This window comes from Mya arenaria, chromosome 14 (genome assembly GCF_026914265.1).
Source record: "Mya arenaria isolate MELC-2E11 chromosome 14, ASM2691426v1".
Taxonomy (NCBI): Eukaryota; Metazoa; Mollusca; class Bivalvia; order Myida; family Myidae; genus Mya; species Mya arenaria.
Window position 1 is genome coordinate 45,090,866 of NC_069135.1, and position 243,883 is coordinate 45,334,748.

At 37.7% G+C, this 243,883-nt stretch overlaps 4 protein-coding genes across 5 annotated transcripts; all 4 read left to right on the forward strand.

Annotated features, from left to right (window-relative positions):
• The first annotated feature begins 45,833 nt into the window (after positions 1-45,833).
• On the forward strand, positions 45,834-51,422 carry LOC128216172 (uncharacterized). Its single transcript, XM_052922749.1, has 3 exons — positions 45,834-45,998; positions 49,828-49,968; positions 51,265-51,422. Exons 1-3 carry the CDS (start codon positions 45,869-45,871, stop codon positions 51,420-51,422), a joined length of 429 nt encoding a protein of 142 aa, XP_052778709.1. The 5' UTR covers positions 45,834-45,868.
• A 13,938-nt stretch (positions 51,423-65,360) lies between these two features.
• LOC128216173 (atrial natriuretic peptide receptor 1-like) lies at positions 65,361-96,380 on the forward strand. Its single transcript, XM_052922750.1, has 19 exons — positions 65,361-65,424; positions 65,876-65,928; positions 68,374-68,509; positions 71,947-72,041; positions 72,758-72,884; positions 77,832-77,922; positions 85,275-85,395; positions 85,936-86,070; positions 87,644-87,748; positions 89,042-89,113; positions 89,388-89,553; positions 90,120-90,266; positions 90,517-90,688; positions 92,890-93,036; positions 93,833-94,025; positions 94,696-94,870; positions 95,272-95,370; positions 95,488-95,579; positions 95,868-96,380. The coding sequence occupies exons 1-19, from the start codon at positions 65,361-65,363 to the stop codon at positions 96,378-96,380; spliced, it is 2,703 nt and encodes a 900-aa protein (XP_052778710.1).
• A 19,748-nt stretch (positions 96,381-116,128) lies between these two features.
• LOC128217973 (cytosolic 10-formyltetrahydrofolate dehydrogenase-like) lies at positions 116,129-156,128 on the forward strand. Its single transcript, XM_052925456.1, has 21 exons — positions 116,129-116,245; positions 129,436-129,574; positions 129,842-130,076; positions 130,409-130,574; positions 130,960-131,061; positions 131,798-131,887; positions 134,766-134,900; positions 135,215-135,429; positions 136,686-136,833; positions 137,684-137,866; positions 138,261-138,325; positions 138,684-138,834; positions 139,434-139,610; positions 139,771-139,952; positions 140,187-140,286; positions 140,851-140,949; positions 141,511-141,676; positions 147,959-148,064; positions 148,476-148,675; positions 152,512-152,585; positions 152,876-156,128. Exons 1-20 carry the CDS (start codon positions 116,201-116,203, stop codon positions 152,571-152,573), a joined length of 2,766 nt encoding a protein of 921 aa, XP_052781416.1. The 5' UTR covers positions 116,129-116,200; the 3' UTR covers positions 152,574-152,585; positions 152,876-156,128.
• Positions 156,129-159,303: 3,175 nt separating this feature from the next.
• Positions 159,304-233,625, forward strand: LOC128217974 (major facilitator superfamily domain-containing protein 4A-like). 2 transcript variants are annotated; one of them, XM_052925457.1, is made up of 12 exons: positions 159,304-159,436; positions 189,028-189,648; positions 209,464-209,662; positions 210,638-210,865; positions 213,496-213,613; positions 215,720-215,847; positions 216,787-216,879; positions 222,062-222,142; positions 222,443-222,590; positions 228,917-228,987; positions 229,894-230,011; positions 231,095-233,625. In XM_052925457.1, the coding sequence occupies exons 2-12, from the start codon at positions 189,350-189,352 to the stop codon at positions 231,271-231,273; spliced, it is 1,662 nt and encodes a 553-aa protein (XP_052781417.1). In that variant the 5' UTR covers positions 159,304-159,436; positions 189,028-189,349; the 3' UTR covers positions 231,274-233,625. The 2 variants fall into 2 exon arrangements, with proteins under 2 accessions (XP_052781417.1, XP_052781418.1); XM_052925458.1 differs by lacking the exon at positions 159,304-159,436 and adding an exon at positions 177,891-178,020.
• Positions 233,626-243,883: the final 10,258 nt, after the last annotated feature.

A 243,883-nucleotide genomic window follows, 5' to 3' on the forward strand; every position in this document is an offset into this window, starting at 1 on the left:
CTCAGAACGAGACCAAGTAGTTCTCAAACTCATGACGGAAATTCTATATAAATTAAGGGTGGTCTTGTTCAAATTTCATCAATAAATGTTGAATGGTCTTTAAAAAAATCAAAGTTAACGTACTTTTTGTTATACAAAAAAAATTTTGAATATATCAATCCATGCCTATATCAAAAGCCGAACAATTCTTTTGGCAAAGTGAATTGTGAATCTGCCCGAAAAATAGTTTACAAATATAAAGTGTCGAAACATTCACCGTTCAGACGTTATTTGCGTAATGATTTTCATATTTTAATCAATTCGGCAAATTGAACAGTTTTTGTTGCTAAAATGACATGTTATTGACCGATAATGAAGTTTCCAAAATATTCAGATCGTGTTGCGGACGACTTCTGTAAGTCTACTGTGACGTCAGCTTTATCATGTACGATTTTACGAAGCACTAAACAATAAGCATTAAGCATGACTTTCATACATGTTCAAGAATCAAGTGAAGTTATTCAGCAAAAGGATATATTGATTTAGGCTGTCCATAGAATGATTAACATTATCGTATGGATTAATTTTACACCAACCGTGAGTAACATGGAATAAATGACACGAACAACTTCACGCAATTCAATTTCGTGGCATGTCATTGCATCATTGCAAACGGAAGTCAAACGGAATTAAAATATAATTGAATTTAGAATATGCACATACTTATGCATACGTTTTCTTCCTCAATGAAGCCAAAATGTATAAACACGTACAAAAGCACGTACAAGATCAACACATGAAAGTGATGCCGGTGTATATAAAAATGATTTAGTATCATTAACATGGTAAGTCAAAATATACTACCAACAGTATATGGCGATGACGCTGATTCAAAAGTTTAATAGAAATCCATATATTTCAGTTCCAACCATTTCAAGCATTCACTGATAGGTATAAATATTTTACAATGATTGCGAAAATTAGTTGTAATAATTCATCAGTAAATATATTTTTTCGCAATAGCCCATTCCACACTTGTTCGGCAGAACATCAGTGACTAGCGGTATTTCAAGTCATGTGAAGAATAATTACATGACTGCGATCGCCAATCAAATGACGAAATCATTTCTGCTAGTCAAAAACATGAATGTATATAATCAACATAACATTACCATCAGTTTAAATTGGGATATTACCATATACATGTATGTTATATTGAACAAGCAGTATGCGTGTCATTTTGAGAACTCTGCGTGCTAAGAAAGAACAATTTTCCCCAATCAGCATTTTTAAGGCTGTAGGCCGCTAGGCCTTCAGACTTTTATAACCGTATCTCGGAAATGGCATCGGCAGATCGACATAACATTTTTAACATTTGTCGAATTTATGCGAGCACGGGCGTATCAACCCAAGCGCAGTTAGAACTGCGTTAGTTAACGACCTAATTTACATTAACATTTACATCAAAAATACCTAGTAAGCAATCTGCTTCTATAGCTACCATAATGTTTTAAATGAAATTATAATACTTTATTTTATCCTACAATCAGTTTATTTTTAGTGATTGAAGTTCATTCATAAGAATATTTTCTATGTTTTAAATTGCTTAAATTGGCTCTTGTGTGAGTACATACTAACAACTTTTATCCAGTAAATGCATGTTACACACTTACCATTCAAATCAAATTGCGTAAAGCGTTGACAGGCTATCGACCTGCTACAATTGTGATGTCATAGTTTTGTAATGTCGAATGAAACGAAAATTGTGTGAATATTTCTAAGTTTGTCTCGGTAATTTCAGACCAAAGTCTGGAGCATGAAGCATAATGCATATTCATATTTAAAAACCATTGATATAAATGAGTAATCTGTTCATTTCGTGAATAAATAGTATTCGGGTGATTCGATTCAGAGGTATTTGGTGTTGTAGAAGGAAGCCGTATACATAAACCTAATTAATATGTACAATGCATTTTTTGGGATACATTTGGTTAAGCTGGTATACCCTGGAAGTAAATTCAATACGCCGAAGTCAAGTTTGAATTGTAGAGTACATTTTACTAAAAAATCCTAAATGCTTTATTCATGGCAGTGCATTGTTTATGAAACAAAAGCTCCAGATAAGGTTTTATATGATATTGAGAATTACTCCATACCTTATACGTAACTATTTGGCGTATTCCACATTTCAAGTGACTTATACTACATGATCTAATTGAGAATCGACATAAAACTTTTAGCGAAGAGAATTATGCGCGAGCACAAACTATCTTTAGATTTTTATGATAATAATTATCTTTTGTAATTAATTGACTATACTCACACAACGTTGCAGGCCGAAAGACATTCAACGCTTTAAGCGCTTTGATTATAATCCTCTCCATCTGGGTCATAAACATGAAATAGCGATCAGTATCGAAACAGAACTACAGCAGTTTCTATGGCTCCCGTAATATATATACAATCGGATATGCCTTTTTTTATAAACGCATGACGTAAGCAGGTGCTCTAACATAGCGGGCGTAGGAATGATTTTCATCGGGTTTATTTTGAATTTATTGGTGTTTCGGGTTAAGTTTATCATTATTCATGCCACATAATTGAAAATAGACACTGGAAAAGACCCCAGCGTTTATTTAGGACAGGCACATTTAATAGGACATTAATGGTATGAAAATATTATGCTTACGATATAACCGTGCACACATCCGCATAAATTCCGATGAATAAGTGTGCAAAGCGCTAATGCGTGGTAATAACAGGTACATCCCAATATAGGGATGAACTACAAATATTCTTCGTCGGTCTTACTCATATTTCGCACACAATTCAAACTTATTTTTAAGAAGTTGCCAGTTTGAATCATTGCAAAAACAAACCTGGTATATGAAGTGTAGGAATAAGTTGTGAAAGTCTTTTACTCTCCAAATGTCCTGATCAAATTTGCCATTCTTCACATTTTGCACTTCATTTTTAATCTGCTTGAAATTGATTTTTACAACCCTTTAATCAAGCATTATTGACCTGGTACACTTGTTCAACCCCCTATACACAACTACTTGTATGTTTACAGTGGTAGGTCCATTATGGACGTTATTTTTTCTACCAGCATATCATTGGCCTGACGACCATGTTCTTGGATTCAAGCGTCTGTCGATTTCCATACAGGTCCGTAAAACGTGAAATCAAACTTTGTCGCGGCATCGAATGTTGAAACAATTTTGAAACTACAACATTGAAATAAATACTTATGGCGACATTGTAAATTTTGTATTTTTTTTTTCTAAAGATGCTTTAACAATTTTTGACAAAATTTCGTTATGGTAGACAGTCATTGCAGGCAGTAATGAACGTGCAAAATTCCGACATCATCTACACTGGCTCAAGCGGTATTCTGACATATTCAATCATATATAAGGACAATTCATAACCGAAACTGGACAGTCATTTATTAACATCTCCATAATGTACCATGACACAAACAGTTAAGATGTGGAATATCAAACAACTGAACATGATATAATGACCTTAGATAACATGGCTAGCATTTTCTCAGAAATCGTATAGGTGAAAAGCTCGAATTTCTTATTGCATATAGCCAAACAAACCAACGCAAACTTTATTTTACATAAATCAACATCATGATAATCATAAAGAGATTTGCCTTAAACATATCAGAACTCTTCCACAAATTAAGCCCTGATAACAAACAAAATCTGCTTAGCTTAGTCCTGTAAGAAGGGACTGAAGAGTGTTCGAGAAGAAAGGGTCTGCAGATTTAATGAAAAAAATGAATGGATAAACATAAGGTTTCGCATTTAATCAGTCATTTCTTTAACTTCATAGCTAGAGTTGTACTCATGACTTTATTCCAGCGTGCAGCGGCTGCTCGTCGTTTCTTGTCCTCTTTCATTCGCGCTGTGCCGGTGTTGAGCAGTTGTACTGCGAGGACCAGCGAAATGATAACCAGCACGATGGCAGTTAGGGACATAAACAGAACCACACAGGCAAGCACTGTAACACATTCCTCTCCGCTCTTGAAACCTGAAACAAATTATGACATTACTTGTTTAAAACAATGAAAATCGAGAATATTTGTGATAAAGTCACTAGATTTTTTAAATACCAAAACTATCGCTTTCCATTCTTTAATAGGCAATCACACTGAAGTGCCGTACGGCGCCGTTGTTTCAGTCCACTAATGGCTTTGCTGGTCATTGGGCTGGGCTGACTCAATACTTTAAAGGAAAATACTTTCACGTGGTTGACCTTCCGTTTAAGAAAGTCAATATTCTCTTATGAATCAATGTTTTTGTAAAAGAGAATCTGAACAATTTCTTGAAACCAAACAAAATACTTATACCGATGCATGAAGTGTCGGTGATGCAGTTGTCGTAGTAAAACTTAAATATTCCTCCACCTGAAATGGACATGAACATTGGAAAAACACAAAATTTAAAAGGCGGAGATGGCTCGTTAAGTTGTTCTCAAAATCTTGGGAAATGGAAATCATAGTTTATAATGTGCGGTAGGATATCACTGACTAAATCTACGGGATTGTATTTTAATGTACTGGCTTACCGCGACTACAGCGCAGGTCACAGTATATGGTTTACGGGAGTGTATTTTATTGTACTGACTTTCCGTTACTACAGCGCAGGTCACAGTATATGGTTTACGGGAGTGTATTTTATTGTACTGGCTTACCGCTACTACAGCGCAGGTCACAGTGTATGGTTTACGGTATTGTATTTTATTGTACTGACTTACCGCTACTACAGCGCAGGTCACAGTATATGGTTTACGGGATTGTATTTTATTGTACTGACTTACCGCTACTACAGCGCAGGTCACAGTATATGGTTAACGGGATTGTATTTTATTGTACTGACTTACCGCTACTACAGCGCAGGTCACAGTATATGGTTTACGGGAGTGTATTTTATTGTACTGACTTACCGCTACTACAGCGTAGATCACCGTGTATGGTTTACGGGATTGTATTGTATTGTACTGACTATTGTACTGGCTTACCGCGAGTACAGTGCAGGTCACAGTATATGGTTTACGGGATTGTATTTTATTGTACTCATTTACCGCTACTACAGCGTAGATCACCGTATATGGTTTACGGGAGTGTATTTTATTGTACTGACTTACCGCTACTACAGCGCAGGTCACAGTATATGGTTTACGGGAGTGTATTTTATTGTACTGACTTACCGCTACTACAGCGCAGGTCACAGTATATGGTTTACGGGAGTGTATTTTATTGTACTGACTTACCGCTACTACAGCGCAGGTCACAGTATATGGTTTACGGGAGTGTATTTTATTGTACTGACTTACCGCTACTACAGCGCAGGTCATAGTATATGGTTTACGGGATTGTATTTTATTGCACTGACTTACCGCTACTACAACGCAGGTCACCGTATATGGTTTACGGGATTGTATTTGTTGCACTGACTTACCGCTACTACAGCGCAGGTCACAGTTTATGGTTTACGGGATTGTATTTTATTGTACTGACTTTCCGCTACTACAGCGCAGGTCACAGTATATGGTTTACGGGAGTGTATTTTATTGCACTGACTTACCGCTACTACAGCGCAGGTCACAGTATATGGTTTACGGGAGTGTATTTTATTGCACTGACTTACCGCTTCTACAGCGCAGGTCACAGTATATGGTTTACGGGATTGTATTTTATTGTACTGACTTACCGCTACTACAGCGTAGATCACCGTATATGGTTTACGGGATTGTATTTTATTGCACTGACTTACCGCTACTACAGCGCAGGTCACCGTATATGGTTTACGGGACTGTATTTGTTGCACTGACTTACCGCTACTACAGCGCAGGTCACCGTATATGGTTTACGGGATTGTATTTGTTGCACTGACTTACCGCTACTACAGCGCAGGTCACAGTTTATGGTTTACGGGATTGTATTTTATTGTACTGACTTTCCGCTACTACAGCGCAGGTCACAGTATATGGTTTACGGGAGTGTATTTTATTGCACTGACTTACCGCTACTACAGCGCAGGTCACAGTATATGGTTTACGGGAGTGTATTTTATTGCACTGACTTACCGCTTCTACAGCGCAGGTCACAGTATATGGTTTACGGGATTGTATTTTATTGTACTGACTTACCGCTACTACAGCGTAGATCACCGTATATGGTTTACGGGATTGTATTTTATTGCACTGACTTACCGCTACTACAGCGCAGGTCACCGTATATGGTTTACGGGATTGTATTTGTTGCACTGACTTACCGCTACTACAGCGCAGGTCACCGTATATGGTTTACGGGATTGTATTTTATTGTACTGACTTACCGCTACTACAGCGCAGGTCACAGTATATGGTTTACGGGAGTGTATTTTATTGTACTGACTTACCGCTACTACAGCGTAGATCACCGTATATGGTTTACGGGATTGTATTTTATTGTACTGACTTGCCGCTACTACAGCGCAGGTCACAGTTTATGGTTTACGGGATTGTATTTTATTGTACTGACTTGCCGCTACTACAGCGCAGGTCACAGTATATGGTTTACGGGATTGTATTTGTTGCACTGACTTACCGCTACTACAGCGCAGGTCACAGTATATGGTTTACGGGATTGTATTGTATTGCACTGACTTACCGCTACTACAGCGCAGGTCACAGTATATGGTTTACGGGATTGTATTGTATTGCACTGGCTTACCGCTACTACAGCGCAGGTCACAGTATATGGTTTACGGGATTGTATTTTATTGCACTGGCTTACCGCTACTACAGCGTAGATCACCGTATATGGTTTACGGGACTGAACTTTACTGTACTGGCTTACCGCTACTACAGCGCAGGTCACAGTATATGGTTTACGGGATTGTATTTTATTGTACTGACTTACCGCTACTACAGCGTAGATCACCGTATATGGTTTACGGGATTGTATTTTATTGCACTGACTTACCGCTACTACAGCGCAGGTCACCGTATATGGTTTACGGGATTGTATTTGTTGCACTGACTTACCGCTACTACAGCGCAGGTCACCGTATATGGTTTACGGGATTGTATTTTATTGCACTGACTTACCGCTACTACAGCGCAGGTCACCGTATATGGTTTACGGGATTGTATTTTATTGCACTGACTTACCGCTACTACAGCGCAGGTCACAGTATATGGTTTACGGGATTGTATTTTATTGCACTGACTTACCGCTACTACAGCGCAGGTCACAGTATATGGTTTACGGGATTGTATTTTATTGTACTGACTTACCGCTACTACAGCGCAGGTCACAGTATATGGTTTACGGGATTGTATTTTATTGTACTGACTTACCGCTACTACAGCGCAGGTCACAGTATATGGTTAACGGGATTGTATTGTATTGCACTGGCTTACCGCTACTACAGCGCAGGTCATAGTATATGGTTTACGGGATTGTATTTTATTGTACTGACTTACCGCTACTACAGCGCAGGTCACAGTATATGGTTTACGGGAGTGTATTTTATTGTACTGACTTACCGCTACTACAGCGCAGGTCACAGTGTATGGTTTACGGGATTGTATTTTATTGCACTGACTTACCGCTACTACAGCGCAGGTCACAGTATATGGTTTACGGGATTGTATTTTATTGCACTGACTTACCGCTACTACAGCGCAGGTCATAGTATATGGTTTACGGGAGTGTATTTTATTGTACTGACTTACCGCGAGTACATCGCAGGTCACAGTATATGGTTTACGGGATTGTATTTTATTGCACTGACTTACCGCTACTACAGCGCAGGTCACAGTATATGGTTTACGGGAGTGTATTTTATTGTACTGACTTACCGCTACTACAGCGCAGGTCACAGTATATGGTTTACGGGAGTGTATTTTATTGCACTGACTTACCGCGAGTACATCGCAGGTCACAGTATATGGTTTACGGGATTGTATTTTATTGCACTGACTTACCGCTACTACAGCGCAGGTCACAGTATATGGTTTACGGGAGTGTATTTTATTGTACTGACTTACCGCTACTACAGCGCAGGTCACAGTATATGGTTTACGGGAGTGTATTTTATTGCACTGACTTACCGCTACTACAGCACAGGTCACAGTATATGGTTTACGGGAGTGTATTTGTTGCACTGACTTACCGCTACTACAGCGCAGGTCACAGTATATGGTTTACGGGAGTGTATTTTATTGTACTGACTTGCCGCTACTACAGCGCAGGTCATAGTATATGGTTTACGGGATTGTATTTGTTGCACTGACTTACCGCTACTACAGCGCAGGTCACAGTATATGGTTTACGGGATTGTATTTTATTGTACTGACTTACCGCTACTACAGCGCAGGTCACAGTATATGGTTTACGGGATTGTATTTTATTGTACTGACTTACCGCTACTACAGCGCAGGTCACAGTATATGGTTTACGGGAGTGTATTTTATTGTACTGACTTACCGCTACTACAGCGTAGATCACCGTATATGGTTTACGGGATTGTATTTTATTGTACTGACTTGCCGCTACTACAGCGCAGGTCACAGTTTATGGTTTACGGGATTGTATTTTATTGTACTGACTTGCCGCTACTACAGCGCAGGTCACAGTATATGGTTTACGGGAGTGTATTTGTTGCACTGACTTACCGCTACTACAGCGCAGGTCACAGTATATGGTTTACGGGATTGTATTGTATTGCACTGACTTACCGCTACTACAGCGCAGGTCACAGTATATGGTTTACGGGATTGTATTGTATTGCACTGGCTTACCGCTACTACAGCGCAGGTCACAGTATATGGTTTACGGGATTGTATTGTATTGCACTGGCTTACCGCTACTACAGCGTAGATCACCGTATATGGTTTACGGGACTGAACTTTACTGTACTGGCTTACCGCTACTACAGCGCAGGTCACAGTATATGGTTTACGGGATTGTATTTTATTGTACTGACTTACCGCTACTACAGCGTAGATCACCGTATATGGTTTACGGGATTGTATTTTATTGCACTGACTTACCGCTACTACAGCGCAGGTCACCGTATATGGTTTACGGGATTGTATTTGTTGCACTGACTTACCGCTACTACAGCGCAGGTCACCGTATATGGTTTACGGGATTGTATTTTATTGCACTGACTTACCGCTACTACAGCGCAGGTCACCGTATATGGTTTACGGGATTGTATTTTATTGCACTGACTTACCGCTACTACAGCGCAGGTCACAGTGTATGGTTTACGGGATTGTATTTTATTGCACTGACTTACCGCTACTACAGCGCAGGTCATAGTATATGGTTTACGGGATTGTATTTTATTGCACTGACTTACCGCTACTACAGCGCAGGTCACAGTATATGGTTTACGGGATTGTATTTTATTGTACTGACTTACCGCTACTACAGCGCAGGTCACAGTATATGGTTTACGGGATTGTATTTTATTGTACTGACTTACCGCTACTACAGCGCAGGTCACAGTATATGGTTTACGGGATTGTATTTTATTGTACTGACTTACCGCTACTACAGCGCAGGTCACAGTATATGGTTAACGGGATTGTATTGTATTGCACTGGCTTACCGCTACTACAGCGCAGGTCATAGTATATGGTTTACGGGATTGTATTTTATTGTACTGACTTACCGCTACTACAGCGCAGGTCACAGTATATGGTTTACGGAAGTGTATTTTATTGTACTGACTTACCGCTACTACAGCGCAGGTCACAGTGTATGGTTTACGGGATTGTATTTTATTGCACTGACTTACCGCTACTACAGCGCAGGTCACAGTATATGGTTTACGGGATTGTATTTTATTGTACTGACTTACCGCTACTACAGCGCAGGTCATAGTATATGGTTTACGGGAGTGTATTTTATTGTACTGACTTACCGCGAGTACATCGCAGGTCACAGTATATGGTTTACGGGATTGTATTTTATTGCACTGACTTACCGCTACTACAGCGCAGGTCACAGTATATGGTTTACGGGAGTGTATTTTATTGTACTGACTTACCGCTACTACAGCGCAGGTCACAGTATATGGTTTACGGGAGTGTATTTTATTGCACTGACTTACCGCGAGTACATCGCAGGTCACAGTATATGGTTTACGGGAGTGTATTTTATTGCACTGACTTACCGCTACTACAGCGCAGGTCACAGTATATGGATTACGGGAGTGTATTTTATTGTACTGACTTACCGCTACTACAGCGCAGGTCACAGTATATGGTTTACGGGAGTGTATTTTATTGCACTGACTTACCGCTACTACAGCACAGGTCACAGTATATGGTTTACGGGAGTGTATTTGTTGCACTGACTTACCGCTACTACAGCGCAGGTCACAGTATATGGTTTACGGGAGTGTATTTTATTGTACTGACTTGCCGCTACTACAGCGCAGGTCATAGTATATGGTTTACGGGATTGTATTTGTTGCACTGACTTACCGCTACTACAGCGCAGGTCACAGTATATGGTTTACGGGATTGTATTTTATTGTACTGACTTACCGCTACTACAGCGCAGGTCACAGTATATGGTTTACGGGATTGTATTTTATTGTACTGACTTACCGCTACTACAGCGCAGGTCACAGTATATGGTTTACGGGAGTGTATTTTATTGTACTGACTTACCGCTACTACAGCGTAGATCACCGTATATGGTTTACGGGATTGTATTTTATTGTACTGACTTGCCGCTACTACAGCGCAGGTCACAGTTTATGGTTTACGGGATTGTATTTTATTGTACTGACTTGCCGCTACTACAGCGCAGGTCACAGTATATGGTTTACGGGATTGTATTTGTTGCACTGACTTACCGCTACTACAGCGCAGGTCACAGTATATGGTTTACGGGATTGTATTGTATTGCACTGACTTACCGCTACTACAGCGCAGGTCACAGTATATGGTTTACGGGATTGTATTTTATTGCACTGGCTTACCGCTACTACAGCGCAGGTCACAGTATATGGTTTACGGGATTGTATTGTATTGCACTGGCTTACCGCTACTACAGCGTAGATCACCGTATATGGTTTACGGGACTGAACTTTATTGTACTGGCTTACCGCTACTACAGCGCAGATCACCGTATATGGTTATGTTCTTCTCCAGACTGTACGGCACGAACCACGCATTGTCGCACGTGCATTCCCAGTCAATGTTGTCCAGACGAACTTCAGACAATGATTCCAGATTATCGAAAAGTTCCCCAGGCATCGATGTGAGGTTGTTATCACTCAGGTCGATTGATTTTATTTTGGAGTTATATTGGAACACGTCGTTTGTAAGTTCTGAAACCCCTAAGCCCTAAAATAGAAAATAAATGTTACCTATCAAGGATTGTTCTAATTCGATCATAATAAAACATGTTATTAAAGATGCACTCTTACTCAAAATAAGAATTACCACAGTTAAAACATTTGTTTTAATTTACCAAAAAGAATAAATACATGACATGAATTAGAACTCTCTTTATCGAAAACAATGGTTCTTATGAAGCAGTGTGTGTATACCACGTGATAAATTACGGCGTATATGCTACGTCGGATGGCAAAAAATTGTTTAAAATGGAGACTTAAATCAAAGATAAATTTTCATTTACAACACCATTTTAAATGAAAGAAAGGGCAGTCTATGCCGCTTAAAGAGCCCCGCATTTGTTTTATTTCCGCAATTTGATGAGGACATTAGTTTTATCAAACACTTCGACAAACCTGTTTCCAAAATAATGTGTTGACAGTGCTCCGTCAGGCGGCCGTATTGTGAAAATGTTTGTCGAAGTGTTTTAAGAAAATAAACTCTTAATCAGCCCCGGGTAAAAGACCAAAGGCTGGGCTCCGTAAGCGGCGTAGACTGCGCTATGTTTCATTTAAAATGGTGAAAAAAGTGAAGTCATCTTTGTTTAAAGTCTTATTTCAAATCAAAATAGTGCCTTCCATTTATGACGCAATTTATCACGTGGTATACACACATTGTGAAGGATACCGATTTGATTTGAAAGAAACACATTTGATACAGGTACAAGTGTTAAAATACTACTGCTATTTTTTTGTTATCAATGGAAAAATGCAAAAATGTAACAGATTTATAGTGCTATGGAAGCTTATATATATGTAGTGTGTAATATTAAAAAGAAAACAGTCACTGTACTGAATACTGTTTAATGCGTTTGCTTCATATCAACTTCAGATATAAAAAGTGTATGGACATGGCGTTCATCGTTATAATGTGTTTGTGTTTTTGTGCAGTTGATTCTGAAAAAGTCATTAATATCATCATGACATTCCGACGGTGACAAATCCACTCGTTATTTTCCTCCTGTGGCATATTGGAAAATATCCTAATGGTATAAATGAGCGAACCTTTATAAATATTTCATAAAAACATATATTTACTCTTAAAATTGCTGAAGTCAGATTCTTCATATTATAGAGCAGTCCAGTAGGCAAGCTTGTACTTGGTAGAGCCACATATGCCAATTCGAATGTCCCAAGGTTGCGTGGAAATCTGTCGAGTCAAATTAAGTCAGATTAATTGAAACGTAGGTACCTAATAAGTCTTAACTTGCACAACCCTTAATAGACACCTTATGAGGCGTGTTTCCCTTTTATAGTGTAATAAATTGAACGTAAAACATGAGTGTTCATGTCTACCAGAAACTATTGAATATAGTGTAAACATGGACAATTCTGTTATTTGCATATTGCTATACATACAAGAATAAGCTATGAGTATACTAAATGCTATGCGGACATGTATTCAAATAATTACAGAAAATACATTTCCTTACAATTATTACAATTTTGATAAAATTACTCAATACAATACTCAATGAGGACAAACCCTAGCCTATTCAGAACAAACTGTAATTTAAGATGAACAGCCATGTACCTATGTATATCAGATGCCAGTTTCTCCACGTTTAGACCAAGCCACGCGTCAACGTCGATGTTGCTCATTTCACCATTTTCTATTTTAAAGTAGTCCAGATTTCCCAGTTGCTCGAACGCTCTCGCCGGTATGTCATATAGTATGCAGTTTGTGATCTAACAATAAAACACCATCAATTACAATAGCTTAGAATCGCTTTGTTTATGAGCATTTGAAGACTATGACAAGGTAAAAGTACATTTTCCCAATGACTTAATAGGATAAACTACACAAAATTGATATGGTATGAAAGAAATAAGAACTACATAAAAAACACATTCCTGACTCGTTCTTAAATTGTTACCACAGAAGCGATACACATGACAGGACGGCGGCATCAGATGTTATGTCAAATAGACATAATTATCTAGACCGACATAAAAGGTCTATAACTATTTAGTAATATTTTTTATGAATATTGTTCAAGATAATTAGTACCCAATTTAATCTCTCATATAGGTTAATCCTTATACTTCAACATATATTGGGGTATAGTGTGTTTCACATAAAGTATGGACAAATAGATTTTCACTCAAAATTGGCCCTAGTATGTTAAACTTGGTCGCACATAATATAACATAAACATTTTTGAGATAAACACAAGGTTTCAATTAGAAGTTATATGTTCATGTGTAATATTGCCTTGTGAATCAAATGAGTTTTGGTAAATAAAAGTATTGACGTACCGAAAATTGCTGGACATAGCCCATGTCACCCAAACTGTTGGAGATCATGTAAATCCCGCCATCCCTCGGACATGCGAGTTCCAACGAGGCAGGGAAGTTGGCGTCAAACGTCGAAACGTCAATGTTTTCAAAACCTCCTCCAAACGCTTCAGTGTCACCTACACAGCCCAGATGTTCAGTGATATGTAACACAGTTTAATCAGTATGTGTATACCACGTGATAAATTACGTCATATATGGTTCGTCGGAATGAAACTCTCAATCAAACTCTGGTAAAAGACCGAAGGCGGGGCTTTGAAAGCGGTGTAGAATGCGCTTTGTTTCATTTTAAATGGTAATGAGAGATAGTAAAGTTATCTTTGTTTAGAGTTTTCATTCAAAGCAAATATAGCATTCCGGCGTAGCATTTATGGCGCAAGTTATCACGTGGTATACACACACTGTTAATACATGGTACCCAAATTTACTCACTGAGTATAAAATTACTTCGAAATGATTAGCCATAATGCTGTGCGCTCAAAACAAATTATTATACCATTATTGTGTTAACATTTCGTTTTTTAAGACTATCTTATATTGAACTTATATATAGATACGTAAAATGTCAAGGGAGTTTATTAACATCAGAGATTATATAGATCATAAAATAAAAATACCTATATATGGTAAAATTCCATTTATAGATAATTCAATGCGTTGAGGCTCTGGATCAAATGCGGAGAAATCTATTGGTCGATCACTTGATGACGTCATAGCGGTGTAATCGCACGTGAAGAGGTTGTCCCCTTCATACGTACAGCTTGTCGGTGCACTGGACGCCCATACACCAGTTACACAGATACAGAAGACAAGCAGAATGGTGTCTGACTTCATTCTATATATTAGAAAAGGTTCTTGATTAACTGTTGTCATTTTTTTTTTTTTATTTATTAACGGAAATAAAAGTTAATTGCAACCAGTATGTATTCCAACTTTGATGATGGAATTATCTTTAGACATCGTCAACGACGTTCATTTTCTTATTTTTGTTCTACCGTGTCATCTACTAAAGTACGGTGAGAACATCCACTTCAATAAACGATCATATTGCTATATATACTAACTCAACACGGTATAAATACTTATTTTTAACTTCTTTCAACGTTCATCATCTAAAAGAAAGGTGGCTTCTGTCGAATATCGTATAACGATACCGATTTTGAACCTGTTTCATAATAATATTATATCCATCTTTATAACAAATTATCACTTATGATTATAACAAATTATCACTTATGATTATATGCACAGATTTCATTTCGTAAATGTTGAATTCTTTAGCACGTATTTTAAAGTGAAAATATGATAACTATGAAATTGGTTACCTTTCTGTAACATGACATAGTTCCCAAGATAACCCGCGACTTCCCTCTGACCGCTTAACCTCTTTTATATGGTTCGGTATTTTGACTGGGATTAGTGGGATTAATGTTGCTGGCCTCACATTGGTCCGGAACACGAGCTTGCAAACGGATCATAGGGTGTTAAATAGTATTATTCAAATATTGTTAATCAGATTTATGTAAGAATAGGTCAGGAGGTTTAGCTATATCATGTACATTGACCTTACATAATTCTGGCCAAACTGATTTTTAGATAAAAAAGAAACAATACAGCGGAACAATTTCGCTCAAAATTATGTTTCTGCCAAATATATCGATATAATTTTCAAATTGCTTCAACATCCACAATCTTCATTATAATACAGAGGCCACAACGACTGACATCTTAATGGCTGAAGCATTTGTTGAAAACATACTGACCATAACTGTCTGATTAAGAATTGATTTTACCAACCTATCCGATAATCGTAACTGTCCTTAATGACTGGGCAGGAGACATGTTAAGTTTGCGCTTTCTGGATGTGTATAAGGCTCGATGGATGGACGGATACGATGGCGGATGTCACAAACATTGTCCACCTAATGCCGCCTTAGTGCGTATCGAATTTTCATGAAGACCAGCCCAGTGGTAGAGGTGCAGCGAACTATCCCTTTGTATTGTTTGAAAAAGCGTGTTCAAGTAACAGTTATTTGTTCGGACCTCATCTCTGCAACTATAGGTTTAATCTTACTGAAAAAAAACCAGTTTGTTCGGATTCAATAAATCCAAGTGTAACCTTTTGATTTCGAACATAGACTAGGCAAAACAAATTTGGATATCACTTTGAAATATTTTTTAGTTTTAATTTTCCCCTTGAAACTTAAGTTTTTTAAAACGATTGTGAAACAAGTAATTTCAACTTACTTATATTAATCACTCCGGTTGGCACGATGTTGCGCGAGATTGTGGTCTTGTGTTCTGGGGGAAATTGGAGTACCCGGAGAAAGCCCACTTGTCCGCCTTTGTGACCACTAACCAAACTCGCATGCGCCCAGGCTAGGAATCGAACCCAGGTCGTCTTTTTGAGAAGAGGGTGCGCCTCACCATTGCGCTAACCGGACAAAAGTGAAACATTACATAGACATGGCATTTGTTGAATTGAATAGAAATTGTTCGGAATTCTCTGAAACTTCCACTAGAATACTTGCCTGACCGGAAATCTGCTCTAGCACGGGGCATGTAATATAAATCCTAAGTATTGTATTCAAATCATTCAAGTATTAACGGCGTTATTTGGCTTTGAACATTTGGATATTTCATATGTGTGCATCGCACATCCCAAAACAGAGTTGCAGTTTCAGTCGAACCCCGTTGACTCGAACTCGCTTTGCTCGAATATGGATGAAAAGAACCGTTGAATTTAGACAAAAGGTAAGCATTCCCCCTTGGTTCGAATTTTCCGAGGCTCGATGTATTTTCGCCAGTCCCTGAGGGCTCGAACCAACGGGGGTTGACTGTATAGTGGTTTGTTCGAGGTAATGAAGTGCGAGGTTTAGTCATCACAAACTGTTTTAAACCCAAATAAGTTCTTCAATGACCGTGTCCAAATAATGATATCTAAAAAGTTGTGTACTAGTTGTGGGGTTTGTGTCTCTTGTTACGTGTTAACTTTTTTTATTTTATTTTTTATTAACTTTTGTATATATTATTACATCAGTAAATATTATACACATAATACTGCTGACCTAGTTACATGTTATTAATATCCATATATATATTAGTTAATGCTGTTGAGGAGAGTGTTAGATAGAGATTAAAGGTAGGTTAAATTATGTGTTAACTTGGCTTTTTATCTCCGGGTTTAATTAATTAATGGCTTCTGGGCTGCTTCATGTAGTTTCCATTGTGTTATGTGAAGTTAAAATGGGACAAGAATAAGATATTTGTCTGATTTTTATGTAATTAAACGGAATTAGGACCTTTGAATATTTTAAGCAATTCATGGAATTTACGAATAAGGTGTTTAACTCAAAGGGACATTTTGCATCTATGCCCTGCCACTGCTTGTTGAACTGGCAATTTAATATTTTAAAATAGCCTTTGCATATCATAATGGCTTGTGTGGACCATCATAAGGCCATATCGTGCCATCACTGCACGACATTTATATATCTAAACTGTTTATCCTTTAACTGTTTAGGACTGCATATTTCCAATAAACATTTATAACAAAAAGTTGTGCACGCTATGTGAACATGCGAGTTGTAATCGCCAGAGGGGCGTCATCACTCAAATCATATACAATAATTAATTGGGGAATTTTGCTGCATAATTGGCCCAAGGCAAGGACTATAGACGGAAATGGATCTCTGGACAATGAACTAACAATGAAATCACAATCGACAAAACTCTCACAGATGAACGGATACAAATATCCAATACTCAACTTACTTAAATAATCACTGTCTGAAGAGCCGCGTGAAAAATTGTCATGGCATCACTGACAGACAACATACAATATTTTGATTTCATCGGTTTTGCTTCCAAGTAATTGTAATCATTTGTTGTTGCAGACATATCAACAGGACTTATTTACTTGATTGCTACAAAAAAGGGAATACAGTATTATGATTTGATATTACAATGAGACCCGCGGGATTCAAAATCACGTGATTTTCACTTTAATAGCGGCCATGACGGATGAATTAAAGCCATATTTATGCCATGGCCATCAATTATAATACCATTAATTATTAAATATGAAAAACCACTGGTATAGCCATTTGAGGCAGAATCATATTTAGAACTGAACAATATAGGAATGACAGTAAATGTAATTTTTGTGCCAGTATCGAAGGACTATTACACATATATATTTTGTGACATTAATATAATATAATTAACGAAAGTGTGTGCGAACACAGCACCACATGAACACTAAAAGTGTGTGCGAACACAGCACCACATGAACACTAAAAGTGTGTGCGAACACAGCACCACATGAACACAGCACCACATGAACACTGAAAGTGTGTGCGAACACAGCACCACATGAACACTGAAAGTGTGTGCGAACACAGCACCACATGAACACTGAAAGTGTGTGCGAACACAGCACCACATGAACACTAAAAGTGTGTGCGAACACAGCACCACATGAACACTGAAAGTGTGTGCGAACACAGCACCACATGAACAATAAAATTGTGTGCGAACACAGCACCACATGAACACTGAAAGTGTGAGCGAACACAGCACCACATGAACACTGAAAGTGTGTGCGAACACAGCACCACATGAACACTAAAAGTGTGTGCGAACACAGCACCACATGCACACTGAAAGTGTCAGTCACAATAGAAAGCAATTACTCTTTGCAAAAAACAACAACATTGAATTTAAATACTTAAATTTATTACAAGCTATGTGTATTTCAAACAAAAGCGGGAGTTTTGGAAAAGGTTGCAAGAGCAATGGAAGAATTACATTCCTCTACCAGGTGTTGCTCTTTGTGGTTTTGTTGTATCGCACAGATACGTCCAATTCGACGATCAAAGTAGGTGTGCTGTTGATGACTAACTCCACTTTTCCCGTCGACCTTCCGCGGATAGGACCCGCTGTCCACATGGGGGTGGCGGAGGTCAAACGTCGCTATGGTCTGGAATTTCAGCCCCTTTTTCGGAACTACTCTGTCTGGTGCGACAGGGCAAGAGTTGACGCTCTTGGTGGGCTGGCTGATATGTATTACGAGGAAGGTAACTGCTTTCTTATTTTTAATTATACTGTTTTATATGTATTATATATTAATAACTGAAAAAATATATTAATCAAATACATTTACTGTCATCAATATAACACATGCTGTTCTTCAACACAAAACAGTTCCAAAAAATACCAAAATTATTAATTATTAATTCAGAATAAAATATTCTCCCACCTCAGATAAGTAGATTCAATAATTAAACCATGCTAGATATTCTTATCTTGCCCACGGGCGAAGATAAAATGCCCGTATGGAACTCCTTTTTAACGGTCACCACATTATAATAACCTTCCTTGTTGAAGACTGTCGTCAGTAGCATCATGGAAACCTTGTCTTATGGTAATATTTAGAACGCTTATTAATTATTTCTCGCTTCAAATGTCACCATAAAACAGTTTTCACGCACCATTCAAGAAATAATGCTTCATTTTCCTTAGAACTATTTAAAAAGACCGACTTGACTGTTAACATTAACTGGATCACTGCGCGCGTATCCATGACAACCACGTGCTATCGCATATCCATACACAATTATTTTCACTAAGCACAAAAGAATTCCACCAAAAAATACATTTTTAATTAATTTTGTTTAACTGAGGTGGGAGAAAAAGCATCTACCATAGCCGCTCGTGTCAGATAGTTTCATCCCGACCCTCGCGCAGGGTGTTCTGCGGAAACTCGGTAAACCTCGTTTCCGCAAAACACCCTACGCTCGGGTCGGAATGAACCTATCTTACACTCTCGGCCATGGAAGATACTTATAGTCATGCCGTATTTGGATATACAATATATTGAATGGCAATTTTGACGAGCATATGCATAGAAAATAGCAAACAAATAAATGTATACGAAATAAAATACATGTAGATTGTATTGTACCCGAGTTTTCATTTTCAGTAGAAGGTCAAGGGCACGGTCAATAGCATTTTGCAGATTTGTTTTCGAAATAAATAGTAGACTACTGTAAATCTTTTAGCATTCACTAATCATTTAATATTTTTGCGCTTTCTGCTATTAAATTCACGGTTACAATATTGTTATCAGTAGTTAATATTTTCCATAAATGCATTATTTAGTAAGTAGTTTAAGGTTTATCAGTCATAATTTATGTTTGTTAAATGTGTATGTATCGATTTTGAATAAGAGTGTCACTTTAAATATTTTTTTCTTGCGTACCACATTAAGTTAACTCTATTTTATTTGTGGGTGTCCATTGGAACATAAATAAATAGTATTAAAAACCTGTGCAATTTAATTATCTATAACTATAGCATATTATGTAAATACATGCATATGTGCTTATGCAAAAAATGCAACTATCAAGTTAGATGTTATCGAACAGCAATTTAGAGATAAATTTCGCATATACAGTCGAAACTCGTTATGTCGATTTTGTCGGGACCTATGGGAAAAAAACGAGATAACGAACATCCGAATTTTAAAAAAAAATATTACCAATCCCTTCACATTTTTTTAGTTTGATTTATGTACGTCATCCGACTTCTGCAATTCAACTGTCTTGTTTCCGTCATGAAAACAGCAAACGTTTTATTGAAAAAAAAATGAATTATTTGTGTTAAATCTATTTAATTCATTTATGGATTACACAAAACATATATAAATCCACAATTGCATGCACTTGTTCATTGTAAGACAAGCACATATGACATCAAGTTAAAATAGCAAATGCCTGTTTGTGTTTTACATGCAGTAAAGCGAAATTTCTTCGTCACGTAACTTTCAATGTTTTCGAAATTTCCGATGATATCATCGGCGTTCTTGTGCGTTTCAATGAAAAGCTTGAGCAATAAATCTCTCCTTAATCAAAACATAAACAAACAACTTTAATTATTCACACTTACCAATTAATCATATCTTATTATGACAGGATGTTATTTTGATACGCACGGTAATTTGGCGACATGCCGCAAACCGTCATGAATATTTCGCACCCACAACTCGATCTACAGTTCGACATATGAAACAATGTGTGAAATTCCACCTCAGGGACTGAAATAGGAGGTCGACATAGCGAAATAATCGAGATAGAAAAATCGACACAAGCAAAAAAATGTATATAGAATAAGAAGGAATAAATTCGGGACCGGAGAAAAAAGTCGACACAACCGGAAAGTCGAGATATCCGACGTCGACATAGCGAGTTTGGACTGTTACTTCATATTTCATATATCTTCAAATTTCAACAAAAAATATCCATATTTAACCCGATTATCGTTTCACTTTAATGTTGGGTGTGATAAAACTTATAGAATTCATGTTTCAAACACATGCCTTTAATGCAGAAAAGTGCCAACTGTTTTCTAATGTTAATGAGATAAACAAAAGAGTTCAACTATTAATAAAATAAATATAAAGCATTCTAGTTTTTATGAGGATTCTTGTTCACTTCAACGACAAAAAATATGACAATCAGGGCAATATAACTTAAGTTGTACAGCTGACTGTTGCGAAGTACTGAAAATCAGGCGTAGTCGAAAGGGTAGCCACTCGAAATGAATTTAATCTTAAATGAGGTATTTTATATCTGCAGCGTCCTTAGTACCAGACCTAGTTAAACAGCGCTCGGCACCACACTTGCCCCAACTTTTCAAGAGTGCGCATCACCACACTTGCCTCAACATTCACCACAAACGCCGGGCACCACACTTGCCCAAACATTTACCACAAGCGCCGGGCACCACAATTGCCCCCAACAATTACCACAAGCGCTCAGCACCACACTTGCCTCAACATTTACCACGAGCACTCACCACATTACTTGTCCAAACAGCTACCACGAACTCTCAGCACCACACTTGCCCCCAGCATTTACCACGAGCGATCACCACCACACTTGCCCCCAACATTTACCACGAGCGCTCAAAACATCACTTGCCCCAACATTTATTACGAGCGCTCACCACATCAATTGCCCCAACAGTTACCACGAGCGCTCAGCACCACACTTGCCACATCATATTTTTACCACGAGCGCTCAGCACCACATTTACCAGAGCATTTACCACGAGCGCTCAGCACCACACTTGTCTCAGCATTTACCACGAGCGCTCAGCACCAAACTTGTCTCAACATTTACCACAAGCGCTCAGCACCACACTTGTCACAACATGTATTTACCACGAGCACTCAGCACCACACCTGCCCCAACATTTACCACGAGCACTCAGCACCACACTTGTCTCAACTTTTACCACGAGCGCTCATCACCACACTTGCAACAACATGTACCACGAGCGCTCAGCACCACACTTGTCTCAACATTTACCACGAGCACTCAGCACCACACTTGTCTCGACTTTTACCACGAGCGCTCGGCACCACATTTGCCACAACATGTACCACGAGCGCTCAGCACAACACTTGCCTCAACATTAACCTCGAGCGCTCAGCATAACACTTGTCTCAACATTTACCACGAGCACTCAGCACCACACTTTCCCCCAACATTTACTACGAACGCTCAGCACCACACTTGCCTCAACATTTACCACGAGCGCTCAGCACCACACTTGACTGAAAATTTACCATGAGCGCTCAGCACCACACTTGCCTCAACATTTACCACGAACGCTCACCACAACACTTGCCCAACAGTTACCTAGAGCGCTCAGCACCACACTTGCCACAACATGTATTTACCATGAGCGCTCAGCACCACACTTGTCACAACATGCATTACCACGAGCACTCAGCACCACCCTTGTCACAACATGTATTTACCACGAGCGCTAAGCACCACAATTGCCCAAACATTTACCAGGAGCACTCAGCACCACACTTGTCTCAACATTTACCTCGAACACTCAGCACCACACTTGTCTCAACATTTACCACGAGCACTCAGCACCACACTTGTCTCAACATTTACCACGAGCACTCAGCACCACACTTGTCTCATCATTTACCACGAGCGCTCAGCACCACACTTGTCTCAACATTTACCACGAGCACTCAGCACCACACTTGTCTCAACAATTACCACGAGCACTCAGCACCACACTTGTCTCAACATTTACCTCGAGCACTCAGCACCACACTTGTCTCATCATTATCACGAGCACCCAGCACCACATTTGCCTGAGCATTTGCCACGAGCACTCAGCACCACACTTGTCTCAACATTTACCACGAGCACTCAGCACCACACTTCTCATCATTTACCACGAACGCTCAGCACCACACTTGTCTCAACATTTACCTCGAGCACTCAGCACCACATTTGCCTGAGCATTTACCACGAGCGCTCAGCACCACACTTGCCTGAACATTTACCACGAGCACTGAGCGCCAAACTTTCCACAACAATAACCATTATTTAGATTTTCAGCTAGCATCAACTTGAAGGCAATGATTATAATGTATAAAACAATTATCGTATCAACTTATTAATTAGCTTCAACTACCCGATATTCACGAAGGCATTCGCCATAGATGTCTGAGACCCCAGATTAAATGTTAGTTGTTTAATTATTCATAAAGTTAATTACTTCACTTTCAACCTATTAGGATAGCTCGTTCAATTGATAAAGAAATCCGCGAAACTCTCATACAAGTTGATATTCTACGTCACAATTCAGAGTTGCCAACCTGACATGGAGTGATCATTAAGACTGGAGATGGCATTAAATACGGTTAATAAATCGTTTGTATTTGGATCAGTTTTAGTATAGATGGAAGATTTCCATTTCCGCATAACAAGACAAGGTGAACAAATATGCTTGGAGGTAGAATCAATTAAGCAGGACTAATAGCCTGCTATGTCATACAGGCATTGATTCTATCTTTATTAAAGAGCAATTTAGTAACTTGATATGGCAGAAATATACAATGCATTGTTCTCTGTGTCGAGAAGTGCATGCTTTGACTGACCAAGTGATATCACCCGCGTTTAAGTAAATTAAAGATAGTATAAGAAAAAGGTTAGTGACTAAGAAGGGGCACAGCGAGAGCTTTTTTTTTACTTCATAGCTTGTTATTGACTTCAACATCCAGTCTAAGGAAGGGATATAAACAAAGTACTATGTAATGATATTGTTCTCATGTCAGACTTTTGCAATCAAAGCATAAGACGTATAATATACGCAACCCCAACAGTTAACGAACCTCTTAAATTATTTAGATTTATCAATGCAATCGAAAGCCTTCCTTTAAAACATGTTTTAAGACCGTTCTGCTTCTTGTGCCTTTTAACGAGTTGGGCATTGGACTACTAGGTGCATCACTGTGCGCATTTTGGTCACCGGAACCATCGGTTACCAACATCCAATTGATGATGTCTTAACACACTTAGGCAATATGAGATGTATTTAAGATGGCATCCAAAATGGCCGCCAATATTTTCAATTGTACATTATTCGTCCAAGAATGTGCATATACATTTACATTTAGTTTGAAATCATTCCATTTTGGTTTTACATAATATTTCTTTTAATATAAGGTTTCTTGCCTTGTCCCTGCAGTTACCCTTGTATTAGAAATGTTATTTTAGTCCATTGTTCGCAGAAAAAATGTGCATGCTTTGTTTAAAAATAAAACAACGGAAAATGAAAATAAACCGTTATTAATTAATCAGTAAAAATATTTCGTGTATTTGCGGAAATTATTTCATAATTCATTAAATGCCATTACGTGCTTATGATGGCTAAATGTGCTTTATTAGCCTAGACAAAATGACAAATTTTATGATACATTATCTGTATTATTTCGTTAAGGAGTAATTAACAATGATGTTTATTGCAATTAGTTGGTTTATCCGGCAATATCATCCTGTTTTATCTGGTGAAATGTTTCTCTAAATTACTTTTAACTCCTTTGATTAAAAATTTATTTTAGAATGAAGCTTGCTTGATTATTTTACGATAGTAATTTACGATTTCATAATAATGACTTCTAAGAAAAAAACACACCAAATAAGTGCTCGAGTAGTTACAAAGTAGAAACAAACAACTAATTTTCGTGAATGTTTGCGTCAAAAGTAACGAAATTAATGTTATGGTAAATTTGGAAGGACAATATCGTAATCATTAATTTAATATGAATACAATGCGTCTAATTCCCCCGCCGGGAATACTAAAGCACATTCATTTGCATGTTTAATAGGTGTTAAATTATTGTTTTTTAAATTTGTACGTGCTGTTGTCGCATACATCGCTTTCCTCGTGTTAACGTACATGTCACTCTAATTTCAAGATGTTATTACAGAATATTCAGAAAGCAATTGCCCATGTGAACAAAAAGTTAAGGTTTTGGGCTGGAAAATGTAGTTTTTTCTGACCATGCCCATATTGTACAACACCTGAATGAGGGCTTATTCGCATTGTTAAGATACAGTTTTAAACACGCGTTTGCCCAATGTGTACGTACTGCTAGGGACGTGGTCCAGTGGTCAATGTTTTGATCGGAGATACCCCAAAATGTTTCAAAATTGCCATATTACCGTCATATAAATACGAGAGTGTGTATGTGCTCTTAATTCTTTCGCAAACGTTAAATCGCTTACCCGAGTTTGTTTTACGTTATCCCTTTTAACACGTTTATGGAAAAAATGCATCTATTGTATGAATCCGTTAGCAATGTTACTACACATTTATCTACTGAAATAAGTTCATTTTTATCTCAAGAATTGAATAATCAACTTTATGTTTCCGAATTGCTTAAAGATGCACCCTTACTCCAAAATAAGATTTCCTACAATTAATATATTGTTTTAATATTCCAAAAAGGATGAATAAATGTCAAAACAGTGGATCTTATGAAGGATACTTTGAAATTTAATTTAGTTTGAAAGAAATGAACATAAAACACGCTATTTCTACCATATGAGACTATATTAGACTACAGTGAATCTTTTAGCATTCACCAATCATTTAATATTTTTGCGCTTTCTGCTATTAAATTCACGGTTACAATATTGTTATCAGTAATTAATATTTTCCATAAATGCATTATTTAGCAAGTAGTTGAAAGTTTATCAGTCATAATTTATGTTTGTTAGACATGTGTATGTATCGATTTTGAATAAGAGTGTCACTTTAAATGTTTTTTCTTGCGTACCACATTAAGTAATTTCTATTTTATTTGTGGGTGTCCATTGGAACATAAATAAATAGTATTAAAAACCTGTGCAAATTAATTATCTATAACTATAGCTTATTTTGTAAATACATGCAAATGTGCTAATGAAAAAAAAATGCAATTTTCAAGTTAGATGTTATCGAACAGCAATTTAGAGAGAAATTTCGCATATACAGTCGAAACTCGTTATGTCGACTTTGTCAGGACCTAGGTGAAAAAATCGAGATAACGAACATTCGACACATCCGAATTTCAAAAAATATATTACCAATCCCTACACATTTTTTTTTAGTTTGATTTATGTACGTCATACGACTTCTGCAATTCAGCTGTCTTGTTTCCGTCATGAAAACAGCAAACGTTTTATTGAAAAAAGTGAAAAAAATTGAATTATTTGTGTTAAATCTATTTAATCCATTTATGGATTACACAAAACATATATAAATCCACAATTGCATGCACTTGTTCATTGTAAGACAAGCACATATGACATCAAGTTAAAATAGCAAATGCCTGTTTGTGTTTTACATGCAGTAAAGCGAAATTTCTTCGTCACGTAACTTTCAATGTTTTCGAAATTTCCGATGATATCATCGGCGTTCTTGTGCGTTTCAATGAAAAGCTTGAGCAATAAATCTCTCCTTAATCAAAACATAAACAAACAACTTTAATTATTCACACTTACCAATTAATCATATCCAATTATGACAGGATGTTATTTTGATACGCACGGTAATTTGGCGACATGCCGCAAACCGTCATGAATATTTTCGCACCCACAACTCGATCTACAGTTCGACATATGAAACAATGTGTGAAATTCCACCTCAGGGACTGAAATAGGAGGTCGACATAGTGAAAAAATCGAGATAGAAAAATCGACACAAGTACATTTTTTTATATAGAATAAGAAGGAATAAATTCGGGACCGGAGAAAAAAGTCGACACAACTGGAAAGTCGAGATATCCGACGTCGACATAGCGAGTTTGGACTGTAATTTCATATTTCATATCTCTTCAAAATTAAAAAAAAATATCCGTATTTAACCCGAATATCGTTTCACTTTAATGTTGGGTGTGATAAAACTTATAGAATTCATGATTCAAACACATGCTTTTATGCAGAAAAGTGCCAACTGTTTTCTAATGTTAATGAGATAAACAAAAGAGTTCAACTATTAATAACATGAATATAAAGCATTCTAGTTTTTATAAGGATTCTTGTTCACTTCAACGACAAAAAATATGACAATCAAGGCAATATAGCTTAAGTTGTACAACTGACTGTTGCGAAGTACTGAAAATCAGGCGTAGTCGAAAGGGTAGCCACTCGAAACACTTGCCTTAACATTTACCAAAAGTGCTCAGCACCACACCTGTCTCAACATTTACCATGAGCGTTCAGCACCCCACTTTCCCCCAACATTTGCTACGAACGCTCAGCACCACACTTGTCTCAACATTTACCACGAGCGTTCAGCACCACACTTTCCCCCAACATTTACCACGAACGCTCAGCACCACACTTGTCTCAACATTTACCACGAGCGCTCAGCACCACACTTTCCCCCAACATTTACTACGAACGCTCAGCACCACACCTGTCTCAACATTTACCACGAGCGCTCAGCACCACACTTGACTGAAAATTTACCATGAGCGCTCAGCACCACACTTGCCTCAACATTTACCTAGAGCGCTCAGCACCACACTTGCCACAACATGTATTTACCACGAGCGCTCAGCACCACACTTTCCCCCAACATTTACTACGAGCACTCAGCACCACACCTGTCTCAACATTTACCATGAGCGTTCAGCACCACATTTGTCTCAACATTTACTACGAGCGCTCAGCACCACACTTTCCCCCAACATTTACTACGAGCACTCAGCACCACACTTGCCACAACATGTATTTACCACGAGCGCTCAGCACCACACTTTCCCCCAACATTTACTACGAGCACTCAGCACCACACTTGCCATAACATGTATTTACCACGAGCACTCAGCACCACACCTGTCTCAACATTTACCATGAGCGTTCAGCACCACACTTGTCTCAACATTTACCAGGAGCACTCAGCACCATACTTGTCTCAACATTTACCACGAGCGTTCAGCACCACACTTTCCCCCAACATTTACTACGAACGCTCAGCACCACACTTGCCTCAACATTTACCACGAGCGCTCAGCACCACACTTGACTGAAAATTTACCATGAGCGCTCAGCACCACACTTTCCCCCAACATTTACTACGAACGCTCAGCACCACACCTGTCTCAACATTTACCACGAGCGCTCAGCACCACTCTTGACTGAAAATTTACCATGAGCGCTCAGCACCACACTTGCCTCAACATTTACCACGAGCGCTCAGCACCACACTTGTCTCAACATTTACCACGAGCGCTCAGCACCACACTTGACTGAAAATTTACCATGAGCGCTCAGCACCACACTTTCCCCCAACATTTACTACGAACGCTCAGCACCACACCTGTCTCAACATTTACCACGAGCGCTCAGCACCACACTTGACTGAAAATTTACCATGAGCGCTCAGCACCACACTTGCCTCAACATTTACCACGAGCGCTCAGCACCACACTTGTCACAACATTTACCACGAACGCTCAGCACCACACTTGTCTCAACTTTTACCACGAGCGCTCATCACCACACTTGCAACAACATGTACCACGAGCGCTCAGCACCACACTTGTCTCAACATTTACCACGAGCACTCAGCACCACACTTGTCTCGACTTTTACCACGAGCGCTCGGCACCACATTTGCCACAACATGTACCACGAGCGCTCAGCACAACACTTGCCTCAACATTTACCTCGAGCACTCAGCATAACACTTGTCTCAACATTTACCACGAGCACTCAGCACCACACTTTCCCCCAACATTTACTACGAACGCTCAGCACCACACTTGCCTCAACATTTACCACGAGCGCTCAGCACCACACTGGACTGAAAATTTACCATGAGCGCTCAGCACCACACTTGCCTCAACATTTACCACGAACGCTCACCACCACACTTGCCCAACAGTTACCTAGAGCGCTCAGCACCACACTTGCCACAACATGTATTTAACACGAGCGCTCAGCACCACACTTGTCACAACATGCATTACCACGAGCACTCAGCACCACCCTTGTCACAACATGTATTTACCACGAGCGCTAAGCACCACAATTGCCCAAACATTTACCAGGAGCACTCACCACCACACTTGTCTCAACATTTACCTCGAGCACTCAGCACCACACTTGTCTCAACATTTACCACGAGCACTCAGCACCACACTTGTCTCAACATTTACCACGAGCACTCAGCACCACACTTGTCTCATCATTTACCACGAGCGCTCAGCACCACACTTGTCTCAACATTTACCACGAGCACTCAGCACCACACTTGTCTCAACATTTACCACGAGCACTCAGCACCACACTTGTCTCAACATTTACCACGAGCACTCAGCACCACACTTGTCTCATCATTATCACGAGCACTCAGCACCACATTTGCCTGAGCATTTACCACGAGCACTCAGCACCACACTTGTCTCAACATTTACCACGAGCACTCAGCACCACACTTCTCAACAATTACCACGAGCACTCAGCACCACACTTGTCTCAACATTTACCTCGAGCACTCAGCACCACATTTGCCTGAGCATTTACCACGAGCGCTCAGCACCACACTTGCCTGAACATTTACCACGAGCACTCAGCGCCAAACTTTCCTCAACATTTACCATTATTTAGATATTCAGCTAGCATCAACTTGAAGGCAATGATTATAATGTATAAATCAATTATCGTATCAACTTATTAATTAGCTTCAACTACCCGATATTCACGAAGGCATTCGCCATAGATGTCTGAGACCCCAGATTAAATGTTAGTTGTTTAATTATTCATAAATTTAATTACTTCACTTTCAACCTATTAGGATAGCTCGTTCAATTGATAAAGAAATCCGCGAAACTCTCATACAAGTTGATATTCTACGTCACAATTCAGAGTTGCCAACCTGACATGGAGTGATCATTAAGACTGGAGATGGCATTAAATACGGTTAATAAATCGTTTGTATTTGGATCAGTTTTAGTATAGATGGAAGATTTCCATTTCCGCATAACAAGACAAGGTGAACAAATATGCTTGGATGTAGAATCAATTAAGCAGGACTAATAGCCTGCTATGTCATACAGGCATTGATTCTATCTTTATTAAAGAGCAATTTAGTAACTTGATATGGCAGAAATATACAATGCATTGTTCTCTGTGTCGAGAAGTGCATGCTTTGATTGACCAAGTGATATCACCCGCGTTTAAGTAAATTAAAGATAGTATAAGAAAAAGGTTAGTGACTAAGAAGGGGCACAGCGAGAGCTTTTTTTTTTTACTTCATAGCTTGTTATTGACTTCAACATCCAGTCTAAGGAAGGGATATAAACAAAGTACTATGTAATGATATTGTTCTCATGTCAGACTTTTGCAATCAAAGCATAAGACGTATAATATACGCAACCCCAACAGCTAACGAACCTCTTAAATTATTTAGATTTATCAATGCAATCGAAAGCCTTCCTTTAAAACATGTTTTAAGACCGTTCTGCTTCTTGTGCCTTTTAACGAGTTGGGCATTGGACTACTAGGTGCATCACTGTGCGCATTTTGGTCACCGGAACCCTCGGTTACCAACATCCAATTGATGATGTCTTAACACACTTAGGCAATATGAGATGTATTTAAGATGGCATCCAAAATGGCCGCCAATATTTTCAATTGTACATTATTCGTCCAAGAATGTGCATATATATTTACATTTAGTTTGAAATCATTCCATTTTGGTTTTACATAATATTTCTTTTAATATAAGGTTTCTTGCCTTGTCCCTGCAGTTACCCTTGTATTAGAAATGTTATTTTAGTCCATTGTTCGCAGAAAAAATGTGCATGCTATGTTTAAAAATAAAACAACGGAAAATGAAAATAAACCGTTATTAATTAATCAGTAAATATATTTCGTGTATTTGCGGAAATTATTTCATAATTCATTAAATGCCATTACGTGCTTATGATGGCTAATTGTGCTTTATTAGCCTAGACAAAATGACAAATTTTATGATACATTATCTGTATTATTTCGTTAAGGAGTAATTAACAATGATGTTTATTGCAATTAGTTGGTTTATCCGGCAATATCATCCTGTTTTATCTGGTGAAATGTTTCTCTAAATTACTTTTAACTCCTTTGATTAAAAATTTATTTTAGAATGAAGCTTGCTTGATTATTTTACGATAGTAATTTACGATTTCATAATAATGACTTCTAAGAAAAAAACACACCAAATAAGTGCTCGAGTAGTTATAAAGTAGAAACAAACAACTAATTTTCGTGAATGTTTGCGTCAAAAGTAACGAAATTAATGTTATGGTAAATTTGGAAGAACAATATCGTAATCATTAAATTAATATGAATACAATGCGTCTAATTCCCCCGCCGGGAATACTAAAGCACATTCATTTGCATGTTTAATAGGTGTTAAATTATTGTTTTTTAAATTTGTACGTGCTGTTGTCGCATACATCGCTTTCCTCGTGTTAACGTACATGTCACTCTAATTTCAAGATGTTATTACAGAATATTCAGAAAGCAATTGCCCATGTGGACAAAAAGTTAAGGTTTTGGGCTGGAAAATGTAGTTTTTTCTGACCATGCCCATATTGTACAACACCTGAATGAGGGCTTATTCGCATTGTTAAGATACAGTTTTAAACACGCGTTTGCCCAATGTGTACGTACTGCTAGGGACGTGGTCCAGTGGTCAATGTTTTGATCGGAGATACCCCAAAATGTTTCAAAATTGCCATATTACCGTCATATAAATACGAGAGTGTGTATGTGCTCTTAATTCTTTCGCAAACGTTAAATCGCTTACCCGAGTTTGTTTTACGTTATCCCTTTTAACACGTTTATGGAAAAAATGCATCTATTGTATGAATCCGTTAGCAATGTTACTACACATTTATCTACTGAAATAAGTTCATTTTTATCTCAAGAATTGAATAATCAACTTTATGTTTCCGAATTGCTTAAAGATGCACCCTTACTCCAAAATAAGATTTCCTACAATTAATATATTGTTTTAATATTCCAAAAAGGATTAATAAATGTCAAAACAGTGGATCTTATGAAGGATACTTTGAAAGTTAATTTAGTTTGAAAGAAATGAACATAAAACACGCTATTTCTACCATATGAGACTATATTAGACTACAGTGAATCTTTTAGCATTCACCATTCATTTAATATTTTTGCGCTTTCTGCTATTAAATTCACGGTTACAATCTTGTTATCAGTAATTAATATTTTCCATAAATGCATTATTTAGCAAGTAGTTGAAAGTTTATCAGTCATAATTTATGTTTGTTAGACATGTGTATGTATCGATTTTGAATAAGAGTGTCACTTTAAATGTTTTTTCTTGCGTACCACATTAAGTAATTTCTATTTTATTTGTGGGTGTCCATTGGAACATAAATAAATAGTATTAAAAACCTGTGCAAATTAATTATCAATAATTATAGCTTATTTTGTAAATACATGCAAATGTGCTAATGAAAAAAAAATGCAACTTTCAAGTTAGATGTTATCGAACAGCAATTTAGAGAGAAATTTCGCATATACAGTCGAAACTCGTTATGTCGACTTTGTCAGGACCTAGGTGAAAAAATCGAGATAACGAACATTCGACACATCCGAAATTCAAAAAATATATTACCAATCCCTACACATATTTTTTTTAGTTTGATTTATGTACGTCATACGACTTCTGCAATTCAACTGTCTTGTTTCCGTCATGAAAACGGCAAACGTTTTATTGAAAAAAAAAGTGAAAAAATTGAATTATTTGTGTTAAATCTATTTAATTCATTTATGGATTACACAAAACATATATAAACCCACAATTGCATGCACTTGTTCATTGTAAGACAAGCACATATGACATCAAGTTAAAATAGCAAATGCCTGTTTGTGTTTTACATGCAGTAAAGCGAAATTTCTTCGTCACGTAACTTTCAATGTTTTCGAAATTTCCGATGATATCATCGGCGTTCTTGTGCGTTTCAATGAAAAGCTTGAGCAATAAATCTCTCCTTAATCAAAACATAAACAAACAACTTTAATTATTCACACTTACCAATTAATCATATCCAATTATGACGGTATGTTATTTTGATACGCACGGTTATTTGGCGACATGCCGCAAACCGTCATGAATATTTTCGCACCCACAACTCGATCTACACAGTTCGACATATGAAACAAGGAAACAATGTGTGAAATTCGACCTCAGGGACTGAAATAGGAGGTCGACATAGTGAAATAATCGAGATAGAAAAATCGACACAAGTACATTTTTTTATATAGAATAAGAAGGAATAAATTCGGGACCGGAGAAAAAAGTCGACACAACTGGAAAGTCGAGATATCCGACGTCGACATAGCGAGTTTGGACTGTAATTTCATATTTCATATCTCTTCAAAATTAAAAAAAAATATCCGTATTTAACCCGAATATCGTTTCACTTTAATGTTGGGTGTGATAAAACTTATAGAATTCATGATTCAAACACATGCTTTTATGCAGAAAAGTGCCAACTGTTTTCTAATGTTAATGAGATAAACAAAAGAGTTCAACTATTAATAACATGAATATAAAGCATTCTAGTTTTTATAAGGATTCTTGTTCACTTCAACGACAAAAAATATGACAATCAAGGCAATATAGCTTAAGTTGTACAACTGACTGTTGCGAAGTACTGAAAATCAGGCGTAGTCGAAAGGGTAGCCACTCGAAACACTTGCCTTAACATTTACCAAAAGTGCTCAGCACCACACCTGTCTCAACATTTACCATGAGCGTTCAGCACCCCACTTTCCCCCAACATTTGCTACGAACGCTCAGCACCACACTTGTCTCAACATTTACCACGAGCGTTCAGCACCACACTTTCCCCCAACATTTACTACGAACGCTCAGCACCACACTTGTCTCAACATTTACCACGAGCGCTCAGCACCACACTTTCCCCCAACATTTACTACGAACGCTCAGCACCACACCTGTCTCAACATTTACCACGAGCGCTCAGCACCACACTTGACTGAAAATTTACCATGAGCGCTCAGCACCACACTTGCCTCAACATTTACCTAGAGCGCTCAGCACCACACTTGCCACAACATGTATTTACCACGAGCGCTCAGCACCACACTTTCCCACAACATTTACCACGAGCACTCAGCACCACACCTGTCTCAACATTTACCATGAGCGTTCAGCACCACATTTGTCTCAACATTTACTACGAGCACTCAGCACCACACTTTCCCCCAACATTTACTACGAGCACTCAGCACCACACTTGCCACAACATGTATTTACCACGAGCGCTCAGCACTACACTTTCCCCCAACATTTACTACGAGCACTCAGCACCACACTTGCCATAACATGTATTTACCACGAGCACTCAGCACCACACCTGTCTCAACATTTACCATGAGCGTTCAGCACCACACTTGTCTCAACATTTACCAGGAGCACTCAGCACCACACTTGTCTCAACATTTACCACGAGCGCTCAGCACCACACTTTCCCCCAACATTTACTACGAACGCTCAGCACCACACCTGTCTCAACATTTACCACGAGCGCTCAGCACCACACTTGACTGAAAATTTACCATGAGCGCTCAGCACCACACTTGCCTCAACATTTACCTAGAGCGCTCAGCACCACACTTGCCACAACATGTATTTACCACGAGCGCTCAGCACCACACTTTCCCACAACATTTACCACGAGCACTCAGCACCACACCTGTCTCAACATTTACCATGAGCGTTCAGCACCACATTTGTCTCAACATTTACTACGAGCACTCAGCACCACACTTTCCCCCAACATTTACTACGAGCACTCAGCACCACACTTGCCACAACATGTATTTACCACGAGCGCTCAGCACTACACTTTCCCCCAACATTTACTACGAGCACTCAGCACCACACTTGCCATAACATGTATTTACCACGAGCACTCAGCACCACACCTGTCTCAACATTTACCATGAGCGTTCAGCACCACACTTGTCTCAACATTTACCAGGAGCACTCAGCACCATACTTGTCTCAACATTTACCACGAGCGTTCAGCACCACACTTTCCCCCAACATTTACTACGAACGCTCAGCACCACACTTGCCTCAACATTTACCACGAGCGCTCAGCACCACAATTGACTGAAAATTTACCATGAGCGCTCAGCACCACACTTTCCCCCAACATTTACCACGAGCGCTCAGCACCACACTTGACTGAAAATTTACCATGAGCGCTCAGCAACACACTTGCCTCAACATTTACCACGAGCGCTCAGCACCACACTTGTCACAACATTTACCACGAGCGCTCAGCACCACACTTGACTGAAAATTTACCATGAGCGCTCAGCACCACACTTTCCCCCAACATTTACTACGAACGCTCAGCACCACACCTGTCTCAACATTTACCACGAGCGCTTAGCACCACACTTGACTGAAAATTTACCATGAGCGCTCAGCACCACACTTGCCTCAACATTTACCACGAGCGCTCAGCACCACACTTGTCACAACATTTACCACGAACGCTCAGCACCACACTTGTCACAACATCCATTACCACGAGCACTCATTACCACCCTTGTCACAACATGTATTTACCAGGAGCACTCAGCACCACACTTGCCTGAACATTTACCACGAGCGCCAAACTTTCCACAACAATAACCATTATTTAGATTTTCAGCTAGCATCAACTTGAAGGCAATGATTATAATGTATAAAACAATTATCGTATCAACTTATTAATTAGCTTCAACTACCCGATACTTACGAAGGCATTCGCCATAGATGTCTGAGACCCCAGAATAAATGTTAGTTGTTCAATTATTCATAAAGTTAATTACTTCACTTTCAACCTATTAGGATAGCTCGTTCAATTGATAAAGAAATCCGCGAAACTCTCATACAAGTTGCAATTTTACGTCACAATTCAGAGTTGCCAACCTGACATGGAGTGATCATTAAGACTGGAGATGGCATTAAATACGGTTAATAAATCGTTTGAATTTGGATCAGTTTTAGTCTAGATGGAAGATTTTCATTTCCGCTTAACAAGGCAAGGTGAACAAATATGCTTGAAGGTAGAATCACTTAAGCATGACTAATGACCTGCTATGTTATACAGGCATCGATTCTTATCTTTAATGGCATTTTAGTAACTTGATATGGAAGAAATATACAATGAATTGCTCTCTGTGTTGAAAAGTGCTAGCTTTGATCGAGCAATGAATATCACCTGCTTTTGGTGAAAAATCATTCATTAAGAAAAATCTTATAGATTTATAAGGGGCACATCGAGAGCATATTTTACTTAAAATCATGTAATATAATTTAACATCCACACCATGGAAGGATGGTAAATAAAATGTTATGTAATAATATTGTTCTCATGTCAGACTTTTGCAATTAAAGCATCGGACGTATAATAGGCGCAACCCCAACAACGAACCTATTAGATCATTCAGATTTATCAATGCAGTCAAAAGCCTTCCTTGAAATAATAAGTTTTAATACGTTTTTCTTCTTGTGCCTTTTAACGAGTCGGACATTTGACTACTAGGTGCATCACTGTGCGCATTTTGGTCTCCGGAACCCTCGGTTACCAACATCCAATTGATGATGTCTTAACACCCTTAGGCAATATGAGATGTATTTAAGATGGCATCCAAAATGGCCGCCAGTATTTTCAATTGTACATTATTCGTCCAAGAATGTGCATATACATTTACATTTAGTTTGAAATCATTCCATTTTGGTTTTACATAATATTTCTTTTAATATAAGGTTTCTTGCCTTGTCCCTGCAGTTACCCTTGTATTAGAAATGTTATTTTAGTCCATTGTTCGCAGAAAAAATGTGCATGCTATGTTTAAAAATAAAACAACGGAAAATGAAAATAAACCGTTATTAATTAATCAGTAAATATATTTCGTGTATTTGCGGAAATTATTTCATAATTCATTAAATGCCATTACGTGCTTATGATGGCTAAATGTGCTTTAATAGCCTAGACAAAATGACAAATTTTATGATACATTATCTGTATTATTTCGTTAAGGAGTAATTAACAATGATGTTTATTGCAATTAGTTGGTTTATCCGGCAATATCATCCGGTTTTATCTGGTGAAATGTTTCTCTAAATTACTTTTAACTCCTTTGATTAATAATTTATTTTAGAATGAAGTTTGCTTGATTATTTTACGATAGTAATTTACGATTTCATAATAATGACTTCTAAGAAAAAAAACACCAAATAAGTGCGCGAGTAGTTATAAAGTAGAAACAAACAACTAATTTCCGTGAATGTTTGCGTCAAAAGTAACGAAATTAATGTTATGGTAAATTTGGAAGGACAATATCGTAATCATTAAATTAATATGAATACAATGCGTCTAATTCCCCCGCCGGGAATACTGAAGCACATGCATTTGCATGCTTAATAGGTGTTAACAATATTTCTTTATGCATGTGTGTTTGTGATTTGCAACCATACTAAGACCAGTATGGTTATCATCTTATATTTGATCAAATAAACATTTTCTTTCGAACAGCAAATTAAAAAGAACACTTACGTCGATGATATCATCAATCACAATTGATGGACGATTGTATATCGAGGGGTGAACGCGAAAAGGTTCTAAGTGACATTAAATAAAGAAGCAGATAGAACTTTTTCGCTTTCACCCCTCGATATGTTCTAAATAATTATTTTACGAATTTTAAATACGACGTTTATTATTTATAAACCTTCATCACAAACAGTGCTTGAAAAATCCTCTCTGCAATTCAGCACTAACAGTGCTTTTTAAATCCTCTCTGCAATTCAGCACTAACAGTGCTTTATAAACCCTCTCTGCAATTCAGCACTATCAGTGCTTTATAAACCCTCTATGCAATTCAGCACTAACAATGCTTTATAAACCCTCTCTGCAATTCAGTACTAACAGTGCTTTATAAACCCTCTCCGCAATTCAGCACTAACAGTGCTTTATAAACCCTCACCGCAATTCAGCACTTACAGTGCTTTATAAACCCTCTCTGCAATTCAGCTCTCAAAGTGCTTTATAAACCCTTTCTGCAATTCAGCACTAAGAGTGCTTTATAAACCCTTTCTGCAACTCAGCACTAAGAGTGCTTTATAAACCCTCTCTGCAATTCAGCACTAAAAGTGCTTTATAAACCCTTTCTGCAATTCAGCACTAAGAGTGCTTTATAAACCCTCTCATTGATTCAGAACTAGCAGCACTAACAGTGCTTTATAAACCCTCTCCGCAATTTAGCACTAACAATGCTTTATAATCCCTCTCCACATTTCAGCACCAACAGTGCTTAATAATCCCTCTCCGCAGTTCAGCACTAACAGTGCTTTATAATCCCTCTTCGCAATTCGGCACAAACAGTACTTTCTAAACCCTCATCGCAATACGGCACTTACACTGCTTTATAATCCCTCTCCGCAATTCGGCACTAACAGTGCTTTATAAACCCTCACCGCAGTTCAGCACTAACAGTGCTGTGTAAACCCTCTCCGCAATTCAGCACTTACAGTGCTTTATAATCCCTCTCCGCAGTTCAGCATAAGAGTGCTTAATAATCCTTCTCCGCAGTTCAGCATAACAGTGCTTTATAAACCCTCTCATTGATTCAACACTAACAGTGCTTTATAATCCTTCTCCGCAGTTCAGCATAACAGTGCTTCATTAACCCTCTCATTGATTCAGCACTAACAGTGCTTGATAAACCCTCTCCACATTTCAGTACTAACAATGCTTTATAATCCTTCTCCGCAGTTCAGCAAAACGGTGCTTTATAAACCCTCTCATTGATTCAACACTAACAGTGCTTTATAATCCTTCTCCGCAGTTCAGCATAACAGTGCTTTATTAACCCTCTCATTGATTTAGCACTAACAGTGCTTTATAAACCCTCTCCGCATTTCAGCACTAACAATGCTTTATTATCCTTCTTCGCAGTTCAGCATAACAGTGCTTTATAAACCCTCTCATTGATTCAACACTAACAGTGCTTTATAATCCTTCTCCGCAGGTCAGCATAACAGTGCTTTATTAACCCTCTCATTGATTCAGCACTAACAGTGCTTTATAAACCCTCTCCGCATTTCAGCACTAACAATGCTTTATAATCCTTCTTCGCAGTTCAGCATAACAGTGCTTTATAAACCCTCTCATTGATTCAACACTAACAGTGCTTTTTAATCCTTCTCTGCAGTTCAGCATAACAGTGCTTTATTAGCCCTCTCATTGATTCAGCACTAACAGTGCTTTAAAAACCCTCTCCGCATTTCATCACTAAGAGTGCTTTATAAACCCTCTCATTGATTCAGCACTAAGATTGCTTTATAATCCCTCTCTGCAATTCAGCACTAAGAGTGCTTTATAACCCCTCTCCGCAATTCAGCATAACAGTACTTTATAAAACCTCTCATTGATTCAGCATTAACTGTGCTTAATTTTCCCTCTCCGCAGTTCAGCATAATAGTGCTTTATAAACCGTCTTCGCAGTTCAGCACTAACAGTGCTTAACAAACCCTCTCCGCAATTCAGCACTGACAGTGCTTTATAAACCGTCTCCGCAGTTCAGCACTAACAGTGCTTTACAAACCATCTCCGCAATTCAGCACTAACAGTGCTTTTTAAACCCTCTCCGCAATTCAGCACTAACAGTGCTTGACAAACCCTCTCCGCAATTCAGCACTGACAGTGTTTTACAGACCCTCACCGCAACTCAGCACTAACACTGTTTTACAAACCCTCTCCGCAATTCAGCACTAACAGTGCTTTACAAACCCTCTCCGCAATTCAGCACTTATAGTGCTTTATTAACCCTCTCTGTAACCCTCCACTAACAATGCTTTATAAACCCTCTCCGCAACCAAGCACTAACAATGCTTCATAAACTCTCACCACAACTCAGCACTAACAGTGCTTTACAAACCCTCTCCGCAATTCATTACTAACAATGCTTTATAAACCCTCTCCGAAACCTAAAACTAACAGTGCTTTATAAACTCTCACCGCAACTCAGCACTAACAGTGCTTTACAAGCCGTCTCCGCAACTCAGCACTAACAGTGCTTTATAAACCCTCTCCGCAATTCAGCACTAACATTGCTTTACAAATTCTCTCCGCAATTCAGCACTAACAGTGCTTTATAAGCACTCTCTGTAACCCACCACTAACAATGTTTATAAACCCTCTCCGCAACCTAGCACTAACAGTGCTTTATAAACCATCTCCGCAGTTCAGCACTAACAGTGCTTTACAAATCCTCTCCGCAATTCAGCACTAGCAGTGCTTTATTAACCCTCTCTATAACACTCCACTAACAATGCTTTATAAACCCTCTCCGCAACCAAGCACTAACAGTGCTTTATAAACTCTCACCGCAACTCAGCACTAACAGTGCTTTATAAACCCTCTCCGCAATTCAGCACTAACAATGCTTTATAAACCCTATGTGAAACCCACCACTAACAATGCTTTAAAAACCCTCTCCGCAACCTAGCACTAACAATGCTCTATAAACTCTCACCGCAACTCAGCACTAACAGTGCTTTACAAACCCTCTCCGCAATTCAGCACTAACAATGCTTTATAGACTCTCGCCGGAACCTAGCACTAACAGTGCTTTATAAACCCTCACCGCAACTCAGCACTAACAGTGCTTTATAAACCCTCTCCGAAATTCATCATTTACAATGCTCTTTAAATCCTCACCGCAACTCAGTACTTACAGTGCTTTACAAACCCTCTCCGCAATTCAGCACTAACAATGCTTTATAATTCATCTCTGCAATTCAGCACTAACAGTGTTTTACAAACCCTCTCCGCAGTTCAGCACTAGCAATGCTTTATAAATCCTCTCCGCAACTCAGCACTAACAGTGCTTTACAAACCCTCTCCGCAATTAAGCACTAACAGTGCTTTATAAACCCTCTCTGTAACCCACCACTAACAATGCTTTATAAACCCTCTTGGCAACCTAGCACTAACAGTGCTTTATAAACTCTCACCGCAACTCAGCACTAACAGTCCTTTACAAACCCTCTCCGCAATTAAGCACTAACAGTGCTTTATAAACCCTCTCTGTAACCCACCACTAACAATGCTTTATAAACCCATTCCGCAACCTAGCACTAACCGTGCTTTATAAACTCTCACCGCAACTCAGCACGAACAGTGCTTTACAAACCCTCTCCGCAATTCAGCACTAACAATGCTTTATAAACTCTCTCCGCAACCTAGCACACACAGTGCTTTATAAACCCTCACCGCAACTCAGCACTAACAGTGCTTTACAAACCCTCTCCGCAATTCAGCACTTACAATGCTCTATAAACCCTCACCGCAACTCAGCACTTACAGTGCTTTACAAACCCTCTCCGCAATTCAGCACTAACAATGGCATGCTTTGTTTTTTTTGTCAGGGGTTCGAGCTTTTATTGGCCCTGCGTGTTCATACGCCGTGCAATCAGCAGGTCGGATGGCACAACATCTGCGTGTTCCCATGGTAACAGGTATGTAGCTTTCTACAAGAATAAGGACGAACACTTTAAATCCGCTGACATTTGATGCTGTATGTGCTTTTTTACCTCGATGCTTTTATTTGTCAATTGACAAATGTAATCAATTGTTTTATTTTGATACACTTTTGAAACCATAAAGAATAGGGCATGTGGGCTTCATAAAATGTGCCCTAATTATGATTCACATCTAACATCGAAAATTGCAAATACGTTGTTTTAATTGGAGAAGAAACACAAATTCCAGTGCGATTTGTCTTTTACCACAATTAAAATTATGTTTCATCTTTTCTTAACAATGTTTGAGCGGTTCTAGTTAAACTCGATGGTATCTTTTCTTTACCTAAACTAGCTATATACTCGAGCTATTTTTGCAACTCTGAACTTTTAACTTCCGATATGGATAGGGCTTCAAATAACCATTTAAAATACTTGACCTTAGATCCATTTAGACACATTATACATATATATTGTATGTTCAGGTCTGGGTGATCTGGTCTTCAGAAACCCGGAGGTCGACGCCTACGATATGTTTGAGACAACTGCCATTTTGTCGTACAACACCAGGAAGCTCTCAGGTAAGGCAGCTATTTTGTCGTACAACACCAGGAAGCTCTCAGGTAAGGCAGCTATTTTGTCGTACAACACCAGGAAGCTCTCAGGTAAGGCAGCTATTTTGTCGTACAACACCAGGAAGCTCTCAGGTAAGGCAGCTATTTTGTCGTACAACACCAGAAAGCTCTCTGGTAAGGCAGCTATTTTGTCGTACAACACCAGGAAGCTCTCAGGTAAGGCAGCTATTTTGTCGTACAACACCAGGAAGCTCTCAGGTAAGGCAGCTATTTTGTCGTACAACACCAGGAAGCTCTCAGGTAAGGCAGCTATTTTGTCGTACAACACCAGGAAGCTCTCAGGTAAGGCAGCCATTTTGTCGTACAACACCAGGAAGCTCTCAGGTAAGGCAGCCATTTTGTCGTACAACACCAGGAAGATCTCAGGTAAGGCAGCCATTTTGTCGTACAACACCAGGAAGCTCTCAGGTAAGGCAGCCATTTTGTCGTACAACACCAGGAAGCTCTCAGGTAAGGCAGCCATTTTGTCGTACAACACCAGGAAGCTCTCAGGTAAGGCAGCTATTTTGTCGTACAACACCAGGAAGCTCTCAGGTAAGGCAGCTATTTTGTCGTACAACACCAGGAAGCTCTCAGGTAAGGCAGCCATTTTGTCGTACAACACCAGGAAGCTCTCAGGTAAGGCAGCCATTTTGTCGTACAACACCAGGAAGCTCTCAGGTAAGGCAGCCATTTTGTCGTACAACACCAGGAAGCTCTCAGGTAAGGCAGCCATTTTGTCGTACAACACCAGGAAGCTCTCAGGTAAGGCAGCCATTTTGTCGTACAACACCAGGAAGCTCTCAGGTAAGGCAGCCATTTTGTCGTACAACACCAGGAAGCTCTCAGGTAAGGCAGCCATTTTGTCGTACAGTACAACACCAGGAAGCTCTCAGGTAAGGCAGCCATTTTGTCGTACAACACCAGGAAGCTCTCAGGTAAGGCAGCCATTTTGTCGTACAACACCAGGAAGCTCTCAGGTAAGGCAGCCATTTTGTCGTACAACACCAGGAAGCTCTCAGGTAAGGCAGCTATTTTGTTGTACAACACCAGGAAGCTCTCAGGTAAGGCAGCTATTTTGTCGTACAACACCAGGAAGCTCTCAGGTAAGGCAGCTATTTTGTCGTACAGTACAACACCAGGAAGCTCTCAGGTAAGGCAGCTATTTTGTCGTACAACACCAGGAAGCTCTCAGGTAAGGCAGCCATTTTGTCATACAACACCAGGAAGCTCTCAGGTAAGGCAGCTATTTTGTCGTACAACACCAGGAAGCTCTCAGGTAAGGCAGCTATTTTGTCGTACAGTACAACACCAGGAAGCTCTCAGGTAAGGCAGCTATTTTGTCGTACAACACCAGGAAGCTCTCAGGTAAGGCAGCCATTTTGTCGTACAACACCAGGAAGCTCTCAGGTAAGGCAGCTATTTTGTCGTACAACACCAGGAAGCTCTCAGGTAAGGCAGCCATTTTGTTGTACAACACCAGGAAGCTCTCAGGTAAGGCAGCTATTTTGTCGTACAACACCAGGAAGCTCTCAGGTAAGGCAGCCATTTTGTTGTACAACACCAGGAAGCTCTCAGGTAAGGCAGCTATTTTGTCGTACAACACCAGGAAGCTCTCAGGTAAGGCAGCTATTTTGTCGTACAACACCAGGAAGCTCCCAGGTAAGGCAGCTATTTTCTAGGCATGTCAAGAGTCAGATATTCTGATCAATTGGAAATGGCAGATGGCTTTAAATTGATGCTAACTTCACAACTTACCAATTTCCAAGATTTATCCGATAAATTTCCGGACATTTTGGGCGAAATCTCATTCACAAAATGCCGAGAAAGTAAAGTTGTGCAAGTTACCAGTATAATAACCATTTAGCCGAGAAAGAGGTTGAATTGACCGATGTGCCGAGAAAGATGAACCAACTACCAAAATGCCGAAAAAGTGGTAGTGTAATGAGCAATATGCCGAGAAAGAGATAGTTGTTAATATAAGGCCATATCGCTGAGAAAGAGATAGTTGTTAATATAAGGCCATATCGCCGTAAAAGAGATAGTTGTTAACATAAGGCCATATCGCCGAGAAAGAGATAGTTGTTAACATACGGCCATATCGCCGAGAAAGAGATAGTTGTTAACATAAGGCCATATCGCCGAGAAAGAGATAGTTGTTAACATAAGGCTATATCGCCGAGAAAGAGATAGTTGTTAACATAAGGCCATATCGCCGAGAAAGAGATAGTTGTTAACATAAGGCCATATCGCCGAGAAAGAGATAGTTGTTAATATAAGGCCATATCGCCGAGAAAGAGATAGTTGTTAACATAAGGCCATATCGCAGTAAAAGAGATAGTTGTTAATATAAGGCTATATCGCCGAGAAAGAGATAGTTGTTAACATAAGGCCATATCGCCGAGAAAGAGATAGTTGTTAACATAAGGCCATATCGCCGAGAAAGAGATAGTTGTTAACATAAGGCCATATCGCCGAGAAAGAGATAGTTGTTAACATAAGGCCATATCGCAGTAAAAGAGATAGTTGTTAATATAAGGCCATATCGCCGTGAAAGAGATAGTTGTTAACATAAGGCCATATCGCCGAGAAAGAGATAGTTGTTAACATAAGGCCATATCGCCGAGAAAGAGATAGTTGTTAACATAAGGCCATATCGCTGAGAAAGAGATAGTTGTTAACATAAGGCCATATCGCCGAGAAAGAGATAGTTGTTAACATAAGGCCATATCGCCGAGAAAGAGATAGTTGTTAATATAAGGCCATATCGCCGAGAAAGAGATAGTTGTTAATATAAGGCCATATCGCCGAGAAAGAGATAGTTGTTAACATAAGGCCATATCGCCGAGAAAGAGATAGTTGTTAACATAAGGCCGCGAAAGAGATAGTTGTTAACATTAGGCCGTGAAAGAGATAGTTGTTAACATAAGGCTGCGAAAGAGATAGTTGTTAACATAAGGCCGCGAAAGAGATAGTTGTTAACATTAGGCCGTGAAAGAGATAGTTGTTAACATATCGCCGAGAAATATATAGTTGTTAACATATCGCCGAGAAATATATAGTTGATAATATATGTCCGAGAAAGAGATAGTTGTTGAAGTAGCAAATGCTTATACAAATCATAAAAATATCATATGAAGATAAGATTCGAAAATAGTACAGGATTCCAGAAAACAGATTTTAAACTTCTAACTTCCTGCAGTTTGACCCCAAACTGACAAAGCTGATATCACAATTCGTCAGTACTGACACCCAGTTTACAAGACGTGAAAGAATCTGTTCTTTTGTCAAATGCAATAACACTGAGGGGTATCGAGACCCTTTCTTAGCTGCACAAGTTTTGATTAACAGAAGTTTAAATTTGTATGTAATGTAACGTTGTAGGGATTTATGTGTTTTGAAAATGTTATACTATATTGTTAATATAAGGCCATATCGCCGTAAAAGAGATAGTTGTTAATATATAATTAATAATTAATTATACTATTTAAATATAATTTATGGTTAAGTTTTAAAATATATTTTTCAGTGTCCGTCCGAGCGCTTCTTCGGGATTGGAAATGGAGTCATGTGGCCATTATATACGACAGTTTTGAGGTCTTCTACCGGGAAATGGCCCCTGCTATGATAGAGGACTTCAAGAACGACCCAGACTTTCCTCCCCTATATCCGGTCAAGTTTGAGAGAAACAAGTATTGGAATGCCAAGGATTTGCTGCAGGACGCATCAGCGCATGCTCGAGGTATAGTCTTAAACAAAATCAAACATCACATAATGGAATGCTCGAAATATAGTCTTAAACAAAAACAAACATCACATAATCGCCATGCTCGAGGTAAAGTCTTAGACGAAATCAAAAATCAGTCTAAAAAAATAACAAACATCACATAATTGCCATGCTCGAGGTATAGTCTTAAACAATATCAAACATCACATAATTGCCATGCTCGAGGTAGTCTTAAACAATATCAAACATCGCATAATTGCCATGCTCGAGGTAGTCTAAAACAATATCAAACATCGCATAATTGCCATGCTCGAGGTAGTCTTAAACAATATCAAACATCGCATAATTGTCATGCTCGAGGTAAAGTCTGAAACAATATCAAACATCACATAATTGCCATGCTCGAGGTAGTCTTAAACAATATCAAACATCACATAATTGCCATGCTCGAGGTAGTCTTAAACAATATCAAACATCACATAATTGCCATGCTCGAGGTAGTCTGAAACAACATCAAACATCACATAATTGCCATGCTCGAGGTAGTCTTAAACAATATCAAACATCACATGATTGCCATGCTCGAGGTAGTCTGAAACAATATCAAACATCACATAATTGCCATGCTCGAGGTAGTCTGAAATAATATCAAACATCACATGATTGCCATGCTCGAGGTAGTCTGAAACAATATCAAACATCACATGATTGCCATGCTCGAGGTAGTCTGAAACAACATCAAACATCACATGATTGCCATGCTCGAGGTAGTCTGAAACAATATCAAACATCACATAATTGCCATGCTCGAGGTAGTTTTAAACAATATCAAACATCACATGATTGCCATGCTCGAGGTAGTCTTAAACAATATCAAACATCACATGATTGCCATGCTCGAGGTAGTCTGAAACAATATCAAACATCACATAATTGCCATGCTCGAGGTAGTCTTAAACAATATCAAACATCACATTATCGCCATTGTTAAAGGCGTCATCCGTAACAAAAGGTCCGTGGAAGGTGGAGTATCCAATAGGTTGATCAAGACAAAACCGTAAAAACAACAGGCATCTACAGTTCAAAATCCTATATATATAATTAAGACCCAAACCATTGAGCATATCACCGCACAGCACAATTGTTAGAAGGATTACTGCTTGTCGTCTTTCTGCTCGTCCGAACGTCTGACTGTAGACTAACTACTGTGTATGTTCATCATAAAAAACCATGCCGGATTTGGATGAAACTTCACGTGAGTGTTTGGTTCCAAACCTAGAGATGCATTTCGCCGTAAGGTTGTGCTCTGAGTACATATATATTTGCCCAGAGTAATAACAAGATAATGGCGCTTTCGCAATCTCCAGCCCCGAGACCGAATCTGAACTAATTTTACCTTTTGTGAATTATATCAATCACAGTTGTGCTTGAGGTCAGCATGGTTTGGTCGGAGCTTCTTTCACAGACTTTTAACAGTATAGTGCACATAGAGATACCCGCGCACATTTCATCATAATAACTGACCGCATTCATACGTGTGATTTATATCAAGCCTAGACGTACATGCCGTCGGGAGGATTCGCTTTTTTACATAATTGAGTCCCTATTTTACAGTATAGTGAACATACAGATTCGTGTGCGCCCTTCCCCTTAAAGCCCTGGATGGAACTTATATCAAGCCTGGTGATGCATGCCGTCGACTGGTTTTGGTCTCAGTTATTTAACAGAGTTATGGCCTTTTTTACAATATAATGTATGAGGCAATTCCTGACGTTTGCAAATTTTATTTCTTAAATCCCTGTCCAGATGAAGATGAAACTTCACAGGATATTACATACTGGAAGGCAACAATTATTAACAACTTTAATCTGTTCAGATTAAAATTCAATCATACTAACGGCACAAAAGAAAACACATGTTCCTACGGTGACGGCTAGAGATAATCGCCAACAGAATGGATTTGATGATAGAAAGCCGACTAGTGTTCATGTCATTGAGGGTTTCTTTATGAACTTGTGTTTGAAATAACGACAACTTGGTATAGCAATGCATGAATGACAGGCTCCTACAGAGTCCTTACTAACCTGGCTTGATCATGTCACAACAAAGTAATCTATTTTATACAAACTTTCTTAAAACAATAGCCACTACATGTAAGTTTGAGTTCAATTTTGGTGATCTACAGAAAATAAAGCGAGCGTACCTCGGCCGAGATAGCTTGCTGTATTTTATGTACATCGTCAAAATCGGACTCGAGCATAATTGGTCTTTGTTGGTTCATTCTTCTGAATCGATCTACGTCAACTATGTGACAAGACGATTTCTCATTGGCCCACACAAAACTGACTACTGACACTAGTTTAACACGTAAGCCTTGTTGGAAAATTAGAATCACTATCACTACTATGGGTTTGCATCATCTTCAGTGAAAGTTCTATTGATTCATGTCTTCTTGTTTTACTAAACCCTTTTTATTGCACAGAAACCAAGCCCTGCCTTACTGGTCGATAAAAAGCCTATGCATAAGCGGAATAAAGAATGTATAGCGGTGCAATTGAGGAGAACATTGATCAAAGCACTAGCGGATCTAGGGGATCCCCTCCACCGTACCACTACCGTACCCCCGACCCAAACTCCCATTCCAAGCCCAACCCCCATCCCCTTCAAGTAACCCATCTTTGTCAACATGGTAGAACAAGAGAGATTAAATAACACGGGAATGCGCCATTGTGGAGCAATTTAAGTCCCAGTTTCCTTTGGGCGGTTCAAAGCCCCGAAGCACATGGAATCTAAATAATATTTTCTTGGCGAAAAGGACGTCCTCATTTATCAACGCTGTTTCAATAAAGGATTTTAGCAGTAACTTGGAATTATCTTAAATCTGTCAGAACATCACAGTTGGCAACATATAAACTGGCTTTGTTTTCAACTTAGATACTACTTAAGGTTAAGTTGTTACAAATCAGTACAAATATAACAAAAATATGACACTTAGATAATTTCACTTCACGACCAAAATCGTCAATGAAACAGGCCCCAGGTGCACCCCAGGTAACGTCAAACCTTGGAATATGTTTTCCAAGCGTCGATAGTAACTGGATTAATGTAAATTCAAAAAATATTAATAATAAATCTTTATAAAAATAATATATATACTAGTAATTATTCTATCTTTATCCGTATCGTGTTAGCTTGATATTAACAACGTCTTATTCTCCCATTTAGTTTATTGACAACGGTTGAAAAGTCTCATTAAATCATAGAAATTCTATTGCATCTCATTTCCTAGCGGCGTATATCAGAGTATCGTTCCAGATAGATATCAATACAAACTTTTAAGTAAAAGGTAGCAATTAGTTGATTGATTTAGTACCCTAACATCTTTCTTTTCAATTGGTTGATTGGTTTAGTAGAGGTCAACTATAGGTTAACACTTGATGCATTATGGTGATTAACAGATTTGATTTTAATGTCATGAAAAATCATTATAAGATATTATCAAAATCTTCTGCTTATTTGGTCCTAACTTAATGTCTTAGCATACATTTCTTCAGTTAAATGATTGAATTATATAAGTGTGTATTCCTGATATTAAATGTCATTGACGTATTCCTGATATTGTTTGTTTTCTGTGTATTCCTGATATTGTATGTAATTGATGCATTCCTGATATTGTTTGTTCTCTGTGTACTCCTGCTGATGTATGCTATTGATGCATTCCTGATATTGTTTGTTCTCTGTGTATTCCTGATATTGTATGTAATTGATGCATTCCTGATATTGTTTGTTCCCTGTGTATTCCTGTATATTATTGCGCCGTTCCTTATAAACTATGTGATTTCAGTATTCCTGATGTGTGTGAACGCGGACGAGATGCGTACTATCCTGTACCAGGCGGGCATGATGGGGTTCGGGGGAGAGTATGTTTACATCGCCATCCAACTAGCCACCATTAGCTGGTGGGGAACCTACAGAAAGTTCCTGAGTGAGTATATCCTGTTACCTATCGCCTTCAATATCCATAATTTATTCAGATATACTACATAACGAAATTGTTCGCATTTTTCAGTTGTTGAATGTTTGAAAACATGTTTAAAGTTGTAAACAGTGACACATATGTTTTAAAAAATATTGGGATACTAAGAACAAGTCATTCTCTGATTATTATATTTCTATTTCAATAATAACCTAACAACCAGATATCTAACAGATACATAACAGAGATAGAGTTTAATTCGAAGACTATTCATATCAATTGACTTGGTAGGCCTTATGCAAAAGAAAAAATGTATCTGGGATCATGTTCTTGAACGGACTTTTTAATGTGTGAATTATGGAAGCCTTTCAAATATCACTGAGTATCATTCAACACTATCTGAAAGCAAATAAATCGATCACAGTTAGCACTTGACTTCTTTATAGAATAATACAATACATTCAAAGCGTCTGATAGATGCTAACATTAAGCATACGCCATTTCGTGCAATATTACAGCTATGCTGGTCGTAAATATTCTTGAACGACGGAAACTATCAAATTGTTCTAAAATGTTGTTTGCTATTGAGGGGGTATGGAAAAGCTGTCTTGTTCGATAGGGAGTGGGTATGGAAAAGCTGTCTTGTTCGATAGGGAGTGGGTATGGAGAAGACGTCTTGTTCGATAGGGAGTGGGTATGGAAAAGCTGTCTTGTTCGATAGGGAGTGGGTATGGAGAAGACGTTAGTTCGATAGGGAATGGGTATGGAGAAGACGTCTTGTTCGATAGGGAATGGGTATGGAGAAGACGTCTTGTTCGATAGGGAATGGGTATGGAAAAGACGTCTTGTTCGATAGGGAATGGGTATGGAGAAGACGTCTTGTTCGATAGGGAATGGGTATGGAAAAGCTGTCTTGTTCGATAGGGAGTGGGTATGGAGAAGACGTTAGTTCGATAAGGAATGGGTATGGAGAAGACGTCTTGTTCGATAGGGAATGTGTATGGAGAAGACGTCTTGTTCGATAGGGAGGGGGTATGGAGAAGACGTCTTGTTCGATAGGGAGTGTGTATGGCGAAGACGTCTTGTTCGATTGGGAATGGGTATGGAGAAGACGTCTTGTTCGATAGGGAGTGGGTATTGAGAAGATGTCTTGTTCGATAGCAGTGGGTATGGAGAAGTTGTCTTTGGTTTGGATCAAACCCCGGAATTCTTTGAATGTCCATGCGTCTACTAAACGAGATATAAATACGTTTTTGAAGGCTTCATTCTATAAAATGAATACTTAAATGGTGTTTTGATTTTCAGACGACATGATGGACCAAACCCTAAAGAAAGTCTACGAGAACGTACTGATTCTTGAGCTCATTAACCCTGTAGAGGACAACGGCCCTTTCCAGGACGAGATACGAGACCTAGCCCTCAACGAGTTCGACTACACATTCGCGGAAAATGAAACGGTATGATAGGTAGTTTGATGGTTAAAAATTGCGATATCTAATTGGTTAATAATTAATGATTCATTGAACGTTTAAGCCCAGTTATAAATAGTTGTTAACACAAGATGGTCGTATATGTAAAGCAGGGAAATCAATCAATGAGGAATATGTTATACGTGATAAATATATGTTTACAAGTTCACAAGAGGGTGCTTATTTTGTGGTTAAGAGTAAGGTTTATTAATTTTATATTTTAGGCATAAATTCGATTCCCATCGATTTTTTTTAATTTCATTTAAAATATTTTTTTATTATTCCCCAAAGATATAAATGTGTGTATATTTGTATCACATGCTTGTAGTAAATGAATAAAAACGAATAGAAATGGGGGAAAACCCAAATCTTAAAAAAAAAATTAAATTAATTGATGATCAATTTATCGTTTTCAATTAATGCAAAACACAAAAATGTTATTAAAATGATCGCTACACATGGTTGGAACCCGTAACGGTCTCATCATAGGAATATCAACATTTATATCGCACATATGGCCATTACACCATAAAGCATACATTTTTAATCACTTTTACTTTACTAATTATGATAACTAGATAAACTCCACCATCGAGTTTTGATATGATAATGATAACCCCCATTTGCAACTAGAGCTGTCACAGGAGTGACGAATACCCCTACTCATCGTCATGACAGGAATGGTAAAGATTTTTAGGGAAAGGGGCCGTTACTCCGTCAAACTATGGTGGATTGAAACAAAAGTCAAACGTTTTACTAGGGTTTAATACGTGTACGAAAATTTATCTAAATCCATTCTATCTGTCATACGTTAACGCCCGGACACCAAATATTGGTAAAGTCGAAATTTGGCTATCTCTCTCTCAAAACAGGTAGTATGTAAAGAATGTCAAACTTAATCTGTATTTTATGGTGTTGGACGTGTTTTGTTTTCGATTTCTAAGTTGGAAAGGGGAAATAACTCTGTAATGAAAAATGCTTTATAACAAATGTCAAACTTTATTTTATCAGATGGTGTTAAAACATGTGTCCCTAAAATTAATTAAATCCGTTGACCCTGTCTGCCTTTAGAAAACCATTCAGTAAACAGTTCGACGACTATTTTTTACAACAACGACAATGATTTTAGTCGGAATTACGTGTTTATGCAAGTACATCAAATTACAGACCATACGCGGGAAATGCTCATCTCAGCTGAGGTTTACGGTGAAGCCATCTCAACGTTTGTTCAGACAAATACTTTTGATTATATCAAGGAAACACGATATTAATTCCGTCTGCAAACAGAAGCCACTTCCAGTGTCACCATAAGGAAATACACCGTGATTTACGTTCTCATAATCTTATGTTTATACACCTGCTTCAAATATCTAAAAGGATGTTTTTCGTTTCGATATCTTATATAAGAATACTATAGGGGGTATTTTTTTTGGAAATACTTTTGACAAAGTCGCCCTTGACGGCTAAGTAAAATTAATATTGTATGAAAAGAGTTGCCTTTATAGATGGTGTATCTTTTCTACGACGTTTTTATGTGTTTCCATATTTTTACAAATTTAGAATATAAACAATGATAAAGATAATACTATACAGTTAACTTCAAATGAATAATAACTGGTGAGAAATTGTTCCTTTTTGGGGGAAGTCTATTAGGTATAAAGCATTTTAATCAAATTTACTGGATACAAACAGAATAAGCCTTATGATTAAACATTAAAGTTGATATTTCGTCAAAACATATTAGAGCAGAATCATTTGCTGATACATTCGCAAGGTACGATATTTGACTACATCACGGAAAGTATTGTTTAATTTACGACATTCAGTCAATGTATGACATCTAGTTTGTCATGACTTTCTATTTGCTGCAATGAACTTATAACATTGCGGAATAATGGTCCTGCGCTGTTTTGAACCCATTGGATGTCTATCTCAGAGGGGAAGCAGTCGGACCAAATACAATTACATTTGTAATCGGGTTTTATTTGTATCAAAATGCAGTCCCTGTGAATTCATACTATCATTCTTGGATTATTTATTCCTCGTTAGGTAACATTAATTTGGTTTAATTGAAATAAATGGGGTGTTCTTGAGTTCCTCTAAATGGTTTCTTTGTAAATATAATTATTCTATATTTGCAATGAATTCATCTAGTAAAATTAGAAAACAAAATATAGCAAACGTAATCACTTTACCATGCAACGTTGCGGCTCAAGTGTTCCATGTATTCATATGTCGGTGTCTCCTGGGTCCCTTACCTCTACATTCTGCGAGAGAAATCCTTCGTAAACATACACAACACCTAACGTGTGCAAACAACGGTGTGATGGAACTGTGCATTGGCAGTTATGATAGGTACAGTTATGCAATAGTAAATATTTAATCTCGAAGGACTAGAACCAAATAGCAGACATCACCAGCACCGAGTTTACTACAGCGATGTTATTATAAGAATAACGGTGATAGGAGACGTTTCTTAGGTTTGATCTTTCATTTCTCCCACCTCCGATAAGTAGATCCAAAAATTTAACTATGCTAGAAATTCTTATCTTGCCCACGGGCAGAGATAAAATAAGTACCCGTATGTACCTCTTTTTTATGGTCACCACATTGTAATTACCGCCCTTGTTGAAGACTGTCGTCTGTAGCATCATAGAAATATTTTCTTATGGCAATATTAAGAAGGGTATTCAATTATTTCTCGCTTCAAAAGGCACCATAAAACAGTTTTCACGCACCTTTCAAGAAATAATGCTTTACTCTACTTAGAACTATTGAGAGACCGATTTGACAATTAACATAATCTGAATAACTGCGCGCATATCCATGACAACCACGAATTATCACATATCCATACGCATTTATTTTCACAACGCACAAAAGAAATCCAGTAAAAAAAATTTTTTTAAAAAGCATAGCTGTTCGTTTAAGATGGGTTCATCCTAACCTTCGCGCAGGGTGTTTTGCGGAAACTCGGTAAATCTCGTTTCCGCAAAACACCCTACGCTCGGGTCGGGATGAATCTGACACTCTCGGCTGTGGAAGTTACTTGTAATGACCTGTATACGGTCATAGCGTTTGTCTTGTTCGAGTGGGTTTTGCAGGTGATTTACGCAGCAAATTGTCCTGTATTATTCAATTTAACTGGCATATTGTCACATTCATCAAGTTTTTTTCAAGCTTTTCGATATTAAATTGATAAATAACGGTGTATAATGACATGAAAAACCCTCGTTTGGAAAAAAAAAATGTTAATCGAAATATACTTTAACTGCTACGTGACCGCACAGTTGCTGGGAAGAAACGTCAAAGGTTTTATTTCCGTTTAAAGGCAGAATATTTGCCCAGTTTCAAATAATAGCAATACAATTTCATGAACACTATTTCTACATAGTTATATTTTATGCATAGTTTGAAATACACAATATTATAAACAGACATATAAAAATCAAAATGCAAAAGGATCGGGTCACTGTTTTTACACACATCATTTACAGCCCATGTGCAATAAGAAGCAAAAGGGTTTAATTAGCAAATATATATGACTATTTAATGTATATTACATTTTTTAAGGGAAAATGTAATGGATTGTACTGTATTGAAATTGTACAGAAATATGTGGTGTGCAAAAGAGAGCTTTTGACTTGAGAGGAGATCATTTAATTAAAAATGGAAAGAAGTCCTAATAATACTTTTCACTTCACTTACTATGAGCGGCTGAAATTGTCGTTATGTTTCTGAAAATATTTAATCGCTGATCTGTGTGAGAAGTCTATAGCGAAATAAGAAAAGTTTCACTGTTTGGTAATTGTAGCGGGCTCTCATGTCGAAATCAAAAGAACAGGACTGGGACACAATTTCATCGATGTCATTTTCGAAATGATATTCTGTTCGCAAAAAAATTGTCGCGCTTTCTAAAAATCTTAAAATAACCGTCATTTTATTATTTTTAGGCATAGAGTGAAAAAGAATGTTTATTTCAGAGTAAAATCGCTTTATATTTCGACTCAATCGAACGATTTGCCTGTACCGTGAGCTTTAGATAATCGCGTGTGCTAGATAATGGCTTCATAAAGCTGCGAATCGTTGCATAGCGAGTAGAGATGCATTTTATTACCGTAACATTAACTGTTTACGTGCATAATGGTTGCCTTTTACGATATTCTTAAAATGCAAAACATTCCATTTGTTATTTCTGTGATCTACTCGTTTGTAATTTCATACGCTTCTTGTTATGGTGGAGCTTGACGAAAACCCGCTTTTGATGTGTTGAAGAGTTTCCAAATACTTCAGGAAGTTTTACAGGTACACATTGACCATTTGTCTCAAGAAACCAGCACAGTACACATTTCATAGGTCATCACTACAGCAACGACAATCACACAGTACACATTTCATAGGACATCACTACAGCAACGACAATCACACAGTACACATTTCATAGGACATCACTACAGCAACGACAATCACACAGTACACATTTCATAGGACATCACTACAGCAACGACAATCACACAATACACATTTCATAGGTCATCACTACAGCAACGACAATCACACAATGCATATTTCATAGGCCATCACTACAGCAACGACAATCACACAATACACATTTCATAGGCCATCACTACAGCGACGATAATCACACAGTACACATTTCATAGGACATCACTACAGCAACGACAATCACACAATACACATTTCATAGGTCATCACTACAGCAACGACAATCACACAATGCATATTTCATAGGCCATCACTACAGCAACGACAATCACACAATACACATTTCATAGGCCATCACTATAGCGACGACAATCACACAATACACATTTCATAGGCTATCACTACAGCGACGACAATCACACAATACACATTTCATAGGCCATCACTACAGCGACGACAATCACACAGTACACATTTCATAGGCCATCACAACAGCAACGACAATCACAAAATACACATTTCATAGGTCATCACTACAGCAACGACAATCACACAATACACATTTCATAGGCCATCACTACAGCAACGACAATCACACAATACACATTTCATAGGTCATCACTACAGCAACGACAATCACACAATGCATATTTCATAGGCCATCACTACAGCAACGACAATCACACAATACACATTTCATAGGCCATCACTACAGCAACGACAATCACACAATACACATTTCATAGGCCATCACTACAGCAACGACAATCACACAGTACATATTTCATAGGTCATCACTACAGCAACGACAACCACACAATACATATTTCATAGGTCATCACTACAGCAACGACAATCACACAATACATATTTCATAGGTCATCACTACAGCAACGACAATCACACAATACATATTTCATAGGTCATCACTACAGCAACGACAATCACACAATACATATGTCATAGGTCATCACAACAGCAACGACAATCACACAATATACATTTCATAGGTCATCACAACAGCAACGACAATCACACAATACACATTTCATAGGTCATCACAACAGCGACGACAATCACACAGTACACATTTCATAGGTCATCACTACAGCAACGACAATCACACAATACACATTTCATAGGCCATCACTACAGCAACGACACACACAAAATACATATCACACAGTACACATTTCATAGGCCATCACTACAGCAACGACAATCACACAGTAAACATTTCATAGGTCATCACTACAGCAACGACAATCACACAGTACACATTTCATAGGCCATCACTACAGCAACGACACTCACACAGTACACATTTCATAGGCCATCACTACAGCAACGACAATCACACAATACACATTTCATAGGCCATCACTACAGCAACGACAATCACACAGTACACATTTCATAGGCCATCACTACAGCAACGACAATCACACAATACACATTTCATAGGCCATCACTACAGCAACGACAACCACACAATACACATTTCATAGGCCATCGCTACAGCAACGACAACCACACAATACACATTTCATAGGCCATCACTACAGCAACGACAACAACACAATACACATTTCATAGGCCATCGCTACAGCAACGACAATCACACAATACACATTTCATAGGTCATCGCTACAGCAACGACAATCACACAATACACATTTCATAGGTCATCGCTACAGCAACGACAATCACATAATACACATTTCATAGGCCATCGCTACAGCAACGACAACCACACAATACACATTTCATAGGTCATCGCTACAGCAACGACAATCACACAATACACATTTCATAGGTCATCGCTACAGCAACGACAATCCCACAATACATATTTCATAGGCCATCGCTACAGCAACGACAATCACACAGTACACATTGCATAGGTCATTGCTACAGCAACGACAATCACACAGTACACATTTCATAGGTCATCACTACAGCAACGACAATCACACAGTACACATTTCATAGGCCATCACTACAGCAACGACAATCACACAATACACATTTCATAGACCATCACTACAGCAACGACATTCACACAATACATATTTCATAAGCCATCACTACAGCAACGACAACCACACAATACATATTTCATAGACCATCACTACAGCAACGACATTCACACAATACACATTTCATAGGTCATCACTACAGCAACGACAATCACACAATACATATTTCATAGACCATCACTACAGCAACGACAACCACACAGTACACATTTCATAGGCCATCACTACAGCAACGACAATCACAAAACACACATTTCATAGGCCATCACTACAGCAACGACAATCACACAATACACATTTCATAGGTCATCACTACAGCAACGACAATCACACAATACACATTTCATAGGCCATCACTACAGCAACGACAATCACACAATACACATTTCATAGGCCATCACTACAGCAACGACAATCACACAATAAACAATTCATAGGCCATCACTACAGCAACGACAATCACACAATACACATTTCATAGGTCATCACTACAGCAACGACAACCACACAATACATATTTCATAGACCATCACTACAGCAACGACATTCACACAATACATATTTCATAAGCCATCACTACAGCAACGACAACCACACAATACATATTTCATAGACCATCACTACAGCAACGACATTCACACAATACACATTTCATAGGTCATCACTACAGCAACGACAATCACACAATACATATTTCATAGGCCATCACTACAGCAACGACAACCACACAGTACACATTTCATAGGCCATCACTACAGCAACGACAATCACACAATACACATTTCATAGGCCATCACTACAGCAACGACAATCACACAATACACATTTCATAGGTCATCACTACAGCAACGACAATCACACAATACACATTTCATAGGTCATCACTACAGCAACGACAACCACACAATACACATTTCATGGGCCATCACTACAGCAACGACAATCACACAATACACATTTCATAGGTCATCACTACAGCAACGACAATCACACAATACACATTTCATAGGCCATCACTACAGCAACGACAATCACACAATACACATTTCATAGGTCATCACTACAGCAACGACAATCACACAATACACATTTCATAGGTCATCACTACAGCAACGACAATCACACAATACACATTTCATAGGTCATCACTACAGCAACGACAATCACACAATACACATTTCATAGGCCATCACTACAGCAACGACAATCACACAATACACATTTCATAGGTCATCACTACAGCAACGACAACCACACAATACACATTTCATAGGTCATCACTACAGCAACGACAATCACACAATACACATTTCATAGGTCATCACTACAGCAACGACAATCACACAATACATATTTCATAGGCCATCAATACAGCAACGACAATCACACAATACACATTTCATAGGTCATCACTACAGCAACGACAATCACACAATACATATTTCATAGGCCATCACTACAGCAACGACAATCACACAATACACATTTCATAGGCCATCACTACAGCAACGACAATCACACAATACACATTTCATAGGTCATCACTACAGCGACGACAATCACACAATACACATTTCATAGGCCATCACTACAGCAACGACAATCACACAATACACATTTCATAGGTCATCACTACAGCAACGACAATCACACAGTACATATTTCATAGGTCATCACTACAGCAACGACAATCACACAATACATATTTCATAGGCCATCACTACAGCAACGACAATCACACAATACACATTTCATAGGTCATCACTACAGCAACGACAATCACACAATACACATTTTATAAATACAGCGACGACAATCACACAATACACATTTCATAGGCCATCACTACAGCAACGACAATCACACAATACACATTTCATAGGCCATCACTACAGCAACGACAATCACACAATACACATTTTATAAATACAGCGACGACAATCACACAATACACATTTCATAGGCCATCACTACAGCAACGACAACCACACAATACATATTTCATAGACCATCACTACAGCAACGACATTCACACAATACATATTTCATAAGCCATCACTACAGCAACGACAACCACACAATACATATTTCATAGACCATCACTACAGCAACGACATTCACACAATACACATTTCATAGGTCATCACTACAGCAACGACAATCACACAATACATATTTCATAGGCCATCACTACAGCAACGACAACCACACAGTACACATTTCATAGGCCATCACTACAGCAACGACAATCACAAAACACACATTTCATAGGCCATCACTACAGCAACGACAATCACACAATACACATTTCATAGGTCATCGCTACAGCAACGACAATCACACAATACACATTTCATAGGTCATCACTACAGCAACGACAACCACACAATACACATTTCATAGGCCATCACTACAGCAACGACAATCACACAATACACATTTCATAGGTCATCACTACAGCAACGACAATCACACAATACACATTTCATAGGCCATCACTACAGCAACGACAATCACACAATACACATTTCATAGGTCATCACTACAGCAACGACAATCACACAATACACATTTCATAGGTCATCACTACAGCAACGACAATCACACAATACACATTTCATAGGTCATCACTACAGCAACGACAATCACACAATACACATTTCATAGGTCATCGCTACAGCAACGACAATCCCACAATACATATTTCATAGGCCATCGCTACAGCAACGACAATCACATAGTACACATTGCATAGGTCATTGCTACAGCAACGACAATCACACAGTACACATTTCATAGGTCATCACTACAGCAACGACAATCACACAATACACATTTCATAGGCCATCACTACAGCAACGACAATCACACAATACACATTTCATAGACCATCACTACAGCAACGACATTCACACAATACATATTTCATAAGCCATCACTACAGCAACGACAACCACACAATACATATTTCATAGACCATCACTACAGCAACGACATTCACACAATACACATTTCATAGGTCATCACTACAGCAACGACAATCACACAATACATATTTCATAGACCATCACTACAGCAACGACAACCACACAGTACACATTTCATAGGCCATCACTACAGCAACGACAATCACAAAACACACATTTCATAGGCCATCACTACAGCAACGACAATCACACAATACACATTTCATAGGTCATCACTACAGCAACGACAACCACACAATACACATTTCATAGGCCATCACTACAGCAACGACAATCACACAATACACATTTCATAGGCCATCACTACAGCAACGACAATCACACAATACACATTTCATAGGCCATCACTACAGCAACGACAATCACACAATACACATTTCATAGGTCATCACTACAGCAACGACAACCACACAATACATATTTCATAGACCATCACTACAGCAACGACATTCACACAATACATATTTCATAAGCCATCACTACAGCAACGACAACCACACAATACATATTTCATAGACCATCACTACAGCAACGACAATCACACAATACACATTTCATAGGTCATCACTACAGCAACGACAATCACACAATACATATTTCATAGGCCATCACTACAGCAACGACAACCACACAGTACACATTTCATAGGCCATCACTACAGCAACGACAATCACAAAACACACATTTCATAGGCCATCACTACAGCAACGACAATCACACAATACACATTTCATAGGTCATCACTACAGCAACGACAATCACACAATACACATTTCATAGGTCATCACTACAGCAACGACAACCACACAATACACATTTCATGGGCCATCACTACAGCAACGACAATCACACAATACACATTTCATAGGTCATCACTACAGCAACGACAATCACACAATACACATTTCATAGGCCATCTCAACAGCAACGACAATCACACAATACACATTTCATAGGTCATCACTACAGCAACGACAATCACACAATACACATTTCATAGGTCATCACTACAGCAACGACAATCACACAATACACATTTCATAGGTCATCACTACAGCAACGACAATCACACAATACACATTTCATAGGCCATCACTACAGCAACGACAATCACACAATACACATTTCATAGGTCATCACTACAGCAACGACAACCACACAATACACATTTCATAGGTCATCACTACAGCAACGACAATCACACAATACACATTTCATAGGTCATCACTACAGCAACGACAATCACACAATACATATTTCATAGGCCATCACTACAGCAACGACAATCACACAATACACATTTCATAGGTCATCACTACAGCAACGACAATCACACAATACATATTTCATAGGCCATCACAACAGCAACGACAATCACGCAATACACATTTCATAGGCCATCACTACAGCAACGACAATCACACAATACACATTTCATAGGTCATCACTACAGCAACGACAATCACACAATACACATTTCATAGGCCATCACTACAGCAACGACAATCACACAATACACATTTCATAGGTCATCACTACAGCAACGACAATCACACAGTACATATTTCATAGGTCATCACTACAGCAACGACAATCACACAGTACATATTTCATAGGCCATCACTACAGCAACGACAATCACACAATACACATTTCATAGGCCATCACTACAGCAACGACAATCACACAATACACATTTTATAAATACAGCGACGACAATCACACAATACACATTTCATAGGCCATCACTACAGCAACGACAATCACACAATACACATTTCATAGGTCATCACTACAGCAACGACAATCACACAATACACATTTTATAAATACAGCGACGACAATCACACAATACACATTTCATAGGCCATCACTACAGCAACGACAATCACACAATACATATTTCATAGACCATCACTACAGCAACGACAATCACACAATACATATTTCATAAGCCATCACTACAGCAACGACAACCACACAATACATATTTCATAGACCATCACTACAGCAACGACAATCACACAATACACATTTCATAGGTCATCACTACAGCAACGACAATCACACAATACATATTTCATAGGCCATCACTACAGCAACGACAACCACACAGTACACATTTCATAGGCCATCACTACAGCAACGACAATCACAAAACACACATTTCATAGGCCATCACTACAGCAACGACAATCACACAATACACATTTCATAGGTCATCACTACAGCAACGACAATCACACAATACACATTTCATAGGCCATCACTACAGCAACGACAACCACACAATACACATTTCATGGGCCATCACTACAGCAACGACAATCACACAATACACATTTCATAGGTCATCACTACAGCAACGACAATCACACAATACACATTTCATAGGCCATCACTACAGCAACGACAATCACACAATACACATTTCATAGGTCATCACTACAGCAACGACAATCACACAATACACATTTGATAGGTCATCACTACAGCAACGACAATCACACAATACACATTTCATAGGTCATCACTACAGCAACGACAATCACACAATACACATTTCATAGGCCATCACTACAGCAACGACAATCATACAATACACATTTCATAGGTTATCACTACAGCAACGACAATCACACAATACACATTTCATAGGTCATCACTACAGCAACGACAATCACACAATACACATTTCATAGGTCATCACTACAGCAACGACAATCACACAATACATATTTCATAGGCCATCAATACAGCGACGACAATCACACAATACACATTTCATAGGTCATCACTACAGCAACGACAATCACACAATACATATTTCATAGGCCATCACTACAGCAACGACAATCACACAATACACATTTCATAGGCCATCACTACAGCAACGACAATCACACAATACACATTTCATAGGTCATCACTACAGCGACGACAATCACACAATACACATTTCATAGGCCATCAATACAGCGACGACAATCACACAATACACATTTCATAGGTCATCACTACAGCAACGACAATCACACAGTACATATTTCATAGGTCATCACTACAGCAACGACAATCACACAGTACATATTTCATATTTCATAGGCCATCACTACAGCAACGACAATCACACAATACACATTTCATAGGTCATCACTACAGCAACGACAATCACACAATACACATTTTATAAATACAGCGACGACAATCACACAATACACATTTCATAGGCCATCACTAGAGCAACGACAATCACACAATACATATTTCATAGGCCATCACTACAGCAACGACAATCACACAATACACATTTCATAGGCCATCACTACAGCAACGACAATCACACAATACACATTTCATAGGTCATCACTACAGCAACGACAATCACACAGTACACATTTCATAGGTCATCACTACAGCAACGACAACCACACAATACACATTTCATAGGTCATCACTACAGCAACGACAACCACACAATACACATTTCATAGGTCATCACTACAGCAACGACACTCACACAGTACATATTTCATAGGTCATCACTACAGCAACGACAATCACACAATACATATTTCATAGGCCATCACTACAGCAACGACAACCACACAGTACACATTTCATAGGCCATCACTACAGCAACGACAACCACACAGTACACATTTCATAGGCCATCACTACAGCAACGACAACCACACAGTACACATTTCATAAGCCATCACTACCCCAACGACGAACACACAATATACATTTCATAGGTCATCACTTCATAGTTTGAATGCATATCAAATAAGGCTGTTTTTCATATTTTTTATCCAAAACAACCGACAATACGTGGGAAGTGGATATTTGTTGACGCCATCCCTTAACATTTGTTTAGACAAATCCATTTATATTAATTCAAGTAAACACGAAATTAAGGCGTCTGTAAAAAGAAGTCAATGCTTCGAGCATGCAATCTATGCTTATAAAGACACGCATTTACATACTCATATTTCCTGTTTGCACTTCTGGTTGCAATGTCTAAAATGCCGTTTTGCGTGTCGATAGGGTATGTATGAGCACGATTAAGTGGTAGGTCGGGAACGACGACATTTGACAAAGGTCGACGTCTCTGTTTTCTAGAATAACGTAAGCCGTATTTCTGTTCTAGGACTCAGGGTAGTTTCTATTTTTATGACACGTATGCACTCACCCAGAATGGAAACATGGACATTTTTGTAAATTGGAAGTTTTTCTAATTTCTTGACTTCAACTTGTGAAAATTCAGATAGCTTGTTGTAATCATTATTTCTTTTAAAACCAGTCTAAAAAATCTAAAGCTGGATAATAAATGTAGCCATAGTTCGGATACTTGTGAATAGCTGCTTCTACTTGAAATCTTAATTTGTTGATTTTTTTTTTCAAAATGTTATCATTGGTATTAAGTCTGTTAAAAGAACGTTATGTTTGAGTACAAAATGGTCCCGCGTGGGAGTGGCGAAGAGAATTTTGCCCAGAATATTGATGAACAAAAGTATGTTTGTTGGTAAATGTGGCTAAAATTGCATTTCCTATAGATCTAACAACAGCACAATAGTGTATCCTTTTCCAATTTCAAGTCATGTAAAGATTAAAACGGGCCGATACTCATTAGCCAATGCCGCCTTAAATAAAATTAACAATTAAAAATTTGTTTTTTTTTGCAAGCATTTTTTTTTAAATTGCACCTTTAAAAATTATTAGATATTTTTTTCCTGTGAAATGTCTTTGTATTTTAAACGTTTTGTGTCCAAAAGAAAATATACAATTCGTGTTTTATCTTGCAATTTAGTAATTCCGAATGGGCGACGTGCACTAATGCATTATTACTGTAGAATGTTCCTGTCACGGTAACGTTCACCGTAGACAGGGCGGAGGTAACACCAGATACTGACACAACAGTTTATTGTAAAATAAACATACAACATTGAAACATTGTTCCCTTGTGTTTCAGATTCAGCAAACTTGGTTGTGCTTTTCGATGGTCTCTCTGTGTGTATGAGAGGTGTAGGGCCGGGGAGTTACCTCAATCGATCGATTTTTCTCTCTTTTTTGTCTATGATAAATAATTTTGACTGGTTGAGTTGATTGTAGTATCGAAATAAGTAAAATAAATTTGCCTCGTACTTTTTTTCTAAATCAACAAAATCATAAGTGAATCGTCAGAACGTGGTTAAGAGTCGTATAATTTTGAATTAAATAACTTGTCAGCACTAAAAATTTCTGAATAGCAATAATTATGATATCCACTTTCCGCGAATGCGGTATTCAAACGGGATTATCAAGTCTTATTATCATATGGCAAAATCCGCTGATTTTAACATGTCTCCGTGTTAAATTTAAATATTGTGTATCAATCTTGATAATATTGAGATAATGTCCGTCAAAATGTTTTGAACAAGAATTGCGGAGAAGAGTTCAATTAGTCACAAGTAGGTTACATGCTGGTAAAATATCGTTTAATATCTACGCTATCAGATAATTTACGACATCAATGTATTTACCTTATTGCGCCAATTTACGGAAATAGTCGCACGTGATGTTTTTCTATTTGCCGCAATTAGATAATTGTCTTGCGTATGAAATAATGGTCAAGCGCTTTGAGATTCAGCCATCGTGTTTCCATTTAAATGTCTGAGCTCCGATGGGAAAACAGTCGGACTTAATACATATATGCCGTAATGGAATCCATTTGTTACCAGTAACAGCATTAGTGAAGTCATATCATTAGTATTGTTTTTTTTTAATTAAGCTTAGGTTTTAACATTTATTTGGTTTAATAGAAATAAGCAAGATGTTTGTCAGTACAAATAGCTAAGCTTAGTTAATTGTAAATGGAATCTGCACTCAAATTATTCTGGTAAAATAAGAAAGCATTGACCCAGTAAACGTAATCACGTTACCATATAATGTCGCTTGACAAGACTTTCATTGTTTCATATCGTTGCGCGAATTTCGTTCACTTTTAGAGCTCTACCGCAAGGTTCCAAAGAGTAATTAAATGTCACAATTTAAAGGATAAACGCACAATCAAACAACTGGATGAGAGTTACAATATCATACCAGATAAACTGTGAACTAAACGGCTTTACTAGCATGACCATGTGAAGCAAATTTGACTGCTAAATTGTGCGTCATTTATATGACTTCATGTGATTTCATATTTCACCACGACCTCGACCTTTGATCAACTGACGCTCAAATATGTTTGATGGACCTCTATCAAGTTGGAGGTTTCTATTGAGGCGGTTTTCAATTATTGATAGGAAACTTTGAAATTCCAGCTTCACTACGACCTTGACCTTTGACACACTGACCTCAAAAGCAAAAGAGTTCATCTGCTCTCCATGACTAACCTGCGTACAACGTTTCAGGTCTCTGGGCCAGTGTTATTCAGCTATTGAGTGTAAACCGATTTTCAACTGAAGGTCACCTCGACCTTTACCTTTCACCCACCGACCTAAAAATCAATAGCGTTCATATCATAGTCATGACCTACCTACTAAGACAGATTAAGATTCCTGAGCCTAAGCATTCTTCATATATTGATCGGAAAACGATTTTCAGCTGAAGGTATTACTTATAGTCACCATGACATAGACCTTGTCCTGTATCTTGATGTTTCTTTTTTCTTTAATCTGTGTATACAACTGTTTGTTCATCAAAGTCGTTTTATCAAACATATTTTATAGTTTTATTTTATAATAATTATAATGTTGGCTGGTCGATTTTGATCAGGTAACCCTGAATATGGTACAACGTCGAAACCTATTTAGAACTGACGTCGCGTTTCCAAGCGATGTCAATAATATAGTTCCATCTGCATGGTGACCTAGATTCAATCAAATAAACTTCTTCCATACGATCTTTATAGCATGTATTTGTCAAGTTTTGTTTAGAATGTTCTAGAATATTCTAGTTATTCCATGAATACACGTTTTAGAATAAACAAGAGATTGATGGAATTAAAGAGAAAGCTGCTGAGCATTTTTGTAAAATGAACTGAGATAGCATGTTGTCTTTTTTTTGTTTTATGATAAATTAAAGTGCTATTGTATATCAATGTTAAAATTTCTTAATATGAGGGGAGATTTTTTATAAGGGATTTTATTTTACATCTTCAAATTCCTTATACAGATTATTGATACAAAGTCATGTGGTTTGAGTCCTCACTAGTATAAAACCATACACGTTTTACTCAGTTAAAACGATTATAAAATCGACCCAATTATTTCTTATTTAGAAAACCCCATTTACATCATGATAATGTAGGTATAAATGTTGCTTTGCTTGGTTTGCATATGTTTGTTCTAACCACCGCTTTGTGTCCCGATATCTTCTTACCTCGTGCTTAGCCTCTGTTACAGGATTCATTATTTTCCGCGGCTATGAGTCACTTAGTATCTTACCGGAGTAAGCAAATTAAAATGTCTTTCCCTTGAATATTTCCAGGTGCACTATTTTATAGCGGCATTCTATGAGGCGGTTTTGTACCTCGGGGCTGCATATAGCAAAAGTATCGAAGAAACCGGAAGTGCTGACGATGGATATGCTATCGCCAGAACGTTCTTCAACAATACCTTTGAAGGTATGATTTTGTAACTTCTATGGTATTTTTAATAGTATAACATAACTTACGGTACAGGAGTGATATATCCCCATGCAATAATTTTTTATTTTTTTAAACTAGTGTAATAACTGTGCAAATAAGATAGCCGCATCACAGAAAAATGTATTCATACGCGCTGTAAAAACAAACGATATTTCAAAAGAAATTCTGTTGGTGTCAACAAACTCACGATTAAACAAATAGTGATAAAAGAAGAAGGAAACGTCTCACTGATCACAGCGCCAGAAAATACCTCGACCAGAAATTGAATGACAATTTTCCTGCGAACCAGATTATGGAAACATCGTGACACAAGAACATACTATAGCCACATACATCCAAATCAACACAAGGACATATCCAATTTCCTGTACTCCATTTAAATACCCCGTCTTCTTATATGCGAAATGTTGCCCAGTCTATGCAGCTCACCAGCAATGTTCAAGTTCACATAGCCACTGATTCCGCCTTAATTTTCTATTTTTTTCTGGTGGAGTTTACAACATTTTGGTGATCCAATTCACGGAGTAATATACATGTGCATATCCATCAAAATTACAAATTTCCATGCTGTAATCCATCAGCTACATCGCTTATTCGCTCTATTGAAAGCGACTTTTTTGTAGTTAAGACGTCCGCCTACGGAGCGGTAGGTCTTGGGTTCGATCCCTAGCCGCGTCATACCGAATGACGTTAAAAGTTGGCACAAGTAGCTCCGTTGTCTGTCGTTTGGCATTTAAAGCGTCGGGCTTGGAAATGTGGTGTACTCAGTACTGATTTAACCCAGGAAAGTTGTACCCCGTGCATTGGTGTTTTATACTGAACACGTAAAGAACCAAGGAGTCTCTTCGAAAAAGAGGTAGGGTATCGCACCCGGTCTTCCTCTTTCCCACCACTGTCTCTTCCCCGTGCTGTCCCTTAAGCAACAACAAAGGACACCGTTTGAAATAAGTGCTTGCATTTTCACGGGTTATCCTTGACCGCAATGTCTCATGAAATACAAACATACATACAAACTAACGGTCTTTTCCAACTTCAACCGCACAATTACATGTACACACCCGCTTGATAACTAATGACGTCAGACAGTTATGACTTTGCCCTTAATTATTGATGTGCCTGATTTTAATTAATTAAAATATATGTTCTTTTGTTGATTTAAGTGAAACTTTTGAAAATCGGTTGCTATTTTATGATTTTTTATTATAAATAAAATGTTTTTTGTGTCGGACTATTTTCTTTCCTGTGGATGAAGCATCCTAATTACAAGCAATGTACGTTTTGCACTAGTACACGAGAATGTGTATGGTAGAAACATTCGCCTAGATTTTGACCGTAATTGAGTGATGTTATAAATAGAATCTCAAATTCGTGTTTATTTTGTATCAAATTTATTAACCTTGTTATTTAATCAAAGCGCTCGAAGCGTTGAAAGTCTTTTGGCCTTCAACGTTTTGTGTGTCTAGTCATGTAATTGTAAGACAAATTAACATAAACTTCTAAAGAAAGTTAATGCTTGCTCATGAATTCCTTTGCAACTCATTTCAAAAAAAAAGATACAAAATAAACACTCATTTGAGATCTTTTTTGTAATACATTTGAATTCAAAAACTAGTGCAGTATAGTAAAGTATAACATAAAGTGAAGGAAGAAACACTTTTTTGATGACATATATATCTGGACTTTTTCATATCTACCCAAATCTAACAACTCGGTAGTATGTGCTTTCCTAAACCACCAAGTAATTGATCCAAAAGACATCTTTGGAGGCCTTTTTTAGATTACTTGTTCTGAATCAGTATCCGGCAGATCTGGATAAAGGAAAAATAAACGATATTACATTTGATACAACATTATTCTTTGACCTATTCTTCAAGAAAGAATCAGCATTAACCAATATAACCATTGAGTACTTCGTTCTATTGTTAAAGGAAACAAATTAAGAATGTCAAACCAACAAAAGGTAAAAATACAAACATAAAACATATGTCATATTTTCGAACAAAATAAGCGACAAAAGCCTAACAGTTGAAAATGAAATTAAAATATCTTGTAGTAACATGATATTTTCCATAGAAAATCGAGATGTTTCCAGCTGTGCGCACGTTCATCGGATAATCGTATAAAAGTGATCGGTAAAAAGTCACTGTACAAAACATGAGCCATTAATCTGTGAGAGAGTTGCGACAAATAAAGTGCGTATCTCTCTTGTAATTGCCGGTTGCATCTGTTCAGACTGATTTGAAATAATTGTTTCTAAGATACTTTTTTCTACAGTTAACGTCTTAAGAAATCGCAACTTGAAGCGAGCATCTTCAATGTCTACTTAAGAATGTTTATCAATATAACTTGACATATTTGAAAATCCTGCTTTTCGGTGCAATGTGAGGTTTTATCAGTAAATTAACAGTTAAAGAACAGCAGTAAAACTATCAATTTGATATTTTTCAATGCAAACTACGGAGTGCAAATACCAACTTTAAGAACTGCTTTTAGGAAAAGCTGTAGTTACTTTTTAAAAACATCTTGGAAACTAGTTTTTCCATGAGCCAGCGTAGATACGACAGTCTACGTCATAAGCAAACACAACTTTTGCGTGATGGGCGTCCCACGGGTAGCGGTGAAGCAAAGAGTTACAAAAAAGGGAACATTTAGAAGAAAAAAATACAAATAAATTTCTGAAATTAAGCATAAAAAAGGCAGAAAATTTTGTTGATTTCAGTGTTATTGAAATCTGAAATACGACGTCAGGCATTTGCGTGGCGTTCGTATAGTTGATGCAATGTTAGGACAGTAGTAATGGGTTGCAACCGGCAGAATAAAACTAATGAATAGAGACCAAATTGGGCGCTTTAAAAATTATGTTTCAAGTTCTACTTCTATCCAACAACTTGAAAGAAAACATATTTCTGTTAGTCTGTGCTGCTAAGAACAAAAATCCACGTTTTTTATCAACGGACATAGTCGAGTCACACCGTATTTAAGTATCCGTAAGTCTTGTTATAAACAGTAAGTTTGTTAACATGCTGACGGAGGTTGACGTCATACCTGGACGTCATTAATTCAAAGGATGTCATCCTCCAACAGTGTGTTATTGTTGTTTTCAAATTTATTTTCGTCGTCAGTTCGGTTAACGTGTTATTTAAATGTGGCATTGTTATTAATAACATTAATAAATGACTGACTATTTTGACTAAGCCCTTCATGTGCTGAAGAGGAATAGAACGTTATATTATTTACTACATAACCTGTTGTGAAGACGTCATAAACAAATGCATTCTATACAATGACCTATGGAGAGGTATTATATAGCATAGCAAGTGCATGCATATGCTGTGTGGCGGCTTGTGACAAAATACCAAGTACCACCACGTTTTTATTACATTGTGGAAATATCAAATACATCTATGTTACAGGCTTGAACCAGTCAGTTGCCGTGGATGAGGAGGGGACAAGAATTGCTGATTTCCGCGTCCTTGACCTTCTGAATGCTGACACCGAGCAATGGCAGGTGCGTGCTAGTTGACGTCACTAGAACTTCGGAATGTTTTATAACGTTTTGAAAAGACAAATTTCTGCATGTTCAAATAGTACATACGTTCAAATATTTAGCTGGAAACAATCCTTGCCAATGGTATATTTATTTGTGTGTGTTTTTACCCATGAATGGAACATTTGTAAAAACAGACGTCAACGACTAAAAGGAACACTATATTTTTTCCTAAAACAATGTGGTGTCATTTCATTGATCTTTTACATCATTTACATCAGCGTCTTACTGCATCATTTTTTTTTCAAAGATTATATCTCCATTTCAGGTACAGAGGGAAACAATCAGTTTAAATCAGATGTATTGACTTTACAATTTTGTCTATGAGACAGTAAAATACTGGAACGTTAGTAATTAACACCAATGAAATAAATTTATTTGTTTGTCCGAAATGAGCTTACGGTAATTTAGTAAAAACAGTTATGTCATTTTATGTGCATATTTCAAGTTACTTTCTTTCTTAGAAGAAAAACAAGGTAGCATATTATTTTCTAAAAGTGATAACAGTGAACAGTCTTAAAATATTTTATATCTGCATACGTGAATTCCTAGAAGTACCTCTAAAGTTATACAAGACGTTAACATAAAATGGCATTGGAACATTCCCATATGGTAATATATTTGTCGTCCTACATATATTCCGAGGTCTTTTTTTTAAATAGCAGATGTTGTTTCAGGTGGTAGGTGTTTTTTACGGATCGAAGAGGGCATACGAACCAAAAGCGGGTATGACGGTCCGCTTCCCAAACGGCGTGCCAGTGGACATACCCGCGTGCGGCTTCCAGGGGGAGCATTGCATCAAAAGTAATGATTAAAGCGTTGAGAAATTATACTTACAAATAGTACAGCTGAAAAATCTAAAGTAACATTTTATTTTTATTTATTAGCTAGAAATGACTTGAAATGACAATTTATTGTAGTTTTTCAGAAAAGCGCACCAAGCCCTAAATTGTATGCGGACAAAACGTCATTTCGGAGATGGCGTCGATTTAGTTGTGTCCCATCCCTGTCCGTGACAACTTTGATTTGGACATGCGGACAATATCTAGTTGATGTTTAAAACAGCGAAATATCAAGGTTTTTCCCCACGATAAAATTATATTAACCACTGTGTATTATATTTAAGAGTAAATTATGAAAAAAGAGCGTTTTTTTATTTTCATTTAATTTTTTCAAATGTCAGCCAGTTTTATGATATTTTAGAGCAATTTTTCCACAGGTAAATACATAGGTGGTCGTTTTTGTCTGTATTTTTATATGTATTTCATATTGAAACATAAACATTAAATTTGTACTGAGTTATAGCTTTCCGCTGAGAATTAAAATTGAATCGTTTCCAAACATTATATTTTGGCTAATTAGCAAATGGTATTTTCTGCACAATCAAATGGTTCTATTTAAGTTATGAAAGTGCTAATTAAAGTATTTTTGTATTCGCCCACATCTCGCTGATTAATAGTTCACATCGTATTGGCAGTCATAACAAAATTGTTACTTAAGGGTACAATACTTTTTTTTATTTTAATGCATCCATTCAAAGAACATATATTGCCATACCAACGGGAAGTGAAGAACTAATTAAGGCGTTATTTGCGTCGCAGACACTCATAAATAAATGGTACTATTTTGAATATCGGTTATAACTCTCTTGTTTCATTATTTTGTACTCTATGGTTCGTAGCGTGCTAAAGAACAAGAACGGCTTGTTTGATACCCTTGTACATTAACTCTATGGTTCGTAGCGTGCTTGGAGACCAAGGCAGCTTGTTTCTAACCTGTGTATGTGTACTTTTTGGTTCGTAGCGTGCTTGGGGACCAAGGCAGCTTGTTTGAAACCTGTATACGTTAACTTTATGGTTCGTAGCGTGCTTGGGGACAAGGCAGCTTGTTTGAAACCTGTGTACGTGTACTTTATGGTTCGTAGCGTGCTTGGGGACTAAGGCAGCTTGTTTGAAACCTGTGTACGTTAACTTTATGGTTCGTAGCGTGCTTGGGGACCAAGGCAGCTTGTTTGAAACCTGTGTACGTTAACTTTATGGTTCGTAGCGTGTTTGGGGACAAGGCAGCTTGTTTGAAACCTGTGTACGTTAACTTTATGGTTCGTAGCGTGCTTGGGGACCAAGGCAGCTTGTTTGAAACCTGTGTACGTTAACTTTATGGTTCGTAGCGTGCTTGGGGACAAGGCAGCTTGTTTGAAACCTGTGTACGTTAACTTTATGGTTCGTAGCGTGTTTGGGGACAAGGCAGCTTGTTTGAAACCTGTGTACGTTAACTTTATGGTTCGTAGCGTGCTTGGGGACCAAGGCAGCTTGTTTGAAACCTGTGTACGTTAACTTTATGGTTCGTAGCGTGTTTGGGGACAAGGCAGCTTGTTTGAAACCTGTGTACGTTAACTTTATGGTTCGTAGCGTGCTTGGGGACCAAGGCAGCTTGTTTGAAACCTGTGTACGTTAACTTTATGGTTCGTAGCGTGCTTGGGGACAAGGCAGCTTGTTTGAAACCTGTGTACGTGCACTTTATGGTTCGTAGCGTGCTTGGGGACCAAGGCAGCTTGTTTGAAACCTGTGTACGTGCACTTTATGGTTCGTAGCGTGCTTGGGGACAAGGCAGCTTGTTTGAAACCTGTGTACGTGCACTTTATGGTTCGTAGCGTGCTTGGGGACCAAGGCAGCTTGTTTGAAACCTGTGTACGTGCACTTTATGGTTCGTAGCGTGCTTGGGGACTAAGGCAGCTTGTTTGAAACATGTGTACGTGTACTTTATGGTTCGTAGCGTGCTTGGGGACCAAGGCAGCTTGTTTGAAACCTGTGTACGTTAACTTTATGGTTCGTAGCGTGTTTGGGGACAAGGCAGCTTGTTTGAAACCTGTGTACGTTACTTTTATGGTTCGTAGCGTGCTTGGGGACCAAGGCAGCTTGTTTGAAACCTGTGTACGTTAACTTTATGGTTCGTAGCGTGCTTGGGGACAAGGCAAATTGTTTGAAACCTGTGTACGTTAACTTTATGGTTCGTAGCGTGTTTGGGGACAAGGCAGCTTGTTTGAAACCTGTGTACGTTAACTTTATGGTTCGTAGCGTGCTTGGGGACCAAGGCAGCTTGTTTGAAACCTGTGTACGTTAACTTTATGGTTCGTAGCGTGCTTGGGGACAAGGCAGCTTGTTTGAAACCTGTGTACGTTAACTTTATGGTTCGTAGCGTGCTTGGGGACCAAGGCAGCTTGTTTGAAACCTGTGTACGTTAACTTTATGGTTCGTAGCGTGCTTGGGGACAAGGCAGCTTGTTTGAAACCTGTGTACGTGCACTTTATGGTTCGTAGCGTGCTTGGGGACCAAGGCAGCTTGTTTGAAACCTGTGTACGTGCACTTTATGGTTCGTAGCGTGCTTGGGGACAAGGCAGCTTGTTTGAAACCTGTGTACGTGCACTTTATGGTTCGTAGCGTGCTTGGGGACCAAGGCAGCTTGTTTGAAACCAGTGTACGTGTACTTTATGGTTCGTAGCGTGCTTGGGGACCAAGGCAGCGTGTTTGAAACCTGTGTACGTTAACTTTATGGTTCGTAGCGTGTTTGGGGACAAGGCAGCTTGTTTGAAACCTGTGTACGTTAACTTTATGGTTCGTAGCGTGCTTGGGGACCAAGGCAGCTTGTTTGAAACCTGTGTACGTTAACTTTATGGTTCGTAGCGTGCTTGGGGACAAGGCAGCTTGTTTGAAACCTGTGTACGTTAACTTTATGGTTCGTAGCGTGTTTGGGGACAAGGCAGCTTGTTTGAAACCTGTGTACGTTAACTTTATGGTTCGTAGCGTGCTTGGGGACCAAGGCAGCTTGTTTGAAACCTGTGTACGTTAACTTTATGGTTCGTAGCGTGTTTGGGGACAAGGCAGCTTGTTTGAAACCTGTGTACGTTAACTTTATGGTTCGTAGCGTGCTTGGGGACCAAGGCAGCTTGTTTGAAACCTGTGTACGGTAACTTTATGGTTCGTAGCGTGCTTGGGGACAAGGCAGCTTGTTTGAAACCTGTGTACGTGCACTTTATGGTTCGTAGCGTGTTTGGGGACAAGGCAGCTTGTTTGAAACCTGTGTACGTTAACTTTATGGTTCGTAGCGTGCTTGGGGACAAGGCAGCTTGTTTGAAACCTGTGTACGTTAACTTTATGGTTCGTAGCGTGTTTGGGGACAAGGCAGCTTGTTTGAAACCTGTGTACGTTAACTTTATGGTTCGTAGCGTGCTTGGGGACCAAGGCAGCGTGTTTGAAACCTGTGTACGTTAACTTTATGGTTCGTAGCGTGTTTGGGGACAAGGCAGCTTGTTTGAAACCTGTGTACGTGTACTTTACGGTTCGTAGTGTGCTTGGGGACAAAGGCAGCTTGTTTGAAATCCTTGTACATTAACTCTATGGTTCGTAGCGTGCTTGGGGACAAAGGCAGCTTGATTGATACCCTTGTACATTAACTCTATGGTTCGTAGCGTGCTTGGGGACCAAGGCAGCTTGTTTGAAACCTGTGTACGTGTACTTTATTGTTCGTAGCGTGCTTGGGGACCAAGGCAGCTTGTTTGAAACCAGTGTACGTGTACTTTATTGTTCGTAGCGTGCTTGAGAGCAAAGGCAGCTTGTTTGAAACCAGTGTACGTGTACTTTATTGTTCGAAGCGTGTTTGGTGACCAGGACATCTCGTTTGAAACCATTTTACGTGTTTTTTTTTATGGTATGTAGCGCGCTTGATAACCGGAACATCTTGTTTGAAATCCTTTTACGTGTATTTTATGGTATATAGCGCGCTTGATAACCAGGACATCTTGTAGGAGAAGAACAGAAACAAGGCGGCAGAAACTCTTAGTAGTTTCAGATGCGTGCTACTCAATACTTGGGATGATGTGAATGGTACATGACAATAGACATACGTGTATACTTTCCAGTTGCCTTTCAACCTAGCCTTCTAAAATGACCTCTCAACATACTAGTAGTAGTAGCTTTTAAAAATAGCCTTTCAACTTAGCCTCCCTTCTTGGTCAAAAGTAAAATCTAAAAATGTCATTAGTTAAAATACAAATGTTGAAGTAAGTTTTGACTACTTTCATATGATTTCAATTAACATGTTAATCACGGTACATTTCCAAAGATGAGGGTTATTAAAGCTTTTATTGACTAGTCAGCCATTGGATATGATCTGATTTTTACTGGTAGAAATTCATGTTAAAATTGGCGCAGCCGTGAGTTTCAAGTTTCTTTTTACTTTTCGACAATATACACATCTGACTGTCTGACTGTTATACGTCAAAGTTCAGATCACAAACGCCGGCAGTTTCTTTATTGCCCGGAAACAATTAGAATTCATGAATAATTTTAGACCCAAACCCAAAACCAATGAAATATGACATATATTCTGCTACACAGATAGCAGTCTGGATCGAAAGGAATATATATATTTATAGGTCATAATTAAAATGCACATGTTTTTCACCGTTTTGTAACGAAAGATCCTTATTATGTTTAGCAAGTACATGTTTATAACATTTATTGTATATGTATTTTCTACTTTTATTTTTGCTGATTAGCAAATTGGAAACCGCGTTATCTGTAAGAAAACCACAATTAATGTTCTATATTCCAATAACATCCTCGATAACAAAGCTGGAGAGGAAAAATTACGTCTGTAAAGGGCAGAACGACCAGACAAAAGACATTCTTTTCCTGTGAAAAATCTTCATATATCTTTTAATTGTGAGAATGTAATAATTATGTTTCGCTTTAGAGCCCCTCTCAGCGCAGACCATTGTGGGGATTATTTCCGGCTGTCTCATTGTTGTCCTCGTTCTCATCATTATCACCCAGATCATATACAGGTTAGTAAAGGCGTCCTGTCTGTGTTTTCATTGGTGAAAACTATGTTACGTGTTAAAATATGTAGCACGTGTGTATTTCATGTTGGCTTGTTGTGCAGTGCTGTTTTGTCGAATATTATATAGAAAACATTTATCCCTGAGACGATGAAATCTTATTGTGATTTATGTAACATGTAATTGTCATAAAATATTTCTGTTAACAACAATACCCATTGTTTGTCAGTCTGACTGTTAAACGTTTTAGTTCGAAACAAAAACAAGCTAAACCCCGAGTTCTTCTATTGAACGGTACTTTTTGTACATTATGTTTGAATTCTTTTTTCGTCTCATGTTATGTGCTTGAATTGGTGCATGCAGAGTAAATGTAATCAGTGTTCCTTTCGTTTCATGCCGTTTGCGTTTATTGGTTTATATATAAAGTAAATGTGTTTCTGTTTCCGTTTCGTTTCCTGATATGTGCCTGTATTTCGTCTCATGCCATATGTGCTTGTATTTCGTCTCATGACATGTGCTTGTATTTCGTCTCATGCCATGTGCTCCTATTTCGTCTCATGCCATGTGCCTGTATTTCGTCACATGCCATTTGCTTGTATTTCTTCTCGTGCCATGTGCCTGTATTTCGTCTCATGCCATGTGCCATGTGCTTGTATTTCGTCTCGCGCCATGTGCTTGTATTTCGTCTCATACCATGTGCTTGTATTTAATCTCATGCCATGTGCTTGTATTTCGTCTCATGCCATATGTGCTTGTATTTCGTCTCATGCCATGTGCCATGTGCTTGTATTTCGTCTCGCGCCATGTGCTTGTATTTCGTCTCATGCCATATGTGCTTGTATTTCGTCACATACCATTTGCTTGTATTTCTTCTCATGTCATGTGCCTGTATTTCGTCTCATGCCATGTGCCATGTGCTTGTATTTCGTCTCATGCCATGTGCCATGTGCTTGTATTTCGTCTCGCGCCATGTACTTGTATTTCGTCTCATGCCATGTGCTTGTATTTCGTCTCATGTCATGTGCTTCTATTTCGTATCATGCCATATGTGCTTGTATTCCGTCTTATGCCATGTGCTTCTATTTCGTCTCATGCCATATGTGCTTGTATTTCGTCTCATGCCATGTGCTTCTATTTCGTCTCGCGCTATGTGCTTGTATTTTGTCTCATGCCATATGTGCTTGTATTTCGTCTCATGCCATGTGCTTGTATTTCGTCTCATGTCATGTGCTTCTATTTCGTCTCATGCCATATGTGCTTGTATTTCGTCTCATGACATGTGCTTCTATTTGTGTATGTATAGAGTAAACGTAATTGGTTTTGCTTCGTCTCACGACAGGCGCGTGTATTGGTGTTTGCTTGTTTTATTTATGTTTTGGTACATGAATGTGTATACATGTAACATATGGTTGTATGTTTCATGTAATGCATTTATCAAAGATCGTACAGACAAAATGTGGCAGTAGTTTCTAGCAAGAAATTGTTTTAAGCAATAAGTTCAAGTAATGGATTAAATAAAAACATCTTGCTTGAAAACTCAAATAAACTCATCGTCTGATGCATGGTATAAATCATTCACATAGAAACTTCAGCAGTTGAATGTACTTTTCAACAATACTGTGGCCTAAATATGCCCGCGCCATTGATATATACTCTGTCACTGTTCGTGTCGTGTCCAATCAATCGCGATAGAAATAAGGCTAATTCCTGTTTGATTACTTAACGTCACCACGTTGTCTTGTTACCGCCGCATTGCTAAGTATTTCGGACAGTGTAATCAAGAAGCCTATCATCTAGTTTGTCTTCACAAAGGGCTTCTTTCAATGTGTTCTCACACATTGTCGTCATGGGATTCGTACAGTCGGTAAAATGTGCAGAATTCTTTGGGAAGCAATACTGTATGGAGATGGACAAGAAAACCAATATAAAACATGTATTTGTTCGAAATTCATCTTGCGTTCTGACATGTACATCTTGCTTTAATTCATCATAAATTCATCGTCCATGATGCTATATTCCATTCATTTAAGTTAATTTCATAGTTAAGATAACCTGATATAAAACAATAAGAAAGTTCACATTCTCCTAATGACAGAAAAATAGATGACAGCAAGCACTTTGTAACATACCACGAAGCAGAATGTAAAACATCTCCATTTTTTTCGACACCAGAAAGCGTAAATTCAAAATGAACGAAACTTACTTTTAAACGCATGTCTGACTTTAATATTACTCATTACTAAGAAATGGGTACAACAAAAAGAATCACGGCGCACACACCGTTGAATTCCGTCAAGTTGAAATTTTGACCAAGGATTGCATCGTTAAAATAAAAGCAAATCTAAACTATTTTACACGTGTAGAAGTAGAAACTAGTATAGTCGTTTATAGGCTTAGAACTATTTTCATATCTTTTTCTGTCAAAAAAGTTGTTTAGAAATTAACGACATTTACTTGTTTGTATACATCGGTTTTGACCCGTGTTAACCTATGTACGAGCCCCGTTGTCACCTGATTCCTCACTCTGAAATTGGAGAACTTATAAGTCAGGAAAGAATATTAGCCCAGTCGAATGCAAAAAGTACAAGTAAGAAAGCAAGTTGTTCAAGTCAGAATGCAAAATGTACAAGTAAGAAAGCAAGTTGTTCAAGTCAGAATGCAAAAAGTACAAATAAGAAAGCAAGTTGTTTAAGTCAAAATGCAAAAAGTACAAGTAAGAAAGCAAGTTGTTCAAGTCAGAATGCAAAAAGTACAAATAAGAAAGCAAGTTGTTCAAGTCAGAATGCAAAAAGTACAAGTAAGACAGCAAAATGAACAAGTAAGAAAGCAAGTTGTACAAGTAAGAAAGCAAGTTGTTTCAGTCAGAATGCAAAAAGTACAAGTCAGAATGCAAAATGTACAAGTAAGAAAGCAAGATGTTCAAGTCAGAATGCAAAAAGTACAAGTAAGAAAGCAAGTTGTACAAGTAAGAAAGCAAGTTGTTCCAGTCAGAATGCAAAAAGTACAAGTCAGAATGCAAAATGTACAAGTAAGAAAGCAAGATGTTCAAGTCAGAATGCAAAAAGTACAAGTAAGAAAGCAAGTTGTACAAGTCAGAATGCAAAAAGTACAAGTAAGAAAGCAAGTTGTACAAGTCAGAATGCAAAAAGTACAAGTAAGAAAGCAAGATGTTCAAGTCAGAGTGCAAACTGTACAAGTAAGAAAGCAAGTTGTTCCAGTCAGAATGCAAAAAGTACAAGTCAGAATGCAAACTGTACAAGTAAGAAAGCAAGTTGTACAAGTCAGAATGCAAAATGTACAAGTAAGAAAGCAAGTTGTTCAAGTAAGAAAGCAAGTTGTTCCAGTCAGAATGCAAAAAGTACAAGTCAGAATGCAAAAAGTACAAGTAAAAAAGCAAGTTGTACAAGTCAGAATGCAAAATGTACAAGTAAGAAAGCAAGTTTTTCAAGTAAGAAAGCAAGTTGTTCCAGTCAGAATGCAAAAAGTACAAGTCAGAATGCAAAAAGTACAAGTAAGAAAGCAAGTTGTTCAAGTCAGAATGCAAAATGTACAAGTAAGAAAGCAAGATGTTCAAGTCAGAATGCAAAAAGTACAAGTAAGAAAGCAAGTTGTTCAAGTCAGAATGCAAAAAGTACAAGTCAGAATGCAAAATGTAGAAGTAAGAAAGCAAGTTGTACAAGTCAGAATGCAAAATTTACAAGTAAGAAAGCAAGTTGTTCAAGTAAGAAAGCAAGTTGTTCCAGTCAGAATGCAAAAAGTTCCAGTCAGAATGCAAAATGTACAAGTAAGAAAGCAAGTTGTACAAGTCAGAATGCAAACTGTACAAGTAAGAAAGCAAGTTGTTCCAGTCAGAATGCAAAATGTACAAATAAGAAAGCAAGTTGTTCAAGTCAGAATGCAAAAAGTACAAGTCAGAATGCAAAATGTACAAGTAAGAAAGCAAGATGTTCAAGTCAGAATGCAAAATGTACAAGTAAGAAAGCAAGTTGTACAAGTCTGAATGCAAAATGTACAAGTAAGAAAGCAAGTTGTTCAAGTCAAAATGCAAAAAGTACAAGTAAGAAAGCAAGTTGTTCAAGTCAGAATGCAAAAAGTACAAATAAGAAAGAAAGATTTCAAGTCAGAATGCAAACTGTACAAGTAAGAAAGCAAGTTGTACAAGTCAGAATTCAAAATGTACAAGGAAGAAAGCAAGTTGTACAAGTCAAAATGCAAAAAGTACAAGTAAGAGTGCAAACTGTACAAGTAATAAAGCAAGTTGTTCCAGTCAGAATGCAAAATGTACAAATAAGAAAGCAAGTTGTTCAAGTCAAAATGCAAAAAATACAAGTAAGAAAGCAAGTTGTTCAAGTAAGAAAGCAAGTTGTACAAGTCAGAGTGCAAAATGTACAAGTAAGAAAGCAAGTTGTTCAAGTCAGAATGCAAAATGTACAAGTAAGAAAGCAAGTTGTTCAAGTAAGAAAGCAAGTTGTACAAGTCAGAGTGCAAACTGTACAAGTCAGAATGCAAAAAGTACAAGTAAGAAAGCAAGTTGTACAAGTCAGAATGCAAAAAGTACAAGTCAGAATGCAAAATGTACAAGTAAGAAAGCAAGTTGTACAAGTCAGAATGCAAAATGTACAAGTAAGAAAGCAAGTTGTACAAGTCAGAATGCAAAACGTACAAGTAAGAAAGCAAGATGTTCAAGTCAGAGTGCAAACTGTACAAGTAAGAAAGCAAGTTGTTCAATTAAGAAAGCAAGTTGTTCCAGTCAAAATGCAAAAAGTTCCAGTCAGAATGCAAAATGTACAAGTAAGAAAGCAAGTTGTTCAAGTCAGAGTGCAAAATGTACAAGTAAGAAAGCAAGTTGTTCAAGTCAGAATGCAAAATGTACAAGTAAGAAAGCAAGTTGTACAAGTAAGAAAGCAAGTTGTACAAGTCAGAATGCAAAATGTACAAATAAGAAAGCAAGTTGTTCAAGTCAGAATGCAAAAAGTACAAGTAAGAAAGCAAGTTGTTCAAGTAAGAAAGCAAGTTGTTCCAGTCAGAATGCAAAATGTACAAATAAGAAAGCAAGTTGTTCAAGTCAAAATGCAAAAAATACAAGTAAGAAAGCAAGTTGTTCAAGTAAGAAAGCAAGTTGTACAAGTCAGAGTGCAAAATGTACAAGTAAGAAAGCAAGTTGTTCAAGTCAGAATGCAAAATGTACAAGTAAGAAAGCAAGTTGTTCAAGTAAGAAAGCAAGTTGTAAAAGTCAGAGTGCAAACTGTACAAGTCAGAATGCAAAAAGTACAAGTAAGAAAGCAAGTTGTACAAGTCAGAATGCAAAAAGTACAAGTCAGAATGCAAAATGTACAAGGAAGAAAGCAAGTTGTACAAGTCAGAATGCAAAAAGTACAAGTAAGAAAGCAAGTTGTACAAGTCAGAATGCAAAAAGTACAAGTAAGAAAGCAAGATGTTCAAGACAGAGTGCAAACTGTACAAGTAAGAAAGCAAGTTGTTCAATTAAGAAAGCAAGTTGTTCCAGTCAGAATGCAAAAAGTTCCAGTCAGAATGCAAAATGTACAAGTAAGAAAGCAAGTTGTTCAAGTCAGAGTGCAAAATGTACAAGTAAGAAAGCAAGTTGTTCAAGTCAGAATGCAAAAAGTACAAGTAAGAAAGCAAGTTGTTCATGTAAGAAAGCAAGTTGTACAAGTCAGAATGCAAAATGTACAAATAAGAAAGCAAGTTGTTCAAGTCAGAATGCAAAAAGTACAAGTAAGAAAGCAAGTTGTTCAAGTAAGAAAGCACGTTGTACAAGTCAGAGTGCAAAATGTACAAGTAAGAAAGCAAGTTGTTCAAGTCAGAATGCAAAATGTACAAGTAAGAAAGCAAGTCGTTCAAGTAAGAAAGCAAGTTGTACAAGTCAGAGTGCAAACTGTACACGTCAGAATGCAAAAAGTACAAGTAAGAAAGCAAGTTGTACAAGTCAGAATGCAAAAAGTACAAGTCAGAATGCAAAATGTACAAGGAAGAAAGCAAGTTGTTCAAGTAAGAAAGCAAGTTGTTCCAGTCAGAATGCAAAAAGTACAAGTCAGAATGCAAAATGTACAAGTAAGAAAGCAAGTTGTACAAGTCAGAATGCAAAAAGTACAAATAAGAAAGCAAGTTGTTCAAGTCAGAATGCAAAAAGTACAAGTCAGAATGCAAAATGTACAAGTAAGAAAGCAAGTTGTTCCAGTCAAAATGCAAAAAGTTCAAGTCAGAGTGCAAAATGTACAAGTTAGAAAGCAAGTTGTACAAGTCAGAATGCAAAAAGTACAAGTAAGAAAGCAAGTTGTACAAGTAAGAAAGCAAGTTGTTCAAGTAAGAAAGCAAGTTGTTCCAGTCAGAATGCAAAATGTTCAAGTCAGAATGCAAAAAGTACATGTAAGAAAGCAAGTTGTACAAGTCAGAATGCAAAAAGTACAAGTAAGAAAGCAAGTTGTACAAGTCAGAATGCAAAAAGTACAAGTAAGAAAGCAAGTTGTACAAGTCAGAATGCAAAATGTACAGGTAAGAAAGCAAGTTGTACAAGTAAGAAAGCAAGTTGTTCAAGTAAGAAAGCAAGTTGTTCCAGTCAGAATGCAAAAAGTTCAAGTCAGAATGCAAAAAGTAAAAGTAAGAAAGCAAGTTGTACAAGTCAGAGTGCAAAAAGTACAAGTAAGAAAGCAAGTTGTTCAAGTCAGAATGCAAAAAGTACAAGTAAGAAAGCAAGTTGTACAAGTCAGAATGCAAAAAGTACAAGTAAGAAAGCAAGATGTTCAAGTCAGAGTGCAAACTGTACAAGTAAGAAAGCAATATGTTCAAGTCAGAATGCAAAATGTACAAGTAAGAAAGAAAGATTTCAAGTCAGAATGCAAACTGTACAAGTAAGAAAGCAAGATGTTCACGTCATAATGCCAAATGTACAAGAAAGAAAGCAAGATGTTCAAGTCAGAATGCAAAATGTACAAGTAAGAAAGCAAGATGTTTAAGTCAAAATGCAAACTGTACAAGAAAGAAAGCAAGATGTTCAAGTCAGAGTGCAAAATGTACAAGTAAGAAAGCAAGATGTTCAAGTCAGAGTGCAAAATGTACAAGAAAGAAAGCAAGATGTTCAAGTCAGAGTGCAAAATGTACAAGAAAGAAAGCAAGATGTTCAAGTCAGAGTGCAAAATGTACAAGTAAGAAAGCAAGATGTTCAAGTCAGAGTGCAAAATGTACAAGTAAGAAAGCAAGATGTTCAAGTCAGAATGCAAAATGTACAAGTCAGAAAGCAAGACGTAAAGTGCTAATATGCATATTATGCTTCCTCGCGTGTTTTTTTAGTAGACCAAAAATGTGCTTTGTAACTTTAAACTTTACACATTGGTTTCAAGCCGACGTAAAGCCAACAAGGACATGAGATGGCGGGTATCGTGGCGAGACGTCGACGTCCTGAAAACCAAAGGGAGCATCATCTCGGGATTCAGCAAGTCCAGGATCTCGTTAGAACAAGAGGTTGGAACAAAATCATGATGTTTATTAATGTATCAAACTTCTCGGGATCAGCGCTCGGTCGAATTATCCCTAGTGTCTATTTAGTTATGACTGATATGCGCTAACCTCTCCATATGCTCTTTTAAATAATGATTATATACTAATGTTCATATTTAAATAAAAATGCTTAACCCTAACTATAGAGAACTGATTTTGCTAAATATATTAATGAGAAAAAATATAACACTTTTTGTTACGATCACGACGGACGCGCTTATTGATTAAACGTACAAAAACTGTTTTGAAGTTGAATGTATGCATTTTTTTATTAATCATGAGTTTCCGGTACGGTTGCAAACATCCGACCCTCGAGCACGATTGAAAGGCGGTGAATGGGCAAGCCCAGTTACCGGTTTTCGCACGTGCGCTTGGATGGGCCTATTTATCAGCGCCGTAAACACATAAAATAAAACTAACAGTGTGTTAATAGTGTTAATACACTTCAGCGATATTCTTACATTATGCTGCTTAATATCCTCAACTGTTATTTTCCATGCGCAGTCAACAGGCACACACGAGGAACCTCCCCCGGTGTATGGAACCACGGGTCATTACCGCGGAAATAGTGTCTACATAAGGCGCTTTAATTTCTCCTCCATTGATCTAACTTCGAAAGTGTTCGCTGAAATGAGAACGGTACGAAGTCTATATACAGCACTTTAATATTACATGACTGACCAAACCTGGAAAGTGTTCGCTGAAATGAGAACGGTATGTAGTCTATACACAGCACTTTAATAGTACATGACTGACCAAACCTGGAAAGTGTTCGCTGAAATGAGAACGGTATGTAATCTATATACAGCACTTTAATAGTACTTGACTGACCAAACCTCGAAAGTTTTCACTGAAATTAGAACGGTATGGTGTCTAAAAGGGTGCTTCAATCTCTGTACTATCGACCTCGACCAAGAGTGTTCGCTGGAACACGAACGCTATGCATTCTATATAAGGCGCTTCAATTTCATTATTATTGACCTCGTTCAAAGTGTTCGCTGGGACAAGAACGCTATGTTTTCTTTATAAGGCGCTTCTGTTACCCAAAGAGTGATACTGCCCCAACATGTTCCCTAGAACAAGGAAAGTATGTTTTCTTTATAAGGCGCTTCTGTTACCCAAAGAGTGATACTGCCCCAACATGTTCCCTAGAACAAGGAAAGTATGTTTTCTTTATAAGGCGCTTCTGTTACCCAAAGAGTGATACCGCCCCAACATGTTCCCTAGAACAAGAAAAGTATGTTTTCTTTATAAGGCGCTTCTGTTACCCAAAGAGTGATACCGCCCCAACATGTTCCCTAGAACAAGGAAAGTATGTTTTCTTTATAAGGCGCTTCTGTTACCCAAAGAGTGATACCGCCCCAACATGTTCCCTAGAACAAGGAAAGTATGTTTTCTTTATAAGGCGCTTCTGTTACCCAAAGAGTGATACCGCCCCAACATGTTCCCTAGAACAAGGAAAGTATGTTTTCTTATAAGGCGCTTCTGTTACCCAAAGAGTGATACCGCCCCAACATGTTCCCTAGAACAAGGAAAGTATGTTTTCTTTATAAGGCGCTTCTGTTACCCAAAGAGTGATACCGCCCCAACATGTTCCCTAGAACAAGGAAAGTATGTTTTCTTTAAAAGGCGCTTCAATTTATATACAATTGACCTTGCCCAAAGGCGTTTCAATTTCTCTTCAAATGATCACGCCCCAAGGTTTCCGCTGGAACAAAAACGGTATATTATGGGGATGAACGCCAATGTCCTGTCTGATTTGATTTGGGATCGGTTTACCTCCACCTATGGACTGAGGTTTTCAACCTTTCTTTGAACAATGTGTAACCTTTCTCTATGTGTGGCTAACACCAGAATTCTTTTAAAAAGCAAAACGCAGTAACAAATTCCGTTTTCAAGTTCCAATTTAAAGTTTAAAACTTTAATGTTTATAAGAGTGCACTGCTTAATGAATTCAGGATAATATATCATCTCATATTTAAAAAAAATGTTTGGCCTGACAAGAAATATCTTTAAAGATATCTTATATGAGTATTAATTTACTGTGTAGTATTTCACTCAATATAAAAACTTCACAACCTGATAACTACAGGCGGCCCACAAATACAAAAAAAAACGTATAAATCATAAAACTGTAACAAGTAGGTATCGTGACATTATGGTATTATAACGATTAATTCCTGTGTACATGTGCCTTCTGTTTTCTTGGCAGATGTACAACCTTCGTCACAACAACATCGAGACGTTCATCGGCGCATGCGTGGACCCGGAGAGCATAGCTGTTCTGTCAGAGATCTGTCCCCGGGGAAGTCTTATGGTAAGGTTCTGACCTTGTCAGCGAAAATGAGTGCTGTGGAAGTAAGGTAGTAATGTTTACCGAGTGTTCAGGGTGAGGAATCACGCGACTTCAACGGGGTTCTCACATGTGTCACCACGGTTAAAAACTGATGTAAACATGCAAGAAAGTGACAGTTATTTCTAAATAACTTTTTTGAGAGAAAAGATGGGAAAATATTTCTTAGCCTATAAAAGACTATGCTATTTTCTGCTTCTATAAGTGTGAAATATATTGGATTTACTTGTATTTTAACGATGCAATCCTTGGTCAAAATTTCATGTGCTACATAAATGTTGTTACATATATGTGCTTTAAATTGTTTTTCATGTTTCGATACAATGTTCGTGCTTTGAAATGTAAATATATAGTATAGCGTTTTAGGATTCATTTTCTCTATTGTTGAACAATAGATGAGTCAAATTCAGTTATGTTTTCGTTTGATTATTTTACTAGTTCCCGAGTTGGTTTGTGTTTTCCATAGTTATTTTTATTCAATTTAGAGGTCAATCTCAGAACGAGGCTGCTTGTCCTACGGAAAGACCATCCGTTGGCGCAAAACGCTTTTTGACTAGGAATCCATCTAATTACACATATAAAAGCAGCGGAATTGAAATTATTCGAGTTTGTTGTTTGTCTGCTTATAATGTTTAGTTTTTTTCTTACTGAAAATTGCGAATTTCAAAGACTTATTTGGGGAAAATCGGGGTCCGCCGCTACGACAAATAGGGTCAAATTGCCCCGGCTATTACTTAAGCGAATGATAACAGTAGTTTACTACATATTCCAAAATATGTATTTCGGTAATCGAATATTCGAATATTCGATCGAAAGAATTACCGAATATTCGAATATCAATTTTGCCATTCGTTTGCATCCCTAATTTTAACGATGGAATCCTTTACCAAAATTTCGAATCTCCCAAGGCATAACTTGTCCGGGTCAATGGATGTTAATGTTTTTCGTGTTCCACTTCTTAAAATAGAGTTCATACTCGACTTAGTTTACCAACTGCCAAGTTTTTCCTGATTATTTCGGTACCCTTCTTTTGACCATACCTTGATGACGTAGTACACAATAAGTAGACCACGTGTACACACAATCTCTCTATTGTGTGACACCACCGTTACGCGTCTACACGCTAATGGACCTTACCCAGTAAGGAAAACGCATAAAATCGTCGTGCGACTGAAATCTAGGCTGCTAGAGTATACAATCTTCGGCAAAAAACAGAACGTGTCAAGTTATTCAAGATATGTTGTAATTGTTTTCCAGGATATAATAGCCAACGACAGTATCGAACTAGACTGGGCATTTAGACACTCCCTCATCAATGATATCGTCCAGGTAAGACCAGCCCAGTCAAAGGATTTAACGGCACATAACTTTTGTCAAAGCCGGATTTTTATATGTTAAATATTTTACTCATATGTTGTTAACGTTTGGTTGGATTACCATAGCAAATCGAAAAAAAACACCTGTAAATTACGTTTCACATTATAATAAAATTGTGACTCCCCATGTAGCTGTTCCATTTAAAATGACACCACTAAAATTATCACTATTCGTATGAACAATTTTGATACAACGGCGTAACTCAATTCCTTCCCTCTCATGTCAGGGCATGAAATACCTCCACAACAGTGAGATCTCGGTCCACGGCCAATTGAGGAGCTCCAACTGTGTGGTTGACAGCAGGTTCCTCCTCAAGATTAAAGGATTTGGACCCAAATGTTTCCAGGAACAGGAATATAAGACTCACAGACTTGGATTCATGAATCCTTCCAGTAAGGATAAACTTGATTATGTTGAATCTAGTATTTTACTTTATCCTTAAATTATTTTGAGTTATAATTTGTCGATTCCAAGTAATTGCGACGCATAAATCGTTAAAGTTATTGCACAGCCAAGAAGAATTGAGAAGCAAACAATCGTAAAGCACGGAAGTCAATTTTTAATCATACAGACCTATGCATTTATAGTTCATATAAGGCATTATCTTGGTTTAATTATATTGAATGACTGATATACATATTTCATTTTAAAATACGACATGTCCTCAAAGATGGCGGTTAATACGTCCGGTCATATATAATTGACGTGATAAAACTACACAACACGAACAGAACTTCAAAAAAATACATAACTGTGAACAGCCTCTCCAAAACGCTGAAAGCAATATGAAACATTTTATTTATAGTCGATACCTATATACCAAATTTCAAGACTGGATTCAGAGATCATTTATAAGAAACGTGAGATCACACATATTTTAAATGTTCAACAACTGATCCAACTGGTTTTATTGCAATACATTACATGAAATGTTGCACAGAGAGTCCTATATCTTCAGAGAAACTATGGACAGCCCCGGAGATATTGCGAGTCTCCGGATGGCACCCGGGAACGAGGGAAGGTGACGTATACAGTTTTGCTATAATACTACAGGAGCTCATCTTGCGGGGAGCGCCCTTCGAGACCAGCGACCTTAGCAGTGCAGGTACACATCATAACAATGATTTTGACGCAAAACGTTCAGCAGAAATCGGGGGTCGGGGTGGGGGTGGGGTGGGGGGTTCACAGTTTGATCACCAGCGCAATGTTATTCTTTGCCAACCGTAAAAACTAAAAGCGACATTTTAATTTTTATTTAGGCCGAACGGTCGAACATTCATGATTTGATGGTTTTGTAATAACTCAGTCTTGTGCCCTAGAACATATGACCATATCTTGTATTGTAATTACTACAGATATCCTTGAGAAGGTGGAGCAGTCGTGTGACCCTCCGTTCCGACCGAGCCTCTCCCAGATCCCCGACTGCTCAACCGACCTGATCGACGTGATGGAGCAGTGCTGGGCCGAGGAAAAGTTTAAGAGACCCTCGTTTGACCAGGTCGACACGAGTCTCAAACGTATCCTCAAGTACGGCAGTAGCTATTAGTATACGTCCATTGCATTAAACTGGCGAATCCATTATGAGGGAAGCATGAAGTACGTCGTTTCTGACTTAGCATAATATTTTCTCCCTTATGCTAAAATTTGATATTGCTTATACTTATTATGACCTGGTGTGAAGCGCACACCTTAAGATTGCTTATAACGATGTTTTATTGACGTAAATTCCAACCCAAGCAACGACAAGGGAACAACAACATAGTTCAAACTCTTATATTCCGCATAGAACTGATCCCACACAAGGCTTTAAGCATACACTGTTTTAAATAACGTTAGGATTGTGTTCACTTTTCACCAATGCCTGACCGTCGCAGCATGTATATGGACAACCTGTATGTTGTGTCTAATGGTGCAGTCACACTATAGCGTATGGCATTAACGTATGTGAGCGTACGATAAAAATTGCTCATGCGCTCGCATACGCTGATATACGTTAGGGGTATGTTAGGCATAAGTTTTTAGCGTTCCAAGCACGCTGACATACGTCAGTGTGCGTTGTTATACGCAGAGGCCAAAAATATTTTTTATGTTCAAAAAATTTAAGCGTATGCGAGCGTATAGCATATACGTTACGCATATGCTCATCATACTCTGGACATAAGCTTGATACTCAAGAGTGACACTAAAGGTACGTTACTCATATGTCAAGTACGCATCTCATACGATGGCATGAAAGTGGTCAGTTGAGCTGTTAATATATATAGGGTTCTACTTCATCATCTTCGTCAGTTGTAGATCGACAGAGAGACTATGGAGGTAGCTCTTCTCCATCACCATTGCGAACGTATAAATTTAACAATTTATTATGCTCAACGAAATAGAAGACAAGGAAGAAGGAGGAGGAGAATAAGACGCCAAATCTGGGTGAGACCATGGATTGGACGACGACGTCAGTTTGGCCTGTATGACCAGCTCATGGTTGAACTCAGAAATGAGGACCAGAGATCGTTCAAAAACTTCTTGCGTATGCCCCCTGAGATGTATGATGAGCTGCTACAGAGGGTGGGTCCAAACATCATACTAGGTACAGGCCTTCCCTAAAGCATGGTCTGAAGCTTGCATTGACTTTGCGTCATCTTGCCTCTGGAAGCACTTATGCACAATGCAGTATGGATGGAGGGTCCCGCATAACACCATGTCAGTCGTTGTTAGAGAGGACAAAAGCCAAGCCATAATCGATGAGTATTTGCCTGAAGTGATGAACTGCCCCACTACTCCAGAGGGATGGCGTGATATTTCTGTCAAATTCCTCAAAAAGTGGAACTTCCCATCTTAAGGATGCTGCCAGACTCAGCAACTCTCTTCTGCAAGGACTCGAGGATGTCATTTGTCTGGATTCTGAGGTCTTTTTCTAGACGATGAATGGACAGTTAGGCTCCTCCAGGTCTTTTTGCATCTCAGCACATGCAGTCTCAGCTCAAACTTACTCATAAGCTAACATACGTTATACAAACGTTACTCATAAGCTCACATACGTTATGCATACGTTACTCATACGCTTGCATACGCTACCCACACGGTGATAAACGCTACACTGACGGTGACTTAGGTTAACATACGCTAACACACGTACGCAAACGTTTCTCATGCGCTACCTGTACGTCGGTTATACGTTATACAAACGCTGTTCACACGCTATTCATACGTTTGTAAAGGACTGTCGCCGATAGCTCGGGTTTAAACGCTCGAAAACTGTGCGTATAAGTAATTTTTCTAAAATTTTCACACGCAATACATACGTTTCTATCATACGCTAGAGTGTGACTACACCATAACGGAGAGCACAGCGTTAGCAATGCTAAAACATAAGCGCAATAAACATCTAGGACGGAGCAGTTACGCTAACGATGGTGAATCACCAAAAATGGTCAAGCTTGAACTGAATGTATTTTTGTCAACCTATCAGGTCCAATCGGATAGCAACATAGTGAACAGGATGATGTCTTGCATAAAGCATTCAGCAGACAGCGCTGGACTTGAATATAACGCTATCACACGCAATTCCAGTTACATGATGGAATTTGGAATGAAGCACACACACGCACGCAGGCACGCACGCACACACGAACACACGAACACACGCACACACACACACACAAACACACATTGTAAGTTATTTTGTAAATTAAGTTAATATATAGTGTTATGTTTTATAATATCCCGCACAGATCGAAAGGGAGTAACATAATGGACAACCTAATGACCCGCATGGAGCAGTATGCAAACAACCTGGAGAGCTTGGTGGAAGAGAGGACAACCGCCTACCTCGAGGAGAAGAAGCGGGCGGAGGACCTGCTCTACAGGATGCTACCAGAGTGAGTATCCCCTGAAGTAACCCCTACAGTAAATATAGTTTGTTTTGTTGAATATGTGGGAAGGTTTTACTTTTCGCAATTCAAAACCTTGCGGATTAGTAATTTAACGATGTTTGTCTGTGTTTAAACAATGGCGTGAAAATAAAACAATTTACAGTAATTTATCTTAGCGCACCAACGCTTTCTTTCACAGTGGTCCCTCGAGAGCATTTAATACCAAATATATTAACGTTGAGCTTGTTTGAAGGATCAAGCCAAACAGCCCATCAACAAGAGTAACATGGCACAGCGATAACATACATATATAACAAATATATAAAGAATCGTTATCGGTCAATGTAGGGGTAACAATATAAAATAATATAGACATGTGCTAAGGTGAAAAGCTTTCATTTGCCACTTATACTGCCAATGAACAGCCTCAAAAAACCCAAACTCCTGTGTTCATATGTTTTTATTTTAATAATTGGGTATGGGGCTACAAAATCCCCAGTCAAAATGCGCCAAAATATCGCTATAAGTTTATATTAAATGTTGTTTTTTTCGTTTCGATTATTAAAATCAAATAAGTTAAACATAATAATGCGTTAAAGAAATGCATCATTATATATTGTGCGCCTTAAAACAGTGTGTCTTTTGACTGAAATGTGCTATACTTTCTACAAGCAGCTTTACCAATTAAGAATGAAAAAAGCTATTGCATGGCCTCCTCATTTCAAAATATGCAATTTGTTCAGACATCAAACCACTTTCATCAACAGGGTTGTGTTGATTAAAAACGATCGTTTTTCCTTAGGTCCGTGGCAAGGCAGCTGCAACACGGCAACCAGGTGGAACCCGAGACGTTTGACTGTGTGACGATCTACTTCAGTGACATCGTGGGCTTCACCACCATCGCGGGCAGGTCCAACCCCTTGCAGGTCGTCAACCTACTGAACGACCTCTACACCACGTTTGACGCCATCATCGATAACCTCCGTGTATACAAGGTAAAGTTGCATTACATTAGGTTCGCATCAAAAAAAATTCGCGGTGTGCCAACCTTACGAAGTAAAGCAATTAATGATACGTTGTTTTAATGATATTTAGTTATTGGTGTGTACATTTCTTTGCGTTACATTGGCGTTACATTAATATTTCTATTGCGCTTCCTAAGATGATATACGTTATTTTCATATAATGATGAACGCAATTATTTCCGATTAATTTTGATAGTTTAAAACTTCGTGATTGCGATTGGTCAAATGCAGTTTTATTGTGTTTAATAGTTTGTGACGTCGATAAAACCAATGACATCATTGGCGCGACCGCTGCTCAAATTATGCTGCGTCCAATAGTGTTAGATACGTTATAAAAATGCTTTTTACTTTGATTTCTCTGGAGAAAGTTTGCACATAATTGATGGTAAATATTATATCAGAATTGCGGTTCATCGGTGTATGAAAACGCTTTACGTGAATCTGTTTTTGTTTATAAACATTTATTTTTGCACATGTGTGAGATGCAGTTGTTAGTAGCGGGGATTCAAACATGTATCAAAAAACGCCAAGTAACGACATTTTTAAACGTTAACGATCTTTTTTAAATAGAATACATACAAATATATAAGATACCTAGACACAAGAACAAGCACATGTCATTTTTCTTGCGACTTAACAGGTGGAGACGATTGGTGACGCCTACATGGTAGCATCAGGCCTGCCGATACGTATCGGGGACAGCCATGTGGCCGAGATCGCAAACATGGCTCTGGCTATCCGGACGTCTGTAGAAATATTCAAAATTCGACATTTACCCTCAGAGCCTTTACGAATACGGATTGGTATACACTCAGGTAAAATGACAAAACTAGTAAAAGTATACAAATACCCGGAACAACGGTCTTAAATCGTGCATCATTGGGTTTAGTACCCAGATAATGATTTTTGCCCGCAGATGCTCATCGGAAATAACTTAGTAGTTTCTAGACAATAAAATTGAACATTTAATTGCTGTTCCCAGAACAGTATTAATCTAATAAAATATATGTGTGCTAATTGTATTAAGGTTTTTATAATACTGCGGGAGCTGTGGGTTTCACAACAAAGTACTGTCCGATTGGTGATTTGGTTTCCATGTAACTTTGATGAAAATTAACATATTATATAGTGTAAATACAAATATTTATGGTTTATATATTTTAATGGTTTATATAAACAATTCAAAATATATAGAATATTCAAAATGTACAACCAGGTCCAGTGGTAGCGGGAGTTGTGGGCCTGACGATGCCGCGCTATTGCCTGTTTGGGGACACCGTGAATACTGCATCCCGAATGGAATCCAACGGTGAAGGTCGGTTGATACCTCACATACGTAAAATAGATTTAATAGAAACTAAATGTGTGCTTTTTCCGTAGGAATTTGAAAAAAATGCCTTATTCAAATCTACGTGTGCTGTCTTCATTCCAGCGATGAAGATTCATATATCAGGTCCGTGCATGAAACTGTTGGAAGCGTACGGAGACTATGACATAGAACTTCGAGGGAACACTGAAATAAAGGCGAGTGTAGTCGGTTTGATATAAATAGTTTCATAGGAAATGTATTGCTTTTCTATAAACAGTGATTGTTTGTCTGACGAGTTTATGTTCTGTACCATTCTCCTAATGAGTGACCTGCACGAATCTGACGAGTTTATGTTCTGTACCATTCTCCTAATGAGTGACCTGCACGAAATAACATAAAGAAATTTTGTAATCTGGGATTGCTTATTTCTATTCAAAGAAAAATAATATTGTTTAATAATGAGTTGCGTAGTAAAATTATTATATCACTAATTTGAATTTTAGGGCAAAGGCGTCATGCAAACGTTTTGGTTAAATGGACAAAAGGGAAATAACCATACGCCGGCAAAGTCAAAAACCTGCCAGCCGAGTCCTAAAGCATCCTTTAAAAACACTTCAATCACCAAAACATATTCCTTGCAAGAAACCAGTAAATCCCAAACACCAAAAAGCGTAATCAACGGCAACGCCCCAGGTGGGGGAGGAGGAGGAGGGCAAAAGAATTATTCAAGTACAGGAACTGACACAAACTCTTTACATCTGCCAACGGAAGAACAACTTGAAGAGCGACGCGGTTCTGGTAGCTTGTTTGGAGGTGATGAGTTGGTAGAAGGACGTGCTTTCAAAACAGCCGCTAACGACATGTATCGGGTAGTTGTAGAATCTCAGAGAGGAAGGAAAGCGTTTATGGATATTGGAGGTCCGCGTGTGGCAACATCTGAGTCTGTGAAACTGGAAGAAAAGAGTGGCAACGCTTTTGGTAACCTTCCAAAGGAAAATTTACCAAACGTGGACTAACACCAGCTCGTGTTTATTCATATCCATCGTCGGATACCAACGAGTGACCCATTGTGTTTCCCTCCATTCATCGTTGATACTCGGACAGGGCATCCCTTGCAAGTGTTAGTGGTTCTAGAAAGCCACCGTAGAGTTGTCGAATGGATGTTCTGTAAACTTGACAACACACGTCATGTTTTTGTCTTAAGAACTTATTATTCGTTTTCAAAATTGCAGTTGTTCGTGAATATACAATGAACAATGATGATACGCGAGGTTAACTTACAAATGTAACTTGTTGAAATTATTAGTCAACATGTACAACAGTTGTTCATGGCAAATATAATATTATATATAAATTTAAAATGATAGGACAATGATGGTGATGAATATCTAGTCGGTGCACATCCACGTATTAACCAATGTGCTTGTTTTATTTTTCAGGATCATAAGATTCAAAAATATGTTTGTTTATAAAATTCTCAACAATCGGATTTTTATAATCGATGTTAGTAAAATGTATTTATTTCATATCAATTTGCATTTTTAATAAGAAAACGGTTTGTTTTTTTCAATTTTAATAATAATATATTGAATGGAAAGAGGAAAATGTGTGATCCCGTGTTCTGTTGAAAAAGCCGTAGCTAGGAAATCACTGTTGACATAATGCGCAAGGTATTCTTTTTCCGGTACTTCGAAACTGGTTCCTATTAATTTTCAAAACCTAGGCATTAAACGTTGTTGTTATTTTCTTGGGCTAAAACCTCAATTTTTGGTACGCGGTATTTAGGGGCTAGCGACGGAGGGTATGGTACACTCGCTTTTCTTTTACAATTATAATTATCTTAACGGCAAGATAAAATTATTTGTTCATTTGCATTATCTGCAAATCATGCGTATCATGACTAACAGAATTGGTCGGTATGTAGTCGATATAAAAAGCCGCCATTAAGTATGTTTGGCAGGTATTTTCCTTGGCAGACTGTTAGGGAAAAAATGAATGTCCAAACATGAAATAAATGGTTATTGCAAACGAAAAATATTTTTATTTGCAACTCTTTTTTACAATTAACGAGTGGGGTTTTCATACGTTTGTATAAAAGAACAGCTGATATTTGTAAACTAAGTATCATTTGTAGATAGTTTGACTGTCAAGAACGCAATATGTTTCAATGTACAGCTTTAAGCCCCATTGGGAAATGTGGTTCCCAGTTAGTAATCTATTTCAATGAGTAATTCACTGAACTTTTTTAACGTAAACAGATCCGTATTTTATAACAAAAACAACAACAACAACAATAACATCATCATTATTAATAACAACAACAAGCAAAACTGACCAAGTACCATTTTTTCTGGAATATTCACAGCTTTTTTAAGATCATTCGGAGCCATCGTTGCTCCTAGTGTACATAAAAGAAGCGACGCGAATTGAAGGCAATTTAAATATTTTCCAACTAAAGCAGTAACTTTAGCCAATTGAAATTGAAAATAATATCAATTTTAACAGGCTGTCAGTATAATAAGTTGGAAAAGAGCTTGAATCAGTTTTAAATCGAATCTTCTTTTCTTTTCGTCTTTAAACATTCGACATTATATTACAGAAATGGTGAATAAAGTTTTTTTCAAGCAGCATCCATATGAGAGGACATATTCACGCGCAATTTGATTAAGCCGTTTCCAAACAACAAACGGAAATAAAGTAGCAACTGGGAAGCATACCTGACTTACAACGTTCTCTTGTTCATCATTTTTGGTTTCATAATAACTGGTTGTGGCCTTACTTCGCCACTTCCGACATTTTGTTGGAGGATATGTATTGAAACATGAAATAAGAAGAGTATTAAGATACTAATGTAAGAAAACTAGAGAATAAACTAGTGAATTTCAAACTAGTTATATACGTTTAACTTCTGAATATAAATATGGAGCAAAATAGTTATTGCATAACATACTTTTGTATTTAATATATCCCTAATCATGCTTGGAAGGGTGAGTTTCCATGCATTGATTAAGTGCAATTCATAATTAAGCATTGTGTATGGTACATGGTATATGTGTTTCCCTGTATATATATCATGATGTTTGTCTTTGGCCAAAAACTTGCGTTTGCTGTTATTGCCATTCAAATGAAACTGAACTGCATTTTATTTCTTTTTAATCGTAAATATACATCGAACGAAAGAAAAACTGCAACTGTAAAATAACACCTTTAAATAAAGATCTCAAAAGGTATCGGAATACCTTAAAGACATACTTATGAGAAACAGGTAATGTTATTCCAGATACCCTCAAAAACCTGCTTGTACGTGTATATGCAGTTTCTTAAAAAAAAACCGGAAGAATTCAAATAGAATTCACTTTCCAATGTCTCTGCATTGGGCCATTTTTGTCAAAGCTTGTAAAAACACAAGTTGGTTTCATATGAGACCATTTCATATGTTCATAAGAAGATGTCCTGTTTGTTGTTTTTTCTAACCACTGACTTATGCTTGTGTTATATAAAGATTGAGGAACCTTAAATGAAACCTGATAACAAAAAAAATTATATAACCCCTTCCACGCTTTAAACTGATTTTTTTCGCATCAACAGATTCATATTTCTCTTTTTTATTTCCATATAATTATACCATATTTGAAGTGGAGATGAACATACATGATCTGCATTTTTATTGTTCACCATAGTGCATATACATAAGTAACTGTATAAATATGTAATGAAGGCTGATATTGTCTCATCTGTGGCGGTAAATTTGTCCACCATTTTTACCGCCAAATTGGACGTTGCGCAGGTATCTATTTTTCTGAAATATTCAAAATCCTTTCAAATTATAAGTTTCCATTATTAACATTAAACCCAGACATGTTTTTAATAAAAGGCTAAGATACCACAGAAACGGTGCCATTGCTATGCTGGGGTTATATCCTGATTACGAAAATGTGCCTTTCTTCCCAAGACGTAAATGCTCACGTCTTTGCTTCTTCTGTGAGTGTTACCAAATAAAGTTGAGTATTTGATTTTTTAAATGTCGCCCTAAACTTCCTTCAGTCATGGCAATAGTGTAATTGTCAGAAACAATTACAATAGGTGTGAATAATAGCAAGAACAGCATTTTTTGTGATATAGACTTTAAAACAATATTTTTTAATTTCGTCTAAAGCCGATGTAACTTTAGATAACATGTTTTTATAATGCGCATACGTAAAACGCATGTGATCATATCAAAAAACATATTATGTCCTTTTAAAACGAAACTATTCCTAGTTTCACACTGCGTGTATGATCGTGAATCTATAAAATCATGTCTTTTTAAATGTACATGATATATTAACAATATAAAAGATCATATTTTGTTATATATACATAACATTATATGGAATTGTGAAACTCCACAATTATTCATTGTAAAAAACATTTTACTTTGCGTTTTGATTTTTTATTAAGCAGAGTAGCGCCATAACATAATAGGATGATTCATGCGAATAAACCGGCATTGGCTTGTACATGATCACTAGCAATATACCTCTACTGCTGTTGAGTGTTGACTACATCCATGTGGAACTTAAATGGGCTGCCTGCAATAGAAATAAACAAACTTACTGTAATGTAAAAAGTGATCAGACCAGCCAAAACTGTACTGCAAATAGAAGTGACCAGACCAGCAAAAACTGTACTGCAAATAGAAGTGACCAGACCAGCAAAAACTGTACTGCAAATAGAAGTGACCAGAACAGCCAAACATGTATTGCAAATAGAAGTGATCAAACCAGCCAAAACTGTACTGCAAATAGAAGTGACCTGACCAGCCAATACTGAACTGCAAACAGAAGTGACCAGACTAGCCAAAACTGTACTGCAAATAGAAGTGACCTGACCAGCCAATACTGAACTGCAAACAGAAGTGACCAGACCAGCCAAACATGTATTGCAAATAGAAGTAATCAGACCAGCCAAAACTGTACTGCAAATAGAAGTGACCTGACCAGCCAATACTGAACTGCAAACAGAAGTGACCAGACTAGCCAAAACTGTACTGCAAATAGAAGTGAACAGACCAGCCAAAACTGTACTGCAAATAGAACATTCGGAGCTACTCGGCCATTTTTTTCAAAAACAACCTCGGATGTATTTGGACGGTTTACATAGTCAAAAAGAGGTACGTTTAAGTCCGCTTCAAGTAGATCGCGTAGTAATTTTATTTAGCAGTTAAACTTTATGTCTTTACTCTTGAAAAACTTAATTATGTTTGCACTAATACACTTCACTGGTAATCAATTTAAACTTAGATCAATTAATACAACTCTAAAACACTAAATTTAATTAACGATATAATTTAAAAAAAAATACAAACTACTTCAACTGATGTACCGGCATACATCCGACTTTGTTTTTGAAAAAAAATGGCCGAGGAGTTCCGAATGCAAATAGAAGTGCCCAGACCAGCCAAAACTGTACTGCAAATGAAGTGACCAGACCAGCCAAAACTGAACTGCAAATAGAAGTAACTAGACCAGCCAAAACTGTACTGCAAATAGAAGTGACCAAACCAGCCAAAACTGTACTGCAAATAGAAGTAACTAGACCAGCCAAAACTATACTGCAAATAAACGCGACCAGATCAGCTAATACTGTACTACAAATAGAAGTGACCAGACTAGCCAATACTGTACTGCAAATGAACGTGACCACACCAGCCAAACTGTTCTGCAAATAGAAGTGACCAGACCAGCCAATATCGTACTGCAAATAGAAGTGACCAGACCAGCCAATACTGTACTGCAAATAGAAGTGACAAGACTAGCCAATACTGTACACCAAATGAACGTCACCAGACTAGCCAATACTGTACTGCAAATGAACGTCACCATACTAGCCAATACTGTACTACAAATGAACGTCACCAGACTAGCCAATACTGTACTACAAATGAACGTCACCAGACCAGCCAATACTGTACTACAAATGAACGTCACCAGACCAGCCAATACTGTACTACAAATAAACGTCACCAGACTAGCCAATACTGTACTACAAATGAACGTGACCATACTAGCCAATACTGTACTACAAATGAACGTGACCATACTAGCCAATACTGTACTACAAATGAACGTGACTATACTAGCCAATACTGTACTACAAATGAACGTCACCAGACTAGCCAATACTGAACTACAAATGAACGTCACCAGACCAGCCAATACTGTACTACAAATGAACGTGACCATACTAGCCAATACTGTACTACAAATGAAGGTGACCATACTAGCCAATATTGTACTGCAAATAGAAGTGACCAGACCAGCCAATACTGTACTGCAAATAGAAGTGACCAGACTAGCCAATATCGTACTGCAAATAGAAGTGACCAGACCAGCCAATACTGTACTGCAAATGAACATGACCACACCAGCCAAAACTATTCTGCAAATAGAAGTGACCAGACCAGCCAATATCGTACTGCAAATAGAAGTGACCAGACCAGCCAATACTGTACTGCAAATAGAAGTGACCAGACTAGCCAATACTGTACTACAAATGAACGTCACCAGACTAGCCAATACTGTACTGCAAATGAACGTCACCAGACTAGCCAATACTGTACTACAAATGAACGTCACCAGACTAGCCAATACTGTACTACAAATGAACGTCACCAGACCAGCCAATACTGTACTACAAATGAACGTCACCAGACCAGCCAATACTGTACTACAAATGAACGTCACCAGACCAGCCAATACTGTACTACAAATGAACGTGACCATACTAGCCAATACTGTACTACAAATGAACGTGACCAGACCAGCCAATACTGTACTACAAATGAACGTGACCATACTAGCCAATACTGTACTACAAATGAAGGTGACCAGACTAGCCAATATTGTACTGCAAATAGAAGTGACCAGACCAGCCAATACTGTACTGCAAATAGAAGTGACCAGACTAGCCAATACTGTACTGCAAATAGAAGTGACCAGACCAGCCAATACTGTACTACAAATGAAGGTGACCAGACCAGCCAATACTGTACTGCAAATAGAAGTGACCAGACCAGCCAATACTGTACTACAAATGAAGGTGACCAGACCAGCCAATATTGTACTGCAAATAGAAGTGACCAGACTAGCCAATACTGTACTACAGATGAACGTGACCATACTAGCCAGTACTGTTCTGCAAAAAAACGTGACCAGACTAGCCAATACTGTACTACAGATGAACGTAACCATACTAGCCATTACTGTTCTGCAAAAAAACGTGACCAGACTTACTGTTCTGCAAGTAGAAATGACCAGACCAGCCAATACTGTACTGCAAATAAACGTGACCAGACTTATTGTTCTGCAAGTAGAAATGACCAGACCAGCCAATACTGTACTGTACTGTAAATAGAAGTGACCAGACTAGCTAATACTGTACTACAAATGAAGTGACCATACTAGCCAATACTGTTCTGCAAACAAACGTGACCAGACCAGCAAATACTGTACCGCGAATGAACGGGACCAGACCAGCCAATACTGTACTGCAAATAAACGTGACTAGACTTACTGTACTGCAAAAAGAAATGACCAGACCAGCCAATACTGTAGTGTACTGTAAATAGAAGTGACCAGACTAGCCAATACTGTACTACAAATAGAAGTGACAAGACCAGCCACTACTTACATTACTGCAATAAGCGAAACTACCAATTTAAGCATACAATTTTATGTTTAAAAAAGAAAGAAAATCATTCCTGTCAGTGGGGATGAAATCGAGTTCACATATTTTTTTAGACCATTTCTATACAGATGCAACAAATGCAGACAGCTTATTCTATTTTTTCCAAGGCATTGTAGCTTTTATTTGCACACAGACTTTAAACGATATTTCTTAATTCACTTTTTTGCCGATTTGGTATAAAGATTTTACTTTTTAAATTAGTGAAATTTAAGTATATGATATCACTGTTTATGCATTTGTGTTAATTTTGAATAACTGAGCAATATAAAAACATGTTTTATTTATATTTGGTTAGATTGATGAAACAGCCCGTACATCGTGAACCATCTATCACATATAATGGTAATGTATTAGGCGAGAATATGAACATAAAATAACTATTTAATATATGGCAAGTTGCTTCAATATTCTTGTTTAAATTCCCTTTAAAGTTAATATTGCAGAAAACTGAGCCTCCAAAACGTTCAAAGATTTAACAACTTTATTCTTGAATCAATTTGATTTATTCTAACTCTTTAATATTAACCATTTATTCTTCATATACTGTCTTCTAACACATCAAGATCTTTCACAACCAGAACGATTTCATTTCTATATACATGTCATTTGAATATGCTATACACTTCCTTAATATATTTGCTCAGTAATAATTCATACCTGGAATCTCTTCTTGGTTGTAAAATACATGGAGCTCATGCAGGCCAGTCTCCTGTGGCTGATATTTCAAAGTGACAGTGCCGTCAGCGTTGTCATCAATCAGGGGAAAAGCCCGCTTGCCAGATGGCATTGTGATAAAGGCTGGAAGAGGATAAATGAGTTTGTAAAGATGATATTCTGAAGTTTTATTTGAATCAAATGTTTCTGCTTTTCTTCTTAGACACCTTTTACTTATGACATACAGTTTATTTTCCAGATGTTCAATGTCATTACTTTGGTATTCAATTATACATTGAGTGAACACTTATAGGACTTTCGATAGTTATTTAAATTTATAGTATATAGAAAATACACAGCAATGACACTCATATTCATGGATATACTCTGAGGTCTAGCTTTCTGATCGAAAATGGGTCCTTTTGATGTTCTTATTCAATTTGTTTTACTTCTATTAGTATCCCCATATTGTAATTGTACAATATGGGGATACTAATAGAAGTAAAACATTTTTTTACATAAGACATCAAAGTTGATTATGGGCAGTCATCAATGTCATCTGCTTAACAAGATCCCCATACTTCACAGATATATCAATTGCTCTTCTTAATGCTTTCTACTCAACAATAGGCCCATTCTTCACAATTGTATCAACCATTCAAAAAATGAAAGATGGGAACGTACTCCTTAAATATTTTACATTCAACAAAGTCCAAAAGCTGCACTCACACAACCTCTTTTTGAAGACCTTGCTACACTTCTTATGTTGTATCTTTCAATGCTGTCTGCTCAAAAAGCATTCACATAATTTACAAGTGCACTTACCAGTAACATAGTTGAAGATGGGTCCAATTTGGATTAAGAACTCTTTTGGATGGTTCACACCGACGCCTGAATCGGCCCGGGTGGTATCGGCATTTGCGTAATTGCCAACCTCGAAATATACGAATAACAAAACACTTTACACTAACCCCAACGTATCCTATATCAAACTTGCAAATAAAATATGCAACAGCAACATTGATGATACATTAACATTGATGATATAGCAACATTGATGATACATTATGTTTAAAAGAACAGGAACCTATCAAAATGTATAAGTTTAAGGAATGAATTTGACCAACCTAATTGCGTTCATATCCCCGATAATGACATCAACCCCGCAATTCATTCCTTATATTTACCCCAAAAGTTCATTATTTCATTCAAGAATTGTTAAAAAACACTTCATTTCATTTAAGAAAACCTTTCAGTTATCCGTTCTTACCCTTTCTGTAAATAGAACGACCCGACTGTAACCGGAAACATTTTTTTCAAATGACGTCATAATAACGCGGGAAAAGATCAACCACTTGAAATCACTTTAAAACGTAAAATTGAAACACTTATAGCAACAGTACACTTAAAATATAATAAATTAACACTTTTAAAAATGTTGATTTATGTTTTACGGGACCTGCTGACACAATACAAACAATATCAAGATAGTTTTCATGTATATTGTTATGCGATGAATTGCGATCCGAACATATCCGAAGATGTTGCGTTCATCGATTGATGAACGCAATTGCCGAAAGGCAGTTCATTTAAGGAATGGAAATCGAGGTGTAAATATAAAACAATGAACGAACAGTATAAGTTAAATAATACTTACATAACTCAAAATGTAAAACACGAGTTCAAATTGAAAATTCGGGGTTATTTTTACTTTGTCCATGAAGCAGCTGTTACAATTATAATTGTTACCTAGAAACAATTAACCATTACATATTGTATAAGCAGATGTAAAAGATGGAAGGTAACTAGACCCTCTTGTGAGGCTAAGTCAGGGTAGGGTTAAATTTGCTCATCTGTATTTTTATTTATATCTTTTATTCTTGTCGATTTTTATTTATATTATTATTTCTCTTTGTAAGTAATCAAAGTCAGAATGATAAGAGTGTTGAAGAAATAAATGGTTCAGGTTAAATGCATTTGGAAAGGTCAAAGGTCAATGGAGGAAAAATACCATTCTTGAAACACCAAAAATATGCTTAAAGTGGTATTTTGTAGCAAGTCATTGAAGTCGCGTGGAAAGTTGACGTCATTTTTGAATAGGATTCAATGTTGTACCATGGAGGATCACGTGATAAAAATTGACCTGCCAACATGTTAATTTTTGTAAAATAAAACTAAAAAATATGTTTGATAAATATAACCTTTCTGAACAAACAATTGTATAAACTGATTAAAGAAAAATGAAACATCAAGATAAAACAACGTTCGTCTTATACCGTTATTGCACAGTTTTTGACACATTTATTGGGAATTTTAAAACTTGTCACCATGCTCGTCAACGTCGGATACCCCCGATACCCACCACGCTATGCCTCGTTGTTATACCATGCCACTGGAATTTGTCAACTTTGAAACGAGAGTTGTCGACATTTAAATCTTTATGTGTATGGTTTTGTATAAAGTGTAACGGAAGAAAGTGTATATATGTATGTGTGTGTGTTAGTTGTGGTTAACTTGAGTTAAATATATTAATACATGTAGTAGATCTACTTTTATATCTATGCACAAACTAGTTTCCGGTATTTCGCGAAGCACCGGTTCATGACTAAAGCCACCGACCTATATGCAGTAGCGAAACTAGTGTGGGGAAAGCCAGTGCCCTCCCCAACCACCAGTTGGCCGACAAATGAACCCTTAAACGCATAATTTTAACCTAATATCCACTTTATAAGATGTGTAAAAGTATTCTTGTATGAAGGATTGAACGTTTGAAATGCATCAACGATTTTCAACGTGTCATTTCACTACTTCGGTGATATAAAAGTTTTCAGGAGGGTTGACGGCTGTACACCCTCCCCCAGTTATGATTTTCCGGATCAGCCATTGATAAGCATACGGACCTATAAACAGGTCCGTGATGTCTGCGAATTACCGCGTACAATCCAGTAAACTTGTCAAATGTTTAAATGTTAGATGTGAACGTATACGCTAAGCTGTTTTATAATAACGCGTGTCACGCACAGGCATCTGAATCATTGTTTGTCACTAAAATGTTGTTTAAAACCATTTTGGGTACATACAATGAGATAAACAACACATCTGAAGATATTTAGTGTCTTTGATATACAAAAAAGAAACAAGGTATGTAACTCAAACTTCCCCGATTTCACGTTAGAGTCCAGTTTTATGCAAATTTCTCAACCAACATATAAACAATCCATTTTTAAATAAGTGACATGGAAAGAAAAGTCAATTACCTTTATGGTGTGCGATATGTTGGTATAACTATAGTTGTCTTTAGACAAACAAGCACAATTCAATGTCCAATGCTCGTGTTTTTCTTTAGTCGGAAAGAGTACAGCAAATTCAAATCTTCAATTTTCCCCGTGTAAACAGTACTAATCACAGACCTATTGAAGCTATTTTATGCTTCAGTGTACAGATAAATTAATTATATTCCTTAATATCACAATCACTAACACCACAGTTTAAGAAATTACCGTATCAGTCTTCAAATTAAATCCACTTCAAAGTGTCGTTAATATGTAGCATGCAGAATGGGCGTAAAATTTGTTATTGGTCCCAGGTGTTGCGTATATTCTTCACGAGACGCAATCCCGGAAGACGCTGTTGTCTTCCTATGCAACGCGCCACGGAACCCTTTCCGGAAGACGTGACCGTAATCCGAACTGACGTTCCTGGAATGTTTCCCCGGTCGCCTCACTTCTCTTAGTTTGTAAGCTGCAACGTCGTTGCAGTCGCCGCCCCTATGCTGCTCGGACTTGAACGGCCCGGATGTGGCTGGTGTCTTTATGTTCTCAAACGCGTGCTGGAATTACACTATAAACTATCGAATGTATGCACGATGAAAAACATTTTTTTATTGCTGTAGCTTCAAAAATAAGAAAGTTGGTTAAAAGGTCACATAGCAATGTCAATTTTGATATTTGTTTGCAAAACTGTACATATGTTCCAAATTCAATTCATGGAGCTTCAAAACAAAAGGTAAAAGGTCATAGGTCTAGGTCATCCGAAGACAACATTGATACTTGTGTACAAAAATGTACCCATGGTTCAAATTTGATTGCTGTAGCTTCAAAATAAAAATGTAAGTCAAAAGGTCATTTATATCTGTTTACAAAATTGTACATATTGTCCAAATTTAATAGATGTAGGTTCGGAAAACAAGGAGGTTAAAAGAGACTCGTTGTTCATAATCAAGACTACAGTTTTTGCTCTAGAACAAGGCCTTGTTTTTAATAAATTGTTTAACGGATCCCCCGCCCAATTATTTCGAAAAATTGAGCAAAAAGGAAAAATTTGCAAAAAAAAAAAAATGAAAAAAGATATCGGATTTTTGTTTCTGCTGACGTGGAAATTAATGTATGTTCATATGTTCGTGTAAAACCTGTTTTCTGTTCCTTTGTAACATTAGGGTGCAGTTTTTAAAATTGTTTTCAAAATTGCGGCCTCAATGAAGCTGAGATCATACATAAAATAAATTCTCATTTTCAACATTCCATTTGCATTTTAACGATTTTTTGTAAGAGCTGACAACTCAACTTTAAGCGATGTAATTGCATCAGCATCAGGTGAAGCAAAATAACACAATATGTATGCGTCAACTGATGAAAAAGACTGGACGGATTTGTCACCTGAAAAGACCTGCCAGGATGTCTTAGTTTTTGGAAACCGGTTCACCAAGGCTGATGTCTGTATCATTGGTAAGGATTCGCATATAAACCAGTGTTTTTGTTAAAATATATCGGCCTGTAGTGTTTATTAAAATGCCATATATTCATATTTGTGGTTAAAGTGTTGTCTTGTACCAAACATTATTCACAGTTTAAATGTAAAAGAAACATTTTAGAATTGGCCTGATCCAGTGTAAAGCTTTTTCACACAGGACTTCAACTTAACATACCTGCCAAAAATTTTTTTTAATAATTGTAGAGTCAAATGCTGGTGAAGCTAAAGAAGAAGAAACTACAACTTATGCCTTCAAAACCATGTAAGTCCTGAAGGTTTACAACAAGTTGCCAAATGATAGGTACATTCTCTCACTGCTCATTTTGAACAGGTGTTTTTTTAATAATAGTATAATAACTAGAACTTGTTATTAGCTTGGATGTAATTATTATATTTCAATGTTTTTTTTATTATGTACTTTGGATGATCAGCTGAAACCAGATGGAAAAAAATAACATAAACGAAGGTTCTAAGCAGTTCTAAGCTGGCCCGGTTAGCACAGTTGGTTAAATGTTAGTACCGGGTATACCAATTCAAAGGTCACGGGTTCAAACTTGAAGTCTGCTTGCTACAGTCACTGTCGTGATTTGATTCAAGATCAGTGAAGCCGTGGAATGTGCTGGTTGTGTTGCCAATGTAGACCCTGTATAGACTGACAACACCTGTAAATTTATTACAACTTTTTATTCATAAATATGCTCTTCAAGTTGTGGCCCAGGTTCAAAGCTTCACTCTCTGTTCAAACTATGGGAAAAGACGTGTTGTTTATAATAATAACAGTAATAATAATAATAATAACAACTTTATTTAACGAAGGTTACATACTAAGTGTACAATCATTACAGACATACTACTTATTTCCAGCATGGCCTTCACACAAGTATTACAAAAACACATATACTAAGTTACATATTAAGCAACATACAAAGCATACAATCACACTATCACTATCATACATTTCTTCGACAAACATAACTCAGTTTAATAAGATGATTATAAATTACAATTAGTTCATACTGTAAATAATGTAGATATATTCGGTAAAACCACATTCAATCAATATATTTCAACATTTACATATTTGGTAGTATCCATTACAAGTTGTTGCAAGAATGGCATATACGTACATTAACACAATTTATGTAAACAATGAACTATTTATTATAATGTGAATTAAATAAAGTGTCAAGATTATTTTTTTCATGTGATAAAATTATTCTGCCAATTAGTAGCCTTTTAATGCATGTTTAGCATTGTCAGCATCATCTCGAACTGAAACACCCAAGACGCTGGTTGCTGAAAAATTACCTAACCTAATCCTGTGGAGCTACCCTATTCCCAGACCCAAGCCCATGCCACAACAATGTGTTTGTCCAAGGGGGCATTAATTGTTAAACATATATTTTCAATTCAATTCAATTCAAATTCAAATTTTATTTGTAAAGAAAGGTCTCCGGCCCATAATACAACACATACAATACAAAGCATAAAATCTTTAGAGTTGTGATTTCTTAATGACATTCATTTTTCCTTATCTTTTTGTTTCAATATTACATTTACAAAGAATGCTATATTTTTTATTTGGTCATCATTTAGACTTTGCATAAGATTTATGAAGTTTTGGAAGTCTTGCCTACCCGTGTACCATTTATGGATATAAAATTGCCTTTCTTGCCTGGATTTGTTACATTGAAAGAATACATGAAATTCATCTTCTACATATCAAAATTAATTAAGCAATATCTACACAGTCTATTTTCCCTTTCGATACCCAAATGTCGACCAGTCTCAATAATAAAAAAAAATATGGCTAGAACATCGGAATCTCGCTAACGATTTCCTCACATAAAATGGTAGATTAATACATAAATATTTTTCTGGAATTAACAAAGTTTTAAAATGCTTATATGTGTCACATCGTGTTGAGTCTCCCACATTTTCGAACCAGTTTTGTCTTTTACAGTCAACTAACCTTTGCTTAAATGATATTAGAAAATCGTCAACATATGGAGACCACCTACTATTCAAGTAATCAAAATCTTGGATAACTTATTGCTTAAGATGCACAAAAATATTTTAACATCAAAAATGCATTACTTAATATAAATTCATTTTTATTATTTACATTTCCTTTTTCCATTTAAAAAAATGAGTCTTGGAGCAATGTAAAGTTTAAACATAATATGTTTGTACACTGCAGGTGTGTCAGTGAAATCTGCTACAGTTAAGTGCCCAGCAATGAGGAGCCAACTGCTGGTCTGACACAAGCATATTTCATTGCAGGCCGATATGTGGAAATGATGTTGCAAATAGGAAAACTCCTGCAGTCAGGATGCGCTTAAAAAAAACAACAACAAAAAGTGACACTAAAACTGAAAGTTTGTAATAATATTGACTTTATATGTGGCATTATTTTTAAGGTCAAGTAAATAAAATGCTTATATAATGATTAAATTAATTTAAAACTGAAATTTGTAGGAGAACATTGGACTGTAAAGCTAAACACATGTGTATGACAAAGTGATCATTTGAACATATCAATATTTATTATAATGTTGAGGCATTGTAAACATTGTGTTGCATAGAAATTAAAACCTACTTAAGCGTTTCTTTATTTTCACATGTCATTCATATGTGTCTATGAACATGTCTTTTCTGTTTGTTGATATTTTGATATTTTGGTTTTGCCACTAACACTATGAAAAATACATGTATTGTAAAAAAATGAGTATAAATTTGTCTGGATTCCTTTTTTTTCGCACCTCCCGTCCAACACTTTTAAAACAAAATCCGTTAACCAATTTATAAAAAAAATATGGCCTAAAGTTTGACTACTAACCAAAGGTTTATATCAAAAGATAGTCAGCTTTCTCATACATGTTTTTTAATAGTTTTAAAAGTCTATTTCCTTATATGTTTTAATATAGACCTTATAACGTCACAATATCGCTGGGGAAAAGATCACTTAATAGTTGATACGTTAAATTAACATTGGATTTAAGACAGTTTTATCCAGTTTTAGAGTATGTTTCATGTAACATTGGTATTCAGTCATCACTTTGAAATCAGTCTGATCCGCTTGATAACGGTTGGTTTTCAGGCGGATGGGGTAAAAAAAGATCAGTTAATTGTTTTGTGAATTTTTGGTAAACTCCTTCTACAAAGTCATACAGTTTAAAATATATATATTTGATGATATAAAATCGAACTTATATTCAAGTAGATGTTTTTGTCTGTATTTTTTTGTACGAAAGTTAATGTTTGAATGTTCAGCTTCAAGTTCAAGAACAAGGATTGCCATTTTTCTAATAACCGGTAAATTATGTGTATTTCGAAAGAAAATGTATTTATGTGAAAATATGCAACCTTTCTTAATACTATTTTTGGCAGACTTTTCTGGTTCAAAAAGATTGAGTTAAGTTTTGATCAAGGGAAAGTAACCACTCTTGATTTTAAAACTAGTTCTTAAAGGTGATCTTTCGCTACTAAATTTACAGTGAAAATATTTTAAATTGATGTTTTCGCTGTTTGTTTGTTTTTTTCACTGATAAAACTGAATATTTCATCGAAAAGCATGAACAAAATAAAGAATATTTGAAAACAACAACAACCCGACCTAGTAAAAGTGGGGATGTTACAAACATTTTTAGGCCACACTATTGGTTGGTTGTTTTCGGAATACGGTGGTTGTGTTTGTGATAATTAGAATTTTGTCTGTAACTGTAAAACTATCCGGCGATCCCATTGATGGAGACATAAGCCTGAACACTAACCACGACAGCATTTCTGAGCTTAACTAATATTACGATGTAACCAATAAACATATAGTGTTAATGCCCGTGCATGGTAATTTGCCGTGAAGCTCTTGTTTGGTACATGTGATCATTAGAAATTTGTCGTTTGTAATCTATACTAAATGGATTTTTGTTTTTCAAAGCTTTTCTTAATTATTAATTGTAAAACTGTCCGGCGGTACAATTGGAGGAGACATGAGCCTGAACATTTACTATTATAATCGTTCACGAAAACATTTCTGAGCTTAACTAACATAATATTATACTAATCAATAAACAAATAGTTTGAATGCCCATGTATGCTATATTGCGGTGAAGCTCTTGTTTGGTACATGTTTATTATTTTTAAATATTTATAAAATGCAACAACACTTTATCATTTAAATGTCAAGGACTCAGTTGATTTCAATTAACAGCTTCAAACAATATCGGGAACTATGGTTCCCAGGCAGTTAGTAATCTATCTCAATTAGTAATTAATGCACGTAAGATTGATATCATTTCCAATTTTCGTCCTTTGGGAATCTTGGAACTGAATTATACCTTTAGCTAATATTTCAAACGCCACTTTCATCAAATTATACTTACATGAACGGATCACATTTTGTGTTTAACTAATAATAAACAAAATCAACAACACAATAAAGATCCTCCGAAGCCAAACGTTCAGATACTAATGTCTTTAAATGTTCTTTATGTACCCAAGTCACTGATGTTAGACATGCGCGCTGAAGCGCTCGTGTATTACTACAATAACTCGTTGTGTGGTTAACGTAAAATTTGTTCTGTACCACGTTGTCCAGAATAACATCGAATAACTAGCAAACGTTTAATGTTTAAGTGAATATAGTTTGAATTATCTGCACAATAGTAAACAGCACGGTTAAGCTCCGCCTACTGGTAACCGTTCCAATATAGGAGCTCCGCCTACTGGTAACCGTTCCAATATAGGAGTTAATGATAGACGATATCGAAAGAAAATTCTCACAAACATGGTGAAAGCTGCTAGGAACATAACGTTTGAAAGTACGACCAATGACAATTGACGATCTAGGGCAATCATTGCTCCGTGTTTACAGAAGAGAAACGAAGTGAGTTGAATTTGACTTCAAAATGTTATTTAAATACTGTTTTCACATCCTAACAACAATATTTTTAGCCATTTGAAACTGGCTCTGAAAAACTGACGACACTTCTCTTCACCATGTCTGGCACCTCCTCGCCTTGGCGCTCCTCTCCAGCGTGGCGCTCCTAACCGGCGTGTCCGGCACATTCTGGGCTTGGCGCTTCTCTACAGTGTGTCCGGCACCACCACCCTCCTTGCCTTGGCGCTCATTTCTGGCGTGTCTGGCGCGTCCTGGCATTGGCGCTCCTTTCCAGCGTGTCAAGCACCTCTTGACCTTTGCGCTCCTCTCCGGCGTGTCTGGCACCTCTTGACCTTTGCGCTCCTCTCCGGCGTGTCTGGCGCATCCTCGCCTTGGCGCTCTTCTTCGGTGTGTCTGGCACGTCCTGGCATTGGCGCTCATTTCCAGCGTGTCAAGCACCTCTTGACTTTTGCGCTCCTCTCCGGCGTGTCTGGCACCTCTTGACCTTTGCGCTCCTCTCCGGCGTGTCTGGCACGTCCTGGCATTGGCGCTCCTTTCCAGCGTGTCAAGCACCTCCTGGCCTTTTCGCTCCACTCCAGCGTGTCAGGCACTTCCTGGCCTTGGCGCTCCTCTCCAGCATGATCGGCATCTCCAGGCCTTGGCGCTCCTCACCAGCGTGTCCGGCACCTCCTGGGCTTGGCGCTCCTCTACAGCGTGTCATCACCTCCACCCTCCTAGCCTCGGCGCTCCTCTCAGTCGTGTCTGGCACCTCCTGGGCTTGGCGCTCCTCACTGGCGTATCTGGCACCTCCTGGGCTTGGCGCACCTCTCAAGAGTGTCTGGCACCTCCTGGGCTTGGCGCTCATCTCCAGCGTGTCTGGCACTTTCTGGCCTTGGCGCTCCTTTCCGGCGTGTCTGGCACCTCCTTGGCTTGGTGCTCCTCTCAGCCGTGTCTGGTACCTCCTGGGCTTGGCGCTCCTCTCTGGCGTATCTGGCACCTCCTGGGCTTGGCTCACCTCTCAAGAGTGCCTGGCACCTCCTGGCCTTGGCGCTCCTCTCCGGTGTGTCTGGCACCTCCTGGCCTGTGCGCTCCTCTCAGCCGTGTCTGGCACTTCATTGCATTGGCGCTCCTCTCTGGCGTATCTGGCACCTCCTGGGCTTGGCGCACCTCTCAAGAGTATTGGCATTGGCGCTCATCTCCAGCGTGTCTGGCACTTTCTGGCCTTGGCGCTCCTCTCCGGCGTGTCTGGCACCTCCTGGGCTTGGCGCTACTCTTAGCCGTGTCTGGCACCTCCTGGGCTTGGCGCTCCTCTCTGGCGTGTCTGGCACTTCCTGGGCTTGGCGCACCTCTCAAGAGTGTCTGGCACCTCCTGGCCTTGGCGCTCCTCTCCGGAGTGGTCGGCTGCTCCTCGCCTTGGCGCTCCTCTCCAGCGTGTCTGGCATCTCCTGGGATTGGCGCTCCTCTCCAGCGTGTCTGGCACCTCCTAGGCTTTGCCCTCCTCTCCAGCGTGTCTGGCACCCCCTGGGCTTGGCATTCCTCTCCAGCGTGTCTGGCACCTCCTGGGCTTGGCCTTCCTCTCCAGCGTCTCTAGCACCTCATGTGCTTGGCGCTCCTCTCCAGCTTGTCTGGCACCTCCTGGCGCGTGAAGTTTTATTATAAATATCTATCATGTGTTAAAGATCCGGATCGAAAAATTCGATTGACGGGCACGCGGGTTTTCCGGTTACTTGGCAAGACCTTTCGAGTTGCCGGCCATGCAGCCGCGCCCGAGGGTCAGATTTTTTATTTGCACAGGTAACACATGATAGACTTATTTCTGACATACCTATTTTTATAAATTTACGGAAGAATTGACGTAGAAAGCGTATTTTTGTACAATTCATCGAAAAGCGCGCGTGACGTTGTTTATTTACGTCATGGTGCGTAGTTATTGTAAATTATTGTTGACCTCATATACATGCAGTTCCTCTCAAAATCATGTTTTTGACGATTATTTATTTACATATTTAATTAAATCAAAAGTATTTCATACTTATATTACTAATTGCGTTTTATTGAAATGACATATTGTCATGTGACTTTGCATAAACCATACAACTTGAAAAGTAATAGCAGTCGCGCGTCGCCAGTTGTGTGTGCGAGTGAGTGTGTGTGTGCGTGCGTGTGCGTGTGCGTGTGTGGAAAAGAATCAAAGTCTCCATCAAAATCACAAGGGGTTTGTTTTTCGTTCTTAATCTTTGCATTTCAGCAGACGCTGTAGACCGTCTGTCATTTTCCTCGCCGACATTCTTCTGGGTTCCGGCAGTTTTTTTGGAAAGTGTCACATGACATGTTGCCGTTGTCTTACCTGCTGCTCCCTTAAGTTACTGGTTTATATAATCACATTGAGAATGCCAAGATGTTCTGCGTATAGATCAACCACAGAAAAATATTTTATTGTGATTGGAATAAAATCATGAATGAATGTGAATAGAGTGACTGAAAAAAAATAGTGAATCGTTCGTTCATTCATTCAAGCATTCATGCATTCATTCAATCATTCATGCATTCATTCAATCATTCATACATTCGTTCGTTATTTCATTCGTTCGTTAATTTATTAATATATTCGTTCATTCATTTATTAATATATTCGTTCATTCATTTATTAATATATTCGTTCATTCATTTATTTACTCTCTACGATGAATGTTCCTGATTATGGTCGACAACTTCGACTGTCATCGTTGAAATACGATGCTCGGCGAAACTTGCCGGAAATTCACGAACACGTGGGTACGAAGTGGACCGGTGACGCAATCAACGAAGAGATAAACAGAAGGGAAGATGTTGTCTGCTAAACAATTCGTTCGCCATTTCTCCATATCTCAGGTAACACGGTCAAATTGTAGCTCATGCATTTTATCTTTTATTTCTGATGTCAAAGATGTCCTTGTTGATAACATATTGAACGTACTTTTAATGTGTAATGTATTTTCGCGACATTATTCCTTTCTGCGTGTAAAAGTCTTGTTTTTTTTATATTGATTTGTACCAATTAATTTCTTTATAGAGAATCGAATAATTTAGGGAAAAGGCTTGAAGTATATGCAGTTTAATTGTATGTGTTTGAATCAGTTCATATTTCAACGTTACACGGTTCAGTGAACTGGTGAATTTCCATATTTATGTTTAGTCTTAGACGAAACAAAAACTATGTTGTGGTTCCTGTGTTAAATGTTGAACAATCCTCAACAGTCTAGGTAGGTAGGGAACAAATTTTGTCCATGCACCTTTTGTGAAATATGGAGTTAGCCAGTGAAACAATAGTAAAAATTAATATCAAAACATTTATATAACACCTACTTTTAGGGTAAACACTAAATGTAGTTACTTCCCTTTTAATTAAAGCACAGACAATTATGTCAAAACAATGATTAGATATTAAAAAGAAAGATTGAATTTGTTTTGATATTTTTTGGGAATCATTACTAACCATTATTAAATTTTAATAGAGAACCTTTTTCTTTGAGCATTACAAACAAAATGAGTATAAATTTGATGATGTATCATCTATTATTTCTATTTTCATATATTTTCAAGATCAAACTGTCTGGCTGTAAAACTAACTTTCAAGAACATTCATTCCTCAATTAATTGATAAATGACCTTAAATAATCTGGGACATGACAAATGTCAACAACAAAGCATGGTCTTCATACATCCACTAGAACACGACCCATCTACGAGGGAATCAGATTGATCTCTGACAGTGAGAGTGATTGAATATCCATGTAAGATGAAGCAAACACTTGGAAAAATGTTTTGAACTGTTTTTAACCCACTGATAATCCACATATTTTTGTTTGCACCTTTGACCATTCAAAATTGTCGCATTTAGTCAATGGGGAAAAGTGTAATTCAGCGTGTTTGTAAACATGTTGGACATTGCCGTTAGACTTTTAAATTGTCTTTTCTATCTTCAAAAAATGGAGGACAAAGTTGTCAGACATTTTTGTCTGTGTTAAACTGATATCCAAAATTGAAATATCCATTTGTGTATGAAGCCTAGCTTTTATGTTTTTACAAGTTATTTTTTACCAGATGTCCAAATCTGTGTAGTGTGCACTCTCATAGATATCAGGTGAAGGTAGTTAAAATGTGTTAAAATGCTACTGGTGACAGCGCTGAGTTGTCCAATTACAGTCAGGAAGAGATGGAGCACATTTGTGAAGCAGCCAATATGCAAAAGGACACACACCAATGGATAATGATCAAATAACTTGATGGTGTTTGTCATTTTTAGCTCTACCGGCCAAAGGCCAGAAGAGCTTATGCGATGGTAATGTGTACGTAGTAATGTGCATCTGTGCGGTCGTGCGTTCGTGCGTCTGTAAACAATTGCTTGTGAACACGATACAGTCTTCATTTTTAGCTCCACTGGCCGAAGGCCATGGAGCTTATGTCGTCACAGATTGTCCGTCGTGAGTGCGTGCGTGCATGCGTGCGTGCATAAACTTTTACTTTAAACAACATCTCCTCTGAAACTGATAAGCGGATTTTGACAAAACTTCACAGGAATGTTCCTTTGGTGGTCCTTTACCAAAATTGCTCAAATGGTTCCGGTCCATTGCACAATATGGCCGCCAGAGCTAAAAATAGCAAAATCTTTAAACGACATCTCCTCTGAAACGGTTCTGCAGATTTTGATGAAACTTGACAGTAATGTTCCTTGGGTGGTCCTTTATTAAAATTGCTCAAATGGTTCTGGTCCATTGCACAATATGGCCGCCACAGCTAAAAATAGCAAAATCTTTAAACGACATCTCCTCTGAAACGGATAGGCAGATTTTGATGAAACTTGACAGAATTGTTCCTTGGGTGGTCCTTAACCAAAATTGCTCAAATGGTTCCGGTCCGCTGCACAACATGGCTGCCAGGGCAAAAAAATAGAAAAACCTTTAAAGAACATCTTCTCAGAAACCGATGATCAGATTTTGATGAAACTTAACAGAAATGTTCCTTGGATGGTCCTTTATCAAATTTGCTTCAATGGTTTCGGTCCACTGCACAAGATGGCCCCCAGAGGTAAAAATAGAAAAACCTTTAAACGACTTCTCCTCAGAAACCGATGATCGTATTGCAATGAAACTTGACAGAAATGTTACTTGGGTAGTCCTTAACCAAAATAGCCCAAACAGTTCTGGTCTGCTGCACAACATGGGCACCAGAGCTAAGAATAGAAAAAAACGTTAAACTACATCTTCTCAGAAACCGATTATCAGATTTTGATGAAACTTTACATAAATGTTCATCGGGATGCCCTTTAACCAAAATTGCCCAAATGGTTCCGGTCCGCTGCACAACATGGCTGCGAGAGTTAAAAATAGAAAAACCTTTAAGGACTTCTCGTCCGCAGTCTTCACGAAAAACATTTTAACCTACTAGCCAGTTGGACTAGCATAATGGCATATTTTACTAGTCCGAATGACAATCTAGTAGTCCGACTATTTTGCCACATTATAAAACTGTATGCTTGAGGTAAATACCTATTTCAATTGAGCAGCTTGCAGTTTGAGTAAACATTTCTTTATTATGATGCTCATGCAGTGATAGGGAGTGACATCCTTCTGTTGGGAATAGTGCTCCTTGTTTTTCAGAACCTATGGGTACTATGTAAAAACAAAAGGCATCTTGCTTGAATAGACTGTAATAATATCAACATGGTTAGAAAAGAAATGCCATGCTTTAATAGCTTTGATTACATTTTACTACTGAATTACCTCCCTTTAATAGAAAAAAAAATAATGTCTTAATTTTTCACGTATAGCATCTTTAAATAATTTTTAAACAATAATAATTTATGAGTAAACATATGAGCATAAAGTTCTCACAAAAAGATCAATTTAAAAACCTTACATTTATACATAGGAAAGTATATATAGACTGAACATTAATTTTCGTTTAAGTGACATTCTGAAAGTTTATGAAACAGCTATTTTTAGTAACTTAAATGGCCGAAAAGTGTAAGTGAAACACCAAGTCGATTCTATCTCGTCAGTTCTTGTTCAGGTTAGATATTTGCTTCATAATCTATTCAGATTAAATGTTAACCGATGATCAGATTTTGATGAAACTTGACAGAAATGTTCCTTGGGTGGTCATTAACCAAAATTTGTTAAATGGTTCCAGTCCACTGCACACCATGGCTGCCAGAGCTAAAAAATAAAAAAAACTTTATACGACTTGTCGTCGAAACCGATGACCTTTTTTCGATAAAACTTGACAGAAATGTTTGTTTGGTGCTCCTTTACTCAAATTGCCCAAATCATTTCGGTCCACTGCACAACATGGCAGCCAGAGCTATTAAAGTAAAAAAAATTTTTAAATAACTTCTCCTCAAAAATTGATGATTGTATTTCTATGAAACTTGACGAAAATGTTCGTTAGGTGGTCTTTGCTTGAACCTTTTGGCCAGTGGAGCACAGGCACTGATGTGCCTCTTGTTGATTGTATCTCGATGAAACTTGTACAGTATCTAGATATCCATTAGAGGTCGGTTCCTTTCGAAAACCAGCAAGATCCACCCATGAACGCCTAGATTATGGGCCATGAAAGTTTTAAAGAAATGCTTTCTATTTTTAGCCAGGTCTGCATGAGCGAATTCTATTTTTAGCCAAGTTTACATGTACATGTAAATTCAAGTCTAGAGTTAAGGGAGACAATTTGCAAGACTAGGATTTTGAGAGACCTTCTGCAGTTGATTATGTGAATTACTCTGCCTTGTTCTTGTTGAAAGCCCAAAGGCCATTTTTTAGCTTTAAGTTCTGTAGTTTGCGCATTCATCTTAACAAAATTGGTTGTGAATTTTTAAGTTATGCACCTGGTGTCATTACTGGCCACACCCAGGGTTCACAGGTTTGGTAAACATAAATCTGGAAAGGTTTGAAAATCTTTTTGTGTGTTTGTGCATCCATCTCAGCAGAACTGATTGTGAATGTTTGTTCAAATTGATCAATGTTGTCCTAGGATGCCCTTGACTTTGACCAAATTTTTTTAACTTTTAAAACTACAGAAATTTTTACTATGAGTACAGTTTTGAAAGCATTTTTTTTTTGTCGGATGACTTTTACTTTGCACATATTAAAATAGTTCATGCAGCTAATCTGCTTACAATACTTTCTGGGCTCAGATGTTGAACGTGCTACGTTTTCAGGTAACCCAAACACAAAACATAAACTATATGTCGGTTTCCTTTTACCCATACATACATGCTCTGGATTGATATGACCACAAAAGCCATGCCAGTAGAGCATAGGCCCTTTTGGGCCTCTTGTTTATTGTTAGTCAGACTTGGCAACTTGATGGTCTTTGTCATCTCTTATTGTTAGTCCAACTGGGCAACTTGATGGTATTTGTCAGTTCTTATCGTTAGTCAGACTAGGCAACTTGATGGTCTTTGTCATCTCTTATTGTTAGTCCAACTGGGCAACTTGATGGTCATTGTCATCTCTTATCGTTAGTCAGACTAGGCAACTTGATGGTCTTTGTCATCTCTTATCGTAAGTCAGACTAATGGCAACTTGATGGTCTTTGTCATCTCTTATCGTTAGTCAGACATGGCAACTTGATGGTCATTGTCATCTCTTATCTTTAGTCAGACTGGGTAACTTAATGGTCTTTCAGGGGTCGACACTAACCATTTTCCCAACGGATCCCGAAGGAACACCAACATCTGAAATCAGGTGTCCCTTCCTGAAATTAACGAGTCCCTTCCATTTTTTACATTTTTTTTCATTAATGAGCCTGTTTTAATATTAAATTGAACATACAAATCCAGTGCCTTTTACTTTTCAATTTGTAATTCAAGCATACACCATATTATACATGTTTTCAACAGCATGCAATGACAAGTTAGTTATAGCACGATGTCACCCATGTGAACCTCTGGCAGTGGCAGAGAGGAAGATTTGGGTCTTAAGTCAGTAGATTGGGTTCAAAAGTGGTAGAATGTCTAAGTCACACAATGGGTACAATGTAAATAAAAAAATGTTGTTACCATTTTTAGATTTTCGGAAAATACGCATTAAAAATGCCATGGTTCAGGGTCTTGTCAGATGTCATTGCTTTTGATTGAAAAACAGTAGGAATATTACATCTGGCTTGTGAATCAATCAGACTGCCCAACAAGTGTAGTGCATACTGGAAGAGCAGACAACTGGAAAATAGTGTATGTTTATTTTCGCGACAAAATGTCATAATTTTTTATCCATTGATTGAAGATAAATAATAAAACTTTGGGAATTTTATTTCTATAATGTTTTGATCAAGGCATAAAACAAAGAATGCTGAATAGTAGGATGGCTTCCCAGTGAACTAGTTCCGTAGGATGCCAGTCTTTTGTGCTGTAAATGTTACTGTAACAACTCGATGGTCGCATCATTAAGGCATCAAAGTCAGCAGTTTGGCATCTTTTTTGGCGGTTCTGACACATGAGCAAACTAGTTCACCATAATTATTGTACCGATTATAAAAGTCCGTCACCTCCGACACCATAATTATTTTACCTATTATTAAAGTCCGTCCGTTTAACCGCATGCGCACTGTGAAATGACCTGTTTATTTATAGATTCATGACTTAATTATAGTGAAAAGGTCAGCCATACTTTCGCTTTAGTGTGTGCGACGTATTAATATTAATATCTTTTTTACATGCACTGTCAAGAAAGTTAGGGGGACCCAAATTTAGGTAATTAATTCATGAAACGCTATTTATTATTGACATTTAGCTTTTATCGGTCAAAATTTAAGTGTCCCGACGGAATACCGGACTTTGAAGTTCAGGTGTTCCTCCCGAAAAATTGGTGTCCTCCGGATCCCGGGACCCCGTTAGTGTCGAATACTGTCTTTGTCATCTCTTATCGTTAGTCAGACCGGGCAACTTGATGGTCTTTGTCATCTCTTATCGTTAGTCAGACTAGGAAACTTGATGGTCTTTGTCATCTCTTATTGTTAGTCAGACTAGGAAACTTGATAGTCTATGTCATTTCTCACTGTTAGTCAGACTAGGAAACTTGATAGTCTATGTCATTTCTCACTGTTAGTCAGACTAGGAAACTTGATGGTCTATGTCATTTCTCACTGTTAGTCAAACTAGGAAACTTGATGGTCTATGTCATTTCTCACTGTTAGTCAGACTAGGAAACTTGATAGTCTATGTCATTTCTCACTGTTAGTCAGACCAGGAAACTTGATAGTCTATGTCATTTCTCACTGTACGTCAGACCAGGAAACTTGATAGTCTATGTCATTTCTCACTGTTAGTCAGACTAGGAAACTTGATAGTCTTATGTCATTTCTCACTGTTAGTCAGACTAGGAAACTTGATAATCTATGTCATTTCTCAGTGTTAGTCAGACCAGGAAACTTGATAGTCTATGTCATTTCTCACTGTACGTCAGACCAGGAAACTTGATAGTCTATGTCATTTCTCACTGTACGTCAGACCAGGAAACTTGATAGTCTATGTCATTTCTCACTGTACGTCAGACCAGGAAACTTGATAGTCTATGTCATTTCTCACTGTACGTCAGACCAGGAAACTTGATAGTCTATGTCATTTCTCACTGTACGTCAGACCAGGAAACTTGATAGTCTATGTCATTTCTCACTGTTAGTCAGACCAGGAAACTTGATAGTCTATGTCATTTCTCACTGTACGTCAGACCAGGAAACTTGATAGTCTATGTCATTTCTCACTGTACGTCAGACCAGGAAACTTGATAGTCTATGTCATTTCTCACTGTTTGTCAGACCAGGAAACTTGATAGTCTATGTCATTTCTCACTGTACGTCAGACCAGGAAACTTGATAGTCTATGTCATTTCTCACTGTTAGTCAGACTAGGAAACTTGATAGTCTTATGTCATTTCTCACTGTTAGTCAGACCAGGAAACTTGATAGTCTATGTCATTTCTCACTGTACGTCAGACCAGGAAACTTGATAGTCTATGTCATTTCTCACTGTACGTCAGACCAGGAAACTTGATAGTCTATGTCATTTTTCACTGTTAGTCAGACCAGGAAACTTGATAGTCTATGTCATTTCTCACTGTTAGTCTGACAAGGAAACTTGATAGTCTATGTCATTTCTCACTGTTAGTCTGACAAGGAAACTTGATAGTCTATGTCATTTCTCACTGTACGTCAGACCAGGAAACTTGATAGTCTATGTCATTTCTCACTGTACGTCAGACCAGGAAACTTGATAGTCTATGTCATTTCTCAGTGTTAGTCAGACCAGGAAACTTGATAGTCTATGTCATTTCTCACTGTTAGTCAGACTAGGAAACTTGATGGTCTATGTCATTTCTCACTGTTAGTCTGACAAGGAAACTTGATAGTCTATGTCATTTCTCACTGTTAGTCAGACTAGGAAACTTGATAGTCTATGTCATTTCTCACTGTACGTCAGACCAGGAAACTTGATAGTCTATGTCATTTCTCACTGTTTGTCAGACCAGGAAACTTGATAGTCTATGTCATTTCTCACTGTTAGTCAGACTAGGAAACTTGATAGTCTATGTCATTTCTCACTGTACGTCAGACCAGGAAACTTGATAGTCTATGTCATTTCTCACTGTACGTCAGACCAGGAAACTTGATAGTCTATGTCATTTCTCACTGTACGTCAGACCAGGAAACTTGATAGTCTATGTCATTTCTCACTGTTAGTCAGACCAGGAAACTTGATAGTCTATGTCATTTCTCACTGTACGTCAGACCAGGAAACTTGATAGTCTATGTCATTTCTCACTGTTAGTCAGACTAGGAAACTTGATAGTCTATGTCATTTCTCACTGTTAGTCAGACTAGGAAACTTGATAGTCTATGTCATTTCTCACTGTTAGTCAGACCAGGAAACTTGATAGTCTATGTCATTTCTCACTGTACGTCAGACCAGGAAACTTGATAGTCTATGTCATTTCTCACTGTTAGTCAGACTAGGAAACTTGATAGTCTATGTCATTTCTCACTGTTAGTCAGACCAGGAAACTTGATGGTCTATGTCATTTCTCACTGTTAGTCAAACCAGGAAACTTGATGGTCTATGTCATTTCTCACTGTTAGTCAGACCAGGAAACTTGATAGACTATATTCATTTCTCACTGTTTGTCAGACTAGGAAACTTGATAGTCTATGTCATTTCTCACTGTTAGTCAGACCAGGAAACTTAATAGTCTATGTCATTTCTCACTGTTAGTCAGGCTGGGCATCTTGATTGTCTTTGTCATCTCTCATCGCAGACTGGGCAAGTATACTGTTTTTTATCCCTAAAGAATAACTGAAAAGTTGTTTTAAATGGATAATAGTGGTCAACATAATATTTTGACCAAATAGAAGGCAGTATTTCAGCGAAGCATAAAACCATTTATTTTTGTAAGTACATCCTACTGGTATCAACCTGTACAGTAGCAATTACTTAGTGTGACTGCTCAGACAAAATATTAGCATGTTATGAGATAAAAGTAAACTTTTATTTATCTTATCAGTAAACGTGCAAACAAATATTGCAGCAAGGGTTTATCCTTGAAAGTTTGTGTCCTTGGGCATCAGTAATTTGGTCAAGGTTTGAATAATGTGATAAGAAAGACTCAGTTTTTGTTATTGTTCATATATCTATCTGACTTGGAGTAGCACATTTAATCAAACTATTTGTGGATTCACTTGTAAGTATTCATGCTGTTGGTTACTATTGGTTACTGTTGGTTACTATTGGTTACTGTTGGTTACTATTGGTTTGACTTTAAATGCTTTGATCATAATATACTATGTACACAATCTTTTTATTTTGAATTGAAAGAAACAAACTGATTTTCTTCCTGGATAGTTGTTACTGATTAGTTTGCAAGAAAAATGTTCTACAACATTACATCATAGCTGCATTTGCTGTGTCTAGAAGCAAGGACCATATAATGGCTTCCAGATGCTTGCTTATTCAAAACATTGGTAGCCATTCATTTTGCAGAATTCCATCATCTGTAACTGTCAATTCAGTCAAAATCAGTCAATTTTCCTGAACTGTCATGTTTCCCCTATTATGAGCTAAGAAGGATTTTGTTTACTTTTATTTGGAAAAATAAAGAAATGTTAATGAAAACCTTCTCGATTTGCAGTTAATTGTTCCTGTGGTGTATGGGAAGTTAAAATTGCCTTGTATCTATAGTATTGAAGAAAAATGGTTGAGGTATTGTCACAGCAATCATACGTCATCTGTGTTGGTGATGGTGGATTGTGGTGCTATAACTTGGGAACTTTTAATTTAAAAGCTATCATTCTTTAGATAATTGATCTTCATAATGGCGCCTGTAATCCTGTGTAGCAAGTTGTATCACAATGGTGAGTAAGCCCCATGTTCAACTTAAAAAAAATGACAAAAGTAATTTGTCGTCTACTTGTAAATGCTCCTGTTTTTTCTTAAGCTTGTTTTGTTCAGGATATGCTCAAGAAGGTTATAAATATAAAGTTGTGCCAAGGTTGGTTTTAATCCCAATAATGAAAAGACCTTGAGATAAAACAAAGCAGAGATTTTATACAGCCCAGTTATTTAACAAAAACCTCATGCCAGGCTACAATTTTATGATCAAGGACCATTGGTTTTCCATCATAGACATTGTGGACCCTATTATATCATTTGTGTAGAACAATATACCATGTTTTTGAAATAATAAATAAGACACAATGTTTGTCATTAGTAAACTGATCTGTTATTTATTTACAAATTTATGGTCAATATTCTGAAGTCATTTAAAAAAAATTGATTAAGTAATAGTTAAGTTGTGCATTGTGATTCATTACCGTATGTATCATTATAGCTATTTTCTGTCCATATTTTTTACTGTGTATTTTATCAAACATTTACATTGTATTAACAAAATATTATGTTTTAATATTGCTTCAATTACTGATAATGGTGTCAAAGTCAAGAGTAACTAACATTTTTCCTGCATTTACTTAAAGGCAGTCAACCTCATTGTTAATAATATAGAAGATACATATCTAACAGAAAAAATATAATATATCACAAAAATAAATTATCCCGTAAAACAATGAGATATGGAGGTTTCACTTTATGATAAAGATCGATAATATCCATTTTTGGGTATATTTGGTACATGCCAATATAGTTTATGCATTTTCAACAATAGAACAGAGCATTTAGTGCAATTAAGTTTTTTTCTCAGCTTTATCCAGTTAATTTGCAATTTTCTGTTCAACGTCGGTACTGATCAAATTATCAAATTTGCGATAAAATAAATTTATCACTAATTTGTGTTTTTAAAGGGACTAGACACCAGATAGTCCCATAAGTGGCAAATAAAGTATTTCCTCAAAAACAAGCCTAGAATTGTCAATACATAATAGTATGTATATTTTAGCTAGTGAAGGTCATGTGATTAGTACTTAAATATTCTGACACTATTTTTTAATTTACTGGTAACTTCTGCGCAGGATACATGTGTTGTGAGCGATGTCATTCATCAGTAAGTAAGATTCAATGTGTTGTCTCATCAATTGTATGTAAGATTTTGACAATTTTCTTTTTTTCTTGCAATTGTATCATCTGGTGTCTAGTCCCTTTAACAGGTTTAAATTTACGGATGCATATGAGCTTGGCTGCCTTTAAAAACAAAAGCAATGTTGTTACAAGAAAAAAACTCTGTTCTAGATAAGCTGCCACTTTCAATTCACTGCCTCTCTTAGTTGAGGCCCTTATATGAGTTTTGTCCAGACTTCTTCTATTTGTCAATGGATAAATGTAACCAATAGTTTGATTTTAAGACAGAAATCTTTGGGGGGCCTCATAAAGTGTAAGTGCCTCATGGAACTTGTGCATCATCTAACAGTGAAAACTAAATACACATTGTACATTGTATTTAAACATAAAGACCAAAAACTACTGGTAGTTTTATTGCCTGTGGGAGTTCCCTATTTTCGAGAGGTGCAACTGTTACAATATCGATATTGTAACAGTTGCACCTCTCGAAAATAGGGAACTATTAGTGGTATAAACTTATTTTGGTTACTTTCAAGTGAGTAAATTTATGTTTTATTTGGTGTATTTCATTATTTAGTGTGAAGTGTTATAAGGTCACTCAGACTGGTTTGTATTCTGTAGTATTTTTATCATGGGCAAAATGTAATAGAATAGGGTTGAAAGATAGTGGGATTCAAGGTCATAATTCAGATTATAAAATCATTGTCACAATTGTTCAACTCAAAATAAGTGTACTACTCATAGTTTTAATTTGTTTTGGTGATTTTTAGGTAAGTTTAAAAAGCAATATTATGATTGTGGAGTTATTATGAATTATTTCAAAGAACAAGGATAAAGCGAAAATTAAAAAAGTATGTTTTTGCTTTTAATGCCCCCGAAGGTGGGCATATTAAAATCGCACCGTCCGTCCGTCTGTCCGTCCGTCCGACTCAATAACTCAGAATATTATGGACAGATTTTAAAATAACTTGCCACATGTGTTCGGCATACCAAGACAACGTGTCGCGTGCAAGAACCGTGTCCCTACCTCTAAGGTCAAGGTCACACTTGTGTGTTTATTCCCAATGGAATGCTGCATATAAGGACATAGAGTATAGGTTGTCGTGTCCGGGCTGTAACTTTCCCTTGTATGGACAGATTTTAAAATAACTTGCCACATGTGTTCGGCAACGTACCGCATGCAAGACCCGTGTCCTGCCTCTAAGGTCAAGGTCACACTTAGGTGTTTATTCCCAATGGAATGCTGCATATAAGGACATAGAGTATAGGTTTTCGTGTCCGGGCTGTAACTTTCCCTTGTATGGACAGATTTTAAAATAACTTGCCACATGTGTTCGGCAACGTACCGCGTGCAAGACCCGTGTCCTGCCTCTAAGGTCAAGGTCACACTTAGGTGTTTATTCCCAATGGAATGCTGCATATAAGGACATAGAGTATAGGTTGTCGTGTCCGGGCTGTAACTTTCCCTTGTATGGACAGATTTTAAAATCACTTGCCACATGTGTACCACATACCAAGATGACGTGTCACGTGCAAGACCCGTGTCCCTACCTCTAAGGTGAAAGATACACTAAGGGTTTATTCACAAGGGAATTCTGAATATAAGGACATAACAGTGTAGGTTGTCAAGTATGGGTGGTATTTTTTATGTTCAGAGGCAATTTGAAATAACTTGCCATATGTATTTGACACGTAAAGGCAAGATCAACTTTTCATGTACTGACCTTGTTCATAGGTCAATGTCACATTCGGGGGCATTCGTCACATACTGTGTATGTCTTGTTGTATATGTACATGTAACATGTCTACTTTTGTGCGTGACTGACATGATTAAGACTCTTTTTCATGAATGCAAACAGTTTGTGCGAGTTGATTCGAAGTTCCATGAGGCCTAACAAAAATATTGTTTGGTTAGGGTAACATCCTTGTCAAAAATAGGTAGGGGGCTTATAATTTGTGTTTCTTTTAGTTTTTCATTTTTTTTTTCAAATTGACTATTAAAATGGTAGGGTCATCGCCTATTCCATAGGGAGGGTCGGGTTTCCCGACCCAAATGCAATTTTTTTTGGGCTTGATGCAACATGACATTTAAGTTACAATTGAGCTTCTCCCAGTATATTCATTGTGGCATTTTCAATGGTGAGGTATTTACCAGATTTCACAATAAATGATTTGTTCATGATTAATGGGAGTAATGTTGGCCTTAAGCTCATAAATCAGCACTTTTTCAATAATCCTAATTGCAGGGCCTATACAAATAAGGACTGCTTATCAGCAAGTTGGCTGTTTGTTTTTGATTTGCTATCTACTGACTTGGCATTGAATTATGTGGCATATGACATAAAGGGATAAGAAATAGAAAAATAAATATGGAATTGCCAACATCAGTTTTCTTTACATTATTATTAATTATATCTACAGCATTGAAATAATGTACTCAGCTGAGAAAATTTAAAAAGAATTTTCAAGAAGCTGAGGCCGAAGTGAATAAACTGTAAAATAAGAGATTTTGTTCTGTTTTCAGTCCTTACAAAGGATGAAGATAGCTGTGATTGGTCAGAGTGTGTTTGGGGCAGATGTGTACAAGCTTCTGCAGAAAGATGGACATGAGATAGTTGGTGTATTTACCGTCCCTGATGTGAACGGAAAACCTGACCCGCTTGGTTTGTATAGATTTTTAACAAAGTTCTTTTATTCAGAGAAATTTAAAATGCTTTGAAACTATGTTGTAAAGATTGTGTCTGTAGTTACTGTGGTATTGAATTACTTTCATTCAGGGTAAAAACTTCAAAATATCAAAATGATCTATTTGGAAGTTACCAATTCCGAATTAAAAAGCAACATAGTTTGCACTTATGCCCATTCCAAACACCAGCTCCTGAACATTACAGTGCACCCTATAGATCTTGTCATTCCAATGTTTTTAACAGCTGTGGCAGCCCAGTCGGATGGTATTCCTGTTTTCAAGTACAAGCGTTGGCAGATAAAGAAACAGCCAATTCCTGAGGTTCTTGCGGAATACCAGAAACTGGGCGCAGAGCTCAATGTGCTACCGTTTTGCTCCCAGTTTATTCCCATGGACGTGATCAATTTTCCAAAGGAAAGGTCCATTATCTACCATCCATCCATATTACCACTGCATCGGGGAGCCTCTGCCATCAACTGGTTAGTTAAAAAATCATTAAAATGGAGTCAATTCGGATCTGCAAAAAGTGCATAATGAATTATATATGAGTAGTTTCATTAAAAAGAAATTAATGTCCATTGATAGTGACTCTTTGTGTACTAGTATATTACTACAATAAAAACATTTTATATTGTTAACATACAATTCCTTATTTAATTAAAAGCTTATAAGTAGCTCCTTACATTAAACTGTAATTAAACATAGATGCTTATTTTGAATATTGATCTTTTGTTGCAACATCATGATCAGTTTAAAAATAGTAGTCTTTAACTTAGTAGTGTGTAATCAAGATATCACTCTTCCCCTACAGGACCCTGATGCAGGGGGACAAGGTGGGAGGGTTTTCAGTATTCTGGGCGGACGATGGGCTCGACACCGGCCCCATTCTTCTCCAAAAGAAGACCTACGTGGCCCCTAACGACACCGTGGATACCATCTACAACAGGTTCCTCTATCCTGAAGGAGTGAAGGCTATGGTGAGGAAATTAACTAGATGACATGAGGCATTATTGTATCAAGCAGGGTCAGGACAAAAGCCCTTCTACCAATTTTTGCAGACACACAAGGTTTCCCTTCCCCTGAAAAGAATTTACATTCAAAATTCAAGAAAGTATTATAGATAGGAAATAAGTGAATAAAGTATATTACTAGTTACAGGACTTTATGAATACTACTGTAATAGTTTACGTATAGTTATATGTGGTACTTGATACGTCACTGTTAATAATAATATATAAAATTTGTTATTAATTTGTTTTCACAAATTTCATTTTCTAAAGATGCCATTTTCTGATTTAAGGTTGGTTAAAGTTTGTTATAATTGGCAATGGTGATAATATGTTTATTTAATTCCATTGCCAGGGAGAGGCAGTGCGACTAATTGACACGGGAATGGCTCCCAAAATCGTGCAAAATGAAGATGGTGCCACCTACGATGCCATGATGAAAAAGAGCAACGCTGTGGTAGGGAAAGATGTTCAAGATCCCCATTTTAAATGAGAAAGAAAAGGATTATCTTTCTATTCTTTTGTTTCCTACTTCTCCCTTTGATTCTTTCCCAAGCTCCTGTTTGTTCCAATTTGTTCTTCTCCGATTGCACATTATTTTCTCCAGGTTCTGATTGATATTTTCACCTTGTTTAACCCATTTGGTTTCCACATTTTTCAAATGGATTAACCAAATTCCCATTAGTTTCTCTAATGATATTAGCATATACAGTCAAAACTTCCTGTGTCTATGTTGTTGATACCTTAGGAAGTACTTCAAGATATTTGTCATTGATACAACCGAAAAACAGATCATGTGTCACTGAACCCAAAATATTCTTAAAAAGTTTGACATAACCGAAACGAACATGGAGATAACAGAGTTTGACATAACAGGAACAAACATGGAGATAACAGAGTTTGACATAACAGGAACAAACATGGAGATAACAGAGTTTGACATAACCGAAACGAACATGGAGATAACAGAGTTTGACATAACCGAAACGAACATGGAGATAACAGAGTTTGACATAACAGGAACAAACATGGAGATAACAGAGTTTGACATAACAGGAACAAACATGGAGATAACAGAGTTTGACATAGTGAGTTTCGACTGTATCCTGTAATGTTCCCTCATTCCTGATTGGTTGTCATAAGCGTCCTAATTTCCTGTTTGTTCAATTGTGAATTCCCCTTATCTGTTGTAGATCAACTGGGACCAGAGTGCGGAGGCGATCCACAATTGGATCCGTGGCTGCGACAAAGTACCGGGAGCCTGGGCAACCATCAATGGAGAGGTTATCTATAATTTGAAACCACTTACATTGCAAATTAAAGTTTCAAGTTCAAACTAATTTTTAGCTCCACTGGCCGAAGGCCATGGAGCTTATGTTGCACAGATTGTCCGTCGTGAGTGCGTGCGTGCGTGCGTGCGTAAACTTTTACTTTTAACGACATCTCCTCTGAAACTGATAAGCGGATTTTGACAAAACTTCACAGGAATGTTCCTTTGGTGGTCCTTTACCAAAATTGCTCAAATGGTTCCGGTCCATTGCACAATATGGCCGCCAGAGCTAAAAATAGCAAAATCTTTAAACGACATCTCCTCTGAAACGGTTCTGCAGATTTTGATGAAACTTGACAGTAATGTTCCTTGGGTGGTCCTTTATTAAAATTGCTCAAATGGTTCTGGTCCATTGCACAATATGGCCGCCACAGCTAAAAATAGCAAAATCTTTAAACGACATCTCCTCTGAAACGGATAGGCAGATTTTGATGAAACTTGACAGAATTGTTCCTTGGGTGGTCCTTAACCAAAATTGCTCAAATGGTTCCGGTCCGCTGCACAACATGGCTGCCAGGGCAAAAAAATAGAAAAACCTTTAAAGAACATCTTCTCAGAAACCGATGATCAGATTTTGATGAAACTTAACAGAAATGTTCCTTGGATGGTCCTTTATCAAATTTGCTTCAATGGTTGCGGTCCACTGCACAAGATGGCCCCCAGAGGTAAAAATAGAAAAACCTTTAAACGACTTCTCCTCAGAAACCGATGATCGTATTGCAATGAAACTTGACAGAAATATTACTTGGGTAGTCCTTAACCAAAATAGCCCAAACAGTTCTGGTCTGCTGCACAACATGGGCACCAGAGCTAAGAATAGAAAAAAACGTTAAACTACATCTTCTCAGAAACCGATTATCAGATTTTGATGAAACTTTACATAAATGTTCATCGGGATGCCCTTTAACCAAAATTGCCCAAATGGTTCCGGTCCGCTGCACAACATGGCTGCGAGAGTTAAAAATAGAAAAACCTTTAAGGACTTCTCGTCCGCAGTCTTCACGAAAAACATTTTAACCTACTAGCCAGTTGGACTAGCATAATGGCATATTTTACTAGTCCGAATGACAATCTAGTAGTCCGACTATTTTGCCACATTATAAAACTGTATGCTTGAGGTAAATACCTATTTCAATTGAGCAGCTTGCAGTTTGAGTAAACATTTCTTTATTATGATGCTCATGCAGTGATAGGGAGTGACATCCTTCTGTTGGGAATAGTGCTCCTTGTTTTTCAGAACCTATGGGTACTATGTAAAAACAAAAGGCATCTTGCTTGAATAGACTGTAATAATATCAACATGGTTAGAAAAGAAATGCCATGCTTTAATAGCTTTGATTACATTTTACTACTGAATTACCTCCCTTTAATAGAAAAAAAAATAATGTCTTAATTTTTCACGTATAGCATCTTTAAATAATTTTTAAACAATAATAATTTATGAGCAAACATATAAGCATAAAGTTCTCACAAAAAGATCAATTTAAAAACCTTACATTTATACATAGGAAAGTATATATAGACTGAACATTAATTTTCGTTTAAGTGACATTCTGAAAGTTTATGAAACAGCTATTTTTAGTAACTTAAATGGCCGAAAAGTGTAAGTGAAACACCAAGTCGATTCTATCTCGTCAGTTCTTGTTCAGGTTAGATATTTGCTTCATAATCTATTCAGATTAAATGTTAACCGATGATCAGATTTTGATGAAACTTGACAGAAATGTTCCTTGGGTGGTCATTAACCAAAATTTGTTAAATGGTTCCAGTCCACTGCACACCATGGCTGCCAGAGCTAAAAAATAAAAAAAACTTTATACGACTTGTCGTCGAAACCGATGACCTTTTTTCGATAAAACTTGACAGAAATGTTTGTTTGGTGCTCCTTTACTCAAATTGCCCAAATCATTTTGGTCCACTGCACAACATGGCAGCCAGGGCTATTAAAGTAAAAAAAAAAATTAAATAACTTCTCCTCAAAAATTGATGATTGTATTTCTATGAAACTTGACGAAAATGTTCGTTAGGTGGTCTTTGCTTGAACCTTTTGGCCAGTGGAGCACAGGCACTGATGTGCCTCTTGTTGAATAATGATATAAATTTGATTTTAATAGTTGAAATAAGTTAATTCGTACAATGATATGAGCTCTAACCCAATCTAGTGGTTTGTTTCTATCAAATTTTATAATACTGGACAAACACACTTAATACTGTCAGCTATTGTTAAGAAGCACATTGTTCTGCTTCTTATACTTTTATTTCATTTACATCATGATGAATCATTTAAAAACAAATTGTACATGTACATGTTCCTGACTGGATGTTGCCTTAAAACAGGCCTTATCCAATGAATCTATTATGCGCTTGAACAACATTTTGGCCATAATAAATGTAACAAAGTGGCATACTTACTGCGCAGATATGTTGCCAATCAATTTTAACTTCTTAATTTAACTTGATATCATGGGTTGTGCATTTTGGTGTTTCATTATGATATACTTGACATGCTGCTTTTAAATTATCTATGTTATTTGAATAATGAAGAGAATCAGTCATTAGGGAAATGTGTTTTATATCTAGAAGACAGGTTAACAACTGGTAAGGGAGGTGTGTAGATGAGAGGCCCCATGGCTTAATGACCTATTGTCAAAGTTTAGACCTAGCTGGAGGATTGGTGGTCTCTCTTCTGAGTTCCTTCTGGGGTTGTATAAAATATGCAGTTGAGCGAATACATAACTTATTGAACCCCATTAATTGTTTATGCATGAATTGAAAACTTGTATTTAAAATAGAACTAACTAATATCACTCATAAAATATCTTCATTTTCAGCAAGTGACCTTGTATGGGTCCAAAATGTGGAACCGTATGGAGCCCCGTGGCCGCTCTGTGGAAATACAAGGGGCGTCCAGACCGGCCATAGTGCACAAAAATGGAATGGTCGTTTTTGGGAAGGATGGAAAAATGGTAGGGCTAAAGGTTTGAATATATAATAAGAATAAGATAAGTACATAACATAAACTATAAATCACATACATGTAAGGTCTGTGGAAATACGGTGGGTGTCAGAACTGGCCAGCCTGCGAATGGAATGGTTGTCTTAGGTGGTGATGAAAAAATGGAAGAGATATACAGGTTGAAGTAGGAAACTTTTTACCCATGCATTTGGGCGTTGTATTGTAAGATCAAGTGTCAAGATCAGTATCCAGACAAGTGAGAGAAATGGTGCTAGAAGCTGATAAAAATTCTTTTTAAAAAGTTTCCTTTTCATGTTCCTATAGGTGAACATCAGCCAGGTGCAAATGGCCAGCGGGAAAATGATCAACGCAAACAAGTTTGGGCGAGATGATGGAGGTGAGAGTAAGATCGAGCTGACATCAGAGGAAAAGACAATGATTGCAGACCTGAAGAAAGTCTGGGCCGGAATACTCAACGTTGACGTGGAGATCACAACAGACTTCTTCAAGTCTGGAGCTGGTTCCATGGATGTCGTGAGGTTAGAGAAGGATTAAATATAGGAAATTAGTAGTCAACCAGCCTGGAATCAGAAAAAAGAGCCTTCATAATTAATTTCATTTATGCCCCCTCCACATATACAGATTTTATACGAGCTCTTGCGGATCGCATACAATCATGGATCCCCACAATTTTGCCCCTGTTACAACCGATTTAAGAGTTTGGTAAAGAGTTATTACAAGCTTTTAAAGATTTAGAATGGACTTTTACAATGCATTTACAGTAAAATTTCACGATTTGTTACCACTTGTCATTGATAACTACGAACAATTTATGGGCACTTCACAAGCTTTTCATGGTATATTACAAGTTTATTACGGAAAGTTACTATTTATCGAAACTTTTACGTGTTAGTTCCGACCTGTTATTATCAATAATTATGAGTTTCCCATAAACAAATAAAATAACCATTACAAATGGTACAAAATAATTGCTTCAAATCTGTTATGGTCTTGCAAGCATTTTACAGCTAGTTACATGTTTTTACGAGCGGTTTACAATACTTAAAGATTGTTTTGTTTTTTTTACGGAAAAATTAATCCCTGGACTAACCTAAAAAAAAAAACTGACCTCGCAAAAAATTGCGTCTCCTCTCACAGACCCTTTCAAGTGTCTGTGAGTTGTTGGGGGTTAAATATTTAAGTAGGGCATGTGAGCAAAATCCACGAAGCTTGCTAACTCTTTTTGGTAATTTGCTCACTTGCGTTCATACAGCATTAATGCAAGAAAAAATGCTATCAATACTTATATTTACATTTTGAATAATAATTCATTACGATTAAAAGTTAGCCAAAAGAGATCTTCTGCAATTTTGTATTTGTTCTTAAGGAAGTGTTACCAACAACATTCATTTGTATAAAAGAATAGCTGAAATTTGTAATGTCATGGATCCTAAGTTAGCTAATCCAATCAGAGCACAATATTAAAATAAACAATGACATCATAAAACCTTGCTTGTTATACAAAATGAATGTCAAGTTGTATTACGTGTTGGGGTTTTCTCAATCAAAACTGAAAGTACAAATGTAGGTGTTTATATGACAAAAATCCTATGCCCTATATTCAATCAAGTAAGGCATTATAAAAACAGTGTAAGAAATTAAAATTGATGTTAAATAAAACTCTTTAATTGCAATAATAATAACTGCCTTGCATATATTTTAGGATCAAGTGAACTGTCGTTCTGTTGGGTTGTTTATGAGAATAACTGATGCAGTATAATGTGTTTTACTGCAGGTTGGTGGAAGAGGTGAAGGAGAAATGTAACGGCGTCTCTCTCGAGAATGATGACGTCTACATGAATACAGTTTTTGAAGATTTCTGCACATGTGTTGTGAAGAGAGGACGTGGTATCGAGGATAAGGAACCCTTTGAATTTGAAGCAGTGAGTTTCTTACTGTTATGTAGTCCAAATAAATAGATTTATATATGGTCTAAATACAATTCTTCTATTCTACCTTGAAATGAACTTAAATTGATTTTGTCTTATTGTTCAATCTACACTGACAGGTTATGAAAGATAACGTTGACAAATGAAGCCTTTGGATTAGACTATCTTTTATTTTCTCAGAAAGAAAGAATAATTAAAAAAATTATATACTTTCAAAAATGAGGAAAAAGTTTTATCCTATATCTTATCACTGCATGAATTCTATGAAGGTTATAGATATAACCAAGTATTGTGACTGTATCTTTAACTGTGAAGCTAATAGCTTTCATGGTATTAATTGTAACTTAGGTAATGCTTGTTTGCATTTAAACATTTTATTAAGGTTTGTGACACTCATTTCATACTGTAATCCTTGAAGTTACGATATTATTATTATTTGTTAATTTTCACCTATTTTATGTCCAGAGCATTTCTTGTAAAGTCTTTGAGATATTGAATTTATATACAGATAGATAGCATTGAGGAGATGTGCAGTGCATAGGAACCATGACTTTGGGTGCTGTATTTTATTAGTCATAGCCCTTTGATAATTATTGCGTATTTTTTGTCTGGACCATAACTGCAAACTTCACAACTATACAGATTAGAAACCATAACTCTGGATGTAGTTTTTTTAAGTAATTGGCCTTTGTTAATTTTCTATGTTATTCTTTGATGTTAGGCAAAGTTGATACTATACTTTATTTGGGGGGGATATGAAGACTGTGACTGCTCTAAGTGCAATGTTTTTATAAACCAATGAACCACAAATACAATAACATTCAGTCCTAAAATATTCTGCCAGGTAAAAATGCGCAAGAACAACATGGATCTAACGATCCCATACCAGCTGTTCATCGAGAATGAGTTTATGGACTCCTCAGATGGGAAAATGTTCAAGACAATAAATCCTGCTAACGAGGAGGTGATATGTGAAGTCTCCCGGGGAACCCCGGATGACGTTAACAGGGCTGTTGAGGCTGCTAAGGTACAATAACAAAATTGATTTAAATGATTTGAAACATTTTAATAAGCAAGGCTTTAGAAGTAATTAACCCTTGAATATAAATTTAACATTAAATGCAACATTTTAAACAAAAAATCTAGATGTATGCCTTTGTTCTATCTCTATCTATAGATCTTTAAAGTTTTAAGTGTTCAAGTTGAATATACCGTTTATATGCAGGTCTTAAATTTTATTTTAGAAGTTTGGCACATAATAACCATACATTTGATTGTCCAATATATTTCTTGAAGAAATTTTATATATTTCAATTTTTAGTGAAACATGCTTTGTTTACTATTTTTGCCAGTCTAATCATATGAGCATTCACTCATGTTTAGCTATATGAATGAAGACATGTTGGGTCATCACATTGTAGGAAGCCTTCTTTGAGGGACCATGGGGCAAGATGAATGCCAGGGACCGGGGCAAGCTCATGTACAGGTGAGGGAAATAACATCAAGTGTCATTGTGCAAGGGCTTAATATTTAAGTTATGAACATATAAATATTGCTGTTGTTGGTAAAATTAATCAGTCAGATGTGAATCCAGATACATGTATGAAACAGTTTGTCTGGTGTATGGTGATAGACTACCAGTATCAAGAAACAGAGCTTATATAAGACTACTGCACAAGTGAATTATTCTTGATCGATTAAGGCATTGGCAGTGTGTAGGGATCTTAAGTTCTCTTAGAATGACTGACTTTAAATTACTTTAATAGTTTCCTTTGAAATTTAGATAATTTTTGTCCAGACATATAATTCTATCTTGGTGATACTAAGGGAGGTAACTGTTTTAGACTTGCCGACCTGATGGAGGAACACAAGGAGGAGTTAGCTACCCTAGAGAGTATTGACTCGGGGGCTGTGTACACATTGGCTCTGAAAACACATGTCGGCATGTCCATTGACACTTTCCGATACTTTGCTGGATGGTGTGATAAGATACAGGTATAATAGTAATGGTTCAGGCAGTCTTCCAAACCATTTTAATGAAGTGAATTCCTGATTGCCCAACTTTGTATGACCTCATGGAGTATATCACAGCATGAGAACTCATTCGTAAACTTTATAATATGATGCAACAGAGTTCAGGCAAAGTTATGTTGATAATTCACAGCTATGTTAACAATTCACCGCTATGTTAAAAATTCAAAGTTACGTTAATTGTCAAATTTATGCTGCCTTTTCAAAGTAATGTTGACAATTTAAAATTCAAAGTTATGTTGACAATTCAAAGTTGCTGACAATTCAAAATCATGTTGGCAATCATACAAAGTTATGTTGGCAATTCAATGTTATGTTGACAGTTCATAATAAGTAATGTTTTCAAATCATAGTTATGTTGACAATCTTTGTTTTGTTTTGTTTTGTTGACAGTTAATGATAAGTGATGTTGACAATTCAATGTTTTGTTGACAGTTCATGATAATTGATGTTGACAATTCAACAGAGGGATGTGTAAGAACATAGGCACTGTCCATGAAACATTGGAATAAATTACTATTTATAAAGAAAGATGTTTAATGGTTTTGTAAATATTTTCACAGGGCAAGACAATTCCTATCAACCACTCGACACCTAACAGGAATCTGACGTACACGAAGCGGGAACCGATCGGTGTGTGTGGTATTGTGGTACCCTGGAACTACCCTCTCATGATGTTGGCATGGAAAATGGCTGCTTGTTTGGCAGCTGGAAACGTCGTCCTCCTGAAGCCTGCACAGGTGGGAGATTGTTCACAGTATTAAAGTTGTAAAACACTCAATATGTACAGGGTAGCTGTTACACTTCAAAAACAGAAATGTATGAAAATACACCACAAATAGGATTTTGCCGTCCCTGATGTGTGTTAATTCTTACAACAACGTCAATTTCATGCTGTAGGTGACTCCTCTGACAGCCCTGAAGTTTGCCGAGCTGTCAGTGAAGGCTGGATTCCCACCTGGTGTTATCAACATCCTGCCCGGCCCAGGGTCCTCCATTGGTCAGGCCATGTCCGAACATCCTGACATCCGAAAGATAGGCTTCACCGGCTCCACCCCCATTGGAAAAACTATCATGGAGAGGTAAGATTGTTCAAGTACACATTTTTATTTTGCTTCCTAAAGTTGAATTTTAAAATGGTTAAAATTACTGATCAAGTAATTTACGCTCTTTGCTGACTTAATCCTAATGTTGGTGTACATATGAGGCTTAATTATTGTACATGTGTACACTGACATTCTCACTGTTGTTTAATAAAATATAATAAACTTGAGAAAATATTTTTGTTTCCGTACATGTGCATGTGTGTATTTCAGTTGTGCGAAGGTGAATGTAAAGAAAGTCGGGCTGGAGCTGGGAGGGAAGTCTCCGCTCATCATTTTCTCTGACTGTGATATTGACAAGGCTGTTAGAATGGTAGGTAATTCATAAAGTGGGGTGGAAGAAGGGTGTTGCATGACACTTTTGGACTGATATTCACCCCCATTCCATCTTTCAAGTGTATTTTACTTTCTTATAGTCTGTCAAATATTCCTCCTTTTAACATACTGGTTCAGTTGTGCTGCATAGAAAGGTTGTTTCTGCACTTCACAATGCCAACACATGTTTCCTATTTGAAAAGGAGCAAATATAAGATATGTCATTTGTATTCTGTGGAATACTTTAAAATAGAAACAGTTCATTCCACTGAAATGTAGAACAGTGCTTAAGATCCCTACTCTAAGTGGTATAGTTACCCATCCCCTTAACTAGAAAAAATGCCCAGGTGCTATGTGCTTGGTTAGTGTCACATCTAGTTCATATATTTGGTTTTTAGCAAATTTATCTTCGTTCAAAATACCATGAATAAAAAGACTAAGGACTTTTTTGTCAGAGAAAGTAACTTTCAAAAAGTAAATTCATCAATGTTTTAAATCAATGCAATAATTGTATACATACTATGTTATAATGCTGATATAACGTTCTTGTAATTACTTTTAGGCGTGTAGTGCAGTGTTTTTCAACAAGGGGGAGAATTGTATAGCCGCTGGTCGGCTGTTTGTAGAGGATTCGATACATGATGAATTCATCGAGAGAGTGGTAAGTTGAAGTACTGTAGGTGAAGGGTACTATATTTTGCATTTTAGAATGTATTTTCTCGCAAATGAGTTTGTTTTGGCCTAGACATAGGACAAAGACGGTCATGTCAGCCAGTCTCTTTTTACTTTGTTGAATGTCAATGGAGGAGTTTAATTTAACGTATAATAAGCTAACGTATAATAAGCCGAGATTCCAAGTGCATATAAGATATAACTTTAAACATTGAAGCAAACTTCCCAATATTGATTTGTGTAATCTGAAAAAGCCCCAGCAGTAACATCACTGAATGCAAAGCATGTTTTCTCACTTGTACCACGTTTAGGCATGCCATGCAGGAACATAGCTAGTGATTAGGGCGTTTGCATGTGCATTACGTTATTTTGGAAAGTGAATAAAAACATTGCCCAAAATTGCATGGGATAAAGGCCCTTAATAAGAGCCAATGATACCTGTAACAGGTGTGCAAAATACAAAATTGCCTTTGCATCTCATTTGGTGCATGCTAGCAGTCCAAATTTAAAAAAAAAACTTTATACAATTTCCGCCCCTTGTTTTTTTCAGGTAGCTGAGGTGAAGAAGATGAAGGTTGGTGACCCCTTAAACCGCTCCACTGATCATGGACCTCAGAACCACCGAGCCCACCTGGAAAAGTTGGTTGAGTTCTGTGATATTGGGGTCAAGGAAGGGGCCACGCTGGTATATGGAGGCAAACAGGCTGATATGCCAGGTAATTTGCTTGAGGGTTATTTCACTCTTGATTTCTGTTCCATCTTCTTTGCCTAGTCAGGCTGGTGATATAAATTCAATGAAATTTGCTTTTTATACGCCCGAAGGGTCGTATTATGTTATGGCCTCCATCGTCTGTCCGTCCGTCTGTCCGTCCGTTAGCAATTCCGTGTCCGGGCCAAACACTTGGTAACTAATCACCATGGGGGTGCGTTCATTTTGAAATAGCTTTATACAAAGCATCATTACAGTAAAAGGATGTGTCGCGGGCAATTTCCAGGTCCATACCTTAAACACTAGAATCACCATGGGGGGGGGGGGGATGTTAGCAATTCCATGTCCAGGCCATAACTGGGTTACTACTAAAGCAATTTTCAAATAACTTTATACAAATTATCTCTACATTAAAAGGATTTGTCAAGCATGCTTTCCAGGTCCGTACCTCAAAGGCTAATTTCACTGGGGGGCGTTAGCAATTCCGTTAGCAATTCCGTGTCCAGGCCACAACTTTGTGTTACTACTAATAAAGGAATTTTTAGAAAACGTGTCTTAGCCACAACTTTGTAACCAATAAACGGCTGTAACACGGTATTTGTCCACCTAAGTGTCTCACCAAGGTGGAAAAATGAACTTCCATGCAGGGCCATGAAATTTTGTCCATTTTTAGTTTAAAGTTTCAGTCATTGGAAATGATATTTGTTTTCCTACAGTCGCTTTTATAAATTTATTTTTTTGGCGACTTTTACATACAGGTCAGTGTAAGGTTACAGACACTACAACAGGCATATAACAACAAAGATTTTAATGGAAACAAGTCTGTATTATTCAGGTTAACACAGAAAACTAACAATTAGAATGTTAACAAACAAATGCATAAAATCTCTGCTTGAGATAAGCATAAAAAAAACATATTTCATCCCAGTTGCGATGAACTCTAAAAATTGACAAAAATGACCACACAACTTTAACTGTAACTTTTAAAGTTTGTAGAACCAAGTGCCCCAAGCACATTGTTTTTCTAAAATAAACACTTTTCCTATCAAGTATAGTCAGTTTCTGCTGTTTATATCAATAGAACATATTTTTTGTATGAGATAGAAATAGACTGCACTACGGTTACGGACTCTACACATTGTAAGAACCAACACATGCTCAACATTTTCTATTTGAAATACACATGTTTGTGTATTTTCAACAGATTAACTTTAACTTTGCTGAGTTCCTGTGTATTGAATTTAAAATGACCTCTTTCATTGACAAGTTCAGGAGCTTCTAGCTTTGAAATGATATGTTCTGTTGGCTCCTGAGAAACGTCTGACTTCTCAGGCCACACATATGCGTTTCCAGCTTTCTTCATATATTTAAGCCCATATTCTGTTTCAGATTTACTTGTAATTTCAGCAACGTAAACACTTATGGGTCCTTTTCTCGGTTTGAGCCCAACGGTAACAAAATCACCAGGTTGAAAGGCTGTATCTTGTTGGGATGTTGTTGCTGCTGTCTCTTCTATTTTTCTCCTCTTGGCTTTTGGTTGCTTGGTCTCCGATTTTCTTTTCAAAGTCATTTGTTTCTGTCCTTTTGTTTGTTCTTTGCAGGTTGCTTTAGGCTGCTTCTTGTTAGATGGTTGTTTCTTCTTTACATTTAGTTTTTCTTGGACTTTACTAATAACATCAAGGTTTCTTTTCTCCCACTTATTAACTATGTCTACATTCTCACATTTTGATGTTACACCATTCACACAAGCATCACAGTAACAACTAAGTTTCCTTGAGTTCAGCTCATAGTCTTTACCAACAGACTTAACAGAGTGCAGCTTCCGTGTTCCAGTTAATGTTTGTACATTTGTTTCTGGTCGGTTTCTATTCACATTTTCAACAAATACAAATTCTCTTCTCGACAGAGTGCTTTTTACAGTGTCCACTACTTCCATATTCAGAGTTTCTTGACAAAATTGGTAAACGTCTTCAGCATTACCAAGAACTTTCCTGTTACTTATTACAGCACGATAACAAGCATTCTTTACAGTTGCACCCAACCCATCACAGACATTCTTTCCATGAGACGTTTCAAAGTAGTTTCGAGTCATTTTGGGCTGCTTTCTGAGACTGATATCAGCAAACGCCTTTTTCCCCTTGTACTGGGCTGCACACCCAGAGGAGTTCACCAATCTTCACCCCTCTGCTTTCTAGTAATTTAATGGCTTGATTCTCGAAGACAATTGCTAAATCCGCATCATGTTTGGTTTCTTCACTTATTCCAATGATGGCATGTTTTACTGTAACATCTTTGTCATCAAGACTTTCTTTATAGTAGCACATCATTGGATGTACAGTTACCTGGTTTCTATCAAAGAACCCTGACTGCACTTCACTTTGGAAGACACATGCATAGTTCTCACTGAAATCGATTACCATGGCTACAGATCCCTTTGTTAATTTCTCTACACATACACCCATTTGTTTCTGTTGCCAGGATGCTCTAAATGCATGCTCTGGGTACACCATCATGTCTTTCTCTAAAGCTGTCAAAAACACTTTGAAATCAGCTTCTTTGGGCACACAAGAAACGCAGCGCTTTACTTTGTCATATTTCTTTATTTCAATGCTTTCCCATTGATACCATGACACCATCCCATCTCTGTTCTTTTCTTCCATAGTCGCCAAATACTTTTGAAGGCCTTGTACTCCACATTTTTCACAATTTCTTGACACACATTTTAAAGATGGCTCTTGTTCATAGCTGCAGAATGTTGCATCACTCAGACTCTTCTTATCAATCTTAATGTCTTCTGTCATGTCAGTCTCTTTTACAACTCGTTTCAATGTTGTAAGTGCTTCTACTTTCAGGGCTACATTACAACAAGTCTGGCACAGGCATGACCGTCTGCTTGTCTCGGACACTTTCTTTACATTAACTGGTTTTAGTTTGCTGAATGATGTAAGTCCTATTTTATGATTGGGGTTTCTTGTTTTGTATAACTTGTGTGCTTCTTCTAGTGTCATTGTCATCACATGTTTCTGTAGTGTTTCTTTCATACCAGTCTGAGTTTTGATTCTAACAACATCACGTTTGGATGGCACCTCTCTGCTAATTTCAGTACTCAGGTAGAACTCTTTCACTGATTGTTTCACATGATCACTTATCACATCACATCTTGTTTTTCTCTGTTTCTTTTTCCACCATTCATTTCTCATCTTCCTTGTCTTGTAAGACACATTGAAATATTTACTACCGGTAACTGTGATCTTTTTGTATTTCCTTAGTACTGATTCACGTATTACATCATATGCATGTTTCTTTTCTCTGTCTTTTCGAACACCAATGTTTACTTCGGAAATACTTTCTTTCAAGGAATTCACTATAGCATCTGCTACTTCAAGTTTCTTCTTACAAGCTAGTGTCATTGTTACTCCTTGGTCAGAAAGTATTTTGGATGTTGAAGGTGACTCAATAAGCTTCTTTAAAATGGCGGCTTTCTTCTTTGGTGTCCTAGGCAGAATGCCTTTCACCATTTGCGCTCGTCTGTATACTGTTGCACGGGATAAGTTACTTTTGTTCTGTCTGCTTTCTCCATGACTGTCATTTTCATCAACTGTGTTAACAATTGGAATTGTAGGAGACTTAAGTTTAATTCGCATTCTCCAGGCTTGTGTTCGCTTCACAGCTTTTTTCTTTTTTTCTTCCAGAGCCGGTTTCTTACTCTTTTTAACACCAGGATCTTCAGAAGAACATGTTGTTTTCATCTTTTTTCTCTGTCTGTATCTTTTCATTTCTTCAGCTTTTTTCTTTCTTAAGGAGGCTTTTAATTCAGGATCTGAATTGGCCATGAGTTTCACTTTCATTCGAGCTTCCTTCTTTCTTTCTGTGTCTTTCTTTTTGATTTCAGAATATTTTGTGGAGTTTTCTGTTTTCTGACGCATTTCTCCATGCCTTGACTTTCAGCCTGTTTTTCTCCTTTTGCTTCTTTTCTATGTCTTCATTCTTTTCAGCATTCATTTCAGCATTTTTTTCAAGTTTTCGGGATCGCAGTGATGATTTTCGGCTCTCTTCTGTAAAAAGACATTCTGAATATTAATTAACCTTAAATGGTTGGGTTCAATGTATACCTTAGAATATTAATATATATGGTATATAAATCTTCATATAAAGACAGGTTTTGTGAAAAGAAAAACCTCAAAAGGTATAAATGTCCCTATATGGTTCAATTGTATTGTTTCTGTTCATAAAAATGTTTTTAAACATACTTACAGTAGACTTAGAAACAAGTGGCCGTATTTTGTAGAGTCTGTAACCCGAGTACAAGTACAAATCAAATATTACTTAAGCTTCAATTCTGTACATTTAACAAGTATCCACTGTGTCTGTGATCTGTATATTATAACACTGATTGTATTCATTGGCATACACGCCAATCTTTATGTAAAAATATTTCATCTCGGCTCCGTAATAGGCTACACAAAATGAAATTGTGTGTCATACTGTCATAGAATTTCCATTAAACAACCTGTTAAGACCATTTTAGTTTGTTATATGTTGGGCATGGCAATTTCAACAAATAAGCATCACAACATGTGCATTTCATGTGGACAATTGCATTAATTCAGGGCATTTTGGTTACGGACCCTACGTAACATAGCATGGAATGTTTAGATAAGGATAATACATACCTAGAGCATCACTGGAACCAACACCTTTAGTGTTTTCCATTTGAAAGGACTTCTTGCTGGAATCTGACCGACTATTACCCAAAATAAGCCATTTTCTTAGCTGATTCCATCATTACAGCTGGACTGTTGTATTTCTTAGAAAGGCTGTTGTTTGGATGATGCAATAATTCATCACAAATATTGTTGCATCAGCCGTTTTATTGGTATTTTCCAATAGTTAAAAGATGATGCAATATTGCACAATAAAAAAATTGCTTTTACCATGAAAAAATATAAGGAAATATGCTATTGAAAACAATGGAAATTTCAAATCAAAATTTGAAGGCAGATTTTGTAGTGTCCGTAACATTAAATATGTAAAAAAATGCAACTTAAAATCAAAATATTCCAAAAATATTTCAGCCATTAAACATACTCATACAGAGGTTTTTATTTGTGGAATGCCACATTTCTGTCATTAATACATATGTAGATACAAACCCATGGTTACGGACTCTACAGATTTTTTAACCCTGAAAATCTTACAGGTGAACCTCCTTCTTTTTAAGAATGTGAAACATGAATGCCCAAAGCAACAAAAAATTGGAAGTTTGATTAATAATCAGTCTTACAAAACAGTTATCACTTGTAAATGGGTGAATTTTCAATGTTTTTCATGCATATAACAAGGGATACTTATTGTGATTTTGAAAAATTGGCAAAAGCACCACTTTATGTTAATAAGTCATATTTTCTGTAATAATTTGTCTTTTTTCTTGATTTACCCACCAAAATTTAGCACTTGAAATTTTCTATAAGCTGAGGTAATGCATTTTTTCCAAATCATCATGCAAAATAGATATATAACAGTTTGAATATATAAAAAAATCAAATGAGACAGCATAACGCTTGAAAATGGCCATTTTTGGGATATGTTTTTTGCTGTTACTCGAATACAAATTGATATTTTCACTTGAAATTTGGAGGCCAGCAGGAGTGGACTAGGTTACATGCTTTGGCTCCAAAGAATTAAGTTTGAAATCACACACTTTCCTTCAATCTATGTATAACAACCAAAAAATATAAAATGGACAAATACCGTGTTTTAGCCGAAAGCAATTTTTAGATAACTTTATACAAATTATTGCTACATTAAAAGGATGTGTTGTGAGCACTTTCCAAGTCCTGCTACTTTTAAACTTGTATTCTCAGATTTTCTAAGGAAGTTTCATATATTCTATTTCGAAATGCGAAGCTTTGGTTACAGTTACCTAAATGTTTATTAAAGACCTCAAGCCGAATCTTCTTCGGGCGTATAATGCTCCGTTTCGCGGTGCTCTTGTTTTCAATTTAAGAGGTTTTGCTTGGAAACTATAGTTTATTGTTGTTGAAGCCATAAAAGCCCACAATATAAATGGTTAAAAAGGTATTTGTGTATTTTCTATCTAGTAGTACAAATTAATTATTTATGAAAAATTCCTGATGTTTTGAAAAACTAAGTGAACACTCCAAATTCCACTTCCAAGTGTTATAGGTTATTTTCCTGAAATTCTGAGAGAGAAAAACAACAGATAACATTATATGACATTGTACATAATTATATCATGAATGTCAACTAACGCTTCCTTCTTTTTCAGGGTTGTTTATGACTCCGACAGTGTTTACTGACGTAGAGGATGACACAATGATGGCCATTGAGGAATCTTTCGGCCCTATCATGATAGTGTCTCGCTTTATGGATGGGTAGGTTGTGAGGATAAAAATGTTAGGCCTAAAAATTTGACCTTGCCTGATTAATAATTGATAATCATTTTGTGATCTGTTAAAAAGATCAAAGAAAATCACTAGCTCAAAGTTTGTTGAGGTTTCCCCTGTTTGTTATTCATATTTTTCATCCATGTTTTGGCATCTGTTGGAGGTGATTTTTTTTTGTATGGACACAGTTTTATTTTACATTTTGGGCCATTCCAGGAAAACATATAATCCCTTCGGGGGAGGCTTTTATTTTAATAGGATATAGGAGGGTGTCTTTTTTCGCTTATTTGGACCTCAAAAGGGTAAATTTCCTTCTGTAGAGGGTGGCATGATTTAAAAGTACCTTACCCCCCTCCCCCATATATCCAAATGTTACATTCTATAGAATTTCTTTTTCAGTGACATTGATGGAGTGATAGCAAGAGCTAATGCTTCAGAGTACGGCCTAGCATCTGGTGTATTCACAAAAGACATCAACAAGGCGATGACTGTTGCGGACGGAATCAAGGCTGGAACGGTGTTCGTAAACACCTACAACAAGACTGATGTCGCTTCTCCCTTTGGAGGATTCAAGCAGTCTGGATTCGGGAAGGATCTGGGTAAGTTGAAACCCAAATTTAAAACAAAATCTATAAATGAGATTTTATTTAACAGGAGATTTGACATTTTGATTTTAACAGGGTATGTGTCTGTTTAAACATGACTTAGAGGTTTTACTTTTTACTCCTTCTCTTCTTTCCTATCTCCATCCATCCAACCAACCAACCAAACAAACACAACCAACCATCCATCCATTTGCAAGAAATTTTACGTATTAAAGCTGTCATATATGAATGTTGCTAGCATGTTTCATGGAATTTGCTTGTGTGCCCGACTGCATTCATACAGCATAAATGCAAAAAAGGCGACTAATCCTGCGATAGACTTTAATAATCATCATGCAACCCTTCAAAGAAAAAGCTACCTAGGAGCGAATATCTGTGAGTGTGGTGATGTCCATTATATTCACTTTTGTTATTTAATTATGGTCAACTTACCCAGTTTTAAACTGTTGAGATGCCATTGTTTGATCATCTGAATGTCAGAGTTAATGGAACATTTCGCTAGATTGAGAATGCACATCCATATTGATCCACAACAATTTGCAAAGTTTCAATCTTCAAGAATTTTAACAATTTATGTTTTTTCTTGCTCATGGTTTTGTATGAATTTTTAAAATGTATAAAATTAGCTGCCTGGTTATATTGTTTAATATTGTTCATCCGTCATTGTCTAGGAAAGTGTGCATATTGATGTAACTGGAAACCAGGATTAATGTGATACATTACCTTTTCTTAAAAACAAGGAAGTAACTGTCAGAAGCAGGAAATTTGAGGTTTTTTCATGAAATACTCAATGCTTCATGAATCTTGGTTAAATGGTGCAATACTTTACCAGATAAAGTGGTGCTTTTAGTTTCCCAGAAAAATCTTAATTCTGACTATTTTTCTTCAAACACTTGTGGGCCTGTCTAGTGTCTGTTCATGGTCTGAACACTTGTGGGCCTGTCTAGTATCAGTTCATGGTCTGAACACTTGTGGGCCTGTCTAGTATCAGTTCATGGTCTGAGCACTTGTGGGCCTGTCTAGTATCAGTTCATGGTCTGAACACTTGTGGGCCTGTCTAGTATCAGTTCATGGTCTGAACACTTGTGGGCCTGTCTAGTATCAGTTCATGGTCTGAAAACTTGTAGTCCTGTCTAGGATCAGTTCATGGTCTAAACACTTGTAGCCCTGTCTAGTATTGAGGCCCTGTCTGGTATCAGTTAATGGGCATAACACTTCTTTCCCTGTATAACATCAATTCATGGCCTGAACTTGTGTTTGAAAATCGGACTCCATTTGCTATCGATAATCAAATCGAATCGGACCAAGCATTTCGATTTACTATCGGACAATAATCGAAAGTCCATAATATCAGTAAGGAATACATTCTTTATACACAGTATCATCATGATAATTTAAATGGTTAAACCTGGAATCAGTACGTGTGACGGTATGGTCATGCATTTTGCAACCCTAAGTATATTTCCATAACCTTTTTCTGTCTTTAATAACATAACAACACAACACAAACTTGATAATTACACATCAATTGCAAAATGATGCACACTGCATCCAGTAAGTTTTCTTAGCATTTTATCCATTTAAAAGCATATTAAATATTTGTGAACCAGCTCAACATTCAATAACCTGTTATATTGAACATTGCATTAGAATATCTTAATTCATAAAACTTTCACAAATAAGTAAAATTAGTTAATTACAAACGATACCAAAAAGGTTTCAAATACAGAATGCATCGAGCCGGTATTTGCAGGTAAGACCGGACCCACTACACCATAGAGACAGGTTTTTGAAAAAGGCAAAAGCAAGTGTTCACCGCATCTATTAAAGAGAGTTAAACTGAACTCAATGAGAATCTACCGGAAAGAAAAAATGACATTTACTCGGCTTTTACCACCAAACAAAAAAAATACGTAGTTATCGGAAGTAACATTAGCGACATCGATTTTGGACAACCGCTATCGATTGTCGCCGACATAGCATTGTCAGCGACGATTTATCGATTGTACTCGATAATTGTTTCATCACTAGTCTGAACTCTTGTGACCCTGTCTGAACACTTGTGACCCTGTCTAGCATCAGTTCATGGTCTGAACACTTGTGACCCTGTCTAGGATCAGTTCATGGTCTGAAGTCTTGTGACCCTGTCTAGGATCAGTTCATGGTCTGAACTCTTGTGACTTTGTCTAGGATCAGTTCATGGTCTGAACTCTTGTGACCCTGTCTAGTATCAGTTCATGGTCTGAACTCTTGTGACCCTGTCTGACATCAATTCATGGTCTGAACTCTTGTGACTCTGTCTAGTATCAGTTCATGGTCTGAACTCTTGTGACTTTGTCTAGCATCAGTTCATGGTCTGAACACTTGTGACCCTGTCTAGCATCAGTTCATGGTCTGAACTCTTGTGGCCCTGTCTAGGATCAGTTCATGGTCTGAACTCTTGTGACTCTGTCTAACATCAATTCATGGTCTGAACTCTTGTGACCCTGTCTAACATCAATTCATGGTCTGAACTCTTGTGACTCTGTCTAACATCAATTCATGGTCTGAACTCTTGTGGCCCTGTCTAGTCTTTTGACCCTGTCAAGTATTAGTTCATGGTCTGAACTCTTGTGACCCTGTCTAGTATCAGTTCATGGTCTGAACTCTTGTGACCCTGTCTAGGATCAGTTCATGGTCTGAACTCTTGTGACTCTGTCTAACATCAATTCATGGTCTGAACTCTTGTGACTCTGTCTAACATCAATTCATGGTCTGAACTCTTGTGACCCTGTCTAGTCTTTTGACCCTGTCAAGTATTAGTTCATGGTCTGAACTCTTGTGACCCTGTCTAGTATCAGTTCATGGTCTGAACTCTTGTGACTCTGTCTAACATCAATTCATGGTCTGAACTCTTGTGGCCCTGTCTAGTCTTTTGACCCTGTCAAGTATTAGTTCATGGTCGGAACACTTGTGACCCTGTCAAGTATCAGTTCATGGTGAAAACAAACAGAAAATGTCCAGTGTCTCTGGAAATGAGATAAATCATTAATGTTCATCTCTTCTCTTTCCTGAAATCCATTGTCTGCTGAGAACATATCTTAGAAATCCTCCCCGAAGTATTATTTCCATTGTTGTTTTATGATTGTCTGTGACAGTAACTTATTGGTATATATCTGCTGAATAGCACATTAATAATTGATCTTCTCACTATCACCATAATTGTAGTGTGGTTGTAATTTTGTAATCTGCGTTTTCCCTCAGTTATGGCAGTTTTATGGATGTAATTTAACTTCAGGGTTAGGAGATGGCAATAATGGATAAATTGTTAGCAGTTTGCCAACAATCTTGTATTGAGTGTGACAGACACATCTGTTTGATTGACTATCTGCTTGACCATAATGTAAACGGCGGATGACTGTTTCATTACGAGGTGGTTTTCATACTATTCAATTTTTGGTAGTGCTTAAAATTCTGTTGCTAAAATTTGCATCTTTATTTAGAACAAAATGTCAGCAAGCATTTCACTTTGTATAAAAAATGAAGATTGGAAGATGAAGAAAACATTTGAAAAGTGAGGAAATTTGTCCCTGTATATGTCATATGTTGTGCTGAATTAAGGAACGGCTACAGGACCTGTTTCCATCAGATCTGTCTGTCTACAAAGTCTCTGTGGGTAAACGATACTGTGACAAACATAGACATCAGGGTGTGATACAAAACTTTTATTATAATATATACAGTACATGCTCTGGATTGAAAATGACCACAAGAGCCATGCCAGTAGAGCATAGGCCCTATTGGGCCTCTTCTTTATCTTGCAATCAGTGACATGTTTTCTCTGTTTCCAGGTGAGGAGGCCCTCAACGAGTACCTCCAGACCAAGGCTGTTACCGTGGAGTACAACATGTAACCATGGCAACCAGTGAGTACCAAATTTTATTGAAAATTAATGTATGAAAAAAGTAACATGCTAAAGTAACTTATTTCAGTTAGTCAAATGAGCTATTAAACTTGATTTTATAAAACACAAAAATGTTTATATTGACTTACCTCAAGACTAGTTGTATTTGTCAGTTAAAACATTTAATGTTTATTTGATTAAACAAGCAGTTTAATTTGTTACATTATAATTAACAGAAATTCTTGCATTTATCATGTTTCGTTGTACAAACTTCGATACAAAGGTCCCTACTTTTGTTTTTGTTTTTTCAGACATCGTGTTAAATGAAGAAAAACGGACAAAACCTTCATGCAGTTGTGTGAAGGAAGAAAAATACATTCAAATAAAAGGAAAACATCTGAAAGACTTAACTAAATTAACAATGAAATAAATAGAAACAACACGCAAGCCTCATAAAATAGGTGATTTTGAATGTTTATTAACTGTTATTGTTTATTTAATGCATTTTGTTACAAGTATTCAGGAAATACAAGTCCATTGTACCAATGGTTATATATGTTTTGTCACGTGATGTCAGGGGAACAGTATTTTCAATTCACTAGCCTATTTGTACTGGTAAGGGACACCTTTTTTCCAGAAAAATGGATGTTTGGCTTAAATAATTTGAGGAATACTGAATGATATTTCATAGGAAAAGAGTTTGGGCCCTGATATAAAATTCATTGCAATAAGATATGTAGTATATGCTGATTTTTTTAACGATTATATTGTGCCAATCTAATTTATTCAAATCTTGTTAAATGACAGTGAACTGTGGCAAGAATCAGAGTGGTATTGCTAAACATGGGTGATTACAGGGTGGGCAAATCAATTGGTACGGGCAAAAAAGAGGTCCCTTACCAGTTTAGTTTTGGATAGTTTTATTTTACACACCAGCATTATTTGCATTAAACCTTTCCTGAACTAATTCTGAATCTATAGGAAAATTACATTGACAGATATACACTGGCACAGAATTGGATATTGTAGTTAAAATAGATGGAAAAATGAACTGTGAATTTTTTTCACAATGCTGTCAAATTTATGTGCCTTGATAAGAGTTTACCACTTTCACTTTTTTTTATTAGTGTTATGAAATGACTTGTTTTTTTCTATTTATGTTCTTCAAAAATTATAAAAATACTCAATTTAAATTGTGAAGAGGGTGGATCTCATATAAATTGTCAATAGTCAGGGGGTGGTTAAATTACCGTCCTAGGAGTGATTTGTATCTAGGAGTGGTTTGTACCTAGGAGTGATTTGTACCTAGGAGTGATTTGTACCTAGGAGTGATTTGTATCTAGGAGTGGTTTGTACCTAGGAGGGATTTGTACCTAGGAGTGGTTTGTACCTAGGAGGGATTTGTACCTAAAAGTGATTTTACCTAGGAGGGATTTGTACCTAGGAGGGATTTGTATCTAGGAGGGATTTGTATCTAGGAGGGATTTGTACCTAGGAGGGATTTGTATCTAGGAGGGATTTGTATATAGGAGATATTGTCAAGAGTTCATGGGTTATTGGAGAGTGCTAGGATCAAGGTTGTACAAAGGGAGATTTTTTAACAGTGCATTCAATCTCTCCTACAAACAAGACATTTCCTAGAGTTCTTCATGAAATTGCACCAGGTACTTCTGTTGCAGGTATGAAATTGTCGCTAGGTATGAAATTGTTGCTAGGTATGAAATCGTTGCTAGGTATGAAATCGTTGCTAGGTTAAAAATGGTTGCTAGGTTTGAAATCTTTGCTTGGTAAGAATTCATTGCTAGGTAAAAAAGGTAAAACATTGTTGATAGGGATGAAATCACTTCTAGAAACCGTGATGAAATGGCTCCCAGTATTTAAGATGGTAGCTCATCAACAGTACATTTTCACTGTTGTACAAACTAATTTTTACTAAAATTTTGATTTTATTTAGAAATAAATTGTATTTATAAGACTTACCTATCTGTCTTTATGGTATGGTCAATGTTCAGGCGTGTTTTAATTTACACACTAAGATCTTTTGTTTGATTATTTCACAATTTCATTTTTTTTTTGTGTTTGGACCACTTACCAATCATGTATTTAGTCAGTTTCAATTTATGATTTATTGCTGTGTTTAAGTCATTTAAATGTTATATTATATTGTTTTGTTTGCATTGAGTTATATTTAGAATGATATATTACACTTACATTGTTATACAGTATTGGGTATCTTACCAACGGACATACATGTGTACATCCAAATACCATTCCAACATCAAGAAGTTTACACATATAAATCATAACACTCTCTTCAATTTCTAACAACTTTTCTTCAAGACTCAAATTGTCTCATATGACCAGTCAAACAATTTCAGTAAAAAGTTATTATTAAGACTCTAAACATTTGTTTTGAAAATGGGTTTATATGATAATATGGTCGTTGATTATATGCAGCCTGTTTATAATGACAGGGTATCACTGTCTCATTGTTCTCAGGCCGGTTGCTAGTCATGCTCAGAGTGAGGCTGTTTTCACTGGTATTTCTGACCAACAAATTGATCTGTTAATAATTCAAAAACTGGATAATGTCATCATGTCTGCATCCGTCTTATGCCAAATAAATGATTTCGTAAGACAAAGAATAAATGACTGTTAGTTGGAATAAGGTAATTATTAAAATTAACAGTGTAGTTCCATGATCGATTACAGTATTGAAACAAAAATATTGCTGAGGGTCATTTTAAGGGGAGGCGTTTTCGATGAGCCAGTCTTGCCACTGCAAACAAACCAGGTTTTAAGCATATCAATGTTGATTTGTCTTTGTAAATCAGGAGGGAGGGTTGAGATATACTTCCAGACCTTCTCACAGACGTCCAATAGATCTTACCAATTCCCTACATAAATATTCTTTAAAAGGCGAGAACTCAGAGTCTATAGTCATAGAGGGATGTTGAAAATAAATGAAATCTCTTTAAATGCATATCACAAGTTAATTAGTAGTTCTCGAAAAAAACATGCCTTATTATCAGTATTATATAGACATTATTTTAGTCTGTTTATTACTTGGATCTTTTTCAGTTCTGCATCCTTTTGAAAATTGTACATACATTTTAATCCTTGCCTATTCAGTTTTTGGAGGAATTCCATGAAATGGTGTTGAAATAAAACTCCCATTATCTTCCCAGAAATCAGGCAACATTAGGTGCTCTTCATTTACTTGTGGTTTATCAAAATCCACACCAAGATAGGAGCCAAGATTGAAGCCGATTTCAATTCTCCCCCTTGAGAGTTTGTACTGAAATATTATTGAATGTTAATGGTAGAAAGTGTGCAGTGCCTCCTCGTGGTAAAAATGTGTGCCGCTTTAAAGGATGTTTCAATATACAGTTGTTTTGTATTCCATGATTAAATGAGTTTGGTTTCAGATTTATATAACACCCATCACGATTTTGATTGCCTTTGTGTTGGTTTTGGTTGGTGAAATAACTTCTCACTGTATTCTGTAATCATTTAAATAGTTTTATGTGAAGGTGAAGAAAATAAATTCTTTTCAACTAGAAATGTTATGGTTTATTTTGAACGTTCCAGTTATAGAAACCATTCAGCAGTCATTCTTAGTATAAAACACAAAGTGATGATTATATGAAAACCTTGAATTGAAAACAATTTAAGGAATAATAGTTTTTTCAGTGTTCCATTGAAATAAAACATGAAAAAGATCCATGTGTGAATGCTTTAAGCATGGTTCTCTAAACTTAAAATATTAAACTGTTTTAAATGTCATTGTAAAATTGATGGTAAATATGGTTAAATATGATGTGAAGAACACGTTTTAAAGATTACATATCCTATAATTTGTCCACATAAACAATAATGAAGATATTATATAACAAGATATATCCAAACATTGGTGACCATGGGTTCTCGCAGATTCGCATTTCATAATCCATTGAGATGTCCATGAATTGATATGGAAATTCCACTGTATCCTAACCCATTGATGAGATGACCATGAATTGATTTGGAAATTACACTGTATCTTAACTCAGTGAGAAGATGTCCATGAATTGATTTAGAAATTTCACTGTATCCTAACCCATTGAGATGACAATGAATAGATGTCGAAATTCCACTGTATCTTAACCCATTGAGATGACAATGAATTGATATGGAAATTCCACTGTATCCTAACCCATTGAGAAGATGTCCATGAATTGATATGGAAATTCCACTGTATCCTAACCCAGTGAGGAGATGTCCATGAATTGATATGGAAATTCCACTGTATCCTAACCCAGTGAGAAGATGTCCATGAATTGATTTGGAAATTCCACTTTATCCTAACCCATTGATGAGATGACAATGAATTGCTATGGAAATTCCACTGTATCTTAACCCATTGAGGAGATGTCCATGAATTGATATGGAAATTCCACTGTATCCTAACCCAGTGAGGAGATGTCCATGAATTGATATGGAAATTCCACTGTTTCTTAACCCATTGAGGAGATGTCCATGAATTGATATGGAAATTCCACTGTATCTTAACCCAGTGAGGAGATGTCCATGAATTGATATGGAAATTCCACTGTATCTTAACCCATTGAGGAGATGTCCATAAATTGATATGGAAATTCCACTGTATCCTAGCCCATTGAGGAGATGTCCATGAATTGATATGGAAATTCCACTGTATCCTAACCCATTGAGGAGATGTCCATGAATTGATATGGAAATTCCACTGTATCTTAATCCATTGAGGAGATGTCCATGAATTGATATGGAAATTCCACTGTATCTTAACCCATTGAGGAGATGTCCATGAATTGATATGGACATTCCACTGTATCCTAGCCCATTGAGGAGATGTCCATGAATTGATATGGAAATTCCACTGTATCCTAGCCCATTGAGGAGATGTCCATGAATTGATATGGAAATTCCACTGTATCCTAACCCATTGAGGAGATGTCCATGAATTGATATGGAAATTCCACTGTATCCTAGCCCATTGAGGAGATGTCCATGAATTGATATGGAAATTCCACTGTAACTTAGCCCATTGAGGAGATGTCCATGAATTGATATGGAAATTCCACTGTATCTTAACCCATTGAGGAGATGTCCATAAATTGATATGGAAATTCCACTGCATCCTAACCCATTGAGGAGATGTCCATGAATTGGTTTGGAAATTCCACTGTATCCTAACCCATTGAGGAGATGTCCATGAATTGATATTTAAATTCCACTGTATCTTAATCCACTGAGATGTCGTTGAATTGATTGAAAATCCCACAGTAATTTATGTAATATATGCGTTATATACGTAATCGTATGTTCGAGCTACGTGCAAACAAATGTCATGTTAATTCCGCATAAGGCCCAAGCGTACTCCCATATTTCGTACCAAGGTGAGGTACATGCGAACAAAAGGCATGTTAATTCCGCATAAGGCCCAAGCATACTCCCATATTTCGTACCAAGGTGAGGTACATGCGAACAAATGTCATGTTAATTCCGCATAAGGCCCAAGCATACTCCCATATTTCGTACCAAGGTGAGGTACATGCGAACAAATGTCATGTTAATTCCGCATAAGGCCCAAGCGTACTCCCATATTTCGTACCAAGGTGAGGTACATGCGAACAAATGTCATGTTAATTCCGCATAAGGCCCAAGCATACTCCCATATTTCGTACCAAGGTGAGGTACATGCGAACAAAAGGCAAGTTAATTCCGCATAAGGCCCAAGCATACTCCCATATTTCGTACCAAGGTGAGGTACATGCGAACAAAAGGCATGTTTATTCCGCATACGGCCCAAGCGTACTCCTATATTTCGTATCAAGGTGAGCTATATGCAAACAAAAGGCATATTCATTGGAGTGTCTTTATCTCAGTTCTACTGTTATCATCAGCGCTGCTCGACATCCATTAATTTGATTGCTTTATATTATATATTGTTTAAATTTTGTTTCATATCGAATATATTCTATTACACCATTTCACCTTGTATCCTTTCTCCAAGTACTTTTACTGCGACTGCCTCTGCTGCTGCTGCTGCTGCTGCTGCTGCTGATGATGATGATGATGATGATGATGATGATGATGATGATGATGATGTTGATTTTTCTCGGAACATTAAGTAACAAAATGAATCGTGCTGCAGAGACATCTATATTGGTAGAAAAGGGAAGAAAATGCGGTTTAATATGATTTTAATACTCTAATGATTTTATATTTGAACTTTGTTGGAATAAAGTTTTTTCTATGGACAATCATCAATTACCTGAATACACGGAATTTTGTTAACTAAAGCCTATTTTTTTAGATGTTACTATCGCTTTTTGACAATTCAAATAGCATTTTCTGTTACATTTTTATACGCACGTTGTCGACCGGGGAGCGTCCAGTATATTTTCCGATCAATAACTTAAGAATCATTTGCCCAATCATCACTAAATTTGGTAAGAATGTGTATGGGCATAATCTATCAGACAAGTTTGATATAACTAGCAATATTGATTAGTCTCCCGAAAGTTGCCGTACTTTAAACATGAACCTTTCAATCATTTTAATTTTTGGCCTTCCCCACCCACTTTTGCATCGTTGAAGACCCATAATAAGTAAGTAGATTATACTTCACAAGGTTCTACAGAATGACATTGAACAGATGTATACATAAGTTATGAATGGATAGATATTGCATTTTAACGCATCATAAAACATCGATATTGGGTAGTCACTTTCACAATAGAGGCTACTCGGTTTTATAGAGATACATAAAAGTATACGGTGCATGGCATGGATCTAAACTAGTTTATTTACATTTTGAACATCGATATACGTTTTGGAACATAAATCAGGTGAGCAAATACCTGCATTATGTTTTTTTTTGCCTCTTTCATGACCATAATTATGCAAATTTTAGACCTAGAGTCTACCTAATAATGAATAGTACTAACTCGGCGGTTAAAGGGACTCAGTCACATCTTGTAGGGACAGACATTGAACACAATCATTTCGTGTCTTTTCTTCATTAAGGTATTAAGTAAAATAACACGAATTAAACAAAACTTTTGCCAGCATGAAGTCTGTGAACGGGTCACGTTTATCACCGCCGTTTGCCAGTGCCAGTAGTGTCATAATTTAACATGCAAGATTTTCATTCAAAGACTTCTTGTAATATTATCAGTATGTTTGTTTAATGCATTTGCATGTTTATGGTCAGCTTACTGCCTTTTGTTACATGCTGGTATATATACCAACCAATTCTTTATTTTGTACGTAACCGGTAGTAAAATCGCCCTTTGTAGAATGTTTAAATAAAACGCATGGATCATATTATACACCCTCTTTACTTTACATGCAATTTACCATTACCTTTCACTTTTCAAATAAACAGCTTTTTTGGTATTTTTTTCATATTACAAATAGTACCTAAAATCCAATACACTAGTTTTTCAATCCAAGACCCAAACTATGTACGTAAATATTTATTCCGTACTAATGAAAAAAATAACAACTTCTACAATCGTACGCTTAATCTTAACTGATAATCCGTTTTCAACATATGAAGGTGGTTGACCGGTCATCCAGGGTAGATCACCAAAAGGGATTATGTTTAAACTGAACCGAATATATGTGCAATTTTCAAAAGCGAATGTCTGTGAAGTGGTTAAGCGTGCTCGTATTATGTACAGGTTCGAATCCCATTTTTTTCAAATTAAATTTGGTTTATATTATCAAACAGTGCAATACGATTCCTATTAAAATGCTTTTAGAAAGAAAAAAGTCCCAACATAACAAAAACCACTATAATTGATAGAAATACAATTTGAAGCCAATTAAACGGTTGGTATTCAATGAAGCATGTATCTGTATACAAACGTAACTTTATAATTGCAATTGTACAAGGAGAAACATGTATCTGTATACAAACGTAACTTTATAATTGCAAATGTACAAGGAGAAGCATGTATCTGTATACAAACGTAACTTTATAATTGCAATTGTACAAGGAGAAGCATGTATCTGTATACAAACGTAACTTTATAATTGCAATTGTACAAGGAGAAGCATGTATCTGTATACAAACGTAACTTTATAATTGCAATTGTACAAGGAGAAGCATGTATCTGTATACAAACGTAACTTTATAATTGCAAATGTACAAGGAGAAGCATGTATCTGTATACAAACGTAACTTTATAATTGCAAATGTACAAGGAGAAGCATGTATCTGTATACAAACGTAACTTTATAATTGCAATTGTACAAGGAAAAGCATTTATGTGTATACAAAAGTCACTTTATAATTGCAAATGTACAAGGAGAACATGTATCTGTATACAAACGTCACATTATAATTGCAATTGTACAAGGAGAAGCATTTATGTGTATACAAAAGTCACTTTATAATTGCAATTGTACAAGGAGAAACATGTATGTGTATTATATATAACATGGTTTCAAACATCACTTACATAACTAGAAAGAAGTAGATCTGGTCTGATCTATTGTCAATACAAAGATAAACTTGTAATTTTTTTCATGGAGCGGCAAGGCTTTTGGATCACTTTATTGACCGTTATTAATAATTTAAAGTAATTTTCTACTCCCAGAGTATATGACCGTGCTCCCTAGGGGAGGTTTAGCTGCAGCACTCGAGTTTATAGCTCTTTTCCCAGCCAACGATGGATGAACAATTCGATTCCATTTGGTATATCGGTAATTTAATTCTGGGTCCAACTCGGATTCCTGATTAAGTCTGTATAATATGGTGGTGGCCCCGAGTCCTTTACCGACTTCTTTGCCATAAGCTGACTATGGGCGTGATCTAAGAAATCAAAGGCTTGTGAGTCCCAGCATCGCAAAATAAATTAATGGGTAATTGTAAAAACAAGATTTAAGAATGAAATCCGGTACAGAATAGTATATATCGGAATCACTCAAATCGCTGTCACCCGTTTTGTCATGTTTTTTTTTTCTGATACGTATGTCATTTTTCAGGAAGCATATTAGTAAAACAGTACCAAGAACATTTTTATGATGTTTTTTCATATGCATATATCAGGACCGCAACAACTTAATTTCTGTAAAGTTTTACCCATAACTCTTCACTATATCATAGCATTTCCGACGTAAAAATGCCAGTTTCTGGAATGCTCTCATCCCACGTTAGTCCGTGAACAGCAGTTCTAGAACGACATATGTATTGGTCTACAAATAGCGGTTAGTTCAATATGGCATATTACAAATTGCCCCGTTAATGACGGTCGCCAGGTGGAGTAAAACTCTTATTTCCGGAATAACCTTACACAAGAAATATATCGCGCTAAGCAACGCAAACGAAATACAACAAAATAAATAAACTGGTATGTCACTATTATTAAATTCAACATTACGCTCGTTCATAGTATTTTCTTAGAAAAGCACCTTCAAGCTATACAAATGTAATTGTATTTGTATTTGTAAAGTCAACGCCCAAAATATATTTGCTATCATATGAAGCAATTCTCAAGTTTGCAAATATTCTGAATTTTGCAAGTAAACACTGGGTCTCGTATAACAGCTTAACAACTCCATACGCGGTCCGAAATGAAGATTGACGTGAATGAATAATTTAACGTCAGGAAAATATGAATGTGCTCCCAAAGGAAATATTAGCTTGCAGCCAAACGGTTATTGTCGGTAATTTAATGAGCAGCAGCTATTTTCCACAAGCTTTCCTTTAAGAAAGATTAAACAATAATATCTAAAAGCATCTGTGTCTCGTGGGCCATCTTTTTGTTTTGGAGGGGGGGGGGGGCATCTTTGCCCGAGGACCCTGTTTAAGCTTGAGTGGGGGCATCTGTGACACGGTGCCCTGTTTTGGTCTGGATGGGAGGAGGGGGGGGGGGGGCGTCTGTGTTGCTTTGGACAAAGTTCTAGCATGTGTAAAGGCATTTGTGTCCCGTCGACTCTGTTTAAGCTTGAGTGAGGTCAATCCTGTCCCGTTGACCATGTTTTGACCCTGTTTTATCATAGATGGGTGTATTTGTGTTGCTTTAGGTCTAGAACAACCGTGGGTACGGGCACCTGTGTCTCATTGACCTTGTTCTTGCTTCGAAGGGGGCATCCGTGTCCCGTGAACCCTGTTTAAGCTTTTCGGGGGGGGGGGGGGGCGTCCGTGTCTTGTGGACGCAGCTCTCCTGTGAATCCTGTTTTCGCTTAAGTGGGGATATAATTATGTGTCTCGTGGATCCTGTATTAGCTTGAGTGGGATGGTCTGAGTCCCGTGGATCCTGTATTAGCTTGAGTGGGATTGTCTGAGTCCCGTGGATCCTGTATTAGCTTGAGTGGGATTGTCTGAGTCCCGTGGATCCTGTATTAGCTTGAGTGGGATTGTCTGAGTCCCGTGGATCCTGTATCAGCTTGAGTGGGATTGTCCGAGTCCCGTGGATCCTGTATCAGCTTGAGTGGGATTGTCCGAGTCCCGTGGATCCTGTATCAGCTTGAGTGGGATTGTCCGAGTCCCGTGGATCCTGTTTTAGCTTGAGTGGGATTGTCCGAGTCCCGTGGATCCTGTTTTAGCTTGAGTGGGATGGTCCGAGTCCCGTGGATCCTGTATTAGCTTGAGTGGGATGGTCCGAGTCCCGTGGATCCTGTATTAGCTTGAGTGGGATGGTCCGAGTCCCGTGGATCCTGTATTAGCTTGAGTGGGATGGTCCGAGTCCCGTGGATCCTGTATTAGCTTGAGTGGGATGGTCCGAGTCCCGTGGATCCTGTATTAGCTTGAGTGGGATGGTCCGAGTCCCGTGGATCCTGTATTAGCTTGAGTGGGATGGTCCGAGTCCCGTGGATCCTGTATTAGCTTGAGTGGGATGGTCCGAGTCCCGTGGATCCTGTATTAGCTTGAGTGGGATGGTCCGAGTCCCGTGGATCCTGTATTAGCTTGAGTGGGATGGTCCGAGTCCCGTGGATCCTGTATTAGCTTGAGTGGGATGGTCCGAGTCCCGTGGATCCTGTATTAGCTTGAGTGGGATGGTCCGAGTCCCGTGGATCCTGTATTAGCTTGAGTGGGATGGTCCGAGTCCCGTGGATCCTGTATTAGCTTGAGTGGGATTGTCCGAGTCCCGTGGATCATGTATTAGCTTGAGTGGGATGGTCCGAGTCCGTGGATCCTGTATTAGCTTGAGTGGGATTGTCCGAGTCCCGTGGATCCTGTTTTAGCATGAGTGGGATTGTCTGAGTTCCGTGGATCCTGTATAAGCTTGAGTGGGATTGTCCGAGTCCCGTGGATCCTGTTTTCGCTTAAGAGGGGATATCTGTGTACCGTGGATCCTGTTTTCGCTTAAGAGGGGATACTTATCTGTGTCCCGTGGATCCTGTTTTCGCTTAAGTGGGGATATCTGTGTACCGTGGATCCTGTTTCGCTTAAGTGGGGATATCTGTGTACCGTGGATCCTGTTTTCGCTTAAGTGGAGATATCTGTGTACCGTGGATCCTGTTTTCGCTTAAGTGGGGATATCTGTGTACCGTGTATCCTGTTTTGCTGAAGTGGGGATATCTGTGTACCGTGGATCCTGTTTTGCTTAAGTGGGGATATCTGTGTACCGTGGATCCTGTTTTCGCTTGATTTGGGATATCAGTGTCCCGTGGATCCTGTTTTCGCTTTATTTGAATTGTTTGTGTCCCGTGGATCCTGTTTTGCTTAAGTGGGGATATTTGTGTCCCGTGGATCCTGTTTTCGCTTAATTTGAATTGTTTGTGTCCCGTGGATCCTGTTTTCGCTTAAGTGGGGATATCTGTGTACCGTGGATCCTGTTTTCGCTTAAGTGGGGATGTCTGTGTTCCGTTGACTAATTTCTAGCGTTTTGTGTTGCGTGTTTTTTAGTATAGCTAAACACACCCTTGGTCTGAGAAACTCTGAGTTGTACTTATTATTTTGGTAATTGTTCTTTCATTGAAAACAGAATATTGAAAAAAGTGCGCTACATTTACACTAGTTTGAACGTTAAGATTTTGATATACAAAATTTGATGATTTAAAATCAGAAAAGGAATTCAAAAACAAGATATCAAAAACAGCTTATCACTGAAAAAAAAACTTCTTGTGTAGTGTTGATCTTGACTATTAATATTAATGATTTCATTTTGTTCTGCAATGCGATAGTTATAAAGATATCAGAAAAAAATATATAAACAACTACTTTTGGCGTAATCCAAGTTTCTTCAAGTTTATGCAATTGATAAATAGTGAAAGTTCAGTCAAATTAAAAAATCTTGCCACATTTACTTTTAAGGCCTTTGAAATAAGACGCCATTTAGTATATGACTGACGCGCTTTTACCTAATACAAATTGAATCGAATACATGTTGTCTCTCCCGACATGAAATTTTTTCCTTCAAGTATATAAGTTTCATATTGCTATTTTGAATATATTATGTAAACTTACTATGCCAGATGACATCTGTACCAGTATATTATTATTATACGTTGTTGTTAATTCTGCTTTGCTATGAATCTTGTCAGATTTGTTTGCATAATAAAGTCTTCTTCCTTACATTAAAGCCTGTAGAAAGGTAAACACGGCTCGTGTGGACGTGTTTGACTTCATCTCGCCATGTGTTTGCCTCCAATTGTTTCATGTGCTAAGGAATAAATATTTGATGACACTACGGCCATTATTGTGTCGTAGATATTCCATTAAAACATCAATCAATAATTGCAAGAACCATTTTATTTCAGCGATTCACTCGAAGATATAACACTGAAACATTGCATCGTAGCACGCGATGTTTTCTAATAAAAGTATTCTGTTAGATGGCTTTTGTTTTGATCGCAGAAAACTGTACTACAGTTTGTAAAACTATTTTGATTTGAATTTTACCACTTTATACAATTAAGTAAAATTAATATAACTTTCGTGTTATATTCGGCTTCAGTACACTTCGTTTGATGGGTGTGTATTTGTAGACAACAACTTAATATTTTGACTGTGCGAGTTTGGGTTTCTTAGTGTTTGACTGTCACACTGTTGCCGCTTGAATTGTGTCCTCTACTGTGTGCCTAGTCTGAGGCGGTCATTGTGAGTCAACCAACAGTAATCGGATGTTTTTTTAATGGACAAAAACTCGAAAATCAAATGGTTAGGACGTATTTTTACCTAGAAAGGAATTAAAACACTGCAGTTCTACTGTTGAAAATCTCTCCTAGGTACAAGTGACTCATAGAATATTTTCTTCATGAGATTGGACCGTGGAATTTTGTCCTTTTTTTTGGAAACTAATATGGAATATGAATTATACTGTTCCATTTCTTCCATCGTTTGCTTGGTATTTAAACATACAAAGGCACAACACAACTTTTTAACTATATACAATTATTTTCTTTTATTCAACTGTTTTTTTAGTTTTGTCTACTATAATCTTATAATAGTAATGACATATGTAGGGCTTCAACGGGTAGACATATGTAGGGCTTGGACGGGTAGGCATATGTAGGGCTTGGACGGGTAGACATATGTAGGGCTTGGACGGGTAGGCATATGTAGGGCTTGGACGGGTAGGCATATGTAGGGCTTGGACGGGTAGGCATATGTAGGGCTTGGACGGGTAGACATATGTAGGGCTTGGACGGGTAGACATATGTAGGGCTTGGACGGGTAGGCATATGTAGGGCTTGGACGGGTAGACATATGTAGGGCTTGGACGGGTAGACATATGTAGGGCTTCAACGGGTAGACATATGTAGGGCTTGGACGGGTAGACATATGTAGGGCTTGGACGGGTAGGCATATGTAGGGCTTGGACGGGTAGACATATGTAGGGCTTGGACGGGTAGGCATATGTAGGGCTTGGACGGGTAGACATATGTAGGGCTTGGACGGGTAGGCATATGTAGGGCTTGGACGGGTAGGCATATGTAGGGCTTGGACGGGTACCCGCGGGCCGGGGACATATGTAAGGCCTAGCCGGGTACCCGCGGGCTAGCGACATATGTAAGGCTTGGAAGGGGTCCGGGTTCACATGTATGGCCTGGACAGGTAAACATGAACGCGGGACAGGTAAACATGAAAGGCTTGGACGGGTACCCGCGGGACGGGTATACATGAAAGGCTTGGACGGGTACCCGTGGGCCTGGTACACATGTAGGGCTTGGACTGGTAACTGCGGGCCGGAGACACATATAAGCCTAGGACGGGTACCCGCGGGCTGGGTTCACATGTAGGGCTTGGACGGGTACCCGCGGGCCGGGGACACATATAAGGCTTGGACGGGTACCCACGGGCTGGGTAGAGATGTAGGGCCTGGACGGATACCCGCAGGGCCGGAGACACATATGAGGCTTGGACGGGTACGCGCGGGCGGGGTACACATGTAGGGCTTGGACGGATACCTGGCAAGCCGGGGACACATATAAGATTTGGACGGGTACCCGCGAGCTGGGGTCACATGTAGGGCTTGAGCGGGTACCCGCGGGCTGGGTACACATGAAAGGCTTGGACGGATACCCGCGGGTCTGGTACATTTTAGCGGGTATCAAGCTACATGTTTAATACCACGTATCCGACAATACAGCCAGTAAATTATGTTAGTTGCTTTTAGGGTGTTTTGTGTTAGTCTTGTCAGGTGATGCTTGTTGGAGCAAATGAGGAAGGTGTTTCTTCTACTTGTGTTTTTTCATGATGACGTTCCACCATCTTTGTGACACACTTTAAACAGAGGCGGTATTACGTCTTTTCATGTGACGAACGATCAAAATCTGCGGCATGGAATGTCTACACGGACACCCGCGGGAAGTGACCGAGTCCAAAATATATACCCGTTCATGCCCTAGACAAATGACAGTCGACCGAAAACGGCGGATATTATTAAAACAAAGACTCCTTTGCTTTGCCGATTTATGTGAAAATAGAATTGTTAAAATACACATGAATAGGCAGATGAACGCAGATAGAACTTGCTTGAATGGTATTTTCTGGGCTTTAGTTCTCCAGATATACAATATAAACCATTTTGTAGTTCTCGTTTTACCATTGTTATACGTTTATGCCAGTTGATGAGGAAATACATGTATGGCTTTTTTGATTATCTGCACGCAACGTGTTTTTTTCAGCAGATTTATATTACATATTTCATATCATCGTTGAAAACAACAGTAAACCCTTTATATTGCAATAAAATCAGAGCATGTCAAACACAAAACAGTTTCTGGTTTAAAAGCATAAACTGAATTGTCTACATGTCAAACATTCCCATGTAAAACCCGAAGGTTGCTCGCGTAATTGTATCTGCACATTTCATCCACTCATGTACCGTATTGTTGTAATATGAATTATCTGGTGGAGCTGCATGTTAGGGGAAGCAGATGGTCATCAACTCCTACCATTCATTCGGGACAATTTGTGGGGCAATTTGTCGGTAGGAAATGATCGTATCAGTTGGTTTATTAAAGCAAGAACAATATAAATGTTGGGATATTAAGAGCAATGAATGGTCAACGTAATATTTTGTCAAATGAGAAGGTTGTATTTCTCAAGTTTTCCGATACGTTTATTTCAGTAAATCAGCAATCAGCCGTTATTGATTTTAATGAGGTGAAGCGGTAGATATAAACTTTGGCTGACTCAGTGTATGGGTAGTTTTCAAAATATTAAGTAGAGCACTAAAGAGTTAAAGATTGTAAGTATGTACTTAAACAAAATAATTGGTTAAGTAAATATTGCTACGCTCTTGTTAAGAACTGATGTACATTAAACTTTCAATGAGATCGTAGGCATGAACATGTACAATTATTCAATTTAAAGTAGATTAACTTAAAATAAGAAGAAGAATGGTAATTTGTAATCAAAGTATAATTTCGGCTTTGTTACGTACGGAAATCAGTAACAAATTTGAAAATAACAATTCTAACATTTTTTTTATTAAGATTATTAATAATTTATGTGTTTTTCTAATCACGTAATAATGTCACAAAATAATATCGATAAAGAAGTGTCAGCGCATCAAAATGATGTCCGGCACATTTTATAGCTCAAGTGAAACTTTAATCTGATCACATTCACAAACATTAATCATTCTTAGGAAGGTTTAGGGCTGATTACGTGTGAAGATAGCGTCCGAGTGAGGACAATCTGCCAATAATGGCCGGAAAATTGAAATAGTTCAAGAGTAAAAAGTACGCATAACTTAAACATAGAAAATGTAAACAGCCCTTTGAAACAATTACCTACGAGGTGTGTCCAAAACGTGTGTGTATACGATGTATGTTAGTGTTCAAGTGGCCCACTCTAGTTTCTGTAGATCGTCAAAACTGAACTCTAAATTGGTGCATTCCTCACAATCGATCTACGTAAAATTAATGCACAGAAAATTTGAGAAATCCTTCATTGTCATTGGCCAACACAAAAATACAAACACCAAATAACATTACCATAGTACCGTTCTCTACACTTGTTTCTTTATTGTACAAGCCAAATTCACTGACGATTAGGCTGAGAACTAGTAATATTGCATGTTTATGTATTCATTTGTGGGAGTTCGCGGCGGAGCTTATATTGGTTTTGGCGTTGAAATAATCATGAAATAAGATTGGCGTGGGTTTTAATACTTCAAGATTTGCCTTCAAATGTTTAGAAAGCAGAAATATATCACTCATGTCCTAAAATAGCAATCAAAATACATGGCCTCAATCCAAATAGAAATATTGTATCGTCATGGAAACTTCGTGGGCAAGCTGAGTTAGCAAAATGTATGTAATGCGGCGTAAAGTTAGCTACCTAGCGGCGTGAAGTTAGCAGCCTAGCGGCGTGAAGTTAGCGGCCTAGCGGCGTGAAGTTAGCTGCCTAGCGGCCTAGCGGCGTGAAGTTAGCGGCCTAGCGGCGTGAAGTTAGCTGCCTAGCGGCCTAATTTTTTCTCACTGAAATCCTTTCAGCTTATACCGATCTTGCTATGTATTTTTCTGATACCATCTCATTGATAGATAAAGCACCTTTAAGCTCCACGTAAGCTCCTAGACTCGCTCCCATTGACAGTCAGATAAAAACCCAGCCCGTGTCTCGTTTGTCATGGAACATTGGACGGGATTCAAGAAGAGGCACCTCTTGATGGCAAGAATCAAATTGGCGTGTGGTACTGATGACAGTGATACATTGAAAGATTTCCTAGAACTCAAATAAATTTCCTCTTTTCTCAAACAGACTGTAGACTGGAGATGCTGTCGGCAACTTGCTAACTGTATTCGCCAATTTTGATGGAGGAGTGGTTTAATTTGGTGAGCTATTTTTAGCATGTTTCTGTCGTTAATACAAATAAATACGAGTTACGTTTTTCATCGCATTGCTCCGAAATGAAAAGCCGTACTGCCATGTTTCATAGATATTGAAGTTCCGTCGTCGTGAACTTACACCGGGTGCATCCGACCGTGCTAAAGGCCTCGTGCATATACGACGACCGTGCTAAAGGCCTCGTGCACATTCGACCCTGGTAAAATACCAGTCAACATCCGACCGTGCTAAAGGCCTCGTGCACATACGACCCTGGTGAAATACCAGTCAACATCCGACCGTGCTAAAGGCCTCGTGTACATACGACCCTGGTGAAATACCAGTCAACATCCGACCGTGCTAAAGGCCTCGTGCACATACGACCCTGGTGAAATACCAGTCAACATCCGACCGTGCTAAAGGCCTCGTGCACATACGACCCTGGTGAAATACCAGTCAACATCCGACCGTGCTAAAGGCCTCGTGCACATACGACCCTGGTGAAATACCAGTCAACATCCGACCGTGCTAAAGGCCTCGTGCACGTACGACCCTGATGAAATACCAGTCAACATCCGACCGTGCTAAAGGCCTCGTGCACGTACGACCCTGATGAAATACCAGTCAACATCCGACCGTGCTGAAGGCCTCGTGTACATACGACCCTGGTGAAATACCAGTCAACATCCGACCGTGCTAAAGGCCTCGTGCACATACGACCCTGATGAAATACCAGTCAACATCCGACCGTGCTAAAGGCCTCGTGCACGTACGACCCTGATGAAATACCAGTCAACATCCGACCGTGCTAAAGGCCTCGTGTACGTACGACCCTGGTGAAATACCAGTCAACATCCGACCGTGCTAAAGGCCTCGTGCACGTACGACCCTGGTGAAATACCAGTCAACATCCGACCGTGCTAGAGGCCTCGTGCACGTACGACCCTGGTGAAATACCAGTCAACATCCGACCGTGCTGAAGGCCTCGTGCACGTACGACCCTGGTGAAATACCAGTCAACATCCGACCGTGCCAAAGGCCTCGTGCACGTACGACCCTGGTGAAATACCAGTCAACATCCGACCGTGCTGAAGGCCTCGTGTACGTACGACCCTGGTGAAATACCAGTCAACATCCGACCGTGCTAAAGGCCTCGTGCACGTACGACCCTGGTAAAATACCAGTCAACATCCGACCGTGCTAAAGGCCTCGTGCACGTACGACCCTGGTGAAATACCAGTCAACATCCGACCGTGCCAAAGGCCTCGTGCACGTACGACCCTGGTGAAATACCAGTCAACATCCGACCGTGCTGAAGGCCTCGTGTACGTACGACCCTGGTGAAATACCAGTCAACATCCGACCGTGCTAAAGGCCTCGTGCACGTACGACCCTGGTAAAATACCAGTCAACATCCGACCGTGCTAGAGGCCTCGTGCACGTACGACCCTGGTGAAATACCAGTCAACATCCGACCGTGCTGAAGGCCTCGTGCACGTACGACCCTGGTGAAATACCAGTCAACATCCGACCGTGCTGAAGGCCTCGTGCACGTACGACCCTGGTGAAATACCAGTCAACATCCGACCGTGCTAAAGGCCTCGTGCACGTACGACCCTGGTGAAATACCAGTCAACATCCGACCGTGCTGAAGGCCTCGTGTACGTACGACCCTGGTGAAATACCAGTCAACATCCGACCGTGCTAAAGGCCTCGTGCACATACGACCCTGGTGAAATACCAGTCAGCATACGACCCTGGTGAAATACCAGTCGACATCCGACCGTGCTAAAGGCCTCTTGCACATACGACCCTGGTGAAATACCAGTCAGCATACGACCCTGGTAAAATACAAGTCCACATACGACCGTGCTTAAGGCCTCGTGCACATACGACCCTGGTGAAATACCAGTCAACATCCGACCGTGCTAGAGGCCTCGTACAAATACGACCCTGGTGAAATACCAGTCAACATCCGTCCGTGCTAGAGGCCTGTTGCATATACAACTCTGATTAAATACGAGTCAGCACCAGACCATGTTTAAGGCCTGTTGCACATACGACTATGGTGAAATACCAGTCAACATCCGACCGTGCTGAAGGCCTGTTGCACATACTACTATGGTGAAATACCAGTCAACATCCGACCGTGCTGAAGGCCTGTTGCACATACGACTCTGGTGAAATACCAGTCAGCATCCGACCGTGCTGAAGGCCTGTTGCACATACGACTCTGGTGAAATACCAGTCAACATCCGACCGTGCTGAAGGCCTGTTGCACATACGACTCTGGTGAAATACCAGTTAGCATCCGACCGTGCTAGAGGCCTGTTGCACATCGACTCTGGTGAAATACCAGTCAGCACCAGGCCATGCTTAAGGCCTGGTGAAATATCAGTCCGTATCATCACCATTTATGTCATACAACTCTCACTTGGTCCTGTTTTCATCATTAAGAATCCATCAGAGGACTGTAATTCTGAAACGAATTGCCACATTCATTATGTTATTGTCATCATCCGTTTCAGCTCGTAATACACAGACGGATATTAAGCAATGCTGTCTTAGTAAATACAGACTATAAAATGATATATCTGGAGAAGCACATAGTAAAATTAGATTTAACAATGACACGTGGACAAAAGCGACAATGCCAATCTCTAAAATCTCTTATACAAGCGAGAGTGTTTCATTTGAAAAAATGAGAATCCACAAGGCAGCATAATTACAGAAAACAGTCTTGAGTGACTAACAAACTACATATATATTAGTCACTTACTTAAATGTGACAAACATTTTACCATATGTGAAGCTCGAACACCAACATGCATCTGACCATCATGACATGTTCTGTACAGTATATGTGAAACCCTTAACACAAACGTCAATATGGCATACAAGTAGATTGCATGAAAACGCTTGAACAAACATTTATAGACAGTGTGTTGAACGCAATAATAAATGTGACCTGCCTGTATAATGTATAATATATTATGTGAACCGCATGTACTCAAACATAAATGTGACTTTATACATTTAGAATAATTTTTATGTGTCACACTTGAACACAATCAAAACTATGACCTTGATGTAGACTGTGGACACTTGGACACAAAACTGCGTGTTACCCATCATGTGACCTACACACCAGTTTGACCTACCGGGAATTTTTTGGAATTATTTTTACCGCCTGTGCCTTGCAAATTGAGAAAAAAATCGACTTTGGGAAAAATACAAAATCAGGCCAAAACAGCTAATACATGTATAATGGCAAATATACATGTTTTAACTGTTTTATGCATACATTATGCTGTGAAAGACTAAGTCTTGTCAAGATTTTGTTCATATTTCAAGAAATTCATTGCTTGTTTATTCATTTCCGTAATCTGCATTTATCAAATTGGGAAAAAAATATGCAATTTGGGAAAAATGGACAGTTTTTCGTAAGGGGAAACAACCTTTAGAAGACAGTAAATTGCACCAAAAAATCACTGCCTACATGAAGACATAAGACAATCATGCAAACATGAACATACATGTGACCTACAGGTGGACACGAGGCAAACATGAACATGAATGTGACATACATGTGGACATGCGGCAAACATGAACATAAAGGTGGCGTACAGGTGGACATGAGGCAAACATGAACATGAATGTGACCTACATGTGGACATGAGGCAAACATGAACATGAATGTGACCTACAGGTGGACATGAGGCAAACATGAACATGAATGTGACCTACAGGTGGACATGAGGCAAACATGAACATGAATGTGACCTACAGGTGGACATGAGGCAAACATGAACATGAATGTGACCTACATGTGGACATGAGGCAAACATGAACATGAATGTGACCTACAGGTGGACATGAGGCAAACATGAACATAAAGGTGACCTACAGGTGGACAAAAGGCAAACATGAACATGAATGTGACCTACAGGTGGACAAAAGGCAAACATGAACATAAAGGTGACCTACAAGTGGACAAAAGGCAAACATGAACATAAAGGAGACGTACATGTGGACATAAGGCAAACATGAACATAAAGGTGACCTACAGGTGGACAAAAGGCAAACATGAAAATAAAGGTGACGTACATGTGGACATGAAGCAAACATGAACATAAAGGTGATCTACAGGTGGACACAAAAGGCAAGCATGAACATGAATGTGACTTACAGGTGGACATGAGGCAAACATGAACATAATGGTGACCTACAGGTGGACAAAAGGCAATCATGAACATAAAAGTGACTTACAGGTGGACATGAGGCAAACATGAACATAAAGGTGACCTACAGGTGGACAAAAGGCAATCATGAACATAAAGGTGATCTACAGGTGGACAAAAGGCAAACATGAACATGAATGTGACCTACAGGTGGACATGAGGCAAACATGAACATAATTGTGACCTACAGGTGGACAAAAGGCAAACATGAACATGAATGTGACCTACAGGTGGACAAAAGGCGAACATGAATGTGACCTACAGGTGGACATGAGGCAAACATAAACATAAATGTGACCTACAGGTGGACATGAGGCAAACATAAACATAAATGTGACCTACAGGTGGAAATAGGCAAACATGAACATAAATGTGACCTACAGGTGGACAAAGCAGTCTAGCATAATGAATGATCTGTTTAATAAAGGTCAGACAGAGAATATGTTAAAGCTTAATAAAAGCAATCATGTCAGTGTATAATAATTCCACAATGCTTGGCCAGTTTTTGTTCAGCAAAGTAGAAGTAGATGCGATTATCAGAACAATTACATGATAATTAGTAATGATCAGCAACAGTGCTCTGTAATACCCATTATTTGACATCGTACAGTGGTTTTATACGGTTGCGAAGTAGGATACTTTCAATACAGTGTAGTACTGAAAAAGAATGTAGCGTTCAATGATACTTAAAAAGTAGGTTACTTTTAATAATTCTAAGGACGTAGGATTCTTTGAAAAGTACTGAGAGGGGATTTTGCCAGAAGCACTCAGCCAATAGATCTGATCTGTGGACCAGTTGTTTGAAAATAAATATTTGATGACTCTTCATCCACCAGAATCTCCGAGATTTCTTTTTAATGGATTGATCAATACACAATAAAACATTTGCTATACGTATAAATAAAGTTAAAAGTGTCTAGAGCATGTGGAGCCGTGCTCATTCATTTAACACATTTAAACAATATCGATTACATCTTTATTAATATTTCTTCAAGCAGCGACACGTTTATTTATGACATTTCGATTTGAAAAATATGAAGACAGTATTTATAATTACATTTATCCGTACTCTTATATAGTTTTATGGATGCAAGAACAACTGAAAAAAATGGTTACATATGGGTTTTATTATTTTACGAAAAAACAACAACATTTTAACGTAATAGTAAATTGTAATATAATGGCATTTTCCCCTCTTTTCATTATCTCTATGTTAATAGCTTGTATTTTAATTAATACGCATATATGTATATATATGAAACACACAGAATTGTTTTCAAGTGTAATAGAATGTGTTCAGGTCTATTCTTCTAATGAAATGCAAGTATAGCTTATGGTTAAAGGTTCATTCATCGAGAAAGCCGCGTTCAGCTTGTGCGAAATATGTCCCCAGTGGGCATGGCTAGAGGTTTTCATTGATTAATTCTGGTTAATGCATTGTAAAATTCCCTTTTTCTAATGGCTTGTTCATTTTACTCTAACCAAATCTTGTCTGCTGGAGTTCTGACGCCATGAAAGTTTACTATGTAAAATTGCGTTTAGAGAACAATTACAATGCAGGAAAACGGTAAGTATAACACATATTTCTTTTTCATAACAGAACTTACGGCACAGGAGTGATACAAGCCCATGCAATATTGTTCACGTATAACAAGTGTAATAACGATCTAAATCAGCAAACCGCATCATCTACAACATATTCATAAGCGCTTTAGAAAAACGTAAAAAAAAACAGTTTATTTACCAGGGCATCAGAGCCTTTCAAAAGAAATTACTGTAGGCGACACCAAACTCGGCTTCATGATGAAACGAATGGGGAAGAATACTGGACTGGCTCTTCTCACAGCACCAGAAAATACCTCGTCCAGAAAGGGAATGACAACAATGTTGTTGCGAACCAGATTATACAAATCTCTACGAGAACGTTACATCTATTTACAGCTATAGCCACAAAAATCCAAATCAACACAAGTAAATATTCAAAATACTACCCCGTCTACTTCCATGTAAAATGCCCAGTCGAGGCAGTTAACCAGCAATGCTCAAGTTCATGCAGTCACTGATTGCACCTCAACTTGCTCAGTCGAGGCAGTTAACCAGCAATGCTCAAGTTCATGCAGTCACTGATTGCACCTCAACTTGCTCAGTCGAGGCAGCTAACCAGCAATGCTCAAGTTCATGCAGTCACTGATTGCACCTCAACTTGCCCAGTCGAGGCAGCTAACCAGCAATGCTCAAGTTCATGCAGTCACTAATTGCACCTCAACTTGCCCAGTCGAGGCAGGTAACCAGCAATGCTCAAGTTCATGCAGTCACTGATTGCACCTCAACTCTCACTGTTCCTGCTGGAGTTGACATCATTTATGGTGCTCCAACTCACGGAGGTAATATCCTTGTGCCCATCAATCAAAATGACAAAAAAATCCATGTGGTAATCCACCAGCTAGAAAGCGAATTTCTATTGAAAGCGACAGTGAAACTTGCTAACGATATTTTCAAATTTCAACCGCCATATAACATGTCCACACTCGCTTGATTATCTGATGACGTCACGCAGTTATTCAACTGATATTATTATTGGTTTGGTGGAATTAAATGGACTGAAATATGTACTTCTTTAGTTTTCAAGTAAATCCTATGAAAAAAGGTTGATGAATGAGACATGATGTATGTTTGTTGTTTTTTTGTCATTTTAAATAAAATTATTTTATATGGGACTTTTTTCTTTCCTGTTGATGAAACAGCCAAACAACACCTAATCTTAATTATTCGCACTAGATCACGAGAATGTGTAGCTTTGACCGAGATTTCGACCGTATATGAGTTATGTTATGAGTTACTCGACAAAGCCTCGTTTTTATCGTTGTATAGTGAACTCAATTAACAAAACAGATAGAAAAAAACTCAAGTGAGATCCCGTATATTGTACATATATTCGTATATTAACAAGGCCAAATGTAGCGTAGATCGCCCTATTGTTTGACTGATTGTCTGTGCCTCAATTTTTCCCATAATATAGGATTTGTGTGCTTAACAACGAAGTTAAAACAGCTGATTCAAAGTCGATCTTGTTATTAGATATGCAACGCTGCTTTGACATAACTTCCTAGGAATAAAATACAAATAAACAGTAAATTGTGCCACAACATGTTGAATAAACTTCAAGCATATTTTTATACTAAGAATAAAACTAGTGATGGCGAGGTGATCGGATACAATCGAATAGTTTTCAATGAGCGCCCCAAATCGGCGATAATCGATTTTATTTGTTTCATGTTTAAAAGTATATCTTTTGTTTTCATCTATACGTTGACTCCCATATTGGAACGGTAACCAGTAGGCGGAGCTTAATTGTTCAAACACATAATATACACATGTAAAATGTCATTTCTTTTGTCTTTACATATTATATCAAACTATATCAGTGCTATGAATGTGGAAATAAAATGCTTTTTTTGTGTGTGCGTGTGTTGTTGTTTTTTTAACTCGTTTAACAATTTTGAAAATTGTATTGACATAGGAATTAGTGCAATAGACTTAAATGGGTTTTTTTATACCAATTTTTACAACGAAAATACACTTCGTTTATAACCGATTCGATGATTGATTATAGTTGTCAATTAAGATTCGATGATCGATTGTAAAATTTGTCCGACTACCTAAACCTACAACAATATAAAAGAATGAAGTTGAGTGATGTCTTGTCCTCGCCTCCCTCTTCTGTATTGGAGCCTGCTAGACAAGGCCAAGGCAAGCAAGCTGTCGCTCATAGATGCTGACAAACTTTTCCTGAGAAGTCAGCGCTTATTGAGTTCCCATCTGTTACAGTACGTCGATTAACTGTAGAGGAATAACTACTGGTAATTTGTTAACTAACAGCAAGTAGATAATATGTGGTCGTGTGATGTAGAAAATATATGCAGACTTGAAAACTAAATCGGATATAATAAGCTTAAAGGTACGTTATAGATTATGTTTGCTAAAAGATGCATGTAAAAAAATGTAATTTGATTTTCTAGAAATTGTAAGTCGTTATGTTTCTCAAATTGCGTTTTGCTAATAATTACAGAGCAATGAAATTGATACTCGCATTTAACATGAACCATGCATTAAAGTAGATACACGCATTTAACATGAACCATGTGTGGAGGTAGATACACGCATTTTACATGCACCAAGCGTGAAAGTAGATGCACGCATTTACCATGAACCATGCGTAGGAGTAGATACATGCATTTTACATGAACCAAGCGTGGAGGTAGATACACGCATTAAGCATGAACCAAACGTGGATTTTGTGTGTAATGTTTGAAACACATAACGTCAGTTATAAACGTTTGGAAGATGTAAATCAATTTATTCCTAGTTTATCTCTAAACGAGAACAGTGTAAAACCGACCTAGAAGCCAGTGATATTAAACTATGTATTGTAGCAACTACTCATTTGTTCCTATTAACTAGGTTTAATACTCGATTTGACATTGTCAATATTCCCTAGGTTAAACTCTGGAGTTGAGACATTTTCATTATGCACTTGGTTTTATACTGGAGTTCGGACATTGCCACTATTCCCTAGGTTTTATACTGGAGTTGAGACATTGTCACTATTGACTAGGTTTAATACTGGAGTTGGGCCATTGCCACTATTCCCTAGGTTTAATACTGGAGTTGAGACATTGTCACTATTGACTAGGTTTTATACTGGAGTTGGGCCATTGCCACTATTCCCTAGGTTTAATACTGGAGTTGAGACATTGTCACTATTGACTAGGTTTTATACTGGAGTTGGGCCATTGCCACTATTCCCTAGGTTTAATACTGGAGTTGAGACATTGTCACTATTGACTAGGTTTTATACTGGAGTTGGGCCATTGCCACTATTCCCTAGGTTTAATACTGGAGTTGAGACATTGTCACTATTGACTAGGTTTTATACTGGAGTTGGGTCATTGCCACTATTCCCTAGGTTTAATACTGGAGTTGAGACATTGTCACTATTCCCTAGGTTTTATACTGGAGTTGAGACATTGTCACTATTCCCTAGGTTTAATACTGGAGTTGAGACATTGCCACTATTCCCTAGGTTTTATACTGGAGTTGAGACATTGTCACTATTCCCTAGGTTTAATACTGGAGTTAAGACATTGTCACTATTCCCTAGGTTTTATACTGGAGTTGGGTCATAGCCACTATTCCCTAGGTTTTATACTGGAGTTGGGTCATTGCCACTATTCCCTAGGTTTAATACTGGAGTTGGGCCATTGCCACTATTCCCTAGGTTTTATACTGGAGTTGGGTCATTGCCACTATTCCCTAGGTTTAATACTGGAGTTGGGCCATTGCCACTATTCCCTAGGTTTTATACTGGAGTTGAGACATTGTCACTATTCCCTAGGTTTAATACTGGAGTTAAGACATTGTCACTGTTCTGTTCCCTACGTTATATACTGGAGTTGGGTCATTGCCACTATTCCCTAGGTTTGATACTGGGGTTGAGACATTGTCACTATTCCCTAGGTTTGATACTGGAGTTGAGACATTGTCACTATTCCCTAGGTTTTATACTGGAGTTGAGACATTGTCACTATTCCCTAGGTTTAATACTGGAGTTAAGACATTGTCACTGTTCTGTTCCCTACGTTATATACTGGAGTTGGGTCATTGCCACTATTCCCTAGGTTTGATACTGGGGTTGGGTCATTGCCACTATTCACTAGGTTTGATACTGGAGTTGAGACATTGTCACTATTCCCTAGGTTTTATACTGGAGTTGAGGCATTGTCACTATTCCCTAAGTTTAATAAGTCACTATTCAACAAGTTCAATGCGCCAATATTCATTAGGTTTAATACGTCACTATTCACTAGGTTCAATACGTCACTATTCACTAGGTTCAATACGTCACTATTCACTAGGTTCAATACGTCACTATTCACTAGGTTCAATACGTCTCTATTCACTAGGTTCAATACGTCTCTATTCACTTTGTTCAATACATCTCTATTCACTAGGTTCAATACGTCACTATTCACTACGTTCAATACGTCACTTTTCACTAGGTTCAATACGTCACTATTCACTAGGTTCAATAAATCTCTATTCACAAGGTTTCCTACTTCGCTATTTACTATGTTTAATACGTCACTATTTACTACGTTCAATACGTCACTATTCACTAGGTTCAATAAATCTCTATCACTATTCACTAGGTTCAATAAGTCACTATTTACTAGGTTCAATACGTCACTATTCACTAGGTTCAATACGTCACTATTCACTAGGTTCAATACGTCTCTATTCACTAGGTTCAATACGTCACTATTCACTAGGTTCAATACGTCACTATTCACTAGGTTCAATACGTCACTATTCACTAGATTCAATACGTCTCTATTCACTATATTCAATACGTCTCTATTCACTATGTTCAATACGTCTCTATTCACTATGTTCAATACGTCACTATTCACTAGGTTCAATACGTCACTATTCACTACGTTCAATACGTCACTATTCACTAGGTTCAATACGTCACTATTCACTAGGTTCAATAAATCTCTATTCACAAGGTTTCATACTTCGCTATTTACTATGTTTAATACGTCACTATTCACTAGGTTCAATACGTCACTATTCACAAGGTTCAATAAATCTCTATCACTATTCACTAGGTTCAATACGTCACTATTCACTAGGTTCAATACGTCACTATTCACTAGGTTCAATACGTCACTATTCACTAGGTTCAATACGTCTCTATTCACTATGTTCAATACGTCTCTATTCACTAGGTTCAATACGTCTCTATTCACTATGTTCAATACGTCTCTATTCACTAGGTTCAATACGTCACTATTCACTAGATTCAATACGTCACTATTTACTAGGTTTCATACGTCACAATTCACTAGGTTCAATACGTCTCTATTCACTATGTTCAATACGTCACTATTCACTATGTTCAATACGTCACTATTCACTAGGTTCAATACGTCACTATTCACTAGGTTCAATACGTCACTATTCACTAGGTTCAATACGTCACTATTCACTAGGTTCAATACGTCACTATTCACTAAGTTTCATATGTAACAATTCACTAGGTTTAATATGTCACTATCCACTATGTTCAATACGTCTCTATTCACTATGTTCAAAACAGCACTATTCACTATGTTCAATACGTCACTATTCACTAGGTTCAATACGTCATTATTCACTAGGTTCAATACGTCACTATTCACTAGGTTCAATACGTCTCTATTCACAAGGTTTCATACTTCACTATTTACTATGTTTAATACGTCACTATTCACTAGGTTCAATACGTCACTATTTACTATGTTTAATACGTCACTATTCACAAGGTTTCATACTTCACTTTTAACTATGTTCAATACGTCTCTATCCACTTAATTTCAAACGTCACTATCCACTAGGTTTAATACGTCACTATTCACTAAGTTTTATACTCCACTATTCACTTGGTTCAATACGTCACTATTTACTATGTTTAATACGTCACTATTCACAAGGTTTCATACTTCACTATTCACTATGTTCAATACGTCTCTATTCACTTAATTTCACACGTATCTATCCACTAGGTTTAATACGTCACTATTCACTAAGTTTTATACTCCACTATTCACTTGGTTCAATACGTCACTATTCACTAGGTTCAATACGTCACTATTCACTAGGTTCAATACGTCACTATTCACTAGGTTCAATACGTCTCTATTCACTAGGTTCAATACGTATCTATTCACTAGGTTCAATACGTCACTATTCACTAGGTTCAATACGTCACTATTCACTAGGTTCAATACGTCTCTATTCACTATGTTCAATACGTCTCTATTCACTATGTTCAATACGTCACTATTCACTAGGTTCAATACGTCACTATTCACTACGTTCAATACGTCACTATTCACTAGGTTCAATACGTCACTATTCACTAGGTTCAATAAATCTCTATTCACAAGGTTTCATACTTCGCTATTTACTATGTTTAATACGTCACTATTCACTAGGTTCAATACGTCACTATTCACTAGGTTCAATAAATCTCTATCACTATTCACTAGGTTCAATACGTCACTATTTACTAGGTTCAATACGTCACTATTCATTAGGTTCAATACGTCACTATTCACTAGGTTCAATACGTCTCTCTTCACTATGTTCAATACGTCTCTATTCACTAGGTTCAATACGTCTCTATTCACTATGTTCAATACGTCACTATTCACTAGGTTCAATACGTCACTTTTCACTAGATTCAATACGTCACTATTTACTAGGTTTCATACGTCACTATTCACTAGGTTCAATATGTCTCTATTCACTATGTTCAATACGTCACTATTCACTATGTTCAATACGTCACTATTCACTAGGTTCAATACGTTACTTTTCACTAGATTCAATACGTCACTTTTCACTAGGTTCAATACGTCACTATTCACTAAGTTTCATATGTAACAATTGACTAGGTTTAATATGTCACTATCCACTATGTTCAATACGTCTCTATTCACTATGTTCAAAACAGCATTATTCACTATGTTCAATACGTCACTATTCACTAGGTTCAATACGTCATTATTCACAAGGTTCAATACGTCACTATTCACTAGGTTCAATACGTCTCTATTCACAAGGTTTCATACTTCACTATTTACTATGTTTAATACGTCACTATTCACTAGGTTCAATACGTCACTATTTACTATGTTTAACACGTCACTATTCACTAGGTTCAATACGTCACTATTCACTATGTTCAATACGTCTCTATTCACTTAATTTCAAACGTCACTATCCACTAGGTTTAATACGTCACTATTCACTAAGTTTTATACTCCACTATTCACTTGGTTCAATACGTCACTATTTACTATGTTTAATACGTCACTATTCACTAGGTTCAATACGTCACTTTTCACTAGGTTCAATACGTCTCTATTCACAAGGTTTCATACTTCACTATTTACTATGTTTAATACGTCACTATTCACTAGGTTCAATACGTCACTATTTACTATGTTTAATACGTCACTATTCACTAGGTTCAATACGTCACTATTCACTAGGTTCAATACGTCTCTATTCACTTAATTTCAAACGTCACTATCCACTAGGTTTAATACGTCACTATTCACTAAGTTTTATACTCCACTATTCACTTGGTTCAATACGTCACTATTTACTATGTTTAATACGTCACTATTCACAAGGTTTCATACTTCACTATTCACTATGTTCAATACGTCTCTATTCACTTAATTTCAAACGTAACTATCCACTAGGTTTAATACGTCACTATTCACTAAGTTTTATACTCCACTATTCACTTGGTTCAATACGTCACTATTTACTAGGTTTAATACGTCACTATCCACTAGGTTTAATTCGTCATTATTCACTTAGTCGAATATGTCACTACTCATTAGTCTTATACGTCACTATTCACTAAGTTTCATACGTCACTATCCACTAGGTTTGATACGTCAATATTCACTAGGTTCAATATGTCATTATTCACTAAATTTTATACTTCACTATTCACTAGGTTCAATACGTTACTATTTACTAGGTTGAATACGTCTCTTTTCACTAGGTTTAATACGTCACTATTCACTAGGTTCACTACGTCTCTATTCACTAGGTTCAATACGTTTCTATTCACTATGTTCAATACGTCTCTATTCACTAGGTTCAATACGTCACTATTCACTATGTTCAATACGTCTCCATTAACTAGGTTCAATACGTCACTATTCACTAGGTTCAATACGTCACTATTCACTAGGTTCAATACGTATCTATTCACTAGGTTCAATACGTCACTATTCACTAGGTTCAATACGTCACTATTCACTAGGTTCAATACGTCTCTATTCACTATGTTCAATACGTCTCTATTCACTATGTTCAATACGTCACTATTCACTAGGTTCAATACGTCACTATTCACTACGTTCAATACGTCACTATTCACTAGGTTCAATACGTCACTATTCACTAGGTTCAATAAATCTCTATTCACAAGGTTTCATACTTCGCTATTTACTATGTTTAATACGTCACTATTCACTAGGTTCAATACGTCACTATTCACTAGGTTCAATACGTCACTATTCACTAGGTTCAATACGTCACTATTCACTAGGTTCAATACGTCACTATTCACTAGGTTCAATACGTCTCTATTCACTATGTTCAATACGTCTCTATTCACTAGGTTCAATACGTCTCTATTCACTATGTTCAATACGTCACTATTCACTAGGTTCAATACGTCACTTTTCACTAGATTCAATACGTCACTATTTACTAGGTTTCATACGTCACAATTCACTAGGTTCAATATGTCTCTATTCACTATGTTCAATACGTCACTATTCACTATGTTCAATACGTCACTATTCACTAGGTTCAATACGTCACTTTTCACTAGGTTCAATACGTCACTTTTCACTAGGTTCAATACGTCGCTATTCACTAGGTTCAATACGTCACTTTTCACTAGGTTCAATACGTCACTATTCACTAAGTTTCATATGTAACAATTCACTAGGTTTAATATGTCACTATCCACTATGTTCTATACGTCTCTATTCACTATGTTCAAAACAGCATTATTCACTATGTTCAATACGTCACTTTTCACTAGTTTCAATATGTCATTATTCACTAGGTTCAATACGTCACTATTCACTAGGTTCAATACGTCTCTATTCACTAGGTTTAATACTTCACTATTTACTATGTTTAATACGTCACTATTCACTAGGTTCAATACGTCACTATTTACTATGTTTAATACGTCACTATTCACTAGGTTCAATACGTCACTATTCACTATGTTCAATACGTCTCTATTCACTTAATTTCAAACGTCACTATCCACTAGGTTTAATACGCCACTATTCACTAAGTTTTATACTCCACTATTCACTTGGTTCAATACGTCACTATTTACTATGTTTAATACGTCACTATTCACAAGGTTTCATACTTCACTATTCACTATGTTCAATACGTCTCTATTCACTTAATTTCAAACGTAACTATCCACTAGGTTTAATACGTCACTACTCACTAAGTTTTATACTCCACTATTCACTATGTTCAATACGTCACTATTTACTAGGTTTAATACGTCACTATCCACTAGGTTTAATTCGTCATTATTCACTTAGTCGAATATGTCACTACTCATTAGTCTTATACGTCACTATTCACTAAGTTTCATACGTCACTATCCACTAGGTTTGATACGTCAATATTCACTAGGTTCAATATGTCATTATTCACTAAATGTTATACTTCACTATTCACTAGGTTCAATACGTTACTATTTACTAGGTTGAATACGTCTCTTTTCACTAGGTTTAATACGTCACTATTCACTAGGTTCACTACGTCTCTATTCACTAGGTTCAATACGTTTCTATTCACTATGTTCAATACGTCTCTATTCACTAGGTTCAATATGTCACTATTCACTATGTTCAATACGTCTCTATTAACTAGGTTCAATACGTCTCTATTCACTAGGTTCAATACGTCTCTATTCACTACGTTCAATACGTCACTATTCACTAGGTTCAATACGTCACTATTAACTCCGTTCAATACGTCACTATTCACTAGGTTCAATACGTCTCTATTCACAAGGTTTCATACTTCACTATTTACTATGTTTTATACGTCACTATTCACTAGGTTCAATACGTCACTATTCACTAGGTTCAATACGTCACTTTTCACTAGGTTTCATACTTCACTATTTACTATGTTTAATACGTCACTATTCACTAGGTTCAATACGTCACTATTCAATAGGTTCAATACGTCACTTTTCACTAGGTTCAATACGTCTCTAGTCACAAGGTTTCATACTTTACTATTTACTATGTTTAATACGTCACTATTCACTAGGTTCAATACGTCACTATTCACTAGGTTCAATACGTCACTTTTCACTAGGTTAAATAAATCTCTATTCACAAGGTTTCATACTTCACTATTTACTATGTTTAATACGTCACTATTCACTAGGTTCAATATGTCACTATTCACTATGTTCAATACGTCACTATTCACTAGGTTCAATACGTCACTATTTGCTAGGTTTCATACGTCACAATTCACTAGGTTCAATACGTCTCTATTTACTATGTTCAATACGTCACTATTCACTATGTTCAATATGTTACTATTCACTAGGTTCAATACGTCACTATTCACTAGGTTCAATACGTCACTATTCACTAGGTTCAATACGTCACTATTCACAAGGTTTCATAAGTAACAATTCACTAGGTTTAATATGTCACTATTCATTATGTTCAATACGTCACTATTCACTAGGTTCAATACGTCACTATTCACTAGGTTCAATACGTCACTATTCACTAGGTTCAATACGTCACTTTTCACTAGGTTCAATACGTCACTATTCACTAGGTTCAATACGTCTGTATTCACAAGATTTCATACTTCACTATTTACTATGTTTCATACGTCACTATTCACTAGGTTTAATACGTCACTATTTACTATGTTTAATACGTCACTATTCACAAGTTTTCATACTTCACTATTCACTATGTTCTATACGTCTCTATTCACTTAATTTCAAACGTCACTATCCACTAGGTTTAATACGTCACTATTCACTAAGTTTTATACTCCACTATTCACTTGCTTCAATACGTCACTATTTACTAGGTTTAATACGTCACTATCCACTATGTTTCATTCGTCACTTTTCATTAGGTTTTATACGTCACTTTTTACTAGGTTTCATACGTCACTATCCACTATGTTTCATTCGTCACTTTTCATTAGGTTTTATACGTCACTTTTTACCTGGTTTCATACGTCACTATCCACTTGGTTTCATACGTCACTTTTCATTAGGTTTTATACGTCACTATTTACTAGGTTTCATACGTCACTATCCACTAGGTTTCATATGTCACTTTTCATTAGGTTTTATACGTCACTATTTACTAGGTTTAATACGTCACTATTTACTAGGTTTATTACGTCACTATTTACTAGGTTTAAAACGTCACAATCCACTCTGCCATTGTGTGTATACCACGTGATAAATTACGTCATATTTGCTACTTCGGAAGGCTACATTTTGCTTAAAATGAAGACTTATACAAAGACTTTTATTTTACTACACCATTTTAAATGAAACATAAGGCAGTCTATGTCGTTTAAAGAGCCCCGCCTTTGTGTTTTTACCTGAGTTTGATAAGCTGATTAGTTTCATCAAACACTTCGCCAAACCTGTTTTCGAAATAATGTTTCGACAGTGCTCCGTTAGACGGCCGTTTTATGAAAAGGTTTGTCGAAGTGTCTAAAGAAACTAAACTCTCAACCAAACTCTGGTAAAAGACCGAAGGCGGAGCTCCGTAAGCGGCCTACTTTTCGTTAGGTTCTATACTGGAGTTGACATTGGTGCAGTGGAACCCAGCCTGCTCATTGCATACATTGCATGTTACAGTTCTCCCAAGAAGCTTTGTCCAAAATTGTTTGAAAAAAAATACTAAGTATTACATATAAGTTGAATGAAGTATAAAACACCGAATGAAGTGTTTTTATTGACTTTAAAGCGAAGCGAAGCAACATTGATAACAAAAAAGGAATCCAAATCATTTTGCTTGAAATAGTTTATTGAACTAAGGCAAGCGTGCATTCACCTTGTGTTAGACTGTATGGCTTAATTCATGCATGGCAGAACGTTAATTAAAAAAGTTTGTTCACAAGTAGAAGCTCGTCAATACAACTTGAAAAGATGGACGTTTTGTAATGTATCTGCAATGAAGTATTGGACACAATACATTAAACAAGTTGATATTGAAGCATCGTCGCCACCAACGCTTCACACTCCAAACCCTATCCATTATTCATATTCAACGAAACATTGCACGTTCAAAAAAAAAACGCTATGCCATGGTAACGTTATAACGTTCATGCAATCTCCACATCAACAGAAACGCTTTATTTAACTAAGACTCAAGCAATCAGCAAATAGCTGCCGCAAATGGGTTTAATGAAACTCTTACTCGACACTTACCCCCTAACTGTTCTAGTTATCAAAACTACAGACCCTCTTAAACTACAGACCCTTTCAAACTACGTACGGACCCTCTTAAACTACAGACCCTCTAACATAACGGACCCTCTTACACTACGGACCCTCTTAAACTTTAGACCCTCATACTCTACAGACCCTCTTAAACTACGGACCCTCTTAAACTACGGACCCTCTTACACTACGGACCCTCTTACACTTCAGACCCTCTTAAACTACAGACCTTCTTACACTACGTACGGACCCTCTATCACTACAGACCCTCTATCACTACAGACCCTCTTACACTACGGACCCTCTATCACTACAGACCCTCTATCACTACAGACCCTCTTACACTACGGACCCTCTCAGACAATTTAGTCAGATATTAGGATTGTACAGTACAATTAAAACGAAATGACCTCTGTTATTTATTTTTATTATTATTATTATTATTATTATTATTATTATTATTATTATTATTATTATTATTGTTATTATAACTGTTGTTGTTGTTATATTCTTTAAAGCATTTAAACGCTTTGTAGTCTCAAACCAAACACGCTATTAAATTATATTTTCTTTCGTAATGTTTGAAATGCTAGCGAAGAATGTAAAAATTATTTGATGGAACTTCAAACAATTATAATAAAACACCTGAAATACTTTGTTAAATTATTTCAAAAAAATCTCATTTTCTTCTTATGACAAATTCGATTGCTCTCAAATAGATACATTTCGCATAAGTGCTCGTTTGTGTCCATCATTTCATATTTCACTTGGCATAAAAATATTAGATATCCTTGTCAGACTTGTCAATACATGCCAATACATGATAAATCGGTTTCTTTTCAGATAACATTGGGTGCCTGTCGTATTGTGCAGTCACAGCAGCAAAATGCGATGTGAGAGACTTTGTTTGAAATCACAGCACAGGAAAAGGATTACATTCAATGAAATGGAAATATTGACAGTTTGCTATTAAGTCTTTTTTATATCTCCATGCATTGATTGAAACGTTTCCGCTGTTTAAAGGAACTTATCAACAATAAAGACAGTAAACACGTGGTGAGTTTCTCAATACCTGAAGGATTCTTGAAATCACTTACACTGTATCCAGACAGCTTCAAACGTCTATATAAACACAGGAGAAGAACCAAAACGCCCCGGAATCGCCATGACTGAAAATCAATCCCCGCAAGCTTCTGACGGGGTCATCCTGGGCTCGAGCCGAGAGACTGCCCCCCAAGAGGAGAAGATATCGTTCTGGAAACTTTTTAAGAAACATAAACTCTCTGTTCTAGTTGATTGTCTAGTATTTGGCATATTTGGCATGGGCGTGGCCTTCCTGGGTCCCACCCTCTTTGATCTCGGATGTCAAACGAAAGCAGACCTGAAGCAGATGAACTGGGTGTTCTTTGTGCAACTCCTGATGACAATGATTGGCTCCATCTCAGCAGGATACCTGACAGGAAGGTAGGTACACACTCAATATATCTCTCATCAGTGTTGATGTCACTTTCTTGAAAATAATCAGTTATTGCTCGGTGGTACACGTTTTGAAGACCAGTTTACCAGTGACACGTGCTCCTGGCGCACGACATAGTTTACTTACATTTAGATATGCACTCAGTATGTCACCAAAGATGAAGATGAATCTAAGATCAAAGCTGACTGATGTCTTCGCAATGGAGCTAAATTATTGAATACTAGTACACAGACAATTCTAATAGTATACGAAACTGGAATGAGCAGTAGGTTTATATGTGGGTAGGTGTCTTTGTGTTCAGAAAATAACAACAGCAATTATGATTATTCAGGGGCAAACATGGCTTATGAGATCATGCGACTTATCTTTGTGCGCAAATAACTCTCAAGATTAAATGCGAACTATTTTTATAAGATGCTTATACGTTTATGCGTAATAATTGTGTGCGAAAACACCTCATAACATTAAATCCGACTTATTCTCGTGTACAATGGTCTTTTGAGATTACGGGACACATTGCGATTAAAACGGCTAATAGAGTGTGCGATTCATTTTTGTTGGAAGTTATTCTCTGACATTTAATATTGATTTTTTTATGAATTTGTTGTCTGGAAGGAAATCAAGCATTGGTAACATGCTTGTTGTCACCATAGTACATGCTTACGCAGTTACTTAGAAATGTACACACACAATTAAACCAAAGAAGAAGCCCTTTCGCTGTTTGTTGAGCACATGTCCTTCGAACGTTTACTCGTAGTGGAGGCACTATCTTCTCTGCAACAATAATTCAAACTCCATTAGCGCGTTATGGGGACTGAAGATGACTTTTCATCGATTTGAGACTTGCCTGCTGGAGGACTTACTAGTAAACCTTGTTATCATTTCTGGATCCTAAGCTTATGATATTAAACGATTATCTGGGCACCGTTGGGCAACCTGTATCAAAAGACATACTTATGGTTCATATGTGTGATGGTTTAGACATCAAGAAATGTATACATAACTTTCGTTAGAAGTCGCACCGGTTATTTTGAATGAAATAGTTCTGCTTGTCAAATGCATGCAGTACTTTTGAATGGTTTCAATACTTCACCAATTGCCTCGATTTGGGGTTGATGTTTTGTATTTATTGACTGAATTCACTACAAAAATGTCAGCCAGACTATCCCCTTTTCTCTAGAAAGCCTTTGTAAATGGCAAATGTATATTAGTATATGATCTCAGTTCATTTGTATTTACTTTTTTTGGAAATCAATTTCATAGTCAGATAAATATATGAGTTTAATAAAATGTTTGAATGACGTTTCTGTTCCGAGATCATAAAATCATGCACATGTATCTCAAACTACTGAGTCATGCACATGTATCTCAAACTACTGAGTCTTACACATGTATCTCAAACTACTGAGTCTTACACATGTATAAATCAAACTACTGAGTCTTACACATGTATAAATCAAACTACTGAGTCTTACACATGCATCTCAAACTACTGAGTCTTACACATGTATAAATCAAACTACTGAGTCTTACACATGTATAAATCAAACTACTGAGTCTTACACATGTATAAATCAAACTACTGAGTCTTACACATGTATCTCAAACTACTGAGTCTTACACATGTATAAATCAAACTTCTGAGTCTTACACATGTATAAATCAAACTACTGAGTCTTACACATGTATAAATCAAACTACTGAGTCTTACACATGTATAAATCAAACTTCTGAGTCTTACACATGTATCTCAAACTACTGAGTCTTACACATGTATAAATCAAACTACTGAGTCTTACACATGTATAAATCAAACTACTGAGTCTTACACATGTATAAATCAAACTACTGAGTCTTACACATGTATCTCAAACTACTGAGTCTTACACATGTATCTCAAACTACTGAGTCTTACACATGTATAAATCAAACTACTGAGTCTTACACATGTATAAATCAAACTTCTGAGTCTTACACATGTATATATCAAACTTGTACATTGTAACACACGAGTTGAATTTGTAAGTGATTGTCACAAAGGCCAGTACTAATTAACTTTACTATAATTTACAATGTAAAGTTGAAATGCCAGACTTACTGCAACAAGTAAACGCCCGCCATTGTACGTAATGGTGAAATGCCAGACTTACTGCAACAAATTATGCCTGCCAATGTACGTTATGGTGAAATGCCAGACTAACTGCAACTAATTACGCCGGCCATTGAACGTGATGTCGAAATGTCAGACTAACTGCAATTAATTACGCCGGTCATTGTACGTGATGTCGAAATGTCAGACTAACTGCAACAAATGACGCCGGCCATTGTACGTGATGTCGAAATGTCAGACTTACTGCAACTAATTACGCAGGCCATTGTACGTGATGTCGAAATGTCAGACTTACTGCAACTAATTACGCCGGCCATTGTACGTGATGTCGAAATGTCAGACTTACTGCAACTAATTACCCCGGCCATTGTACGTGATGTCGAAATATCAGACCTACTGCAACTAATTACGCCGGCCATTGTACGTGATGTCGAAATGTCAGACACGCCGGCCATTGTACGTGATGTCGAAATGTCAGACTAACTGCAACTAATTACGCCGGCCATTGTACGTGATGTCGAAATGTCAGACTAACTGCAACTAATTACGCCGGCCATTGAACTTGATGTCGAAATGTCAGACTTACTGCAACTAATTACGCCGGCCATTGTACGTTATGTTGAAAATTCAGACTAACTGCAACTAATTACGCCGGTCATTGTACGTGATGTCGAAATGTCAGACTAACTGCAACTAATTACGCCGGCCATTGTACGTGATGTCGAAATTTCAGAATTACTGCAACTAATTACGCCGGCCATTGTACGTGATGTTGAACTACGACCAGTTAATGCCTGCCATTGTACGCTTGGTGCTCCAATTTATAACACAATGTAAGCTTAGTAACGAACTATTTGCTGATCATAAATCACCCATTGACATTGATTCCTCTGGGACCAAAGTGATTACATGACAGAGGAAAAGCAATAAAGATAGAAATTAGAAATATATAGATTTACATTATTTAATTCCACACACTCGCAGTTGTGTCCACTGAGCCAGGATAGAACAATACAGTACAGGAAATGTACATTATAGTGTACGTACAACTTTTTAATACTACAAAGAAAACTTCAGAGCCCAGGGGTCAGACATTAAACTGTGAGCTTTTTAAGAAGGCACACTAATCAATGTGCAACAATTTCAACCTTGGACAAAGTGCAGCAATATCAAACTTTCAAACAAATTGCAACAATGTAAACCTTACGACCAAAGTACAACAGTGCAAACCTTACGACCAAAGTACAACAATACGAACCTTACGAGCAAAGTACAACAATGTAAACCTTACGACCAAAGTACAACAATGTAAACCTTACGAGCAAAGTACAACAATGCAAACCTTACGACCAAAGTACAACAATGTAAACCTTACGACCAAAGTACAACAATACAAACCTTACGAGCAAAGTACAACAATGTGAACCTTACGACCAAAGTACAACAATGTAAACCTTACGAGAAAAGTACAACAATACAAACCTTACGACCAAAGTACAACCATGTAAACCTTACGACCAAAGTACAACAAAACGAACCTTACGAGGAAAGTACAACAATGTAAACCTTACGACCAAAGTACAACAATGTAAACCTTACGAGCAAAGTACAACAATGCAAACCTTACGACCAAAATACAACAATGCAAACCTTACGAGCAAAGTACAACAATGTAAACCTTACGACAAAAATACAGCAATGCAAACCTTACGAGCAAAGTACAACAATGCAAACCTTACGACCAAAATACAACAATGCAAACCTTACGAGCAAAGTACAACAATGCAAACCTTACGACCAAAGTACAACAATGCAAACCTTACGACCAAAATACAACAATGCAAACCTTACGAGCAAAGTACAACAATGTAAACCTTACGAGCAAAGTACAACAATACAAACCTTACGAGCAAAGTACAACAATGCAAACCTTACGACCAAAGTACAACAATGCAAACCTTACGAGCAAAGTACAACAATGCAAACCTTACGACCAAAGTACAACAATGCAAACCTTACGACCAAAATACAACAATGCAAACCTTACGAGCAAAGTACAACAATGTAAACCTTACGACAAAAATACAGCAATGCAAACCTTACGAGCAAAGTACAACAATGCAAACCTTACGACCAAAATACAACAATGCAAACCTTACGACCAAAGTACAACAATGTAAACCTTACGACAAAAATACAGCAATGCAAACCTTACGACTAAAGTACAACAATGCAAACCTTACGACCAAAGTACAACAATGTAAACCTTACGACCAAAATGCAACAATGTCGAACATTACATCTAAGCGTAAAAAAGTCAAACAATATTAATATTAAAACCAAAGTGTAACAATATCAACCTAACGACCAAAGCGCACGATCAACCTTACGACCAAAGCGCAACAATATGAATATTACAACCAAAGTGCAACAAAATCAACTTACGACCAAAGTGCAACAATATAAACCATGCGATCGCAGTGAATAATAGTGCGGCAATATCAATATTACGACCAAAGTGCAACGACATTAATCTTACGATCACGGCGCAACAATATCAATATTAAGACCAAAGCGCAACAACACCAATCTTACGATCACGGCGCAACAATATCAATATTACGACCAAAGCCCAACAACACCAATCTTACGATCACGGCGCAACAACACCAATCTTACGATCACAGCGCAACAATACCAATCTTACGATCACAGCGCAACAATATCAATCTTACGACCACGGCGCAACAATATCAATCTTAAGATCACAAGGGCTGACAATTTTGCTGACTATATAAAAATAGCGGGATACCAATACCTGAACAATAACTTTATATAGATAAAAAGGGAGATATTACTAGTGAAATGAAAGTAGTATGAAGACGAAGAGTTATTTTATGTTTCATTAATAAGTACTATTAGTTTGTTAAATATTAGTGTTTTTATTAATAAGTTACCTGTTTTAGGATGAAAACATTTCTGTATTGAAAAAAGAGGTCTTTTGTCAAACATTGCAATACTCTGTTATACTGTGCATGTTAATGGTATTCCTTTCAAAAAACTGCACACCAAAAACAATCTCTATTACATGTCGAACATTCAAACCATTGGGACACTTGTCATCCCGCTGGTTTACCGAGGTCGAGTATCTGTTCTTTAAAGATACTGCTTGTTTAATATATTCAGAAGCCAAGTTCGCTGTAACTGCCCGCCATTGGTTCGACTCATGGCGCTAAGCCGCTTCTGCGAGAGTTGGCTGTTAAATTGGAAATCGAAAACATTGGGTCCTTTGAGACCAGAGTGAGAACTTGTCTGATGAAAAGCGTTAAAGATACAAATTAGAAATGAATAGATAGTCGTACTTGATTAAATTTAACACAACGGTACGTGTTTGTATCATCAGAGCTATGGGTAGCATGCTGCGGTTTTTAATCAAAACATGGTTCGTTATGACGTCAACTCCTACCTTATTTCAACACGCTTTCTATGCCATTGTTGATCGTTGTAGTGGGATTGCCCCCTGCTTTTAATGGCATTTGATTGGGAACGAATTGTTGGTAACAAAATCTGCTGTGAATATTTCATACTGATAAACACTATATTCAAGTCGTTTATGTTATCTTCTTACAAACTCTGACTTTGAGTTGCAATAGTCACTTTTTCATATACGATAAAGTTATGAAGATGGCCGATGATGACGAATAGTAAAGACGTGTCAGTCACATTAAGATTACCGGAAATACAGGAACTTCACCTCAAAGCATATTTGCAATCTCTGGTAATCTCCTGATATAAAACTATTATAACCCATGTAATGTTTTATGAACATGACATCTGTTAGCACACGATTTTACACACTTGGATAAGCCACAACAAGCCACAATCTCTGATTGTGAACTAAACTAATGGAATATAACCAACATATAAATGTGTAAGGCTCCCACTTCACATCAAAAATTGCAACACGACTTCAATGTCCAATGCAACCTAACAAAACGCTAAAGCCACGGTAATGAATAGCATTCACGGAGTCGTTTAAGCCGAATAGAAGGTAATCATCACAATATCAAGATACCTTCAAGCTCTTCATAATATGTTAGTCTACTTTCGATCATATTCTCATATAAACCCTTTCTTAACCAACATACGTGGTCATATAATGGGACCGATTGCATCTCCCGTTTTTAGCCCGATTTTTCATCGAAAAATTACAGGTTATAGTATGGCGAAAACCGGGCGTGCAGGCGTTAACAAGTGTTCGTTAAAAGTTTTTATTACCTGTCATAAAGCCAGTAGTTTTAATCCAATTGCGAGAATACTTGTCTACATGTTCTCTTGAACATCTGTAAACGTGGGTCACATCAGGTTAAAACTAGGTCACTGTGTCAAATTATAAGAAGTTTTTATTCCATGACATTAAGTCAATAGTTTTCTATTTAATTGTAAAGAAACTTTGTTGGATTACGTTGTCTACATGTTGTCTTGAATATTTGTGAATATAGGTTACCTCAGGTCAAAAACTAGGTCACTGGGCCAAATCTTAGAAAGTTTTTATTCCATGTCAAAAATCGATACTCTTTATCTTATTGTGGTGGACATTTGTCAGAATAATTGTAAACACGTTGTCTTAAACATTTGTGAATATGGGTCACTTATGTTCAAAAACTAGGTCACTATGTCAAATTATAAGAAGTCTTGATTCCATGTCATAAAGTTTTTTTGTTTTTTTTTCAAGTGATATGAAACTTTGTCAAAATACCTGTCTGCATGTTGTCGAAATATGTTGTCTTCGTCTGTTTCAAGAACAAAAAGGTGAATTAAAGTCATGTGAGTAAATCTTTTAGAATTCACCAATTAATTAAAATTTGTGCGCTTTCAGCTATTAAATACTCGGTTACAATCTTGTTATCAGTAATTGATATTTTCCATAAATGTATTATTTAGTTAGTATTTAAAGGTTTATCAGTCAAAATTTATGTTTGTTATACATGTGTATGTATTGATTTTGAATAAGAGTGTCACTTTAAGTATGGAGTCTCTTCGAAGAGCGGTGTTGTACCGTTTGGTTCTCCTTTGAAGCACTTTCTCCCCTGAGCCTAGCTTTATTTTACAGCGCTCAATGAAAACAAATAACTATAGGAAAAAGCGGTGCGAAGTTTTATAATGTAATTGTGGAAAATTGATTCATCAATCCTCTGGGATTCGTGTAATATGGTGCATGGCGTTGTCCTCAAATATATAATGACAATCTAATCACTTCCTTCATGTAAATTAATGCGATGCTATTAGTGCTGAGTTACAAGGCTTGTTCTCTTTTCCCTCCACACGAGCAAAAAGGTAATAGGTTGTACTTTATTATTATGTCTGCTAAAACCGACTGATGACTTAAGTAGCTGTATGGATATTACACTACTATACATATGCTGTATGTTCATATATGGTACAACTGATATGATTTGAATGATATACCCCCCCCCCCCCCGATCAATCTCAACTCGTCAATCTAAACTATTTTACCTGATATGAAAAGATGTATCTTTACTTTATCTTCAACCTGAACTCAATAACCTGATTGAATAAAAGCATTTTTATTACGGTAGTTTAGTTTTGATTTAAGCCGTAAATAACTGAAAATAAATTGTATTCTAGTTCACACTAAGCTTTTGTTATTTCAACAATCAAACTGGTCAAAATCAAATCGTGTCACACACGCATTGTGTTATTTATAGCTACAATCTACCATGGTTTAATCAGTGTGTGTATATACCACGTGATAAATTACGTCATATATGCTACGTCGGAAGGCAATATTTTGCTTAAAATGAAAACTTAACAATCAAAAATAACTTTTCTTTTACTACACCATTTTAAATAAAACAAAGGGCAGACTATGCCGCTTAAAGAACACCGCCTTCGTTTTATTACTGATGTTTGATTAGGTGATTAGTTTCATCAAACACTTCGACAAACCTGTTTCCAAAATAATGTTTTGACAGTGCTCCGTCAAACAGCCGTATAGTGAAAAGGTTTGTCGAAGTGTTTTGAGAAACTAAACTCTCAATCGAACTCTGGTAAAAGACCGAAGGCGGGGCTCCGTAAGCGGCGTAGACTGCGCTAATTTTCATTTAAAATAGTGAAGTTATCTTCGTTTAAAGTCTTCATTCGTAGCAAAATATTGCCTTCCGACGTAGCATTTATGACGCAATTTATCATTTGGTATACACACACTGTTAATATGTGGTTTGGTGTAAGAGTACTGTTTTTTTCAGCTTTCTTTTTCAAAACATGCCTCAAAACTGATAGTGTGAAGAAAGGCTAACAAAAGAGCGAACGGAGAGTTATCGATCAAAATTGGTTAAAATAGAGATGACTTAAGAGAAAGAAGGACACCAGTGAGTGAAAACCATAATTGGTTCAGAAACGGTTAAATAGTTAACCGATAAAATCAATACGCAAATCAACCTTCCGTGGCAAACCTCTAGTTGAGGTAGCACTTCGGTCTCGCATCGTCTCGATTCAGTACACAGAGGGGACGAGCGAGTCAAATGTTTTGCGCGGGAAATGGCAATTTTGTGTCAATGTTTTATGAGAATCCAACTTGTAATGGGAAGTAATTGCCGTCAAAGGACTATTAGATTTAAACTGATCCGCGACTATGTAGCGTTAATAGCATTGTAAATGTAGGTATTATTCCCAACGGTATCTTATCTCGAACGGGCACATACCATGTTTAAAAAAACACACACATTTAATTAATGAAAGCAACGGGATTGCAAATGTTCACATCGTTGGCGTGATGTTGAGGTCTCCAAATACCCTTGTTTTTAGACGGTTTGCATGTAAATGGTTTGAATCCCGTTCACGATTGTAGTTTTTGAAATATTTATTTTTAATCTTGTTTCTTGCAATCTCATATCAACATAAAGCACTTTGGAATACCCCCCCCCCCCCCCTCCGCCAACTGTATGTGGTTGGAACCTGTGACATGTGAACACTACCAACAGTGATGTACTGCGACTTTACATGTTCTCTTCTCCGTGCTATGACATTAATGCTGTGTTATTTGTTATGAAGGATTCGTTGATAAAATAATGTCTTATTTGAGTTTCAAGTATATTATTGTTAAACTCGCCCACATGAGACTTAATTTCGTTGGAGAATCACTCTTGGTGGTATAACATAATTTACAGTGAACTTCGTCTACCAGACAAGGAGTATGTTAGAGTTTCGTCTACCAGACAAGGAGTATGTTAGAGTTTCGTCTACCAGACAAGGAGTATGTTAGAGTTTCGTCTACCAGACAAGGAGTATGTTAGAGTTTCGTCTACCAGACAAGGAGTATGTTAGAGTTTCGTCTACCAGACAAGGAGTATGTTAGAGTTTCGTCTTCCAGACAAGGAGTATGTTAGAGTTTCGTCTTCCAGACAAGGAGTATGTTAGAGTTTCGTCTACCAGACAAGGAGTATGTTAGAGTTTCGTCTACCAGACAAGGAGTATGTTAGAGTTTCGTCTACCAGACAAGGAGTATGTTAGAGTTTCGTCTACCAGACAAGGAGTATGTTAGAGTTTCGTCTTCCAGACAAGGAGTATGTTAGAGTTTCGTCTACCAGACAAGGAGTATGTAAGAGTTTCGTCTACCAGACAAGGAGTATGTTAGAGTTTCGTCTACCAGACAAGGAGTATGTAAGAGTTTCGTCTACCAGACAAGGAGTATGTAAGAGTTTCGTCTACCAGACAAGGAGTATGTAAGAGTTTCGTCTACCAGACAAGGAGTATGTTAGAGTTTCGTCTACCAGACAAGGAGTATGTTAGAGTTTCGTCTACCAGACAAGGAGTATGTAAGAGTTTCGTCTACCAGACAAGGAGTATGTAAGAGTTTCGTCTACCAGACAAGGAGTATGTAAGAGTTTCGTCTACCAGACAAGGAGTATGTTAGAGTTTCGTCTACCAGACAAGGAGTATGTTAGAGTTTCGTCTACCAGACAAGGAGTATGTAAGAGTTTCGTCTACCAGACAAGGAGTATGTAAGAGTTTCGTCTACCAGACAAGGAGTATGTAAGAGTTTCGTCTACCAGACAAGGAGTATGTTAGAGTTTCGTCTACCAGACAAGGAGTATGTAAGAGTTTCGTCTACCAGACAAGGAGTATGTTAGAGTTTCGTGTATCAGCCAATGCTTTAGTAAGGAAGTGAATACATGATGAATAATGTCCGTAAATATCTATATTTCTGTGTTTTATATACATGTCATCAAACTATATCCAAAACTGAGTAACAAGTTCACATTTAACATTTCCCCACTATGCTTCTGGCATTGTTCACCAAACAAATTAACCGATGCATTTACTTCCAAAGACGGGCGGTAATTTAATAATACATCGAGGAAGACGTTGTGTGATGGGAAAAATGCTTATATAATCTGATTAGTCTTCGGTATTATATGTCAAACCTGTCTGCGGCAACAAAACAGAAATGTTTTTGCGATCAATTTTAGAAGACTGTTCCATAATAGTTCAAAAAAGTATGACAACGTGTCTGTTAAGTTTGTGACTGCGTAAAATGGCTCTAAGATGTATAACCGATGCAAAGGGTGTTCGGTAAAGAGTGTTGAAAGTGATACCAAAATAAGTGGTACGGCGGTATTCAGACGCCATATAAGGAGTGCTTGGGGGACAAAAGGATGCGTGCGGTACGGAGAGACTAAAAATAATAATTTGTACTCAGACTCCCGAAATTGATTAAAATGATTTGTAACTTCAGGTATATATTGGAGGACCCCTTCTAACGCAGGGGGAACGGGGTTGTGTGTGGTTGGCGTTTGTGTGTGGGGGGGGGGGGGGCGTATAATATGACATTTAATTGCCATTTGCCTAAGACAATAACGTTTCCACGTGGTGTTATCGAACAACATTGTTAAACATGCATTACCTTTAATTAATAGCTTAAATTACCGCTTGCCCAAGTCAGCATTGGAATTTTGGTTACATTGCCGCATAGTCGAGTGTCTGGTGCATCTTACAGTGTATCTTACAGTGAGTGACGGTTTTTCTTGTCATATGAGTCCTGTCGTCCTGCAGCCTGTTTAATCTACCAGCAACATCCGTAGTGGGAAGCAGCCCGGGTTTGCTTCCGTTACTCCGTCCTGTGAAAGACGTTAATTTCCGCCGCGCATATTAATCAGTCTGTAATAGGGGTTTATCAATGGAACCATGGCAGATTAGGCGATTACCAGCTTTATGGTCCGTGTCTTGAATACAGGCTGTACGACTATGCAGACATAGGGGATTATTTATGCCGCCATTCAGATTAAAACTTCTTTCCAATAATGAAGATTCACGACATTTCTATATTCCCTATTTTTTTATAATGAGTGATATACTATACGGGCACCCCTGAAAGATGCACTCCTACTCACAAATAACCAGTATTACAATTAATACAATTGTTTTGTTTTGTTATGGTTACAATTGACTGGTGCATTACCAAAAAAAAGGTGAATAAATATCGAAAACAATGACAGTTATGAAGGATACCGTGTTTAATTTGAAAGAAAGGTACCTTATGAGACGACAGTAGATCATTTTTAACCTTTTAGGACCCACCAGTAATTTGATATTTGTGCGTTTTTAGCTATTAAATACGCAGTTACAATCTTGTTATCAGTAATTAATAGTTTCCATAAATGCATTGTTTAGCAATTAGTTAAAGGTTTATCACTCAAAAGTAATGTTATTATATGTTAAGAGATGAACTATCTCACGACAACACTCGCCTATGTGATGTTTCTAATACGCATGTCCTTCTACGTCATTTAACTACAAAACCATATTATTTAAATGACGAATATTAAACAAAGTAGACATTGACATAATAGTATAATGCTAATACGTATGCTTACATGACGTATATTAATTAAGAAGGAAAAACACGTACATTGATCGCCGTTAATATCGTTAAGATCATGTGACATTTTTTGCTGCAGCTGAAAACACCAGTTACGACATTTAAATATACCATTGAACTCGAGCCAACTGCATACTTGAAGATGGTTTCAACTAGAGTTGTGTATTACCAGAGCCATATGTATTGGCAGCTTGATTTGTGCGATCTTTTTTAATCGGATGTTGGCTGCGAAATCTTCTTATCATGTGTTTTTATCCATTCAAGACTCATATTTATCAGAAATTGAAATCACATGAGGACGGTATTTCCACTTATATGGCATAAAAATGCCAATACGTTGCATTATTATTTGAATCATGCAAGAGTGTTTGCAAACAGAAAGAGTCTGTTTTGGATCACATCTGGGTAATTTGTTATCTTTTAGGAGCCCCCTTATACCCATCGGTAATTACATTTCGCGTTATTGTTTTTTCTGGCACCATACAAAGGTTCGATGACTGTATTAAGGCGAGACTTTCTGATAACCTGTCAAGAACACAACTCTTATTTAGATGGGTGATGATCAGACACGCTTTGTAAACAATGTTATCTCTATAATCTAACGGTACCACAGGACCAATGTAGACGCTTTAATCGAATGATCCTACAGGACCAATATAGACTCTATACTCTAACGATCCTACAGTACCAATATAGACTCTATAATCTAACGATCCTACAGGACCAATATAGAATCTGTAATATAACGATACTACAGGATCAATATAGACTCTATACTCTAATGTAGACCCTATACTCTAACGATCCTACAGGACCAATATAGACTCTATACTCTAACGATCCTACAGTACCAATATAGACTCTATAATCTAACGATCCTACAGGACCAATCTAGAATCTGTAATATAACGAAACTACAGGATCAATATAGACTCTATACTCTAACGATCCTACAGTAACAATATAGACTCTATAATCTAACGATCCTACAGGACCAATATAGAATCTGTAATATAACGATACTACAGGACCAATATAGACTCTATACTCTAACGATACTACAGGACCAATGTAGACTCTATATTCTAACGATCCTACAGGACCAATGTAGACTCTATATTCTAACGATCCTACAGGACCAATGTAGACTCTATAATCTAACGATACTACAGGACCAATATAGATTCTATACACTAATATAGACTCTATACTATAACGATCCTACAGGACCAATATAGACTCTATACTCTAATGTAGACTCTATATTCTAACGATCCTACAGGACCAATGTAGACTCTGTAATCTAACGATACTACAGGACCAATATAGATTCTATACACTAATGTAGATATAACGATCCTAAAGGACCAATATATAATATATACTCTAACGATACTACAGGACCAATATAGACTCTAAAATCTAACGATCCTACAGGACCAATGTAGACTCTATAATCTTATGATACTACAGGACCAATGTAGACTCTATAATATAACGATCCTAAAAGACCAATATATAATATATACTCTAACGATACTGCAGGACCAATGTAGACTCTAAAATCTAACGATCCTACAGGACCAATGTAGACTCTATAATCTTATGATACTACAGGACCAATGTTGACTCTGTAATCTAACGATTCTACAGGACCAATGTAGACTCTATACTCTAACGATACTACAGGACCAATGTAGACTCTATACTCTAACGATACTACAGGACCAATATAGACTCTATAATATAACGATCCTACAGGACCAATGTAGACTCTATACTCTAACGATACTACAGGACCAATGTTGACTCTATAATATAACGATCCTACAGGACCAATGTAGACTCTATACTGTAACGATCCTACAGGACCAATGTAGACTCTATACTCTAACGATACTACAGGACCAATGTAGACTCTATAATATAACGATCCTACAGGACCAATGTAGACTCTATACTATAACGATCCTACAGGACCAATATAGACTCTATACTATAACGATCCTACAGGACCAATATAGACTCTATACTATAACGATCCTACAGGACCAATATTGACTCTATACTTTAACGATCCTACAGGACCAATATAGACTCTATACTATAACGATCCTACAGGACCAATATTGACTCTATACTCTAATGTAGACTCTATATTCTAACGATCCTACAGGACCAATGTAGACTCTGTAATCTAACGATACTACAGGACCAATATAGATTCTATACACTAATGTAGACTCTATACTCTAACGATACTACAGGACCAATGTAGACTCTATAATATAACGATACTACAGGACCAATAGAGACTATGTAATCTAACGATACTACAGGACCAATATAGACTCTATAATCTAACGATACTACAGGACCAATGTAGACTCTATAATCTATCGATACTACAGGACAAATGTAGACTCTATACTCTAACGATACTACTGGACCAATGTAAACTCTATAATCTAACGATTGTACTGGACCAATGTAGACTCTATAATATAACGATCCTACAGGACAAAAATAGACTCTATACTCTAACGATACCGCAGGACCAATATAGACTCTATAATCTTACAATAATACAGGATCAATCTAGACTCAATAATCTAACGATACTACAAGACCAATGCTGACTCTATAATCTAACGATACTACAGGATCAATGTAGACTCTATAATCTATCGAAACTACAGGACCAATAGAGACTCTGTAATCTAACGATCCTACAGGACCAATATAGACTCTGTAATCTAACGATCCTACAGGACAAATATAAAATTTATACTCTAACGATACTACAGGACAAATGTAGACTCTATACTCTAACGATACTACAGGACCAATGTAGACTCTATAATCTTACGATACTACAGGACCAATATAGACTCTATACTCTAACGATACTACAGGACCAATGTAAACTCTATACTCTAACGATACTACAGGACCAATGTAGACTCTATACTCTAACGATACTGCAGGACCAATGTAGACTCTATAATCTAACGATACTACTGGACCAATCTAGACTCTATACTCTAACGATACTACAGGACCTATGTAGACACCATAATCTTACGATACTACAGGACCAATGTAGACTCCATAATCTTACGATACTACAGGACCAATGTAGACTCCATAATCTAACGACTCTACATGACCAATGTAGACTCCATAATCTAACGATACTACAGGATCAATATAGACTCTATAAACTAACGATACTACAGGATCAATATAGACTCTATAATCTAACGATACTACATGACCAATGTAGACTCTATAATCAAACGGTACTACTGGTTCAATGTAGGCGCTATATTCTTACGATACTACGTAACCAATGAAGACTCTATAATCTAACGAGACTACATGACCAATGTAGACTCTATAATCTAACGATACTACAGGACCAATATTGACTCTGTAATCTAATGATACTACAGGACCAATATAGACTCTATACTCTAACGATCCTACAGGACCAATATAGACTCTATATTCTAACGATCCTACAGGACCAATGTAGACTCTGTAATCTAACGATACTACAGGACCAATATAGACTCTATACTCTAATTCAGACTCTAATATATAACGATCCTAAAATACCAATATATAATATATACTCTAACGATACTGCAGGACCAATGTAGACTCTAAAATCTAACGATCCTACAGGACCAATGTAGACTCTATAACTAACGATTCTACAGGACCAATGTAGACCTTATACTCTATCGATACTACAGGACCAATTTAGACTCTATAATTTAACGCTCCTACAGGACCAGTGTATACTTTATAATCTAACGGTACTACAAGACCAATAAACACTCTATAATATAACGACACTACAGGACCGATGTAGAGTCTATGATCTAACGATACTACAGGACCAATGTAGACTATATATTCTAACGATCCAACAGGACCAATGTAGACTCTATAATATAACGATCCTACAGGACCAATATTGACTCTGTAATCTAATGATACTACAGGACCAATATAGACTCTGTAATCTAACGATACTACAAGACCGATGTAGACTCTATAATCTAACGATACTACAGGACCAATGTAGGCGCTATAATCTAACGATCCTACAGGACCAATGTAGAATCTATAATCTAACGATCCTACAGGACCAATATAGACTCTATAATCTAACGATACTACAGGACCAATATAGACGCTATAATCGAACGATCCTACAGGACCAATGTAGACCTCATACTCTAACGATACTGCAGGACCAATGTAAACTCTATAATCTAACGACCCTACAGGACAAATGTAAACTCTATAATCTAACGACCCTACAGGACAAATGTAGACTTTATAATCTAACGATACTACAAGACCAATAAACACTCCATAATCCAACGATACTACTGGACCAATATAGACTCTATGATCTAACGATACTACAAGACCAATGTTGATTCTGTAATCTAACGATACTACAGGACCAATATAGACTCTATAATCTAACGATACTACAGTACCAATGTTGACTCTGTAATCTAACGATACTACAGGACCAATGTAGACTCTATAATCTAACGATACTACAGGACCAATGTTGACTATGTAATCTAACGATAATACAGGACCAATGTAGACTCTATAATCTATCGATACTACAGGACAAATGTAGACTCTATAATCTAACGATACTACTGGACCAATGTAGACTCTATAATCTAACGATACTTCTGGACCAATGTAGACTCTATAATCTAACGATCCTACAGGACAAATATTGACTCTATACTCTAACGATACTACAGGACCATGGTAGACTCTATAATCTTACAATACTACAGGACCAATCTAGATTCTATACTCTAATGATACTACAGGACCTTTGTAGACTCCATAATTGTACGATACTACAGAACCAATGTAGACTCCATAATCTTACGATACTACAGGACCAATGTAGACTCTATAATCTTACGATTCTACATGACCAATGTAGACTGTATTATCTAACGATACTACAGGACCAATTTAAACTCTATACTCTAACGATACTACAGGACCTATGTAGATTCTATAATCTTACGATACTACATGACCAATGTAGACTCTATAATCGTACGATTCTACATGACCAATGTAGACTCTATAATCTAACTATACTATAGGACCAATTTAGACTCTATAATCTTACGATACTACAGGACCAATATAGACTCTATAATCTAACGATACTACATGACCAATGCAGACTCTATAATCAAACGATACTACAGGACCAATGTAGGCGCTATATTCTTACGATAGCACGTGACCATTGTAGACTCTATAATCTAACGATACTACATGACTAATGTAGACTCTATAATCTAACGATACTACAGGACCAAAGTAGACTCTATAATCTTACGATACTACAGGACCAATGTAGACTACATAATCTAACGATACTACATGACCAATAAAGATACTTTAATCGAATGATGTTAAAGAACCAGGGCCAATAGCAGAGCTTAATGTCAAAGTCGAGACAAAACGGCCACGCGAGTGATATGAAACAAAACCAACGCCAACCGAGAAATGTTTCCTGCTTTAAGTTATTCTTATAATGTTTTGCGGCTTAAATCAAGACAAACCCTCCATACATGTATTTCTGTTATTCACTTTCAGAGTGAGTTGGTATGTTTTTATAATGGTCATATTTGCTGAATATATCGGTTATATCACACATTTCTGCTCCACGAGTGCCGTATTTGCACATATGTATTCTTGTGTAACATTAATGTAATCAAGAAAACATTCGCCGTGAGCGACGAAATCTTGTATTTGCTGGTTTTAGAATTTCTCTGGACAGATAAATGAATTGACATAGCCAAGCTTGGACGCGCTAACTTTATTTTTCTGGATTAATGTGATTAGGACAAAGGTGTTACCGCGTCTTTGGTCACGATTTGGATGATTGTTAACATGTTTTTGCATAAACGCCATAACGGTGTAGTTTATGTTGCTCGTTCCAATGTGTTACATAATGCCGATTTTCATATTTGCTTGGATAAAAAATATTTGGAGCCTTGATTTTCACAAACCGTATATGTCACCAAAATTAACGCAATTTTCTCCCACCTCAGATAAGTAGATCCATTAATTTATCCATGCTAGAAATTCTTATCTTGCCCACGGGCGAAGATAAAATGCCCGTATGGAACTTTTTTTAATGGTCACCACATTGTAATTACCTCCCTTGTTGAAGACAGTCGTCTGTAGCATCATGGAAACCTTGTCTGGTGGCAATATTTAGAACGCGAGTTAATTATTTCTCGCTTCAAATGTCACCAGAAAACAGTTTTCATGCACCTTTCAAGAAATAATGCTTCACTCTTCCTGGAACTATTTAAAGACCGATCAGACCATTTACATACTCTGAATCACTGCGCGAATATCCATGACAACCACGAATTATTGCATATCCGTACGCAATTATTTTCACTAAGCACAACAGAGTTCCGGCAAAAAAATACATTTTTACTTAATTTTTTTTAACTGAAGTGGGAGAAAAAGCATCTACCATAGCCGCTCGTGTAAAAAAGGTTCCTCGCGACCCTCGCGCAGGGTGTTTTGCGGAAACTCGGTAAACCTCGTTTCCGCAAAACACCCTACGCTCGGGTCGGAATGAACCTATCTTACACTCTCGGCCATGGAAGATACTTATATTCTCAGCATAAGTAGAGAACACGTTTCGATTACAGTAGTTTTTGTATGTAAACTACGTATTTGTCACAAGCGAATTTGTTTTTACCAACATAATAATTCTGATATTAAAATGCATTTTTCACAGCCAGCAGCATTCGTTTGTTTGTGTCCGAATCATTGTCCAGTATAATGGATAAATGTATATGACCAGGGTTCACTGGGCTACTCGGGTACTCGGGGACGAGATGCTTACTTTATTCTAATCCGTTTGTTCGCCCGTCTACTCATCCGAAATTAATAAATAGGAACGCGGGTACCTACATGTTGTCAAGAGTCTACGAACTTGTTTTGTTACTCAATCTGGCAATGACTGAAATGGACGAAGACGGTCAATTGTGTGTAAAATAAACTGTATTGAACCATGGAGTGTCTATAAGATAAATTCTACTCAGGCCCGTTAGTCTGCAAATCCATGGTTAGGGTAAGGTTAGGGTGAGAGTACAATATGATCCTTACCATACACTTACCGGACTCTTGAGCCTTTGGCTTAATTGAAATACCAAGGTCTGTCATTTATGACCCCTGGAGTACACGAACCTCGTGACATTTCAAATCATGTATTAGGTGATGCTGCACAGTAAAATGATCATCATTACATAATTGCATTCAAGACTGTCAGCCGCTGATGTATGATATTGATTTCATTTTCCAACTCCGCAAAAAAACTTACTTGAAAGTACATAAATGACGCTTGATATTAGAATTAAACATATATGTAATACCACGAATTCGTTCTCGTCTAAGTATGTTTACAACTAAAGAATTAAAATGTTATGTGAAGAAAAACATATTCGGGTCTATTTACTATTGATGTTCACTTGTATTACCGGACACACATAAAAAGTTACCCTGTTATATATATCTGTAATTAAGACATGCCTCCGAATAGCAAAGCTTGTATTTGAAATTAAGATCATTCCTTTTCTTGTTCGAGGGATAAAGAATTCTTTCATTAGATCGTTTCTTGTTTTATTTAAGAGAAATATACTTTGATTTCTGATCGTTATGATTTTAAAATTTAGACCGCTCCTAATTTCATTCCAGGGTTATCCCAGCGCACATCCTGCTGTGTATCGGGATGACGGGCCTCCCGATCACAATGTTTATAATCCCGGCGTGTCGGGTGCTGGCTGAACTTCTCATCAACCTGATGGTGATGGGCTGGTTTATGGGGTGTGTAGACTGTGTCGCCAACCTCCGCATGATCCTCAGATTTGGGACGAATGTAACTCCATTCCTACAGGTAGTTTCGGACGATTTTGCCATTAAACTGGCCAAACCTTTACGAATTATTTAATTGAATTGTTACATTATATTGTTATTTAAGAATGAGCTTGCAAAATCAATGACATACACAAACCACACTTAGCTTATTGTTGCGATTTAGATGTAAATGCTCTTTCCCAAACGAAATAAAATTATAAAGTAAGTCGTGAATAGTCTGTTGCGCTTATTGATTAATTATGAAATAAAATCAGGCATTTGGAATGGCCGTTGTGTCGTCGTAGCCAGCGTCACCTGTGTCTTACAAACACCTCCAACGTGCGTCATAACTCACAAACCATGTGTCTCAGTAAGCCACTTGACCGATCAGTATGTTATATAATTCTCCTTGAGCGAGTGGTGTGTTGTATTATTCCCCTTGAGCGAGTGGTGTGTTGTATTATTCCCCTTGAGCGAGTGGTGTGTGGTATTATTCCCCTTGAGCGAGTGGTGTGTTGTATTATTCCCCTTGAGCGAGTGGTGTGTTGTATTATTCCCCTTGAGCGAGTGGTGTGTGGTATTATTCCCCTTGAGCGAGTGGTGTGTTGTATTATTCCCATTGAGCGAGTGGTGTGTTGTTTTATTTCCCTTGAGCGAGTTGTGTGCTTTATTATTCCCCTTGAGCAAGTGGTGTAATGCATTTTTCACCTTGAGCGAGTGGTGATTTTTATTATTCCCCTTGAGCGAGTGGTGTTTTGTTTTATTCCCCTTGAGCAAGCGGTGTGTTGTAATATTGTCCTTGAGCGAGTGGTGTGTTGTATTATTCCCCTTGAGCGAGTTGTTTGTTTTATTATTCCCCTTGAGCGAGTGATGTGTTGGTTTATTTCCCTTAAGCGAGTGGCGTGTTTCATTATTTTCATTGAGCGACTGAGCTTGCTATTGTTTCACATTTGTTAATTAAATCAATGTCTCTGCCTTCTCATTTAATTTCAATTATTGATACTGCCATTTTCAGGCTATGCACTTCTTCTACGGCCTTGGTGCCTTTGTGAGTCCGATGATTGCCTCTCCCTTCCTTCTCAACATAGACTGCAGCCCCTTTATTGACGGCTACACCTTGACGCCAGACGACAACAAAACAGCCAATCAAAGTGTCACCATAGCTCCTCAGCCACAGATCGTTGACAGAGCCATGCATTTATCCCATTCTAAAGAAGCGTTCTTTATTCTTGGCAGTATTCAGGTTTGTCTATAACTTTTTATAAATGTCACTGAAAACTAAATATGAGGGTGGTCCATATGAAAATTTTAAGCTTGTATGTCGTTAATATTAAGGAACTAAAAGGTAGTCTCTCACAGTATCATGTAGCCGACAAAGTTTATCTATTGATTTTTGAACACATTTCAAATATGAACTGCCATATCCTCTTTAGTATATACTTTAAAAGTAGGCCTTACAAGCATTCATTGTTCAGCAGCACCGCATACATTTTTTTCGCAAATGGAGTACTTTTACCATATTTTAACAATAATATCACCTTATGGTGACAACCTAACACTGATACAAAGTCGAGTTATAACACACAATAATCTGACTATTGTCAGAGAGTCCCTTTCGAACGTATAAAACATCATTATCTGCCATTGCATTAGTCTGAGGTAATATGAAACGTTTTATTGCCATTATTGCAAGTTAATAGAAATATTGGCATTCTGGAATATCATGTCTCTCATTACGTGAATGTTTAATGGTATCATAGGATTGCCTACTGAACATGTAGACTTCTGAAAAGGTGTTCACAGTATTACACCACAATATGCCATATACACTCTGCCTGTGGCCCTGGGGATGACGCCTTTCACTGTGTCTTTGTGTTTTCCCGAATAGCTCATATGGCAGCGCTACAGTGCGCGGAACAATAATGAATATTGCGTCGTAATTTCGAATCGCGCCAAAACCATAAGCTTTTAATTCATATTGTTTTCTGATAGAAATCATTAAAACGAAAGTTAAGTGAGACAATTATGCCACGATAGCTGTAAAGTGTTAATATAATATGAACTATATGTGCCAACACAGTTTCTTTCTTCTTTTTTCATCGTCATTAACATTGTCATCACTGTACCACACCTCTTTTTTATTTTCATTATCATCGTCATCACTGTCCTTCTCTTTTTTATAGTCATTATTATTGTTATCACTGTCTTTCTCCTCTTTTTCATTGTCATTATCATCGTCATCACTGTCCTTCTCCCCTTATTCATCGTCATTATCATCGTCATCACTGTCCTCCTCCTCCTCTTTTATATCGTCATTATCATTGTCATCACTGTCCTCTTCGTATCGTCATTATCATTGTCATCACTGTCCTCCTCCTCTTTTTCATCGTCATTATCATCGTCATCACTGTCCTCCTCTTTTATATCGTCATTACCATTGTCATCACTGTCCTCCTCTTCTTTTTCATCGTCATCATCATCGTCATTACTGCCCTTCTCTTTTTCATCTTCATAATCACCAACATCAGCACTGTCCTACTCCTTTTTTAATCGGCGTTATCATCGTCATAACTTGCATACTCCTCTTTTTATCCGCACTGTCATTGTCATCACTGTCCACCTCCTTTTTTTCATTGTCATTATCATCGTCATCACTGACCACCACCTCTTTTTCATGGTCATTATCATCGTCATCACTGTCCTTTACATCTTCTTCATCGTCATTATTATCGTCATCACTAACCTCCTCCTCTTTTTGATCGTCATTATCATCGTCATCACTGCGCTTTTCCACTTTTTCATCGTCATTATCATCATCATCATCACTGACCTTCTCTTCTTTTTCATCGTTATTATCATCGTCATCACTGATCTCCTCCTCTTTTTCATTGTCATTATCATCGTCATCACTCACCTCCTCCTCTTTTTCATCGTCATTATCATCGTCTTCACTGTCCTTCACATCTTTTTTATCGTTATTATCATCGTCAATACTGATCTCCTCGTCGTCATCATCATCGTCATCACTGTCCTTTACCTCTTTTTCATCGTCACCACTGACGTCCTCCTCTTTTTCATCGTTATTATCATCGTCATCACTGATCTCCTCCTCTTTTTCATTGTCATTATCATCGTCATCACTCACCTCCTCCTCTTTTTTATCGTCATTATCATTGTCATCACTGTCCTTCACCTCTTTTTCATCGTTATTATCATCGTCAACACTTATCTCCTCCTCTTTTTCATCGTCATCACTTTCTTACTCGTATTTTATCGTCATTATCATCATCATCATCATCATCATCATCATCATAATCATCATCATCATCAGCATCATCAGCATCATCAGCATCATCAATGTTCTACTCCTGTCTTCATCTACATTATCATCGTCATCTCTTTCTTACTCATCTTTTTATCGTCATTATTATCGTCATCACTGTCCTACTTCTCTTTGTTATTTTTATTATCATCGTCATAACTGTACTTCTCCTATTTTGAATCGTCATTATCATCGTCAACACTGACCTTTTCCTCTTTTTCATCGCCATAATCATCGTCATCACTGACATTCTCTTCTTTTTCATCGTCATAATCATCATCATCACTGTCATTCTCCTCTTTTTCATCGTCATAATCATCGTAATAACTGTCCTTCTCCTCTTTTTTATCATCATTATCATCGTTATCACTGTCCTTCTCTACCTTTTCATCGTCATTATTATCGTCATCACCTTCTTACTCATCTTTTTATCCTCATTATTATCGTCATTACTGTTCTACTTTGCTTTTCATCGTCATTATCATCGTCATAACTATCATAATGTTCATTATCAGCGTCATCACTGTCAGTCTCCTCGTCTCTTTTGTCAGTTAGTGATAACGCTTGTGGTGTACGTGGTGGTCTGGCTGGAGAAGAAGTGGGGTATCATGTACAGCCCTTCAGCGTCGCCATCAACATCACATCACACCGGTCTGGCTACAGCAGCTGGTAAGAACAGTTTTATAGTATTGTTTGATGGCAGTGAGTCGGCGAAGAAAAACAGTGGGTCTAAACGGTACTACTGTGCAAGACTGAGTGATGACTTAACAATAAACAAAAAAAAAAACAGTATTACAAAACAAAACCTGACTCTAATGCACCAGTCAATTGTAACCACGCTCCAAAAGGTCCGAGGGTATACTGGGGATAGCCGTGGTTACAATTGACTGGTGCATAAACATCACACAAATGCGTTTTAGTGAGTCGGTCTTACTTTTATACATATTTAAGTATATGAGCTAAATTCGAATTTAATGTGGCGATTCTGTGTACGTCCGTACTAACGTGCGTGCGTGCCTGCGTAAGTCCGTCTGAACTAAACCTTGTGCTAGCTGTATCTTGACCATGCATCATAGGCTTTTTAAAAAATCTTGCCATGAAGATTCACCATGATGAGGTGGAATGTCGCGCACACTCAGGACTGTACCTCAAATTTCAACGTAACACTTATAGGTCAAAGGTTGAAATGATTCTTGTTCGGACTTTTTCTTGAATAGGATTTTCAAAACACTTGTCATTAATCTTCACCATGATGAAGTGGGATATGGCGCACAAACCCAGGCTATACCTCAAAGGTCACGTAAAAGCTTAGAGGTCAAAGGTGAAATTGTGTGTCTCAAAAAATAATACGCAGGTTTGTACCTCAAAGGTGAAAGTCACACATAGAGATTAAATGTCAAAATGAGTACTGTTCAAATGACTGGTCTGGAATGAACCTTGTCCGGACTGTGTGCATGATAGGATTCCATGGTGAGGTGGCGTGTTGCATGTTCTAGTTATTGTTCAACTATCAGTATTGCAATTGCATGGGAGATCGTCATGCCAGTACCAAAGACTCTTACAACATGGGAGATCGTCATGCCAGTACCAAAGACTCTTACAACATGGGAGATCGTCATGCCAGTACCAAAGACTCTTACAACATGGGAGATCGTCATGCCAGTACCAAAGACTCTTACAACATGGGAGATCGTCATGCCAGTACCAAAGACTCTTACAACATGGGAGATCGTCATGCCAGTACCAAAGACTCTTACAACATGGGAGATCGTCATGCCAGTACCAAAGACTCTTACAACATGGGAGATCGTCATGCCAGTACCAAAGACTCTTACAACGGGCCCGACATGTCGCCGTTTGGCGTCTAGTTTAAAACAACACTTTCACAACATATAAAGATGCTATATCATGCATACACTATTGAATTATGGCATTCCTCTTTGCTTGAACGGTAGAATGAATACATTTCAAATCCATAAAAGGATCAGTTTAGTCAAAGGGAAATTCATATTTTCTATCTCTATATACACACACACATCTACATCCATATATAACTGACTGCACGCAGCTGTTCACGTCAAATATTCTCTTAGTGTAAGTGACAAACAAACGTGAATTCTCGCTGTTACGATGACATGGGGAACATTTCTTCATTCTCAGAGGACAAGAAAACACATTAGTTGCGTATGTCAAACTGTCAGTAGCATATTGTTTTCCCATTTTCTGAAGACGTCTTTTAAGTACAGAGACGTTCAGCACAAGACTCATCAGTAAACATTCCCTTTAAACTATGTATACTTTTGACTGGGTTGCAAATCTTTATTTCACAAGTCTCGGCACAGAAAGGTGTGATGACAGTGTTCATGTTAATATGATTCGTTTTTGTTCATATTGGGTTTATTATTGACATTGTACAAAGAACGAACGTTGCCGCATTGAATCATTCTGTTTAACAAATAAGCATAGAAACAGCGAATAATATGTTTATTCTAAAAACATAAATACCATGGTAATTACAGCAGAAAGGCCAGAAGCATTGCAACTACTATGGTATAGTTCATATATCAGAAAACCAACATTACCCAGATCTTGTTCAGGCAATATTACCCAGATCTTGTTCAGGCAATATTACCCAGATCTTGTTCAGGCAACATTACCCAGATCTTGTTCAGGCAATTCGACACAAAATTAAAAATTAACAACACTTAACACACGAAAAATGTATTTTTCCTATCGAAAGTTCTTGTTTAACCAATTGGCGTATATAATTTGCAGATGAGAGCGATTTTTCCGAGTATTCTGGTTCCCGGTCGTTAACACGGTACCTACGTTGTGGTTCCCGGACCGTGGTTGTCATCACTGCTCTCACATCCGCCTCGCTATTTATATCGGACGGCATGCAGGTTTGGCCTGAATGTTATGATTTGTTTTTCTAAAAAAGGGGTCGAAAACAGGCGAGGAATTCTGTTCTTCACAAAAATGCATATCAAGTCAAAAAACGCATGCTTTGGTTATTTTAAATGGTGCTCTTTGACTGAAACAAAACAACAGACTAGCGTTGGCTCCCGAGGCGCTTTTGTTGTTGTTTTTGTTGGAGGGTAACCTAACCTAACCTTTAACTTTTTTTGTATTATTATTACTGCTTGATTATATTACACGAGTGGTTAATAGACGTAGGTGTGTCCCTATCCACATTAAGGACATCTCCTTTCATTGTTTGGTTCATCTCCCACTCGGTCAGGGCTATTTATTTTCGAATGTTTTTTTTTTTCTCATGATTAAATAAGAATTCAAGTCTATTTTATGCTTAACATTTTGAACGTTTCAATTGAATGGAGACTATAAACGATACCTAGAAAGGAAAGTCTACTATTTCTATAATGGATTGATTTCCTTGGGGAAAACGTTTTAGAAGCTGTGGTTTCCTTTGTGGAAGCGCTCGGAAACATCGACTTCCTGGACGTATTAGGAAGCAATAGACACGAATCAGATGTCAATAAGCTCCCTTTTCCTCATGGAAATGACACCGCCCCCATTTTATTCGCTCATATACAGTCCCAGCTAATCGACAATTTCCGTATTGGTTTCATAAGAACCCGAATATTTTTTTTTCGTTCTGAAGGATGGGAATCTATTAACTAGAAAATACTTCCAAAATCTACTTCTTTAAAAGCTAAGAATGTGTTGTTTTATTAAACATTCACTAAAACAAATTGGTGCAGCTAGACATGCTTTATTTATTCAATGAAAGTGTAATGTAATCTTCAATTGATGGACATGCCAGAGCAACCACTGTTTATCCTGTTTATTAAATATTGAAAATGTTTCATCTGTATTTCCAGTCCTCGTATGCAGACTACATATATTCATACGCCGAGAAAAACGTGGACAATTTAAAACGAAGTGAAGGAGCCGTTCTAAACTCCGTGTTTTGGGTACGTTATAACTCACAGCAAAATGCCATTCACTGCTTATGTCAATTGCTAAGGATCACGTAAGGCTACCACTCACATGTATGTCCTCATATAAAGGCTACCACTTACAAGAATGTCCTCATATAAAAGCAACCAATCACATGAATGTCCTCATATAAAGGCTACCAATCACATGTATGTCCCCATATAACGGCTATCACTAACCTGTATGTCCTCATAAAAAGGCTACCACTTGCATGAATGTCCTCATATTAAGGCTACCACTAACATGTATGTCCTCATATTAAGGCTACCACTCACATGTATGCCCTTATATAAAGGCTACCACTAACATGTATGTCCTCATTTAAAGGCTACCATTAACATGTTTGTCCTCATATAAAAGCTACAACTCACATGAATGTCCTCATATAAAGGCTACCACTAACATGTTTGCCCTCATATAAAGGCTACCACTAACATGTATGTCCTCATATAAAGGCTACCACTAACTATTACATGTATGACCTCATTTAAAGGCTACCACTAACATGAATGCCCTCATATAAAGGCTACCACTAACTGTAATATGTATGCCATCGTATAAAGGCTACCGATAACTGTAACATGTATGTCCTCATATAAAGGCTACCACTTACATGTATGCCATCATAGAAAGGGTACCACTAACTGTAACATATATGCCATCATAGAACGGCTACCACTAACTGTAACATGTATGTCCTTATATAAAGGCTACCACAAACAGGTATGTCAACATATAAAGGCTACCACTAACATGTATGTCAACATATTAAGGCAACCACTAACATGTATGTCAACATATAAAGGCAACCACTAACTGTAATATGTGTGTCATCATATTAAGGCTACCACTTACTGTAACATGTATGTCCTCATATAAAGGCTACCACTAACATGTATGTTCTCATATAAAGGCTACCACTAACATGTATGTCAACATATAAAGGCTACCACTAACATGTATGTCAACATATAAAGGCTACCAATAACTGTAACATGCATGACCTCATATAAAGGCTACCTCTTATTGTAACTTGTATGTCCTCATATAAAGGCTACCACTTACATGTAAGCCATCATAGAAAGGCTACTACTAACTGTAACATGTATGCCATCATAGAAAGGCTACAACTAACTGTAACATGTATGCCATCATAGAAAGGCTACCACTAACTGTAACATGTATTACCTCATATAAAGGCTTCCACTTACATGTATGCCATCATAGAAAAGCTACCACTAACTGTAACATGTATGACCTCATTTAAAGGCTACAACTTACATGTATGCCATCATAGAAAAGCTACCACTAACTGTAACATGTATGTCCTCATATAAAGGCTACCACTATCTGTAGCATGTATGTCCTCATATAAAGGCTACCACTATCTGTAACATGTATGACCTCATATAAAGGCTACCACTATCTGTAGCATGTATGTCCTCATATAAAGGCTACCACTATCTGTAACATGTATGACCTCATATAAAGGCTACCACTATCTGTAGCATGTATGTCCTCATATAAAGGCTACCACTATCTGTAACATGTATGACCTCATATAAAGGCTACCACTATCTGTAACATGTATGTCCTCATATAAAGGCTACCACTAACTGTAACATGTATGTCCTCATATAAAGGCTACCACTATCTGTAACATGTATGTCCTCATATAAAGGCTACCAATAACTGTAACATGTATGTCCTCATATAAAGGCTAGCACTATCTGTAACATGTATGACCTCATATAAAGGCTACCACTATCTGTAACATGTATGTCCTCATATTAAGGCTACCACTATCTGTAACATGTATGTCCTCATATAAAGGCTACCACTAACTGTAACATGTATGACCTCATATTAAGGCTACCACTAACTGTAACATGTATGACCTCATATAAAGGCTACCACTAACCTGTATGCCCTCAAAAAGTAGTTTTTATACATTTCATAGAAATGGTGACTGTCGATACGGATACAAGGCTATTTTTTCCATTTTAAAGATTTCATACAGAATTACAAGAACTCCAGCAGAAAATTCAGTCATTCAGAAATGATCAACTGATACTGTCAAGGGCCATAACTTACTAAAACTAACGAAATATTTATGTAACTTCAGAGTTTACATTTGTTACCAAAGTTCAGTCACATTTATCACCTCTTTTTGATTCCTGTATAAGAAGCCTTTAAATGTCATAGATATATTTTTCTATACTCATTTTTTTACAAAATAATCACTTTGTTATACTATGGTTTTCTTCCACCTCAGATTATAAGTATCTTCCATGGCCGAGAGTGTAAGATAGGTTCATTCCGACCCGAGCGTAGGGTGTTTTGCGGAAACGAGGTTTACCGAGTTTCCGCAAAACACCCTGCGCGAGGGTCGGGATGAACCTATCTTACACGAGCGGCTATGGTAGATGCTTTTTCTCCCACCTCATTTAAACAAAATCAAGTAAAAATGTATTTATTTTGCCGGAACTCTTTTGTGCTTAGTGAAAATAGTTGCGTACGGATATGCAATAATTCGTGATTGTCATGAATATTCGCGCAGTGATTCAGAGTATGTAAATGGTCTGATCGGTCTTTAAATAGTTCTAAGAAGAGTGAAGCATTTTTTCCTGAAAGATGCGTGAAAACTGTTTTCTGGTGACATTCGAAGCGAGAAATAATTAACTCGCGTTCTAAATATTGCCACCAGACAAGATTTCCATGATGCGCTACAGACGACAGTCTTCAACAAGGGAGGTAATTACAATGTGGTGACCATCAAAAGAAGTTCCATACGGTGCATTTTATCTTCGCCCGTGGGCAAGATAAGAATTTCTAGCATGGTAAAATTAATGGATCTACTTATCTGAGGTGGGAGAAAAGTAGATCCATTAATTTAACCATGCTAGAAATTCTTACACTCTCGGCCATGGAAGATACTTATAATCTAATGATTTTTGGACAAAGCAGTATATATTTATGAATTTTAAACCAAAATGAAAACAGGGTGATACGATTTATGTAGTTTATTTTATCGTGAGAGCAACACTCGGTACCGGGTATCATTTTGTTTTTCTCATATGTTTAGTAAATCTAACAATGGATTTCAGAATAGCTTTTATTTAATCGATGTATAGAGTTTTAGGCAAAATGGAGATGTTGTCTTAAACATGCTATTAATTATTAATTTTTCAAAAAGTCAGACAGACCATCGTCTTTCAACTTTGCTTCTGCCTTCATCTTTAAAAAAATTGTCACACACCTACGAGATAACAATAGGCGGGTTATTAGGCCCTCCGCATAGGGTGGTTTTACGGTTTTATATATTTTCTGCAGACTTGAAATAGTTCTGTTTTTAAATAATCACCAAAATATTCCTTTTTCGTGTAATATTTGATTACATTTTACCAAGACCTTTTCCCGACGGTGCCGTTACAATCAACATGCTTTTTGTAGTATTCAATTTTATTTGATACATTTCCCAACAGTGGCATGAGGCAGATGAACACACATGGGGATTGTAATAATACTGCCTCATACCCTCGCCTGTCACTCTAGAGTTACACTCCCGAGATACGTAGAGATTACTTAAGATTTTCGTGTCTTTTAATTTTCTGTGGGCTATGTTTTATCTGGTTGACATCATTGATATACGCACGGAATGGTATTGTTTGGTGAATTATCAAATACGAAATAGAAAAATTATTAACTAATTATTTTACAGTTTTATTATCCAATGATTTATCCAGTGTCTTGTCATCTCATTGTAACTTATTATTGCTCTTTTATTGTTTTTATTTACATGAATTTATTTAATGTTTTATTTATTGTTTTAGTAAGTTATGTGTGTGTGTGGTGTGTGTGGTGTGTGTGTGTGTGTGCGTGCGTGCGTGCGTGCGTGCGTGCGCGTGTGTGTGTGTGTGTTTATTTATTTATTTATTTATTTATTTATTTATTTATTTATTTATTTATTTATTTATTTATTTATTTATTTGAATACGTTTTTCAGCACGATACATCTAACATGTTTACAAAGGTTACGCCGATTCTCTCTCTGCAATGCTATATATTTATTTCTGTAAATGCTGTTAAACTGGATGGTAAAATCACATGACCATTAAATGAATTGACTTGATGGTAGGACCACTGTGAATTGACTTGATGGTAGGATCACTGTGAATTGACTTGATGGTAGGATCACTGTGAATTGACTTGATGGTAGGATCACTGTGAATTGACTTGATGGTAGGACCGCTGTGAATTGACTATGGTAGGATCACTGTGAATTGACTTGATGGTAGGATCGCTGTGAATTGACTTGATGGTAGGATCACTGTGAATTGACTTGATGGTAGGATCACTGTGAATTGACTTGATGGTAGGACCGCTGTGAATTGACTTGATGGTAGGACCGCTGTGAATTGACTTGATGGTAGGACCGCTGTGAATTGACTTGATAGTAGGATCACTGTGAATTGACTTGATGGTAGGATCGCTGTGAATTGACTTGATGGTAGGATCACTGTGAATTGACTTGATGGTAGGATCACTGTGAATTGACTTGATGGTATGACCACTGTGAATTGACTTGATGGTAGGATCGCTGTGAATTGACTTGATGGTAGGATCACTGTGAATTGACTTGATGGTAGGATCACTGTGAATTGACTTGATGGTAGGACCACTGTGAATTGACTTGATGGTAGGACCACTGTGAATTGACTTGATGGTAGGACCACTGTAAATTGACTTGATGGTAGGACCACTGTGAATTGACTTGATGGTAGGATCACTGTGAATTGACTTGATGGTAGGATCACTGTGAATTGACTTGATGGTAGGACCGCTGTGAATTGACTTGATGGTAGGACCACTGTGAATTGACTTGATGGTAGGATCGCTGTGAATTGACTTGATGGTAGGACCACTGTGAATTGACTTGATGGTAGGATCACTGTGAAGTGACTTGATGGTAGGACCACTGTGAATTGACTTGATGGTAGGATCGCTGTGAATTGACTTGATGGTAGGATCACTGTGAATTGACTTGATGGTAGGATCACTGTGAAGTGACTTGATGGTAGGACCACTATTAATTGACTTGATAGTAGGACCAATGTAAATTGACTTGACTAGGACCACTGTCCTCTTATATTTCAGGGTCCGTTTGCTTTAGGACGACTGATCGCTGTCTTTGCATCCACTAGGTTTTGTGCTGGCTTCATGATTTCCTGCAATTTAGTAAGTATACACATATGGACCTTATAGCATGGCGCTACACAAAACATCAGCTGAATGAAGGTGTTTGTATTTCAGAAGTACATGTCGAATATTTAATAACACTGTCAAAGTTGTCAAGAAGCAAGTAGCAGTAGTAGAGGTGATAAATCATTTAAATACCACACAATTTAGACCCGATGAACTTCATTTTGTTAGCTGCATATATTATAGGAGTGACATGCACATACTCCTAATAATATACTCGTTTAAAGATGTTACGCATTAAAATAAAGCAAATCAGCGTTCTTTTATATATTGCAGGTTGGTTGCACGATAGCCTTGTTTATTACCCTTATCTGGAAGACAAGCCGGATAGCAATTTACCTTGGCACATGCGCACTCGGTCTCTTTCTGTCAAGCATGTCGCCGACAGCAATGGCTCTCACAGAACAGTTCGTCAACATAAACGGTTAGGAAATACATATATAGGATGGGTTTTTTATCATTCGAAAATATCGCATTTGTTGTTGGATTCATCGCCGTGCAAACAAACTTGTGGCTGTATGCACATGCATAGAAAAGCCCATAACTTTTGTTATACTTTTTGTTACTTACTAATATCCGTTGTCAATACATAAAAGGTAAAAATTATCAATATCTGACACATACAGATTGTCAATATCTAGCACATTACGATTCTAGCACATTACGATTGTCATTATCTAGCACATTACGATTGTCATTATCTAGCACATTACGATTCTAGCACATTACGATTGTCAATATCTAGCACATTACGATTGGCATTATCTAGCACATTACGATTGTCAATATCTAGCACATTACGATTGGCATTATTTAGCTCATTACGATTGTCAATATCTAGCACATTACGATTGGCATTATTTAGCCAATTACGATTGTCAATATCTAGCACATTACGATTGGCATTATTTAGCTCATTACGATTGTCAATATCTAGCACATTACGATTGGCATTATTTAGCTCATTACGATTGTCAATATCTAGCACATTACGATTGGCAATATCTAGCACATTACGATTGGCAATATCTAGCACATTACGATTGGCATTATCTAGCACATTACGATTGGCATTATCTATCACATAACGATTGGCATTATCTAGCAAATTACCGTACAATATTTTACACTGAACGGTTGTAAGTTACTAACACATAACCGTTGTCAATATCAAAATCATAACCGTTGTAAATTTCAAACACATAACTGTTTGCAATAGCTAACACAAATAGAATACACTGACAATGCTTTGTCGGCGACAATCGATAGTGGTTGTCCAAGCTCGATGTCGCTAATGTAACTTCCGGTATCTATGTATTTTTTTTGTTTAGTGGTTAAAGTCGAGTAAATGTCAATTTTTCTTTCCGGTAAATTCTCGTTGTGTTCATTTTAACAAGGGAGGTCACTCTCTTACACAATTGCGATGAATGTAAAAACTTTTGCTTAAAAACTAACAAACTCTCCCAATATTACAGATTGTTTTAAATTGTTTATATATTTCATAAAACCTTTTTAAATAACCTGTCTCTATGGTGTAGTGGGGCCGGTCCACAGGGGATCCAGGCTCGATGCATTCTGTTTTGAAACCTTTATTTGGTATCGTTTGTAACTAACTAAATCGCTTTTCGTGAAAATTTTATGAAATTAGGATATTCTAATAATTTGTTTTCAATATAACAGGTTATTGAATGTAAAGCTGGTTCACAAATATTTGATATGCTTTTACATGGATAAAATGCTAACATAACTTACTTGATGCGATGTGCGTCATTTTGCAATGGATGTGCAATTATTAAGTATGACTAGTGTTGTTATGTTTTATTCGTTAAGTTATTACAGACAGAAACAGGTTATGGAAATTTACTTACTGTTGCAAGTAGCATGACTATAGCATCACACGTACTCATTCCAGGTTTAACCATTTAAATGATTATGATGACACTATTAAGAATATATATATATATATATATATATATATATATATATATATATATATATATATATATATATATATATATATATATATATATATATATATATATATATATATATGTATAAAGAATATATTCTTCACTGATATTATGAACTTTCGATTATCGTCCGATAGTAAATCCAGTATCGATAGCAAATAAAGTCCGATTTTTAAACTTATATAAACCCTGCTTGACATGGGTATTAACCCTGCCTGACATGAGGTACAAACCCTTCCTAACACGGGTACAAACCCTTCCTGACATGGGTATTAACCCTGCCTGAAATGAGGTACAAACCCTTCCTAACACGGGTACAAACCCTTCCTGACATGGGTATTAACCCTGCCTGACATGAGGCACAAACCCTTCCTAACACGGGTACAAACCCTTCCTGACATGGGTATTAACCCTGCCTGACATGAGGTACAAACCCTTCCTAACACGGGTACAAACCCTTCCTAACACGGGTACAGACCCTTCCTGACATGGGTATTAACCCTGCCTGACATGAGGTACAAACCCTTCCTGACATAGGTATTAACCCTGCCTGACATGGGTATAAACCCTGCCTGACATGGGTATAAACCCTTCCTGCCATGGGTATAAACCCTTCCTGACATGGGTATTAACCCTGCCTGACATGGGTATAAACCCTTCCTGACATGGGTATAAACCCTGCCTGACGGTATAAACCCTTCCTGACATGGGTATTAACCCTGCCTGACATGAGGTACAAACCCTTCCTAACACGGGTACAAACCCTTCCTGACATGGGTATAAACCCTTCCTGCCATAGGTATTAACCCTGCCTGACATGGGTATAAACCCTGCCTGACATGGGTATAAACCCTGCCTGACATGGGTATAAACCCTTCCTGCCATGCGTATAAACCCTTCCTGACATGGGTACAAACCCTTCCTAACACGAGTACAAACCCTTTCTGACATGGGTATAAACCCTGCCTGACATGAGGTACAAACCCTTCCTAACACGGGTACAAACCCTTCCTGACATGGGTATTAACCCTGCCTGACATGAGGCACAAACCCTTCCTAACACGGGTACAAACCCTTCCTGACATGGGTATTAACCCTGCCTGACATGAGGTACAAACCCTTCCTAACACGGGTACAAACCCTTCCTAACACGGGTACAAACCCTTCCTGACATGGGTATTAACCCTGCCTGACATGAGGTACAAACCCTTCCTAACACGGGTACAAACCCTTCCTGACATGGGTATTAACCCTGCCTGACATGAGGCACAAACCCTTCCTAACACGGGTACAAACCCTTCCTGACATGGGTATTAACCCTGCCTGACATGAGGTACAAACCCTTCCTGACATAGGTATTAACCCTGCCTGACATGGGTATAAACCCTGCCTGACATGGGTATAAACCCTTCCTGCCATGGGTATAAACCCTCCCTAACACGGGTATTAACCCTGCCTGACATTAGGTACAAACCCTTCCTAACACGGGTACAAACCCTTCCTAACACGGGTACAAACCCTTCCTGACATGGGTATAAACCCTGCCTGACATAGGTATTAACCCTGCCTGACATGGGTATAAACCCTTCCTGACATGGGTATAAACCCTGCCTGACATGGGTATAAACCCTTCCTGACATGGGTATAAACCCTGCCTGACATGGGTATAAACCCTGCCTGACATGAGTACAAACCCTTCCTAACACGGGTACAAACCCTTCCTGCCATGGGTATAAACCCTGCCTGACATGGGTATAAACCCTTCCTGACATGGGTATTAACCCTGCCTGACATGGGTATAAACCCTTCCTGACATGGGTATAAACCCTGCCTGACATGGGTATAAACCCTTCCTGACATGGGTATTAACCCTGCCTGACATGGGTATAAACCCTTCCTGCCATAGGTATAAACCCTTCCTGCCATAGGTATTAACCCTGCCTGACATGGGTATAAACCCTGCCTGACATGGGTATAAACCCTGCCTGACATGGGTATAGACCCTTCCTGCCATAGGTATTAACCCTGCCTGACATGAGTACAAACCCTTCCTAACACGGGTACAAACCCTTCCTGCCATGGGTATAAACCCTGCCTGACATGGGTATAAACCCTTCCTGACATGGGTATTAACCCTGCCTGACATGGGTATAAACCCTTCCTGACATGGGTATTAACCCTGCCTGACATGGGTATAAACCCTTCCTGCCATAGGTATTAACCCTGCCTGACATGAGTACAAACCCTTCCTGACATGGGTATAAACCCTGCCTGACATTAGGTACAAACCCTTCCTAACACGGGTACAAACCCTTCCTAACACGGGTACAAACCCTTCCTGACATGAGGTACAAACCCTTCCTAACACGGGTACAAACCCTTCCTGACATGGGTATAAACCCTGCCTGACATGAGGTACAAACCCTTCCTAATACGGGTACAAACCCTTCCTGACATGGGTATAAACCCTTCCTGACATGGGTATTAACCCTGCCTGACATGAGGTACAAACCCTTCCTAACACGGGTACAAACCCTTCCTGACATGGGTATAAACCCTGCCTGACATGAGGTACAAACCCTTCCTAATACGGGTACAAACCCTTCCTAACACGGGTATAAACCCTTCCTGACATGGGTATTAACCCTGCCTGACATGAGGTACAAACCCTTCCTAACACGGGTACAAACCCTTCCTGACATGGGTATAAACCCTGCCTGACATGAGGTACAAACCCTTCCTAATACGGGTACAAACCCTTCCTGACATGGGTATAAACCCTGCCTGACATGAGGTACAAACCCTTCCTAACACGGGTACAAACCCTTCCTGACATGGGTATTAACCCTGCCTGACATGAGGTACAAACCCTTCCTAACACGAGTACAAACCCTTCCTGACATGGGTATAAACCCTGCCTGACATGAGGTACAAACCCTTCCTAACACGGGTACAAACCCTTCCTGACATGGGTATTAACCCTGCCTGACATGAGGTACAAACCCTTCCTAACACGAGTACCAACCCTTCCTGACATGGGTATTAACCCTGCCTGACATGAGGTACAAACCCTTCCTAACACGGGTACAAACCCTTCCTAACACGGGTACAAACCCTGCCTGACATGGGTATTAACCCTGCCTGACATGAGCTACAAACCCTTCCTAACACGGGTACAAACCCTTCCTGACATGGGTATTAACCCTGCCTGACATGAGGTACAAACCCTTCCTAACACGGGTACAAACCCTTCCTGACATGGGTATTAACCCTGCCTGACATGAGCTACAAACCCTTCCTAACACGGGTACAAACCCTTCCTGACATGGGTATTAACCCTGCCTGACATGAGGTACAAACCCTTCCTGACACGGGTACAAACCCTTCCTGACATGGGTAAAAACCCTGCCTGACATGAGGTACAAACCCTTCCTAACACGGGTACAAACCCTGCCTGACATGAGGTACAAACCCTTCCTAACACGGGTACAAACCCTTCCTGACATGGGTATTAACCCTGCCTGACATGAGGTACAAACCCTTCCTAACACGGGTACAAACCCTTCCTAACACGGGTACAAACCCTGCCTGACATGAGGTACAAACCCTTCCTAACACGGGTATAAACCCTTCCTGACATGGGTATTAACCCTGCCTGACATGAGGTACAAACCCTTCCTAACACGGGTACAAACCCTTCCTAACACGGGTACAAACCCTGCCTGACATGAGGTACAAACCCTTCCTAACACGGGTACAAACCCTGCCTGACATGAGGTACAAACCCTTCCTTACACGGGTACAAACCCTTCCTGACATGGGTATTAACCCTGCCTGACATGAGCTACAAACCCTTCCTAACACGGGTACAAACCCTTCCTGACATGGGTATTAACCCTGCCTGACATGAGGTACAAACCCTTCCTAACACGGGTACCAACCCTTCCTGACATGAGTAAAAACCCTGCCTGACATGAGGTACAAACCCTTCCTAACACGGTTACAAACCCTTCCTAACACGGGTATAAACCCTTCCTAACACGGGTACAAACCCTTCCTAACACGGGTACAAACCCTTCCTAACACGGGTACCAACCCTTCCTGACATGGGTATTAACCCTGCCTGACATGAGGTACAAACCCTTCCTAACACGGGTACAAACCCTTCCTAACACGGGTATAAACCCTTCCTGACATGGGTATTAACCCTGCCTGACATGAGGTACAAACCCTTCCTGACATGGGTATAAACCCTGCTTGACATTAGGTACAAACCCTTTCTAACACGGGTACAAACCCTTCCTAACACGGGTATAAACCCTTCCTGACATGAGGTACAAACCCTTCCTAACACGGGTATAAACCCTTCCTGACATGAGGTACAAACCCTTCCTAACACGGGTATAAACCCTTCCTGACATGAGCTACAAACCCTTCCTAACACGGGTATAAACCCTGCCTGACATGAGGTACAAACCCTTCCTAACACGGGTATAAACCCTTCCTAACACGGGTACAAACCCTTCCTAACACGGGTATAAACCCTTCCTGACATGAGGTACAAACCCTTCCTAACACGGGTATAAACCCTTCCTGACATGGGTATTAACCCTGCCTGACATGAGGTACAAACCCTTCCTAACACGGGTACAAACCCTTCCTGACATGGGTATTAACCCTGCTTGACATGGGTAAACATGACAAATGCTCATTTCTTGTATGATCATAATATAAGCGTCACTTTCGGGTGTAAATTTCTCTACATTTCTGCCTTTTACAGCTCCCATCACGTCGTGTCTGGTGGTGTTTGCAGCCCTAGGGGAGACCATTTGCCCGGTTATTGTTGGAAACGTAAGCAAATTACATCCCTTTGTTCAATAATATTTTCTAATAATAACATTCATGTTTTGAAACAGCAGTATTAGCTTTTCATTTCACACTCTTAAGTTTAATGAATGTTCGAGGTATAACGTTCCGATCATCAACAAAACTGATCTGTGTTTATCTTGGGAATATTTGGTTGCTACATGCGACCAGAACCTTGAGATGACGGCACAAATCTGACTCCTCTTTCACACCGGAGCTTTAAGTCTTTCTCTTGACGTGTATGTGAAGTTTTATATGGCAATCATCGTTGTTACACAGTCACTACATGTATTATTATACCTCACGTGACCTGCCCATGTTAAATTATCAAATACCCACCATGGGGAATTTCATACTGCCACACGTTGGCAGTACCATTTTGACCAGTTGACATGATACTGTCACATAGCATGCGCGTCTAAAAATATACATATTTAAGTCTAAGGTGGCAAGCGCTTATCAAAATGTGTTGTTTATCTGTAACTTACGGTGTTCGCAACTTTCACAAACTTTTTTAGTAACATTTGTTGTGTATCAATTCTGTATTTCTTACATTTTTAGACTTCTATCAATTGCTACAAAAACAATTACAGAATAAATTGATTTAACTCCCGTTTAGGCTTCAAAAATCCTCTTGTTCATCGCAATGGGAATGGTGTGGGTTGAAACCATAATCGAGCAGTTGGACACGGACGGAACTTAAAACTAGCAGAAATATTGACAATGAGATGAATAATGTAATTTGATAAATAAATAGCTATCTGTCGATAGAAATCTGTCGACAATTTCTTTTTTATTTTTGCTCAAAAAAAAAATCTTCATTTTACACAACAAATCAAGCGAATGAGATCGCAGTTGGATTTTCTAATCCTCTTCATTTCACCTTTGCAGCTATTTGTTACAGCTGGTCCTGTTAGCTTCCTGGTGTTCTGCTTCACGATAGTGCTTATCGCTGTTTTATTGTTCATGGTGCTGTTCTTCTTCGGGAGGGACACGACAAAATATAGAGGTATTTTGTAAACTCGAAATGGGTATTATGGTAAATATGACGTAAGCAGGAAATGGCGCCCATATCTGACGCGTTTTGAAGGTCATGGGTACTTTCAAGATAATTCAAGTTGTTTGTAAACTGAAAAAGGAACATGTCTCACATTAAGCCGAGATATAACAACAAGTAAGAAAAAATGTTATGTAAGAGTGAAACCAATGTAAAATCATAAATGGGGGAGAGCACCATTCAGCGAAAGGTTGCAATTGATATTAAATTCCTTCCAGTAGTTGGGAAATAGGAATCAACGTAGAAGGGAGAATATCTTGCAACAATGGATGTAAGAGTTATAATATTCATCCATCTATCATCTTAATCAATTTAATTCAACTCCATAACTTTCGAGTTAGGCTTTGGAAACATTTTGTTTTGAAGAACATCTTTGCATATAAGGGGATATGACGTTGCAATACGAGGTAAAACCTCTGTGCCGTGCACCTTATACATCTATCTATCAATGTGTAAAATGTCATCCAATCATTGCCAGAAGTTTCCAAATTATGTTTGGGACAATGAATATTTTAGAAGAGAGTTGTAGATAACTAAACATCACAATGAATGTTTTTATTCTTGCGCTCTGTCTAATGTCAGTTACAGCCATGAATGTTCAAAGCTTCAATAACTTCCTTATAATAGTTTTTGAGTCTCGGACAAATTTTGTCATAAAAAATGGACTTGCGTTGTTAAGTATATGCTTTTCGGACTAAACTTTAAATCGTTTGATACTTGATATTCCTAATTTCAAGAAGTTATTTAAGATATTAAAAAGTCTACTTATTTCATTACTGTCATACAATTTCAATAACTGTACTGACTCATTTGAGTTAAAACCAGGATTCAAAAAGAAACCATGTTAGCGACAAAAATTACTTCCTCAGAACTAGAGTCTTCTCATGCGTTAGCCCGTGTACAAGTAAACCGTGTGCTTTAAGAACAAACACGTGTATAGGATAAATTCATTCGTTAAAAACCTTTGATAAAATTGAACGATTATCAAATTGCAAGACAGGTGCTGACATGGCGATTTCCTCTTGTCTTTTCCAGAAAATAGGGGATCGTCGTTTATTTGGCTCCTAAAGCCAGCCCAGAAATTCAATGAGCAAATGGAGATAAACTCTACATCAGTGAAGTATTACTCCAACCAAGAGGATGAACAACCTACCGACCAATCACAATTGCCCGGAAGTGACGTCACTCCTGTTGAAAATGGATACACTCGATAATATGTATGCTTATTAGTCACGCGTATTAAATTAGGATTAAAAGAAAGTGGACATGTGTGAATTGCTTTCAGACAGGTTTTAAATGTGAACCAACTATGTCATCATTTTTGTCATCATAACTGACTTAAAGACAAACGAACAGATCACGAAATGGATGTTGGACTGATTTCATTTTTATTTCTCCAGGAAATATCAATTTAATGCTATTGACAAAATGTAATCAAATACGGTTGATGGTATCTTGGTTGTACTTTAATCCACGTTCTAAACTGGCATTACTTGATTTGGTTATTGCCCTTTCTATTTGCACTTCGATATTCAAAACGCCATGGTAATTGTACACACTTAATATGCCTGAATGCGTGCTCCATGATTATACAATGATCATTTCTTCCGCACTTCTGTATATTACATTTGTGGTCAAGGAAAACAGCTGGCGATATTTATTGTTATACCTTTGATGAACACCGTTGATGACGTGTTGTACCGTTTCAAGTCCCACTATTACCATGTATATCAATCATTGGTAGCATGTGCATGATCGTTTTTCAGATATATATATATTGTGAGATTATGGATGTATCATAAGATTTTTGTTTTGTTTTTGTAAGTATATTCATTCAACTGATGTCATAGATTGTATCATGCCAACAATTTTATGAAGTTAAATAGTATTTAACTAAATTATTTAAAATTTGGCTAGGCGTTACACATTTTATTCAATATTATAGATCTATAATGGGTTTGAAATAAATTAAATTATTGACTGGATATTTTATCGCATTGAATAAATACTTTTGTTTCGGCATCGAATATATATATAAAATCAGACAATATCACCAACGATAGAATACTGCAACGTTTGTCGCGCAGTTATTCATTCTTTATATTTACATTTCAATAATGAAAACGTAATTATTGAATTTACTTATTAAAATAGAAATAAAAATCTCAATGAAAATGAATGACTGGTGAATGTTGATCCTGGTCCTCTTGTTGAAAGAGCATCTAGATTTTTACTCCATTTCACTATTTGAACTATTTAATAAGTGTTTGATTTTTGAAAAAAGGCTGTATGTATGTGTTTGGAAGATTTGTTGATTATTGTTTACGCCTGTGTCTTTCTAAACCAATCAGTGTATGCTTCTTACACTCACCTTTCACTGACGGAATGCTGTCTGGTCTGTTCATGTTAAGCAGTAAATCAGGTTTAACTTTTGAACTGTCTGTAGAAAGGTGTATTGTAAATAGGCTACTATTAGTAGGAAAGTATATCAGATATTATATGGTATATACATGTATATCATTGTGGAATAAACATACATATTATTGTGGTATATATACATGTCTATAATTGTGGTATATACATGTCTATTATTGTGGTATATACATGTTTATTATTGTGGTATATACATGTCTATTATTGCGGATTGAATATTTATTTTATTTTGGTACATACATGTATAGTATTGTGGTGTTGTTTGTACATTTATAAGGCGAGGAATAAACACATCGCGTGTGCCTAAAATTATGAAACTAAATTTGATTCGGCATGTGCATGAGCACCTAATTATTAAAGTCTATCATATCGGTTTACTGATTGATTTTCCATTTAACATGTGTCATGTACATATACATATTGTTCGTAAAGCTGTCTGAGATGGCTTAAAAACTAGTAAAATTGTTTTATCATTAAAATGATTCAAGGAAATGATTAATTGTATTCATAATGTGGCTCACGGTTTTCAACTTTATTGATTTCAACGTTTATAAGCTTTGGAAAGAGATATCCTCAATGCCAGATTGATGTATGAAAATTCTTCTTTTTTAATCGTGAAGGTATTTGTATCTCGTCTATTAACACTCTTACAAAATGAACTTTAAAATTATGATTTATCTTCACCAGATATGCCATTATTTCGTTGAGCTGCTGGTGGTGAAAGGTGTCTCGATTGTGGAGAACATTATTTAACTAGCTTTCCTTTACACTGATGCCAGAGCATTAGACTTTCTTGGAACCCGTGTGAGTGTTTTTTGCTACGTCACAAACGTACAACTTTCTAATGACGTATGCAATCGTAGGGGGTAACTGGTTTTTGCGACGAGTATGTCAGTGAGCCAACGAGTGCACGTTAAAGGAGAACCTCGCAAACGACTTTTAAACTCTGCTAGCTTAACGTCTGCTGCATCTAAACATACACAAGTAGTTTAACGTCTGCTGCATCTAAACATACACAAGTAGCTTAACGTCTGCTGCATCTAAACATACACAAGTAGCTTACCGCCTGCTGCATCTTTACATACACAAGTAGCTTAACGTCTGCTGCATCTAAACATACACATGTAGCTTAACGTCTGCTGCAACTTAACAAACACAATTAGCTACACGTCTGCAGCAACTATACATACACAATAAGCTTAACATCTGCTACAACCAAACATACATAAGTAGCTTAACGTCTGCAGCAACTATACATACACAATTAATTACACGTCTGCAGCAATTTAAATACACAATTAGCTACACGTCTGCAGCAACTATATATACACAAGTAACTAGACGTCTGCTACAACCATACATTCACAAGTAGCTTAACGTCTGCTGCAACTTTACAAACACAATTAGCTACACGTCTGCAGCAACTTTACATACACAATAAGCTACACATCTGCAGCAACTATATATACACAAGTAGACTCACTTCTGCTGCATCTTTATATACACAAGAAGCCTCACGTCTGCTACTACCATACATACACAATTAGCTACACGTCTGCTGCAACTATATATACACAAGTAGACTCACTTCTGCTGCATATTTATATACACAAGAAGCCTCACGTCTGCTACTACCATACATACACAATTAGCTACACGTCTGCTGCAACTATATATACACAAGTAGACTCACTTCTGCTGCAACTATACATACACAATTAGCTAAACGTCTGCTGCAACTATATATACACAAGTAGACTCACTTCTGCTGCAACTATACATACACAATTAGCTAAACGTCTGCTGCAACTATATATACACAAGTAGACTCACTTTTGCTGCAACTATACATACACAATTAGCTAAACGTCTGCTGCAACTATATATACACAAGTGGACTCACTTCTGCTGCAACTATACATACACAATTAGCTAAACGTCTGCTGCAACTATATATACACAAGTGGACTCACTTCTGCTGCAACTATACATACACAATTAGCTAAACGTCTGCTGCAACTATATATACACAAGTAGACTCACTTCTGCTGCAACTATACATACACAATTAGCTACACGTCTGCTGCAACTATATATACACAAGTAGACTCACTTCTGCTGCAACTATACATACACAATTAGCTAAACGTCTGCTGCAACTATATATACACAAGTAGACTCACTTCTGCTGCAACTATACATACACAATTAGCTAAACGTCTGCTGCAACTATATATACACAAGTAGACTCACTTCTGCTGCAACTATACATACACAATTAGCTAAACGTCTGCTGCAACTATATATACACAAGTAGACTCACTTCTGCTACAACTATACATACACAATTAGCTAAACGTCTGCTGCAACTATATATACACAAGTAGACTCACTTCTGCTGCAACTATACATACACAATTAGCTAATCGTGCACATACATGTTGTGTTATGCGACCTCTCTTATGTGTTCAAGTGAAAGCTTGTTTAGTTTCATTCGTGCAATATTGTTAGTTATATTAAAAGAAACCATGAATATATTTCATAATATCCTTTTGTGAATAAATAAAGAAAAAAAGAATAAGTCAACTCTGTCATCTTGGTATAACACAATATTTAGATAATTATGAAGACAGTATGCTGGTAATAGTGAGGGATCATAAACTACTGGCTTGTGTTGTGCTGAGTGATCATAAAGTACTGGGTTCTGTAATATAGTGAGGGATCATTAACTACTGGCTTGTGTTATGCTGAGTGATCATAAACTACTGGCGTGTGTTGTGCTGAGTGATCATAAAGTACTGGGTTTTGTAATATAGTGAGGGAACATAAAGTACTGGCTTGTGTTATGCTGAGTGTTCATAAACTACTTGTTTGTGTTATGCTGAGTGATCATAAAGTACTGGGTTCTGTGGGATCATAATGTACTGGGTTCTGTTATATGGCGAGGGGTCATAAACTACTGGTTTGTGTTGTGCTGAGTAATCATAAAGTACTGGGTTCTGTAATATAGTGAGGGATCATAATGTACTGGGTTCTGTAATATGGCGAGGGATCATAAACTACTGGTTTGTGTTGTGCAGAGTAATCATAAAGTACTGGGTTCTGTAATATAGTGAGGGATCATAAACTAGTGGCTTGTGTTATGCTGGGAGATCATAAAGTACTGGGTAATGTAATATGGTGAGGGATCATAAAGTACTGGGTCCTGTAATATAGTACGGGATCATAAACTACAGGCTTGTGTTATGCTGAGTGATCATAAAGTACTGGGTTCTGTAATAAAGTGAGGGATCATAAACTAGTGGCTTGTGTTATGCTGGGAGATCATAAAGTACTGGGTAATGTAACATGGTGAGGAATCATAGAGTACTGGGTCCTGTAATATAGTGCGGGATCATAAACTACTGGCTTGTGTTATGATGGGAGATCATAAAGTACTGGGTTCTGTTATATAGTGAGGGATCATAAACTACTGGCTTGTGCTGTGCTGAATGATCATTTAGTACTGGGTTCTGTAATATAGTAAGGGATCATAATGTACTGGGTCCTGTAATATAGTAAGAGATCATAAAGTACTGGGTCCTGTAATATAGTAAGGGATCATAAAGTACTGGGTCCTGTAATATAGTAAGGGATCATCAAGTACTGGGTTCTGTAATATAGTAAGATATCATAAAGTACTGGGTTCTGTAATACAGTAAGGGATCATAAAGTAATGGGTCGTGTAATATGGTGAGAGATCATAAAGTACTGGGTCCTGTAATATGGTGAGGGATCATAAAGTACTGGGTCCTGTTATTTGGTGAGAGGTCATAAAGTTCTGGGTTCTGTAATATGGTGGGGGTCATTAAGTACAGGGTTCTGTAATACGGTGGGGGATCATAAAGTTCTGGGTCCTGTAATATGGTGAGGGATCATAAAGTACTGGGTCCTGTAATATGGTGAGGGGTCATAAAGTACTGGGTCCTGTTATTTGGTGAGAGGTCATAAAGTTCTGGGTTCTGTAATATGGTGGGGGTCATTAAGTACAGGGTTCTGTAATACGGTGGGAGATCATAAAGTTCTGGGTCCTGTAATATGGTGAGGGATCATAAAGTACTGGGTCCTGTAATATGGTGAGAGGTCATAAAGTTCTGGGTTCTGTAATATGGTGGGGGTCATTAAGTACAGGGTTCTGTAATACGGTGGGGGATCATAAAGTTCTGGGTCCTGTAATATGGTGAGGGATCATAAAGTACTGGGTCCTGTAATATGGTGAGGGATCGTAAAGTACTGGGTCCTGTAATATGGTGAGGGGTCATAAAGTACTGGGTCCTGTTATTTGGTGAGAGATCATAAAGTTCTGGGTTCTGTAATATGGTGGGGGATCATAAAGTACTGGGTCCTGTAATATGGTGAGGGATCGTAAAGTACTGGGTCCTGTAATATGGTTGGGGATCGTAAAGTACTGGGTCCTGTAATATGGTGAGAGATCATAAAGTACTGGGTCCTGTAATATGGTTGGGGATCGTAAAGTACTGGGTCCTTTAATATGGCGAGGGATCATAAAGTACTGGGTCCTGTAATATGGTGAGGGATCATAAAGTTCTGGGTCTTGTAATTTGGTGAGGGGTCATAAAATACTGGGTCGTGTAATATGGTGAGGGGTCAAAAAGTACTGGGTCGTGTAATATGGTGAGGGTCATAAAGTACTGGGTTCTGTAATATGGTGAGGGATCATAAAGTACTGGGTTCTGTAATATAGTGATGGATCATAAAGTACTTGGTCCTGTTTTTTGGTGAGAGGTCATAAAGTTCTGTGTTCTGTAATATAGTAGGGGTCATTAAGTACAGGGTTCTGTAATATGGTTGGGGATCATAAAGTACTGAGTCCTGTAATCTGGTGATAGATCATAAAGTACTGGGTCCTGTAATATGGTGAGGGATCATAAAGTACTGGGTCCTGTAATATGGTTGGGGATCGTAAAGTACTGGGTCCTTTAATATGGCGAGGGATCATGAAGTACTGGGTTCTGTAATATGGTGAGGGGTCATAAAGTACTGGGTCGTGTAATATGGTGAGGGGTCGTAAAGTACTGGGTCGTGTAATATGGTGAGGGGTCGTAAAGTACTGAGTCCTGTAATCTGGTGATAGATCATAAAGTACTGGGTCGTGTAATATGGTGATGGGTCATAAAGTACTGGGTCGTGTAATATGGTGAGGGGTCATAAAGTACTGGGTCGTGTAATACGGTGAGGGGTCATAAAGTACTGGGTCGTGTAATATGGTGAGGGGTCATAAAGTACTGGGTCGTGTAATATGGTGAGGGGTCATAAAGTACTGGTTTCTTTAATATGGTGAGTGATCATAAAGTTCTTGATCGTGTAATATGGTGAGGGGTCATAAAAGTGCTGGCTTGTATGTCAAAATCCAGGTCAATGCGTTCAAATATATCCCCTGAAATAAAATATACATGTATATCACCTGTCGACATATAAATTACATAACGGGGCTAGGAAATGTGTAAGTAAGTCAAAAGTTGGTTGTTAAAAATCCTTAATAGTTCCCCTTGATCAAAACACGTCACTTTTGAATCTACTGTGTTGCCGAAAAAAATAATTAAAAAAAGATTGCAAAAGTTTAAATTAAGATATATTTGGAAACAAAGAACTTACCGTTGATAAAAAAAATCATGAACCTAGCGTGGTCTGCCTGCAAGCGATTCAGATACACTGAGTGAAGATGACTGAATACTTATGTATCATGAAACAAACTCTAAAATAAGAAAAATGTTTTTATCCAATGAGAATCCGCAATAGTTTACGCGTTCGACCTTTTTTATCCAATAAATGGCGTCGTAGTAATTTGGTCATGTAGTCATGCTCTGTTCAATTCAAAAGTGTTTTCGTGCATTAACTGTTATCATTAGAAACATTAGTTAAAATTCATAAATTAAACTTCACAAAATGTTTGCACTAAAAGACGAGTGAATAATAACCTATAAAAGAGTATCGAAGAACATTTTCTCCACAAACCCGGAAAATTGGCAGGTAAGTCATCAGCTTGAGTCATTTTGCGTGAGGGGCTTCCCTCGGGTAGCGGCGTAGAAAACAACAACTCGACAAGTCAACTTTTCCTGGTGTTTACAGTCTACTGCCACTCATCCGATACACACTCGCTACGTCAGAGTTTACGTTGATAATATGTCAGCCAACGAGGTTGTATTCTTATGGCCGGTGGCTCAGCTGGTACAAGAAAGGCCGAATTCAGAACAGCCGCTCTCACTCACACTCCAACCACATAAGGGACACTCAATTGCTCACTTGGGGGTTGGACAAGGAGAGTGACACTCGAGTGATCCGTTCATATGCACACGCCTCGCTAACACTCCACTTAATCAAGTGAATAATACAGTACATATATATATGTACTGCACAGACATGTTTAACAAGAGAAGTCACAGACTTCACTTCTCTCACAAAAACATCTAGATATATCTAAGAATATGAAGTCAATACATTTTAGACATGCACCATAAAGTGTTTGTACACATTTCAAATTAAAAAGATCATAATTTAAAAATTAAAGCTAGAATTATACACACATACAAAACAAAGGCATATGTTTTCTGGCAGCATGCGTTCCAAATTTCGTATGGATATCTTGACCTGTGTTTGAGTGTGTAATGAGTGTCTCATAAGCTTGATTTTCTTAATAAGAGACAACCTTATAGGAGAAAATAAATGTGCTATTATTAACGCTAGAGCTACGCGCGTTATTAGTCATTACATATTATATGGAACTGATTTACATAGTTAAATTGAAAACCTTCAGCAATATGGCTTTTTGAAATGAAAATTGGTTTGATATTGGTTTGATATTTAGCAAGAGCTAAAGCAAGGGGTACATGTAAATGTTATTGCACACCATGAAGTAGTATCAAGTTCATGGCGATGCATTATAATGATGAACAATGCATATGCATGTTCATGATTGTTATCACAAGTTTGAAAAATAAATGAAAGTGAACAAGGGCATGAAGTACCAAAGCGTGATACAAATACATAAATAAATGTTCCGAATCGAGGATCATAGATTTTGAACTTGAAAAAAATAAAAAATAAATGGACACACAGGGAAAATAATTATCGAACATACAGATTTCAGAGAAATTAGGACACAACGATTTTCAATGAAACAAATTATGTAACAGAACATATAAATTCAGTAAAATAATAACCACAGATAGAATTTCCAGAAAAATAATAACAGTACATCAGATTTCAGTAAAACTTTTACTGCACACACAGATCAAACATTCTTAAACACGAACACCAGAAATGCACATCTTTTTAAATCAGCTATTCGCTATTATTATATTTAAATAACTTATTTGCTGAAATGAACAAGTGCCCTTTCTTATATACATCTGAAAGTAGGATTTGTTATTGGTCCTAGTATACATGCATCTGTCGTGGTCCTCAATTTAATGCACAACCTTCGTAACATCATCGATGCTTTATTTAATAAATACATTTTGCGACATCCCCTGCAGCGCTGTGGCTGGCGGGAGTACAGGCTAGCTGTAAAAAAAACATGGATTAAGATGGTGAATGAAGCAATATATGGTAGATAGAACAGATGTGTATTATCATATATCAGCAAAATACTTACCAAATTCGACAAGAAATAAAAAGCATATGATTGATTCTCTGTTATTTTCAGCGATAATCAAAGTAAAAATCGCCGTATTGGAAAGTTTTCATCCTCTACCTACGTCATTTCCATTAACTAAAGGTCAATTTCGCAGTAGTTAGCTTAAAGTGTTTTCCATGTGGCATTGTGTTCCGAAGGAGTGTTTTCCATGTGGCATTGTGTTCCGAAGGAGTGTTTTCCATGTGGCATTGTGTTCCGGAGGAGTGTTTTCCATGTGGCATTGTGTTCCGGAGGAGTGTTTTCCATGTGGCATTGTGTTCCGAAGGAGTGTTTTCCATGTGGCATTGTGTTCCGGAGGAGTGTTTTCCATGTGGCATTGTGTTCCGAAGGAGTGTTTTCCATGTGGCATTGTGTTCCGAAGGAGTGTTTTCCATGTGGCATTGTGTTCCGGAGGAGTGTTTTCCATGTGGCATTGTGTTCCGAAGGAGTGTTTTCCATGTGGCATTGTGTTCGGGAGGAGTGTTTTCCATGTGGCATTGTGTTCCGGAGGAGTGTTTTCCATGTGGCATTGTGTTCCGAAGGAGTGTTGCCCATGTGGCATTGTGTTCCGGAGGAGTGTTTTCCATGTGGCATTGTGTTCCGGAGGAGTGTTTTCCATGTGGCATTGTGTTCCGAAGGAGTGTTTTCCATGTGGCATTGTGTTCCGGAGGAGTTTTCCATGTGGCATTGTGTTCCGAAGGAGTGTTTTCCATGTGGCATTGTGTTCCGGAGGAGTGTTTTCCATGTGGCATTGTGTTCCGAAGGAGTGTTTTCCATGTGGCATTGTGTTCCGGAGGAGTGTTTTCCATGTGGCATTGTGTTCCGAAGGAGTGTTTTCCATGTGGCATTGTGTTCCGGAGGAGTGTTTTCCATGTGGCATTGTGTTCCGAAGGAGTGTTTTCCATGTGGCATTGTGTTCCGGAGGAGTGTTTTCCATGTGGCATTGTGTTCCGGAGGAGTGTTTTCCATGTGGCATTGTGTTCCGGAGGAGTGTTTTCCATGTGGCATTGTGTTCCGGAGGAGTGTTTTCCATGTGGCATTGTGTTCCGGAGGAGTGTTTTCCATGTGGCATTGTGTTCCGGAGGAGTGTTGCCCACAAGGCCATGAAGAGTCACATGCGAAATTGTGTTCCAGACGAGTTTGTTACCACTGTGCCCTGAAGTTTTACGGAATTATGTTTAAAATTAATTTGTTCCCACAGTATCATGTACTTTTTATCCGGCATAATGTTCCGCTTTATCAGTATGAGGCAACAAGCAGCCATGTACTATTCAGGAGGAAAGCAATACCCGATAGGTCGCTTTTTGTGAAGCAATCTGACACAGGAGGAAAGCCATTTCTGACTGGTCGACATTGGTGTTGTAGTCCGACCTGTCGACCCACGAGGAAAACCATGACCGACAGGTCGGTATTTGTGCTGTAATCAGACCTGTCGACCCACGAGAAAAGTCCTACCCGACAGGTCGGTATTTGTGCTGTTATCTGACCTGTTGACCAACGATGAAAGTCCTACCCGACAGGTAGGCATTTGTTCCGTTATCTGACCTGTCGACCCAAGAGAAAAGTCCTACCCTACAGGTCGACATTGGTGCCGTTATCTGACCTGTCGACCAACGAGGAAAGTCCTACCGGAAAGGTCGGCATTTGTGCTGTTATCTGACCTGTCGACCAACGAGGAAGGTCCTACCCGACAGGTCGGCATGTTATCTGACCTTGCAAACCACAAGGAAAGTCCTACCCGACAAGTCGGCATTGGTGCTGTTATCTGACCCGTCAACCCGCGAGAAAAGTCCTACTCGAAAGGTCGGCATTAGTGCTGTTATCGGACTTGTTGACCAACGAGGAAAGTCCTACCCGACAGGTCGGCATTTGTGCTCTTATCTGACCTGTCAACCCACGAGGAAAGTCCTACCCGACAGGTCGGCATTTGTGCTGTTATCTGACCTGTCAACCCACGAGGAAAGTCATACCCGAAAGGTCGGCATTTGTGCTGTTATCTGGCCTGTCGACCCACGGGGTATCATTCTTCATGTAAAAAGCTTAATAACACACTTCGGATAAAACTCTGATTTACGTATAATGGCGTTCAATCAAAGAGCAACACACGAAAATAATCTTAACACATATTACGTTGAATGGAAAGGTAATAGATAGGTGAGGTGATTGAACACCACGACGACGTGAGGCAGATAATTAAAAGCCTTTTAACAGAGAACTTAACAATTATAACTATTTGCTTAGAGACCCGTACTAATATGTTTAGTTATTTGGTATACACGAAAATATGAAAATATATATAAAAAAACAAGCCGTAAAATTATATAATTTTGGTACGTTTATTTACAATTGTTTGTAGTAGGTTTCAGGAAAATCTGCCGGCATTCATATTTTCTGCGGAAATTGGCCATGTACCTTAAAATTAAGGTAATTTAAGTTTAAAATGTACGAGAAAATGCACTTTTTATACGGGTAAACTGTTTGTATACGGGTAAACCGCGCATCTTTACTCACAATGTTTTATACGGGTAAACCGCGCATCGTTACTCACAATGTCTGTATACGGGTAAACCGCGCATCGTTACTCACAATGTCTGTATACGGGTAAACCGCGCATCGTTACTCACAATGTCTGTATACGGGTAAACCGCGCATCGTTACTCACAATGTCTGTATACGGGTAAACCGCGCATCGTTACTCACAATGTCTGTATATGGGTAAACCGCGCATCGTTACTCACAATGTCTGTATACGGGTAAACCATGTCTGTATACGGGTAAACCGCGCATCGTTACTCACAATGTCTGTATATGGGTAAACCGCGCATCGTTACTCACAATGTCTGTATATGGGTAAACCGCGCATCGTTACTCACAATGTCTGTATACGGGTAAACCGCGCATCGTTACTCACAATGTCTGTATACGGGTAAACCGCGCATCGTTACTCACAATGTCTGTATACGGGTAAACCGCGCATATACGGATAAACCGCGCATCGTTACTCACAATGTTTGTATACGGGTAAACCGCGCATCTTTACTCACAATGTCTGTATACGGGTAAACCGCGCATCGTTACTCACAATGTCTGTATACGGGTAAACCGCGCATCGTTACTCACAATGTCTGTATATGGGTAAACCGCGCATCGTTACTCACAATGTCTGTATATGGGTAAACCGCGCATCGTTACTCACAATGTCTGTATACGGGTAAACCGCGCATCGTTACTCACAATGTCTGTATACGGGTAAACCGCGCATCGTTACTCACAATGTCTGTATACGGGTAAACCGCGCATATACGGATAAACCGCGCATCGTTACTCACAATGTTTGCAATGCGTACAACGCTGAACGTTACACGCTAGACAACGGATATTGTGTATTAAACACCGATTGATGTCATTTAATCATCAGAGAACGAAAATATATGGGCCGCGTCGCGACAAAACCTGTCTTAATGACATTGATGACGTTTTATGGAAAACCGGATTTAAATGACGTCACGTATTTTATCCAGGAAGTGAGAAGTTAGATTTGTAAACACTGAAGAAAAAATAGATATTTGTACAGGTTATTGACTTAGATGTGTTAAAATGGACGCAGAGTTGGAGGTAAGTTGTCTTTTTATGTATTTCATTTTGTTCTGTCAAAGGAGGGCGTAAATTAGGTTTTACCATAAATATGCACTTAGGTATAACATGTAAATAAATAA

Excerpts from the sequence above, each read along its gene's own strand:
- LOC128217973 (XM_052925456.1), top strand. The coding sequence starts at position 116,201 with ATGTTGTCTGCTAAACAATTCGTTCGCCATTTCTCCATATCTCAG. Across the intron at positions 141,677-147,958 it reads CAAACAGGCTGATATGCCAG|GGTTGTTTATGACTCCGACA; the intron begins GTAATTTGCTTG and ends CTTCTTTTTCAG. Across the intron at positions 148,065-148,475 it reads GTGTCTCGCTTTATGGATGG|TGACATTGATGGAGTGATAG; the intron begins GTAGGTTGTGAG and ends TTTCTTTTTCAG.
- LOC128216172 (XM_052922749.1), top strand. The coding sequence starts at position 45,869 with ATGGCCCCTGCTATGATAGAGGACTTCAAGAACGACCCAGACTTTCCT. Across the intron at positions 45,999-49,827 it reads CGCATCAGCGCATGCTCGAG|TATTCCTGATGTGTGTGAAC; the intron begins GTATAGTCTTAA and ends ATGTGATTTCAG. Across the intron at positions 49,969-51,264 it reads AACCTACAGAAAGTTCCTGA|ACGACATGATGGACCAAACC; the intron begins GTGAGTATATCC and ends TTTGATTTTCAG.
- LOC128216173 (XM_052922750.1), top strand. The coding sequence starts at position 65,361 with ATGGTCCCGCGTGGGAGTGGCGAAGAGAATTTTGCCCAGAATATTGAT. Across the intron at positions 72,885-77,831 it reads GGGGGAGCATTGCATCAAAA|AGCCCCTCTCAGCGCAGACC; the intron begins GTAATGATTAAA and ends GTTTCGCTTTAG. Across the intron at positions 94,026-94,695 it reads ATAACCTCCGTGTATACAAG|GTGGAGACGATTGGTGACGC; the intron begins GTAAAGTTGCAT and ends GCGACTTAACAG.
- LOC128217974 (XM_052925457.1), top strand. The coding sequence starts at position 189,350 with ATGACTGAAAATCAATCCCCGCAAGCTTCTGACGGGGTCATCCTGGGC. Across the intron at positions 210,866-213,495 it reads TTATTCTTGGCAGTATTCAG|TTAGTGATAACGCTTGTGGT; the intron begins GTTTGTCTATAA and ends CTCTTTTGTCAG. Across the intron at positions 228,988-229,893 it reads GCCCGGTTATTGTTGGAAAC|CTATTTGTTACAGCTGGTCC; the intron begins GTAAGCAAATTA and ends TCACCTTTGCAG.